This window comes from Trematomus bernacchii, unplaced genomic scaffold, assembly GCF_902827165.1.
Source record: "Trematomus bernacchii unplaced genomic scaffold, fTreBer1.1, whole genome shotgun sequence".
In the NCBI taxonomy this organism is placed as follows: Eukaryota; Metazoa; Chordata; class Actinopteri; order Perciformes; family Nototheniidae; genus Trematomus; species Trematomus bernacchii.
Genome location: NW_022987723.1, coordinates 135,506 through 375,405, shown reverse-complemented (window position 1 = coordinate 375,405; position 239,900 = coordinate 135,506). Strand labels below are relative to the sequence as shown.

Here is a 239,900-nt window from a genome sequence, read left to right as displayed (position 1 = left end):
GAACATCAGCAGGAGAGGACTCTTTAAAGTAGAGACACTACATACTGATATACACCTGAACATCAGCAGGAGAGGACTCTTTAAAGTAGAGACACTACATACTGATATACACCTGAACATCAGCAAGAAAGGACTCTTTAAGTAGAGACACTACATATTGATATACACCTGAACATCAGCAGGAGAGGACTCTTTAAAGTAGAGGGACTACATTCTGATATACACCTGAACATCAGCAGGAGAGGACTCTTTAAAGTAGAGACACTACATACTGATATACACCTGAACATCAGCAGGAGAGGACTCTTTAAAGTAGAGACACTACATACTGATATACACCTGAACATCAGCAGGAGAGGACTCTTTAAAGTAGAGACACTACATACTGATATACACCTGAACATCAGCAGGAGAGGACTCTTTAAAGTAGAGACACTACATACTGATATACACCTGAACATCAGCAGGAGAGGACTCTTTAAAGTAGAGACACTACGTACTGATATACACCTGAACATCAGCAGGAGAGGACTCTTTAAAGTAGAGACACTATACTGATATACACCTGAACATCAGCAGGAGAGGACTCTTTAAGGTATATCATCCAACAAAATATATCAAACATGTAATAATGCACATTTTGAATATGTTACCTGTGCAATGATCATTTTACATTTTAGATATTGGAATAAAGACAAATATATAAAAAAATTACTTTTAATATAATTATAAAAAATAAAAAGATAAATACTATATTATTTAAATCGTTAAATAATAAATATTAATAAAGGATAAAATATATTGCCATATTCCTTTCCCTATAAAGTTATATATACAAAAAGACACAATAAAAACACTCTTTATACTTTATAGAAACAAATAATGAATAAATGAATAAAATTAAATCAATAATGATACATTTAATATTTAGTAAATGTAATATTAATATAATGTAGCCTATAATCTGAGTAAACACTCCAAATCGATCATAACATATATTCAGTATTACAATACTAACACGTCACTACTAAGTATAAGCATGAAAACACATTACATTTACGCATTAATGCTTTAATAATAGTCTGGTTAAATAATATGATAATATATGTGAATGTGTGTGTTTTTGCATATTGAGTACATAATACTAATACTTTAGTTTTTATGTTACATTTTAATTTGAATGCAGGACTTGTCATCAGTATTGCACCAGATGTGTGGCTGAGTTTACACACAGTGACCACAAGGGGGCAGACTATCCTCACAGATCAACAAGAGGCTCTGTTTTATCACTCTGACCTTCAAGGCTGGTTGTAACAAAGAAAATTGGAGTTAAGATTACATTACATGTCACTTGTTAGACGCTTTTATCCAAAGCGACTTACATACTCAACACTGTGGACAATCCCCACAGGAGCAATTTGGGGTGAAGTGTCTTACCCAGGGACACAACGACATGCTGACTGCAGTGGGACTCGAACTTGCTATCCTCTGATTCGAAGATCAACGCACTACCCCACTGAGCCACAGTCTCAGATAATTATGAAATGAAGGGGGAGTGGTAGTAAAGGGAAGGTAGAAACAGTGTGCAGCTGTAAATAAATATAAATATTCAGACACACGTTAAAATGACAATCATCAGAATAACAGGCTCGACAACTTAGTGTTTTCTTTGTTGGTTTTGTAACCTTCCAGGCCGCAAAACTGCAGCTTAGCAGGCTGCAGAGCTATGTGAGGAATGCACCTTAATGCTGATAAACTTCTGAAGAGGTTTCATCATCAGGCGGAGGGAGAGGGGGAGGGGGAGGGGGAAACATGGCAGAAACCGGAGAAATTAAGGGTAATTTAAAGATGTTGGAGTTAGTTTGCTTGCTTACCATGTCTTTGTTCAGACTACAGGAAGGAACACCGTTGTTTATTTGAGTAACTTTGATTATTTGTCTGCAGATTTCTCCAAATTCACCAAAAGTCAAAAATCACATCATGCCTCATTTCAGAAACCTTGAAACACACAAAAATATTGTCTTAATTTAGGTAGTCAACTTGGGAAATTTCATGGTGATATCTATGAGTCACATGTTTTATATTCATCTGTTGTGTACACAGCACAGTGAGTGTCAGTCAGTATCACATGTCCACACATAAAGAGATGAAAAAGATAACGTTAAATAAACAGGAAGTGCATTTAAAACTGTGGTGTAATTATTCAAATGGTCTATCAAATGTTTTAGGAGCTCCTTCACTGACTGGAGTGTATTTACATATCAACCAAATAGATAATATAATGAGGAACATGTCAGGTGACACATGTAAATAAAATATACTCACAAACTGAACATGACATTATACTTCACTTCAGAGGGAAATGTGTTTTTTATACGCCTAATTTAATAGTTTTAGTTGTTTTTAAAGGTACAAAAGTAATATGCTTTTTACAGTACAAATGGGGTGCATGTCTCAGCACAGGTAGCATACTTTACCTTTGATACATCAACCGCATACAGTATAGGTGAATAATACTTAATAAAATGTTGAATGCATGACTTATAACTGAGTACTTTACGTTCTGCTATTTTATCTATTACTTATCTATTATCCAGATCCAGTGGTGGGATGTTTCAAGTATTAACTAGTACTGTAAATAAGTAAAACGTATTTAAATTACATTTCATTAAGTCGAAAAAAAAAGTGTCATTATTATTGTAGGTGTTTTTTTTTTTTTCTAGGTGTTTGTTTTTTAACATACTCAGTCAATATGAAGATCCATAGTCAATATATTGGGATTTAATAAAAACATTGAGAACATGTATTATTCTTTTTAAACTAGGATTCATGATTTTGATATCTTTATTTATTTTAACAAATTCAGTCAAAATTCGAAGTGCTAAGTCTCAACATTTTTATTAAAATAAGATATTTTCCTCCAAAAAAATGTGCTTTCATAATCAAGTGTAATGTCTTAAAACACGCTCAAATAAACCCCTGTTTTAATAAAATGTATTACTAATTTTCATCATTTAAAATCAGCATGTTACAGGTTGCTGCTCTGCCCTCCATCGAACACTTCCGCTCGGTACACTTCCAGCCAATCAGCTCTCTCGGAGGCGGTCCGTTGCTAAGGAGGAGGTTTGGTTGCGGCTCCTCGCGCAGCAGCCATTCAGCGGCGGCTGCTGAAGAGACCGGACTGTGAGCGTCTCTACCGACTCTTTCTGAGGAATTAAAACCATTACACACTGCTCTGGTTCTCCGGTACAAAGGTGACGACATTACCGGGGCGTCTTCTGGGTCTGGAGGTGGTCACAGGTAAGAAAAGAGCGTTATCTTAATAGCCTTCACTGGTAACGGTTGTTAGCTTGTGAGCTAAAGCTAGCCTGTGTGTCTCTCTCTAGTTAGCCCAACGGCTCGTAGCTTCCCTCACAATTACATGGCTTGTATCTTGCTTTATTAGTTAAAAAGAAAACACAATAGGCTACATGTAAGCTGTGAGGGTGGTTAGTATCTTCCATGTGTGTTGGAAAAAGGTCTGCCCCTGCACTACAAAGTGAGCTAAAGGGTTATTTAGCTAGCTAATTAAGAACAGTGTTGTAAAAGTAGATTTACTTTAAATTGTAATGTCTTTTTGAGGTACTTGTACTTTACTTGAGTATTTTCAGTGTATGCTACTTTGTCCTTCTACTTCACTACAGTTCAGAGGTAAATCGTGTACTTTTACTCCACTACATTTTTTTGTAACTAAGTAGATTTACTTTAAATTGTAATGTATTTTTGTTGTGGTTGTATTTATCTGACAGTTGACAGATAGTTTCAGAAAAGGATAACTCATTTAAAAATGATAAAACAAAGTGTTACTTGAGCTTGAGGTTCATTTGTCTGCTGAGTGAAGTTAGCTAACGATACCCAACATACCTGGTTAACTTTAAGAGATGGAGGTTAGCAGAGGTGGGGGAAGTACGCAGATAATGTACTGGTAAAAGTAGAAAATACCAAAGTGAAGAAATACTTATGATGAGGAATGTGTCACTGGCTTATACTGAACACTTAATTTCTCGACTGCTGGATTCATTTTTGTATATCCTTTTTTTATCAGGTCTACCAGAACACACCTGATCACCTTTTGTATATCAGGATTACCTTTAAACTGGACTTATCTTTACTCTATCAATATTCTGTTATCAAACACAATAATAACCACCTTGCTCTTTGCACCCTATTCATTTTCAGGTTACTGAGCAAAACAAAAGAATACAATGATGGAAATAATCTCAGTTAACACTTTATTCGTTTTTTTAAATCCTTTTTTAAAACGATTTATGTCAACTGTCAGATAAATACAACCACAACAAAACGGATAAATGTGGTTATTGAGTGATAGCATGGTTGTAAATAGGGTGCAGTAATATGTCTAACAGAATAGTGATGGAGTAAAGATAAGTCCAGTTAAAAAGATATCCTGATATATTAAGGTAGTCAGGTTCATACAATTGTTCTGGTAGAGTTGACAACAATGATATGATATGATATATAAGTTTAGTTTTCAGTGAAAGCAAGTGACACACTCCTCACATTACCACCTACATTTGTTTTTTAGGAAGCTATTAGGAAGGATTTCTGGCCACTTAGGTCTAATAAATCATCGTAGCTAATATAGGCTGGCATTAAAGGAGGTGTATCTATTCGCAGTCGAGTGTAGTGACTTGGCACGTTTGTAAAAAATGAGTCACAACGCAGCTACAGTCCAAACATACGGTATAAAAAAGACAGCTGCTCAGCACTATGTCATGCGGCAGGTTGATTTCCCTGAAAGATATACACTGTGACTCACTGTTTTAACACTCTGAATTTTTCTGAGGTGTGATAATGTGCCCCAGTTCCTCTTATATAATAATGATAGCATAGCTTATAAGGTAGTTTACTTATTAGCACAACAAGACGTTTCCACTCTGGGCATCAGATCACCTTCCACATGCAGACTCTAGAAAGATAGCTGCTTGATGGATTGCACTCGGAGGCAGCACTCCCTTTTCACTGAGACTTCCTGCGTGTGATTGGAAAGTAACCACATTACGTCGCTCTTATTGGGTATAATTGTTGAGTCATTACTGTTTTCTTAGTGGGAGTTGTGACTTATCAACTGAGGAATCTGTATTGGCAGCACGAGGTGTTTGAAGCATTGGTACATGTTTTGTACTTTTGTGAAGAGACAATCCGAGCTAGACATTATGGCAGAAAAGGCTGTGTTCAGCCTCTGAAATGTGGAGATGATCTGCTTTTCTCTGTTTTATATCATAACTAAGTGAAGAGCTTGGGGTTTTAGACTAAGAAATCAATACATTTAAAGACAACAACTTGGACGTTTTATGGACTAAATGATTAATTGATACATTTGGAAAAACTAGTTGCAGCCCTACGCATTATATTCTCCTACAGCCAAATACAAAGTGTTCATATTGATTGCTATGTCCTCACAACAGTCCAAAAACAACATATATTACATTTCTCATCCTATATAATAGAGAAAAGCAATAGATCCACACATTTTAGAACCTAACCAGGCATATTTTGCTTGAAAAATCACTGAAATTATAAATCAATTACAAAATTGGTTGCAGATACATTTCTTGGTGCATTGATTAAATGACAGATTCCTTAATATTGGGCAGTATTTACGACAATAGTACAAGGTGTTTCTAACCCATTGGAAATTATATACATCTTCTGGAAGGGACTTTGACGTCTCTCCCATACAACGAGATAAGAGGGAGGGATTCTCCCCCCCCCCCTCCCTGAAAGTAACTCACGGATTAACTCATCTCACAGAACGAGGGAGGCACAATTGGCTTTCTGCCACCGAAAAACCCACTGTGCAAGTCTGTCAGCTGTTTGAGAGAGGAGGAGAATGTGAGAGCAAGCAGAATCTCTCTGAGACTTTGTGATTCACGGCTCTGTGGGAGAAACCGGCGTTTAACTCTGTTGGACATGCACACTGAAATCTATCATCTGTAGTGTACTTAAGTAAAAGTAGAAATACCACAGTCTGAAGATACTTCACTACAAGTCCTGGTTCCCTGTCACTGTTTTACTATAATATATGACCTTTTGGATTAATTACCTCTGTATTAACTCTCCTTACCTGTGTATGTTCCATTTTACTGCTGTAGTCCTATATATACTGTAGGGTATTATGGGAATCTTCTCAACACATTAAGGGACACTCCATCTCTCAGTTCATGACAAACTTTGAGATATTAACATGTAATCACTGGATAGAAAGGGTTTCTGTGGGAAAAACCGGCGTCATTCTCAGAGGAGAGGCCATTTTCCCTGTGAATGCTGAGTAGTGATGCAACATGGGTAGATTAACTTGCTGCGCGATGACGTTGCAATCACAGGGCTTCACTTTTGCTCCCTGATAGCGGCGAGATTGTGGAGCTTCTTGGTGAAAGCAGAGAGTGTCGGCTCAGCTCTCAGTGTGGTGGTTACTGAGCAGATATGAGATGACAGGAGCCGCAGATATGCTGCTGTGTTCCTGTTCCTCTTTTAGGACATCAAAGTCCTGTATCATGACACTTTGTCAGGACTGTGTCCATCTCCTGACTGCTTGAACGTCATGTTAATCTTTGCTTAAGGCTAGTGCTGGAACAATAACACCACACAGTAGACAGTCTGACACAATCACTACGTTCAAATCTCACCTCAAAACTCACTGTGCAGATTACTCACTGTAGCGTTAATCATCTGGTTTGCTTACTAAATGCTACTGACCTGTCCTCCCATACCTGTTTGGTGTAATATATGATAATATATAATATTTTTGGATTAATGTTACTACTGCAGTAATGTGTATGTTCCATTTTACTACTGTAGTCCTATACTGTTGTAGTATAATCTACAGCATTACACCATATTCTATCATATCATCCTTAGTTTGTAGCTCTGTGGCTGTCCTCATATGTCTGAAAAATCTACTTTTCATCAGAAAAATAGCCCTGTTTCAGCTTATTGATAAGGCATTTCCAAATGCTGCAGGATGCTTTTTAACATCTACTGCAACTTAAGAAATATGAGAATTTTCTCAACACAAAGAAACACTTCATCTCTCAGCTCATCCCAAACTTGGAGATGCTGTATTAACATGTGTTTCCCTCAACAGGGTGTGAACATTCTAATCTGAAAAGTACCTAAAGCTGTCAGCAAATGAAGAGAAAAAATACAATATTTACCTCAGCATCACATAGACATACTGAAGTAAAGTACAAGTACTTTGATCTATCTAAATGTACCAGATACAACCCACACTTCCTTTGGCTGCAGTATTGTTGCGGGTCCTTGAATGTGCTGGCTGATGTTGTCACCTACAACTTGTGATTTTTGTCAACATCACAGCTCACCAGAAAGTGTGGACACGGCAGGCATATTTGCTGTGATTAAATAAAATGTTCAAACGTTTGCCTTACAGTTTGGTTTGTGTAGAAAGGGGAGAATAAGGACATGTAAACTCGGGGCACTGACATGCCTGAAAATCCAAGTTCAGAGTGTTATCCTTCGTTAGAATGTTAACTAAATTCAGGCTTGAATGTCAGAGATTAAGACAAACGGTGGAGACAAGTTGCAGGAACTAGAGTGAGATTTATTTTGACACTCTCCTGATAAAATACCCTAACCTTTGGAGATGATAAGTTACCAAAACACTGCTCAGTAAAAGAGCAGCTTGCACGGCGTGACTACGGATGAGATGTGCACCAAAACAAACTTTGCAGCAAAGACGATGAATGTAAAATGATTCTAGTGATGAGGACAAATCCTCATTTAACATCCTGTTCAATGCAGGATTAGCTACCTTTGCATCATCAAGAAATGCAAACTGTGTGCACTTGTAGCGCTCCATATCCTGAGCTGATTGGGCCAGCATCCAGCAGAGTCTCTCTGGGAAGATTCAACCAGAGGGGAGGTTTTAGAATCAGGTTCTCAAATGTGCTGCTGACCCCGTTTCCACATAAGTAGCCTAAAATAGGTTCTGTGGGACTGCAGAGTTGGATTGAACTTGTGTGTTTGATGTGTTTGTTGGTAAGCAGCGTAATCCTCCACCGCACAGGGAAAGACTTTCTGTTGGTCATGACCTTTTCACATAAAGGGAACGTTTCAAAAGATGATTGTACACCAACCCAGACAAAAACAAGACTGCGTAGTATATTTGGCTTTGTTTCAGATGAGGAAAGTTGGGAAACAAGACTTTTTTTTATATTTGCTGAATTGTTCTGACAGCTCTTAAACCCCAGTTTTCATAGTGTATGCTTAAAACGATAACACGACCAATCCGAAACAGCATTATTTGGTAAACTTACTATTTCAATCAAACTTTAACTATATTAAATGACAGTGCAATGGATGAAATGAAAAGCAGTTCACGATATTGACAGCCACTAACTATTGCAACCATAACAGTTTTGTTGCCGTTTTGTTGCTATTGCTAATGTTCGTATTTTGAGAGGCTAAAACTGATATGCATGAAAAATGAACAATTATTGGGGGTTTTTTTCTCTCGTTAAAAATCTAATTTTCACTTTAAGTTGAAAAGCAGCAGTGGGCGTAGCATGGTGTTCGCTCTTCGCTTTGAACACAGTTCCTCGAGTGTCCCCATTTGGGCCAATGTCTTCAGCTCTTAATTGGGTCCAAGGGGCATTGAGCTTCTCGTCTTTCAACTGAGGATTATAGCTGTGAGCGTTGGGGGTGCGTCCCTGTTTGCAGGAGTTGCCTGTCAGGTTTGCGTCGGTATCACTCCTCCCAGCTGTGGTGTGGGACTCAGGGACTCCCTTTGTCTCCCCCCTGCTTACAGAGTGATACCTGAGCCTCCTGTGCAGGAACAACTCATGCTTTATTCAACCGCCTGATCTCTGCGTTAATTACGACAACTGACCGCTGTGTATCTCTCAGGGAGGAACTTTGTACCGAGAGTTAGACGTAGAAACCTTTAGGCTTTGACCCAATGCAGTGGCACAAAGCTAATATGCAGGATTCATACTATTTGAGTTTGTAACCTAATAGTTGAATGCACTTATTTGAGTTGTGAGTTGAGTTTCTGTTCATAACATTTAAAACAGGTTTGAAGCTAATGTACCTGCAGGACCCTTTCTGTTCTGAGTAGTTATCCTTTCTGTTCTGAGTAGTTATCTTTATGGTTGATTGCACTTTTGAATAAAGGTGTCCACTAAATCAAATGTCAAATCTAACGTTGGAGACACAAAGTCCGAATATTTTATTGGCTTTATGAAACTACATCTGTGCATGCAACTTCTCAATTCCTCTGTATGTGAACATCTCAGTGTGTTGTGTGTGTGTGTGTCTGTGTTTATGTCTAATGACTCCCTGTCAAAGCGGGTGACAGTGACTCCATGCCCTCACACGTTGTGCACGGTTTCCCTTCACTTGACTGCAGACAGTCTGCCTGCAGCTTCTTCCTGGTTCCACCTCCTGTCGTCACCCTGGACGTCGTTACCGTGGCACCCGTTTCCTGGTAACCACAATAGCCGTTGCTGGGTGATGCAGAGATAAATACGACCAATAAATTGTGCACAGATAGTTCCCCATGTCAAAAAGACACACAAAAAACGCCCTGCTTCCAAATGTGAAAATGTTTCTTGATGATACTGATGCGCATATATTAAGGCTCCAGTATGCTCATTTTCAGGTTCATATTTGTATTTTGTTCCTCTTATGTGACGTGTGTCCATGCTCTGATGTTCAAAAAGCTCTTTATTTTTCTCATACTACCTTTCCACCCTCTGTCTGAAACCATTGTTAGTCTTTTTGGGGAAATGTTTAGCAACAGTTTACATCTGCATAACTTTTGTGCAGTGGCATCAACAGATCATTTCGGCATTAAAAGCAGAAAGTTCGTCTTTATATTGAATCTCAATACTTTTTGTGTACTGACAGAATTGTGTCATACTTTTGATAAAAAACCAGCTGTTACTGAAAGTGGTTGGTCAGATATTTATTGCAAGATTTCAATATTTGAGGAAATGAATGCTATATTACATCCAGACAGATTTCTAATGAATTTGAGATGTCTGGATTAATGTTAGCAAAAGGTTTTGCAGAGAAATCTGTATTCACTTAATAAGGCAATAGCTTTGATATCAAGATCTAAACTGCTTTTTAATTGGCACTACTGTAGATTGAAAAGTAAAAATGATATCCAGTCTTAATCAAAACAGCCTCTCTCCCCTCCAGTTTAACATCTCCTTGCTTTGAAATGACTTGTGGTTTAAAGGGAAGCTGTTTTCTTGCCCAAACGGACTACTTGGACCGGCACTGGCTGTTGTGTAACTGCAATGTGTCGGGTCCAAAGTCCACTGGCTACCGTGTTTCTGTTAGATAACTGTGCTGTATGAGTAGGCAAAAATATTCAGTGTTGAGTAATTGTTTTTACTGCAGAAAGAGACATTGTTCAAGTGTGTGGCTCTCACTGTAGCTTAATCGATGATGAACGCTCCTTGCACAAGAAACATGTCAATTATTAATGAGCTGAATATCGTGTTCTTCCTCGAGTAGAGAGGCCAACTTTTTGTGTGTTGGTTGGGAGGACACAGAGTTACTTTTTCTTTGTCAGTTCACATTCCTCTCGGATACTTTGCAGTGAGTTTGGAAAGGTAGATAAGCCTCTTTTCCTGGGGAGGAAGGAGTTATCTGTGGAACGTGTGTCCTGTGTGTTGCATCACTGTGCAGAAAGTACTGCTTGGAGCACTGCAGGGTTTTGTTTACCACAAAATAACCGGGACAGGTGTGTGAGCAGCGTGTGTGTGCACATAGAGTGGTGCAGGGATGACGAATGTTTGTAGGCTAACCCGGAAGTTAGCATTGCAAGGGCTTCTTACACACGAAGAAATGGGATTTTTCCATTGTTTTGGGATTATTACAGGAAATAAGATCTGTGGTAAACGCATGTAGATGATACGCTCACGTTTTGTTATAATCTCGACATATTAAAACCACTTGTATAATAGCTGAAGACCAAATGCAAACTCCTGAAGTTAAAAGCTAGCGTTAGGCTTTAAAGGAACTACAGCACGGTCATGACTTAACTCCACCACGGCTAAGCTAAAGGTGGGGGATTACCTGCTTGTATTGACATTATTTAAGGCATCTAACCAACAACTAAACAAAAAATACCATCCACTTTGAGACAAAGGAGCCCAGAAAAGCCAAGATGCTTACTCATCTCATGGTTAAGGACTCATTCCTGCACCACCATATTTGTTCAACGTATGTTTCATTGCAGAGGGAAGGGATAAGTGTGTGGATACAATCTGAGGCATGTGCAGGGTTACACTCTCCCCACATTTGCACCATTCCTCCAGCACCAGGCGGTCCGCGTAGATGCCTGTCTGTGAGAGTGCCACTGTGCTGAGTCGGCAGCAGTGGAACAATCGCCTCGCTGTGCGGCTGTCCGTTTGGCCGCCTTCACGCAGCATTTCAGCGAGGGGCACCGCCTGCTGCCCGGTGCTCTGCCTGCTGGTCACTGACCCGTTGTGCCCACAGTGCTGCAGCTCGGCAGGCCTCTGAGGGACGATTATCCCACAGTAATTGGCGCTGGGGCTCCGGCTGATCAAAGGTGTTCAGCTGACTGTCGGGCCCTGGTAATTTTCCATTCTCTGATGTGCTGCAGTGCCTGGTCATCTGTCTCCCTGCTTTCCTGTCTGCCCAGACTCTGTCTTTAGCCAAGAAGGCGAAAGCCTTGACGTCTGTTGGCTTTATTAAACATGCTTCTCTCATGAGACATGACAGGACAGGGTTGTCCTCTCTGTGCCCTTTCATAAAAAAAAATCTTCTTCCTTATTAGATTGAGTTCATGGGTAACACTCAAAAAATGTTTTCTCAAAAATCAATAGATAATGCTGAGTTCACAAGTTCAGCCCGGCAGCCATGTGACTTGGCAAAGCTTCATTGAGTAAGACACCTACACCACGGTCATGTGCTATGCAGGATTTATTTTCATCTGAAATATATACTCACTGAATAATTAATCAGAATTGAAAAGTTTGGTTTTGCAAAATGTGTTCATCCAAAAACCTGTTGATATCCAAACATTTTATATAAGTCGGGGTGCTTGTCCTTCTGACCAGAATGCATTTCTATCACAGCCTCGCTAACTGTTGGCTAGTTAACGGGCAAAAGGCTGCGTGTTGCAAAATGCTGCAAAAACCCAATTGAGACTCATATTATAAATGCACTGTATACAAGTCCAAAAAATGCTCCTGAAACCTCGATGATATCAGCTTTTCCCACATGTCTTAGTTGGAAAATGCTAGATTTGAAGCAAGGCCTAATTTGGAAATATCCAAATATAATATGTGGTATACATGAAATTCTGAAAACGGTCATATTCAGAATGGGGTATTTGTGTGCAGTAGTCACTGATTAGTTTCAGTGCTCTGTTTCAGGGTGGTGTGGTCAGTAACATCATCTGGTTGAGTTCTTGATGAGAATAAAAACCTGCATACTCATGACCTTCATACTAGCTGAAGCATGATTTAAATGACACAGCCTTACATACTCAATAAAGGTCGCCCAGGCCCTAAGATATGAAATTATTTCCTGGCCTGTCTGAGTTTTATCTTTGGTTGCAGGGACAGAAGTTTGGCTTCTTGTCTCAAGTGTGAATGGACATGGTGAAGTCATTTCTCATGTTCATATTACAGCCTTTTTACTTTTGGCTGTTTGACTGTTTTACAAAAGAGCCGTCCAACATTTCTGGAAAGAGAAGGCGTCTACCACGACTGCTGACTCATTCCTGGCACTAAAATAAAAGCACACCATGGAATAAGTTGCTTGCCAGTCAGAGAGCACTGCTTACATAAACATTAGTCTCTCTGTGGTTAGAAACATGGTGTTTTTAGAAGTGCAACTGGATATAATCTCATTTTTACTGACATGAGTTCATAGTCCAGCCTCACGCCTTCGCAGGTGCTTTCCATGCGACTTATACACACCACAGAACTATTCCTAGGGGAGAATATATTTTCCTGTGCCTTTTTTAAATGTCCCCTGTAATTCCAGAGGCACTGCTGTGTTCGCTAATCTAATTTAAACACCGCTAACACAATTAGGGCTTCCCATAGGTTTAAAGTAGCTGAGGAAGTCCCGCTCCACCCCTGCCTGAGCTGCAACATAAATCTGCCGTGTGAAATAGCACAGGTAGCGCTAGCAGTTGAAATCTTTTATGTAACTTGGTATTCTACAGTCACCCTCCTCGGCTCGACAAACTGCCCGACCAGGAACAAAGAGCCGGGCTCAGGTACGTGGAGGGAATTCCTGAAATGACAGCTGCCATGAATACTACAGAGACATTTACATTCAGGCTCACAAGACCAGTTTGGTCGGATGTTTCCTGACGTCAATACAAGCAGCTTTGCATCATGTGGACTCCAATTACTGAATGAGTCAGAGTCCTTTTTACACGTTTGAAGGTGAAATGAGAGACTCTATAACTCTGCGGTCACAGGAACCTGTTTGAATTTTCTAGTTTTTCAATATTTAGCATGATTTCAATGAAAGATAAACAACATAGACATAATGGAGATATGTGAAATATGCCCAGACACTAAACTATGTATTTACAATATATATTTTAATATAAGCTTACCTGAACTAAAGGGTGAGGTAGATGCGAAAATCTATTTTTTGAGTCTCAATTTCGTGATGAAGACTATGACTAAATATGTTCTTCAACAACCCTTTTTTTACATGACTAAGACGAGATAATGACGAGCGAGAAGAGACGTCAATTAATTCTTATTGTGACGATATCAACATGAAATATCGGACCTAAAATAAGGAGGGTCAACTGTGGTTTGAAGGATGAAAAACTTTACCAAAATCTTATCTTGGAGTAACTTAAGTAGACTTTTAGTAAAGTAATAGACAAACAGGAGGAGGTTGAGTAAATACTGTAAAACTAACAAGGACATTTGACACAGGACGAAGACTATTAGAACACAAATAGCTGACACAATTAACACCACTGTGTGTGTAAGTAGTGTATGTGTGTTTCTGTGTGTTTTGGCCTGAGCAGTGTAGAGATAACATGTCTGTTCACTCAGCAGGAAGTTCCTTTTCCACTCCATCCCATCATCACTCCTGCTGCTGGACAAACACTGCTACTGACACACACACACACACACACACACACACACTCTCACTCTGAGCAATTGCACTGTGTCACCATTTACAAATAGGGTTGTTGGGATGAAAAGCCGTATTTATTGACAACACATTGACTCAGCAGCTGGGACCATAGTGTGCTTCTGTGTGATATTGATTTGTTCAAGTATTTTTCCGTGTAATCTGTTTTTCTCACGGTCTTTTTCATTCACTCTTTTGTGTGTGTGTGTGTGTGTGTGTGTGTGTGTGTGTGTGTGTGTGTGTGTGTGTGTGTGTGTGTGTGTGTGTGTGTGTGTGTGTGTGTGTGTGTGTGTGTGTGTGTGTGTGTGTGTGTGTGTGTGTGTGTGTGTGTGTGTGTGTGTGTGTGTGTGTGTGTGTGTGTGGTGTGTGTGTGTGTGTGTGTGTGTGTGTGTGTGTGTGTGTGTGTGTGTGTGTGTGTGTGTGTGTGTGTGTGTGTGTGTGTGTGTGTGTGTGTGTGTGTGTGTGTGTGTGTGTGTGTGTGTGTGTGTGTGTGTGTGTGTGTGTGTGTGTGTGTGTGTTGTGTGTGTGTGTGTGTGTGTGTGTGTGTGTGTGTGTGTGTGTGTGTGTGTGTGTGTGTGTGTGTGTGTGTGTGTGTGTGTGTGTGTGTGTGTGTGTGTGTGTGTGTGTGTGTGTGTGTGTGTGTGTGTGTGTGTGTGTGTGGCCAGCCGTGCAGAATACAGTCGCCCCCGCGGTGATGTTGATTGGTGGTGGGGGGGGGGAGAAAGGCAGTGAAGAGTGACAGGCCTTCATCACTCAAATAGTGACACCATTCCTTACTGCGGGGCTTTCCTCGCCTCGTATACACTCGGAGAGCCTGCCTAAATTGTTGTCTGAACCCATAAATAAAACACAAACGGATATTAGTTGACGGCTGCTTCTGTTCCTGTGATTCTGGCTGAAATGATCTGGATTATCTAGCAAATTGGGACTGCAAATGATGTTATATCTTGATTTTCAAAGCATAACTGTGTTTTAATGTCATCATGCATGCACAGATCTTATGTAGTAGCACAAATGCTAACCTATTTCTAATATAAAATGTGTCTGTGTGCACTGTAATAAGAGAATAATAATTAGGATAATGGAAATAACCAGCCGCTTTTAGTCATCCGTATGAGTTGCCAGGCTAACCACCATATAAAGTCATATTCTAAAGGATCAGTATATCACCACTGATCAATTTAACTTCCCTTTTACATTTTAGCTCCACATGCAGGATATAAAAATGATCCCCCTATGCAGTTTAATTCCTCGTGGATCAGCTTTAAAGCTCATTTGGGGGGTAAGCTAATTGGCTCATCTCTTTTAATTGTGTGTAGCTTCTTTGATGCCTAAATGGGAATCGCATAACTATCACCACGTGTAATGGATACATGTTGATTTTAACTGAGCATTTGCCTGCAGCTGTTGGACAAGTACAATATTTTGAAGAGTATAAGTTAGCTGCAAGGCAAGCACCTCCTCTGGCTCGCCTGAACTAAAGAGGGATGAGAGGACTGTAGGGAGGAGTATATAGACAGTGGGTTAAACTGAATAACATATAACGGAAAAGTGCAGCAGCAGTTTAAATACTCCCAGGAAGTTGGCAGAATTGGACGAAAGACCAACATGTGGTCACAAGCACCAAAAAAAGGGTTTGAAGTGACCTCACTGTTATCATGTAATGACACAGCTGTAATTAAAGAGGCCCTGTTATGCTTTTTTGGGGTATTCCCTTCCCTCTAGTGTGTTGTGTACGTTTGTGTGCATGTAAATGGTCTGCAAAGGCAAACAATTCTCTCCAGAGGGAGTTTCTCTCCCCAATGTCTGTGCCCTGCATGCTAACCGTCTCACACTGAGACAAACAGACCTGTTTAACTTGACAGAAAGTGTGTGTCTGATGTAAAGCAGACTCAGATATTCCTCTTGAAGGACGTTTCCTGTCAGTTTGTGGTTAAATCCTCCGCTTGTTGATCCTAACAGTGTTTCAGCCTGACATTCACTGTGGCTGGTCGTAAAGTCAATGTTGACACATGGGACTTTAGCCATAGATTGTGACAGTCCTTACCTAACAAACGTATTCATCTGGACTCTCTTCCTGTTGCACAAAGTTCACAAACCCACATTTATCAAACCAGCATTAACTATATAAAGGATTTAAAATAACTGCAACATTAAAGTGACAAACAGAATTATGAATATTTAAAATCCAATTATTTAATATACATTATTGTGCATAATGATTACTTTGAATGCTAATATGTGTGTACGTTCACTTAAATTAGTTTTTAAAATGCAGGACTTTGACTTGTATCATACTCTTTCTACACTGGGGTATTACTGACTCAACTAAAGTCAAACGTGTGCGTAAGTCTTCCACACAGCAGGGATATAAACTACAATCTGAGATCAGCATTCTTCCTCGGAGACTCCATAAATGTGCTAAAGCTGGCTCTTTGATTGTGAGTCAGCCTTAAGAGGGATTAATAGATCACGTATTAACAGCACTTTATACTGAGGCCGGGTGAATATGTAACACTGGCTGAGTTCCCTCAGGTCACTGCTCTGGTGTGTAGTATTTGGCCTAACATCTCCTAACTGCATCTTTTTTAACTGCACTTTACCCTTTTCAAGAATAGAAAAATATAATAATCGAGGCTTGTTTGCTCTTGGGCCTTGAGACACTTTAGTCGTGCGTGTGAGTGAGTGTGAGTGTGTGTGTCTAAGTGTGTGTAGTCGTGAGCTTTTTCTTTTTGAGTGTGTATTGTGCTAAGAAATGTGGCTGTATAGGAACTTTGGGTTTATTGAAGTGTGTATCCACTTGTGTGTTCTCTGCTGCTGCTGGTGGGTATGTGTGTAATGCAGTGATGTGGAGGGGAAAAAGTAAACATAGTTTCCATGAGTAGCTTTTTCGCTCCGAGGTTTACTCAAAGTTTCCCAGCCGTGGTCAGGGACAAAGTGTTGCGGTTCACTCTGAGAGCCTGAGAGGAGGTCAAGTTTCTGTCCGTCCGTTTGAACAACAATATGTGCCTTTTCATACACCTGTATTTCAATTTGAGCAAGAAATAAAAATTGCAAAAATAAAATACAAATCAAGAAGAAGTTTCGCTCCCTTGGTTTATAAGGAAAATTTGATGTTTCCATAAAAAGCTAAATGCAACAAAGCACAAATAAATCCAATTTAGTGACGTAAATCAAGTTTATGTACAAGAATGTATTACCTTCAGTGTTTCCCACAGAATTTGATTCTATTTGTGGAGGCACCGCATCCCCCCCGCCAAGAAAAGCCAAAGGCCCCTAAAGCCCCGGACACACCAAGCCGATTTTGGCCGTCGATGGATGTCAGGCCGACGATGAGCGTCCTGTCGCCCTACTCAGATTGGTGTGTCCCGCCCCGTCGTGTCTTTTCGGCCGTGCCGACACCCTTTTGGCCGAAAACCTACCGATTCGACATGTTGAATCGGCCAAAGGCTGTCGGTCAAATAAATCACTCCGATTGGCTGTTCAGCTTAGCGAATCAGTGCATGAGAAGCGAAACGGAAGTGAGGGACCCAAACAAACGATTAAGAAGGCAAATCTGAGATTTCATTTAACTCCAGCTCTCGACACAGGTTCGGGAAAGCCCCGTGAGCTTCTCGCTGTAGAGTGAAAATGGAACGCACACGCTATTTGTTGTTTGTTTATATCGCGCAGTCTGTTCTTCTTCTCTCGGTTATCGCGCAGTCTGTCTTCCGGTTGTTGCCTCTTTTGAATGACGAATACACACTACCGCCGCCTGCTGGTAAGGAGAGTTATTGCCACTCACGCATGCGCAGTTCGTACGTGCCACTTGGCCGTCGGCTGAAGTCTTTGCGGTGTGTTCCAGTGCGACTGTTGGCCAGGAGACGCGAGGTGACACAACAGTCGGGTCCGTCTGTGTCAGTTCTTTGGTGTCAGCTTGGTGTGTCCCTACCTTTAACCTATTCGGGTGACCCACGCATAGATACGAGTTCATGGCTACTGTAGACAACGTTCTTGTTGCTCTGTGTTGCGTTGTTAATGAGTGAGACACACCGGAGTTGAGGATCTGTGGGGTTTATTCTCCCAAAAATATAATTTACAATTTACAATTTAGGCATTTAGCAGACGCCTTATTCCAAAGCGATTTACAATGACCAATTACAGGGACATTCTCCCTGGAGTAACTGAGGGCTAAGTGCCTTACTCAAGGGCACACTAGTAGTGGTGTTCCAGGCGGGATTTGAACTCGCAACCTTCCGATCATCAGCCCACCTCAAATAAATGAATGTATGGGAAACACTGACCTTAACATCCACTGTAGCTCTTCTGCACTGCTCAAGAGACAGATATGATAAAAACCTTCCTCACATTAATACATCAAAGAAACAGAAATGTCATTTATTTCCAGCGTTTTACTTTGATTTTCACCCTTTGAGAGTCTGCTGGTGCTCTTCAAATAAGGTCATGTTATTGCACCCTGTTTTTCTGCAATGATGTAATCGTGCAGCAATATAATCTCCTAATCATTTTACAACAGTATAAACAAGCATTTATTTGCCTTTTCTTGATGTTTGGTTATTATTTACAACACATTTTGATGGAAACCTAGCTCTCGACTTCTTCCAAAACAATGAAGGACGATAGCAATTCTTCTCAGTTTAAGAGAAAGGAGCACTTGCTGTTTTAGGCCACTTTTATAAAGACTTCTTCCAATGGCTGCCACTTTAATGTGCACCTATTGTGTTCCCAGCAGCAGGATTGATGGATTTGGTGCGCTCACACCACTACATCAAACCCCCCCCTCTCTTTCAGCGACTCTCCACAGCGTGACTGTAGTGTTTATAGCTCTCTTCATTTAATCGAAACCCCACTCCATTTGACATACTCTCCTCTGGCAGGAAAACAATCACAAAAAGGCTGTTTTGGAGCAAAAGCAAGCGACATAAACTTGAACGTTGCCTCCTCGATGCCCTGTGTGGCGTGATGGTGTAAACCAGGCCAGAACATTGATCCAGTCTGAATCATCAGTAGGGCATGCATGAGGGGTGTGGTTGGGAGAGGGGGGGGGGGGGGGGTACAGTGACAGTGACAGTGACAGTGATAGCGATTTGCCACTCCCCGATGCCAGCGTACTGCCCTGTGTGTTTAAATGTGGCCTCAGCTGTTGCCCAAAGTGATGTGTGGCGCTCCGGCTGGCTGGTTCACTCCCTTAATATCACGCCTGACTGCTGCTAGACACACACAAACACAAGCACTCACAAATAAACACAGATACTGATATACACATACACACAACTAAAGGTGGCAGGAGAGAAAAGCAACTCCATTAAGGCATCTAGTTCCATTATAATGAGAGAAGAGGCAGACATTTCTACGACTGATATCACAATCTAGATTGGAAAAGCACTACAGTTAATGGTGGAATGTAACCAAGCACCTTTACTCGAGAACTATGGTTAAGTATCATTTTTGAGGTACTTGAGTATAAATATTTTCAGACACTTCTACTCTATTACATCTCAGAGGTAAAAACTGTACTTATTACTGTTGAAACGTATAGTTACATAAATAAGGATGTGTTTTTAATGATACATTTACTAGTTTTCCACTCACAAAGTATCGAACTTGCTCCTGTAGCCCAAAGTGACGTGTGGTGCTTTGGCTGGCTGTTGACCCCCTTCAATGAGAGATGCAGGAATGAGTCAGCATTTCAGCACTTCCTCTTCCCTCCTCTCAAAGTCGATGTTTTTTTGTATGTGGTTCTGGTTAGGTATCATAAATAAGGTCTGTGGTTAATAAAAGCTGAGGAGAACTTAACATTTTGTTCAAGGACATACAATACGTCAGTAAATACCTGACTGGTGAATTAAAAAGTGCTTTAAATTGTGATGCTAACTTCCGGGTCGGCCTTCAAAAATACATCATCCCTGCACCACTCTATACCTCGCCTGGTTGCTCCTAGAAACACACAAAGCCAGACACACACACACACACACACAGACACACAGACAGACAGACAGACAGACAGACACAATTGAAAGTGTCAGCAGGGAAAACCAACTCGATATTCCCTGTGCAGCAGGTCCTATTTTCTCTCTCTGTCTCCAACCCCGGTCAGTCATGTGCTCTCAGGAAACCCAGGTCATGGTGTGTGTCTGGGGGCAGGGAACACATTGAAGGGGTGTTTCTCAATCGCGAGTACGCTTGCTTGGTAGCACATGTCTGCCGAGCATCTTGCTTCAGAAGCGAGTCAAGAATACTTCCTGGCATTCGGAAAACGAAGTGTGGAACACGCTAGCAAGTGTGCAGGTGTGCGTCATATGAGAGGCCCCGCCTTACAACTTCCGCCACAGATTTGGGGAAATTGGTCCGTGCGCAAAGCATTCTGGGGATTTTAAGACCGCGAAGTCTACTCATGTGCAGACTCGATATTTCTCCAAACGGAGTACGCCGGGCTCGGTAGATTTCCAAGTATACTGGAGATTGGAACAGTACTTCGGCGGCACTCGATGACGTAGTATGCTTGAAATAGTGGCTCTGAAGCAGCTTTACTCGCGATTGAGAAACACCCAAGGACTCTGAAATGACTCAGCGGCAGACTGGGAGCGAGTGAGGCGTGCAACCAGTAGCCAGCACTGCTATTCGCACCATTTCCTTCCTCTGTGTGTGGAGAAACACCCTTTTTCTATCCAAGTTCTGTCCCTCAGACATCTCGTACATAAAAGCTTTCCAGGAATAAAAAAGACATTTCGTTCTGCTGTTTACAGAACAGGACATCACATTCTTTTTTGAACGTTTGTTTTTGAACTTGGATCTGCATCCATGTTTCATCATGGATCATTTTACAGACACATGCTGTAGCTGGCAGATATAGTGCTTCTGATAATTGTTGGGACACGGCTGGTGGGACACGGTGTACATGGAAGCAGCTGGGGACGAGTTACGCTTGTTTACTGACAGAATCTCCCTCCTCCAACACTGTGACTAATGCTGCTCTATTATTGAGCTGCTTCCTTGTCTTTTAGTGCTATTCTTTTATGTTTAGCCTTTTAGAAGTCTATTATATTAGTAAAGTATGACAGTAAAAAAAAAAATGTATTAACTTTTATTACCGTAGAGCCTTATTTTTTGCAAACACACAAGGAAATGTTGGCGATGCTAACCTGCAGCATATCATAATATTGAAATCCATGCTCAAACTATTGACTATTTATTTCTTGTTGAATACTGGAAATGTATTGTAATTCACTTTGTCTTTTAATGGCAATTTATGTATTCCTTTTAACAACATTATCTCTCACACAGTGCCATGCATACACGGTTATAGAGACATCTGGAAATGTGCCTCTCTTTAAAAAAAAAAAAAAAAAACGATTTCTATTTTTGGTTTGAGTTGGATTTCCAGGAGAAAGATATATATTTTATTTTAACTATTAATACACTTTGATAGGGAGGAAAAGTCTGCACATTTTCCGCAGTGATACCAATTATTTCGTATAGACAGTGTGGATGTATAAAATGACACGCAATAAACCACATTTGGGTCAAACTGCCCATGAGTTTCAAGCTGTGATGCAGTAATGAATGTCTGTGACCCAGAATATCACATTTAGGGGTTAGCATTAACGATTAGTATTATTGAAGGGATCAGCAGGACGATCACATTGTTCTCTTCAAGTTGAAATCTATGTCAATATCAGACCATCGTTAAATCTGTCGCAGCCCCGAGGGCAGTCTGTTTTGATGTTTCAACTTTAGTTGTTGACAGTTTTATTGTATTTGTGGAACAGTTATTAGTAGTACAAATACACAGAGATTGCCCTCTGCCTTCACCATAAAGCTGCCCACCAGGATGCCAGAGCAGATTATTGCAGTGTACATAAGTACATTTACCCACGTTCTGTAATTAAGTAAACACTTAAGCTACTTGTACTTCAGTATTTCCACTTTATGCTACTTTTTCATTTGATTTGATAAGGCAAGGCAAGGCAAGGCAAGTTTATTTATATAGCACCTTTCAACACAAGGCAATTCAAAGTGCTTTACAAAAATGGAAGACATTAAGAAAATGGCATTTAAAATCAGTCATTAAAAAGAAAAGATAATAAAATAAACATTAAAAGAAAAAATACATGGATAAAAGTTAAAAGTTACAGTGCAGTTTAAGATGTGAATAGTTCAATTAAAAGCAGCGGCAAAAAGCAAAGTCTTCAGCCTGGATTTAAAAGTAGTAAGAGTTGCAGCGGACCTGCAGGTTTCTGGGAGTTTGTTCCAGATATTTGGAGCATAATAACTGAATGCTGCTTCTCCATGTTTAGTTCTGACTCTGGGGACAGAAAGCTGACCAGTCCCTGAAGACCTGAGAGTTCTGGATGGTTCATAATTTAGCAGTAGGTCAGACATGTATTTTGGGCCTAAACCATTCAAAACTTTTTAAACCAGCAGCAGTATTTTGAAATCTATTCTTTGACACACAGGAAGCCAGTGTAAGGACTTCAGAACAGGAGTGATGTGATCCACTTTCTTAGTGTTAGTGAGGACTCGAGCAGCGGCGTTCTGAATTAGCTGCAGCTTTCTAATAGATTTTTTAGTGAGGCCTGTAAAGACACCATTGCAGTAGTTTAGTAGATTAGATTTATTTGGAATGTGTAAAACAATAATACAAAAATGTAACATGAGAATTATTATACAATACAAAATGTGTCAAATTGAAATACAAAAAATATTACTGATTCTAAATTATGTATAAACAAATAATCGACTTAATTACACATCCTTTAATCCATAACATTTTGGAGGCACATGTTTTACTTTACGTATTTATTTGAAAGCTTTAATTACAAGCTTTCAGGTTTAGATTATTAGTTAAATAATGGTTATGATGTATTATTATAAATTAAGCTACCCGATAGTATAAAAGTGATAACAATTAACCCCAGCTTTCCCAATTGAATCATTAAAGTGATACACATTAATATATCGGTAATTATCCTCCAAATATTTAATATATGATTCCCAAATGGTCCATTCTGCGTAATGAGTACTACTACTTTGAGTACTACTTACTTTTGTTACTTAAAGTATTTTGATGCTAATACTTTTGTACTTTTTTCCCACTTTTGAATTGTTTTTAATCGTTAACATGTCAAACCAACTGTTGTACATGTATAAGCACACAATACAAAAATACAATACAGCTATTTACACAAATTCAAATACACTTTTTGTTTAGTTTTGTACTTTAACTTTTGCAAGCAGGTCTTATTGAAGTTATCTGAGTACTTCTTTCTGACCCTTTGACCCTGCTCCTCCCACAGTGTGTATCTTACCCTGGCTTCCCTTTTGTTGCACTCCACACACTTTCATCCACATTTTCTCCTTGTCATTTCTTCTTCTTCTTCTACCCCTCTTCTTTTTTTTTTACATAAGCATGCCGAGCCACAAAGTGGGGCCCGGAAAATTGGATTATCACAGTCACAGCATTTTTCAAATTCTCTCATGGTTCGGCCGCTTGGGAGCACCGTGGCGACGCTATCACCTCCAGTCGGCCGGCGCCTCCATCACAGATATGTGAGGCGGGCATGCTTTGCATTACGGACGGCTGGCCATTATTGATGGAGGCCGTCCTATCTGTGTTACTCTCCAAACTATAAGCTCCGTCTGAACACACAGATAACACACAGCTCCCCGAGCAGAGCGCAGTAAAATGGGATGAAGAGTATCTGCTGGCTCACTGTAGGGCGAATCATGAAAGGAGACAGAGGGGCCTTTTTGTCTTGAATTGCTGCCCATTCTCTCCCTTTCTCTCACCCTCCCTCCCCTCCCTCCCTCCCTCCCTATCTCTACTTTGAAACCTAACCACTGTACTCATCCCTGGGATCCTTCTGCAGGGATTAATCAGTTTCCCATTCCTGGAGAGATTATTCAAATACTGTTACATCTACAGCCAGCAGCAGCACTCACTCCTTACTTCCTGGCAGAAACACACAACTGAGGGAAAAGTCCTATTCCTACTCTCTTTACTTTTACATATTATTACCCATATTCCTGTCCTGCTTATCAATTCCAGTTCTTAACGGTTCTTTTTTGTATTCAAGCATAATTGAAGCATAGGTTATAAATAAAATAGCCCTCTCGTGAGGCATCCAATCACACCGCCCCTGTTTAAAGACACCAAATATCACGGGACACTAACTACAAAACTTCATGATAAACAATCTCCAAATAAATTCAATAATAATCTGTGCATTACTTTTGCATTCATAAGTTCACACCTGTTGTGATGGTCCTACCTGATGCAGACGTTAATTTTCTTGGCAGCACCTGAAAGATTTTTGACATCCATCCGTCTTTTTAAAGCTATGCAACCGACATCTACTGCACGTCTGACTGCCCTGTGAAAGGGGATCCTCATCTGTTGTTCTCTTTGAGGTTTCTAACATTTGACCCCCTTAATTGTTGGGTTTCTTGGGAGTCTTTCCTTGTTACTGCGAGGGTCTAAGGACAGAGAGAAAACTGAATATGACTGAGAGTCAGCTGGACAAAATGAACGCAGGTATATCATCCTTCGGTTTCTCAATTCATTAGTCCAGAAGTAATGAGTTGTGGTTTTTGGGCAGTAAGATATCACGGAAAACAGAACTAGCTGACTGTACACACTTTAAAGCCCCCTTTCTGATATTGGGCTTAAAGTTCATTTTGAATCGTGAAATTTGAGATTTTACTCTCCAGTCCAAACCATATAAAGTCTATAGGTCCAACAGACGTTCTGAACCCTAGTCTCCTCCTCGTTTAATTGACACTTTACTAGGGCTGTGCAATTAATCGTATTTTAATCGCAATTACGATTTTGGCCTGCCACAATTACGAAAACAACATAATCGAATAAAACAATTATTTTGCTTTGCTAGGTTGTGACAGTGCACTGCAACATATTTGATCTAATTTAATTTGTTCTAATTTATTTGTATTTATCATATTTATATATGTTTAGTAGTTTGTGGAAGTGCGCTCCAAAATATTTGTTGATCTTGTTTATTGGTATTTATTATTTAGATATTATTTATTTCAAGTTTTTCAGTTGAATTATACGTTCAGGGTAATCAACAGTTATAAGATACTGTTCAAATTATTATTTGTATTTGTTTTAAAGTTCAATAAATGGATGTTTTCAAAGTCAATGAATAATCGTATTTAATAATCGTGATATCAATTATTGACCAAAATAATCGTGATTATGATTTTTGCCATAATCGCACAGCCCTACACTTTACCTCCATTGTCCCGTGTGAACATTGCTGATGTTGCATGTGAGCGTCCTTAGTTTCTATGTGAACACAGGGAGTTTATAAATGGTGCTTGTGTAATCGTCCTCATTAGTGTGAGCAGGGGAACAGAGATCCTGACAGCTCCAGCAGGGTTCAGATCCTTCACCCACCTTTTTATCCCCTGCCTTCTTCCAATCCCCATCTCTGCCTCTTTATGTCCACTTCTGGCCTTTTAATAGTATATTAAAAACTGCAGAAGCCTTTATTGTATGCTGTTAAAAAGCTGGCTCTTTGACATGTTGTCATTTGAGATGTTTCAGACAAACATTTTTCAATATCAGCGAGTCAAATCTGTGATGATAAGGCAGCTCATTTTGGAATAGCCTCCCAACTGAGATACGGTAATGTCCCACTCTCAATAGTTTTAAAGGTCAACTCAAACAATGGTTGAGAAACAAACAGCCGTGCGATCACCACTAAATGCACTTTAACACAGGGGTATCTCCTCTTGCACTTTATGTATCGATGCTGCTATATTGTATTACCATGTCCTAAATACTTGGGTACTCTACTCTTACACTTTTCTTGCATTTTATGTATTTGTACTGCTATGTTTGTAATTTTAATTTTCTTAATGTTTTATGTGCTCAAAGCTAAATCCGGCATATTTACACTTTCATGTTTTAAGTGTTCATTAAAGGTAGGGTAGGTAAGAATGGAGAAACCAGCTTGAGTGCGCTAGAATTTGAAAGTACGCAGCTGAAAAAAATCTGCCCCTTCCTTCAGACTTCCTTACAGAGCCCCTCCTCCAACACACACGAACGCGCACATGACCAATGAGGGCACGAGATAAGTTTGTGCACGAGATGGAAGGCTGACAGGCAGGTAGGCCATCCAGTTATTTTAGCCGGGCCGGCTCAGATGATTGGTCGTGCTTTTTACAGCGCCACGGCTTCAACAGATGACATTTTTTTTTTATGTATTTATTGTCAAAGCATTTAATGTATTCATTGCTATCGGGATGTTAAAAGTGGGGTAGGTAAGTTTGAGAAACCGGCTCGAGATACACTTTTTGTTATATTCCATGGAATGCTCTTAACATCCCGATAGCAATGAATATCTGAAGTGCTTTGACAAAAAAATCCATAAAAACATGTCATCTGTGGAAGCTGTAGTACTGTAAAAAGCACGACCAATCATCTGAGCCGGCCCGGCTAAAATAACTGGATGGCCTACCTGCCTGTCAGCCTTCCATCTGTGCACAAACTTATCTCGTGCCCTCATTGGTCATGTGCGCGTTCGTGTGTGTTGGAGGAGGGGCTCTGTAAGGAAGTGGCAGATTTTTTCCGGCTGTGTATTTTCAAATTCTAGCGATCTCGAGCTGGTTTCTCCAAAATTACCTACCCCACCTTTAAGAGCATTCCATGAAATATAACTAAAAGTTTTTCTGAAGTGAATTACCTACCCCACCTTTAATGTGCAATGTCCCTGCCAAATAAACAAATAAATAAATGATCATGGATTCAAGTGTGAAGCACCTATCATGTCAGGCTTATTGGTAAATCCCCAAAAAGGTGAACCTATGTTCTGCTGGGACATTTCATGTATGCAAAAACAACCTCCTCACATTTCTAAGGTGGGAAAAACGGTTTTGTAGATGTAAAAACCGCAACATTTAGAAGTCAGTCCATTTCTATTGATTTGTCTGCCTCACTAAAAAGGAGAACATTAATGTGAACTGAGATCAGAAACCCTGTGAAATAGTTAGAAGCTATTTCTCTGTTCTTCTGCTGGTTTGATTTACCTTCTCGAGGTCAATATGCTACATTGATTAAAGAAAAACATCCAGTTAGAAACATCTTTTGAAGACATCCTGTTGCTGTGAGAAACAGTATGCTTATTTTTAATGAGTCTGGGATAAATACAAACCTTAGGGAAACTGTGCTTATTCATTTTTTAACTCTACCTTTCTCTACATCCACTCTTTCCCATACTTGTTATTTAACTCAACTTTTACCCTCAGTCAACTTATTTTCACCTCTCCCCGTGTAAACGTTCTGCTCCATCTTTGCCTCTCACCTTTCCCCCTCCTTCCCTTTTTCTTTCTGGCTCATGGCCAAAACAAGGGGCTAAACCCACCTCACATGACCCACATTTACCCCCACCCCCCTTCAGCACTTCCTGGCACCAGACACTGCTCCAAACGGCTCACTCTGCCTGGCCTCCATTCGTATCACTGCTCACCTTTTTGTAAAAGACAGACAGACAGACAGACAGACAGACAGACAGACAGACAGACAGACAGACAGACAGACAGACAGACACTAAAGGTTACTAATGCTTGTAGCACTACAGCTAATGCAGATTTCATGCACAAACTCCACGTTTAACACTGGATAAGGAACATGTGTTTGACATACTGTTCATTGTTAAACCCCTTGTTGTCACTGTTGAAAAGGAGCTAAAGATTAAATAAGTGTAGTTGTTGGAATTCTAAAGTCCCAGGCGCCTCCAACAATGAAACATACAATATACTTTAGACATTAAACAAGTTCAATAGGTACATTTGAAATAGAGAAAGATGTATTTGAATGTAGTTCGGTGCACTTCGACATAAATATTGTGTTTATCCTTGAGACTTTCTAAAGTGATTGATTAGTTTATCAAAAGTATTTTCTGCAGCTTCTCCACTTGAAATCAACACAAGGGCGTAGACAGATCTTTATATCAGCTCCGCAACATTTAAATGTTCCCTAAGAATTATAATTTCAACATTTTCAAAACTATTTGTACAGCCCCAATTCTGTTTTTCATCCTCAATTCTTTGCTGGTTGGAATGTATGGCAATAGTGGCAATGTTTTCAGTTTGAAAGTATGTAATAGCGGTAAGAATCACAAAGCATGTAGGAATAAGAAGCTCTTAGGAATACACCAAGAGGAAGGTCATTCTATCACATATGTTGTACACTCATGCTGCAGGTGCATCATATGCTTGTCTGAGCACAAACATTCAAATACAATAATATACACAAAAACCGCAACATAACGCTGTCTTTCCCACGCACACGACTGTATGTGCCTTCACTCACATTCCTTAAACTCTGAGAGAAGGTGTGTGGGTTGTAAGCTGGCAGTAACACAAGTGTAAAGTGATTTAGAAGGTGAGTTTAGTGAAGTGCTTTTACCGGAGGCATAACAACTTTGGGGCATTAAATGCAATGACGACCTGCGGGACCAAACAAACCCCCCAAACTACTTTCCAGGCTGATAGTTTTCTGTTTCTTTCCTCTGCATTTATTCTAAGATACTTTTTCCCAAATGAGTCATCCTTTGTTCTGCACTTCAGTCTGAGATGGTGGCTTCTTTCTCCCAGGTCTTTTTTACAAGATAAGATAAGATAAGAGATACAGGGTTCCCACGGAGTCTTAAAAAGTCTTAAATGTGAGTTGGTGAAACCTGCAGGAACCCTGAGATACGATAGTACTTTATTGATCCCAATTTGGCAAATGGGGCATTGTACAATACAAATGAATAGACAAGAAATAAACAAGAAAGTAGAATATATACATGTTGAATTTACTAATTAACAATAACAAGATATAAAGCAAGGTATAAGTATGTGTAGAAGAATATAAGAAAAGTCACTTTTAATCTAATGGTGAACGTGTTAGCATATTTTCTATATGTTGGTGGCAACTTGGCCAATTTGTGTCTAATAACTCTTTTACCTCTGTTGTGGTCTCCACCATCTCCTAATTTCTGCATCTTACTGCTAATGACTCCACTTTGTTCACCAGCAATTTGGCAAACTTTTAGTAGTGGGTAGGTGGCGTGAAGTGGGTTTATCAGAACATTTTTGCAGCTTGAAACAAGGCTTGATTAAGACCAAAACAACGAGCTTGAGGCTTAAAGTCTCAGTAGAGCTGAGGAGAACCACAGAGATGTTTGATCATTCTCGTTCAGATACAAGTAGTAATTTAAGCCATTGTTTAAATAGTTATTCAAAAGTACAGCTTTCAATTTTACTGTTCTCAGCTTCTGAAATGTGAGCATTTATTGCGTTTCTTGTCATAAATGGAATATCTCTGGGGAGTGATTTGGAGATGTCTCCTTCCTCTGACATTTAAAAGACTGATTCAAATGTTTGTAAACAGATGAATAGATAAAAATAGATCCATTACTAATCTCCATCTGGTAGTAATTTACAAAAAAAGTGTGGCTTTCAGGTTGTGAAACTCCAGCACCAAAACACAGCTGTTTCAAATCGGGATGTTTTTAATAAAACAGTGCCTACTGAACAATCTGGCTTCCCTGAAGTATCCATTTGCAGTTTCACAAAAAAACAATTTTCTTAATACTTAAAAAAACCCTTAAAGGTGGGGTAGGTAAGCTTGAGAAACCGGCTCGAGATACACTTTTTGTTATATTCCATGGAATGCTCTTAACATCCCGATAGCAATGAATATCTTAAGTGCTTTGACAAAAAATCCATAATAAAATGTCATCTGTGGAAGCCGTAGTACTGTAAAAAGCACGACCAATCATTTTAGCCGGCCAGGCTAAAATAACTGGATGGCCTACCTGCCTGTCAGCCTCCCATCTGTGCACAAACTTATCTCGTGCCCTCATTGGTCATGTGCGCGTTCGTGTGTGTTGGAGGAGGGGCTCTGTAAGGAAGTGGCAGATTTTCTCCGGTTGTGTATTTTCAAATTCTGGCGATCTCGAGCCGGTTTCTCAAACGTACCTACCCCACCTGGTAGGGTAGGTAAGTTTGAGAAACCGGCTCGAGATCGCAGGTAGGCCATCCAGTTATTTTAGCCGGGCCGGCTAAAATCATTGGTCGTACTTTTTACAGTACTACGGCTTCCACAGATGACATTTTTTTATGGATTTTTTTGTCAAAGCACTTAAGATATTCATTGCTATCGGGATGTTAAGAGCATTCCATGGAATATAACAAAAAGTGTATCTCGAGCCGGTTTCTCAAACTTACCTACCCTACCTTTAAGTTCTGTTTACATATTAAAAGCTATGTTTTCATATATGCATGACACATTGGATATAAACACTTGTTGCACAGAAGCCTCGGTGCTGGAGCAGTTGAAGTGTTTTCCTCCTCTTCACCGTGCAGCCTGTCACTGCAGCGAGCCCAACGTGACGTGACCTAAATAAAGCAGTATGTGAGCAGTGAAGCAATATTTCTCGTCTTGTTTTCAAACACTTAACTCCACTGCAGGCTACAACTTGTGTGTGTGCACAGTCGAATGCACACACACAACATGTTTTCACACACACTGGAGTCAGACTGGGTGTCACTGCCTTTTTATATCGTGACACCGGCAGAGGTATTACGTTACAAAACAGTGGCTTTCCCACGAATAAACACCTACTTTAAAACGACTTCAGGCTGCTTACCTTGTGACTTTGTATTTGTAGTTGTGTAAATATCAATGTTTAAACACATATTTATTCTGAATATTTGAACCAGTATCATCATTATGTATTTAGCCCACATGCACTATAAAAATAGTTCAATATTGACTTGTCATCAGCTTTTGAACCTGTGAACAACCTTTTAAGGAGAATATTGTTTTCAGGAACATTAAAAGGTTTAAATTATTCATGATGTTTACCTCAGTCATTACAAGCCAAGACAAGAAAAGTAATCATTATTACATTACAGCCGTGTTTTATTGCATTCTTCCATTGGACTAATTTGTTTACTTCCAGAACATCGTGACATCACATCACTATATATAACACTCGCGCTTCTATTGGCTAGTGCTCTAACACATTGTACGTCATTGGCTAAGGGGCATCTCTCAGTTGAGCTATGAGAGCAGAGCCAGCCAGCTGACCAATCAGAGCAGACTGGGCTCTGGTTTCAGACAGAGGGTGAAAAGAGGTGCTGCAGCACAGGCAGTCTGAGAAAAATAACGAGCTTTTTTTGAAGGAAAAAGGGAGAAAGAATTCAGCAACTCTGTTCTTCAACTTGGATTACAAAGTTGACCATTCTACTCATTTGTTCGTGAAGGTCATACTTAGTTCATGTAAGTCTTGAAAGCAGCAAGTCTAACTTTAATGTGTGTCTTTTATCGGTTTACTCAGGCTATTTGAAGTGCAGAAACATGGCACTGCACACGACAGATTCAGGCTCTTAAACCGTTTCCTGGGTCCAAGGTCCACTCCTCACGTCCTTTCATTGACATTAAGGCGTTTGATGTGTTTGTGTGAGTTTCGGTAGGCTGGTCAGCGCTGAAATCTTCATTGTTTGCTGCCCACAGAGCTGGAGCCTGGCACAGACAGATAACAGAGCCTCACACAGGACAGGTTTCATTACGGAGCTCAGTGCTGTGTGTGTAGTTAAGCAGGTGGATGTGTGTGTGTGTGTAAACGCTGCCATGTTGCTGCTTGTTCCTGTGTGTGGACAGTCGGCTCTCCTGGATTAAAGAGCTTTAATCCCGCCCGATCCTCATCAGCTGAGATGTTAGTGGGTGCAACTTGTCGGTGCAGGCCCTCCGTTGTTACGTGTTAAAGTCAGATGGTTCTGGTCCCCGGTTATGAGTTGCTTTGGGAGACGTGAGCCAGGTTTCTTTCCTCCATGATGGATGCACCTCTCACTTTGAGTTTGGATCAGCAACTTTTAATTGGCTCTCTGCTTTTTTGTGCCTCCTAATCTCCTCCCAAAGCCAAGAAGACACACATGCACTATTTCAAGTAAAGCTTTTAGCCTAATTCATTGTGCTATGGTAGGATTTTCTGAGAATTACAGTACTTGAAACTGCACTAAAGTGAGACTTTAACCCAAAACTTTGACTTCAACATGAAGAAAAACCTTGATTTGTCTCTACACCCTTTGTAATAGAAAAAGGGTACGATTCATAATAAAAAATAAGACAACAATAACATTAAGTACAAGTATAAGAAAGTCCAAACTGGCAAAAGTGACAGAGATACATTTTAAACAGATTTAGCAGGTGTTATTTGAATTACAAACTGGTATACCTATATGTGATACAAGGCTGTCATACTTTAAGTTATCTGTCATTTATCCAATAAAATAACAAATCTTAACTTCTCCAAGTTTCCTTTTTTGGGAGTGGTTAGAAAGCATTTCTAAAATAAATATGATTTATGGTTTCATTTTTAGACCTCCAGCCATAAGTTATGATTATATTGTGGATAAGTAATTGAAACTCTTAGAATTACCTTACACTTTATTTTGAGGTTAAGCAAAAAAGTTATCACTCTCATAATGCTGCTTTTAAACCCTCTTAACTTAAGTAAGTTAATGGAAAACCGGACCAGGAAGTGTGTTCGTCAACTCAAGTGTTGGTTTAGGAAATCGTTTTTTTTTTTTTAAGGTAAAACATTCACTCAGTAGTTACATCATATCCCCCTCAGTGTTCCCTTTTATTCTGGCCTCCTTGACTCCTAACGCTACAAAGACTAAAACTCTTTTGTTCCTCCTCGTCAGTCAGAGAGACAACGGCTCATTGTGTCCTGCACTGATGTCAGTGTTTAAAGCACTCCTATTTACAGGCAGGAAGCATGAAAGTAGTAATCCCGTAGCGTCGTGATTCTGCACCAGCTCCTTATCTGTTTTCAGACCCAGGAAGTTGACTCATTCTGCACGGGAATTGCCACATTTCCACTCTTACACGCTTGTATTATTACTTAATAGATGTTTAACCGTTACCTTTTATTGCATTTCTGCTTCTGACCTGTTTTGTTGCTCCTGACAGCCCTGGGATTAATTACGTTTTTTCTCGTCACTCACAGGGAGCTCAGCGATGAATAAGCTACGGCAGAGTTTCCGCCGGAAGAAAGACGTCTACGTGCCGGAGTCGAGTCGGCCGCACCAGTGGCAGACAGACGAGGAGGCGGTTCGCAGCGGCAAATGTAGCTTTGCAGTCAAGGTGACTCTCCCTCACACATACCTGCATACACACACACAAACACACACACACGCACACAGAGTTTCACACAAACCTCTGAGAACGTTGCATGCTGCCGGGCTCTCCAAGGACGCGGGCTGTGATTAATCATGAGCGTTCAGAGTGTGAGCACAGCTTTTATCTAGGCTGCAACATTATCTCGCAAACCTGTGGGCAGTGTATGTGCACAATTGATTTCTGGCCTCCCAGGAGGAACCAGAATCGCCTGAATCATCACGTGAAATATACAAAATTAAGGAAAGCGTTTCATTATTGCTGAGAGATAGGAAATTCAGGGGCACTGCAGTGGAGCAGGAGGCGATGCAGTATCTTTCCACACACAGAAAAGACATCTTCAGTGTTGAGAAAAATTGACCAACTGCTGATGGAGTGGAGAGTTTGTCGTGTTTTGGCAACACAATCTTCCACTTATGCAAACAGAAATGCAACGGTACACTTCCTCTCATCATATGAGTCCCAAGGTTCACCTCACTCGCAATAAAAGAGGAATTAAGAACCTCAGAAGCGAGAAAAAGTTTCTCCTTAGAATAGGTAAACTTTGTGGCTTGCTAACGGATGTAGATTGTACATTATATAACAGTTATGGATTTGATGCTGCCTGTTAGTTTGCTCTATTTTGTTTCCTGTGAGCAAAACTAGCCTTAAAAAGATAGTGGTGAGAAAGTGAAGAGAGGTCGTGGACAGAGGGTTTTAAGTTTCTGTTAATAAGCAATAAGAGAGAGCAGCACATTGTCTTTGATCTTTGTCTTTTTTAAGGGTATAGAAGGTAACTTTATGTCACCGCTAGACCTATGTTAGGTGTTTTTTTGCGTCGTGTTCTTTTCAACCCCCGAGAAATGTGTAATTTTTAATAACGGTAAGGATTTTCTTGGTTCCCTATATGGGCGTCGTATCCCTTTTGAGCATGCGTCACCCCCCAGAAGCTGTCATAAATTAACTTTTCATCCAGTTTTAAGACGCATTTACGCCATACACTGTTTAGATCTCGGTGCATTTGAATTCAGATGAAGGATTTTAGGGGTGGGACGTCTAGGATATTTAGTTACTAGAGAAACAAGCTGAGCTAACGCTAACGGCAGTGAAACAGCGTGCAGAAGAAAGTCCGATTTTTTTTTTTACTTAAACCTACACCTAAAGATGCTAAAAACCTCCTGAACCATGAACTCTGAAGGAATCCTGGTGATAAAGACTACAACTCCCATGATCCCACGATGCTTCACAACATTGTTTTTGATTGAAAGACTCCTTGTGCGTTTAAAGAGACTAATCGTGTTGTTGAAGTAGCGAAGTTTGATTTAAAAAGTACTGCAGATTTGATCCTTTTTTTTTTTTAAATGCTTCCCCCTATTCAAAGCCACAAAGCTTCACCTCCTGATTCACAACTGTGTAACTACAACCAGTCAGTAAACAAACCTTACCAAAACTCAGGTCATCATCCATTGCCGCATGGTCCGACTACTCCTAAAGTCTTCTGGAAGGCTGTTAAACCGGAGGAAGCAGTCAGTGAATGTCAGTTTGGGCTAAGGGAAAAGTTTCTTATTTCTCATCGTCATTCTTTCCTCTGCACCGGCTTTAATCGTGCCGGTGCAACCTACCATGCTGCCCCCTCCTCCCCCTCCCTGTCTCCCGCTCGGAGAAGCCTGGTTGTGTGGGTTGGAATAGTTGCAGTGAAATTAGCAGTGACTGCCGCACTAAACAGCAACAAATGGAGGGGAGGAGATGCAGTGGAGAAGGTGGTGGAGTGAACATGGGGTTAAATTAGTCTTTAATGTTGTGTTTTAGGGCTTACCCCACACAAAAAAAGCCCTCTTCTTCACAGATTACCTCGTGTGTTTTTATGGCTTTGCTTGTGTCAGTTGTTTTCCTGCTGAAATGGCAGTGACAGACAATTATACAAGGTGATTGTAAAAGGCATTAAAATGTAGATTTGCTTTTTTGTATGGAAGTGTTTGTCCTACGAGACTGCTGCAGGCTGGAGATGGATGTGAGATTACTTTAAGTTGCGTGTGTGTGTTGCTTACCAACTAAAACAGAAGGTAATGTATTCATATGTCCTTGGTATATTTCAACTGTAGATGTATTCATATGGAAATGAATGTGTGCAGCTTCCTTTCTCGCATGCAAAGACTTTCTGAATTAATTCCTGGTATCCATCTGGAGAAAGTCCAGAGACAAAGGCTGCTTTTACACGGGAACGTTTGCGTTTATGCACAGTATGCGCTTTCAAAAAAGTCTTCCGTTCACATGCATTCGTTTCATTAAACGTGTCTGTTCAAACGAGACCGCTGGAAACGCTGTAGTACATATGCCGGGACTGTAAGTGGCGCGGTACTTCCACACGAGACCGCTCGAAAGTGCTGGACACGCTGTAGTACATATGCCGGGACTGTAAGTGGCGCTGTACTTCCACACGAGACCGCTCGAAAGTGCTGGACACGCTGTAGTACATATGCCGGGACTGTAAGTGGCGCTGTACTTCCACACGAGACCGCTCGAAAGTGCTGGACACGCTGTAGTACATATGCCGGGACTGTAAGTGGCGCTGTAACTTCCGCCACAAAATACACCAAAAGCAGCGAAGAAGACCCCGGAGCAGCCCGGAGCAATGTTGCCATGGCTACCCTTCTGTTTATGCCCCGCGGTGGATTTAGCAACATGTAGTAGTTAATTTAATTCTCCATGTCCACTTGTTGCTGATGGTTGTGGTGGAGGAGCTGTAGATTTTGCACTAACATCTGTAGCATGGTCAGTAGCAGTAGCTACTGGCCATGCTACAGCAGTGAGCAGCAGTGAGCAGGAGAGGTGGGGCTATTGTTATTTTTTCAGGAAATATTCGTATAGAGGCGATTACACGGACTCGTTTGACCCCCCAGAGAGTTTCGTTTGCAAATCTATCCACCTTGGGACCAGTTATCGTTTGTGGGGTCCGTTTGTTACGGCCTCGTGTAAATAATAGGGCTATACGCAAGAGAAACTATGCAGATACAAGCCGTTTCGTTCTCGTGTAAATGTGGCCAAAGACAAAGCCAACTGTGGTTAATTGATGTGTGAAGAAGCACCTTCAGAGTTAAAGGGGCTGGAAGGTGTTTTGTGACTTTTTGACCGAGCGAGGCGAGCCGTCTCCAGTCTTTGTTGCTAAATGAACTCGGTAGTGTCTTCAGCTACATGTAAGACTCAAAACCAGTATCAAACTTCTTATATAATTCTCTTTTCACCAAGAAAGCCAAAGAGCATATTTCCCTAAATGTTTTCTAGTTCTTTAACATAAAACCTTAATATTTAAACAATACAGGACTGTTCTTTTTTCACTGCTAATCCGTTGTCTTGACCTCTGTCCTTCTTATCATCGGCTGCTTCAAATGTTTACAAAATGTGAAATTAAGACCACCTCTGCTAGCCCACTACAGCTGGAAAATTAACCTCAGGTGCAGAGATAGGATATCATATATGATTTAATTACAGATAACATTAAAAACGCTAATAAATGTTTGTTGTGGTGAATTTTTTATAGTTGCAAATATCCTCTCAAGACTTGAAAAAGCTCTCATTATCTTCGTAGATAAATTCAAAAACAGCCTGATTTAAAAAGAAAATACTAGAAATATGTCAGAAAGAACAGAGTCACACTATTGCTATTTCCTTTTTTATTAATACAATGATTTACCAATGCAGGGTGAGCGTTTGATTAATTATTACCTTTTTTGAGATGTGTTTTTTATCCTCTAAAAAGGGTGTGAACTAGAAAAAAGAATGTCCTGTATTTTATGCTCTCAGATATATTTGTTTCCTTACTAAATGGAAAGTGATTACAGCAGAGTTCCCGTTAGCCGGTAATTACCGGACTATGACCGGTAAAATATGCTGAAGACCGGCAAATCTAAATCTCTCCGGTCAAAATAATTTCCCCTTAGCGCAATACCGCATCAGTTGCGCCACTTATGTGACAGAAAAGAAGAGTATGTGACAGACAAGAAGAGTACATTCTAATGTCTAACACTTGATGTGGAGAAAGAGATGTCCTGTATGGGTTGATTGTGCGTTGATCTGTTGGTAATGCCTCGGGGTTCCGGTGGGCATGTAAACAAATCAGCTGCTGCTGATGAGTCGACACGCAGCTCTGCATGATCACCTGCAGCGGTGAGCTGAGCAAAACACACACTTCAGGTTAGAACATCACACGTAGCTATTTTAATTACCTCTCAAACTACCTAAACTAGTTATAGATATAGTTTAGTTTTACTGTCGGGTCACTCATTACTGGATCCGCGAGCTGCATGATACTGACGGGCTGTCAGGAGAGCGAGAGAGCGCTCCGTTTATTATTATAAATTACTGTACACTTTTGAATAATGTAGTTAATCTACTATAATTAGTTTGTTTAATATCGAATCATATCAATTTGTTTTAAAGCTCAATAAATAACAAAGAAGACCTTTGACCGGCACTTTTCTAATTTTGTCTGGAAGATTTAAACTTTAACGGACATTTTGACCGGCAAAAGAATATTCTAACGGGAACTCTGGATTACAGAATGTTTTGGTGCCATTTTGATAGTTTAAATCCTCATTATCAGGATTATATAAATGGATCGTAATCACATTTTGATATCATCCCATTCCTCCTGTGTTGCCTTCTCCCCGGTCCTCCTTGTTATCAGCTAATTGACATGTTTACGAAGGCTAATAGTGACATGACATTTTGATATCATCCCTACTGTCACATTGTCGTCTTCTGCCGTCTTTATTATCGGCTGCTTCAAATGTTTTCTATGTCAATTCGATTTTAAGTAATCACATCACGTATTCTTTCTCAGCAGCTCGAAAAATAATCCCCCCGGGGCGAAGAGAAATGTAAATACAACATCTCATCTTGTATTTTTCCACCTCAAACAAGCAGAGCAGGGGCAGAGACGGCACAGTAATACAAATATCATGATAAATAAACTGAATCTAATCCGAGCCCACTGTGGGATTAGTGCTAATCCTGGAGTGGGAACACCAACAAAACTGGATTTCAGAAACAAATTACCCGACACATGTTCGACACACCGCTCGGGAACATTCACTTGGTTTCATAATAAAGCTTTATTTTCATTGCAATGTTCATACAGCAGGTGCATCTCAAAGTGCTTTAACAACATGGCACACATTACAAATGAATACAGAGAAGTAGAAATTAACTTCAGGTCAGACGGTAAGATGTTCTTTCACACATGCAGTGTAGCAACATAATATAACGGTGTAAAGGTAGGGTAGGTAAGAATGGAGAAACCAGCTCGAGTGCGCTAGAATTTGAAACTACACAACCGGAAAAAATCTGCCCCTTCCTTTAGACTTCCTTACAGAGCCCCTCCTCCAACACACACGAACGCTCACATGACCAATGAGGGCACGAGATAAGTTTGTGCACAGATGGAAGGCTGACAGGCAGGTAGGCCATCCAGTTACTTTAGCCGGGCCGGCTCAGATGATTGGTCGTGCTTTTTACAGCTCCACGGCTTCCACAGATGAAATGTTTTTATGGATTTATTGTCAAAGCATTTAATATATTCATTGCTATCGGGATGTTAAGAGCATTCCATGGAATATAACAAGTGTTTCTGAAGTAAATTACCTATCCTAAAAGGTATGATAATAAAAAGAAATACGATAAAATAAATAATGATCCCTCCCGGTAAGATAAAGAAAGACAAAATTAATAAATACAATAAAATATAAAATAAATAAATAAAACCATTATATATATATAAATCATATTAAGAATAAAAAAATACCTATTCAAAAGGGAATGTCGCGAATAAAACTGTAAAATAAATAATATAAGTAAAAACCTGTAAAATAAATACAACTAAATAATAAAGTTTAAAAGACTATTATAAAGGGGTGTGTCGCTAATCTCTTTATATGTTTTGGACGAGTGCATCCTGTTAATGTGAATCCTCTAGCCCACATGTGTCAAACTCAAGGCCCGGGGGCCAAATCAGGCCCTTGGTGGATTTAATTTCGGCCCGCAGGATAATTTCTAATTACTTTTAGATCTGGCCCACCGGTATATTGCACGCACACCTTCACTCAATCCTGAGGGTCTCCTCCGCTCAGAGCCTGACCCCAAACATTGATGAACTTGCACCCAAGATGAGATGCCAAGTATCTGGCTCGCATCACAGAGCAGCACACTGAGTTTACATGGATGTTTCCTTCTGCACTTTGTTTCTTGAGACAACAGGGCATGTTTGGTTTTTTCTTTGAGGGAAATAGTTTTTTTTGAAGCTGTTGTTGGCCTGTGGAAAAATATAATCATAAGAAATGACTCTGGAAAAGCTGCAGATAGAGCCATAAGAAATGAATGCAACTGATTATTTAATGTTTAAAGTTGTTTTTATAGGCAATCATTTAAGCTTTGTTAGTTCTAGGTTTAATATGTGCAATAAGTTCATTTCAATAAGTTCTGCAAGAAACATTGAACCAGTCCGGCCCTCGACTTGTACCCATTTTTTTATTTTGGCTGTGTATTTGAGTTTGACACCCCTGCTCTTGCCTCTGGATTGTTGCTGCCTGATAATTGCTAACAGGAAGCTACACTGAAGCATCTGTTGTGACTCCTCGAGCCTCGCCTGCGTTCACTCACTGATCCCCTTATTAGTTATGCCTTCACCGTTCTCACTGCCCCCCGCTCCCCCCCCCCCCCCCCCCCCCCCCCCCCCCGCTGCCATCAGTACACATTATCTATGCTCATCTATGTGTATTTTAATACGCCAACACGTCGTGTGACTCACAGCCGAGGCGTCACACTCTCAGAATAGCAGGGCCGGGGGAGGGCGTGGGGGGTCAGCGTCACTCTGTATCTTTAAGGAAAGGGTAAGGACTTCCTCTCCGGCCCTGCACTCACAATGGCTTGCGGGGGGGGCAGGGCAGTGACTGTACAGTGACACACAGCAGGGGGTGAGGCTGCTGCAGGTCGAGGTCGATGAGGGAGGGTAGAGCTGCAGGAGGAGGCCTTTTCCGCTCATTCAGAAGCAGAAAACACACTCAGGAATACTAAAATAAACTCTACCTCCTATGCCTTTTATATATAATCCATCCGTATACATCAGCCCGCCCTCTCAGGTCAAACATGTTCAGTCTACTGTCTGTCCCACGTACTCGCCTTAAGACCCATGGTGATCGAGCGTTCAAGGCCGTGGCTCCTAACCTATGGAACGCTCTGCCCGCTCACCTACGGTCCGCTGACTGTTGACTCTTTTAAAAGTCAGTTAAAGACATTCCTGTTTGGGAAGGCGTTTGGGTAACCTGTGTATTTTATTCTATTTTATCCTATGTTTTTATTGTGTTTTTAGCACTTCCTAACACGTGGCTTGTGTGGTCATTTATTCCTATGATGTTTTGTCAAGCACTTTGTGACTATGTCTGTGAAAAGGGCTTTATAAATACATTTTACTTACTTACTTATTTTCCTTAACCTGGATAGAAAACGTTATGAGGTCAGGGAGCGATGTAAAGAAGACTCATATGGACTTGCAAATGAGAACACACTGACTCTCACACACCACGGTCCAAGGGGTCAGCCACACACAGAACAAACGTAATGATGTAGATAATTATAAAAACTATAATCTTCTGAATCTTACAGCACCATGATTGCAAGGAAAGTAAAAAAAGGATGTTGATGACTCCGCTTTTCACTTGAGTTGGAGCAGTTTAATGATATATTTATCGTTAAACACACTCTCAAATAGTCAAAAAAATATATATATTTTCAATGGAAACAGTTTTGAGATGAAGCAAGATGCAAAGGAGAAATATAAGAATAAAGTAAAAGACAAGCACGTCTATAAGACTGCGTTTTTCGTATCATTTTCCTCTTTCACACATATTTTTGTATTTGCTATACCTACTGTATATTTGTTCACCTTTTTGTCCTTGTTAGATTCTCTGACGGCATACCTGACCCGATTTTATTCTAGGTGTGTTGAAGAGCTAAAAGATACGGAAAATTATCCAACGGTCGGGTCCAATGAGTTCGAAGGGGGCCGGTCAGGGTTTCATGTGTTAATTTTTAATTGTTCTAATGTTATCTACTATAATACGATCATAGACTTGCTGTTTGATTGACCCTCTTGCCCATTTATTTATCAATTAGGAACGTTTGAGCATTATCTCTGAGGACAAATTAGAGATTAACTAGGGAGCAATTGAACTGCTATTGACCTTAACGTGGTAATTAATTAGGTGTATAAATCACCAGACAGTCTTGACTCCTTTGAATACGCTGAGTGTATTAATGTAACCTTAGCTAAACCTCCGTAGACATATCCACTGATGCAGCTTTTCTCCCTCTCTCCCTCTCTCTCTCTCTCTCCCTCTCCCTCCCCCTCTCTCTCTCTCTCTCTCTCTCTCTCTCTCTCCCTCTCCCTCTCCCTCTCTCTCTCTCCCTGCAGTACCTGGGGCATGTGGAGGTGGAGGAGTCCAGAGGCATGCACATCTGCGAGGATGCAGTGAAGCGGCTGAAGACGGTACGTTTCTCTAGAAAACCCCTCCGTACTTCTAGGAACGAGGCTGCTACCAGACATGTCTCCTTTTTTTTCTTCTTCCTTCTCCTCCATTAGACTCCTTCACACTACATCCTACTGACTCCTTCTAACATTTCCTCTACTTCAAGGCAGCTGTACTTGTGTCACCGTGCAGGCGCTGTTTATCCCTGCTTTAGTTTACTCTGTATGTAACGGGTCACGGCTGTAGTGTGACTTGTTGCAGAAGAATGATGTGGATAAAGACACAGAGAAGCATCTGATATATCTCGTGGCATTTATTTTCTGTCTGAGGACAATAAGATCAACACAATGTCCTTTTTAATCTCACGTTGCACGTCACACATTACCTCACCTTACCATAATCAGAATTCCTTTGTTAGTGCCACAGCGGGGACATTTACAGCGCTACAGCAAAAGTGGCATAGCAAGTAGGGCTGCACGATTTGGGGAAATAATTTAATTGCGATTTTTCTGACAGATATTGCGATTCGATTTGCGATATTTGTTTTTAAGCGACCCAACGGAAGTTTATTGTAAAATGCGGCCATATCTCCGGCTAGGAAGGTCGTATCAACGTGCTCCCGTCTCTAGCACCCCCGCAGCCCGAGCTACGAGTGAAAGTCAACTTACATGAAACTTCCGTTGGGTTGCTTTAAAGTCAAGCTTCAGTTTAAGATTCACCCTGTAATAGAAACATGTGATGGAGCATTACTAACCTGACTCAGATGCTTTGTTTCACCAAACCATCCAGGAAAGCTCCATTGAAAGCCATTTGGAAAGGGCAGGCACTTTCAAAAATACTTGGCAGGTGATTGGATCAATCTGTCGATCACCTTCTATCATGGGCCACTTCTGATTGGTTAACAATGGCTGGTACATGTGGAGCACAGCACTTCTGATTCTGATTTTATTTTTTTAAATCGATTAATCGTTCAGCCCTAATAGCAAGTAAAAAAAGCATGCACTAATTCAAAAAGAAGAAAAGCACACACTTGTACACAACAATGGCTCAAACAATGCTGAATCCACTGTGAGGGGAGGGCGGAAATAACAAACAGGAAGTTAACGCCGTGCAACGTAAAAGTGTTCCCATGGGAAACGTAACTTCAAATAACAAATGAAACAAACTCATAGAGATCAAATTCACAACTTAATAAAAAACAAACTAATAATTTACATACATTTTTAACTACATTGCGTGTCAGTGAGGGTCTCCACCCATCCTGACCCTCACATAACCTCCATGGTGTCGGGGGTTTGTTCTCAGAGCCTCCCTCTCCGTCTCAGGCAGAGGAGAGAGCCCGGCATGGACTTCCTGCTGCAGGAGATTCCAGCGGAGTTGCGCAAAAAGCACAAATTCCAGTTTGGGGAGCAGAGCATGGAGCAATCGCTTTTCCATGTAGTCAGTTGTTTGCCAAGGCCCCACCCAGGTCATAAACTCCGTGGGTAAATGAGGCCACAGTCAGGCGGAGCAGCACGTCATGCATCTTTAGGACTTCATTTGAGTTCTGTGCCAGGAAAGGTTACGAAACTCCTGTTGGAAGCGTCTGAGGTTAGCTTTCAGTTTCTGTTCCAATGAATCAGAATCAGTTTTATTTACAAGGTACACATACAAGGAATTTGCTGTGGTGTGCAGAGAAAGATCAGTTAGAGGAATTCAGTTTTAAAAAAGGTATATATTATAGAAATTATCTTGTTTATAAAATAACAAAAATAAGGAAATGTTTAAAAGAAATATATATATATATATATATATACAAAAAATGTACTTGAAATACATGCAGTGTATATAAAACGTAGCATTAAACAGAGAAGTACCAACATGTTTATTTTATAATCAATACCGTTCCTTTTTTTTCTTTTTTTCTGCGTCATAAAATAGTATAAATGGCCTTTTAATCATTTTGCATATTCAACTCAATGACCTCCTAAAGTCTACCTGAGCCACTGAGAGCCGTTTGTTATTTTGATTATACTGTAAACAACTGTGAGAATAGTTTTGTATTTTACGAGTACAGTTTAATGGACAGTAAAACAATTATATTTCCATATTAGTGTCACAGCACGACACAGGCGGAGGGGTCGTCACAACAGTGTGATTAAAGTAATATAATGCAAATGTGAACACACACACAAACACACTCACACTCACACTCACACTCACACTCACACACACACCAGAGTGTTCTAACGGCCGTCCACACCAAGCTCAATAACTATAATGCTATATAAACTATCAAGTTAAATGTGATCATCCAGACTGATAATAAATAACGTTCTCATCAAAAATGGATACTGCTTGTTGAGTTGCATAGTGGGAAGAAGTTACCATAAGGATATAAATGATAAGAAGAAACATGAAAAGTAGCTCCACAATACTTAAATTCAGAAATAAATATTGTGCATACTGTGATTTGGATATTGCACTATTCCATATTGCGATTATGATCAAATGTGTATCAATTGTGCAGCCCTATTTCTTCACATATGGTAGTATAAGTTATGCACGTATAAAACACTTGGCACATAAGCACTAGTACATCTTACCTATGTGTAGGATGTATATTTAGCACTATGTTTTCCTACACTGCTTATATTTACACACAATTACACAACTTCACACACACACAGGGCTCACAGGCAAACACAAATACACACTCGACCTAGAGTCAATTCCCACACTATCAAGCCTAATGAACACACACACACACAGCAGCACATACACACTTGATGAGGTCACATGGTGTACACAGAGCCCGAGGCTGTGAGGTCATTGAGTTACAGTCATTCAGGGCGGACAAACTCTGAGGTCTGAGGTCGACGCGGTGCTTCTGAGTCTCCTCATGACCTTTCCTCAGATGCTCCCTCGCGTCCTCACCACCTAGAGAGGCCTCATTTATAAGTAACCACAGACATGGCTTTATTGATCCCTGTTCATTAGTAGGGTGGGAAATGAACTTGTGCCACATTGAAATTACGTGTCAGGCTGGCAGCTTTTCAACGTCGTCTTCTACACAGTATTTATACGGCTTGACAATATATATGTTTATATTCAAAGCTTCTATAACGTTTTTGAACATAAGCTCTATGCTATATTCTATGACTTAAAGGTAGGGTAGGTAAGAATGGAGAAACCAGCTCAAGTGCGCTAGAATTTGAAAGTACGCAGCCGGAAAAAATCTGCCCCTTCCTTCAGACTTCCTTACAGAGCCCCTCCTCCAACACACACGAACACGCACATGACCAATGAGGGCACCAGATAAGTTTGTGCACGAGATGGAAGGATGACAGGCAGGTAGGCCATCCAGTTATTTTAGCCGGGCCGGCTCAGATGATTGGTCGTGCTTTTTACAGCGCCACGGCTTCCACAGATTAAATGTTTTAATGTATTCATTGCTATCGGGATGTTAAGAGCATTCCATGGAATATAACAAGTGTTTCTGAAGTGAATTACCTACCCTACCTTTAATCATCTTGAAAGCAAAAATCTTCACACAAACGGACTGGACTTAAAAGTATAAATGACCTTTACACGCACTATACGAAGCCACCGTGCCTTGCCTTGCCTTAAAAGATTAAACAACTTAGCATTGCACTTCTATAAAATTGTCAGAAACATGATATTTTTTTGTTATTTTTTGATAAAACCCTCCGTAACATTCCTGTGCCGTGGCTTCTTTCCAGTCGAGTCCTTGTCCTCAAATGGAAGCTCACATGTTAGCTTCACCTTACAGGAAAATGCTGGCAAACAATCACTGCTGGCTGCATACACTGTTCCAACATGGAGCCCATTCATCCTGATGAAAGGAGCTTTGACTTTGCAGATTTATTTTTCCCTGCTCCAAGTTTGTTTACTTGTTGTGCATTCTCCTGCATGTTTATTGTTTTCTCTGCGCTTGTTGAATAGACTTTACATTGAGATGCTTTCACTCAGAAGCATTTCAAACTCAGTTCTTCACAGTTTAAAAACTCACTATAATGAGGAGTATTAACATTCAGCACCACGGCTGTAGAGCGGCGCTGAGACGAGTCGAGCTGACCTTCATTTTCAATTAGTTTTATTCAGATTCTCAGACAAGACCAGGATTGTTAAGAGTGTAGTCTGACGTTGTGCTGTGTCTGCAATGACGCAGCTTTAAAAGATGATCTGACTGACAAAATGAGGTCTGACTCGGGGGGGGGGGGGGGGGGGGGGGGGGGTTCTCTGTAGAATAATTTAAATAATCGGGCAGTCCTGATGCTGTTTGTAGTGACGCTTTAATGTCGGTTATCTAACTGACATGGGAGGAATCTCTGTCTGTCTTTCAATCTGCTAAAGAACCGATCAGCCTCACAATTTGTGGGTGTATTTCTGAGGAGCCTTTTTAGAGTGTGAGACTTGAGTGTGCGATGTAAACACTATGATATCAGGACTGAAAACCTATTGGCTTCGACTGCCCCTATGTCATTCAAACGGTAAATAAAAGAGCTTGCCATTTCTGTATGTGGCACTTTACACGGTTTGTCCTATTTGACGCTAATGCACTTTCTGAACTGATATCCTCATGGTTGATTGCACTTATTTTATGTCGCTATGGACAGGGTGTCCGCGGGGTCTTAAAAAGTATTACAAGTTGATAACTCAATTCAGCGAAAATGAAGGCTATTAAAAAGTATTAAACAGCATTTTCCAAGGTATTACATTTGGTAGCTTGTTTTCAATAAGTATATAAATTGTCCAAAGAGGTTGTATTCTACAGTGTGCCTGAATGTAATCATTGCGTAGGTGTGTAGTGTGATTCTGTGTAGTTTATTTATGGCATCCCGTTGGATTTGACGTCATCTGAACAGGACATCGCACGCTCACTGCTTGATAGCGTGCGAAGGTCCGAAGATAAGGAGGAAGGACAATCAATACTGTATATAGTAAATGTGAGGTAAAGTGTGTCGCCAATGTAACCGGTTAGAACTCAAAGTGGCGATGAGTTCTTAAAATGTATGGAAAGGGTCTTAAAAAAGGTCTTAAAAGGTCTTACATTTGACTTCAGGATTCCTGCATATACCCTAATGGATGAAAGGGCCAGATAAATAAAAAACAATGTGTTTTTCAGACCAAACCGGATGTTAGCAAGGTTAACTGGTTCCCTCAACAAACAGCCAATGAGATTTTCCCATAAATAAGCTCTGTGGCAAATAAACGTTTATGGTGTTTAGACGTTTTGTTCGGCAAGATTATGATTTTTGAATCGCAAATGCAATCCTCAGATCGTAAAAAAAGCTAATGTAGTATAGCGTATATTTTACCGATGCTGCGCTATGATTGGCCGTTCTGCAGGCAAGAAGAGGTTTTTAAGGAAAGGTAAATTAGTCAGCAATCAGGCCCACACCTTAATATCCAATAAGGGGCTGTTTCCTGAATATCAGCAGCCACAACACGACACAGTCTGGCAGCACTTAATGCAAGAGAGATGAAGAAAACAGTGAAAGGATGAATAAGGAGGAAGGACATGATAATATCCGCATGTATGTCTGGCTTTCCCTTTGCCTAGAGGGCATGTGTTGGTGGTCCAGCCATCAACCGTGGGTGTGTGTGTGACAGCTATAGCTCTGAGCATACAACCATTGTTTTCCCAGCAGCCTTTGGGGCAGTAATGAGAGTTTTCTCACAGCGTTGTGACCCGTGACTCAGAGGGGAGGATTGATGGTGGAGGAGGAGGCTGCACTGCGGCACCATCAACCTCTAGGCCGCCCTTTTTAACGTTATCGTCATGACATCACTTCCTGTTGCTGCTGGCCGATAGCCCAGGGTTGGAGGAGTATCTGAGTTGTAGAAGTAGGAACGTTTTTGTGTTACTCTTGAACTCGTAGTGTTTTGGCACCAGGAGATGCCGACATGCTGAAGGAATTTCACCCAGTAGCCTCAGGATGCATCACCGACAGAGGGAATAAATCCATCTGACAGTGTGTATATTAACCAGAGCTTTGCATTAAGACGTTTAGTGAGACACGGTATGAAAAGCTGCCTGAGAAACCTCTCCACCCCGAATACAGATATTTCACGAGTAAACACATAATGTGGGAAACTAAAAGAGAGAAATAAAACTAGAAAAGGTCAAACGATCGAGTGCAGATGCGGTGGTAAAGAGGATTTAAAACAATGGATGTATTCATGTGAGATCTTGCCCAATCATGAATGGAATTTATAAACCGATAATGTGGTTCAAAATGAGACCAAACTTTTATATTGTCTGTTTTTGAGTCATGCAAAAAGCCTAAATGTGTATCAGACAAGTTAAAGGTTGATTTTAGCCGAGCAACTGCTGGAAATGCTTCTTGCTACTCAAGCAGTCAATGACGTTAAAACATTAAATTAAAAAAATATATGGATTTAAAAAGTGTGAATCAACAGAACCACAAGAAATCCTTTAGCTTTCAGTCATAAATGTTCACAAAATATTAGAGTGAGTGGTCCAGACAGACAGGAAGACACTCATAGAAGCAAACAAACAAACAATTGTCACCCCGTAGACTCTCAGTATTAGCAATTAAGTGTGTTTTAAAGTCAACTTCCTCTTTTCTGTATCCACTCTGCAGGCTGGTAGTGGACATGGATTTCAAACGTTGCAGCACATGTTGTAAGGTGTGATTTTTTTTTTTGATAAAAAGTTGCGCAAGATGTGTTATTCGTTGTTGCACATCCTGCTGCTGCTGCTGCTGCTGTAGGAGGTGTTTGCCAGTTCAGAAATGACGTTTATCCACGAGCTCGGTGAACCACTTTAAGGGGTTTTCATCTGGGTTGCAATGTTATTCACAACATAGAAAGGTTTCCATTTTTGCCTGGTTGGCTTCACCTTGATCTTTCAAAACTCCACTGTCCTTTCTGCCCAGAAATCTTTCCTCCTCCTGTAGTTTCTCCCACATTGAATACCTGAATATTGTATTACCTTTTTTTTGTTCGTGTTGTACTTTTTTTTGTCCTTTTTTAAGCAGGTTTGTATTGTGGTGTTGCTGAGAAAAAAAGTCCAAATCCCCTCCCCCCTACACAACCCTCTCATTCTTGTTATATATAGAGATGTTTCTTCCTTAACTTTACTAACACTCACTATGCAGGTTCTACCACCGTCTGCATGTCTTTCACAAACACTCACACACACTAGGGCTGCACCATTTGTGAAAAAAGTACTTATTGCAATCATGAATCAGGAGGAAGTGATCATTTTTGCATCATTTTTTCTCATTATCATTGACATTTTGAATATTATACTAGTCCATATTGCAATTTAGAACACTTTTCTATGAATGGTGCAGCTCTAACTCACACTAACAAGTGCTTAGCTCACTCCCAATGAGGTGAATCATGCATTAACATGGTGGTCTGGGTGCTGTCTCCACCATGGCAGTGTAACAGGAGCAGAGTGGCACTCCTCTCCCAGCTTACAGGGGGGAGAGGAGAGGAGAGGAGAGGAAGGAGGTGAGGAGGGAGGAGAGAAGGGAGGATTAGGACCAGGCTGGGTTAGGTGGTTGTGGTTCCTTTATTCTTTTAGGACGGCCTAAACTTGACCTCTGACTGAGTCTGGACGCTAGATAGTTCCAGGCTCGAGTCAGAGATCTAACCACGGTCTGAGGGAATGAGTTTCTGTCTGAGGGAATGAGTTTCTGTCTGAAGGAAGGAGTGTCTGATTGAGGGAATGAGTTTCTCTCCGAGCGAATGTGTCTCTGTCTGAGGGAATGTGTTTCTCTCAGAGGGAATGAGTTTCTGTCTGAAGGAATGAGTGTCTGATTGAGGGAATGAGTTTGTGTCTGAAAGAATGAGTGTCTGATCGAGGGAATGAGTGTCTGTCTGAGGGAATGAGTTTCTGTCTGAAGGAATGAGTTTCTCTCCGAGCGAATGTGTCTCTGTCTGAGGGAATGTGTTTCTCTCAGAGGGAATGAGTTTCTGTCTGAAGGAATGAGTTTGTGTCTGAAGGAAGGAGTGTCTGATTGAGGGAATGAGTTTGTGTCTGAAGGAAGGAGTGTCTGATTGAGGGAATGAGTTTCTCTCCGAGCGAATGTGTTTCTGTCTGAGGGAATGAGTTTGTGTCTGAAAGAATGAGTGTCTGATCGAGGGAATGAGTTTCTGTCTGAGGGAATGAGTTTCTGTCTGAAGGATGCGTTTCTGTCTGAGGGAATGAGTGTCTGATCGAGGGAATGAGTTTCTGTCTGAGGGAATGAGTTTACGTCTGAGGGAATGAGTTTCTGTCTGAGGGAATGAGTTTCTGTCTGAGGAAATGAGTTTCTGTCTGAAGGAATGAGTTTCTGTCTGAAGGAATGAGTGTCTGATCGAGGGAATGAGTTTCTGTCTGAGGGAATGAGTTTCTGTCTGAGGGAATGAGTTTCTGTCTGAGGGAATGAGTTTACGTCTGAGGGAATGAGTTTACGTCTGAGGGAATGAGTTTCTGTCTGAAGGAATGAGTTTCTGTCTGAAGGAATGAGTGTCTGATTGAGGGAATGAGTTTCTCTCTGAGGGAATGAGTTTCTCTCTGAGGGAATGAGTTTATGTCTGAGGGAATGAGTTTCTGTCTGAAGGATGCGTTTCTGTCTGAGGGAATGAGTGTCTGATCGAGGGAATGAGTTTCTGTCTGAGGGAATGAGTTTACGTCTGAGGGAATGAGTTTCTGTCTGAGGGAATGAGTTTCTGTCTGAAGGAATGAGTTTCTGTCTGAAGGAATGAGTGTCTGATCGAGGGAATGAGTTTCTGTCTGAGGGAATGAGTTTCTGTCTGAGGGAATGAGTTTACGTCTGAGGGAATGAGTTTACGTCTGAGGGAATGAGTTTACGTCTGAGGGAATGAGTTTCTGTCTGAAGGAATGAGTTTCTGTCTGAAGGAATGAGTGTCTGATTGAGGGAATGAGTTTCTCTCTGAGGGAATGAGTTTATGTCTGAGGGAATGAGTTTCTGTCTGAAGGAATGAGTTTCTGTCTGAAGGAATGAGTGTCTGATTGAGGGAATGAGTTTCTCTCTGAGGGAATGAGTTTCTGTCTGAGGGAATGAGTTTCTGTCTGAGGGAATGAGTTTCTGTCTGAAGGAATGAGTTTCTGTCTGAAGGAATGAGTGTCTGATTGAGGGAATGAGTTTCTCTCTGAGGGAATGTGTTTCATTCGTTTCCAGCACAGGAACAAATACATCAGTGATTTACCTGCTGATTGATCGGTACATCTCCAGTTGTTGTTGTTGTTGTTGATTATTTAAATCACAATCAAACCTGGGGATGTCACTTCCTGGTTCCCTGGCTTCCTGTGTGGTAATACTAACAGTTATCATCATGAAGTCAATAACCCTCACTGTGTCTCCATCACCATCAACACACCATCACAGTGGAGTCATGTTCCTGCCTCACTCATAACCCAGCTTCACCTCCACCAAACAAAACGACCCCCCCCCTCCTCCCCCTCCTCCCCCTCCTCCCCCTCCTCCTCCTCCTCCTCCTCCTCCTCCTCCTCCTCCTCCTCCTCCTGTGGGCTCCATACAATTTTTTTAGACTTCGTAGGTAACATTTTCATGCCTTGTTCCTCCCCCGTCTCCTCCACCCCTCTCACCCGCCCTCCCTTTTTACCACTTCCAGGACAGGAAATTCTTCAAAGGATTCTTTGCAAAAGTAAGTTATTGCTTTGTGTCTCAGTGTGTCTCTTTATGATCAGCGGTATGACATTTGTTGTTATTATTATAATTTTTTTCCTCCTCTTCACGTAACCCAATTCACCCTTTGATCACTTCTAAAGGTGTGTGTGTGTGTGTGTGTGTGTGTGTGTGTGTGTGTGTGTGTGTGTGTGTGTGTGTGTGTGTGTGTGTGTGTGTGTGTGTGTGTGTGTGTGTGTGTGTGTGTGTGTGTGTGTGTGTGTGTGTGTGTGTGTGTGTGTGTGTGTGTGTGTGTGTGTGTGTGTGTGTGTGTGTGTGTGTGTGTGTGTGTGTGTGTGTGTGTGTGTGTGTGTGTTGTGTGTGTGTGTGTGTGTGTGTGTGTGTGTGTGTGTGTGTGTGTGTGTGTGTGTGTGTGTGTGTGTGTGTGTGTGTGTGTGTGTGTGTGTGTACACTGAACAGTTGTGTGTGAACGGACGTTTGACTGATGGTGCACACTCTTCAACTGCATCGTCACCACAAATTCTTCCACCTTTCTTTTATTAGATTATAGTTTGGGCACTCGTGAAAACAACCTCTCTTGTATCTCTTACCTGGTGCTTTCTCTTTATTGACAGGTGTGCTTTGTGTGTGTGTTGACTTATTGATTTGGTACCAAGGAAAGGTTCAATGGGAAGTCATGTTATTATAAAACTAAAACATTACTGACTCTTTCCTGTTGTGTTTGGTTTGCAGGCGGGGAAGAAGGCAGTGCGCGCCGTGTTGTGGGTGTCGGCAGACGGTCTTCGTGTTGTAGACGACAAAACAAAGGTAATAATAAGTCTCTGAAGTCTTAGGAAAGACCTTTTTATTATAAATAAAAGCTCCTACAGGAAGTCCACGTGGCTTTAGGAGCTTTATAGAAGCTGGTAATGGTAGTGAAGCTGCTGTACTTGTGCTCCAGTGACCTCCAAGAGGCCCTCTTTGTAAATATGTACTCTGCACCTGCAGGAGTGGATAGGAGTTAAACTGTCAGGATAGTTACACTGACACCTGCTGGAGAGATGTGGTAATACATCAACAAGGTGTCATGGTTTCCTCTAACCCTTTTAAACTGTACGGTATGTAATATACATGTTATATATTGTAGTGCAAGGACTTCTTTTTATTCTAACTTCTTATGTTCATTTAAATATTTGTATTGTATTTTATATTTTTGATGGGACTTGTTTTTATATTAATATTTTTTGATATCTTTTATTTGACATCATTCATTTAACTTGTGATGTTTATAGAAATATATCTCCATTTTAATTGTATTTATTTTATCTTTTTATTTCACTTGTCTTGCGTTTATAATTATATTTTGATTCTATCTTTGGGTTTTTTTCATCTATGATTTTATTTGATCTCAATTTTCCCCCATGGAAAGTATTCTGATTTGATTTCTAACATTTGTTGACAGCTTTAGGTTATAAAATAGAAGATATATTATGTAAGGGATTATCCCGCTTATTACACGGCCACATTCTCAACAAAGTAACGACATGACTCCCAATATTAATTGAAATGCTTTTATAGATTTAGGAAATGTTTTTATTGATTTAAAAAATAGTAGGCTATTATTGATTTCAAATGATATGCATCCGCTAAGAAAAATAGTCCGTTGTTACCGTTTGAACTACGTAGCAACGGCAGGAACTGCTTCGATAGCGTTTTTGAGGACCTTTTTGATTACAGATTTGAAAACATCGCTGCTTGCTTTAAAAGTAGCGCAATTCATGATGTCAAACCTTGGGAAGTATCTAGATATCCCTGCCCTAATGACAAAGGAACTGGCAACTGAATATGTTTTGCCGTTTGATGTCTATGTCTGGACCGTTGTGTAAAAAGGAGGGTTTCTGCCCCGTTACTTCTCCGCTGTTTTCTTGTCCCAGTTTGCTTTTCGGCCAAACTGTATACAGTTAAATCGACCGAACTTCTTTCTGCAGATTTGAGCGTCCTTAACAACGGTCTGTCTGTTCTGGATTAACAACGTGTCACGTGTTCTGAATTGACCAATCAGAATCGAGTATTCAACTAAGCCATGTAATAAAATAAAGTATATAATACAAGAATAATATTGAATTATATTTACCTGTTGCAACTATGTTGTAAAAGTATAGAAAATAAACTATTGTAAATATTCCAAGCCCCCTTTCCCTGAGTGAGAGATTATCTTTCAGCGTCAGGCTAACCTTTTGAACTTCTGGAGCTGCTATTAGTTCAATCTTATTCAAGTGCTCTTGAACCCAGGTCTTCACATTGAAGTGCTGCTCACTGTCCAATCATTCAGATCTCATTGAATTGACTCAAGGGTCACTTTACCCATAATGAGCTGATAATAACGAGGTGAACATGTGTTTGCAGGACCTGATTCTAGACCAGACGATAGAGAAGGTGTCGTTCTGCGCTCCGGACAGAAACTTTGAGAGAGCGTTCTCCTACATCTGCAGAGACGGAACCACGCGGCGCTGGATCTGCCACTGCTTCATGGCCATCAAAGACTCGGTGAGAAGAACACATTTTGCGCTCACAGCTGATTGGTTACAGCAGGGGTGTCCAAACTACAGCCCGGGGGCCATTTTGCATCGGCCCTCAGCAAATTCAAAAAGTATAATGGAGTACGGCCCACAAATGAAACTTGTGCTTGTCTTGTATTGTACTTCTTAAATATAGATGAAAACACATATTACACAGTATTCATGTGTTAAGAAGCCCACTTTTTAAACAAATTCAGTCCATTAAAGTTGGAAACATTTTCTATCAAATCTTAGTTGATAAGAAAAAAAGCCCAATAACTTACTTCCATAACACACTTGAAATAAACCCTTCTTATTTTCTCTTATAGTAATCAATCTGAGGTTCCTGTTAAACTGTGTGTGTGTGTGTGTGTGTGTGTGTGTGTGTGTGTGTGTGTGTGTTGTGTGTGTGTGTGTGTGTGTGTGTGTGTGTGTGTGTGTGTGTGTGTGTGTGTGTGTGTGTGTGTGTGTGTGTGGTGTGTGTGTGTGTGTGTGTGTGTGTGTGTGTGTGTGTGTGTGTGTGTGTGTGTGTGTGTGTGTGTGTGTGTGTGTGTGTGTGTGTGTGTGTGTGGTGTGTGTGTGTGTGTGTGTGTGTGTGTGTGTGTGTGTGTGTGTGTGTGTGTGTGTGTGTGTGTGTGTGTGTGTGTGTGTGTGTGTTTAATTGTGCTAGCTTAATTTATGAGGGGCCCAGCTCTTCGTATATTTTTCTGTATGTGTCCCTCTGTGAAAAAGGTTTGGACCCCCCTGCATTACAGACTGTTTTACAACGGGTTCAAAAAGCAGTTCAGCCAATCACAATAAAGGACTAGGACTAGAATCTAATTTATAATGTTTTTTGAAACCATGTTTATAAAGTGCTATGTCTAGGAGCTCTGTGTGAATAATAATTGTTCCCTGGTCTGTTTCAGGGCGAGCGTCTCAGTCACGCTGTGGGTTGTGCGTTCGCCGCCTGTCTGGAGCGGAAACAGAAACGTGAGAAGGAGTGCGGCGTCACGGCGACCTTCGACGCCAACAGAACCACCTTCACCCGTGAGGGCTCGTTTCGGGTTACTACGGCAACAGAGGCGGCAGAGCGGGAGGAAGTGATGAGGCAGATACAGGACGCTAAAAAAGGTTAGTATAAAAAGTCTGGTCTAAAGAGCGTTTAACTTCCATGCTAGTTCCGTCTTTTTATTTATCTCTCTGAACAGCTAATATTATATTATTATACACAGAGGTACTTAGAACTTGCACTTGAGTAGAAGTAGAAGTACTCAGATCTTGTACTTGAGTAGAAGTACTCTGATCTTGTGTTTGAGTAAAAGTAGAAGTACTTAGATCTTGTACTTGAGTAAAAGTAGAAGTACTCAGATCTTGTACTTGAGTAGAAGTACTCTGATCTTGTGTTTGAGTAAAAGTAGAAGTACTTAGAACTTGAGTAGAAGTAGAAGTACTCAGATCTTGACTTGAGTAAAAGTAGAAGTACTCAGATCTTGTACTTGAGTAGAAGTACTCTGATCTTGTGTTTGAGTAAAAGTAGAAGTACTCAGATCTTGTACTTGAGTAAAAGTTGAAGTACCAGAGTGTAGGAATACTCTGTTACAGTAAAAGTCCTGCATTCAAAATGTTCCTCAAGTAAAAGCAGAAAAGTATTCTCATCAAAATATAGTGAAAGTAGCGACAGTAAAAGTAGTCATTGTGCAGATTGGTCCATTTCAGAATAATATATATGATATGTTTTATAATGATTGATCATGAAAGTGTTCTCAAAGCTGGTAAAGGTGCAGCTAGTTTGAATGACTTTGTATACTGCAGGGTAGCTTGTGAATTTACTCCAGGTGGAACTAAAGTCTGATTTAACACTTGATTATATTTCACATCATTCATCCACATCTGTAAAGTAACTAAAGGGATTAAATACATGTAGTGGAGGAAAAGTACACCATTTACCTCTGAACTGAAGTGGAGTAGAAGTACACAGTAGCAAAAAGTACAAGTATCTCAAACTGTTTCTAAAGTACAGTACTTGAGTAAATGTACTAAGTTACTTCTGATCTTACACTTTTGTTTTTTTCCAGCAGAGACGGATGTTGGTATGATGGGCCACCACAACTCGGCCATCTCTGTGAATAACTCCTCGGGTCAGTCGAGTGGAGGCACCCCCTCCCCCTCGTCCCTCCCCCCCCCTCTCCATGGCCTCTCTGGGCCCCCAGGTGATCCCCCGCAGACACGCCCCCGCCGAGGCCCTCGCCAGGCAGGGCTCCTTCAGGGGCTTCCCGGTCCTCAGCCAGAAGACGTCTCCCTTCAAACGGCAGATGTCGCTGCGCATGAACGAGCTGCCGTCCAACGTGCAGCGCAAGTCTGACTTCCCCATGAAGAACACCGGTGGGTTTATCTTCCTCACACACTGTCGCTTTGTTCTGCAAAACCTGCAAATAACCTTCACACGGCTTCGAAAATGTGCAAAGTCGACCCTGAAGATGACTCGGGGACAGTTTCATCCCTCAGGCCATAAGACTGTTAAACACCTGAACTTTGGAAAGAACTGTTTCATATTTAATAATAATACATGTTATTTATATAGTGCTTTTCCTGGTGCTCAAAACGCTTAATTTAGTATTATATTATTCCAGAAACAAGAATAAATATGTAATATATGATATACCAGATCAATTCTGTCCTATTGTTAATGTTTTTTATTTCAGCTTTTACTAAATGTCCCCCCTGTGTTTCCCCGTCAGTCCCGGAGGTGGAGGGCGAGAACGACAGCATCAGCTCGCTCTGCACTCAGATCACCTCGGCGTTCAGCGGCCCCCCCGAGGACCCCTTCTCCTCCGCTCCGATGCCCAAACCCACCTCCTCCCCACAGTCTCCTGTAGCACCAGGTGACATACCCTCTTTAATATCTAACAAATCTCACTGTGATGAACCCAGTCAGTGGGTCACATGTTAACATACGCATTTAGAGAGTGTCTGCCTGCTCACATTTGGTCATAATTACGTTTAAAACATTGATTTGATATTTGATTAACAAAACAGAAGACCTGAGAGGCAAGTGAACAAAATATTCATGTGATCTATTTTTTAAGCCTGATCTTAATTGTTTCATCTCCAGTGTTTATGGCGTAAGAACAGGTTTTTCAAGGATAAGGTTCCCTAATTTTAAGCTCCTATCATTTTTTTCTTCTGTGAAAGAGGCGGGGAATAAATCTTGTACAGAGCACTTTATTTGAATTTTTTGTCTGCAAAAAAAACGGTCAATAAAAAAAGGTTGCCAGGGGAAACGCATTCTTTCTCAGGATCATTTTTCTAAATGGTTTTTGTTGTAATTTAAAACTAAGATCGTGGGGGCAGTGGCTCAGTCAGTAGGGGCTTGGACTGTGAGCCCTAGGGTCGCCGGTTCAAGTCCCCGACCAGACCTAAAATATGGAGTGTGGACTGCTACTTGGAGAGGTCCCAGTTCACCTCCTGCCCTGCCGTGGTGCCCTTGAGCAAGGCACCGGACACCCCCCTTCCCCCCCTCACTCCCATTGCTCCCCGGGCGCTGTACAATAGCTGCTCCTAGTACTAGACTCCTGGTGCTAGGATGGGTTAAAAGCAGAGAACACATGTCAGTGGGTGTTTCTCAATCGCGAGGACGCTTGCTTGGTAGCACATGTCTGCCGAGCATCTTGCTTCAGAAGCGAGGCAAGAATATTTCCTGGCATTCGGAAAACGAAGAGTGGAACAGGCTAGCAAGTGTGCAGGTGTGCGTCATATGAGAGGCCCCGCCTTACATTTTCAGATTTGGGGAAATTGGTCCGTGCGCAAAGCATTGTGGGGATTTTAAGACCGCCGAGTCTACTCATGTGCAGCCTCGATATTTCTCCAAACGGAGTACGCTGGGCTCGGTAGAATTCCAAGTATGCTGGAGATTGGAACAGTCCTTCGGCGGCACTCGATGACGTAGTATGCTTGAAATAGTGGCTCTGAAGCAGCTTTACTCGAGATTGAGAAGCACCCACTGTGTGCTGTGTGCTCTGCATGTGAGACCATTAAAGAGGGTTTCACCCCAATTCTATTCTCTCTATTCTAGTGGTGTTTGGCAGCCTCTTGTGGCAGACATCAGTATTACAACAACAAACATCTGGTAGCTCACCTGGCAAAAATGATTTTCAGTTATTTAAAGAAACATAAAGGGATTACCTGAGAAAACCCTTCTTTGAAGTCATTCATATTGAGTCACTAACACAGGAGACAAAACCCTTTAAATCAGACTTGGATCACCTTCATATTTTCTCTCTCTTGCCTCTGTATACTTTAACAGCACCTTCAGTTTGTGCATGTCTAACAAACGGTCCATCAGCCTGTACTAGCGTCTGTCTCTGGTCTGCTGTAGTGAACGGCTCCTCTCCTGCCTTCTGTGCTGCTGCTGCTGCTGCTGCTAACCCCCCCGCTCTGCCCCCCGCCCTGCCTGCTCGAGACACTAACCCCTGGGCTAAGACCCCAGCAGGAGCCCCTCCCTCAGCACTGCCAGGTAAGCAGCAGCTAGGAGAGGCTGCATGTGACAGGAGGCACTGAGAATTTACTAATGAAGTACTCAGATCTTGTACTTGAGTAAAAGTAAAAGTACTCAGATCATGTACTTGAGTAAAAGTACAAGTACTCAGATCATGTACTTGAGTAAAAGTAGAAGTACTCAGATCTTGTACTTGAGTAGAAGTAGAAGTACCGCAGTGTTGGAATACTCTGTTACAAGTCCTGCATTTCAAATGTTACTCAAGTAAAAGTGCAAAAAGTATCAGCATCAAAATACCAAAACTAAAATACTCATTATGCCAATTAATATGTTTCTAAATGACGTCACATATTCAGATGTGTGTCGTGTTCTCACCCACTTTCTTCCTTTCTCCCAACAGGAAGTAACTGGTCCTCTCCCACCCCGGTGATAGTGGTCCCCCCCACCTCCTCCCCCCCCGTTTCCTCCCACAGACGCACCCCCTCAGAAGCAGACCGCTGGTTAGAGGAAGTCACAAAGTCAGTGCGCGGCCCCCCCACCTCGCTGCCCCCTCAGCCGTTCAGCTCCCCCGGGTCGATGCCGGTAGCCCCTCCCCCCCAGGTGGCCTTCATCATGTCCCCCCTGCCCCCCGTCGTGCCCATGCTGCCCCCCCGTCAGCCCGCTTTCCACACTCACCCCCCGTCTTCTTACCCGCTGCCCAACGGCCTCCCCTTCCCTCCCGCGCTGGTGGGCATCACTCCCTCTCAGATGGTGGCCAACGTGTTCGGATCGGCATCTCACCCCCATCAGTTCCTCCCCCCTCCCTCCTCCACCCAGACCCCCCATCAGTTCCGACCCCCCCCCCCTCCTCCGCCCCGACCCCCCAGCAGGACCTCAGCCCCTTCATCAAACCCCCCCTCAACAACACGGGGAGTCTCCCCTCAAACGGCAGCGCCACCTTTAACGGCTCCGAGTCCTGGTCGCACCTCGCCCCCCCCCTCCTCCCCCCGCATCCTGCCCCCCCCCCTCCATCCTGCCCCCCCCCCTCCATCCTGCCTCCCCCCGTCACCCTGCCCCCCCCACAGGAAGACATCTTCGAGGCCCAGTGGGCGGCGCTGGAGGGCCGATCCCGTCAGATCGCCTCTCCGTCCCCCACTAACCCGTTCTCCACCGAGCTGCACAAGACCTTCGAGATCCAGCTCTGAAGACTGCTGGCAACCGGACTATAAGGAGGCCATTTTTGTTTTGGGGTGACTAAAGAAGAGCGAGGTGAGGTGAGGGGGGGGGGGGGGGGTCCTCCTGCCTCTTCTTCAGAGGAAGAGCTCTCGGGAAGAAGAAGGAGAACCAGCAGGGAGCAGAACCCCAAACGGAGCAGGCTAACAGGCTAACAGGCTAGCTTCTCATCAGCATCGTCTGTACGTTTGTTTGTGCAGCGCAGGCTCAGCATCCCCCCCCCCTCACCTCCGCTCCCTGTTGCCAGGACGACGCCTCCTCACCTGGCAGAGAAACTGCAGCACTGAGAGAACTCAGCTTCCAGACAAGAAGTTCTCATTCTAACTTCCTAATCAGAAGAATAAAGTGAGAAAATGCCAAAACTTTATTTTTATGCATTAAGTATATTTTAAATAGCTTTGGAATCTAACAGAAGAGTTGTAAGTAATCGTGCCAAAGGCATAGGCTAGCTACAATGAGACGAGTTTATGTTCGTGTATACAAGAAATGACCGTATATATTATACATAAAAAAAATATATATATCTATAAAGAATCTATACTGTACACAGCTCACAGCAGTGCTAATTTGTAATGTGATGTAAAGAGATTTTGTGAAGGGACAGCTGCTTTACTTGTTTTTTTGTTTTATTTTTGGAGAGAAATCTCTTTGTTGCCGTCTGTTGCATCCTGTGATTGGATGTGGAGCATCTCTCTGTAAATAGGGTTTCGTTGCAGCAACAATCATTGTGGACCTGGTGGTGGTGCGGACTGGTTGCCTCTGACCTGTGCTCAGTTTTATTAGTTTAGTACACATCAGTACTTCCAATGTTACTTCCTCATTGTCATTCTTCTCTGTGCGTGGAAATGATCTTGTTTTTTTATTTAACATGGTAGGATGTGTCATCTCCTGTGTCTCCACCTCTTATATTATTTTTTTAAGTAGTTGATTTGTAACTTTTTATTTTGCACAGCACTACAGTAGATGATTTGACTCGCAGGTGACCGGGGGTTAGTGAGTGTAAGCTGCACGCTGACCTCAGCAGAAAACTACAGGGAGATGAAAACGCTTCCGTCTCTCTCCGTCTGATTTCTCTCTGTCATGTTTTTATTTTTTTAAATCAAACCTGTGAATATGATCTATTATCTGATCTATTTTTCCATTTTGTAATTATTTCATTACTTTATTCCACTTCTTTGGAGAAATATTGAAGCTAAAAGATTGAATAAATTGATGGTGGTAAAGGAAAACAGTGTTCTGTGTTATTGAGTCCATACTGTTGTGTTTTTAATGCAGAGTAACATCTATTGATTAAAAAACGTACAATTATTCGGCCGACAAAAACATATTTGTATATATTCATCAGACAATAAATGGAGGCGTGTGGCGCAGTGGACTAGTGCGTTGGTGTTGGGATCAGGGGAGCACAGGTTCAAACCCCACTGCAGTCAGCATGTCGTTGTGTCCCCGAGACACTTCACCCCTAATTGCTCGGGATTGCCCACAGTATTGAGTATTTAAGTTGCTTTGGATAAAAGCGTCTAATAAGTAACATCAGGGTGTCCGCGGGGTCTTCAAAAGTATTAAATGGCATTTTCCAAGGTATTAGATTTTGTAGCTTGTTTTCAATAAGTATATAAATTGTCTAAAGAGGTTGTATTCTACAGTCTGCCTGAATGTAATCATTGGGTAGGTGTGTAGTGTGATTCTTTGTAGTTTATTTATGGCATCCCGTTGGATTTGACGTCATCTGAACAGGACATCGCACGCTCACTGCTTGATAGCGCGCGAAGGTCCGTTTACGCCGGTTGTTAAACAACATCGTTATGGGGAAATGCAAGTTTGCGTCCAAATGGTTGGAAGATAAGGAGGAAGGACAATCAATACTGTATATAGTCAATGTGAGGTCAATTGTGTCGCCAATGTAACCGGTTAAAACTCCCAAGTGGCGATGAGGTCTTAAAAGGTATGGAAAGGGTCTTAAAAAAGGTATTACATTTGACTTCAGGATTCCTGCATATACCCTGAACATCTAATGTAATAATGTAATAAATTACAAATAACTTTTTTATTCTAATACCCTTTTATAACAAAACATTTCAATCCGCTTTCACTAAGTACGGCAAAGTGCTTGGTGTGAAAGTGGCTCTCCTTGGGTTTATTGCATTTTATAGACAGATATTTTATAGATATAGTCAAATAATCCATATAAAGAAGTACATGATGGCTGCAGGATGATCACATGGATAACACATTTAGTATTTAAAATAAATTTAAACTACAAAAAAATATTTAGAAGCATAAGGTAGAGCATATTTAGTCATTCCACTGAAGCACATTTTTTTCTTGATTGAGCTTTAAATACATATAATTCACCCAGCAGAATAATAATTGTATTTATTCTTTTTGGACAATTTTTATCCAGAACTCCCAGGTAATGTCAAAAAGTGTTATGTTTAAAATAAATACACCTAAACTTACTAACGTATAGAAATACAAACCATGTAGGATGCGGGAAACATGTTTTTTTTGCATAGATGCATGTCATTCATTTTTTTATTTAGCACAAGAACATTACAAAAAAAATGGAATTACTTAAATATACATTTAAAGGATAGAATTCAATAAACAATGGTGGGGAAAAAAACAATTGAGGTAACCATTATACTAAAAATCAAGAGAGAAATAATATGTTTTTATGTAAAAGAAAAACGAGCCAGGTAAATGTAAACAGATAAAGACTGCTATGTAGATTTTTCTTTTACTTTTTACCAAATATTTTATTGGCTATTTGGTGATTTTTATTTTGTTCTTGTTGTAGTTCCCTCCCTCCAGCAGGGGGCGCTGGCTGCATAGCCGCGTCCTTATAAAAACAGCACGGAAGACATGCATCAGTTTAGCACAGAAATGCAGGAGAACATGTGTGTGAAACTGGTGTTGTGTTGGTTAAAAACGTAAAGGTAAGAATCAAACTTCATCGACAAATGCAGCTCTGTTGCCACGCAGAAATATATCAAATGCAGCCTAACAACGCAGCTGAAGTTAGCAAGATAACCGCCTAGCTTACGTTGGCTAATCAGATGCTAACGATGGTTTAACTTTGATTTAATGAGAAAAGCGATCCAGAATATTGACGAACACTAATCTTTAAACGTGTTGACTTCATATTCATGTCAATTTGAGGTGATATTGTAATATGTTTTAAATGCTGTTTTGCCGCGGCTAACAGCTAGCAGAGTTTGTGTTGCTAATGCTAGCTGGCAAACGTTCACTCTAACGGTCGTATGTTAGCAGTTGTTCTGTTTATATTAACTATTTAAACTCGAATGAACTCAACAGCTGAGTCATGAAGCAGCTACATTTCCAGTTTAAAGAGTTTTAATGTCCATATTCTGCTTTTAAACTAACATAACGGAGTGGCTAACTTGACCGTTACACTTAATTCTGTCTATCAAATTATGTGACCTGATGGAAGACAATTTGAAGATACACCTTTATTGATTTCAGTTTTCTTCTTGGATTATATACATGTTTGAATACACACACATTAAAGGAACTTCAGTACAAATACACACATGCGTTGGAATACAGGTATAGGTGCACACATGCATTATAGAGAGGTGCCAGAGGTAAGAGGGTCAGGTTGTTTGCAGACCTGTGTTTTTAAACCCTGCAAATATGTGACATAAAAATGTGTGCTGTTCACTTGTTTCAGAGAGATGCAGTGCCTGTCCAGATCACAGAAACAGAGCCAAGTTTACATGGGATCCCACTGACACAGGAAAGGTGAAACATCAATCACTATTTCTTTTTTAACAACACCCATTAATGGTCAGATTGGCACATCTAAAAAAAGTTGCTTACCAATTTTGTTTGTGTTTTCTGACTCTAGGTTTCCACTTTTCAGCTAGAGGAGGATCTCTACACGTCAACATGTCTCACCGCGGACCTTTAACCGCGGTCATAACAACAGTAGTAGGGGTGACTTTAGGGGGTCTGCTCGTATGGAGAGTTTACCGCACAAAGAGGAGGAGGCTGCCTTCCGTCCAGGAGGTGGCCGATCCTGTGGATGCTCTCTGTCCTGTAGAGAAGGAAATTAAGGCTGTGGAGACTCTATACACCCCCCCACCGCCCCCCCCAACATCCTCCAGAGAAGGCGTTCAAGGCGGTGGAGAGTCAGGCCACGCAGCCGACCGACCCCTTCAGGATCCCGTCCTCCGAGCAGCTGCTGACGGTGAATCCGGTGACGGTGAGCTCGGAGGAGGAGTGGCTGCAGATCTGGCCGCTGATGCAGAAGGAGCTGACGGTGTTTCCTGTTCTGGGACTCGACTGTGAATGGGTAAAGGCCGACGGCGTGAGGACAAACCTTTTGCATGTTTTTTGATTTATGAAAAGGGAAAAATCCACCCTGAGTTATTCAGCAATAGTTCTTAACATTTTGCGTTCACACCAAAAAGATCTGGAACTAGAACTTAGTTCATGAGAACCTTTTCCCCCCTTTTCAGTCGCTGCTAGAGAGCAGGTACTTTCATGGGAGAAAAAGGTTCCCATTTCTGGTTGGCTGGGCGGAATGCAAACCACGCCCCGTAAAACTCCCAAAAGGTTTTGTGAAGCCGCCATTGTATTTGCTGGCATTAGCATTATTACCATTAGCATTAGCCCAGCGCACCAACGCAGAGAGACTAACTTATGGCAACACAAAAGAAAACATGGGAGATGAGGAGGTGTCGGCGTTCTGGCGATTTACTCTGAAGGCTTCAGTAGAAGCTGCTGGGAGTCCCAGCAGCTTCTACTGAAGCCAGTCCCCAACTCCGGGGACTTCCGGCCGGGGACTCCGGGTGGCAGTATACGCCGTGAAGTTGTTTGCGGCCTGCCAGTAAACCCAAAGCAGAAGAAGAAGAAGAAGTGACGTCAGCGGCTTCATTTGCGTAATCCTCCCTCAGGGAACTTATTCCGGTGTGAACGTGATCTGCTCTTTAGTTCATGAGAACTAAAGAGTTCTGGGAACTAAGTACGGCAAAGTACTTGGTGTGAAAGCGCCTAATGTACGGCCTGCATTAGGGCTGTTAAAATGTGGTTTACTTCAGTGCTGTACAATTAATCAACACTGAATTGAAATCACAAAATGGACCAGTGAAATATAAGATGAGAGAGAAGTACTTTATTGATCCCAAATCAGGAAGTATTTGGGTTGCAGCAGCATAAAAAACAACTAAACAAAACAAGGCATTGCACATAAGTAGAAATTAAAGAGTAGAAATAAACAATACTAGAATTTAAACATCTCAAAATAGAATTAAAAGCATCATTGAAAAGTAGAACAATATACGGTAAACTGTGAAGATAAAAAATCTCTCTCTTTAGACACACTATAAAGCAGGATATGATTTACACTAAGCGTGTAGGGAGTGGAATATAAAATGAAATATCTAAAACTAAATGTTTGTTAAATTATGTGAATCAAGTATTGTGTAGCTGCAGACATATCCTGGTCAACACATTGTATTCTACTACCTTCGTATTATATAATCAGATAGATGGATTTGATTTGTAAACACCTTACACACTTCACAGCGCTCCTGTTATTTCTCTGACCTGTCTTCCTCTTCCTGCCCCAGGTGTCGGTGAAGGGCCGCTCCTCCTCGGTGTCTCTGCTGCAGATGGCCACGTACTCCGGTCTGTGCGTCCTCGTGAGGCTGCTGGCATTTCGCAGCGGGCAGCAGAGCTTCCCTCTCAGCCTGATGGATGTCCTCAGAGACCCCCACGTATTAAAAGTCGGCGTCGGCTGCTATGAAGATGGCAAACGTCTGACGCGAGACTACGGGCTGTCGCTGAGCTGCACGGTGGACCTGAGATACCTCGCCTTAAGACAGAGGTACGGTGTGGTTGTAGTAGATGAATATGAAAAGAGTATGTGTGCCCTCCTGATTTAGTTACTAGTTTGTTTTCCTCTCCTCCGTTTCTCTTCACATCCACATGCTTAAGCTGAACAGCCAATCAGAGTGGCTTATTTTGCAGACAGCTCTGCGTAAGCGACAAGAAGTCCAGCACAAACACGGCAAAAAAACATTGCAGACCAGCGCTCCAATCTGACATCTGATAGAAGTCTTTGTGTCTTTCAGAAACCCAAATACTTTTCTTTGTTCTTGTGTTTTAAATGTTTGTAATGATCCTCTTAAACCCTGTCTGTGGTTCCAGGCAGGTGACGATGAGTAACGGCCTGAGTCTGAAGTCTCTGGCGGAGGATCTGCTGAACGTGTCTCTGGATAAGTCTCTGGAGCTGCGCTGCAGCGACTGGGAGGCAGAGAAACTGACGCTGCAGCAGGTACAGCTGGTTTAGGGAACACTTCAGGACGCTGTAGAGCTGTGGATTGGGGGAAACGGTTTCAGGTGCTCCTGGTTCTAGAAATCAATTTATTTTCTTTATAGACAACATAAGGTGATGGACAGTTGGAGTATGAAACTCTTCTGGATAAATAAACGGTACAAAAGATGCATTGTATAGATGCGTTTTGTTTGATATGCACATGAGACCACACTAAGTCAAAAACACAAAAAAGTCAATCTTCTTTCAAAATGAGAGTTTTAAGGAACAATAAAGTCAAGCGTTAAAGGCAAGTTTATTTGTATACCACCTTTCAACCAGTGTTTCCGCCAGACCAGGGCTGAGAGGGCGTCCACCCCGAGAGCGGGATGTGTGACGTCGTGTCACGTGACTAGAATTTTGAATTGAGCCGTCCCTTAAGTTATAGATACTATCTCTTTACGTATTAGTGATGGGAATTCTGGCTCTTTTTAGTGAGCCGGATCATTTGGCTCGGCTCACTAAGAAGAGCCGGCTCCTAAACGGCTCTTCATTTTACCGCAGTTCACGCTCGCGCTCCACTAGCACCCCCCGTCAAGGCTCGCCGGCAGTAGGGCTGTGCAATTAATCACAATTACGATTTTGGCCTGCCACAATTACGAAAACAACATAATCGAAAAAAACAATTATTTTGCTTTGCTAGGTTGTGACAGTGCAACATATTTGATCTAATTAATTTTTATTTATCATATTTATATATGTTTAGTAACAAAAATATTTGTTGATCTTGTTTATTGGTATTTATCATTTTGATATTATTTATTTAAATGTTCATTAATTTATTTTTGTATTGGTTTTCCAGTTGAATTATATGTTCAGGGTAATCAACAGTTAAAAAGACACTGTTTCAAATTATTATTTGTATTTGTTTTAAAGTTCAATAAATGGATGTTTTCAAAGTCAATGAATAATCGTATTTAATAATCGTGATATCAATTATTGACCAAAATAATTATGATTTTTGCCATAATCGCACAGCCCTAGCCGGCAGTACACTTTCCGTCACAGGAACACGCTTTGCTGGCGGCAAAAAGAATCCCACCAGACTCCTTTGCCCCCCCAACAGAGGGGTGTCCTTTTTCCTTTCGTCATTTCAAGCTATAAAAACTCTCGATCTTCTCTCCAATTATTTATTTTTTTGTCAAATGACGGCACGACGCCCGCCTGGCGGAAACGCTGCTTTCAACACAAGGCAATTCAAAGTGCTTAACAAAAATGAAAGACATTACGAGCATTGTAGTTCAAGGTATGACAAATACTCTCCAAATGAACTACAGTGAAAATGATTTTCCAATTTCTGCTCAGTATTAACGAATGCTCTCTTTCTCCATGTCCAATCCCACTAGAAAAGTGACCATGGTTGAAACGTTGCTAAATCTCTCCCATAGACACATGCTCACTTTGGCATAGCCTGACCCTACGGTATATGAATCAAAGCTCTTGCTACTGCTCCGTTTGTTCTCTAACCTTTCCTCCGTGTTCCCCTGTAGATAACGTACGCTGCGCGGGACGCCCAGGTGTCCATCGCTCTGTTCCTGCACCTCCTGGGCCTGGACTCTGCATCGGGACCCCAGTGCTCCGGCGAGAGCTCGTACTCTGAGCTGGCGTCTCGCTGCCAGGGTCTGCTGGACGTGTCCTTCAGGGGCCGAGGAGACTCTGAGGATAAGGAAGGAGAGAAGAGGAGGCGGACGCGGAGAACGCCCACTTTTGAAAGCCCGGAGTCTGGAGATCAGCAAGTCCTAGACCCTCGGAAGAACAAGAGGAAACCGCTGGGTGTGGGCTACTCCGCCAGGTGAGGGGGGGGGGGACCAATATCACAGATAAAACCGTTTTAATGCATTATTTTCTGCTGATTTTATGTGGGGTTTTTTTGGTTTAACATTTCAGCTCTGTGTATTTTAGATCTATGTAATATATGTTGTTTTTAGGCAGAGAAACGTGTCATTTTAATTAAGTTAACCCTTTCTCTGGTCTCCTGTAATGTTGTCGTATCCCCCTTAATCACGCTTCAGTGCCAGGAGCTGCCATAAAGTGACTTTTTATCACATTTTAAGCCACATTTTCACCATACACTTTCTAAATCTTGGTGCTTTAAACTCTATATTTTAACCAGATGAAGGGTTTAACTCATGGGAAGTCTGTGTCTGAAGTTATCAGAGAAAGGAGCTGAGCAAACGTTCGCGGCAGCTAGACTACATCGGGAAAAAACACTGATCTTTAACGTGATCCGCTTTGGTGTTTTACCAGCTTTACCTACCATGCCACTTTGTTTTAGAGAGGGGAGTTCAAGTTTAAAGAGTCCCTGCTCATTCTCAGGTGTATATCAGCATGTAGTGTCTCTACTTTAAAGAGTCCTCTCCTGCTGATGTTCAGGTGTATATCAGTATGTAGTGTCTCCACTTTAAAGAGTCCTCTCCTGCTGATGTTCAGGTGTATATCAGTATGTAGTGTCTCTACTTTAAAGAGTCCTCTCCTGCTGATGTTCAGGTGTATATCAGTATGTAGTGTCTCTACTTTAAAGAGTCCTCTCCTGCTGATGTTCAGGTGTATATCAGTATGTAGTGTCTCTACTTTAAAGAGTCCTCTCCTGCTGATGTTCAGGTGTATAATCATGAAATGTATCTTGATCTCAGTTGGAGGAAGCTGACTGTAAGAACAAACTCCCATGATGCACTTTGCCATCTTTTGTTAATGTTTTTTTATGTTGTCTGTGTTCCAGGAAGTCTCCTCTCTACGATAACTGCTTCCTCCACGCTCCTGACGGCCAGCCGCTGTGCACCTGCGACAAGAAGAAAGCCAAATGGTACCTAGATAAAGGAATAGGAGGTACACGGAGACTCCTGAACATACTCAAAACATCGCTCTCATTCGTTCAGAGCACAGGTTTCTCTCTTCTGTGCTCGTGTGTCTGAACATGTGATTTGTCTGTCTCAGTGCTGCAGAGTGAAGAGCCGTTCGTGGTGCGTTTGCTGTTCGAGCCGTCGGGACGTCCCGACTCTCAGCAGGATTATTATCTGACGGCCAAGGAGAACCTCTGCGTGGTCTGTGGGAAGGCAGACTCCTACATCAGGTTACTCGTGGTTTACTTTACACTTTTGGGCCTATGAAATGCATGCAATTGTTGTTAGAAGTTACAGAAATCCTCAAAGTGCGATGCTTTGTTGAAAATATTGCTTTCTGTGAAGGCAGAGTTTTGAGATCTGGAGGGACGAACTTCGACAAACGGGTCGCTTGTGATTCTATATGCAGTGGATAAAAAGGGTTTGAGGCACTAGAAGTATTTTGTTAAGACTCCTTGAAAGTGCTTGAATTGTACTCTTTAAAAGCTGTACGAACCCTGATTAGACTAGGGAATCAACAAACGTTTGGTTGTTGTTGTTTTTGTCCAAATGCAAACATTTCCAATTACATAAAACAAAGTAAAAACAGCAAATCCTCAAATTCCAGAAGCTTAGTTTTTAGCCTTTCAGCACTTCATTACAGTATATTACATATTACTGTTTTCTTTTTTTTTATTACTGCCGTATCTTATTCCATTTCTATGTAAATACTGCTATATTTTTATTTATGCACCATGACATCAAGCCAAATTCCTCATACATACACAATAAATCTGATTCTGTTTTAAAGGGGACCTATCATGCAAAATGCACTTTTTGATGTCTTGTATACATAAACATGTGTCCCCGGTGTGTCAGGGAACTCACGCAGCGTCAGACAAAACCCTCTCTCTTTTCCTCCGTACCCAAATCTCTAAAAACGGGGTTACAACGGAGCTGATCCAGATTTGCGTCCAATATGACGTAATATCTGAAATGTGGACCCACGGCCCTATCAGAAACGTTGCTATCAGAAAAAATGCCCGACTGTTTTGGAAGTAATATGGTCGGTGTTCACATTAGCATCGCTAACACTCAGAGCTAACCTGTACTGGAGAGCATGTGTGTGAAGAAGCAGGAAATAAAAGGAACTCACCTTGTGGTATAACCGGCAAGAGAGAAAGCCTTTGAGCTCCATACTGTTTCAGAAACAATCCTTGATAATCCATGATATGGCGTTTCATCACGGCAGTATTTAGTTTAGACAGTAGCTGCCGGGTCCCGCATGAGCTCAGACCCCTCCTTTTTTTCTTTTTTTTTTAAAGCTTTATACCCCAAATCAGCACTTTTGAAACAGGAAGTGAAATAGAGGGATATGAGGCATGGCTAGAATGGGTGATCTGTTTGGTATTTTGAGCAAAACACTTCATAGACATGTTTTTTATATATTTGTATATATCTGAGACCTATGCTATTGCCTAAAAATAGCATGATAGGTGACCTTTAATAAAAATGTAAGACCCGATAGGTGTGTAAGAAACGTGTGTCTTATCACCAGAGATTTTCATACTTGTCTTTGCTCCCTCAGGAAGAACATCGTGCCTCATGAGTACCGCCGGCACTTCCCCACGGAGATGAAGGACCACAACTCCCACGACATCCTGCTGCTGTGCACCTGCTGCCACGCCGCCTCCAACGTGCACGACGGCTTCCTGAAGCAGCGACTCGCCAACGAGTTCTCTGCGCCGCAGGGCTGCGAGGAGGGGGTGCGTCTGCTGGAGGACTCGGACCGGAGGAGGGTTCGCTCTGCGGCCCGAGCGCTGCTGACGGCCGGAGACGCTCTGCCGGAGCCGAGGAGGCACGAGCTGCAGGACGTCATCAGAGAGTTCCTGCAGTGCCACGAGGAGCAGCAGCTGACCGAGGGAACAGCAGCTGACCGAGGAGCAGCTGCAGCAGGCCGCCGGGCTGGAGACCAGGTCAGGAACCATGGGGGGGTTAAAGTGTTCAAATAGTATAATTGTTTAGATTTTCATTTAAATCCATGAGATTATTTGGGATTACAACTAATATTTCTTCACCTAACCAAAGCTATTGAGAGGAATACAATCTTGAAAATTGCTGTATCTGGGTAGGATTCTCCTGCATAAGCAATATGCAATGTTTTATTACTTTTCTAAAGCTACTGACCCAGGATCAGCCCTTCTCTAAGAGGGCTGAAATAGAGGGATATGAGGCATGGCTAGAATGGGTGATCTGTTTGGTATTTTGAGCAAAACACTTCATTGACATGTTTTTGATATATTTGTATATATCTGAGACCTATGCTATTGCTTAAAAATAGCATGATAGGAGAGCTTTAATAAAAAATATATACACCTTCTGCCAGTTCTTTAAAAAAAATAAAGAATATCCTTTACAGTTACATGCAGTCTTTAAAGACCCTTGTCAGTTTTATCTCCCGGTGCTAACCCCCTCCCCCCCCCTCTCTCCTCTGAAGGATCTTCAACGAGGCGTACGTGCCTCACGGTCTGAAGGTGGTGCGGGCGTCAGCTGATCGGGGTCTCCAGGGCCTCATGGAGCTGGAGCGCCGCTGGAGGCAGCACTTCCTGAAGGCCATGCTGCCGAGACACCTCCCCCCGCTCTGGGCCGTGGACCACAACCACAGCAAGTTCCTCCGCAAGTACGGAGAGGACCTGCCCATCAAACTCAACTGAGCCTGAACGCAGCATCACAAGCCAAATCGCTTTTTCTTTTTCTTTTTTCTTTCAGTGAGATATAAAATGACTAATCCACCAGCCGAGACTGAAGCGTTACCAGCATGTTCCAGTCCGCCATGAGTCCGCCGTGTGTGTAAATACACTCTTATCTGCGGCTATTTTGGACTATTCTAGTGCCGGTTGGATCCTGAAGAACTTTAAGACTAAAAAAGAAAATCTAAAAATCGATATCATCTTCGGACTTTTTTTTATCATGAAAAATGTAAGATTATTTAATAAAATGGCTATAAATGTATGCACTGATTTTCAGAAGAAGCTGCTACTTGCTCTTAAGGTCCCGCCTACATTCAACCTCCCCTCCCCTCCCCTCCCCCCCCCCCCCCCTCCCCTCCCCGTTGCAGGTTGGCAGCTTCATGACCTTTAAATTATTAAACGCTCCGCCTTGCTTTCTGTTCTCACTCTGTCTGTTTTAAGTCAGTAGATGAACGTTTCCTCCCTGAGATATGAAAAGGGTTTCCTCGAGGTGCCAGTTTCTGCAGGGGGGGGGGGAGGCGTAAAGTTGGCTCGTGTATTCGATCAATTAACCTCCAGATGTCATCGTGGTGCAGCTGAGGCTCTACAGTCGGGACGTCTTCTGGTTCATGTTTTAATGAACCTCTTAATCCCAAAAACTGGAGTCTCATCGCAGCGTCGAACGGCGACATCTTCAATAAAAACAGACGTCAATTTACAGAATCCAAACTACACTACAGTGAAAAAAAAAAACGTGCCAACTTTAATGATGTGAGTAAATAATCCTTAACTTCCCCCTGTGCCTGTAGCAAGGTGGAAGATCTGTGGAGCGTGATGAATGAATATATAAAGTGCAGCTGCTTCGTCTTTAGTTGTATTTTCTGGATGTAAAGCCCCAAAGCTGTTCTGTTTTCCTAATTTGTGAATGATACAAAAAATAAAGTCTTCTTTGTATTAATCTGTTGTCGCTGGTGCTGTTGCTTGGACATGAAAACTCCTTCAGAAAATTAGATGATTGGTGTAAGAGCATCGGATTTAAAGGTGGGTTAGGTAACTTAACGTCCCGATAGCAATGAATACATTAAATGCTTTGACAATAAATACATAAATATTTCATCTGTGGAAGCCGTAGTACTGTAAAAAGCACGACCAATCATCTGAGCCGGCCCGGCTAAAGTAACAGGATGGCCTACCTGCCTGTCAGCCTTCCATCTGTGCACAAATTTATCTCGTGCCCTCATTGGTCATGTGCGCGTTCGTGTGTGTTGGAGGAGGGGCTCTGTAAGGAAGTCTGAAGGAAGGGGCAGATTTTTTCCGGTTGCGTACTTTCAAATTCTAGCGCACTCGAGCTGGTTTCTCCATTCTTACCTACCCTACCTTTAAGTAACCACTTATAGATTTTACGTTTGAAAATACTTTAGATTTTTAAGACAAAATAAAGAAAAGACGGGACGCTTAAGTAAGTAATCCTGTTTTCATTCTATTTTATTTAACCTTTTTTTGCATTAAAAATAGAGAGGCATTAGGAGTTTTGCAAGTACACTGCAGGGTTTCAACAAGAATTATGTCCCATTATGCATGCCTATCAAAATGTGGAATATATATATATATATATATATATATATATATATATATATATATATATATATATATATATATATATATATATATATATATATATATACCTTGGTTACCTTGGTTGGTGATTGGCTAATGGTTACACAAGCCAAAACATCGTTATGACATAAAGTGGCCAAAATCTGATCAGCTCATTTTCAGACAGGTTTTTATATAAATGGATCAGGACAAAAAGAGAGAGAATCTTTTTCCTGAAACTTTCAGAGTCTCTTTACACAGAGGGGACACATGTTGATGTAGAAGAGACATGAAGAAGAGGGGACACATGTTGATGTAGAAGAGACATGAAGAAGAGGGGACACATGTTGATGTAGAAGAGACATGAAGAAGAGGGGACACATGTTGATGTAGAAGAGACATGAAGAAGAGGGGACACATGTTGATGTAGAAGAGACATGAAGAAGAGGGGACACATGTTGATGTAGAAGAGACATGAAGAGGGGACACATGTTGATGTAGAAGAGACATGAAGAGGGGACACGTGTTGTAGAAGAGACATGAAGAAGAGGGGACACATGTTGATGTAGAAGAGACATGAAGAAGAGGGGACACATGTTGATGTAGAAGAGACATGAAGAAGAGGGGACACATGTTGAAGAGACATAAGAAGGGGGACACATGTTATGTAGAAGAGACATGAAGAAGAGGGGACACATGTTGATGTAGAAGAGACATGAAGAAGAGGGGACACATGTTGATGTAGAAGAGACATGAAGAAGAGGGGACACATGTTGATGTAGAAGAGACATGAAGAAGAGGGGACACATGTTGATTTAGAAGAGACATGAAGAAGAGGGGACATGTTGATTTTGCAGAATTGGTGACCTTTAAATCCTGATGTAATCTTCTTAAATGTAATATGTTTTGGTTTATTTACTCGTATGACTATAAACTATATAGCTTTTGAGCTGTGGAATAAACAAGACCTTTAAAAACTGAATTCTAGGCTTTTAGAAACACTAAGAAATCAACATTTTAAAGACCGAACAACTCATGGATTAATTGACAGAATCATAAAAAGCAGGGCTCAAAACACATGTAGTTAAAAACACCGGACCACATTCACTGTTTATTTTTTTATTTCTTACAAAATCACAGTTTAATAAATAGTCTGTAAAAATGAGTACAAAAGCGTTTTTTCTTAACATTTCATATATGAATTACTCGTGACTTTCAGGAGTCTTTAGTTGGATTTTTTTGTCAAGAATGACTTTATTTTTTTTACAATCTACTCTTGCTGAATTAAGGCCTCTTGATTTTGGCATCAGAACAATCTGTCAGTCGAATGTTTTGTATCTGAATTCGTGTAGAGTTATGATCTCCCCTGGTTTCACAGTTCAGTCAGAAAATAAATTAAGAAACACATTTACAAATAAATACTAAAATGGCTCAACACGCAGATGTCATCTTGTCCTAAAATGTTGAAAACACACATTTCTAACGTCAGTGTTTGACACATAACAATGGCACATGAGGCTGCTTCTTCTTGAACAACTTTTAAAGTATTAGAGGAGAAATAAGAGCAAACGCTGGGAAATACTTTCTAAAAAATAAAAACATTTTGCTGGAAATTCCCCTTTTTTAAGAAGTGTGAGTGAGAGACACTCTGACATCTTTACTGCATTACACTGAAACCTCTGAGGGCGCACACACACCGAAGATCTGTATTTACTTTGGGACAAATTCTGTCAAAGCATTAAAGTGTCTGATAGTTAAAACACAGATTGATACCTCTCTTATGTCTCTCCGTTTAACATGAGAGAGCCAGGCTAGCAGTTTCCCTCCGTTTCCAGTGTTTATGCTAAGCTAACTAGCGGCTTACAAACATGAGTGGTATCAACGTGTATTTCCCAAAATACTACTTTTTGAATCTTCTGGTGTGTGTCCACCCAAACTACTACAGAGGATTTCAACACTAAATTACTGCATATTATTACTCCTTTTGTTCTTTGCAACAAAAAGACAATTTTACATATAGAAAAATCACAAAGAAATTACAAGGCTGTTGATTTAGTCCCAAATATCTGGATGTTTTTGAAGAGTTAGCAGATGTTAGTTAATCAAAACATCACATTAATGATCATTTCTTTGCAGATTGCTTCTACGGTGGCCGACAGGTGCAGACGCACTACAACGGCGGCGAAAAACTTCGGAGAAATGCGCTGCAGTTTTAGAAACGATGCAAAAATAAAAACGCAAATGAGCCAAAAACACATGAAGAACTATCTTCAGCGACTTGACAACACATGCAGCATTTAGAAAACATTCAGCAACTTGAAGAAACATGCGCAGCGTTTACTAAAAGCTGCAGAAACCAAACGCTGCAAGAAGCTCAAAACACAACGACCAGGGGACACTAAAAAGTGACGCACACAGCTGGGAGACCAGGGGACACTAAAGAGTGACGTACACAGCTGGGAGACCGAGGGGGTGTTTCTCAATGTCGAGGAAGGCTGCTCCAGAGCCACTATTTCAAGCATACTACGTCATCGAGTGCCGCCGAAGGACTGTTCCAATGTCCAGCATACTTGGAATTCTACCGAGCCCGGCGTACTTCGTAGCGAGAAATCTCGAGGTTGCACATGTGTAGACTCCGCGGTCTTAAAATCCCCACAATGCTTTGCGCACGGACCAGTTTCCAAATCTTTGGCGGAAAACGCGCTCCATTTAAGGCGGGGCCTCTCATATGACGCACACCTGCACACCTGTTAGCCTGTTCCACAATTCTTCGTTTTCCGAGACTAGGAAGGATTCTTGCCTCGCTTCTGAAGGACCTGACTCGGAGGGACATGTGCTACCAAGCAAGCGTCCTCGACATTGAGAAACACTCCGAGGCCGTTTCTCAATGTCGAGTAAAGCTGCTGCAGAGCCACTATTTCAGGTATACTACGTCATCGAGTGGCGCCGAATGCTGGGCATTTAAACAGTCCTTCGGCGCCACTCGATGACGTAGTATACTTGAAATAGTGGCTCTGGAGCAGCTTTACTCGACATTGAGAAACGGCCCAGGGGACACTAAAAAGTGACGCACACAGCTGGGACCTTGGTGACGTTCAGGATCATAAAGCTGAACAACTGTCTCTGTCTCAGAGTTAGTCGTCTCATAACTGTAAGTGTTGGTCAGTATATCTGAAGGTTAGCTACGTTATCTAGCTAGCTTACAGCAGATCTGCAGTAACATCAGAAGGAGTCATGTGATCACATTGTTAAAATAAGCCCATAAAACATTTCAGGTAGAGACAGTTGACCGACTTTATCATACGTTTATATCTGTTGCTTTCTTAGCTTATTGCAACATTTCTTTAATGCCCCGATTTAACGCTGCGCATGTTTCCTCAAGTTGGTGAAGATGTTTCTTTATAGGCGCTTTCAAACCGGAGTACTTTTACCCGTACTTTTCCCGTTTAGTTCCGATAGTGCCTGGAATTTTGCGTTCACACCAAAAAGAAACTTAGTTCAGAGAAACTTTACCCCCATTTTTAGTGCCTGCTAGAGAGGTGGTACTATCCTGGGGAGAAAAAAGTACCAATTTCGATTGGCTGGGCGAATTGCAAACCACGCCCCGTAAAACTCTGAAAAGTTTTTTGAAGCCGCCATTGTATTTGCTGGCATTAGCATTATTAGCATTAGCCCCGCGCACCAACGCAGAGAGACTAACTTATGGCAACACAAAATAAAACATGGGAGCGGTGGGGATGAGGAGGTGTCGGCGTTCTGGCGATTTACTCGGAAGGCTTCAGTAGAAGCTGCTGGGAGTCCCAGCAGCTTCTACTGAAGCCAGTCCCCAACTCCGGGGACTTCCGACCGGGGACTTCGGGTGGCAGTATATGCCGTGAAGTTGTTTGCGGCCTGCCAGTAAACCCAAAGCAGGAGAAGAAGTGACGTCAGCGGCTTCATTTGCCTAATCTTCCCTCAGGGAACTTATTCCGGTGTGAACGCGATCTGCTCTTTAGTTCCATGGGGGAACTAAGTGCAGGGAACTAAGTACGGCAAAGTACTTGGTGTGAAAGAGGCTTATGTGTTTTGGCACATTTGTGTTTTTATATTTGTATTGTTTCTAAAACTGCAGTTTCTCCTAGTGGAAGAGTTTTAGGTCGCTTCAGCTCGTTTGCACCTGTCGGCCTCCGTACATTTCCTTAAAGGTACACTGAATTAACAATAAGGCATATTCTAAACATTTTACAATTTGCAAGTCAAAACTTTGACCCCTTTAAAAAGCTAAATCTCAATTTTATATTACAAAAAAATGAATTTGCAGGTTTAACTTTTTGACCTTCAAGGTAAAACCCAACGACATAGAATATTTCCGTGACTCGTATCAACAGAATTCACATTTTCACACAAACCAATAAGATTGTCACATTAAGATGCTGCCAAAAAAAAAACATAGTGCTCCACAATGGCTGCGTGAAAATAAATAAATAAAAGGCGTGAATGCGGATTATTCCTTTCGATTTTTTGGTCAAAGGCTGTTTGATGATGCAGAGAGGCTGTCTGTCTAGAAAAGAACTGCAATATCTAAACTACACGTGTTTCGATGATAAAACAAGCTTCTCTCAATCCTGAAAAACAATCTTCCTCCTCCTCTTCCTCTTCCTCCTCTCCTAACAACCATTAGTCTTTATTGCTTGCATGTTAATACATAAACTTCTCTCCCCCCTTATTTCACAGTCAGACTCCAGCGTGGATCCAAACGTTTAAAAAACACACACTAAGCACGACTGCTGAATTTCTTTTTTGAACAAAAACACAGACTCCAGTTATTGGGAAGAGACGGGCGTTTGCTGCTGGTGTTTTCAGGGTGAAGCAAGTCTTTGGAGTTTCATTCGATAAGTCGAGACGATGGAGCCTGCGGGATTTAGCAGGATGTTTTCACACACACACACACACACACACACACACACACACACACACACACACACACACACACACACACACACACACACACACACACACACACACACTCTTCAGATCCTCTCACACACACACACACGTTGGCACAGATTATCAAAATAAATACCCTGGAAGCTTGGCACTAAAGAAACTTCACTTTTGAAAGAAATCTTATAAAAAACTATTGAATAATCTCAGACTACTCCTGTGTGTCCTCACTATATTCTGTCTGCTGATGAAGGTCACACCAATGTCGTAAAAACCTCTGAAGGACCAAACTACCACTGAAACCATAGAGCTTTTTTCCACAAGTGCACATCTAAAAGAAGTATGTAACATGTGAGCTGCCGTCTCTCCATAGCGCCTCTTTTTCTTTCACACAATCTAGTCTAGTTGCCAGCACTGTGAACTCAGAAATGTTGAGTACCCCAACGTTTTATGTCAGAAATGTACAGTACGGGTCCCCAGCACATAGAAGCTGCCGGATGCTAACTTGCATGTGTTGGGCAATTTGCACACATAAGTTGCATTAATGGCATTATAGCCGATGTGGACTACAGTTTACAAATGGCTTGTCCGATTTGGACAATGTTGGAATGGTGGTGGGGGTTATTGAGGATACTGAATCCATTTCTTACATTTTCAGTATAAAAAATGGCAGTTTTAACCAGAAATCGGCCATATTTGTACTCTCAATGGGCTGATTTTGACTACCATGAGTAGTGTTGCGACCATTGGATATGGAGAGAACAAGATGATTATTATCTGTCCAATCCAAACGATCCAGAGTCCACTAAAACTTCAAAATCAACATCAAAATTCATCAAAATCAGCCCCTAGGGACTACAAATATGGCCTCTTTCTGGTTAATACCGCCAATGGATCCAAAAGGAAATGGACTCAGCATTTTCAATAATCGCCAAAACCACTGCATATGCTAATTAACACAACTTGTGCTAATTGTGCAAATTGGCCAACATATGCAAGTTAGCATCCGGCAGTTTCCATGAGCTTGGGACTCGTACTATACATTTCTATCATAAAACGTTGGGGTACTCCGCATTTCTGGGTCCAGGACTCTACGATCTGACAAACGGACCAATCAGTGACCTCTGGGGGTCCGACTGAAACTCCTCTCAGTGTTTCCTGTGAGTCTCTCTCTACCTCACAGCTGCAGAGCGCTGCTGACCCCCTGGTCCAGGCAGGGGCCCGGCGGGGGGGCTCCTGAGGGCCCCTGCAGGCGCTGCAGCTCCAGGATGCTGTCGATGGCGCTCTGCAGGTGTTCGTTCAGCAGGGGGTCCTCCTGCAGCGGGCGAGGGAGGGGGGCTTCCGGACGGGAGCATTTTACCTTCGGGGCGCTGACTTCTCTGTGAGGAGAGCCTTTAATCTGCGGTGTGGGGAGAGGTTTTAGTTTGGAATCTGTGTCGGGGATATCCTCTGGAGGGTGGGCTCCGTTAGGGGTCTCCTGGGGGGCCAGAAGAGGAGGGTGGGGGTCCAGAAGAGGAGGGTGGGGGCCCAGAAGAAGAGGGTGGGGCCCCCCGTTGGTCAGCTGCCCCTTGTGGTCCCGTTTGAGGCCCTGTTCGCAGGCGGAGTTGTGCACCACCTTCCTGGAGCCGGACTCGTGCTTGATGGTGAGTCTGAGGGCCCCGCGGGAGCTGGAGCGGTACGTCTTCAGACCCGGGGGCCGGTCCGAGAGCCGGGACCAGGAGGCCGGGGGGGAGGAGGGGGGGAGGGAAGACGAGGAGGGGGTCATGGCCGACAGGAAGGACTCTGCAGGGACAGGAAGCAGGAGGTCAAACACACTTTAAAGGTCCCCTATGATACTGTTTTTCAGTGCTGATTCTCTGTGCGTGTGTGTGTGTGTGTGTGTGTGTGTGTGTGTGTGTGTGTGTGTGTGTGTGTGTGTGTGTGTGTGTGTGTGCGTGTGTACGTGTGTACGTGTGTACTGACCGGGGTCTCTGCGGACCCTCCGTCTGTCCTCCACTAACGCACAGCGCTCGGCCTGAAGGAACAGACGCTCCAACATCACCATCTCTGCAGACGGACTCTCCTGCTGCGGACACACACACACACACACACACACACACACACACACACACACACACACACACACACACACACACACACACACACACACACACACACACACACACACACACACAACACACACACACACACACACACACACACACACACACACACACACACACACACACACACACACAAATATCTAGATTTGCTCCAAACAGTCCTCAGAAAACTAAATCTGTTATACGACAGTGTGTTAGGTCGACATAAAGTATCCATCGAGGTTTGTTGAGATTAGAGAGGTAAATTAACAAAACAAAAACTAGAATATCTTGAGATTATAAACTCATACATTGCAAGAAAAAGAGATTAAATTGGGACATTTACAGTTTGTGTGCAGATGTAGAAGAAGAAAGCTTTGTATAACTGCAAGGTCTCACCTGAGCCTCTCGGACCAGCAGCTGCCTGTATTTGTTCACCATGTCCTTGGTGCGTTTCAGCAGGAAGCCTGACACCGTTTCAAACTCCTGATCCACTGAGAGCACACAAACATCTCCAGTCACAAAAACATTCTGAATCTGGAGAAGTCCCTGAGCTGGTATCTTCATCAAGACACATCAAGTATGTATGGGACTGAATTATCATTTAAGTCATTAATTAGGAACCTAAAGGTCTCCTATTATACTGTTTTTCATCAATATATTACAGGTCTCAGATACTAAACATGTCTCTGAAGTGTTTGGCTCCAAACACCAAACAGATCATTGCAGCATCCCATAATCCCCTCTGTTTCAGCCCTGTTTCCAAAGTGCTGATTCTCTGTCTGTTACTTTAGATGAAAATAAGGAGCCCCTCCCCACGCCCCTCTGAGAGAGATTTGGTTAAAAAGAACTCAATGGTGCTCTAGGAGGAGATTCAGGTGATAAGGTGGGGGGGGGGGGGGTTACCTTGGTTGCTGATTGGCTAATGGTTACACAAGCCAAAACATCGTTATGACATCATAAAGTGGCCAAAATCTGATCAGCTCATTTTCAGACAGGTTTTTATATAAATGGATCAGGACAAAAAGAGAGAGAATATTTGTTCCTGAAACTTTCAGAGTCTCTTTACACAGAGGGGGACACATGTTGATGAAGAAGAGACATGAAGAAGAGGGGACACATGTTGATGTAGAAGAGACATGAAGAAGAGGGGACACATGTTGATGTAGAAGAGACATGGAGAAGAGGGGACACATGTTGATGTAGAAGAGACATGGAGAAGAGGGGACACATGTTGATGTAGAAGAGACATGAAGAAGAGGGGACACATGTTGATGTAGAAGAGACATGAAGAAGAGGGGACACATGTTGATGTAGAAGAGACATGAAGAAGAGGGGACACATGTTGATGTAGAAGAGACATGAAGAAGAGGGGACACATGTTGATGTAGAAGAGACATGAAGAAGAGGAGACACATGTTGATGTAGAAGAGACATGAAGAAGAGGGGACACATGTTGATGTAGAAGAGACATGAAGAAGAGGGGACACATGTTGATGTAGAAGAGACATGAAGAAGAGGAGACACATGTTGATGTAGAAGAGACATGAAGAAGAGGGGACACATGTTGATGTCGAAGAGACATGAAGAAGTGGATTTTGCACAATAGGTGACCTTTAAGTTGCCAGCTGCTGTCCCTATTTTAGACACATGGTTCATTTTGAAGAGACAGCAAAGGCTACATGTGTTTATACATGTTTAAGCATCCTTGTCCCCAGCAGTTCCCTGACCTGTGTTGAAGTGCTGCTGAGTCGGCAGCTCTCCGGCGCAGCAGTGGAACGGCAGCAGGCGAGAGACGGCGTCCTGCAGCGAGGGGAAGGCCGGCCCGGAGAGAGAGGCCTGAACCGAGGCCTGGTCCGAACACAACCGCTGCTGGAACCTGGAGAGAAACACAGAAACTAAGTGAGATGAACTGGGACCTGCAGACTGGTGAGGTGATGCAACACGGCATCGACACATAACATACATACAGTCGCGTAGGATTAATGGATAAAAGTCAAAAAGTCAAAACTCTATTGTCAATCTTCCCGTTTGTGTGTATAGACAGAGAGACCGGAATACTGTTTCCCACAATCCAGAATATAAAAACAAATGTATATAAAAATATGTGTGCAAATATGTATTATATACTCAGACAAAGACACATTTGTACATGTGCACACATTAAGACTTAAATAAAATGTACAAAATAACAGTCACTTCAATTTTATGAGAACGTACATTAGACTGTCCATAGCAGCGTAAAGAGTGTCTGCTGCTGGATTTGAGTGTCTGCGTGTGTGGGGGAGTAAACACAGCTTTAACAAATAAAAACACTGATAATAAAATAAAATAATAATGAATGATTCTTATGTTTTCCCTTTGAAATGCTAATCATGTATGAAAGCTCTCTAGAAATGAAGTGTATTATTAGTATATGAATAACCCTCTCACCGGTGCCTGCGTGCTGCTGGTGTGAGACTCTCTCTCTGTGGAGGATCTGCAGGCTGACAGAAAACAAACACTTTTTATTCAAAACTAACTTTTGCACGAGCATTCATTGTGTTTTAAGTTGCCAAATATTAAGTTAAGCATTTCAATTTATTTATATATTTAAAATAGTCTAAGTGTGGGAAGCACTGATGAGCTATATTCAATAAAAGTATTTTTTTAAGTTGAATGATTTCATAGTCCTGCTGATGTTAAGCCCCTAATATGGGGATCAACCATGACTTGTCATATCTATTACACTGACAGAGTGTCTCCTCTGTTTCTCACCTTGGTGCAGGTCTGCAGGCTCCTCAGGGTGGGGGTCCGCTCTCTGGGCTCTGGGGGCCCCTGACCCTGACCCTGACCCTGACCATGACCCCAGGCTGCAGGAGATGACGGCTGGAGAGGAAACGCTTCAGGCTCCATGAGCAAGGCAGCTGTTGGCTCTGCAGAGACACAGTGATGGTGATTATATTACAGATGACATGGAAGTCTTCAGACTTCCTCTGTAAGCACTTTCAATATAAAAACTAACAGCATTAGTTAGAAGGAAAAATTGCCATATTTTGAGGTGAGTAAATAATAAAATGTTAATGTTCTGGTGGGTTTTGGGAGTTTCAATACGTTGCAATTTGTCTTGGTGATATCCATGACATGCTTTACCTGTAGCGTCCCCCCTTGAAGACCTCATGTGATCAGCTGATCATTGAGAGAGTAACTGTAGTCTAGTTTCATATTTACTAAGATGTTAGCTTGGGTGTTTATTGTTTATCATTTGATTGCGTAATCCTGATTGCATGTACTGATACTCACTGTGTTGTGTGTGCTGTTGGACAGGGGGGGGGTCTCCTCCTGTGGAGAGACCTGAAGACTGGGGATCAGGCTGGGGGGGGGGACGGAGGCTGGGAGACAGAGGACTGGACCTGCAGCTGGTTCTGGGGAAACGAGGCCTGTGAGACATGGATCTGGATCTGGTCTAAACTCTGAGGGGGGACGAGGGGGGAGAAACGTTGCCTCTCTGCGTCCTGAAGGGGGGAGGGGGGGAGGCTGAGAGACGTGTCTTTGGGGTTGAGGGGGATCGGAGAAGCTTCCAGGTTCTGGACCACGGGGTCCTGGCTCTGGGGGGGGGTCTCTCTGTCCGGGGAGGAGAGGGTCTCCATCGGCAGGTCTGCAGCCAACAGCTCAGAGGAGAGAGGGGGGCTCAGAGCTGCCTGTGGAGGAGAGACACATTTTCTGACACTTAAATCAATTAGAGAATAACAAATAATGAATAATAACAAAATAACAAATAAAGAATGATATTATTAATAAAATAAATAAGTCAATAAGTATTCAAAATAAGTTGGAATAACTAGAATAAAAATAAAAGGAAATAAAAAATACATAAAATAAGTGCTAACAATGATGACAGTATTTACATTTGTAAACCGTTAAGGGACTAAAGAGCTTGTCATGTCTCCTCCCCTCAAAGACCAAATATAAAAAAACACGAGAGGTACTTTTACCTAAATATTCAAATGGATCAGATCAGTATATATATATATATATATATATATATATATATATATATATATATATATATATATATATACTGATCAGATCAGTATGACGGGTTTGGGCTCTGACCTGTTGCAGATGTTGGATAAAGGCCTCGTTCTGACTCATGAGGGGGGTCGCCTCCTCCTCTAAGGTGGTCACATCTATGGGGGGCATCAGGAGTTTCTCCTCAGCCGGGTGGGGGGGCAGCGGGGCTTCAGACGGGGGCTGCAGGACGGTGATTGCAGGAGGGCGGGGGGACTGTAGTTCTGCAGGGGGGGGCTGCACCGTCACCGGCTGCAGGACCTGAAGGAAAACAAGCATCAGTGTTTATGTCAAATATTTGAGCAGCACATCGTGGGCAGCAGGGCATCATGATGTGACTGTATTACACGCTTTTGATTATATTAGTGAACATATTTAGAGTTTTGGACTGACGAGATATTGAAGACATCACCTTGGACTTTTGACTAAAGGTGCCATTAAAGGTGGCCACATCAACCAGCTCCCAGGCCAGCCAAGAGATATAATCCCTCCACCTGGTCCTAGGTCTACCCCTCGGTCTCCTCCCAGCTGGACGTGCCTGGAACACCTCCCTAGGGAGGCGCCCAGGTGGCATCCTTACTAGGTGCCCGAACCACCTCAACTGGCTCCTTTCGACGTGAAGGAGGAGCGGTTCGACTCCGAGTCCCTCCCTCCGGATGACTGAACTCCTCACCTTATCCCTGAGGGAGACGCCAGCCACCCTGCGGAGAAAACCCATCTCGGCCACTTGTATCCGCGACCTCGTTCTTTCGGTCATGACCTCAGGTCCGATGATACGATAACAAAATCGATCATGGACCTTCTGCCTAGGGTGCTCTGGTACCACGTACACTTATGAGCATCCTTATGTTCGAACATGGTGTCTGTTATGGCCAATCCATGACTAGCACAGAAGTCCATTAACAAACCACCACTCCGGTTCAGATCAGGGGGGCCGTTCCTCCGAATCACGCCCCCCCCCAAGTGTCTCCATCATTGCCCACGTGTGCGTTGAAGTCTCCCAGCAAGACTAAGGAGTCCCCTTCAGGACCCCATACAGGACCCCATACAGGACTCTTTTCAGGGTCTCCAAGAAGGCAGACTACTCTGACATGTGTAGCGAAACCAATGTGAACTACTAATTATTTGTTCTGACCTGTAGGATCTGCTGCAGCGTCTCCTCGGGGCCCATCTCCTCGGGGCCCCTCTCCTCCTGCACCGCTCTCTCAGGCAGCAGCACCACAGAGGCCTGCTGCCGGCTCAGGGGCCCCTCAGTCTGTAGAGCAGGGGCCCGTGCAGCAAAGGGCCGCCCCTGTACCACCGAGGGTCCGTTAACAATGGAGATGGAGGTGAGGTCGGGGGGAAGAACCCCTGAACTGTTGATCAGGGTGATGTGGTTCCCGAGCGCCGGGCCGTGGACCAGAGTGCTACACGGCCCCCCCGCAGCGTAAGCCCCTGGCATCTGGAAGACAGTCGGGGCCCCTGACTGCAGCTGTAAGGGTCCGGAAAGAACCTGCCGGAGCGCCAGCTGCCCTGCAGGCGAGGTGAAGCTGAAGTTCAGCTGCCGGGGGGGCACCGTGAGGATCTGAGGGGTGGAGGCGGGGGGCACCGTGAGGATCTGAGGGCCACCGGCGGAGGACCCCAGCAGGGGCCGAGCTGCATGCTGGGAGATAGTGACGGGGGGCCCGGCCCTGGAGAAGGTACTGGTTGTGGCCTTGGAAGATGTGAGGCTGCAGCAGGAAGGATCCGGGGTTCACCAGCTGCAGGCTCAGCTGTTTGGGGAGGGGGGGTTGCGGGGGGGCCGGGGGGGCCACAGGCTTCTGAGGGGGGGGGGGAGAGTACGATGTTGGGTGAGGCGGCCCCGGGGACGAAGGTGAGACTCGGAGCCTGATTCTGTTTCTGTTTCTGCCCCGGTGGTTTTGGGCTGATCTGGACCAGACGGGGCTGGATGCTGACTGGCAGCTTGGACTGGATGAGGAGGGGGACGGGGGCCCTCAGGAGGGGGGTGGGGAGGGGCCTGGGGACGGCCCTGTGGAGGATCATGGAGCTCAGAGAGAAGGTCTCGGGGAAAACGTTCCCAGGCAGGAGCCCCATCAGCTGGGCGGCCGGCTTCAGGGAGGGGCAGCTGGGCCCCACAGCCAGCAGGGAGGGCTGGGGGGGGTCCACCGCTGCCTGGGTGTCCCTGGGTATGAAGGGGGGCGAGTACAGCGACAGGTTATCCCCCCCGGGATCCAGAGCCATGGTCTGCTCCGTGATCTGGGCCTCCTGGAGGCTCTGCTGCAGGATGTCACACTGCACCCCCCCTTTCTTCCCCTCATATCCAGTCTGCACAGGTGTCGTCCCCCCCAGCTCCTCCTCGGGGTCCTCCTCACCCTCCGGAGAGGACAGGAGCGCCTCCTCCAGGAAGGACAGATCCACACAGCCGGGGGGGGGGCGAGTCCGGGGGGTCGCTGCCATCTCCAAGCAGAGAGCCGGGGCTCTGCAGGATGAGGAGGAGGATCATATTTTATAAACATAGTTTTATAAGTAAATATAAGTCAAATGTGCAATAAAAAACATTTTGATACAAATAGTTTTGTAATCATAAGAAAAAATTGCAATACGAACACAAAATACATTATAATAAAGTATACATTATTAACAGGAGCAGTTACGTAATAATGTGCGCTTTGTACTATAATATCTAACAATAAATATGTATGTTTATATAACAATTGATATGGTAGTGAATGAGTATTAATAAAGATACCGATGTAAACCAGATTATTGCTCAAACGCTACAGTAAGGTAATAATAATGAGACAGGTATTACAGGTTTTCTATGTATCGCAAATTTGGATCTGTTTTTTATTCGGTATTATATTTCTGAAATAACATTTGTCAGTTTCCTGGCACAGAATCAGAAATAAAGTCCTCTCCCGGGACAGAAGCAGGTTGTAGTGACGCTGCTGTCTGGATCCTCACCGGGGCGTCTGTGAAGAGTGAACCCCCCCCAGAGGAGGGGTTAATGAGCAGGTCTTCAGTCTGCAGCTGGGGGAGGAAATCAGACGTTTATATGTTTTGTTTGGGTGAGAAATTATCGCAGTATTACATTACAACTCTCTTTCACATTTTCCCAGCGCCAGCCCTCCTTTCACACGGCGGCGGGCCAAGAAATATCCCATCTCCAATTCTTCATTTGCACTTATTGATTTCTTTATTTGAGTCGCTCTCTATTTAACTCTCCTCTGTTACCTCATTGGTCCCATAAAGGAAGTCGTTCAGGGCTTGGGGGTCACTGCGAACGCAGAGAGAAGTCAGAGTAAAGATCTGTTTCTGTGCAAACTATGGATTAAGAGGACATTAGACCACGTTCAATCCTATATAACTAAATAATAATAAATACTTATGAATGATGTTCAGACAGACTTACCACAAAACATCAAGTAGACAAGTCCCATCTTCATCCTCCATGTCAACTGAGAATTCAATCATATTTTAATCATTTGATTAAAAGGATAATTCAGCATTAAACACATATTTACTGTTAATATGGCTGCAAATAACATTTGATATTTTTTGGGTTTAAGTTATCATAGTTGGCCATTTAAATTTGTAAAACTTCCAATAACAACATGCTGCTTTTTCAAGTTTAAAGGGGCCCTATGCTGCTCATTCTCAGGTGTATATCAGTATGTAGTGTCTCTACTTTAAAGAGTCCTCTCCTGCTGATGTTCAGGTGTATATCAGTATGTAGTGTCTCTACTTTAAAGAGTCCTCTCCTGCTGATGTTCAGGTGTATATCAGTATGTAGTGTCTCTACTTTAAAGAGTCCTCTCCTGCTGATGTTCAGGTGTATATCAGTATATAGTGTCTCTACTTTAAAGAGTCCTCTCCTGCTGATGTTCAGGTGTATATCAGTATGTAGTGTCTCTACTTTAAAGAGTCCTCTCCTGCTGATGTTCAGGTGTATATCAGTATGTAGTGTCTCTACTTTAAAGAGTCCTCTCCTGCTGATGTTCAGGTGTATATCAGTATGTAGTGTCTCTACTTTAAAGAGTCCTCTCCTGCTGATGTTCAGGTGTATATCAGTATGTAGTGTCTCTACTTTAAAGAGTCCTCTCCTGCTGATGTTCAGGTGTATATCAGTATGTAGTGTCTCTACTTTATAGTCTATCACGTACAATGTGTTGGAGCGCCTGCCAATAGGTGTGTTACATAGTGATGTCACTATGTTAGGGAAGTAAACAAAGTTCCCAGAGCCTGAGGAGCCATTTTTAAACTGCTCTATGTTGCTGACCAACAATCCAAAAAGCAGAGGAATTCAATTTACAATGGTATAAAACTGAGAAAAGTGTACATTTTTCAGTATGAAAACATAAAATAAAGGGTAGTCTCAGGACAGGAATCAGTGGACAATTTAAATATAAACAAAGATTTCATTTCTCATCATCCCACCCACTCTACTCTCTCATTCATGTTTTCTCTCCCTCACAGTGTGAATGGACCTACTTCATAAGTGAGAGGCTCCATACAGAGCGGCAGAGCGGAGAGCTGGTGGCGGCCTCATGGGAGGAGGTGGCCGGGCTGCGGAGCCAGGAGGCGGGGGAGGGCTGCTGCCAGGCCCGGGTCCTCCCCCCTCTGCTGCGGGGACATCGCTGCTGCTGCTGGGCACGGTGGATGGGGAGCCTGCAGGTGAGGGGGAGGAAATGATGGAGTGGGGGGGGGGGGGGGCACAAACACCACATGCTGTCAGCAGGTCACTTGAGGTTACCACAGCCCAAACACGGTGAGACACTACATCAATACATCCGGTTTCTCCAGACATATCTCATCATATTGACGGGGGAAATGAGAGCTATTGTTGCAGACATGAGCTGTAAACAATCCCCCCCCCCCCCCTCCCATGCGTCTTGGATGTGTGCTTCCTCATGGCTGAACGCAATGTGTTCAACCCAGCATTACGCACTGTTTTGCGCAAATGTTGCAGGGGAGGTGCTTTGCAAAAACAGACAATCCTTCTGCTCCTTCCCCGCTACTACTGACACATTTCTGTTTACACCACGACCCCCGCATTGACACCCTCCAGGTGCCCGCATCGCCCAATGAGATCCAGCAGAACGACCCTCATCCATGAAGCTGCAGCATGGAGCAGGGTGCATCTGTAGGTTACGTAAGGTGACTGTGTGTCCAAGTGAGATTAACGCTCCAAACGGTGCAGGATGCCGCTGTTTTCTGCTGCTGTTTATTATGATTATCTGCGAGACTGTGTGAGAGAGTGTGTGTGTGTCGCCTAGTGTAAATCAAATCGCGCTAACAAAAGATGCCCTGTGATAAATATGATTTCCACGCTGCCATTCCCCTTCATCGTTAAGAGTAATTCCGCAATTGAGAAAAAACAAAGCGAGAGGAGGGAAGAGGAGAGAAAAACTCACCCCTTCTTTGTGGTTTATTGTCCTGTCAAGCGGGCCTCTGCGCCATCGATTCTCACTCAGCGGTCCTTTCAGATGCTAAAGGAGGAGAGGGGGAGGTGGGGGGTGTAGGAGGAGGAAGAGGAGGAGGGGGGGTACCAGGGTGGGTGTGAGAAACAGACTGGGAGAGCCGATCATAACACAAAAGGTGGTAAAAAAAATAGTACCGTGAGGAGGCTATGCATGAGAGGACGCTGGCCGAGGAGGGAGCTCCTTAGGCGGCAGAGAGTCTTCAAATGTCCCGCTCTTCAGTGTGGAGCTCTTTCATCCAGATGTTTCTTAGGTGCGTTTTATTGATTTGTTTCTGTTGTGCCCTTAAGGCAACTGTAAATAGTTTCTCAGGCAGACTTGTTTGAAATCAATATTTATAAGACGAGCCAATGGGCCACTGTGTTTGTGCCAGAAGGAGGAAGACTGCAAGCACATTTACCCCTATAACTAAAACGTTATCTTATTGTAATCCCTTAAGATATTTGGAAAGCCCAGAAAACGGAATATTTTCTCCATATCAAAAAAATGAATACAGGGGTCAATAACCCAGTTGGAAGAATTGAGCGGAAAATTACAAGCTGTACTTTCTTTTAGAGCGATTTGTTGCCATTAAAAGCATATTTCACATTTTGAACATTGTGCTTGGAAAAAAGAAAAGTTAAGCCACTAAAGAATCTCTAGAGAGAAATATCATTTCATAGATATTTAAATATTCCAGGAAACTAAACCCGTTTACCAGGCAGTCATATCAAAATCTAAATAGCACTTTTCTACAAGCTATTCAAGAGATAAACAGAAACATGGAGAGAAATTAGGAATATAGAAAAAGACTATATAGAGGATAGAAGGAATACATTGGGCCCAATAAGAAAAAGAGACACTTTCATTATTTAAACGAAATCTTTATTAATAAGGCAAACATTAAAATACAAAATGCACCTCCGGATTCATGAGAAAAAAAACCTTTTAAAAAACGTTGTTAAAAACTTGTGAAAACACGTCACTTGAACCATTTGAACAGCAGTTACAGAACAGAGGCGTCACTTGGCCGCCTGCTGGGCCTGGCGACGCAGCAGCACGTAGATCTTCTCCTTGATCCAGTCCTTGTTGTACGGCTGGTACGTCTGCGTGTCCGTGCGGTACCTGCACACAGAATATCATATTTAATCTATCAGAATATTTTATTTAAAACCAGGAAGAAAATGGGTAAAATGTTCCAATATAAGATTAAATAATAAAAACATATTAATATATATTAGGGTGGTCCTTAAAATTGAAAGTGGGAAAGTCTAAGCTCCAACCCCCAGAATTCACTCCATTAGTCAAGAAAACTCTCCTGGTGAATGTTTTCCTCGATCTGACAACATGTACCCCTCCCTCATCGACCTGGAAGGTTAGCCTCAGTTGCAGCACCGTGGCTGCTGGTGTGGCAGCCCAGGTCGATGAGGGAGGGGTACATGTTGTCAGATTGAGGGGTACATGTTGTCAGATTGAGGAAAACATTCACCAGGAGAGTTTTCTTGACTAATAGAATGAATTCTGGGGGTTGGAGCTTAGACTTTACATTTTAAGGACCACCCTACTGAGGCTAAACTTCAAGGTTGATGAGGGAGGGGTAAATGTTGTTGGAATTTGAATAAAATTCACCAGGAGAGTTTTCTTGACTATCATAACGAATTCCGGTGGTTGGAGCTTGAGCTTAAAATAAATGAATTTGAAAATGTACATGGCACTAAGGACCACCCTAATGTGTGTGTGTGTGTGTGTGTATATATATATATATATATATATATATATATATATATATATATATATATATAAACCATATAGAAGTTTAAGTATTAATTTGCAATATAAAGATACAATAAAACATTAAAATACAATATTCATATAAACATGACATTTTTACTAATTGCCTCGTCTATAAATCCATGAATTACAACACAAGACATGAGACTTCAATGTTGCTTTTATACAAGAGACTTGAGTATCCTGGTGGGCTTTGAAATACAAGTATTTCAGTTCCAATATCCTAAACCTGTTCATGACTTTAAAATATAATCAGTGGCCTCTGGGAGACAATCAAAGGGTTGAATTACAGTCAGATTGATGATGTCACCCGTTTGTTAAACTTACACCAAACAGCTGAGGTCGGCGAGGTCATCGATGAAGTCGAACAGCTGGCTGATGTCGTACGTTATCGACGGGCTGTTGGGGTTCATCCTCTTTAAATGCTCCTCGTACATCTTACACACACCTGAGATACAAGAGATCACACATCAATGTTAAACATCAGCATTTCAAAAGACAAATGGATTACTTAACTGGATACGGTTTTGATCCCTTATGCTGATTAATGATTATGTTAAAACTGTAGTAACGTCTCCCAGGTGTTTGATATTAACTTATTTTGTTTTTGTGTTTGCTTTCAGCTGACATGTGCTTTACAGCTGCTCTCCAAAACCTTCCAATAACTACAAGATTATCCATTTATGTGGAGAATAACTGTAAAGCCACATTTACACCTTCTGCACAGACTGAGCTTACAGGGAAATGTTTCAATATGTTATACTCTGTGCTGGTCTTTGCTTGCTGGTATTCTACTTCTGGCATCAGCCCCTCAAAGTACTCAATTTACTTTTCCCATTTGCAAATGTGTATTTTGCAAAATGCCATATATGAATTGTCTGGCCTTGTGCTCAGGGGGCAGGAAGGGGGGTGCTGAGGGCGCTGCAGCACCCCCTAGCGGCAGGCAGGCAGAGCTCCTCTGTCCGCAAATTTTATTTTTTTTAATTTCATTTCATTGTGCCCGAGATATATTTTATATTATTATTGAAATGATAATTTTAAACTATATAATTAATTATTTAGCTTCAGGGAAGAAAAATAAAAAAGATGTGGAAAAAAAGTGTTTTGTTCGTTTTTAGTCGGCTACTTTTAACGTGACGCACAACACAAGTGACGAGTAACTGACATGGCGCAAAAACGTATCTCGGAATTCTTTCTCACTAAAAACGCTAAATCTGCTAAAAAGATTGAAATAGAAGATGCAGGGCATTATTACGCAGAATCTGTGTAATATGTAGCCAGGAAATAGCAACGCCTTGATAGCCTACTTCAATGAATGTAAATTCCACATTGTTGGTAAAATAACATTTGACATCTTAATAGTGTGTGTGTGTGTGCTCACGCTTTTGTGTGTGCTCTATAGTGCCCGTAATAGCGTGCACTGGAGTCCATTGTTATGCACTGTGTGTGTGTGTGGTTTTGCTCGGTGTATGTCAACGTCACCCCCCCCCCCCCCCTCGTGCGTAATTAGCACATCGGACAGCACCTCAGCACCCCCACTCAAAATACCTTCCCGCGCCTCTGCTTGTGCTGCACAGTCCAACAGCTAAGGGGAATGTAAGAGGGTGCAACCTCACTTTGGCCGTGCAGACACTCACTGGCATTAATCCAGATTTAGAAGAAATTAAAAATCACTTAAAAAATGTAATTACTTATTTCTCAAATTACTTGGAATATGAACGTGCCTGGTGGGTGGTTTCATTCATACCGTCTTCCCCAAAATAACCATAACACCCTTATGCAAGTATACAGAAGCTGAACAAATACATACAAAAGTGTTTAAAATTCAGACTCAGGCTAGATTGGAAGTTCAATGAAAGTGGAACACTCAGATAAGATTGCCGTTGCGGCTTTTACAGAAAGAGAACGCTTGGGCATATTCAAACACAAGACACAAATAAAAAGTAAATCTGCCTTTTTATTCATAAAGTAAATGCCTGTAATGGATATTATATCATGCTGCAATGTCATTAGAGGTGACTGTAGGAGTGAACGAGTTCCACTGCTCCCAACACTAGGATGGGTCAAATGCAGAATGTAAATGTCCCCTCTGTGGGACGATTATGGGTATACAAGTATATATATATACATATTCTTCAAAAGAACAGGAAGCACCATCGCCTCACCTTCCATGCACTCGTTGACGGACTCATAGTCAGCGTACGTCCTCCCCTCTGGTCTCTTGGTGGGCTGCACCAGCAGGATGGTGTGGGACTGAAAACACACACACACACTTTTAAAACTCACACCTAAAATATATGTTATTGTAGTTTATTGATCTTTGTTTTGTATTAATCTGAATCGGTAAAGTAGCTAGTAGCTAGAGCAAAAGTAGTATCTGGATAAAAAGTCAATTTGCCTCAAACAGTGAAGTAGGAATAGCAGCAAATGGAAATACTGAAGTAAAAGTACCTCTAGTAAATATACTCAGCCACTTTCCACCACTGATGATGCTTTAGGTCTTACAGAGGAATATTATCAGTTCAATAATTAACGATTACCTCCATTAGTCCCGTTTTGTTTGATGTTGTTCCCTTAACAAGTAGCTACCCTTGTAAGATAAGGGTATAGCCAATAACCCAAGACAAATCTGTGTTTTTCCAGATCACTAAGCAAAAAAATGCACACCCAGTGGTGTAATGTAACGAAGTACATTTACTAAAGTACTGTAAAAATGGAGGTACTTCACTTGTGTATTTTCACAGTATGCTACTTTATACTTTTACTGCACTACATTTTGTAGGCAACGATTGTTCTTTTTACTCCTCTACAATTATTTTACAGGTAAAGTTACTTACTACTATTATTTATACAGAATATAAATCAACTGATAGATGATTATATAGTTTATAGGTTAAGCTACCCACTAGTATAAAAAGATATCCAATAAAGCCCACATTTACCAAGTGCAACATTGAAGAGATGAACACATAAATGCATCAATAACTATAATACAATAATTAAAATATATAGTGCTTGAATGGCCCATTGTGCATAACAAGTTATTGGTACTTAAAGTATATATTGATACAAATACGATAGTGCTAATTTGAATGCATGACTTTTACAGAGTACTTTGACACGTTAGCATTGCTAATTAAGTACATCATTTGAGTACTGCGCACACCTGAGCTGAATCTTCATGAACATTAGCTGTTAGCCGACATTGGTTCAAAGCGATAAGGAAGTAGTTGAATAGTATAATAACTGTGAAATATACACAGAGGTATGTAGCAGTACATCTTATTTTTATCAGTCTCAAATTGAGGTTTATTTTCTGCAGCTGCTCAAACGTCCACCACATTGATGCTAACGTTAGCATTCAGCTATTTAGCTATTTAACGTCTTCATATAAAATAAAAACGACACAGTGGATCAGACTAGCAAAGGCCTTCAAGAAAACAAAGACATATATGATCTAAATATAGTTTCAAGACGTACTAACCATGATTTTGATAGTTTTTCAGAGCAGGTCCGTTTCTTCTTCGTTGCTTCTTCTTCACGGAGGAGTTAGACTGTGACACCGGAAGAACAACCGGCTAGTTATTACTGGGGTCACATGGCATTTTGCTCAGGTAACAGTTCACTGACGCATAGATAGCAAACAAACCAACGGACAATAAATAAAGGAGAAAACAATACTAAAAAATTAAACAGTACACAAGTATTGAGGACAGAACACTAAATAATTATAAATAAATAAATGCAGAAATAAATGTATGAATAGATACGGAAATAGATAAATAAATAGAGGAATATATAAATAAATAAATACATAAATAAATAGAGGAATACATCAATAATAGAACATATAAATGTGGAAATAAATACAGGAATAAATTAATAAATAAATGCATAAATAAATGTAAGAATAAATACGGAAATAGATAAATAAATACAGGAATATATAAATAAAAAAATTAATAAATGTGGAAATGAAGAGAGGAATAAAAGAATAAAAGAATAATGTGGAAATAAGTACATAAATAAATAAATGTGGAAATAAATAGAGGAATATTTTAATACAATAATAAATAAATGCATAACAAAATACGGAAATACAGAAATAAATAAACACAGAAATAAATAAATAAAATAATAAATAAATGTGGAAATAAATACAGAAATAAATACAGCTGAAAAAATAAATAAAATAATAATATATAAAAGACAAAATAAATGTAGAAATAAATACATTTAGCAATAAGTACATACATAAATAAATGTGGAAATACATACATGAATAAAGTAATAAATAAATGCATAAATAAATGTAAGAATAAATACACAAATAGATAAATAAATACAGGAATATATAAATAATAAAAAATAAATAAATTGGAAATGAATAGAGGAATAAAAGAATAAAAGAATAATGTGGAAATAAGTACATAAATAAATAACTGTGGAAATAAATAGAGGAATATTTTTAATACAATAATAAATAAATGCATAACAAAATACGGAAATACAGAAATAAATAAACACAGAAATAAATAAATAAAATAATAAATAAATGTGGAAATAAATACAGAAATAAATACAGCTGAAAAAATAAATAAAATAATAATATATAAAAGACAAAATAAATGTAGAAATAAATACATTTAGCAATAAGTACATAAATAAATAAATGTGGAAATAAATACATGAATAAAAAAAATTATGCGTACATAAATAAGGAAATAAATGAATGAATAAATAAAAGAATACATATATTTGTATCTTCAATGTATTTCTTGGAGATTATTCTGCTCCCCACTCCAATACACTAGGTGGCGGTAAAGCACCGACGCTGGATGCCAACCGCCTCTACCGCAAAAAGCAGAGGAAGCGACCGGAAGTTAGGTGTGAAGACAGGAACAACAAAGAGGAGAAAGCGGAGCGGCTTTAAACCTCTTCAGGAGACACACCTCAACACAAAACCAAGGAAAGTAGCTGTCAACCTCAGTAGGTGAGTTAAACTACTATTATTAAATCATATATTATATCATTCCACTCTTCAGGAACTACATTTTATTTTGAGCCATGTTTCAGAGAATTAGCCGTTAGCCTCCCAACGGCCGCTAACTGCTCTGCCGTTATTATTGGCTAATGGCTGTTTGAGCCGTTAGTAGCTAATTAGAATCACAATAAGATAAGATTTACTTTATTTATGTATTTATTAGTTTAGGCAATTATTAGAAAACAAAACATGTACACTTAACGCAGTTTTTGTAGCCTATGATGGAAAGGAGCATGGAGAAGAAAGTCTTATTTTGCCTGCCCCTTATTCAAAAAATGTACAATAAAAATGGATGGTCTGTTAGTAACACAGCTGCACATACATGTTAAAGGTTTTTAAAGACTCTTTTGCATTTTATCCTTTTGTTTTATATTCTATATTAATGTTCTAGATCTTGTTATAACCCTATGTTTTTTTTATTCGTATTTATATCTCTATTGTATGCACCACCAAACACTAACTAGTAACCTGTTAATAGGAATAACATAAGCTGTGCCGTTATGGCATCAGAATCAGAAGAGGTCTAAAGTAACTAAGTACTTTTACTTAAGTAGTAATTTTGAGGTACTTGTACTTTACTTGAGTATTTCCATGTGTTGCTACTTTGTTCTTCTACTCCACTACAGTTCAGAGGAAAGAAGAAGATATTCTTTATTGATCGCAAATTGGGAATGTTTTCATCAAAGCAGCATGTTAAAACAAGGCATAACACATGATTAGAAAATATAAACATCTCAAAATAAAACAGAACAATGTTGAAATTATGAAACACTATGAAGGGCCAAATAACAGCTAACACAATTGTAAAGTATCATGTTATTTATATTAGTCAAGATGCTCTCTTTGTGTCTTTTCTGATTTTAAATCACTGTCAGGTAATTTTCAAATCACATATTTGTGACTCAGGGCTATAAAACATATGCCACCTTTGCTTTGATTTGAATGTCAATTAATTCTATGCCTTTTTATTATGCACATTTAATATACTACAACTTAATATTAAACTCCTATTCTCTTTCAACAGGGCAATAGAATCTGGTGTGCATGTGAGGACAAGCGTGAGCCGAGCCGAACATGGCGAACAATGCCGAGGATATCGAGAACAACATGGTCAGTGTGTGTGTGTGTCACAGCGCTCTAACACTGTGTGTGTGTGTGTGTGTGTGTGTGTGTTTCTGAGTCAGATTGTGACACCACACACTGTGCAGCAGTCTGATAACTGTGGTGTCATCAGGATGTTAATGCAGTAAATGAGTATTGTGTTCTTTGCTCTCTGTTAGGCTCTCACTGTAAATAAAGGTGTGGCTGGTCCAGCAGTCAAAGTCTCTTTCACTGTCTACGTCACAACCTTAAGCCTTGTTTATCCCATAACAGCTGTGCTTGTACATTTCAACAGTATGTCTCTTTCTTGGAGAGCTGCTAAACATTTAATTTCTGTCTTTAGCTGCATATTATGGTCTGTATGATGTCAGCCAGGTCAGAAAAGCTTAGCCTGGACAGTGTGGCTGCAGTAGAGCAGCTGAGGTTCAAAAGAAGGTTAATGCTCATCATATCAGGGCTCAATATAAAGATTCCTTGCTTGTACAATGCCATAAGAGGCTAGTAAATCTAGCAACTACAATTAAACACAACAGTTTCCTTGCTTCTCATTATCCTGGAAACATGAGTTTAGTTGGGTGACATTAGAGGATATGGTTGAAGCTACAGATTCATTTACTTATGGCGCATTTCCACTACACGGCCTCGCTCGGCCTCGCTCAGTATGGCTAGGCCTCGTTAGGACTGGCTCACTTTATGGCGCATTTCCATTACAGTTTAGGAACTGGGGTAGTATCTATAGTAACGCAGTGTCGGCGGAGCCGTGACGTCATCTTCAATGAGAACCCCAGAAAAACAACACAGCCGTTAGCTGTTAGCACTCAGAGCTCACAGCTCCTCATATATGTTCAGAAACTAGACAAAAGTTAAACAAGTACAAACCACAGACTGCCTGTGTCATGGCGAATACAGTCGCTGCTTTATTTATGTCTGTATAGGCCGTTGTTGTGAGTGTGGACGGTCGGAGCATATACTGCGTTAGCTTAGCCAATCTCCATTTAGAAAACACGCATTTTAAAAGGTTTTTCGCCTGCCGTCTGTCTGCAGACTTGACAAAGCATTAATTCATGGTTTTTACTAACCGGTATCAGTATGTTGTTACTTCGGCATCATTTTGAAACGTGTATTACAATTAAATCACGGTCAAATATGTCCATCTTGTTGTAGTTGTAGCCCCCTTGCCAGCGATGCTCTCTCTAGTTTAGCATACTCAGCCTGACTCAGCCTCGTTGTCTCTGGCCCTAGACCCACAATTTTATGAGGCCAGAAAAACTGTGAATTAGGACCCGCCGGCCGGTACTAGGCCAAGTGGAAACGCAACCAAAAACGGGCCGCTGACGTCACAGCCCTCTTAAACCATGCTCCGCGCTGTAGTGGAAACGCGCCATTAAAGGACACCTATCATGCTATATTTAAATGATATATTGTAGGGCCATACCTATATAAGGTATATTTATACGTTTCTGTTTTCAAAATACCAAACAGATCATGCATTTTAGCCATGCCTCATTTTGCTCTATGTGCTGTTTGCTGTCTACTGGGCTGATTCTATGAGCTGCAGCTGACCACGCCCCCCTGCAGGAGAGGGGAGCCGTGCTCTGATCAAGTCAAGAGGGGGAGAAAAAAAGATCTATTTTATTATATTATAATAGGCCTATAGAGTCGTTATTAATTTGTTTTAAAGCTCAATAAATAACAAAGAAGACCTTTGACCGGCACTTTTCTAATTTTGTCCGGAAGATTTAAACTTTAACGGACATCTTGACCGGCGAAAGAAACTGAAACTGAAACTCTGCCGCACGGTCCCCTCGTTCCTTGGAAGAGGCGGAGAGGTGGGTGTTTGTCATCTGCTGGTGGACTAACCGGAGAGAATTACAGTGCTTGCCTCGACGGGGAGGGATTGCATTGAATTAAAGCAGCGGGAGCAAACGCTTGCCTCGGGGAGGGAGAAAAAAAGCCACAGCGGAGAATAAACAGAAGGGTAACCATGGTAACTATGGGCGGGAAGTCTTCTTCGCTGCTTTTGTGGCAGACTACAGCGCCACTTACAGGCCTGGATATGTACTACAGCGTCTCCAGCACTTTCGAGCGGCAATGGCCGGCTGTGGCCCAACCCCACATTCCCCTGATAGGTGGAGAGTTGGCCCAATAGCCGTAGTGCCACCGTCCTGACGTCAGTAAAGTGTTCAAATCTGGATCAGTTTTTATCAGATCCGTTGCAGCCCCTTTTTTAGAGATTTGGGTATGGAGGAAAATAGAGAGGGTTGTGTTTTCTGACACTTGGTGAGTTCCCTGGAACACCGGGGACACATATTCATGTATAAAAGACGTACAAAAGTGCATTTTGCATGATAGGTCCCCTTTAAGGAATACATTAAAGCAAGTCATACAAAGCATTAAAACCCAATTAAAGCCAACAAATCATCACTAGTATAAGGGTTAAAACTGCATACGTTGACTTTAATTCCTAATCATCCATAAAAGTCCTCGTCAGTGAACTCTCGAACAGATTAATTGACTTTAATCCGACTCATTATCCTCTCGGTACACATGTTGTGATTCATGCTGAGAGCAATCCACTCCTGAGTCATTAGAAAATCCTTTGTGGGTTCCCAGCTTCCTCTCTTTTTATTGTACCAATGTTGTTTCGCCTCAGGCTGCAAACCTTTATCCAACAAAGTAAAGAAATATTACTAAGGATTGGTATCTGTCATGTTTCTGTGTTCTTGGTGAGACTGCTTCATTTTTCTGACACGTGTCTTGACTCGTTTTATTGTCTTGGCGGCACATGTCTTTAGGATGATGGGGAGGCTTTTTTATCATTGATAAACATGACATTTAACTTCAATTTCTGTTTGTTTTTGTTAACTGCTAAAAGATAAAACAATGTGTACTGGGGGAAGTAATCATTTCATTTGTGGAAATTGATTCTAACCAATATTTGAACCCTGGATATAAAACTGCATTTCAACCCTACAAAGGTTTTAGTTGATTGTTTAAAAAAGTGTATTGAAGCTGCAGTTATTTTCTCACTGGAAGAAGTAAAGTCATTTATTGTCCCTAGAATTGAGTATAACAGCGTTGCAATGATTTAAACAAAATAATCCAATAACTAGCATTTGCATTTGCTACTTCTTCTGTGTTTTATATAAGTAAATAAGGGAGAATCTTTTGGTTTGGGACCAATGTATTCATTTAGAAAATATCTTTGGTAGATTACTGGATAATACAAATATCCGTTAGTTGCAGCCCTGGGTGATGTTTGTGTCTTGACTCGTTTTATTTCACACAGTTCTCCTGCTTTTATTGTCATGACGGGACAGATCTTTGGGATGAGGGTAGCGTTTTATCCCCAGAGGAACTTGTCTAGTGAACTCAAACCTGCCAGCTAATCTCTGCAATGAAAACATGGATAGTTTGATAAGATTGCTGTAATATTTGTGCAATTCCAATTCCATGGTTCTTTTGCCAATAAAAACAAACAAACACATTTAGTAAGGACTGTTTTTAACTCATCATGTCATGGGGGTGTTGACTTGAGAACTTCTGCAGATAAATAAATTAAGAAAGATATTTTGACAGACTTTCAGAAGATCTCTGGTTTCTTAAAATAAACATAGAATGTATATGCCAGATATAAAAAAGGTTCATGTGCTGACTGCGAACCACAATGTCTCTGTTTGTGTCTGAAGCAACACCGCAAGCTGCAGATAGCAGAACTGTGGAGGCAAACCTGCTCTGTTGTCACAAGTCTGGCTTTTCTTTGAAAACTTGCTTACATTTAGCGAAACAGGTGTTACGTTCCTTAAAAGTCTAGGAGTAAAAGGGAAGCAACAACATGTAAAATAACCCGGAGAAAAAATAGAAAGAGGATTTGAAAATTAAAAGATATTGTTTCATAACTCAAAACAAACGGGCTCACTAGCCAATTTACAAAACCAAACTAAAGAAAAATAAGAACAACTTTCAAGAATTCGTCTTGTGTTCCCTTCTGCAGATTTGGTCGAATAACTCTAGTCAGTCCCGAGATATTTCTGTTGCATGCCATTCCCAATCATCACCAACAATTTCTTGTCATCTCCATAATATGAGTCCCCCACCGAAACATCAAAAGCTTAACAATACTTGAAAAATAAGTGTGTGGGAGAGAAACTCCCTCTGGAAGGAACACAGGGAAAAGTGGTTTAAAGGTCAAAGATGGGTTCGGGTGACAGTGAAACAGGAACATGTGTTGTCTGGGGATTCAAGAGGGATGAAAGGAATATAAAAAGGTTAGAAAAGTGTCAAAAGAACGTGTCACGGGAAGACTAGGGGTAGAGGAATGTGAGACTTTGGTTAGGGGTGTTGTCAAATATCTGGAACAAACTCCGCTGCAACTCTGACTACTTTTAAATCCAGGCTGAAGACTTTTATTTTTGCCGCTGCTTTTAATTGAACTATTCATATCTCACACTGCACTGCAACTTGTATTCATGTACCTGTGCTATTCATGTTTTATTATCTTTGCTTTTTTAATGTTTCTAATGTGTTTTATGCTCTTAAAGGTCACCTATTATGCAAAATCCACTTTTTCCTGTCTCTTCTACATCAGCATGTGTCCCCTCTTCTTCATGTCTCTTCTACATCGGTGCCCTCTTCTCATGTCTCTTCTACATCAACATGTGTCCCCTCTTCTTCATGTCTCTTCTACATCAACATGTGTCCCCTCTTCTTCATGTCTCTTCTACATCAACATGTGTCCCCTCTTCTTCATGTCTCTTCTACATCAACATGTGTCCCCTCTTCTTCATGTCTCTTCTACATCAACATGTGTCCCCTCTTCTTCATGTCTCTTCTACATCAAACATGTGTCCCCTCTTCTTCATGTCTCTTCTACATCAACATGTGTCCCCTCTTCTTCATGTCTCTTCTACATCACCATGTGTCCCCTCTTCTTCATGTCTCTTCTACATCAACATGTGTCCCCTCTTCTTCATGTCTCTTCTACATCAACATGTGTCCCCTCTTCTTCATGTCTCTTCTACATCAACATGTGTCCCCTCTGTGGAAAGAGATTCTGAAAGTTTCAGGAACAAAGATTCTCTCTCTTTTTGTCCTGATCCATTTATATAAAAACCTGTCTGAAAATGAGCTGATCAGATTTTGGCCACTTTATGATGTCATAACGATGTTTTGGCTTGTGTAACCATTAGCCAATCAGCAACCAAGGTAACCCCCCCCCACCTTATCACCTGAATCTCCTCCTAGAGCACCATTGTGTTCTTTTTAACCAAATCTCTCTCAGAGGGGCGTGGGGAGGGGCTCCTTATTTTCATCTAAAGTAACAGACAGAGAATCAGCACTTTGGAAACAGGGCTGAAACAGAGGGGATTATGGGATGCTGCAATGATCTGTTTGGTATTTGGAGCCAAACACTTCAGAGACATGTTTTGTATATATCTGAGACCTGTAATATATTGATGAAAAACAGTATAATGGGGGACCTTTAATGTCTTTCATTTTTGTAAAGCACTTGCCTTGTGTTGAAAAGTGCTATATAAATAAACTTGCCTTCTTCTCCTGTTTAGGACCAGCAGGAGACAGACGTGGCCTCTGAGCCCCCCCCTCAGGAGGCAACGGGGGTCCGGGCCCGGTCCAGAGGAGCTGATGGAGGAGTTGGGGGTCCCGGAGGTAACGGCAGCGGTCCAGAGCAGAACGGGCAGCCCCCCCCTCGACCCCCCCGGGTGGTGGTGGAGGCGGAGGAGGACGACGATGAAGAGCTGACCCTGAAGTACGGAGCCAAACACGTCATCATGCTGTTCGTGCCCGTGACGCTCTGCATGGTGGTCGTCGTGGCAACCATCAAGTCGGTCAGCTTCTACACGCAGAACGACGGCCAGAGACTGTGAGTGAAAATACTTTTACTATCAAACAGAGATGGCAAAAGTACAGACATCCTTTACTCAAGTAGAAGTACAGATACTCGTGTTTAAAAATACTCTGGTAAAAGTTGAAGTACTGACTAAACTTCTTTACTCAAGTAAAAGTAAAGAAGTATGGGCTTTGAAATGTACTTAAGTAAAAAGTACCCATAACTAGCAGCTGTTTTAAAGAGTACCTGACCTCCCTTTATATTAATAGAACAATAATGTCATTGTTAGCTAATGAATGTTTCCATGCTGAACAACGGCAACATGACAACATTTTCATTGGTCCCTCTTCTTTAGAGAAGACCAGGAAATGATGGATACACGGATCGTGTTCAAATCAATAGGCACGCAATGACTCTAAATAATAATAATCACGCCACCAAACACACATTCAAACTAAAGTAACCAGCCTGTTTGGAAAATGTAAGAAGTAGAAAGTACAGGTATTTGTGTTCAAAATGTAAGAAGTAAAAGTAAAAAGTCGTCAGAAAAATAAGTAGTGGAGTAAAGTACTGATACCAGGACAATGTATTTAAAGGGGACCTATCATGCAAAATGCACTTTTTTATGTCTTTTATACATAAATATGTGTCCCCGGTGTGTCAGGGAACTCACGCAGCGTCAGAAAATAAAACCCTCTCTCTTTTCCTCCGTACCCAAATCTCTAAAAACGGGGCTTCAACGGAGCTGATCCAGATTTGCGTCCGATATGACGTAATATCAGAAATGTGGACCCACGGCCCTATCAGAAACGTTGCTATCAGAAACAATGCCCGACTGTTTTGGACGTAATATGGTCGGTGTTTACATTAGCATCGCTAACACTCAGAGCTAACCTGTACTGGAGAGCATGTGTGTGAAGAAGCAGGAAATAAAAAGGAACTCACCTTGTGGTATAACCGGCAAGAGAGAAAGCCTTTGAGCTCCATACTGTTTCAGAAATAACCCTTGATAATCCATGATATGGCGTTTCATCACGGCAGTATTTAGTTTAGACAGTAGCTGCCGGGTCCCGCATGAGCTCAGCCCCCTCCTCTTTTTTTTTTAAAGCTTTATACCCCAAATCAGCACTTTTGAAACAGGAAGTGAAATAGAGGGATATGAGGCATGGCTAGAATGGGTGATCTGTTTGGTATTTTGAGCAAAACACTTCATAGACATGTTTTTTATATATTTTTATATATCTGAGACCTATGCTATTGCCTAAAAATAGCATGATAGGTGACCTTTAAGTACAGTAAACAAAGTATTTGTACCCCACTACTTCCCACCTCTGATATCAAATATAACCGCAGGGGGATTCCAAGTACATTTCTAATGGTTTTTCAATGGACAGTAAAATATTCTGTGTTTATTTTATGCAAAAATATCAGGACAACTTTTTTTTTCAATCTCTCAAATATGGAAATGTCCTGCTTTTCTTTGTATACAAATAAAATCAATATCTTTGAGTTGTGCACTGATTATAGACATTTAAACATGCCAACATGGACCAAAAAAACTGGGATGGAATAGTTTTTTTCCCTTCTATTTAAAAGACTAAACAATTAATTGATATGTAAATAAATAATCGTTATCTTCAGCACTATGTCTGGTGTTTGAATGAAACGCAATATAGCCGTACTGCCACTAGATGGAGTTAATGCAATATTTATCAGACCCGTTTTAGTTGATGCCGTTTGGTCTTATCAACTCAGATACACATAGAACAAATTCAAAAAGTATTACTTTTCTAAAGTATTGACAAACCAATGCCAGTTTAAACTGACTTTTGTGTAATTAAAGAAACTTAATCAAAAGTATGTATATTATTTATACACCAAAACTCAAAAAATTAAAATCCTATACACATTAGTGTTCATACCGTAGGTTTCAATTTTCATCATACTTGTCTCATATTATTTATTAGTCCAATATTATAACATATTAGTTGGGCAGCTCTAATTTAATCTAATTTCTGTATGATAAAGATCAGTTTTTTATGTTTTCCCTCCTCAGACCTCCAGACAGTATGTAATGTATGGAGCTGTAATAAACCCGCATAGTTTAAATACCAAGACGGTGCTGTAAGTGCAAACAATCATAAAGCAGAGTCTGGATCTGGCTCAGGGCATTAAAACATCATATTTAATATAGTAAAGTCATATCCAGAGTAATGTAAACCCCCTGAAGCAGAATTATCTCACTTTATTACATGGCTTAGTTGAATACTCGATTCTGATTGGTCAATTCAGAACACGTGACACGTTGTTAATCCAGAACAGACAGACCGCTGTCAAGGACTTATTGACCGTTGTTAAGGACGCTTACATCTGCAGAAAGAAGTCCGGTCGATTTAACTGTATACAGTTTGGCCGAACTGGGACAAGAAAACAGCGGAGAAGTAACGGGGCAGAAACCCTCCTTTTTACACAACGGTCCAGACATAGACATCAAACGGCAAAACATATTCAGTTGCCAGTTACTTTGGCATTAGGGCAGGGATATCTAGATACTTCCCAAGGTTTGACATCATGAATTGTGCTACTTTTAAATCAAGCAACGATGTTTTCAAATCTGTAATCAAAAAGGTCCGCAAAAACGCTATCGAAGCAGTTCCTGCCGTTGCTACGTAGTTCAAACAGTAACAACGGACTATTTTTCTTAGCGGATGTATATCATTTAAAATCAATAATAGCCTACTATTTTTTAAATCAATAAAAACATTTTCTAAATCTATAAAAGCATTTCAATTAATATTGGGAGTCATATCGTTACTTTGTTGAGAATGTGGCCGTGTAATAAGCGGGATAATGTGCAGCGACTTGGTCATTATGGAGAACACCCTTCATGCTGATCGAGATCCTTTCGCTTCGCGTCGGGCTCCTGATCTGCCTGTCGGGTGTTCTTTTCCCCATAATGACCGCCTCGCTGCACATTATCCCTTACATAATAAGAGCCTCTGTATTTCCTTTACTGTATTTATTATATATCCTGCTCTGCCCCCCCCCCCTCAGGATCTACACTCCCTTCCCGGAGGACGCGGTGACGTTGGGACAGCGAGCGCTGAACTCCGTCATGAACGCCGCCATCATGATCACCGTCATCATCGTCATGACGCTGGTGCTGGTACTGCTCTACAAGTACCGCTGCTACAAGGTACTTCTCAAAAAATAACACATCCTGTTGAAACACTCACTGCACAACTTAGTTTTTACAAGATTCAAGGCTTTATTGTCATGTGCACAGTAGCTACAGTGATGATATGGCAATGAAAAACTGAAGTCCCAGGCTCCTCCAACAGTGCAACATGATGAATATATTTAGGACATACAACAAATAAAACAGATAACATTGTGCAAGAGAATGTTTTGAGATGTGTGGAAAATATCCTAACAATGTGTGTTTACCCCAGGTTCAAATAGGCCTTCAGACCTGACTTAGTAGGAAAAGCACAGGTTTAAATATTTCAAATAATGATGACTGCATTTTAATTCAAGTGCTTTAGTAGGAGAGTAGCTGTTCAGGTAATTTAAAGGGGACCTATCATGCAAAATGCACTTTTTGATGTCTTATATACATAAATATGTGTCCCCGGTGTGTCGGGGAACTCGCGCAGCTTCAGAAAGTAAAACCCTCTCTCTTTTCCTCCGTACCCAAATCTCTAAAAACGGGGCTACAACGGAGCTGATCCAGATTTGCGTCCGATATGACGTAATATCGGAAATGTGGACCCACGGCCCTATCAGAAAGTTGCTATCAGAAACAATGCTATCAGAAACAATGCCCAACTGTTTTGGACGTAATATGGTCTGTGTTTACATTAGCATCGCTAACACTCAGAGCTAACCTGTACTGGAGAGCATGTGTGTGAAGAAGCAGGAAATAAAAAGGAAGTCACCTTGTGGTATAACCGGCAAGAGAGAAAGCCTTTGAGCTCCATACTGTTTCAGAAATAATCCTTGATAATCCATGATATGGCGTTTCATCACGGCAGCATTTAGTTTAGACAGTAGCTGCCGGGTCCCGCATGAGCTCAGACCCTCCTTTTTTATTTATTATCAATTTTTTAATTTTTTTAAGCTTTATACCCAAAATCAGCACTTTTGAAACAGGAAGTGAAATAGAGGGATATGAGGCATGGCTAGAATGGGTGATCTGTTTGGTATTTTGAGCAAAACACTTCATAGACATGTTTTTTTATATTTTTTTATATATCTGAGACCTATGCTATTGCCTAAAAATAGCATGATAGGTGACCTTTAAATCAGGCACACTATTAACAAGTATTTACAGGTATTGGTCTCTTGACGCATTAAACCTTATAGCAATGATATCTCCTTCAACTAAAAACACCCAAACAAAAAAAAATCAAACTGCAGCTGAGGAACCAGATAGCAGACCTTATTCTAACAACTCTTCCTCCTGTCTACAAATAAATAACGTTTCAACCGTTACAAGAAGCTGACTTCAAATAAAAGCATAAGTAACTTACAAAAATTAACTTAAATTATGATTACTATGTGCAAAACAAACAACAAAAAATAGCTTTAACAAACCCGCTGACTGTGATCTTCTCCTCCCAGGTGATCCAAGGCTGGCTCTTCCTCTCCTCCCTCCTCCTGCTCTTCTTCTTCTCCTACATCTACCTCAAGTAAGCTCAACCTTTGATCTCAGCTCCCACATATTCTTATAAATGTCCCGATGTCTAAATCTTCACCATGCTCTGTGTAACAGGGAGGTTTTCAAGACCTACAACGTGGCCATCGACTACTTCACGCTGGCGATAATAGTGTGGAACTTCGGGGTGGTGGGCATGATGTGTATTCACTGGAAGGGTCCTCTGCGGCTCCAGCAGGCCTACCTCATCATGATCAGCGCCCTCATGGCCCTCGTCTTCATCAAGTACCTGCCCGAGTGGACCGCCTGGCTCATATTAGCCGTCATATCCGTCTACGGTAAATCTTCCTCTCTATTCGGCTGCTTTAGAGAAGGTGATGAACCCTTCAACCTTTGGGCAGGATGCTTTTTCTGCACCTATGTTCATCTGGGTCCTATTAGGGCGTTAGGAAAAAGGATCTATTTAACAAGGTGTTTTACAATTTTCATTATTTTATGATCTTTAGGAAAGGAATAGATTTGGAACCAAAGCTGAAGATATTAAAATGTAAACCGACAGTACTTTAATTAACTTTTTATTGCTTTTCAAATAGGATACATCATACAGCACAAAGACATAATACCTCTGAGACACGCGGTACATTACTGTCTTTAGAAGGGTGTAGCACAGGGGTACTCAAACTTTTTTATTAAAGGTCCACTTGTGAACTTTATACAAGGTCACTGGTCCGGATCAATGCCAGTAAAGTACTGGTCCGGATTGATTTGCAGTTCGGTCCGGAGTTTGAGAAGCCCTGGTGTAGCATGATTAAATAAAATGTACTGATATCATCTGAAATGTCAAGAAACATTAGGAATCCATTTGAACTGTCGACATTCTCTAAGCTTGTTGGTAAGGAAGCTAAATGTTGCTCCAAAGTTACCCTAAATCTAGGCAAGGGAAAAACTGGCATGGTCACATTCACAGGGGGTTCCTCACCTCTCACTTTCAGATATCTGGTTGCAATTGGGTTCTTTAGATACCCTCACTCTTCCCTTTAGAGTTATGCCCGCTTTATGCTAAACACATGCAGTAAAATGTGTTTCCCCCCGCTTTTTGTCCAAAAATGGTGTTAGAATATTTCCTCTAAATAATGTTGGGCTTGCATGAATGAATCAGATGGTTTCGCAGGTGATCCCCTCTCGCCCCCTAAATAAGGAGCCTACGTGGGTCAAGAAAAGCTAAAACAATAACTCTTAAACTCCTTAATGTTAATTGTAATTATTTTGTTTATTGTGAGGATTTATTTTACTGAAAGGAAGGATGTGTTTCAAAAACTGAAACATAAATGTGGATTGAAAGACACGTTTCTGAGATAAAAGGGAAGTCATGGGGAGACTGATTGAAAGCGGGACATAAACATGCCACCACACAAAAATACAAAGAGAGCGTTTAGATCTGTTACCAATCACCAGACCTGTGGACTGATCTCTGTGTTTCCTCTGAAGCCTCTGCTTCTCGTCATGTCGGGGGGGGGGGGGGGGGGGGGGTCTGTTGTCTGTCTCTCTCAGGTTGTCTGTCTCTCTCAGGTTGTCTGTCTCTCTCAGGTTGTCTGTCTCTCTCAGGTTGTCTGTCTCTCTCAGTTTGTCTGTCTCTCTCAGGTCTCTCAGTTTGTCTGTCTCTCTCAGGTTGTCTGTCTCTCTCAGGTTGTCTGTCTCTCTCAGGTTGTCTGTCTGTCTCTCTCAGGTTGTCTGTCTGCTTCTATCTGTCTCTCAGGTTGTCTGTCTCTCTCAGGTTGTCTGTCTCTCTCAGGTTGTCTGTCTCTCTCAGGTTGTCTGTCTCTCTCAGTTTGTCTGTCTCTCTCAGGTCTCTCAGTTTGTCTGTCTCTCTCAGGTTGTCTGTCTCTCTCAGGTTGTCTGTCTCTCTCAGGTTGTCTGTCTGTCTCTCTCAGGTTGTCTGTCTGCTTCTATCTGTCTCTCAGGTTGTCTGTCTCTCTCAGGTTGTCTGTCTGTCTCTCTCAGGTTGTCTGTCTGCTTCTATCTGTCTCTCAGGTTGTCTGTCTCTCTCTCAGGTTGTCTGTCTCTCTCTCAGGTTGTCTGTCTCTCTCTCAGGTTGTCTGCCTCTCTCAGGTTGTCTGTCTCTCTCTCTCAGTTTGTCTGTCTCTCTCAGGTCTCTCAGTTTGTCTGTCTCTCTCAGGTCTCTCAGGTTGTCTGTCTCTCTCTCTCAGGTTGTCTGTCTCTCTCTCTCAGGTTGTCTGTCTCTCTCTCTCAGGTTGTCTGTTCTCTCTCTCTCAGGTTGTCTGTCTGCTTCTATCTGTCTCTCTCAGGTTGTCTGTCTCTCTCAGGTTGTCTGCTGTCTCTCAGGTTTTCTGTCTCATGTTTTCTGTCTCTCTCAGGTTGTCTGTCTCTCTCTCTCAGGTTGTCTGTCTCTCTCTCTCAGGTTGTCTGTCTCTCTCTCTCAGGTTGTCTGTCTCTCTCATGTTGTCTGTCTCTCTCAGGTTGTCTGTCTCTCTCAGGTTGTCTGTCTCTCTCAGGTTGTCTGTCTCTCTCAGGTTGTCTGTCTCTCTCAGGTGTTCTGTCTCTCTCAGGTTGTCTAACTCCAGCTGTCTGGTTTCTCTCCTCTCAGATCTGTTGGCGGTGCTCTGTCCCAAAGGGCCCCTGAGGATCCTGGTGGAGACGGCTCAGGAGAGGAATGAGCCCATCTTCCCCGCCCTCATCTACTCATGTAAGAAACTCTGAATACTGAATACAACAAAGAGACGAGGCAATGGAAAAACACTTCCAAAAAGGCAAAAAAACTTCCCCTTTAATATCCTACTCCAACTTCTCTCACATGCTCTTTAACTTCCTTAAGCGTTTTCAACTGAAGTGACACATTTTTCATCAGCTAATCTTCTTTCAGCGCTTTCACTTTATCTGACACTTTAATAACCTTTAGTGCAGCCACTTAAAATAACACTTCAACTTCTTTTATCGTCTGCACTCCCCATGAGTCTAATGAGCAGTTAAAAGGACTTCCACAGCACTCTGCCTTTTAATGCTGATATGCATTGATAATTCTGTCTATTGAAAATGTTCTTGTATTTCTTTTGGCTGTGGTGTGGAAAGAATGAGAGAATATGTTTGTATACAGCCACAAGGAACCACATATCTTGTATTATTAATGTACACTTACTTTATTAATACAACCCTTTGGTTACACGTTGTCTTAACCCTTAGATGCATAAGTGGGTCTTTTTTGACCCGGTGAGGTGGTTTTCTTGAAGTATCTTTGTAATTACATCTTTTTATCATTTCATATTCCAGCTATTCCTCAAAAAACATGTTTTGGATATCATGCCATTCACATTTTAAATTTAAATTTTAAGAAATTGTGGTTTTTGTATTTCTACCCCAAGCTTCCATAAGTGGGTCAAAAATGACCCGCATGCATTTTCTATGGGATCCTATGGGAACCTTTGATTCTTATCACCTGTTGCTGTCAGGAATACATTCACTGTAGGACACACAGACTACATCACACGTGACACCTCTCAGGAAGATTATTTTACACAGCAAGATCTGATACCTGTCAGTATAATCATAATAATAATACATTATATTTTTTATATTATTTTGATAGGGCTTTTCAAGAACTCAAAATCGCTTTACAATATAAGGGAAGGTTAGGGTGGGGGGTATAGGACTATCAAACTTGATCAACCGGCATGGATTGATGGGGGGTGGGCTATGAGTAGACAGAGGAGAAGAGATGAGTTTTGAAAAGCGACTGGAATACTGTGAGGGTCTCAGAATAGCGGAGATCTTTGCATCAATATGTTCAAAATGTTTTTTTTCAAAATGTAAAAAAAATGTCTAAAATTATAAATAGTGAAAAATAAAATATAAAATATTTCTAACCAAAATGACAAAAATGGCATGAAAACACATATTATTCTAATACGGGTCCTTTTTGACCCACTTATGGAAGAGTGTAGGGTCCAGTCACTCTAAGTGCATCTAAGGGTTAATCAAGTGTTTTGTTCATTGATGCATACAACTGCACTTTCCTAGTTTTTCTTGTATTTTATTGTATCATGAATCCTTAAACCTTAATATTTGTTCCTCTGATTCTTCCTCCTCCTCCTCTTCAGCTACGATGGTGTGGCTCGTCAACATGGCCGACACTGAGTGGCCGCCAAAAAGAAACTCCACAGAAGCGGCGACCCCTCCACCTCAGCCTCAGGAGGCTCCAGAAGGTTTGTGATTTATTCAAACTGACCCGGGATATGATTTACATTGCTCCACCTTATGGGTCATATATATCTTTGGGATTTGAAAGTGATTCTGTTTGGGCTGGTATGAGTGAAGATGAATGAAGTATCTAAGCTACTTTTAGTTTTTATGCTCCCCGCTAATTGAACAAACTTCCAGAAAACCTAAGGTCTTTTAAGTCGAGGCTAAAAACATGACTTTTTCCAGCTGCTTACCCAGAAGTTTTTTAACTTTTTTTAGCACCTACTGTATTTACAATGTTGTTTTTAAACTATTCTGTATCTCTTTTATGAACCTGTTATTCCATTGTGTTTCTTTTGTCTTCTTATTAAGTGTTACTGATGATGTCAAGCACTTTGAATTGCCTCTGTGTCTGAAAATGTGCTTTATAAATAAACGTACCTTACCTATAGAATACACAATATAATAAGTTGGATTACTCTATACATGAGAGTAACACATGCGTCGATTCCGGGCAAAAAGTACGGCTCCGCCCACTTTTGGGGGAAAACAAAGCTGTCATTTGAATGGCGGTCAATACAAATTCTGAAGTTTTTGCCAATCCGATCAGAAATTTAAGAAAAATGTGGATTTTTGGATCTTCAAAGAGCCCGGTTACGATGGCCAGACAGGCAAACATTTACATTCAATCATTTGAAATCGACGATCGGGCTCGATATATGGTTAAATATAGCAGTAGGCGATCGATGTCCATAGATGAGAGTAACATCTACGTCACTTTACGGCCCCGCCCACTTTTGGGGGAAACCAACGCTGTCATTTGAATGGCGATGAAGCCTGAAGCCACAGAGCTCTTCTGTTACTGTCCTTTGTTCTTAGAGGAAGTACAGAAACACTGAACTCTGGATTTGTTTGAATGTTTGAGGTGCAATAAACGACAGCAGCTTGTTGGCATGATAAAACTATTATTTTCCGCCTCGCTCATGAGAGTAACGGTACGTCCACACAGCAGCGGTAAAAAAATCTTCCAGCGCTTCTGCCCATTCACTTTGAATGGGGTGACGTCACTTTGCCTCACTTTTCGCCGAACTGCATTGTGGGAAGCAGAGCGGAGCTTTGCTGGCGTTTCAGGCTGCAAAAGTTGAGCAATGTTCAACTTTTGAAGCTTCTGAAGCTTCGGTGGAAGCGTCAGCCAATAAAATCCCGTTTATGCAGCCAATCAAACCGCGTGTATGCTGGGAGAGACACACCGCAGGTCATTTCCTCATATTCCAAAAAATGGAGCAAGCTTCAACGCACGCCGCTATGTGGACGGGCCGTAACAGCTGGCGAAATGACGGCCTCGCCTACTGATTTTAATTTAACCATATATCGAGACCGATCGTCGATTTCCAATGATTTAATGTAATTGTTTGCCTGACTGGCCATCGTAATCGGGCTCTTTGAAGATCAGAAAATCCACGGTTTTCTTACATTTCTGATCGGATTGGCAAAAACATCAGAATTTGTATTGACCGCCGTTCAAATGACAGCGTTGTTTTCCCCCAAAAGTGGGCGGGGCCGTTATTTTTGCCCAGAAGTGACGCATGTGTTACACTCATCTATAATAGACTAACTTACTATTAAGATATAAAGTTAGGATACTATCTTCATAATACGAGTGTAGCTGGATGGAGGTGCTGCAGGTGGAAGATCCATGTCTGTTTGTTCACATTTCCCTCAGTGTTGATTATTCTCATACTGACCTGGTGTCGCTCTCTGCAGACGTGGCCTCCCCGGCCTCCCCCCCCGCTCTGTCTAATGACGACGGGGGCTTCAGCTCCAACTGGGTGAACCACCAGGAGCACCAGCTGGGCCCCCTGCAGACCACGGAGGAGACCCGCCGGGAGATCCAGGAGATGCCCTCCGACCGCCCCCCCGTGGAGGACGACGACGACGAGGAGAGTGAGTGCTGACAGAACCATATTTAATATATCATATTTAAAGTTTCTCTCCAATTGTATTGATAACAACCGCAAAAAAACAACTAATTTCTGTTCTTCAAAATGACATATTGAGAGGTTTCTTATCTTGTCTTGAAATGGCTTGGATCTACACCTTTTGAATATCTAATGTAATATGACTCAAATGTAAACGTTTCCAATTGACCAATGTGTTGACTTTACACCAGGATCAATGGATAGAACAGCACCAGGTTTCATGTTAAGTTTTATGATCAAATACATTTTTTTTTTATAAATATGTTACATTTTTTGCGTACAATGCGAAAGTGGCTGCTGTGGCTGGTTGGGATATAACAATTATTTTCAAAATAATAATCTGTACTAATTTCTCTCTGATTGTCGGCTCCATCTGTAAATATAAGGCTTACATTTCTCCTTTGTTGACATGGCAAACAAAAACGCATTTCCCAAAAGAAGCCATTGTTTAGATAAAAAAAAAGTTAAACTTGGGTTGTAAATCAGCAACATGTAGTTAATTAAACCTTGCTTTGTTTTTTTTACCGATACCCCTATATATATATTGATCTTTAGGCTACTTAAGATGCATCATTGACACATTCTCAACAACAGGCACTTATTTACACACCCAGAAGATGTGTGTGTGTGTGTGTGTGTGTGTGTGTGTGTGTGTGTGTGTGTGTGTGTGTGTGTGTGTGTGTGTGTGTGTGTGTGTGTGTGTGTGTGTGTGTGTGTGTGTGTGTGTGTGTGTGTGTGGTGTGTGTGTGTGTGTGTGTGTGTGTGTGTGTGTGTGTGTGTGTGTGTGTGTGTGTGTGTGTGTGTGTGTGTGTGTGTGTGTGTGTGTGTGTGTGTGTGTGTGTGTGTGTGTGTGTGTGTGTGTGTGTGTGTGTGTGTGTGTGTGTGTGTGTGTGTGTGTGTGTGTGTGTGGTGTGTGTGTGTGTGTGTGTGTGTGTGTGTGTGTGTGTGTGTGTGTGTGTGTGTGTGTGTGTGTGTGTGTGTGTGTGTGTGTGTGTGTGTGTGTGTGTGTGTGTGTGTGTGTGTGTGCACACATCATAAAACATCTGGGGAGTGTTTTTATGAGCTGCCCTCTCTGTGAAATGAGAGCGACTAGATGTTTGGCTGCAGCCTGTTTTTAGTCGCAGATTAGGAAGCGATTATTCACGACAATTGCCGGGTTTCATGTGAGTGAGAGCCCGGGTAAATATGGGCTCTTTTTCTGTTTGTACAGTAATTACAGTACAGATCTCTGTGGGGGTGGGAGGGCGTGAGTTTCTGTGTTTTTGAATCAGCCTCCACCCTGACTGTGGTCTCTCTCTCTCGCTCTCTCTCTCTCTCTCTCTCGTCTCTCTCTCTCTCTCTCTCTCTCTCTCTCTCTTTCTCTCTTTCTCTCTTTCTCTCTTTCTCTCTTTCTCTCTCTCTCTCTCTCTCTCTCTCTCTCTCTCTCTCAGGGGGGGTGAAGCTGGGGCTCGGAGACTTCATCTTCTACAGCATGCTGGTGGGCAAGGCCTCGGCCACAGCCAGCGGCGACTGGAACACCACGCTCGCCTGCTTCGTGGCCATCCTCATCGTGAGTTCTTATTTCAGCGTCCAAGTCGCGCCACCGCAAAACCTCGAGCACTTGATTTGTATAACGGCTTTGTTGTTTTTGCTTGCCTGTGCCCTCGCAGGGCTTCTGTCTCATGACATTACTCTGTGGTAGCCTAGTTGCTACCTCATAGAGTCCTATTGTGAACCCGGAAATGATCACTACCCCAAAGTTTTATGATAGAATAATTTTGGTCCCCACACAAAGACACTGCCGGATGCTAAGTTGCATATGTTGGCAATTTTGCACGATTAGCACAAGTTGCATTGATTAGCATATGCAGACAATAGTTATACAAATGTTTTGAAGTGGTTGTGGGAATAATTGAGAAAGCTGAATCCATTTCTGACATTTATAGGATCAACAATGGCTGTGTTAACCAGAAAAGGGACATATTTTGATGTATTTTGGGCCAAATTAGAATTTTAAGGGACTCAAAACTGTTATCTTTAAGCTATTTTCTTCATATGACCACACAAACCTCTAGCACTTTGGTTGTATAACAGCTCTGTTTTGTCTGTTTTCCCCCCCCGCAGGGCTTGTGTCTGACCCTGCTCCTCCTCGCCATCTTCAAGAAGGCGCTCCCCGCTCTGCCCATCTCCATCTTCTTCGGCCTAGTCTTCTACTTCGCCACAGACAACCTGGTGCAGCCCTTCATGGACAGACTGGCGCTGCACCAGTTCTACATTTAGCAGGACGACACCACGATAAACCTCCACCCTCGTACTTCCTCCGGCCACAACGTCACCGGCCGGGTGGTGAACAAAAGGGCGATGCCGGGGGCCCCTTGACCAGAAAGAAACCTAGAAACCCACTATGACAGGACACATGTTGTTTTTGTTCTGCCTTTTTCTCTCCCGGAGGGTTTTCCCCCCACATTTTTATTTGCGTTTTAAAACCAAGAAATGACATTTCTGGCTCGACTTGGGACCTCATCTTCACATTTTTTTATTTATCCAGGGAAGCTTTGCAGGAGCAACAGTAATAATAACCACAGTCTTCTACAACTTTACAGAAGGTGCCTTGCTCAGGGACACTGAGAGGTAGCTGTGGAGCGAAGGGAGACGTTTTTCATTCAATCTCCTTCAAAGACTTTAATCAAACATCTTCATCTTTACAGCCCCCCCCCCCAAAGCTAACCCTCCTATGAAAGAAAAAAGCCTTCATTGAGTAACGGACACTCTGTGGTGTTGATGATAGATGTGTAGTTTGTGTTCGAGCTGTCGGTCACCACACGTGCTTTCCTCACCGCCGTTACGAATGGTTAACACGCGCTGACGGATGAGCGATCCCACCCCGAGAGATTTACACTGATGTTTTTCAATCTTTTTCACAGGAAAGAGTGGATTTATTATCCATCAAATCAAGATACGAGAAGAATAGAGCTGTAACAAATAGTCGACGGAAAGATAATCGCCAAATATTTCTAAATCGATTGATTATTAAAGTCATTTGTAATTAGAAATTGTCCTAAGATGCCGTTTTCAGCCTCTCTGATATGGAGATTTCCGCCTTTTCTCTCTTTTATAACATATGAAAGTGAATATCTTTGGAGTTAGCATTGACAAAACAGAGATATTTAAAAACATCACCTTGGACTTTATCGACCTGAGACCTTTTTCACAGTTTCTGACCAAACGATGAATGGACCAAACACGTTCTAGATAATGAATATAATCTTGAGTTGTAATCTTTTTTTAAAGAAGTTTAGTTTTCCCACTTTAAAAACACATCTCTGAGAGTGATTCACCCCCGCAGAGACACACCGATCACGTTTTAAGCCCGTGTATCTCTCTTTGAGAAAAAGTGTTTCTAGACATTAAGATATCAGTGTACTTGTGACACTGGCCGTTTCTCAATGTCGAGTATACCTGCTGCAGAGCCACTATTTCAAGTATACTACGTCATCGAGTGGCGCCGAATGCTGGGCATTTAAACAGTCCTTCGGCGCCACTCGATGACGTAGTATACTTGAAATAGTGGCTCTGCAGCAGGTTTACTCGACATTGAGAAACGGCCACTGACTCTAATATTCCACCGTGTTTCCTGCCCTTCATTTTAAACTAAAGGAACACCAACAAAATAATCACAAAACCCCGCCTGTAACTTCAATCCTTCAATCATAGTTTTTCTCTCATGCCTTTAGTGGTAAACAAAGAATCAAACAACATAGAAAAGTCTGGAAATGAAGTCAATCATGGCCTCGTTTAACAAAAGCAAAACTCATGCAGTACAATCCAAGTTTTACTACTTCATAAACACGTGACCTTTCAACCAAAAAATACTATTAAAAGTATTTTTCTGCAGAGGCAGGCATGTGAGGGAAATTGTCATTTTGTTGGTTAAATATTGCTTTAAATCACAGTTGATGTCACAGCCTGCAGAGGGAGGAAAGTACACACACACACACACACACACACACGATTGCCTGGAGGTCCAGTGCCGTGCCTTGCTCGAGGGCATTTCAGTAGTTGTTGTTATTGTGGACAGAAACGACGTGCTTTTCATTCTCTTCCCGGACTCACATTTAATTTAATTTTTCTCCAACCTGCCCAGAGTAACCTGTGATCATCTGCTCTCACTCTCTTTAGGCTCCGCCCCCTACTGTGCTACACCCAACACCACGGTTATTTCCACTAAACACAGATACTGTTGTTTTTCCAAAATATGCATAAGAGAAACTTTGTACTTTTTCAAACACGGAGTAACGGTTCCTACACAGATCAGGAGCGTCTGTGAAACTAACATCAGATCTGTGTGTTTTGAGAAGAAAATGCTGATAAATGAGGGAAGTGTAGTTTGATTTGAAACTTGAATGTGAACATAATCTCCAGTTATCCAGCATTAACTGTGTATTTTAACAAACCACATTTAAAAAAGGGTCTTCTATGAGATATGGAGTTGTGGCTTCTCATATGTGAACAAAATAATGCAGATTGATGGAGAACGAGCTGCACTGATGGATTTTTATTGTTTCACTCGAGTGTAATGCTTGCAGAGATCAACCAAGGGAACAATGTATACAAATATCTGTTCTGAAACTTTGCTTTTTTTTAGGGAATATGTCGGGTGACTGCCTTTTTTTTCCTGTCCTTCACATGCATATGTGTGTTATGCAAGGTTATTCAATTCAGATTTTGTTTTTTTAATAAATAATGAAAGTTAAAATACTCTTTGTTGATGTTGTTTTAAATGGAAGTGCAGCTCTCAGATTCTCGAGACTGTAATTTGTGTTTTGTTTTTTCTGCCAGTGTGGACAAAACCTCGCACTATAAGTGGTGATCTGTGAAATCATAGTTGGTTTTGTTTTGATGCCAAGTGGTGACTCTGGGTGCTTTTAGTGCGAGCGCAGTTAGCATCTCTACAAACATCACGTGGAGGTACAATGCTGCCAACTCTAATCCACACATTCATTTCAGTTGACATTTAGATATCAGGTCAAAATGTTTAGAAACATTTCATTTGATTTGTCTTGAGGAACAACCTTTCACCTGCAAAGAAATTAACCAGTTTAGAGATGTCCCGCCCCTTAGCCTATTACGTACAATGTGTTGGAGCGCTAGCCAATAGAAGCACGAGTTTTACATAGTGATGTCACTATGTTCCTGAAGTAAACAAAGGAGTCCAATGGAGGCGATTCAGGCGGGGGGAGGGGAGTGTGTTGGAGAGAAACTCCCTCTGGATGAGACAGAATTTTAGCCTCTGCAGACCATTTACATGCACTAAAACCTATAGAACTACAGGAGAGGGAAAACCCGGAACAAAAACAGAATAGGGCCCCTTTAAGTACTTCAGTAAATACATTGAGTGACAAACATAAGCTTTAAACTGTAAGATAAGAGACCTTCCCTCTGTAAATCTGCTCTGATCTCTCTTAATTCCCCCCCGCAGAGGTCAAAGGTCACGCTGAGCTGCGTTTCTCCTCCTCACAGCCACACTATTGTCCGTCCGGCATCGTCTCTCCGCAGCTTCCTTTGACGCAGCGTCTCTGCAGGCGGTGGGAACATTGTCGGAATTCCTCGGCGTGCCGATGATTTCCCGCGCTCGCCGACCCGCTGGCTCGCCACCGGGGACACGCATTAGCTGTCGTCATGGGGACGGTGTGGGACAGTGTCACGGTTTGGCAGTTTACCCAGAGTGCTTAGCCTCACACTGTGACTTACCTAACGAGCCCTCGGCGAGGCCTCATCCTGGCGTGTGAGTCCTGCTGAGGCTCGGCCGCAGAGATTATTCCTTAAAGCTTCTCCTGCAGACACCTGCTAGGATCAGATTAAAAACATGCATTAAAATAAGCTTGAACTCAAGATAAAGAATCCCAGTTATTAGAAATGTGTCTTGCTGACTAACAATGCATTTATTTAGAAATACTAAAGTAAAGTACAAGTACCTAACATTATTCTTAAGTACATGTTACTGTGCTTAGTTACTTTGTACCACTGCCTTGCAGCTTCAGATTGAATTGAGGCAGAATCTATACCTTACGTAGCAGTAGCTCCATTTAAGAATGAACTCAATTGAAATAGAATCAAATAACATAAAATCAAATACATTTAAAAATAAATAAACAATACAATTACAATAAATTTAGAATTACATTAAAATATTTATAGGAACAACAGCCTGTGAAAGAGCGTCATCCTGCATGTGTAAAAGGATTTATTCAGGATGCTTCTGGTCACACCTGAGCACCAGGATATTTCTGCTAAGGGGATTACAGGGCAGGGAGGGACGTCTGCTGCATGAGACCGGTAAGGAATCGAGGATTAGACTACCATAATCGCAGACACTCAACAAAGCAACACACAGGAGCTACTGCTTGCAACTCACAGAAGAAGAAAAAACCCTGATTCAAAACGTATCAGAGATGTCTAAAGACAAGCTGGAGAGCCTGGTGAAGCGCATGGAGGAGACGCTGCTGGAGATGGAGCAGCTGAAGGTGCACTGCGGGAAGCAGAGCGAGGAGCTGGGCCAGCTGGTGGTGGAGCTGCGCAGGGAGAACCAGGAGCTGGTGGAGAAGTACGACGAGCTCGCTGTGGAGATGAAGGAGGCCAAGGAGATTATAGATCAGCTGCAGGAAACTAAACATGCCTTCAATGCGAAGGAGAGGCAGGCGCAGAAGCTCAGCCGGCACCTCTGAACACCCAGTGGAAGACGGAAACTCCAGTGGATGTGACCTGAGAGAACTGGAGGAAACTACACTCAAGATGGAAGAAAATGTACTAAATACTGGGTGGACAAGAAGGCTAAACTGGGCACAGATGTTTCTTTAACATATAGAAACTGTTTTATTTTCTGTCTAACCTACATATGTGCATGTAAAGCTTAGTAATTTAAACGTCTATCCTGTGGTTTAGGGCCCCTCTTAAAGCCACGGCTCGACTTAATGACCTGGAATCAAAAGTCGAGGTCTCTCAGAAATGTACATGTGGAAAATGTGGACTTTTTTTTTTTTTTTTTTTAGATGCATAAGGCATTGTGCTCATTAGGGTTCTAAAATTAAATCAGCAGCATGCCAGGAGGTCCCTGTAAAGATTGTATCTGGTTATATTCTTTTGGGTTGTTCAGTGCCAGGGAGAAGTGGGTGGTCACTTATTTTGGGTGTTTGGAGGTGGAGAAAAAGTTCTAAACATACCTGATTATCCCTTCTGACGCTCAACCTTGTGAGACTTCAAGGTGCCTCCCTCCCTCTTGATCACAGGAAACAGTGTTTTATTGTTTATCTAATAAAGTTTAAATCCTGCAGATGATGAGCAGGTTAGTGGAACTGACAAACACTCGTGTTGGCTCTTGCATATTACTGAAGTTGCAGTTTGATGTTTATTGAATCTAAATATGCAACACAGTCTCACGGCATTTCGTGTTATAGTCACGAAATTAATCTATTGATTCGTGTTCACCAACACGATTTCGCCATTTTTTTCGTGTCACACAGAACGATTTTTAAAAGCAATGTAATAATAACAAATTAGAAGGAAAAACAGATTTTTAAAAATACAGATTTCAGTATTCTGACACCGAACGATTTTTAGAAGCAGTGTATTTCTATTGGTAGTATGTTTTGTGCCTGCACCAAATAATAACAAATTAGAAGGAAAAAAAGATGACATAAAATACAGATGTCAGTATTCTGAGGCTCTGAGCCATTTATTTTCCTCGCGGACGGCAAAAAAACTCCGACATTATACAATTTAAAATAAAAGGGATAGGGTTAGGCTTAGGGTAAGATATTGAGTAAGAAAATGTGTTTATGAACCACACAGCTTCCGGTCTTCCAAGACCCGACTGGACAAAAAGACGTGTTGCAGGCACGAAACATACTACCAATAGAAATACATTGCTTTTAAAATCGTTCTGTGTGACACGAAACAATAGATTAAATTAAATTTGTGACTAATAACACGAAATGTCGTGAGACTGGGTTGCATATTTGTGAGTGGTAGCAATCCCATTTAAAGGTCGAGTAGGTAAGAATGGAGAAACCAGCTCGAGTGCGCTAGAATTTGAAAGTACACAACCGAAAAAAAATCTGCCCCTTCCTTCAGACTTCCTTACAGAGCCCCTCCTCCAACACACACGAACGCGCACATGACCAATGAGGGCACGAGATAAGTTTGTGCACGAGATGGAAGGCTGACAGGCAGGTAGGCCATACAGTTATTTTACCCGGGCCGGCTCAGATGATTGGTCGTGCTTTTTACAGCGCCACGGCTTCCACAGATGAAATATTTGTATATATTTATTGTCAAAGCATTTAATGTATTCATTGCTATCGGGATGTTAAGAGCATTCCATGGAATATAACAAAAAGTGTTTCTGAAGTGAATTACCTACCCCACCTTTAACTCTTAGCTAGGAAACAAATAAGTATATGTCTTAATGTTATTTGCTAAATGCTGAATATTCTAACAACGTCTAAGGTTGGTGATGCAGTAATCTATTGTTTATGCTAACAAGCGTTGGTACATTTAAACTATAGGTGTGCCTAGAGTGTCATTTCTTGTATGGTCTTTACTTTTGATGTTACTAAACCTTTTGAGTTGTGTGATAGTTTGTTAATGCATGTTTTATACCGTTTTCTGTTGTTAAAGGCAGCCCTGATTTACTTAATCAAGACTTTCCTCCAGATTTTGGTTCCTCACCCTGGAGGCCCGCTAGGAAAACAACGTTTCTACAAAGATTCAAGGTAAAACGGTGTGAGTATAGGATGTAAACTGACCCGTTTTAAGTATTTCTTCAAAGTAAAAGATTTAAAGAAAGTACTTCTACTTAATACTGGCAACAAAAGCAAGCTTGTGCACTTAACCCTCCTGTTGTCTTCGGGTCAAATCTGACCGATTTACTACTTCCATCAATCATAACTTTTTATTTTACATTCGATTGCATTAAGGCTTTATGATATCCTTCACAGTAGACATTTGAACATATTAAATTGCTGATCACCACTTTCATTGAATTTTGGATGATTTAGTCAACTTTGTAACACCCATGGTGTTCCCGGTCCCATAAAGAAAAGGAATTAGTAACCATCCGGATCAGATAAAACACACACACACACACACACACACACACACACACACACACACACACACACACACACACACACGCAGAACAATTTGATACATTTCCCGCTCTTATGTGCCCATCCCCCCACATGGGTCACACCGGGCAAACGCAATACATGTTCAGTGTCTGTTCTTTGTATATTTACTGCAGTTGTTCATACCAGTAGTCTGATACAATATTTACAGTTTGAAAGGGTGTTAAATGAAATTTGCTGATGATTAATGGTTTTTGTGTTAATGTAATAGCAGTTAAAACAGGACCGGTCAAATTTGACCGCGAACACCAAAGTAAGGGGGGGTATAAAACGAAGACAATAGGAGGGTTTAACTCAAAATATATTGTGGGAAAGTATATGCTACAAAATGCATGGATTACGCTGCACAAAAAAAATACTTGATGTACAGTATTTGCTGTTTTTGAGCTTAAAATAGCAGATTTTCTCTAGGAAACTGGGACTGATGGGACTTCAGGAAATAACTCAATGTATGCTTGATGGTCCATTGAACTTCAGTAGACGCCTACAGTTTGTATTTTGGTTTTGACTTTCCTCTCCTTAAGGAAATGCATGTAGTTACCTTAGCAGGAATTTTAAATATTTCTGTTGACTGAGTCATGCAGTCTGGCCCCAAAATGGAGAACTATCTCCCAGTTAAACTATATATACAAACATGTGGTTGAAATGGGTTTTGGTGTCGTTTTTGGCGTTGAAACTGTTTTTCTTTCACATGTTAAGAAAAAAACCCTGGAGCCAGTGTGGCTCTCTGGCTGCTTCACACCCTTTCTTTCAATGAAACAGTAGAAAGTGAATTCAACACAAGTACACATTACACCCAAGATGTGTGTGTTTTTTAACATGAGCCCACAATTACATAATGCTGCATCATTTTCAATTGTGGGTGTTTTGTTTTTAGAAGCCAGTGGGGATGTTTAGAAAAACCTCACCCCCGAAAGAGAGGAGAGAACATAGGGAGGGCGAAATCGTTTGTGAAAGAATATACTGGTCGATGTTTAAACACAGCTTTGGTGGCGGTTTCCTCTTTAAAACCCAAAATAATTACTGTTCTATGTTTTTCTCATGCAGTTGTTAACATGTTTAGGATTATGTAGCAATTATATTGTCAGAGTCCTCTATGAGCCTTTGTGTGTATGAATTATTGAGAACACAAAATGGAAGAAGTACTTCAGGGATTGATTTATTTTAGTTTTTGTCCTTGGTGCAATAAAGTAATGAGTGTAATAAAAACGTATAGAATAGAAACGTGTTGTCTTTGTGGAGTAGACACTCTTTCACGGCTCAAAGAACATACTTAACATGCTTTCTAGTTCTGTAGTTTGTGTCAACGTTTATGGGAGTAAGGGTTTTAAAAGATTAGAAAAATATTTATTATAGTTCCTTCTAATTTTCAACTAACTAGCAGAATTGTTCGAATGTCTCACGTTTGGTCTTCGACTGGTTTTGACTGAAGTATCGTCACAAATAGGTCAAATACTTTCATGACACTTTGTTCAAACATTCATGTTCCTTAAAGGATGAGTGTTTGACTTCAACTTTCAACTTTAACCATCTTTTGTTCTTATCAAAATATCTAAAAAACTGCTGCATTGTTTTCTGTTAAATTTGGTACAATTATTCCCCTGATGATGAATTGGTTTCAACGTTAATGGGGGAAACTTATTATACCCAAGGTCGTAGCCCCTCGACATTTTGAGCCTGAAACACCTTAATACCTGCATTCTGGTGATGTCTTATACTCTACAGCAGGGGTGTCAAACTCAAATACAAAGTGGGCCAAAATAAAAAAATCGGTAGGCCAACTAGTCGAGGGCCGGACTGGTTCAATGTTTATTGCAAAACTTATTGAAATGAAGTTATTGCACATATTAAACCTGGAACTAACAAAGCTTAAATTATTGCCTATAAAAACAACATTAAACATTAAATAATCAGTTGCATTCATTTCTTATGGCTCTATCTGCAGCTTTTCCAGAGTCATTTCTTATGATTACATTTTCCCACAGGCCAACAACAGCTTCAAAAAAACTATTCCCCTCAAAGAAAAAAACAAACATGCCCTGTTGTCTCAAGAAAGAAAGTGCAGAAGGAAACATCCATGTAAACTCAGTGTGCTGCTCTGTGATGCTAGTTCAAGCCAGATACTTGGCATCTCATCTTGGGTGCAAGTTCATCAATGTTTGGGCTCAGACTCTGAGCTGAGGAAATCCTCAGGATTGAGTGAAGGTGTGCGTGCAATATACCGGTGGGCCAGATCTAATAGTAATTTAAAATTATCCTGCGGGCCGAAATTAAATCCACCAAGGGCCTGATTTGGCCCCCGGGCCTTGTGCTCTGAATTGTACTTCTCCTGCATCAATTTATGAAACAGATATGGGTGTCATTTTATAACTGCAATAAACGATAACAAATTAATTAATTGAAATGATTTACAGGTGAAACAGATAAAAAGCGATATTGCAAATGTACAAATAAAATAATTCTTTGCAAGTACAGTTGAAATCAATAACAGGAAAAATATATTTACGTAAAAAAATACGTAAATTAAAAGATCAGAGTGAGAGAAATAAAGTGGGTGTCGAATAAATCATCTCATGTTTTTGTCAATGGTGTTTAACCCTGGCTAATTTGTGGTAAAGATGAAATCACTGACATCAAAGCTGTTTCCAGATCTGGTTGGATGTGTGTCTCCACTTGTTTTCCAAATGCAGCAGATGCAATCCATCTTTTAAAGCCATGTTTTTATTGGAGTTGACTGACAAATACAAGTAGTCTAAATATTGAAGGGGGCGTGTCCCCAGCTCCCCCCTCCTTAAACCAGCGCCAATGCAAACTTCTCTTCTGGAGCCCAGTTTAAAAATAACTTTCATTCACATTAGACCCAAAGCATTGAGTCCTTTGGAAGCTCACCCTGGAATTAGATGTACAGAACATTATAATGACATGTAGCACAGCGGGGATACAGAGGGACCCTGCGACCAGCGAACATGTTGATAAACTGTTATTTTTACAGGCTGAAATTACAGGCTGCTGCAGGAGGAGGTGCAACAACAGACTTTCTCCTCTTCTCCTCTTCCTATTGGTTTCCTGCTGCACGCAAGACAGATTCAGAGAGACAGACAGGAGAGGGATAACCCCGCTCTTATATCCAGGAGAAGCTGCCTCTCCTTTCAGACGCACCTTTCCCCTCAAAGCTGCTCGGAGCTCCGGAGAAACACACCGAGCTTTGGGACTCAATCAATCCGACTTTAGAGGCTCTGCACCCGGTGAGTTTTCCAACGATTTCATGGTGGTTCCTTCTCGTGTCAGGTTTGCTTGAAATTACTTTTGTTTTTTAGGGAGAAACACTACTTTTGTGCACTTTGGATGATGGGTCATTAGAGGAAATTATAGTTTGCGAGAGTTTGTTTTTAAAGATTTGCATTTCTTCAAAGGCTTATCGAGAAATAACTCGTATAAAAAATGAATATCATGCCAGAAAGCTAACTTTAAAGATTACATATAATATAGAGATACTTTAGAAGATAATATATGTTTTAATAAAGTTAGAATGGACCACATCGTGAAGCCAACACTAACACTTTAGGGGACACAAATCTAACAATATAGTCCATTTATAATATACATTTTTAAAGAAATATCATACATTTACTTGTCCTGCAACTAACGATTATTTTCATTGTCAATTCATCTGCTTTAAGTCCATACAATGTCAGCAAATAGTAAAACATGTTCATCCAAGTTCATTATGTACCAATGGTTTTGTATTTAAATGTCTTGTTTCAGTTTAAACCCAAATATATCAGTGTATACAGATATATAACAAAAAGAAACCTGTAAATCTTCACATTTGAGAAAATAAGACAGCTGGATTTTCTGCCATTATTATTGCATGAAATTTGACTGTAATGATTATTAAATGAGTCCACTAATCGGAGCAGCTTTAAAATACAAAGATGTTGTATCCATTGATGATTTTGCATAGTGACCGTAGATGCCAGTAAATAATAAACAAGACACGGCCTGCCCTCCATCTCACTGAGTAATATTTCTTTACTTTGTTGGATAAAGCTTTGCAGCCTGTATTGGTACAATAAAAAGAGAGGAAGCTGGGAACCCACAAAGGATTTTCTAATGACTCAGGAGTGGATTGCTCTCAGCATGAATCACAACATGTGTACCGAGAGGATAATGAGTCGGATTAAAGTCAATTAATCTGTTCGAGAGTTCACTGACAAGGACTTTTATGGATGATTAGGAATTAAAGTCAACGTATGCAGTTTTAACCCTTATAACTAGTGATGATTTGTTGGCTTTAATTGGGTTTTAATGCTTTGTATGACTTGCTTTAATGTATTCCTTAAGTATTTAAAGTATGTGATTACTTTTTCTATAACATATGATTAGAAGTCTTTTGAGTGTCTTCTTAAATGCACTTTATTTTAAAGAGTTTCATTATATTCACCATTCATAATCACCTCATGTCTATTACTCATATTCAATGTTTCACAGTACACATTTTAAAACACCAACGATAAATTGAACGACAGAACAAAAATCTCCAACTAGTGTGATAATAAATTAATCTTTAAAGTAAGTTTTCATGCAAAATATGCCAATAATTGCTGTTTTCAGCCACTAAAACTTGGATATTTGCTGCTTTAATAAATGTTATATCGTATTAAGTGATTATTTTGGGTTTTTGACTGACAAAACAAGCGATTTAAGTACCTCATCTTGAAATTTGAGAAACCGGGGGTGGGACATTTCTCACTTTTTTCTGACATTTTATGGATTTTATCAGATAAGTAATGGATTTGCCCATGGACATGAACTATTTTGTCATTCGATTTATGATTTAAAGTCACTTGTCAAGCAAAAATGTCAGACATTCATCATTTCCAGTTTCTCGAATGTACAGAGTTTCTTATTTTCTCTGTTTGATATCCGTTCGTACCATATATTTTTCAGTTAAGGTCTTTCACAAGATGCATTTGAAGATGTTATACCTTGGATTTTTAAAGCCTGAGTCTGCATATATCACAATTTGATGACATTTTACTGACTAAACAACTCGTAGAATAATGATTATGACATCTATGGTTATCATATTGTTTGTTTAAAGTTGTTGGCACAGAGAGAAGATTACCACCTCTCAGGAAAGATGACTCAATTAAGTTGCTCAATTTTGGGCGTTTTTTCTGCAGACACTTCAGACCTGCTGACTGTCTGTCTTTCTCCTCTCCCTCTGACCTGTCTTCCTGCCTATGGGGCGTTCAGGGCTGCAGGATATTTCTGTCCCTGCAGACGGGGTCAGAGGTGATTTAATCCCTCAGGGGGGCAGGAAACCCCCCGTTTGCTCCGGAACAAACAAACAAACAAACAAACAAACAGCCTCTCCACATGCAACAAAGGAAACACTTTTAGCTCAGTTAAGCAATTACATGAGGAGACAGAGGAGGGAGATGATGAAGCTGCTGTTCGAGAGTTCATAGAAAGATTTTACTTAAGAATGTGTGACTTTAAGTAGTTTATAAGAATACATTTCAGCATGTTATTAGGACTTTAAATACATGCTGTTATCTCTTTCAATGAATGTGAATTCAGAATTGTAGTTCTGAAACTAACCTTTACTATCAAATAAAGCTGGGAAAGAATCTCTCTGGCGCACATATTATGTTCATATTCATATTTAGTGTCTCTACTTTAAAGAGTCCTCTCCTGCTGATGTTCAGGTGTATATCAGTATGTAGTGTCTCTACTTTAAAGAGTCCTCTCCTGCTGATGTTCAGGTGTATATCAGTATGTAGTGTCTCTGCTTTAAAGAGTCCTCTCCTGCTGATGTTCAGGTGTATATCAGTATGTAGTGTCTCTACTTTAAAGAGTCCTCTCCTGCTGATGTTCAGGTGTATATCAGTATGTAGTGTCTCTACTTTAAAGAGTCCTCTCCTGCTGATGTTCAGGTGTATATCAGTATGTAGTGCCTCTACTTTAAAGAGTTCTCTCCTGCTGATGTTCAGGTGTATATCAGTATGTAGTGTCTCTACTTTAAAGAGTCCTCTCCTACTGATGTTCAGGTGTATATCAGTATGTAGTGTCTCTACTTTAAAGAGTCCTCTCCTGCTGATGTTCAGGTGTATATCAGTATGTAGTGTCTCTACTTTAAAGAGTCCTCTCCTGCTGATGTTCAGGTGTATATCAGTATGTAGTGTCTCTACTGGGACATGTCTCCTTGCTTTAATGTTCAAAAAGCTCTTTATTTTTCTCATACTGCCTGTGCTGCAGCACCTCTTTTCACCCTCTGTCTGAAACCAGAGCCCAGTCTGCTCTGATTGGTTAGCTGGCCGGCTTTGTTGTGATTGGTCAACCACTTAGAGATGTCCCGCCCCTTAGTCTATCGTGTACAATGTGTTGGGTGGAGAAAACCCCAAAAAGTATAATCGGGCCTCTTTAATCAATAATCTTATGGGCCTGTTTTTGGCAGTCTTTGGAGAGAGAGGGATTTATTTTGAAGGATCTGTGTTTTGTTTTTGTATCTAAAAATAAACGCTCTGACATTTAAGATAAACAATTGCTTCATTTTTTTACAGCGACAGAGGCCGTTGATTTCCTTATGTTATGACACACACTTAAGTTGTATAAAATGTTGGCTAAATAAAGAATAATTTTAAGCCTGAAACAATATTCATGTTGATATCATTTGCATGTGAAAGCCACAGGGAGCTACTGAATAGAGGCAAAAGAGTTGCATGAATATATTTATACATCAACATGTCACTTTTATACATTAAAATATGGAAAAACCAATAATGCTATAATATATTTTCCTCACCATGCATAACTATTATTTACCAGATGCATGTGTGTATCAGAGTTTAGTGGCTGCAGACCAAACCACAGAACATGCTGCTGCGCACGTGTACATTCAGTCTGATGATCTACTTACACTCAATCATTACTACACTGATTTATATCTTAGTTTGGGAATATTTCAGAAAACGCTGCAGGGCGACAACCATAACGTCAACACACTGTGAGCCAAGACTGAGGCGGATAATTTATCTTTTATTTGTGTTGTGTTAAATGTCTTTGCATCGGAAGATGTTTTCCTCTGCCCTCGTTCATCATGTGTGTTTTTATAACTCGTGTTTCCACTTGTTGCCCCGGCTTGTTGCTCAATGTGTAAAAGTCTCCATCACAGTGACTAACTCTTGATGCATCCTCTTCATTTTCTTGTTCCAGGAACCATGAAGACTCTCCTGCCTCTGCTGGTCCTCCTCCAGCTGCTCATCGCTCCAGCGCTCACGGTAAATTCCCAGTGACTAAAACTGAAACTAATCCTTCTACATAAGAGATAATGAAAGCTGAAAACCTGAGACATGTTTTTGGAAAATCAGTGCAGGAGTTGTCACTTATCCTTATTCCTGGCTCTCATACTGAAAGTGCTGATTTATTCTTAAAAATGTCCACTTTATTTGCAATATTTGTAGATAAGTCTCAACATTTTGATATTATAATTGAATACAAAAATTGAACTTTTGTCCCTTCTCTAATCGTCTATTCCTTATGTCTAGGACTAATTTGATAGTTGGACATTATTCCCTACACTTCCCTACAAATGTATATATTCTTCTTTACATTTTCCACCTTTTTATTCCTTTTTCATGGAAATAATACTCTTCCGTCTTTTTTTACGCATGTTTCAAAGTTGAAGTAAGTCAAACTTTATTTATATAGCACCCTTCACAACACGAATGTACAAAGTGCTTTACAGTATACAGTACACAATACACAATTCAAAGTACAACTATAAAATGTAGAAAAAAGCATAAAACACAGCAAGTAAAACATAGGATAAAACACCAATGAAAAACAGCTACTAACTCACCTCCTCCGCCGCCCCAAAGGCCTGTCGGAAAAGGTGAGTCTTTAGCTACCCCTTAAAAATCTCTACTGAGGCAGAGGCTCTTCATTTCTGGGGGAGTTTGTTCCAAAGCCTTGGAGCCACCGCCTCAAAGGCACGGTCCCCCTTAGTCTTTAGCCTGGTTCGGGGCACCCTTAGGAGGCCTTGCTCAGAGGACCTCAGGGCCCGGGTTGTGCTGTGAGGGTGGATCAGGTCGTTAATGTAGGCTGGGCCATGGACAGCTCTATATGTAAAAACCAACCAGTTTATTTGTAACCTCGGTAAAACAAAAGGCTGACAGAATCCAGACCTTGGTCATAAGCTTGAAAGCAAAGAATTTAACATAGATAATTGTTGTTGTTTTTTTTTAACTTTGTGATGATTTATTCCCTGCTGTGTTGTGTTCAGTTGCCCAGCGTGGATCACTGGGACACCTGGGGTCCGTATGGAGAATGTAGTCGGAGCTGTGGTGGAGGGCTGACCATGAGGAGCCGACGCTGCCTCACCCTCAGGTAACCGTCCTCCATATATACATCTAGTAAACATCAACAAACCTGTATCTGTGTCTCCATAGTGAAGGAAAGCCTTAAAGGTCACCTATTATGCTAAATCCACTTCTTCATGTCTCTTCTACATCAACATGTGTCCCCTCTTCTTCATGTCTCTTCTACATCAACATGTGTCCCCTCTTCTTCATGTCTCTTCTACATCAACATGTGTCCCCTCTTCTTCATGTCTCTTCTACATCAACATGTGTCCCCTCTTCTTCATGTCTCTTCTACATCAACATGTGTCCCCTCTTCTTCATGTCTCTTCTACATCAACATGTGTCCCCTCTTCTTCACGTCTCTTCTACATCAACATGTGTCCCCTCTTCTTCATGTCTCTTCTACATCAACATGTGTCCCCACTTCTTCATGTCTCTTCTACATCAACATGTGTCCCCTCTTCTTCACGTCTCTTCTACATCAACATGTGTCCCCTCTTCTTCACGTCTCTTCTACATCAACATGTGTCCCCTCTTCTTCATGTCTCTTCTACATCAACATGTGTCCCCTCTTCTTCATGTCTCTTCTACATCAACACGTGTCCCCTCTTCTTCATGTCTCTTCTACATCAACATGTGTCCCCACTTCTTCATGTCTCTTCTACATCAACATGTGTCCCCTCTTCTTCACGTCTCTTCTACATCAACATGTGTCCCCTCTTCTTCATGTCTCTTCTACATCAACATGTGTCCCCTCTTCTTCATGTCTCTTCTACATCAACATGTGTCCCCTCTTCTTCATGTCTCTTCTACATCAACATGTGTCCCCTCTTCTTCATGTCTCTTCTACATCAACATGTGTCCCCTCTTCTTCATGTCTCTTCTACATCAACATGTGTCCCCTCTTCTTTATGTCTCTTCTACATCAACATGTGTCCCCTCTTCTTCATGTCTCTTCTACATCAACATGTGTCCCCTCTTCTTCATGTCTCTTCTACATCATCATGTGTCCCCTCTTCTTCATGTCTCTTCTACATCAACATGTGTCCCCTCTTCTTCATGTCTCTTCTACATCATCATGTGTCCCCTCTTCTTCATGTCTCTTCTACATCAACATGTGTCCCCTCTGTGTAAAGAGACTCTGAAAGTTTCAGGAACAAAGATTCTCTCTCTTTTTGTCCTGATCCATTTATATAAAAACCTGTCTGAAAATGAGCTGATCAGATTTTGGCCACTTTATGATGTCATAGCGATTGTTTGGCTTGTGTAACCATTAGCCAATCAGCAACCAAGGTAACCCCCCCCCCCCCCCCCCCCCCCCCCCTTATCACCTGAATCTCCTCCTAGAGCACCATTGAGTTATTTTTAACCAAATGTCTCTCAGAGGGGCGTGGGGAGGGGCTCCTTATTTTCATCTAAAGTAACAGACAGAGAATCAGCACTTTTGAAACAGGGCTGAAACAGAGGGGATTATGGGATGCTGCAATGATCTGTTTGGTGTTTCAGCCAATCAGAGACAGGTTCTGTATATATCTGAGACCTGTAACATATTGATGAAAAACAGTATAATAGGGGACCTTTAAGATCACGTGGGCTTGTCTCACATCGAGAACAGTCTGCAGGGAGGGGCATTCAACTCAAACAAGACTCTTCTTCTCTGGGTGTTGGCTGCTAAAGAGGAGTGGATGGAAAATCAACCTTTATACCTGGACCTTTATTTCTGCCTAAAAAGTGGTTTAAAAAATCAGCATCAGTTGACTTATCTGCATGTGTTTGAATGTAGTTCTGTCCATTTATAGGCCTGTTTGTGAGATCTGACTATGAAACAGCACAGGGTGAGGAGGGTTGTCCGCTAACGTTGTAAATGTTGTGTTCAGAGCTTCAAAAGCTGGAATCCGGCCTGCGTGTTGCCTCATGTTAAAGTGATTCCTATTCACGAGGAGAAGTCGTGTGTTCAAGTGATTTACATCCAACCTTAAGGGATAGTTTGGATGTTTGAAGTGGGGTTGAATGATGTACTTATCCATAGATCACAACAAAGTACTATTGGCTTAAGGGAGGCTGCTGATGTTCAGGTGTATATCAGTATGTAGTGTCTCTACTTTAAAGAGTCCTCTCCTGCTGATGTTCAGGTGTATATCAGTATGTAGTGCCTCTACTTTAAAGAGTCCTCTCCTGCTGATGTCCAGGTGTATATCAGTATGTAGTGTCTCTACTTTAAAGAGTCCTCTCCTGATGATGTTCAGGTGTATATCAGTATGTAGTGTCTCTACTTTAAAGAGTCCTCTCCTGCTGATGTTCAGGTGTATATCAGTATGTAGTGTCTCTACTTTAAAGAGTCCTCTCCTGCTGATGTTCAGGTGTATATCAGTGTGTAGTGTCTCTACTTTAAAGAGTCCTCTCCTGCTGATGTTCAGGTGTATATCAGTATGTAGTGTCTCTACTTTAAAGAGTCCTCTCCTGCTGATGTTCAGGTGTATATCAGTATGTAGTGTCTCTACTTTAAAGAGTCCTCTCCTGCTGATGTTCAGGTGTATATCAGTATGTAGTGTCTCTACTTTAAAGAGTCCTCTCCTGCTGATGTTCAGGTGTATATCAGTGTGTAGTGTCTCTACTTTAAAGAGTCCTCTCCTGCTGATGTTCAGGTGTATATCAGTATGTAGTGTCTCTACTTTAAAGAGTCCTCTCCTGCTGATGTTCAGGTGTATATCAGTATGTAGTGTCTCTACTTTAAAGAGTCCTCTCCTGCTGATGTTCAGGTGTATATCAGTATCTAGTGTCTCTACTTTAAAGAGTCCTCTCCTGCTGATGTTCAGGTGTATATCAGTATGTAGTGTCTCTACTTTAAAGAGTCCTCTCCTGCTGATGTTCAGGTGTATATCAGTATGTAGTGTCTCTACTTTAAAGAGTCCTCTCCTGCTGATGTTCAGGTGTATATCAGTATGTAGTGTCTCTACTTTAAAGAGTCCTCTCCTGCTGATGTTCAGGTGTATATCAGTATGTAGTGTCTCTACTTTAAAGAGTCCTCTCCTGCTGATGTTCAGGTGTATATCAGTATCTAGTGTCTCTACTTTAAAGAGTCCTCTCCTGCTGATGTTCAGGTGTATATCAGTATGTAGTGTCTCTACTTTAAAGAGTCCTCTCCTGCTGATGTTCAGGTGTATATCAGTGTGTAGTGTCTCTACTTTAAAGAGTCCTCTCCTGCTGATGTTCAGGTGTATATCAGTATGTAGTGTCTCTACTTTAAAGAGTCCTCTCCTGCTGATGTTCAGGTGTATATCAGTATGTAGTGTCTCTACTTTAAAGAGTCCTCTCCTGCTGATGTTCAGGTGTATATCAGTATGTAGTGTCTCTACTTTAAAGAGTCCTCTCCTGCTGATGTTCAGGTGTATATCAGTATGTAGTGTCTCTACTTTAAAGAGTCCTCTCCTGCTGATGTTCAGGTGTATATCAGTATGTAGTGTCTCTACTTTAAAGAGTCCTCTCCTGCTGATGTTCAGGTGTATATCAGTGTGTAGTGTCTCTACTTTAAAGAGTCCTCTCCTGCTGATGTTCAGGTGTATATCAGTATGTAGTGTCTCTACTTTAAAGAGTCCTCTCCTGCTGATGTTCAGGTGTATATCAGTATGTAGTGTCTCTACTTTAAAGAGTCCTCTCCTGCTGATGTTCAGGTGTATATCAGTGTCTAGTGTCTCTACTTTAAAGAGTCCTCTCCTGCTGATGTTCAGGTGTATATCAGTGTGTAGTGTCTCTACTTTAAAGAGTCCTCTCCTGCTGATGTTCAGGTGTATATCAGTATGTAGTGTCTCTACTTTAAAGAGTCCTCTCCTGCTGATGTTCAGGTGTATATCAGTGTCTAGTGTCTCTACTTTAAAGAGTCCTCTCCTGCTGATGTTCAGGTGTATATCAGTGTCTAGTGTCTCTACTTTAAAGAGTCCTCTCCTGCTGATGTTCAGGTGTATATCAGTGTGTAGTGTCTCTACTTTAAAGAGTCCTCTCCTGCTGATGTTCAGGTGTATATCAGTATGTAGTGTCTCTACTTTAAAGAGTCCCCTCCTGCTGATGTTCAGGTGTGTATCAGTGTGTAGTGTGAGACAGGTTGTTTACAGTCTTCCTGGCTGTAACACACTCTGCAGAATGTAGGTGTGCCTCTTATTGGGCACTAACTCTGATGGAATTTAATAATGAATAAAAAGAGGACAAATGTTATTATTTTTGCTCGCCAGGGAGAACATATTGAGCTGCTAACGTGTCCAAACAGTTGTCCAATTAGTTTAATTTTTAGTTGCATTCATGACACGGCAAAGTGTAGGAAAATGCAGTTTTGTCCTGATAGATTGACGTAGCAGTGATTGTGTTGAAGTTGTTTCTGATTCTAGTGGAGCAGATAATCAGCTGTGAAGGCAGAATACATCCTTTACAGATAGTGCGAAGAACTGCTGTTATTGATCTGTCTTTAAAGCTTGTTTAGGGCCGCAAATAATGATTATTTTCCAAGTTTCTCAGGGATATTGAAGGGGATACTTTTCATTTCTTGTTTGAGGTCCAACACCAAAAGATTTTCACTTTAATTTAATACAAAATAGAGAAAATCAGAGACAAAAAACACAATATTATGGATTTTTTTTGCATGTAAATTAACTCGATTATCAAAATGTTTTTCTGTGAAATTACTCATAGTTGCAGCTTTATTCCCAACATGTCCCTGCAGTCAGGGTTTTTACTGAATGATGAATTACAGGGAAGGGGCAGAAACCTAGTTGGATGAACCTGGTGATATGTTGTCTGCCAGAATCTCACCTTTAAACACAGTGATTACTCAGCTGTTGACTCATCAGCTGCTGCACAGGAACTCCCCTTTTGCACAACATTTAATTCAGCGTAAAAGCACCTGAGCTATAATCAGATTTTACTTCACCTGAGTTTTTCCATTTGTGCTTTCTTATACTTCAAGTCAATACAATTTGGAAGCCGTTACTACTCCCCTATTTTTTTTTTGACAACTGGTTTTTATAGTTAATACAAAATAACTGATACATTATGATGTATTAGAATGGATTTAAATACCTGGAAGTATGCTAAGTCACTAAAGTTACCAGATGCAACATTTAAATAATGTACATATTAATGCATCACTAGTTAAAATATTAGTTGTTATTTTTATACATATTCATTTAATAAATAAATTCATTTTTTCATATTTTCATTATTATTATTTTTGGTATTTTTTATATTTTAGAATAAATGATTCCGACTTATTATTTCTATTATTATTTAATTATTTGATTTTATTATTATTATATATATTTTTTTATCAATATTTCCCGCTTCATAAAAACAATAATCCAATACTATAATTACATTTTTCTAAAACAAGCCATTTTGCACAATTGGTACTTTTATTTGGCACTTAATGTACATTTTGATGCTAATACTTTTGAACTTTTACTTACTTAAGAATTTAAACTCAGTACTTCTACTTGTAACAGAGTATTTCCACACTGTGTTGTTACTACTTCTAAGTAAACAATCTCAGTACTTCTTCCAGCTCACGCTCTAATCTGTTTGAATTCTCTGTGATCAATAATTTCCCTTTCTTTGATGCATCATCTTCAATGAAAAGCAGTGTTTAATGTTGTGTGTTGCACTCCCAGGTGAAGGGGTGAGGCCTGCTGTTGTCTCTGAGTGTTCGGACATGTTTTAGTTTCAGTTCTGGCGTGTCTTGTTTTCAGAGCTTCAGGGCAGGTACTTTAGAGGTGACTAAATCATGAGTTATCAGCCTGCTGTCTGCGCCTTCAGAGCTGTGTGAAGATTTGTGTGTGTGAGGATGTGTGTGTGAGTGTGAGGATGTGTGTGTGTGAGTGTGTGTGTGTGAGGATTTGTGTGTGTGAGGATGTGTGTGTGAGGATGTGTGTGTGTGGAGTTTGTGTGTGTGAGGATGTGTGAGTGAGTGTGTGTGTGTGAGGATGTGTGTGTGAGTGTGTGTGTGTGTGAGGGATGTGTGAGTAAGTGTGTGTGTGTGAGGATGTGTGTGTGAGTTTCTGTGTGTGAGGATGTGTGTGTGAGGGTGTGTGTGTGTGTGTGTGTGTGTGTGTGTGTGTGTGTGTGTGTGTGTGTGTGTGTGTGTGTGTGTGTGTGTGTGTGTGTGTGTGTGTGTGTGTGTGTGTGGTGTGTGTGTGTGTGTGTGTGTGTGTGTGTGTGTGTGTGTGTGTGTGTGTGTGTGTGTGTGTGTGTGTGTGTGTGTGTGTGTGTGTGTGTGTGTGTGTGTGGTGTGTGTGTGTGTGTGTGGTGTGTGTGTGTGTGTGTGTGTGTGTGTGTGTGTGTGTGTGTGTGTGTGTGTGTGTGTGTGTGTGTGTGTGTGTGTGTGTGTGTGTGTGTGTGTGTGTGTGTGTGTGTGTGTGTGTGTGTGTGTGTGTGTGTGTGTGTGTGTGTGTGTGTGTTGCAGTTGCTGAGAACTTGTTTTTGTGTTATTACAGGCAGGAATTAAAGAGGAATGTCTCTGAATGTCAGAGCGGGAACTTGTAATTTCAGCGTTATTTGGGTAATGTCAGCTTGCTGCAGCCTCGCCTACTCATTCACTGTGATGACCCATAAAGATGAAATGGAAGAACAGTCAGAGAAATACAGAAAGGGGAATTTTACACATCAATAAGTCAAGTTCGTTTTTTTAAATATTCCATTTGACAGGCGGATACTCGATGGGCTTAATGCCTCGGATATCTCTGCATTACTATATTGAAATATATGTTTGAATTGTCTCTCTACTTTATTTAAAATGCAATACTTAATTTCAGGAATAACCCTTTAAAACTGAGTTGATTTATATATATCGTATTTGTAAAAAATGACTCCTATTAATGTTTGTTTTCTACCTTCAGGACCGATGGAGGACACAACTGTGTGGGACCAGAGAAGTCTCACCGCACCTGCAACATCCAGGTAAACAAACACACCTGAATAAAATCAGTTTCATTTCATTTTGGTGTTTTTCTTATCGTTCATTGCTCTTTGAAACGGTGTACACGCATTAATATGCTGTTATATTATCATAACATCAGTGGCGAGGCCATCCAAAGATATCATATTGTCATACTGCTGCCCCTCCTGCACAATCTACTGCTTTTCTAAGGATTTTTCCAATGTCTCTTTTACACCTCAGGACTGTCCCGAGGGATCGAAGGATTTCCGCGAGGAGCAATGCTCCCAGTTCGACGGGACCGACTTCCAGGGGAAACTCTACAAGTGGCTGCCTTATTACGGAGGTCAGAGGAAAAATCAAGTGGTAGTTTTGCATTGAACGTGCTTAAAAACCCTGCGATATGACATATAAGGATGCTTAGGGTCAGGACTCAGATGAGGATGTTGCACTCTTCCTTGTTCATGTGATGTCATTAACTGTCAAGTGGGAACTAAGTATTTTTTTGTACGTTTTTGTGTTTCTCTTATTTTCCTACGATGCTGTTATGATTGGCTGTGAATAAGAAAATATGGAGGACAGACCATCTATTTCTGTTTATTTATTTATTTAGAGAAAGGGGCAGGTCATATAAGATTGTTATCTTCTCCCTGCTCCTTTTCGGGTACGGTGTGTTTATAGAGATATGTTTGTAAATAATTGTTATACATTAAGTTGTGCATACCATGAACGGAACAAATACAAATTCAATTAAATTAAATTCTAAAATGAATCTGATCCTGACAGCGGAGAACCCCTGCGAGATGAACTGCATCCCCAGAGGAGAAAACTTCTTCTACCGCCACCGCAGCTCCGTGGTGGACGGGACGCCGTGCCACCCCGGCCGCAAAGATGTGTGTGTGGAGGGAGTCTGCAAGGTAGGAAACACACACACATGGAGTGGTGGATGAAGCACATGTACTGTCCTTAAAGGTCACATTTTTGTATTTTCATTTTATGCTACTTTATACACTTCTGATTCAATACTTTTTGGATGCTAAATTCATCTTTATCAGCTGTGATGAACTCATTAATGCCTTCAGAAATCATAATCCAGTAATTTCATGATTCTGAAATGAGCGACTACGAGTACTTTTGCTTTTGGTTCTTTAAAGGTCACCTATTGTGAAAAATCCACTTGTTCATGTCTCTTCTACATCAACACGTGTCCCCTCTTCTTCATGTCTCTTCTACATCAACATGTGTCCCCTCTTCTTCATGTCTCCTCTACATCACCATGTGTCCCCTCTTCTTCATGTCTCTTCTACATCAACATGTGTCCCCTCTTCTTCATGTCTCTTCTTCATCAACATGTGTCCCCTCTTCTTCATGTCTCTTCTACATCAACATGTGTCCCCTCTTCTTCATGTCTCTTCTACATCAACATGTGTCCCCTCTTCTTCATGTCTCTTCTACATCAACATGTGTCCCCTCTTCTTCATGTCTCTTCTACATCAACATGTGTCCCCTCTTCTTCATGTCTCTTCTACATCAACATGTGTCCCCTCTTCTTCATGTCTCTTCTACATCAACACGTGTCCCCTCTTCTTCATGTCTCTTCTACATCAACATGTGTCCCCTCTTCTTCATGTCTCTTCTACATCAACATGTGTCCCCTCTTCTTCATGTCTCTTCTACATCAACATGTGTCCCCTCTTCTTCATGTCTTTTCTACATCAACATGTGTCCCCTCTTCTTCATGTCTTTTCTACATCACCATGTGTCCCCTCTTCTTCATGTCTCTTCTACATCAACATGTGTCTCCTCTTCTTCATGTCTCTTCTACATCAACATGTGTCCCCTCTTCTTCATGTCTCTTCTACATCAACATGTGTCCCCTCTTCTTCATGTCTCTTCTACATCAACATGTGTCCCCTCTTCTTCATGTCTCTTCTACATCAACATGTGTCCCCTCTTCTTCATGTCTCTTCTACATCAACATGTGTCCCCTCTTCTTCATGTCTCTTCTACATCACCATGTGTCCCCTCTTCTTCATGTCTCTTCTACATCAACATGTGTCCCCTCTTCTTCATGTCTCTTCTACATCAACATGTGTCCCCTCTTCTTCATGTCTCTTCTACATCAACATGTGTCCCCTCTTCTTCATGTCTCTTCTACATCAACATGTGTCCCCTCTTCTTCATGTCTCTTCTACATCAACATGTGTCCCCTCTTCTTCATGTCTCTTCTACATCAACATGTGTCCCCTCTTCTTCATGTCTCTTCTACATCAACATGTGTCCCCTCTTCTTCATGTCTCTTCTACATCAACATGTGTCCCCTCTTCTTCATGTCTTTTCTACATCAACATGTGTCCCCTCTTCTTCATGTCTTTTCTACATCACCATGTGTCCCCTCTTCTTCATGTCTCTTCTACATCAACATGTGTCCCCTCTTCTCCATGTCTCTTCTACATCAACATGTGTCCCCTCTTCTTCATGTCTTTTCTACATCAACATGTGTCCCCTCTTCTTCATGTCTTTTCTACATCAACATGTGTCCCCTCTTCTTCATGTCTCTTCTACATCAACATGTGTCCCCTCTTCTTCATGTCTCTTCTACATCAACATGTGTCCCCTCTTCTTCATGTCTCTTCTACATCAACATGTGTCCCCTCTTCTTCATGTCTCTTCTACATCAACATGTGTCCCCTCTTCTTCATGTCTCTTCTACATCAACATGTGTCCCCTCTTCTTCATGTCTCTTCTACATCAACATGTGTCCCCTCTGTGGAAAGAGACTCTGAAAGTTTCAGGAACAAAGATTCTCTCTCTTTTTGTCCTGATCCATTTCTATAAAAACCTGTCTGAAAATGAGCTGATCAGATTTTGGCCACTTTATGATGTCATAACGATGTTTTGGCTTGTGTAACCATTAGCCAATCAGCAACCAAGGTAACCCCCCCCCCCCCCCACCTTATCACCTGAATCTCCTCCTAGAGCACCATTGAGTTCTTTTTAACCAAATATCTCTCAGAGGGGCGTGGGGAGGGGCTCCTTATTTTCATCTAGACAGAGGATCAGCACTTTGGAAACAGGGCTGAAACAGAGGGGATTATGGGTAATGCTGCAATGATCTGTTTGGTGTTTGGAGCCAAACACTTCAGAGACATGTTTTTATCTGAGACCTGTAATATATTGATGAAAAACAGTATGATAGGGGACCTTTGAGTATGTTTTGATGCCGATGTGTGATGTTTCCCTGGTCAGCGTCTGGGCTGTGACAACATGCTGGAGTCGGCCCAGCAGGAGGACCCCTGCCTGCAGTGCGGGGGCAACGGACAGTCCTGCTCCCAGGTGAAGAACAGCTTCACTGTACAAGACCTGCCCACAGGTACGCTGTTTTTAACTTCCTTTTAGACATTAGAAATCAGAATGTGTCCCTTTAAACAATCACTTAAAATACAAACCCTTAATCCACAGAGGTATATGTGAAAGTATGACTGCACTACACACTGTTTTTCTATCCAACATAGCCAACTAAATGATGAAATCAGGGAAAAACCTAGAGAAAGGAAACTTACATTTGACCTTTTAGATCCAATATCAGTCAAATGCAAAGAACAATGGATTGTGGGTGTTATGAGCATGAAGGATACATACATGCATCCTTAAAAATCCTCTGAATGAAGGACTCTTTAGATTTTGAAGGATCTCTGACATTAGATCAGTCTTTCTTTAAGATTGAATGATGTAGCATCTTTGAAATTGAGCAAAATTCACAAAGCACATGATCCTTTCTTGACTCTGAAAGGCAACCGTTGATCTCTTTAGTCTGAGTTTAAAGCATTTTGTAGTTTGTGTTAAAAAAGTTGGGCTTAAATCGTATTTTTATTTCAGGCTACAACCAGATGTTCATCATCCCTGTCGGAGCGACCACCATCAGCATCAGAGAAACCGTGGCCACACGCAACTACATCGGTGAGACTCAGAAACACATTTATCAAAGATCAGTATTTAAACCAGGGGTGTCCAAACTACGGCCCGGGGGCCAAATGCGGCCCGCGGACCATTTTGAATCGGCCCTCAGCAAATTAAAAAAGTACAATGGAGTATGGCCCACAGATGAAACTTGTGCTTGTCTTGTATTGTAGTTCATAAATATAAATGTCAAAATATATTACACAGTAGTATTCATGTGTTAATAAGACCATTTTTCAAATAAATTCAGTCAATTAAAGTTGGAAACATTTTCTCACATATCTTAGTTGATAAGAAAAAAGCCCAATGACTTATTTACAAGCTTGAAATACACCCTTCATATTTCCTCTTATTATAATCAATCTGAGGCTTCTGTTTTAAGGCATGAGCTGCCAACACTCACAAGCATCATTCACATTTGATTGATTTTGCTAACTTATAACTGAGCTTATGAGGCGATAAACCTCTAGTGAGCGGCCCAGCCCTTCGTATATTTTTCTGTATGTGGCCCTCGGTGAGAAAAGTTTGGACCCCCCTGATTTAAACAGTCTGCAGGTTGTACATCATTCTGTTTGCATCCTGCACATCCTGACTGCTTCCTCTGTGCAGCTATCAAGAACCTGCGCGGGGAGTACTACCTCAATGGACACTGGGTAATTGAGTTTTCCAGAGCGACCCCTGTTGCCGGGACGATGCTTTACTACCAGAGAGGAGCCGAGGGAGACAACGTCCCCGAGACCCTCATCGGCCGCGGACCCACCACCGAACCTCTCGTGGTGGAGGTGAGATTTCATATAGTTATACATTATAATTTATATATTCATCTAACTTGTGTGTCATATATTCAACTCCACATCTCTCCTCAACAGTGTGTAGGCTGTAGAGAATAGTTGTCACATGCTTTACGTACTGTAGTGGCTGATTATGCAAAAAGGAATGTTCAAAGGCCACTTAGTCTATGCGGCGAATTCGAGTCAATACTCGAATTCGAGTATTGACTCGAATTCGAGTATTGACTCGCGTACGTTCAAGAAATCCAAATACCTTGCTCGTTCCATTCAAGTGCTTTATTAGGAGGTTCAATGGATCAGCAGGCGGCCCACTGCCGACTTGCAACATTTGCACGTTATTTAAATAAATAAACAAACAAATCCAACAGGCGTACGGATGTGTGCGGTCAAAAACGTTTTCCAACTTCCTCTCTAGACTTCCTGCTGTGTCACGCTGGCAGCGTCATTTATACCTGAGCCTTCCATCTCGTGCACAAACTTATCTCGTGCCCTCATTGGTCATGTGTGCGTGCGTGTGTGTTGGAGGAGGGGCTCTGTAAGGAAGTCTGGAGGAAGGGGCAGATTTTTTCCGGTTGTGTACTTTCAAATTCTAGCGCACTCGAGCTGGTTTCTCCAAAATTACATACCCCACCTTTAACTTAAAAGAATATTCAATTGGCTCACCAAACCATAATTAATTACCATAAAATAATGTGCCTAAATGGCTCTTACACATACTTTATCCATTATTTTGATCAATCTGTTTCTTTTGCTCTTTTCCGTTTGCTTTTATCCATACACCAACCTTTATACCTCAGCAAAGCGTAGAAACCTCTCACCAGTTTCCTTTAGAAAGACTTATCTTTGTTAAAGGAGTTTAATGTGAATGTCTTCTCCTCTCAGCTGATCAGCCAGGAGCCGAACCAGGGCGTGGAGTACGAGTTCTACCTCCCCAACGGACGCTCCAGACAGGGATACTACTGGAGCTTTGGGTCCTGGTCGACCTGCAGCAGGGAGTGTGGATCAGGTCAGACGCTCAGAGACTGAAACTGTTAATATTGAAGAGAAATTGCCTTTAGTTCACCATCATATTGTTTTGCATAATTTAAATTAACAAGCAGGTCAATTCTTGGAAATACTTTTATTGATAGAACATGTGCTATCTTGGAAAAAACATATTGAATTGTTCTGCAAATGGACAAAACATTAGTGATAATTTGTGTTTTACAGTATTGCAATATTACAAGTGTTTCTCTACTACTTTAAAGTCCAACCCTTTGAGGAACTCTATGACTAAGCCTAACATAATAACATATTAACATGAATATTAATTGTTGCCATCAAACTGGAGATGCAGGGTCCCACGAGTGAAGTCAATCCTAAATGTACGTTAAAGGGTTTTGAACATATGGACTTGATATTAATTTTAAATGTCTGTTTACTATCTTGGGATTTGTCCTTGTTGATGTTGCTAATGGAGCTGCCGTGATGCAAGAAACATTTCAGACTTGATCTGACGATAAACTATTATCTTATCGTGTCGTATAATTATAACGTACTTACTAACTCAAAGTCATTCCTCTCTCTCGCCCTCCATCAGGCTACCAGTCTCGTCTGGTGTTCTGCACCATCGATAACGAGTCGTACCCAGATTACCTGTGTGCGTCTCTGCCGAGGCCGCAGAACAACCGCACCTGCAACCCCCACACCTGCCCCCAGACCCGCAGGTACACACTCACATTACACCGGAAGCACGGGACATTTCTGTAGATTTTGGGCAGAATCTTCTTAAGAAAATCACATTTTTTAGTCCAGTGTTTAGTGGTGAAAAGTACATTTACTACTGTACTGCACTTAAGTACAATTTTGTGTTACTTTACTTGAGTATTTCCATTTTATTATACGTCTACTTGACTACAACTTATTATTCATTTTACTGCATAGCATTTATCTGACACCATAGTCATCTTAATAATACCAAATATAGTCTAAGTTCTTCTTCCATCTCTGATTGTTGTGTTAGTTTGGTGCAAGCAATAACCCTCAGAGCAGTTTCTGACTGTTGTTGTTGTTGTTGGTGTTTATGATGTCTGAAGGATGGCGTACCTGTACCCTCCTCAGTTGTGGAGCTCCTCTCTCAGACCCAGAGCCTTTGTGTTCAGGTACCCAGGCTCTGATAGAGGTAGTGTTAACGTAGACAGCAAACACAGGGGGAGAGCTAAACCATACAGGCGATATTTATCTGATGACCTGAGCATGGACCATCATGGGGAGGTCATCTTCCAGCATCTTCCAAAATGTAAGATGCACATTTACAGGAAAAGACCACTGAGATTAAAGTGGTGAATTTACAAAAACAACATTTTAATATTTTCTGAGATTAACATAACAAATTTAGAAGAAAGGAACTCACATATTCTCTGAGATTCAAATGTATTTTGCTAAAAATATTTATCAGTTAAATCGAGAAGACGATATCCTAGTTTTTTACTGATATATGTTGATATTTCTCTCTGAATATTACCGCCCTCATCCTGCTCTCCGATGCTCCTGATACACTGTCCTACGGGAGAGGATTAGGGCAACTTGTGAAATTTTTTCTGAGACCTAACGAAAAGTGAACATTTCTTTTTAGTTCTGAGACTAAAGGAAGAAAAACATTTTTAAATCAGATTTTTGTTGTAATTCTGACCAAATTCTCAGTACAAAAAAATCACTTTTGGTCAGATCATTGTCTCAAATGTTTTTCACGTGGCCCTATTCTTCTTCTGTCCTTTACAGTGACACCTTGGAAACAAATATTATATAGAAGTAATTAAAACCTCCATCACGCTCTCCCCCCCGATGTGTTTGACTCAGTAGCCTCTGTGTTTAGCACAAACTCTCTTCCCCAGAGATCGGATTCAAACGTTTTTTGGCGCTGATTTTCTCCCAGATTTCCCTCAAAACCTCCTCCTCCTCCTCCTCCTCCTCCTCCTCCTCCGTGATCCTGCTGTCTTTAACAAACTGTAAAACTCTCCTTCCCTGTGTGTTAGTGCTAGAGGTCAAAGGTTGTCATGCAGGGTTGGTTTAGTAAATATCCGGGGCTGCCGTCGCTGCCTCTCTGGTATTTCCTGCTCCTTTTCTTTGACACCCAGAAACCTGAGATGTTTGAGGGGCTCGGGTGACGCTAACCGCACACTCATAATGTCTCAATTTAAAGAAATGGAGCAGAAACGCAGCCGTGTGTGTGTCCTAGAGTTTGGGAAGAGATCAAATCTGAGCTTGCTGGTTGTAGTTTTAGTTTTAAAGCTGCTTCATTGTCTCATAATCCAGCGTGGATTATGAGACGAGCTTAGAGCTCGTCTCATAACCCACTGCCCTTTTCATAGTCGTGCCTAGTCTCTTTGTGTCTTACTGTATCCTTATTCTTTGTTTGGGGTTTTCTTTGCATTTTCTTTTTATCATTTATGACAGTGGATGAAAAGGAATTTACAAAAAGGTACTTAAAACAAACATGTAATGCCTAAATGTAATGAAGATTTTAAAATAAATACGCTAAAAGACAAAGAGAACGAAGAAATTAGGAAGGGAAAGAGACAAGAGGAGAAAAAAGGATATTATTTTTTGTACAAAAGGCTTCGTAATATTAATTTTGTATATCTACAATTGTTCCTCAATTACGTTCTTATACAACACACCTTTTAGAATTAGCACATTTTATAAAACATGTCTTTCTGATAGACTTTAGAAATGTAAAAGATATTAAAAAATATTCCATGATTTGTCCCTAATTTGTAAGTTGTAGAAATTGACTATTTTCCATATTTTAAAAACATTTATAACACATAAAAAATGTGCGTCTCTGAGAAAATAAAAGCCTCTTAAATTTCGTAATGAATCTCAACATCACTTCCTGTCCTGAATGGGGCGAAGCCTGCGAGCTAGTTCAGGCAGTCAACTCGAGCACCAATCATACATTAACATGTGACGCACCTCGTCCCTCTGACAACCAACCAAACACAATCTCCTAAACATGCCGCTCTATTTAAGCTGCCAGGTCTTCCTGCCTCTGCCTCGCTATGCTGCTGCTGCACTGCTGTGTTCACTTGCTATTGCTACGTTCATGTTCCTGCTGCTGTGTTTCATGTTGCTGCTGCTTGCCTGCCCCCCCACCACCCCAGCTTCCACCCCAGCTTCCACCCCAGCTTCCACCCCATCACCACCCCAGCTTCCACCCCAGCTTCCACCCCAGCTTCCACCCCAGCTTCCACCCCAGCTTCCCCCCCAGCTTCCACCCCAGCTTCCACCCCAGCTTCCACCCCAGCTTCCACCCCAGCTTCCACCCCAGCTTCCACCTGTAGGCTCGGGGGATAGTTATCTAATCATCACTCAATGTTCTTTGTAAATCTGTGGAGTGATGAGGCCCGAGCCTAGACGCCAAACTCAAACTATATGCTGCTTCTAATAAACATATTAAGAAACACGTGAGTTGTCTGACTGAACGTCTGTTTCCTGTCCCTCCTCTTCCTCACATTGGATGCTCCCAGCTGGCAGAGTGGAGAGTGGAACGCCTGCTCTGTGACCTGTGGCGGAGGCTCTCAGGTGCGCAGCGTGCAGTGCGTTTCCCATGATGCAGCGGGGCCCCGTGTGGTGGAGGACGCTGTGTGTGCCGCGTACGCCGAGGCCCCCCTCGCCCTGCAGACCTGCAACATGCAGAAGTGTGCCGAGTTCAGAGCGACCCGCTGGAGCGCGGTGAGGGAAACAACAGACATAAACAAACAAAAACAACATCATTGAGATTGTTTATACCTTATACAACAATACTATATTTATTAGCATATTGTCAAGTTAGCATCTCTCAAAGTCTGTCTGCACATGAAAAGACAACAGCGGAGACATTGGACAACATTAATAATCTTCTGTTGTTATTTAAGTCTTTTCACAAGCTCTTGACTTTTAATGAGACCGTTGGATCCAAAGAGTTTTTGGGTTGATAACCTTTGAAAATAACACATAAAAGACTAAATATAGATATTTAGCTTTGCATGGATTCAAAAATATTGAAAAACAGGACCCAAAATCTGAGTTGAACAACAGACTGAATATTCTTTGTTTACTTCAGCCGGACATAAGTATTGGAAAATGTCTTCCAAATGTTAGTATAGACTTTTTTCTAGTTTCTTTTTACCTGTATTTTTCTGTGAGAAAGAACAGATGTGCAGATCTTTGACTGCTGATTTTAGTGCAGAATCGCCTTTATTTGTCCGACACAAACTATGGTTTAAAATGTAGCCTGATCACTTTGAATTTTTCTTGCACCACAAATCAAGAAAACTCTACTCATATCAAACAGTATAACTTCAACCAGCCTCAACACTAAAGAGTGCTGTGTGTTGTGTTGCAGTGCTCAGTGAGCTGTGGTTCAGGAGAACAGACCCGAAGTCTTAGATTGAAACCAATAATACATAATTAAACACCTAAAGGCGGTATATGCAGCATATTTGCATTTATTAGCGAGTGCATTGGGCAAAACAACAGCTTCTGATTTTACTCCAGATTTGTCTTTATTTGTCCGACACAAACTATGGTTTTAAATTGAGCTTCCTCACTTCTTGCACTACAAATCAAACAACATAACTTCAACCCGCCTCATCATTGTGTTGCAGTGCTCAGTGAGCTGTGGTTCAGGAGAACAGACCCGGGATGTGAGCTGTGTTGGATCAGGAGGGATGAGACTGGAGGAGACCGCCTGCAGCGCTCTGAGTCGCCCCACCGCCGCCCGGACCTGCACCCAGCCGCCCTGCATCAGCACCCCCCCGATCAGCACCCGTCCAATCAGCTGGCACCTCGGAGACTGGGGACTGGTGAGTGGAGAACATGAGAAACACAGGACAACACACACTGCACACATGTGACGTCACTGGGGCTCAACAGACGGGGGTTAAGTTGATGTTTTTGCATTAAACAACTAAATCTGAAGTCTGTAGTAAATCTAAAATGTAAATCCAAAGCTATAAATGATCTCAGATGATAATCTAATTAGAGTCAATCTAAAATCGACCTATAGTCCGAGGTAAATTAAGTCTTTGCAATCAAGTCCCAAGTCATGTTAGTTTTTATTTATTTAGTGCCACATCATGACAGAAGTTTTCTCATTATCCTTTTTCTCAAAGACAGCACATCTTGAATGAACTCAAGACCGGCAAGTCCTTAACAGGTCATACTAAATTGTTGAACACTACCTTGTTTTTGTACAAGAATGAAATAATCCTTGGCATAATTTTCTTCAAACTTTGTCTCAGTAGCATCATGTTTTTCGGGGTTATGTCCTTCAATTGAATGTATACAGGTGGCTCAAACAAAGTGGATCTTGAGAATCAAGTGTGTACTTTTTTGGAACGAATGTAATTCACGTTGTTTGATTCAGGAGTTTGTTTTTTCGTCCCGCAGTGCTCCAGGAGCTGTGGATCCGGCTCTCGGGAGCGTCAGGTGATCTGCTCGGACCGCGAGAGGAACCTGTACCCTGTGAGCGAATGCAACGCTCACCCCAAACCCTCCACCATGGAGCGCTGCAACACCCAGTCCTGCTACAGCCCGCAGGGTGAGGCACGCTGCTCAGAGACAGACTGAAGCACACTCTGTCACGCTGTATTTTATACTGTGTACGAAAACCTTGAGAGACAGAGCTTTTCCCAGAATCCTACTTTTTTCATATGTAAATTAAATTGAAATGAGTTTAATAGAATATTAGTTGTTATACACTTCGGTCTTGTGTGGCCAAAATGTTTATTACAACAACAGATGCAAATACTAAAATAAGATCACCTAGGAATTTGTTTTCCACATTAGTTCCACAATTTTTCCCTGCTCTCTACATAACTTTAGAAAAACCCTGATTTCAGGAGTGAAGAATAATCAACAGTATACTGACTCTTGTTGTTCTGTGTGTGTGTGTGTGTGTGTGTGTGTGTGTGTGTGTGTGTGTGTGTGTGTGTGTGTGTGTGTGTGTGTGTGTGTGTGTGTGTGTGTGTGTGTGTGTGTGTGTGTGTGTGTGTGTGTGTGTGTGTGTGTGTGTGTGTGTGTGTGTGTGTGTGTGTGTGTGTTGTGTGTGTGTGTGTGTGTGTGTGTGGTGTGTGTGTGTGTGTGTGTGTGTGTGTGTGTGTGTGTGTGTGTGTGTGTGTGTGTGTGTGTGTGTGTGGTGTGTGTGTGTGTGTGTGTGTGTGTGTGTGTGTGTGTGTGTGTGTGTGTGTGTGTGTGTGTGTGTGTGTGTGTGTGTGTGTGTAGTGGTTCCCAGCATCCAGGACTCACGAGGACACGACAACACTCAGACTGTTTTCCAGCCCTACTCACCGGACCAGTCCACAGGTGAGACTCTTTCAAATAAATCCCTCTGATGACACTTGTACCTCTCACTCTCTGGAGACATTTGAATTGATCTGTGTCCAAGATTCCAGTGTAATTGATCCACGAATGATAATGTTTTCAGGTGAAGTATTCCTGTAACATACTATATTAATACCTTGATAGTTTCTCTATCCTAGTATCTGTTTCTCTCAGTTCCTCTGCAGCCTCTCTGCTCATATAACCCCCACCCCCCATGAGTCCCAGCACTAATGATGAAGCCTGACGGACATGTTTTCAGGGTCCATGGGCATCGTTGGCCTGATTAAAATATTTCTGGAGCAGTGAAGTGTGCAGGAGTTTGTGGCATGTTGTGACGTTCTGCAGCAGTGGAGAGACCTCAGGAATTCATTGTTAGAGGTCCATGGTGTGTGTGTGTGTGTGTGTGTGTGTGTGTGTGTGTGTGTGTGTGTGTGTGTGTGTGTGTGTGTGTGTGTGTGTGTGTGTGGTGTGTGTGTGTGTGTGTGGTGTGTGTGTGTGTGTGTGTGTGGTGTGTGTGTGTGTGTGTGTGTGTGTGTGTGTGTTGTGTGTGTGTGTGTGTGGTGTGTGTGTGGTGTGTGGTGATCGCTGTGTGTGGTGTGTGTGTGTGTCTGTGTGTGTGTGTGTGGTGTGTGTGTGTGTGTGTGTGTGTGTGTGTGTGTGTGTGTGTGTGTGTGTGTGTGTGTGTGTGTGTGTGTGTGTGTGTGTGTGGTGTGTGTGTGTGTGTGTGTGTGTGTGTGCGTGCTTATGTGTGAAATATGAGAGTATTCAGAGGTGGTACAATACTATGGTCTTAAAATACTCCAATACAAGTTAAAGTCCTGATTTGTTACTTAGGTTGAAGTACAGAAGTATTTGCAGGGAACGTTCGTCACGTATCAAAAGCAACTGCAAAAGTGCTCTTTTTACAGTATTATGGAATCTTTTTATTCTCTTACCTGTGATGTGAATTTTTGTTGTAGTTTTACATTTGTAGTTACTTTTTACAATTCTGAGAAGATTAGTTATACAGTAATACATCAAATTGTATAAGCATATCATCAAGCAGCTATGAGGGTTCAATAAATGCAGTGGACCAAAGATTACTACACTCAAGTAAAGTACAAGCAAGTCAAAAAAGTACTTAAATAATAACATACTCGAGTATATGTACTTTGACACATTACACCACTCGGTTTATTACAGAGGTGGAAGAAGTACCCAGACCCTGTAGTGAAGTATAATAGTAATACTCAAGTGAAGTGCAAGTATGTGTGAACGTCTCCATCTCTTTGTGTGCTGTTGTCTATATAAACACCATTAACTGTGGGTGGGGGGGGGTCTGGTATATCAGTGGCGAACCTTGTCTACCACCACTGGACCTTCTGTAGAAAATGCGGGTGTTCTAGTCAGACAGACGTCACGGAGGCAGTCACTTTGCGTTGGACCGCCTTTTTTTTATAATGTCCATCTTTTCACTGAATGGTCGTCTTGAAACGGTACTAACAACAATTCTGCAACAACATCATCTTGACCTGTTGCCATTTCGACGTAAAAACACAAGAAAACTTAAAATGAATTGCTACGTAGCACTTACGCTGGATCCTCTGTCTCGAGCCAGTGAACTAACGGGCCTTCTAGAGCACCTGGAACCGAGGGAAACTGAAAGAATACGCCCATTGGCTACAAATCAATATATGATTGGTTGATCAAACTGTCAGTCCAAACGTTCGCTCTCATTCAGTGTGAGGGCCAGGGCTTTCTATCAAGGATATAGAATACCTTGTTGAAGGATATTCTACCCAGAGACCCAGAAACATATCTGATTGGTTGCATTTCTTTTCTAACACAAAACCACTGAAATGCGTAGTGCATGGACCGAGAAGGACAAACAAATCAACGTAACTCTAATATTACAGATCAACAACACAGATACAATTCTCATTTATTCATTTTATTTACATTTTATTAAATGTTATTTAAATAATTCATTTGATTGTTCCAGGGTATTCTCTGAATACCTTGAAGGCCCTGACGGTTCACGACTGTGGTATATATACAATGTGTTTATCCCCCCCCCCTCTCTGTGTGGTTTTGCAGCAGCCCGCCGCCCTCAGACCCCAGTGGTGCAGGACCCCCAAGGCTCGGCCCCCGCTCTGCACTGCAGCCAGGGCCCGTACGGCTGCTGCCCCGACGGACGCACTGCAGCCGGGGGCCACCAGGGGCTGGGCTGCCCCCGGCCCCCCCCCCCCCACCGCCGTGCAGCCGCACTGCAGCCAGAGCAGGTAGGTTTACTCTAAACATTCAACTATAATTCACCTAGCTCACACTCCAGAGCGACTTACAGTAGGTGAGATCAACCGTGTGGAGACACATTCAGGATAGTATGAAAAGTGTGAAAGTAGGAATGTTGGAATAACTTCATGCTGTGCGCACATTCTAGGTCTTACAGTTTTTATTTTTAAATTAAATTAACAGCATCATGTAAACAACAATCTAGCATGAGAGGTCCAGTTTCATAGGTCTAAACCAAAAGAAAATTGCCTGGTTAAAAATCTGAAATCAAAATTATTTTATTTTATTTTATTTAAGCAATAAGATTTTTCACAGAAAATAGTATAGAGCAGGGGTGTCAAACTCAAGGCCCGGGGGCCAAATCCGGCCCGTGACTTCATTTTCTGTGGCCCCACAAGAGCTTGCAAAGAATAATACGTTTATTATACGGTTACATGCCGATTTACAGAAGCACGTTGCCCATAAACTACATGTCCCACAATGCATCCAAATTTGACTTTTTTCTCAGAATTTGACTATTTTTCTTCTAAATATTCATTTGTTCTTAGAATTGTTTTTGTAAATGTTACTTTTTTTTCAAAATGTCACTTCTTTAAAAAACAAAATGCACTTATTTCTTTTTAAATTTCACTTCTTTTTTTTTATTTTGACTTTTTTTCCAGAATTTGGCTTTTCTTTTAAAATCATTTTGTGACATTCTCACTGAAGAGACTTGCAATTATTTGCCCTAGACTTCTGCTTTCAGACGTAGTTAATTATGAAGTTATTACCCTATCCGATAATGATCCAATGCAGAGGAAAATAATGTAATATAATATATTATTTTATATATATATGATATATTTATATATGTATTTTTATATAGTCTTAAAGTTACAACCGGCCCTTTGAGTGCAGCCATAATGCTGATGTGGCCCGCGATGAAATTGAGTTTGACTCCCCTGGTATAGAGTATGAATTTCTGTCAACTCTTGTGACACTAAACCACAGAAACTTCCAGGAGGTTGGAGCTATGCTGCGATGCTACACAATAAATCCCTGTTTGTTTGTCACATGTAGTTTAGTCTTCTTAAATTAAATAAATAGTACGTTATTTAAATATTATACCAAATACCATTCAACCAAGCTCTTCAGCTCAGGTGTAATGTTAAAGCACTGGACTCATATCGTCTGAGTGTGGGAGTGAAAGAAGACTCACGTTGATTGAAAAATATAAAGATTTAAACATTATGCAATTCCCACACAGTCATCCAATCATCCAATCACGTCCTCTGTGTGTTTATGTGGTCGTATACCTCTTAAACAATAAACCCACAGACAAACTAAACCTTTCTGAAAATAGGAAACACACTCAAAATAACTTTAAACAACTATACTAGCTGTGGTGTCCAGCTGCAGCCTGTCATTTCTCTGCGGTCACACACGGTCTGTTTCACCTCCTCAGTGTCACTCTAACGCCCCTCTGACCTCTTATGGTCTGGCTTCAGCTCTGCACTGACCACAGAGTTCTGCACTGACCACAGAGCGACAGAACAGTCCAAGGTTTTCTTAGAAACGTCCCTGCTGCTGTTATTTCTGGCCCCAGTGTTCAGTACAGAGTGTTTTATTGTTCCTTCTTCTTCTTGTTTCAGTTACAGCTGCTGTCAGGACGGAGTGACGCCGGCTCAGGGTCCCAGCAGAGAGGGCTGTGCAGAGTACTCAGCTCCTGCTCCCACGGTAAGAAACACACAGGAGATATTCATAATAATAATATCATAATAATACGTTTATTTAGTATAGCACCTTTCACAGAAATACAATTCCCAAAGTGCTTCACAAGTAAGAACAAAAGTAAAAATGAAGACCACAGAAACATCCAGCAGCATCCTGGCAAGGACAAGAAGATTCGGAGACAGTTGCTTCTCGCGGGCAGTGAGACTTTTAAAAAATTGAACTGTTGAAACAACTTCAAAACATTCTTCAGCTACTCAATAATATGTATCTAATACCTAATATATATATATCATTCCAATAACTTGTATATAGACTTGTACTGCACTATTCCACATCATAACTTTATTTTATAACTATTTTTTCTTTTTGTATTGCTCTTGCTCTTATTGTTATTATGTTATTATGTTGCATTGTTGGAGAAGCCTGTGACATAAGATTTTCAACTACATAATTACTCTGTAGCTATGTCAGATTGACAATAAAGAACCTTGAACCTTGAACCTTGAACATGAATATAATAACCACATGAGGCAGACATGTAAGGTCAACATAAAAAGAAAACACAGGCGACGTGGAGTCCAGAAAGGAACAGACATAAGAACAGAACACATCACACACATCTCAAATAGAAATAAAAGCCAATGTAAAAAGATGGGTCTTCAGTAGTTTTCTAAAAGCTTCTCCAGAGACTGCAGAGCGGATGCCTATTGGGTCCATAGTGTTGGAGCTCCACATGAAAGGCACGGTCACCTTTTTAAACGTGACCGTGGGACAGCCAGTAGGCCCTGGTCTAAAGACCTAAGTGACCTACGGGCGATGTAAGGATGGAGAAGGTCACATGCAGGGCTCTATCGGTAAAAACCAGAACCTTCAAATAAATGCTGAAACCGGTGGGGAGCCAATGTAAGGATTTTAAAATGGATGTTTATATATCAGACACTGACGATAAATGCTTTATTTCTGATGTTTCCTGTCTCCTCAGACGGCTTCCTCTCTCCCCTCTGAGAACGCCGCTCAGTGCAAACTCACCACCTACGGGTGCTGCTACGACCGCACCACGCCAGCAGGGGGTCCCAACGGAGAGAGCTGCCCCAACCCCCCCAACCACAGTAAGACTACTAACTCAATCATTACATGTTTTGCTGAGTGAGTGACGGTTTGAATACCCCATGTTATTTTTGATATGATAAGTTAACATGTAACATCATTTTATTTCAAAACAAATTCAATTAAAGAACAGAAAAGGATAGAAGTAGATCAAAACAGTCCAGAGTCAGGTCCCTTAGCTTTTTTAAGAAGCTATCAAAGTATTTTTTTTATTGTTAAAAGTTTAGTTTGTCAATTCCCAAATTCTAGCAAAGGACTCAAAGGCTTTATTTGTCATGTCCACAATAACTTAGCGTAGATTTGACAATAGAAATGTTGATTTTCAGGCTCCTCCAACAATGCAACATATGCAATACTTAGCATAAAAGTAATATATAATAAATGAAGCCCTGACTCCACCTTTACCCCCCCACCCCTCTCTCTCCATGTGCTCCATCTGCTAAAGGCTTTATTTGTCCTATGCACAATAACTTATGTCTTCTTCTTCTTCTCCTCCTCCTGCAGTCGAGCGCTCCTTCTGCTCCCTCCCTCGTGCCGCCGGCTCCTGCTCCAGCTGGACGCCTCGATACCACTTCGACGTGCTCACATCCAAGTGCCTTCACTTCTGGTTCGGCAGCTGCCACGGCAACAGCAACAACTTCATGACCCGGGCCGAGTGCCAACGGGCCTGCACGGTACCGGCACCGAGCCACACGGGCCCCGCACCCCCCCCAGCCCCCGCTGCACCGGCCACCCCAAGGAGGGAGCCCAGCGGGGGGAGAACAGCTGGAACTGGAACTGCATCATCGGGTATGTCTTCGGTCTATCAAATTGTAATGATATTGTAATCAGAATCAGAATCAGAATCAGAAACAGGTTTATTACCTGGTAGGTTGACACGTACGAGGAATTTGACTTGTTGTACATAAAAGTAAAACAAGAATTAAATACACAGGTAGAGAACTAGAAAAATATAAAAAATAATAAAATAATATAGTAAAATATAACAGTATTTACATTGCAATGGAATGGAATAAAAGGAATAAAATATGGAATGAAATATTACGTACATTGTGTATTACTTCATGAATTGTACTGAACAGACGGGAGGTGGTTTGTCATGCTTTGCTTTCTGTTATTTTGTTCATGTATGTCTGTAAGACGTTGCTTTTGTCGGGACCCCCTTGAAAACGAGATGGTGCATCTCAAGGGGTTTATCCTAATAAATACATTTCTATCACAGGTGCAGGCTCCACGTCTGGAGGGTCCACAGGTGCAGGGTCTCGTGACATGGGGAGGGTCTTCACGGTCCAGGGCGGCTCCAGACAGGCCACCAGCGCCGCCACGCAGGCCCACAGAGCGAGGATCCTCCGCACCCGCAGACCCCCCCCCTCCACTGCCACTCAGCACACCGGCCCCGCAGCCAGGTAAGACCCACCTGGAGAAGATCCTCACCCCCCCCCCACTACCTCCACTGGTGTCTTAAGGCTGATTACAGCCGTCCTGCTGAAGGAGCCCCAATCTGAGGATGAAGGAAGTGCCCCCCCCCCCCAAAGAGAGAAATCACCTGCATCCTAAAAAAAGATGTTAAATCTTATTGTCATGTTTACATGTTCCCGGCCTGTATGCATGACAGAAAAACATATCAGGGTTCCTGTAGATCCAGAGAAGATCGTAAAAGGCATTTATTTATTTCAAATTACAATAAAGCCTTCATTAATTGGTATTGAATGTGTGACGTTGCACAGTCAAATATCCTAATGAGTATGGATCCAGATAGCGGTGAATTTTAAATATCAGCTTTAGAATTGTGCAAAAACATTTTCAATATTATGACAAGATGATTTAAAAAGTTGACATAATACTGAATGTCTTCAGTATTATGTATGAATTACTGATGGAGTGTGTAATGTTTTAAATGAAAGTGAACTTAAAGAGTAAATTAACTCTGCAGGAAGGTCTGTTTTTGCAGCAGTCATGTAGAAGTGTACTTCAGGGTGTTACTCTTATATTATATATATGTGTGTGTGCTTTATTGTATGCAACTTGCTCTTTCATGTGATGCTAATATAAGCTCATTCTTGCTTTGTAATGCTGCGTTACAGTCATGTCATAGCTCAAAAATGTCCGAGGCTCCTTCCAACAAAAGTCAAATGAAAGCGTCTTAAAGTCGGAGATCCTGCTTGTAAAATAAAATCCATTGAGTCTGACTTCATGAAATCTGAACATTGTAAAACTATAATGACTAAAAGGCATTGCAAGGTATATTTTGCTGTACTAAATATAAATAATACACTCTTTTCTGTATACTGAATACTAGGGGGAATTGTATTTGTATTGTTTTGCAGTATGGGAAAAGTCAGTGAATTCTCATTATCTAAAAACTGCTTTAAAAATATTTTATTATTAATTATTTGAACAATGAATAATATTTGTATTATTATTATTATTTAACAAATTAATTGTAATTCACTGATTTTAAACTTTTTACCATCTTCAGTTCTGACCATCATTGTAACCCTTTATGAGGTAGGTACATATACAGCATTACACACCTGAAACGCACGTCATTTTTAGTGGAAATGTTCAGACATCTGACCCTGACTGTAACGCGGCATAAAGTGGATCCTCCGCTCTGCAGCTTCAGCTCCAAAAGACTCTCGCTCTCACGCTTGCATCACCTCGTTTGTTCTTTTTAAACTCGACAAAATGTCTGGAGAAGTTCTTCACCTCACAGCGATCCATATTTTTGCTTCTGGGACTTTTCACTGTGTGTGTGTTTGTGTGTGTGTGGAGTTCCTGTTAGTCGTCTCGTGCTTCCTGTCACCGCCTCTGTGCTTTGTGTTGTCTCTCTGTTGTCTTTAGATAAACTAATAAAGGTTCTGCTGTGATGCTACATGTTGTTGTCTTTGTGTCTCTAAACGTTGTCTTTCTCCACCTGACATCTGTGGAGTCTGGTGTTTTAGTTTCATCTCTTTGCGTGCTGGGAACTCTGGGTTTCTTCTGGTGGAGGGAAAAGTCTCCTTTGTGTTAATAGCTCATATCACTTGATGTTTTGTGGGTCAACTAACCTTTGTATTCATTATTCATACATGTCCTATTTATTTCTGGGTATACAAAATGTCACAAAAAGTCAAAATTAACAACACTTTTTTTTTGTTATTTAGAGAAATGTCATAATTATAAAAGAGTTGCATCACTCCATTATTTCCATCATATATCGTTTTTGATTTGGTGCATAAAATATCAGAAGAGTAGTCCAAACATATCCTTCCCAGGGGAAGTCTTCAAATGTCTTGTTTTAAAGATAGCCTCTTTCATATGAAATACAAAATAGAAAACTACTAATATAAGATAAGAGGTACTTTAATATCTGTATTTGAGAGCTTAAAAAGACTATTTCCTGAAAAATAACTATTTGATTATCAAAATAGTTGGTAATTATATTAATTTTCTTCTATATTCAACTTTTCATGTTGCATGGGTAAGTAAAAAAGGTCTAATACATTTTATCTAGAAACATCCTTTAGGGTAGAAAAAAATACAGAGAAATCTAAGATGATGTTTTTAAATGTCTTGTTTTATCGGTTTAAAGGTCCCCTATTGCCCCTTTCACACCGGCGCTTTTCCAGCTCCTGCTCGGAGCTGGAGCTGGAAAAGCGCCGGTTTTTCCTGTTCACACCGCAGCGGCGGCGCGTCATAGCTCCGGAATGCGGTTCACTTCCAGCTCCAAAAAATTGTCGGTCCAGAGGCAAGAGCTTCGGAGCTATGACGCGGCGTCGCTTACGTCTCTTACGTCGAGGCGTGCAGGAAACCTTACTTTGACCATCCGTTCGCTGTTATTGATCATTGTGGAGATACATGGGCTGTACAGGTTGTCATGTCCGACTATCACAAGTAGAATCATAATGAAAAATACGCCGGTAAAATGTGCCTATAGAAAACGGCTTAGCAAGTAGTCAGTTTAGCTTCGGTTGCTATGCTAACATCACCCATGTTATACCAGAGAAACTTTCATAACAGCGTTGTGATGCCAAACAGCGTCAATTCAGACTGACACCAAACAGCGTCAATTCAGACTGACACACATTCACTTAAGGGGAACTGGGGATATGTATCAGCTGCTTGTGTGACAGTCAGACAGTGAATACTTTAGAGCCGTGTGAGCTAACCCGGAGCTAACGGGAGAATAAACTCCCGTGGAAGAGCAGCCAGCACTGCAGCGGTCGGTAAATGCCGCTGAAACACATTAATAAACAATGAACCACGGCACTCTGGAGAAAAGTATAAGGTTGGAGAAGTCGTTATTTAATTTAATCTGGCTTCGTATGATTAAAAGCAACACGATCATCGACCCGATGCAGTCCCCGGCCCGTTGTTGTTGTGGGAGAAAATCAGCGACGTAAACTGTGACGTCATGACGCAGCAGCGGCAGCTGGGCGGTGTGAACAGAGCGGGAGCTGAAAAGCTCTAGCTAGGAGCTAGAAAGGGAAAAGCGCTCGTGTGAAAGCCGCATATTATACTGTTTTTCATCAATATATTATAGGTCTCAGATATATACAGAGCCTGTCTCTGATTGGCTGAAACACCAAACAGATCATTGCAGCATCCCATAATCCCCTCTGTTTCAGCCCTGTTTCCAAAGTGCTGATTCTGGGTCTGTTACTTTAGATGAAAATAAGGAGCCCCTCCCCATGCCCCTCTTGCGGCTTTCACACCAGCGCTTTTCCCTTTCTAGCTCCTAGCTAGAGCTTTTCTGGTTCAGCTCCGGTTTCCCTTTTCAGCTCCCGCTCTGTTCACACCGCCCAGAGCTGCCGCTGCTGCGTCATGACGTCACTGTTTACATCGCTGATTTTCTCCCCAACGGAGCTCACAACAACAACAACAACAACGGGGGGGGGGACTGCGTCGGGTCGATGATCGTGTTGCTTTTAATCATACGAAGCCAGATTAAATTAAATAACGACTTCTCCAACCTTATACTTTTCTCCAGAGTGCCGTGGTTCATTGTTTATTAATGTGTTTCAGCGGCATTTACCGACCGCTGCAGTGCTGGCTGCTCTTCCACGGGAGTTTATTCTCCCGTTAGCTCCGGGTTAGCTCACACGGCTCTAAAGTATTCACTGTCTGACTGTCACACAAGCAGCTGTTACATATCCCCAGTTCCCCTTAAGTGAATGTGTGTCAGTCTGAATTGACGCTGTTTGGCATCACAACGCTGTTATGAAAGTTTCTCTGGTATAACATGGGTGATGTTAGCATAGCAACCGAAGCTAAACTGACTACTTGCTAAGCCGTTTTCTACAGGCACTTTTTACCGACGTATTTTTCATTATGATTCTACTTCTGATAGTCGGACATGACAACCTGTGCAGCCCATGTATTGATTCCATCCGATAGCTGCTATAATAACAAACAAAACGTCTGCCTGCTCTCCACAATGATCAATAGCGAACGGATGGTCAAAGTAAGGTACAAATAAACAGAATCACACGAAGCCTGGTTAGTGTTGCCTGACTTTATAGGGGGGGGGGGGGGTTGCTGATTGGCTAATGGTTACACAAGCCAAACATCGTTATGACATCACAAAGTGGCCAAAATCTGATCAGCTCATTTTCAGACAGGTTTTTATAGAAATGGATCAGGACAAAAAGAGAGAGAATCTTTGTTCCTGAAACTTTCAGAGTCTCTTTACACAGAGGGGACACATGTTGATGAAGAAGAGACATGAAGAAGAGGGGACACATGTTGATGTAGAAGAGACATGAAGAAGAGGGGACACATGTTGATGTAGAAGAGACATGAAGAAGAGGGGGACACATGTTGATGTAGAAGAGACATGAAGAAGAGGGGACACATGTTGATGTAGAAGAGACATGAAGAAGAGGGGACACATGATGATGTAGAAGAGACATGAAGAAGAGGGGACACATGTTGATGTAGAAGAGACATGAAGAAGAGGGGACACATGTTGATGTAGAAGAGACATGAAGAAGAGGGGACACATGTTGATGTAGAAGAGACATGAAGAAGAGGGGACACATGTTGATGTAGAAGAGACATGAAGAAGAGGGGACACATGTTGATGTAGAAGAGACATGAAGAAGAGGGGACACATGTTGATGTAGAAGAGACATGAAGAAGTGGGTTTTGCATAATAGGTGACCTTTAAAGATAATTACTTTAAAGGGGACCTATCATGCTAAATGCACTTGTTTACGTCTTTTATACATGAACATGTGTCCCCGGTGTTCCAGGGAACTCACCAAGTGTCAGAAAACACAACCCTCTCATTTTCCTCCATACCCAAATCTCTAAAAAAGGGGCTGCAACGGATCTGATAAAAACTGATCCAGATTTGAACACTGTCCTGACGTCAGGACGGTGGCGCTACGGCTATTGGGCCAACTCCACCAATCAGGAGGAGACAGCCACGGCCATTGCCGTTCGAAAGCGCTGGAGACGCTGTAGTACATATGCCAGGCCTGTAGATGGTGCTGTTCTCACTGAATCAGCCCTTGCTAAAACAGATCTAAACATTTTCAAATTGAGCAAAATGAGGCATGGCTAAAATGCATGATCTGTTTGGTATTTTGAAAAAAAAAAAGTATAAATATGCCTTATATAGGTATGGTCCTACACTATATTATTCAAATATAGCATGATAGGTCCACTTTAATACAAAATATGAGATGAAACAGTGAAGCAGTAAATATAAAGTATAAAATCACTTTAGAGTCAGAAATATTTAATCGATTATCAAAATGCTTGGTGGTTATTGTTCGGTCTCATCGCTGCAGCTCTTTGTGGGGGAGGGGTTCATCGTTTTGTCTCTTTTCCTGTTGCACGTGTCCCAGATCTGTCTCTGTCCCTCTCTGATGACCTGCAGCCGGTTGTGGGCGCTCTTTATGTTTGCTTTGGTGAGAGAAGAACCAACAGTGGAGCATAAAGTGACTCTTCCTTTACCCCCATCCTTTTTCCTTTCCTTCCTTCCTTCCTTCTGTCCTTGTTCCCTCCTCTCTCTCTCCTCAGCCTGACTCTGGGGGGGGTGAGCATCGATCAGACGGACCCCTCCTCGGTGGAGGCGTTGGTGGGACAGACGGTGGTGCTGCCCTGCAGAGTCAGCCCCCCCCCATCCTCCACTGTGAAGGTGGAGTGGAGACGAGACGGAGTGCCCCTGTCCACACGCAGGTTAGAAACACACACACACACACACACACACACACACACACACACACACACACACACACACACACACACACACACACACAAGCTCCTACTTTGAGGATGATCAAACAACGTAAACTTTGTACTGTACTTCCACAAGTTACCACAGTTAAAGTCACATTTAAAATAACAAATAAGATTGTATACACACACACACACACTCACTCACTCACTCACTCACTCACTCACTCACTCACTCACTCACTCACTCCTTTGTGTTCTCCAGGCACCACCAGCAGCCCAACGGCTCCCTGCTGGTCGGCCCTCTCTCTCTGCTGGACTCTGGATGGTTTCTGTGTGTGGCGACTCGAGAGCAGAAGAGAGACCACCGCTACATCGACCTGTCCGTCTCAGGTAACACACACACACACTCATTACAGATAAACAGAGGGATGAATGGTTTGTGTAAGAGCTGCTGAAGAGAGGTTTCTGCTGAGAGAGGAATCTAGATTTCATTCATGTTGTACACACTACAGGTGAACAGGGTAAAACATGTAACTAACAGATATCATCATGAAACTTCCCCACTTCATTACTGACATTAACACAATTACTTTTTATATTACAAGTTTTCAGAAATATGATATTTAAATATGCAATTGAGGCGTTATGTAATGCTAACTTTTGGTGGATTCAGTAGAAATCTGCACAAACAGACAAAGTTAGTCAAATAAACTCCTGAATGTGGATTTTGAATGGTTTTTTTGTACAAGTTTGAAAGAAAACATGCTAAGGAAGCAAAAACAGCCAAACGATCTAATTTCTTATTTGTTCTTGTTAAGAAATATTCATTTTTATTTATTTACACACAACAAAAACAGTGTTAAAAGTCCAGTACTTCACATGTTTCATGATATGAGAGCGTCTGAGAAGAACCTCTCACCCGGTGTTTGATCGGGTGATTGAGGCCGGACTCGGTGAAAACGTGCCTCTGATCGTGCCATTGACGCTGATGTCATCGTGATGTCAGAGGTTGTGTCAGAACAAGCTGACCCTGGAAAGTTAGCTGCCTTTACGCATGATTACATACCTGTGTGTGTGTGTGTGTGTGTGTGTGTGTGTGTGTGTGTGTGTGTGTGTGTGTGTGTGTGTGTGTGTGTGTGTGTGTGTGTGTGTGTGTGTGTGTGTGTGTGTGTGTGTGTGTGTGTGTGTGTGTGTGTGTGTGTGTGTGTGTGTGTGTGTGTGTGTGTGTGTGTGTGTGTGTGTGTGTGTGTGTGTGTGTGTGTGTGGTGTGTGTGTGTGTGTGTGTGTGTGTGTGTGTGTGTGTGTGTGTGTGTGTGTGTGTGTGTGTGTGTGTGTGTGTGTGTGTGTGTGTGTGTGTGTGTGTGTGTGTGTGTGTGTGTGTGTGTGTGTGTGTGTGTGTGTGTGTCACAGTGGGTTCTTCGCTGATGCCCAGAGATGGTCCTGTCCCTCGGTGAGAATAACATCTGTTTCTTTACATACACAAAAATGCTTTTTAAAGATACGTTTTGGAAACATTGAGACAATATCCAGAGGAGAAATGACAGATTAAAGAGCCCAAATGAAATAATATGTTGTATGTAAAGTCTGGGAAGTTCAGAATATTAAAACAGCCTCTGATTGAGTTATATTTTGTTGTTCCTCTCAGGTTCAGTATCGACCGCTCGGGCTCCTCTCAGCTGGAGATGCGTTCAGGACAGACGGCCCGGCTCTCCTGCACCATCGCCCCCCCCTCCGCCCTGCAGGCCGTCAGCATCCAGTGGACCAAAGACGGGCAGACGCTCAGCGACCCCCGGTCAGCAGCACACTGATACATTAAATCATGTTAGGGAAGCACAGAAACCGATACCAGGCCAACACTGAAGCAAACAGGCTGAGAGGGCAACTCCGTATGCATCAATTCTATGTTCATATTCCTTGTACATTATGTAGAGGATATTTCACTCTGTTTTAATTTCTTCTTTTAGGCAAGGCAAGTTTATTTATATAGCACCTTTCAACACGAGGCAATTCAAAGTTTCAGTTTGCACATCGTCCGTTCAGTGATCAATCCTTTTAGTTTTTTTCAAAAAAATACACACAACCAGAGCATAAACAAAACATATGAAAAAAAGAATTCAAATAAAAATGGTCAAGGGGTGTTTTTTATTTTAAGGGAAGAAAACACAGCAGGGAGTATTCAAAGTCCTGTACCAGATAAGATCATTGTATAAAGTGTTACCAAGTTGCTTTAGTACTGCATATCTATGTATTTATTTGTTATATATTTTATTTATCGGTACTCTGCATCAGGACTTTCTGTAAAGTGTAAGACTAGCTGACAGTAAATAAGTGATGTGACTTCCTGTGTCTCAGGTTGACGCAGCACTCGGACGGCTCTCTGAGCATCGTCTCTCTGCAGGCTGCTGACTCAGCGTTCTACACCTGCACCGCCTCCTCTGAGCAGCAGCTGGAGCAGAGGACGCTGCAGCTGAAGGTGCAAGGTGAGAACATCAGATTAGACGCCATCAGACACCATCAGACACCATCACACACCATCAGACACCATCACACACCATCACACACCATCACACACCATCCAACACCATCAGACACCATCACACACCATCAGACACCATCACACACCATCAGACGCCATCAGACACCACCACACACCATCAGACACCATCAGACACCATCACACACCATCACACACCATCACACACCATCACACACCACCAGACACCATCACACACCATCACATAGACACCACCAGACACCATCACACACCATCACATAGACACCATCAGACACCACCAGACACCATCAGACACCATCAGACACCATCACACACCACCAGACACCACCAGAAACTGTGGAGGAAACTTCTGTGTAGTAATGCATGGAGTCACCGACTCAGGAAGGAGACACGGTGAGAGTTGGAGCTTTGATGTCAAACACTGATGGGTTTATTCAGAGTATTCGGCCGGAGGATTCACATCACAAATCAAAGAGTCAGAGGTTCTGACCACACGGTAGAGTTGCCACGTCAATTCTGAAGAACCTCTCTCTATGCTAGCCCTTTTAACAGGTTCACAGAGAGAAATCAACATCTCTGAAGGAGTAGACTAAACACTGAATCATCTGCGTCCAACGCTCATGGCCTCAAGGATTTCACATCCGAGAGCCCACAAACACCGATAAAGAAATGCTTCAGTGTTCTCACAACAATTACCCTACGTGCCAGTCAAGTTGACCGGTCTCACACTGGTGACAACAACACATATGGCACCAAGGCCTTTCCTTAGAGGAGATAACATATGTCAGAGTAAAAGGTTAGATATCTAGAAGAATTATTCCTTAACAGAAACCATCACACACCATCAGACACCATCACACACCATCATATAGACACCATCAGACACCATCAGAGACCATCAGAGACCATCAGACACCATCAGACACCATCAGACACCATCAGACACCACCACACACCATCAGGTTTAACATGCAGAGGATTAGATAAGATCAGCCTTAGGGTCAGATCAGAAATACAAGTCTTTGTGAACTCCATTAAACTCAAAACTCTGCACGTTTCTACAAAATACTACGACTCTAGATCTGCACGGCCCTTTCATTAGTCAGATATACTCTGTAGGTTCTTTGCAGTCATTTTTTACATTTTTATAATATTTTATTTTGTATATTTATATTCTTCGTGCACAAGTCAATTTTTTTATATGTACGTTCTTTTTGCACTTTTATTATTTATTTTCTATTAATTTAATCGTATTTATTTAGTATATGTCATACAATTGTTTTTTTATTTTATATTTGTTCTTTCCTATTTTTTAAATTATGTTTGTATTATGCACCAAAGAAAATTCCTTGTTTGTGAAAACCTACTTAAATAAACTAAATTCAGATGATATTATCTCCTATGTTCAGGTGTTTATTATTGTTATAATTCCACTCAATCCCCAGCAGAGGGCAGTACACCGGTGTCTCATGAACACAGACTCTGGTTTGGGGGAAAACAACCATCATAAAAATGTGTATTTGATTTCTTCGTTGTGTTTTTCTGTCCAGCGGACCTGAAGATCACCACGGCTCCGAACAACATCCAGGTCCCTGAAGGCAGCACGGCTCTGCTGCCCTGCGTCGTCTCCGGGGACAACGTGAACATCGGCTGGTCCCGGTGAGAACTCCTGTTAGAATTATTTATAATAATGATCCTATAAGTTCAATGTGTGGCCCCAACAATAGAAGCTGGAAACCTAGGAGACTTTGTTTGAAAGATATTCATGTGACCTTATTTTGTTCTCCAAAATCTAACTGTGTCTTTCATTTTCCTCAAATGTGTTATTGACTTAGTTTATTGAATATTTAAATGATCAGACAGTTCATTAATTATAAATCCAGTTATAAACACCCAAGAAAGGAGAAGCTTTATCCTGCAGGAGGTTATGTTGTCTTCTGTGAGGGTACTAAAAATACATAAAATGCTCGATACGACTATTGCAAGACAAGTGTTTCAACAAATACAAATATGACTTTAATGAGGTAGACGTTTTTTGTGTGTGAAATTATGATCCAAGTTAAATTTGCTGTTCCCACATTAACCCTCATAATCTTTTATAAAGCGGTGAAATGTGAGATAAACTTTTGTTTTTTTAGCTGGGAACCCAGAAATAACTCCTCCTCTTCTCCTTCCTCTCCTCTCTCCCGCAGAAACGGCATCCCGGTGCGTCCGGACGGCCGTCTCGTCCTGAAGTCGTCTGACGGCAGTTTGATCCTGAACAGCGTGACGCCTGCAGACGAGGGAACCTACACCTGCAACGCCTACACCGGCATCTACTCTGTGAGCGCCACGGCCGAGGTCAAGGTCACCAAACACACGCAGCAAGGTCAGGACGCGACCCGTTTATATGGGCATGATATACGTTTACAAAACACAGCTTTGTTCAAGGTTCAGGGTTTATTGTTATGTGCACTAAAGCTCCTCCAACAATGCAACATACAATCAAACTAAGACATGGAAATAATGAATACAGTGCAAGAGACAAATATATGAAGTGTTGATGAAGTCTTGCTTAATATTAGAAGATGCACAAAACCATTTTCTTTCAGGTGAAATTATACTCAGGTCTAAAAGGAAGTCAGTACGTGTGGCTCGGTTAGATTGCATTCATGCTCAGAGAGAATATATGAATATATTTATATTTCGTCTTGGTTTCTCTCCACCACTTCATACTAAACAAGACTTCCTGGATAATAATAATTCCTTATAGCGCTTTTTCCATGACCCAAAGCGCTTTACAGATACACATACATATCAGACATACATGTAATGGTCATGTAGCAAATTCAGGTGAAGTGTCTTGCCCAAAGACACAACGGCTTTACAGACGCAGCAGTGGCGGGTTTCGCCCCCTTGATCAATGCACAGCGCACTGCGCCACACCGCCCATCTTCACACCTCAAAGTCATCGAGGCGCTTTACAAGTACACATTGATATCATACATGTACTGTGGACAATACCCACAGGAGCAAATCCGGGTGAAGTGTCTTGCCCAAGGACACAACGGCCTGACGCAGTGGCGGCGGAAGCGGGTTTCGAATTGGAGTTCCCCAACGCCCCCTTGATCTGATGATCAAACGCACAGCCCACTGCGCCAAACACTGATCTTGTCTGGCTTAGATTCCTAATTGACTTTGCAGAACACCACACGACGTTCTGTCTGCTGGGATTTATGAAACTTTGTATGTAGATAAAGATCATTTTGTAATGTTGGAGGCTATGTTCTTTATACATATAAACGTGAAGATGCGGATGATACGGTGAAACTGTATGCCCTAAACACCAAACATGGCGAAAGAAATTGTAGAAAAAATACTCTACTTACTTACTTTTCAGTAATTCAATCAAGGCTCTCAAGGTCGCCGTACAAGATTGACAAAAAACTAGCAAAAACACCAGCAGAAAAACCAGACAATATAATCACTAAGAACAGAGGATATGAATGATGTGAATTTGACTGAAAATGTACCGTTTTTCATGACGATGCAGATTTTTTTTGTGGAGGGCCTTAAGTGTTTGTGTAGTTTGATTGTTCAATATTTTTGACATCATGTAAGGATGGGAAAACCCAAAATACACTTTCCATAACTGGCTATCCTCCAGTTGTTATAGTTGTCTGCACCATATGAAGAAAAACCCTCTTGTAAAATCGGTGTCAGTCTTTACAGTCTACCTCGGGACTGTGGGAAACAGTATTTCGATCTTTCTGTGTGTACAAACATATTTTGAGATTGACAATAAAGTTGACTTTGACTTTGACACACAATGAGTATATCAGAGATGTTCATTGTGCTAAACGTCTCTGTCTCTGCTGCAGATGAGGACGTCCCTCCGGAGTGTGTGGACCAGCCGGATCTCGCTAACTGCGATCTGATCGTCTACGCCCGGCTCTGCTCCAACTCGTATTACTCCAGCTTCTGCTGCGCCAGCTGCACCCGCCACTCTCTGAGGAGGAGGAGGGGGGGCAGGCTCTGGTAGAGAGACACTGAGGGATGAAGTGGAGGGGAGGACTGCTTTTTAAAAACACTGAACTTCTGCCAAAAGGGACTTAACGAAACACTGCTTTCTGCAGCTAACGCAGAATCACATGAGAGGAGAAGAAGGGACGGATTACTGTTTTTAAAGTTCAGGGAGTCTGTTCGTACACTGCTGCAAAAACACTGAATATAAAAAAAGTCACATAGTATTTATATCACAGTTTGCACAATCATCATCACTCTTGGTTTTTTCCTTGCCAAATATACCGTTCCATTCATAAATCTGGTATTATATTTGGTGGAGTCTCAAAAACGTAGGTGCAAACCCCTCGGCAGGACATACATTTTTACTGATTAAATAAAAAAATGTGGCTTTAAATGAAATGGAAAGTCTGTTGAAACTTTCCTCCTCTCTGAAATAAGTTATTCACTCCACATGTTCTCTGTTTTCTAGAGAATGATTACATTTATTCCCTCCCAGCTGTCTGTTGTTTTGACCACTGCTCTTTTTTTAAGTTTCACTGATATCGGGTTGTATTTTCTCTTTGTGATGTTTTATTTTTATGTAATTATTTGATAATAAAATAATATTTTGATAAAAACTCCTGCTGGTTTGTGTTCATGTGTGGCGTGATGTTCCTGTTGGCAACACAAGGGGGCGCTCAACGTGACAAAGTAAGTTATAGTTGCTTGTTACATTACATGACTTACCTTAATATATTTCAAGTGTATTTGTACTGATGTATGCTGGTATTTTAATGTATTATATGTTTTTATGCCATGTTTTTCTCTTGCATGATGTTCTCCTTTTTACTTAAATATCAGCCATGGTGGAGAGTATTTTTACTTTATTAGGTACTGAACTTAAGTACACTTTTGAGGTACTTGAGTATTCTCCAATTCCTGCTACTTCGTAATTCTGCTCCACTACAAGACAATTGTTTAAAATGTTGATTCATAACAAATCTAAAAGTCAACTAATGAATGATGTTATAGGCCACATGTGTCAAACTCAAGGCCCGGGGGCCAAATCAGGCCCGTGGTGGATTTAATTTCGGCCCGCAGGATCATTTCTAATTACTATTAGATCTGGCCCGCCGGTATATTGCACGCATACCTTCACTCAATCCTGAGGGTCTCCTCAGCTCAGAGCCTGAGCCCAAACATTGATGACCTTGCACCCAAGATGAGATGCCAAGTATCTGGCTTGAACTAGCATCACAGAGCAGCACACTGAGTTTACATGGATGTTTCCTTCTGCACTTTTTCTCTCACGACAACAGAGCATGTTTGGTTTTTTCTTTGAGGGAAATAGTTTTTTTGAAGCTGTTGTTGGCCTGTGGAGAAATGTAATCATAAGAAATGACCCTGGAAAAGCTGCAGAAAGAGCCATAAGGAATGAATGCAACTGATTATTTAATGTTTAATGTTGTTTTTATAGGCAATCATTTAAGCTTAGTTAGTTCTAGGTTTAATATGTGCAATAAGTTCATTTCAATACGTTTTGCTATAAACATTGAACCAGTCCGGCCCTCGACTAGTACCCATTTTTAAATGTTGGCCCACTGTGTATTTGAGTTTGACACCCCTGTTATAGGCTATACTTAAGGTAGTAAATAAATCCTTTAAATATAAAAAATCATATATGTTATTCGGTAATTAGCACACTTGGTACATTACATTTATTCTGAAGCTAAAACCTTTGCACATTTCACAAGTAAGATATTTAAATGCAGTACTTTTACTTGTAGCAGAGTATTTGTACTTGTTAAACATGGGAGTCCTCTCCTCAGATCATCAGCAGCTCAGGTGTGTTTCACCAACTCCAGGTGTGTCAGGACCATCAGGCAGCTGGTGAGGCACACTGATAATTAAATGGACAAATGAATTTCCCACCGAGCTTTCAGGCTGTTTTTCATTCATTAAAAAGCTCATAGTTTGAGGATCTATCAACCAACAGAAGCTTTGGTAAGGTAAGACTTTACTTCCACATGTTACCACAGATCAAATAACAAAAAAGACAGTTCATATACGTTCATACTTACACATGGCATGACTTGAGCATGTTTTTGATAATATTTGTTTGCAGATATTTTATTCGTAAAATATCAAAAGACACTTTCAAAAACGCATCTCGTACCAAGGTTTTAGGACAAGTTTGAAGAACACTTTATATCACTTAACTGTAAGAAGCTAATAGTACAATGGCCCACATTAGCTTTATATATAAATATATATATATATAGATAAGTTTGGTATTGTTGGAGGCTATCTTGTTTATGTGATGAGAGGGATTATAAAGTGAACTTGGATGATGAAAGCAGATTATAAAGGACTCTCAAGATGAGTGTCTGCAGCAGCGAGAGGATGATCAGCTGACAGATGTTGGACCAGTTTCTGTTGAGGTCTAACACACACACACACACACACACACACACACACCGTGAAAATAGAACGTTTGTGTGTTGTGGTTTTAACTGACAAAGTCTATATTTACAGGTTGAAAAGTAACTAAGTATTTAGTCGGGTATACTTCACACAGTTCACTCCTTCTGCTACTTTATACTTGTACACTACTAATATCAGAGGCAAACATGGTACTTTTTACTAGTGTTGTAGTCAAGACCACCTTCACCGAGACCTACAACACTACTCTTCATTTATATAACTTGAGTTACTTGCACACTTCAATTTGTAGCAGAGTAATTATACTACCTTTTACTCAAGTAAAAAACGTTAATACTTCTTCCACCACTATTGATTAGAGACGGTTCAGACAGACGCATTTAGTCATACTTCAAATATATTCAATATTATATATCAGGCTCACATTTTAAAGTTTAATCTGCATCTTCTCATTCTCTACCAAATAAATTATTGGAAATTTAAATTAAAATCTATATATTTGGGGATATGTTTTCCTCTTAGTGCTTTTAACATTCTAGTATTTTATATTTTATTATGATTTAATTATTCATACATTTATCCAACATGTTTCTGTTCTGATGTGTTCTTATGATATAATGTCTTATCTTTTTCCATTGCCATTTTTTATTTCATTTGACTCCTTTGAGCAGGGGTATCAAACTCAAATACACAGTGGGCCAAAATGAAAAAATGGGTACTAGTCGAGGGCCGGACTGGTTCAATGTTTATTGCAGAACTTATTGAAATGAACTTATTGCACATATTAAACCTGGAACTAACAACGCTTAAATGATTGCCTATGAAAACAACATTAAACATTAAATAATCAGTTGCATTCATTTCTTATGGCTCTATCTGCAGCTTTTCCTCAGTCATTTCTTATGATTACATTTTCCCACAGGCCAACAACAGCTTCAAAAAAACTATTTCCCTCAAAGAAAAAAACAAACATGCCCTGTTGTCGTGAGAGAAAAAGTGCAGAAGGAAACATCCATGTAAACTCAGTGTGCTGCTCTGTGATGCTAGTTCAAGCCAGATACTTGGCATCTCATCTTGGGTGCAAGGTCATCAATGTTTGGGGTCAGGCTCTGAGCTGAGGAAACCCTCAGGATTGAGTGAAGGTGTGCGTGCAATATACCGGCGGGCCAGATCTAATAGTAATTAAAAATTATCCTGCGGGCCGAAATTAAATCCACCAAGGGCCTGATTTGGCCCCCGGGCCTTGAGTTTGACACGTGCCCTACAGGATGTCGTGCTGCTCACTTTAACTTGTGCTTTGGTTGTTTTTAAACGTGCTCTATATAATAACCTACATTGTGTGTGCAGCAGAGGACATGAACAGCTGTTTTCTAAAGCAGCCTGATGGAGCTGTGTGTGATCAGTTACACAGGAAGTGCAGCTGTGTGTTCCTGCAGACGGAGGTTTCAGATCTGCTGCTCTGTGACCACTTCCTGTCTCTGCTCTCTGCACAACAACACCTCCACCTGCTGCACCGCACACACACTTCCTGCACACACACTTCCTGTCATACTGACACTGTTTGAACTGAAGGAAAAACGTATTGTTTATCGAGAGAATGTAAGCCGCTTTAGATATCATCACCATGAACCTTCCCCACTTCATTACTGCATTACCACCATTATTTGATATGTTACAAGTTTTCTGACATGTTATGTTTAAATATGCTAATGAGGCATTATGTGATGCTAACTTTTGGTGAATTTAGGAGAAGTTAATAGAGAAATAGCCCAAAATATCAGCTTGTACATGCAGTATTACTTGTATCTGTATATGGAAGCAATTTGTTTGGTGAACATTTTGTCAGAAATATACTTATTATATTATTTCAACCTTCGAATGAATCTTAAAATTGACCCTTGCACAAATAAACTATCTTCTATGTCTGTAAAGTTTCACCAACTTCACTTCATCAACTTGAATAATGTCAAATGAACTCCTTAAAATGTATAAATAAAACAAACAATGACATATAATCAAATGTCACTGGAGTTAGTCACCTCTCAGACCAGATGAGATGTTTCCACCTGATGTCGGTGAGAGACGAGTGACTTCTCAGAAAAGAGGTGAGCAGCTAAAAATACTTCTGTGGAAAAAGTGACGATCATTGAGAGAAGTTTATATCAAATCAATCATTTAGGTCAACTGCCGAAAGTATCTGTGTTATTTTGTGTATTTAAATCCACCGTTATGACATTAACACATTGAATATAAATAACGTTTATCCTCTGGAAACATCATGAACACTGGAAAAAAGTATGTATTGCAATTGTTTTTATTGCAATACGAGACATAATAGTGGAGGGATTGATAATTATTTAATTATAACTCATTATTATTGATAAATATAAACAATTATTACGGTGTGATGGTTTTTTAAGTCTGTAGCTTCAAATTACTTAATTAAAATTTTTATTAAATACATATTTAGCTTTTATTGTGCTAATGTATTTACATTAAAACATTCCTTTGACACTTCTAACATTACTTTGCAAGGTACGCTCAACCAAAATAAGTCTGTAAAAGCAGAATTTGAACACTGTGTCTGTGCTCCTACAATATGTGTGTACATTGTGCTACCTGCCATTTGTATATTGCACTGGTCCATATTGTGATTTCAGCAACATGTCACTTCATTGTGCACCTTAATGAGAATCATGTAATAACAGTCTTGTAGAGAAATGAAAGCACATGATTGATGGGATGAAAGAGTTTTATTGAGTAAAAAATTAAGCGAACAAGCGATACACAAACACAGAATCAGTATAAGAACAATTTATAATGTTGAAGTATTCAAATGTCATATATAGCTTTAACAGGAATATGGATTTAATGGGAAGAAAGGCAGACAGACAGACAGACAGACCTGTGGTTATATAACTTCAATGTTCTCACACTTTTTGATTTACAGAAGCATTACTGATGCCCTGGATCTATTTTCTCCGGCCTCAGCTCTCAGTTGTTCTGCTTCCCCGCTGATCCCTGCAACACACAGACAGGAGGAGTGTTTTTAAGTTACATTCATTCACATATTTGAATGAACTCAGCCTGTTTTATTCATTCAGAAGTGAACCAACCTGCAGCCTCCACAGCAGGAAGGCCACGCCGGCGCCGTAGACGCTGCTCTTCACGATGAACACAACGTACGACAGTTTGGCCGCCTGCGTCGTCTTCAAGTATTTCTCTGAAGGAACATTTAGGTATTTAGAGACATGAAGAAGAGACATATAGTGCACTATGGTTGATATTATACACGCATGAGTACTACTGCATGTGTGTCATTTACACTTTTGGAGAAAAGGCTTATTTTGTTGCTATTTTTACAGTAGGAACAATCACATTTTATTTCTCACAAAGATTTCACGTTTATCTCAGGAGGAGTTCAAATGTGTACAGACTCTCTGTCCTTAGACCCTCACAGTAACAATTAAAAACTTCAACAAAAAAAATCCAATAAAAAACAAGTTGTTATAAAAAGATTGCACCAAGAAATGTTGACTTACAAATTAAAAAGCTTTTAAGAAATGTGCAAAAATAGGAAGACGTAAAATGCAATGTTACTAAAGAATAAATAAATGTGCAATGTCCTCAACTTAAAAGAACCCCCCCACCCCGGCTCACTCATGCATGCACTGATCAGTAACTTTGAATATTTCTTACATTAAATTGATCAAAAAAGACAAATATAATGTCGATATGTTCACAAACCATTGTCGGTGTGCATTAGTTACAAAAGGATTTAACCCCTCATTTATTCCTTTTTAGTTTTTATATGTGTGTTTGACAGTTTCCTGTTTTTTCCCTGACCTTGGTAACCATGTACTCTGACCTCAAACACCCCCCACCCCCCATCACATTGCCTTATATTGTTGAAGACCATATGAGATCTTTTTGTAACGATGTGACTCCCTGATGTCCCCACCACTCTTTACACACAAAGTGACGCCCTTGTATATTTGTGTTTCTAAAAGCACTGAATGAGCTACAGAATAGTATATTTACCTCTGGTCATGACTTTCTTCTTTTTACCTGAAAGAAGAACAACATGGATTAGGTTCAGGTTCTTTATTTGTACCCGTACAGTAGGTAGGTTTAGTTTGCAGATACAAAGACAAGGGATCCATCCTGACACACTCTGAGAACAAACACAGACAAAAAAGAAAAACACTAGTACAAACATGGACATTCAAAATTCATAATTAGGCCTAGATAAATAAATAAATAGGCATCTGTGTGACGCTCCTATGATTTGTTAATTTGTGCAATAGCTGCTGGGATAAAACTGTTTTTATACCGCCTCGTTCTCTGTCTGATTAGACGGGACAGAGGATGTCCTTATAATAAAAACTAATTTCTTTTAGTACTTGAATGCCTCACCTTCGACCCCCTCCACCGTGCATTCATGGTGGTTGGTGTGTGTCCCGTTGTAGAAGCTGACCCTGCAGGTGAACTTCCTGCCCGGTGTGAACCAGTCTGAGGCCGAGACCCTCAGCCTGCTGCTGATCCTGTAGGTCTCGTCTTCCCGCAGGGCGCTGCTGTCGGTGGCCACCCCGATGCTGACGGCCCCCCCTGCCACCTGCCAGGACACACTGACGTGGTCCGGGTAGAATCCGCTGGCCACACACACCAGGGTCTTCCTCCTCTCACGGTCTTTATGGTTCCTGCACTCCTTTGTTGACGGAGGGAACACTTTGACTGTCGGTTTAGTGACAGCATGGTCTGTTTCTGCAGAGACAAAGTCAAAAGTAATAAAATTATGACTTTATTCCAATCCAACTTCATTTATATGGCACATTTAAAAACAACAGAGTTGACCCAAGTGCTGTACATCAATACATATATAAAAAAGCAGCATAAATACATTTAGAGCAAACCGATAGGACAAGAAGAAAGGAATGTAAAAGCACGAGACAATAAAAGCATACTTATAGCCACAGACTGAAAACCCTCATACATGATGTCAAAACATTTGAAACAGAATAGAAAATAGAAAACCCCATTTATTCAAGATTCAAAGGCTTCAACATCATATGCACAGTAGCTTCAGTGTAGATATGACAATCTAATCTCTAAATCCCAAGCTCCTCCAACAATGCAACATAAATATATATAAGACATAAAACAATAAAACAAATTCTAAAAAGAATAGAATAGTGCAAGATTATCACCGATGTGCAATCGATCCGGATGAAGTAAACTATATACATGTCAACAAAAAAATACAACAAGCTAAATGTTGCAGAGAATGTGTCAGATTTAGCTAACGGCTGTGCGGTCTTTGAGCAGATGCTTAACAATCCAACAACTTCAAATATGAAGAACTCTCTATCGCACTAACGATTATAAAACAGATGCAGATGGACGGAAATCACTAAATTAAAGCTGCATATACTGTAGTAGATACAAAATCTTAATGCAAGAATCTAGACCAGAACATCAGGGTACAAAGAGACACTGAACAGAAATGTCAGATAAAACCCGACAGGTTGCAGAATTAAACTTTGTTTTTCTTCACGTACACTTTGTTTTTTTAAAGTTAATGCAGAGATCTTACCAAGTACAGTTAGTTTAGTTCCTTCTCCAAATTCAGCAGGATATGTGTTTGAGCACAGCGCTCACTGACATGTCAAAAACTGTCAACGTCTAAAATAACACCTATTAATTACATATAACGTAATCTTACCAAGTACAGTTAGTTTGGTTCCTTCTCCAAATTCAGCAGGGTAAGAGCCTGAGCACAGCGCTCACTGACATGTTAAAAACTGACAGCGGCTGAATTTACCTTCAACTTTTGATTGTTTTTTGGCTTTTTTAGGTTCTACACTAAGCAGTACATCATTATATTACACGACCTTACTTATAGACTCATAAATATAATTTAATTCGACTATTTTCTTTCACGTTTTGGTGCATGGAAGGAAAGACTACCTTAACCGTCTGTTTAGTAACTGAGAAAATGTCTAAAGCCCACTTTTAAAGCTAAATATTTTTCTTCTTACTACATTTCTGCAAGAGGAAATAGATTTATCTCACATTTTTACATTTTGTTTTGCAGTTTTGACTCAAAGCAACACAATGCTGCTACAGAAAACTAGCAAACAAGACATTAAAACAACCCTGAACTATAATACTCAGATTTTAGTTGAGAAAAGCCCAGATAATAAACATGAATATGAATGATTTTTATAATTGTTCTTACCTAGCACTGTGAGTTTGGTGCCTCTGCCAAAGTAAGCAGGGTCGTAGTTGTTCACACTGAAACAAGGCTTCAGGAAAACTGCTGCGCTGAAGCCTCGCTACTGTCTGTGCTGTTTTTACAGTTAGTTAAACCATTATGCACACATTAAAGTAGAAACAATAGATACTTAACTTAACTTAAGTTATTTTTACAGCCTGAAAGTTAGAAACAACTCTAAACAGGTGCTGACTAGTTCTTATATCTTCTAAAACAGTGAGTTTAGTTGCCGCTCCAGAGAAAGCTCCTGACTGAACTCAGAGCTGATCAGAAGTCGTTGTGAGAGAAATAATCTGGAGCTCAGCCAGAAGATTTACTGCTGTGCTGTTTCACTGCTCCAGTTCCACCATAACGTGTTTTTGCATTTTTAAAAGCAGAATACTTAATTTCCTACGACCAAAGACAAGTTTTAAAACATATTTTTTACATTTTTCTTACTTACAAATAAAGTAGGCTAATCGTCCTGCTCTGAGAGACGTTTCTCCTGCAGCGTTTCTTACCTAAAACAGTGAGTTTAGTCCCAGCTCCAAAGTAAGCCTCGTTGTTGGAGCACAGAGACTTTCCACTGTCATAAAAACTCTTCCTTCTACCTCTCTGTCTCACTCTCTTTCACTTAATTACTCCTTATGTCTCTCTCTGTCATGCAAACACTTCAACAAAGTCCAAACCTTCTGGACTTATTGTCGCTTTTTTATCACCTATCCATGCTTTCTGTGGATATGTTTTGTTTAATTGATCTAGTAGTATATGACACATTGGTGACTAGTCTGTTTCGAACCTTGTTTCTTTGCAGTGTCAGAAACATCTTCACAACATCATATCTAAACACTATTTAATGATCTATTACATTACGTTTCCTTAAGAATCGATCCTGAAACAAAGCTTTGCAAAGGAAAATGGAAAATGTTGAACCATTCTTGACTTCCTTCACCCCAAAGAAAGCCTTGTTTGCATTGTCACAGTGCAAAGATACTGAACAAATGTAAACTCAATTCAAGTAAAACTGACAAATATGTAATAAAGTGTTAACATTTTCTTACCTAGAACTGTTAGCTTAGTTCCTCCACCAAAGTAAGCCTCTGAGGTCTGAGTCACAGTGAACCTGATCAGTGTCTAAAACTGCTCCACATGCTGCGTTACTTTAAAACGTTTTATTATAATAAATGCCACTTACTTTTAAAACCACAGCCTATTTTCTTTACAAGGAGTTTAAGACAAACCTCTCAAAAACAATGCTATAAGAATTGATATGAGTAGAGACGTTGGTTTCTTGACTGAAATTATGTTTTCTGTTCATGTTTAAGCCAAAGAACAAAATGATGAGCTACACTTTTGGACACAGTAACCTTCTTTAAATGTCATTTCTTACCTAAAACGGTTAGCTTAGTTCCTCCACCGAAGTAAGCCTCTGAAGCACCAGTCACAGTGAACCTGATCCGTGTCTAAAACGGCACGACCTGCTGCTTTTATTTAGAAACTTTGCTTTTAGTTTTATAATAAATGCAACGTACCTTTTCACCAACAACTGCTGCCTGTTTTCTTTACAATATTATTTTAGGAACCTCTCAATAACCACCCGTTTAGATTTTATGTTACTAGAGCAGTCGGTTTTTATGTTAATATTTAAGCTTAAAAACCACAAATAGTAAGCTATAACTTAAGACAACATATTTGTTACTAGAATTTGTGTTGATGTCTTACCTAAAACAGTTAGCTTAGTTCCTCCACCGAAGGAAGCTTCAGCACCACCAGTGTCACAGTGAACCTGATCAGTGTCTAAAACTGCACGACACTCTGCTTTTAGATTTGAAATGCTACTTTCTGTGTCTATTATAATGTAACTTGCTTTTATTACTACAGCCTGTTTTATAAAGTTGAATGCATTACAGTCATTTCTTTTACCACCCTGTTAGACAAAGACAGTTTTGTTCCTTGGACGAAATAAGGCTTAACATTTCAGAACAAAAAACTTAAACGAGACTTAAGTGTTTGACATTTCTTTAAAAAAAGTTCAGATTTCTTACCCAAAACTGTTAGCTTAGTTCCTCCACCGAAGTAAGCTTCATTAACACCAGTCACAGTGAACCTGATCCATGCTCAAAACTGCACAACACTTTTATTTTTGAAATGTTGCTTTTAGTTACTTTTAAACCTACTTTATTGGGTTTATTTTCAATCCTAAAACCAACATTTTCTCCACACTAGTCTGGTTGTTGAGAAAAACAGTTTTATGTTTCGTTAACGCTGTAAAAACATCCCTGCTTTAGCACGTTTCATTTCTCTTGCAGGTGAATTAATGAGAATAAATGCAGAGCTCTTACTCACCGAGGACAGTCAGTTTAGTTCCCTGTCCGAAATAGGCTTCGTAATTGGCACAGAGCTGTAGCTTGATATCAAAAAGCTCTGAGCACAACTTAACGTATTAAGTGTCTCCACGCACCACATAAAGCTTTACACATTTAGTTAGTTACATTTGAACTATCATCGACTTACCCAAAACTGTCAGTTTGGTTCCTTTTCCAAAGTAAGCCTCGTTTGCATTGTCACAGTGCAGAAACACTGAGCATGAAACTCTCAAGTCTTTCTCTACCAGAACTATCTTTTTTACCGATACTTCTGTTTATACTGAGTCTTTAAAGCCATGTTGATTTTATAGTAGAATAAAAGAGTGAAATATTTACCTAAAACTGTCAGTCTGGTTCCTTGTCCAAAGTAAGCAGGATCATTGTAGCTCACAGTGTTCTCCCTTCAGGTCAATATATAGACTCTTTCACAACAACAGTTTTTTCCTTCACTTTCACACCAACATTAAAACTATTGTACGTTTGTAGCATGACACTGAAGCAGGGAGAGAAGCTACTTACCTAAAACAGTGACTTTCGTTCCCTTTCCAAAGTAAGCTTCAGTTCCAGTGTCACACTGAGAGTCTCCTCTACCAAAAAGTCTCCAAACTCTCCAGAATCAGCATGTTGAGACTCAGAGTGATAATCCAGAGGAGGAGGAAGGCAGACATGCAGGACAGGATTCATAATGTCATAAAGTTCAAGGTTTCTGTCGAGATGAGAAAGAGAGGCATCCAAATGCTTCACATATAAATAATAAGATCATTTTAAAACTATTTTTCCTGCAGATTTTGTCCACATGAATTGTCTTTTTACTGCCAAAGTGTGCAGTGAGTTTGAACCCTTGATATCCGTCCTGTCCCCCCCCCCCACAGGGAGCCTGCAGCAGAAACACAGGGGCTGTTAATGGAGGAGGTTTTTGTACAGCGGCTCTATAGGATTGTATCACCGTGGCCCCCTGTCCCCACGGTGAAAAAGCATCAGACAAAAACCTGAAGTCTCTCTGCTTCTCTCCCCCCTCCCTCCCCCCAGCGCCTCCATATCTCAGCCTCCATCTCTCTGTGTGGTGCGAGAGTGTGTGTGTTTGTCTACTGCTGCTATTTCTGTGACAGCTAAGAAAAGAAGAAGGAGGAAGGAGAAGGGAGAGAGGTCTTTGTTTCAGAGGGAGGGACATCTCTGCTGCCCACCTCTTCATCCTGCAGCGTCAGAGACACTTCACGGAGACACACACACAGATGTGATGCTGTAGTCGTGGATCCTTTTTCTGCTACACAAGTCCTTAAAAAGAGCAATGTGTACGATGTCCCAGAGTGGCATGAAAGCAATTTATTCCTTACTAACAAATAATCCCCTCAAAGTTATAGTACACATTTTTTTTATCAAGGACTTAAATTGCTTTATTTTGTGTTTATAACGTGAATCTGCAAACATGCCAAATGATTTTAGGTGATTCAAATATGTCCCTCTGAATTGAGTTGTTGGTATTTGTATTTCATATCTGCTCCCTATAAAACACTTAAAGTTAAACATTGCATTACATTAAATAATTAAATAGTGTTGTGCAAACATTGGTTATATTTGTTTTATATATTCTTAATTGTGAGATGTGATGTTGTTCTTCAGATGTCACATACAGTATTATGTAAATATTAATTGCAGCTTATTCAGCCTTATCTCAGTGTACATGTAAAAATGTTCAGTTAAAAATCAAGCAAGCCAACAACTTAGTACAGCTAAAAATCCAATAATCAATAAGTTGATTGACAGAAAATGTATTGGAAACGTTTGTAAGGTTGGAGTGACGTGAATTATTAGTAATAATGTTGATGTTTGGACTGCTGCCTGGCCAAAACACTGGTTAATAGCGACGGTCTTTTTTTCCTCTGTAGTAAATATTGACTTTGACACATTCTGACTTTTGAAAAGCTCAAGGTGATTTGTATTTGTATTCTAAGTGTAATCCCACATGAACCCTGAAGAGGTCAGTGTATGACAATCTCTTCACAACACTATGATCCTTTCACACAGAATTAAATTAAAATAGAACAACAGACACTAAAGCAGAGATTGACACAGATGAAGGTCAGTCAGTAGGACTAACATACTGAATAGGACCAGAGATCTTTACCACACTGACACCTGCTCACTTATATGAACACCTTAGCTTTGTGGGGTTTCCCCTGTTTTCAGCGGTGTTGAAGATGGATACACGAAATTCCCACCGTCTGAGACACCAAAGTTATTTGCAAAATACTAAAAACTTTAGACAACTTTACAGCCATGTGAAGGAATTATGTTACTACCGTCTCCAAGCTGCTTCAGGAGTCCATTTGTTTGTTTTGGAGGATGTTCTTCACACCAACACCGAGTTTTTCTGTCATGATTTTGGCTGCTTGGGACTCTAGGTTCACTTCTCTCTGAATCTTCACTTCACAAAGGTAAGCAACTACTACTTGTGCTAACAGGCATATTGTGAGCCCTTAGCCAGCTAGCAATGTTTGGCTAAACTAACTAATGGTTTTTGACTTACTCTGGTAGTTTAGCTAACAGTTAGTCTGATGTTGGGATAGCTTTAGTTCAACAGTGAACTTCAGAGAAGAGGCTATTTTGCTTTTATTGGTAGGCTGCTTTTATGTTGCTCACAGAGGTAACTGCTTAGTTGACAGTAACCCAGTGTATCTTTACTAACGTTTATTAAACAATAATCTAAGCTAGCTAACGTTACCGTGTTGGTGTCCCTTCTTTGTGGAAATAACGGTTTTTGGACTCATCAACGGTTCTGTTGTATGACGTTTTAATATTCTACTACTCAGGACTCTTTAAAATGTTTTGTCATTTACTCCAGAAATCACAATGTCACCTCACTAAACACTTCGAGCTTGTGCTAATATGTAATTTGTGAGTTAATGTGTTGACTTTGGGTCCTTTCATAAGCTAATCATGTTTGGCTAAGCTAACTAACGGTTCCAACATTCAAATTGGTAATGCTAAGCTAACGGTTAAGAGGCTAACGTTGGGCTAGCTAACAGTGCACTTCAGACTTCCTCCTTGTCTTTGTACTAGCTGCTATTTTGTTTCTTACAGATTTAATTAGATAGATTACAGTAGCCTATGTGTATCTCAACTAATGTTAATTCAAAGTGATCTAAACCGAACGTTACTGTTTGGGGTCCCTTAGTTTTGTGGCAGCTAACAGTTTATTGACTCACCAACGGTTATCCTGACACCTTACACCTGAAGTAGTGATGTGTCGGTCGCGAACGAGCCGGCTCAAAGAGCCGGCTCTTTTAAGTGAACGACGGGAGCCGGCTCGCGCCCGCGAACGAGCCGTTTTTTTTTTGTTTTTTTTTTTATTTTAAATTTTTTTTTTTTTTTAAGTAATACAAGACAGAATGATATGATGATCTCCGCGCTACAGCTGCTCCGTGCATGCATGCAGTGACATGTAATATCCAAGGATTAGAGACTGTTGGATGCTGCTGTTTTGAGCATTGCAATACATTTATTTTTATTATGTTTTTTTTAGGGCTGTCAAGTTAACGCGTTAATAACGCGTTAACGCAAAAAAAAATTAACGCCACTAATTATTTTAACGCGATTAACGCATGTGTATTTTTTGTCCTCGGCCGCCGTAGTTTCAGAGCGCATCGAGTGTAAAATACCATCGACAAGCTGATGCTGACAGCCCCGCTCCTGCCGCCCGCTTGTGGCAGACCACACTTCCACGCTCACCGGCAGGCCCGGACTGGCCATCGGGAGGACCGGGAGGGAGTGTGTATGTGTGGCGCGACTCGCGCGAGCGAGGCACACCTACGTGTTGTTGTTAGCATCTGGTGCTAGCTAGCTGCGCTAACGGATATAAGGAGCTGTTTCAATGACATTTCGCCGACAACTGCGCCGAGCACTTGACTTTATGCAGGTAGCCAGACAGTGGGACATTGTACGAAAAGTCAGCGCAACATTATTGCAGCGTCCAGGCAGCTCCCATTCGAGCATATATGCCTTGAGCTGCACATAGCTCAACGATCCATCACAGTGTCTCCACACACACACACACACACACACACACACACACACACACACACACACACACACAGTATTATTGTATGAGAGAGGTTCCAGGTTGAATTGAGGCGAATATTTGTAATGTTCAGGTTGTTGTGTTTAATATTCATGAGAATATTTGTCATTGTTCAAATGATAATAAACAAACATATAAAGCATATTTGTCCACTCATATGTTGATAAGAGTATTAAAAACTTGAAAGATATCCCTCTAAGGTACATTTAGAACAGATAAAAAATGTGCGATTAATTTGCGATTAATCGCGATTAACTATGGACTATCATGCGATTAATCGCGATTAAATATTTTAATCGACTGACAGCCCTAGTTTTTTTATGATTAGAGACGGTTGGATGCTGCTGTACTGAGCATAGCAATATATTTATTTTCACTATGTTATTTATTTATGATTATCCTTGGGCTCAGCAAAGATTTGATGTCAGCTGTTGCTGTCTTTTTTTCTATAGTTAATACTGAAATAGAGCCCTGCTGTTTTGTCAGGGCCCTTTCTTTAAATATAATTTTAAAATGTCGATACAGTAGCCCTTTTTTTTAAATGTCTATGCTTAAGTTTTTGTGTTGCTATCTGCTTTGTGTAGCGTGGTTCTACAAGCAAGTCAGTGCATTCATTGGATGGTATCAGAGAGATACAAGGGTCTGTAAATGCAATGAAAACAATTGGCCACAGCAAATAATTGATATTAAACATGTAATTTTTACTTTTGAATACTTCAGTACAAAGGATGTATTGAATAATTTAAGTGATATGTGTACACATATAAATCATTAGTCAAAACAGGGCTACATTTGATTGAATTATAAAAGGTATAATATGTGGTAAACTGAAGAGCCGTTTGGGAGCCGAAAGAGCCGGCTCTTCTTGGTGAGCCGAGCCAAATGATCCGGCTCACCAAGAAGAGCCGGAATTCCCATCACTAACCTGAAGCTTTAATATTATTCTACTTCTGTCTTCTTGGGACTTTTTTACATTTTCTGTCCTTGACAATAGAAGTACAATTTCACATCACTAAGGAAATACTTTGCCGTTTGTGGCAAAATGTTTATGGTGAGTTAATGTTTGGACTTTGTGCCCTTACAGTACGTTACTGTTCGTGGTCCCTTAGTTATGTGGAAACGTTAACAGTTTTGGACTCGTCAACATTGGTTGTCAGGTTTACTATGCTGGTTATGGCTTCTTTGGACTATTTAAAATGGTTTATTATCTTTGTCTCTGGAGATTTACAGCTTCACCTCACCAAGGTTAACATTTGCTACATGTTTGTTGTTTATTGTGAGTTTATTTGTTTGATTTGTGCCTTTGCATGAGCTAGCTACGTTTGGCTAAGCTAACCAACGGTCATGGCATTGTTATGGGTAACATTTCAAAGGCTAACTTTACTATAGCTAATGTATGATATAACTTGCTCATCTTGGCTCTATTATTTTAGCTCACTGAGTTTTAAAGGTGAAAAAAGCTGTGAATGTTATCTTCTCTAGTTTATTTTACTGTTAGGCATCCCTGAATTTATTGGAAAAATAACTTTTTCTCATGTTTTTTTTTCCGACTCCTCACATGAACGGTTTCTGCAGTTATTCCTGTCCTAATTCTGGGTTATTAGGACTCTTTTAAAGAGTATATATTGAGAAACTTCATGTTGGTAAAATGTCTGAAACACCTTCAATCATAAGAACATGATCATTTAAGAATTGACTGTGAGGAACAACATTATTTTGAATTTAAAATCCTGTGTCTGTGTAATGTCAGAACGGTAATTCAGTCTGCCTTTCAGCTTTTGAACATGAGAAAAAGGGAGCAGGGTTTTTAGTAAGGGAGTGGCATTAAACCACATCACTGTGTACTGGCAGCGCAGAAATACACAGCCGAGTCTGATGCACTGCCACGAGGAATAATCAGGGTTCCTTTTTTGATGTCTTCTCTTGTTATCTCAAACCGCTTTTCAAACTCCTTCTCATAGATAGGGTCACTGCCAACGTTGATGCTATATCCAATCAAATTCATCAGACCTTTCTCTGTTTGTTGGTACCAGAGCATGACATATAGATTGTTATCATTATGACTGCATTTAATTTCTTCCCTGGCTTTGTCGTTGACTATTCTGGGATGAGACGGCTCAAACACCACACCCTCAGCTTGATCTGTGGACAAACATATTGAAAATGTAGTTAAAACAGTAGTCACCATAAAAAATAAAACCATTCTTATAAATAGCTGTTTTTTGAAGTAATTTCTTTACATGAAAGCAAGAAGAGGATAAATGCTATCATAGCTGGAGACATCCTTCAGGGTTGTGCTGTAGCAGGAGAAACACTGCTACCTCTGATAGTGTGTAGAGATACCGCCTCCTGTGAAAATGCACAGATCTCGTGTTCAGGAAAGAGATGAGGGTTTTAGTAAGGGAGTGGCATTCACCACATCACTGTGTACTGGCAGCGCAGAAATACACAGCCGAGTGTGACAGGTTTGCTGAGCGTATAATCAGAGCTCCTCTCAGCGTGTCTTTACTGTCTTCTCTCGTCAGCTCAAACTCTTTTTCAAACTGACCCTCATAGGTTTGGCCGGTTGCATATCCATACCCAATGAGGGTCATAGCGAGACTGTATTTTCTCTGCTGATACCAGAGCATTACTAAAAGGGAAGAATCATCATGGCTGCATTTAATCTTTACCTCAGTGCTCTCCTCTACTATCTGAGCAGGAGATTGTTGAAATGTAACAGCGCTCACCTGACCTGTGGAGAAAGAAAATTGTAAATGTCATTGACGGAAATGTTATAAAATGTTAATTATATTTAGTGGTTACATTTATGTAATTCATTACAACGTGTGAGATAATCATCTTACAGTAAAAACAGAAGAAAACAAAGATCTGCAGAGGTGAAGACATGGTCTGGCACTGGTGTGATGAAAAGCATTTCTCTGAGAAAAATAAGTCTCAGGGTGAAGAGGGAGGGGGTTGGGTTAGTGTGAGTTTGTGGGTTAATTTATCACCACATCCCCATGATAAAAGCTGCACACTATGTGCTGTGCCTCCACCTGTTGGTTGAATCAGGACCCTGCTCTAAGGTGTTGTTGATAAAGTCTTTATATGAACTAGGGATGGGAATTTGAAAGCAAATGCATATTTGAATATTCGACCCCCCAAAAAACGGTTAACTGATTAACCGAAATGTACATATAAAAAAAAAAAAATGTGGGAAAAATGTTGACAAAAAATAAATGCATGTTCAAATAAGTATAGAAACCAGTGACGTGCGGTGAGGTTCATGGCTGGTGAGGCACTGACTCTTTCAGAGTCAGATTTACAAATATTATATGTTGACCTTAAAGGTGGGGTAGGTAAGTTTGAGAAACCGGCTCGAGATACACTTTTTGTTATATTCCATGGAATGCTCTTATTTTAAGTGCTTTGACAAAAAATCCATAAAAAAATGTAATCTGTGGAAGCCGTAATACTGTAAAAAGCACGACCAATCATTTTAGCCGGCCCGGCTAAAATAACTGGATGGCCTACCTGCCTGTCAGCCTTCCATCTGTGCACAAACTTATCTCGTGCCCTCATTGGTCATGTGCGCGTTCGTGTGTGTTGGAGGCTGTGTATTTTCAAATTCTAGCACACTCAAACTGGTTTCTCCAAAATTACCTACCCCACCTTTAATCGAAATATTCTGTTATTTTCAAAAGTTTTTTAGTCTGATGCTATGATTAATTTTAAACAGATCGTTCAACAAAAGGATACCCAAAATCTAAATATTGGATTGTTCTTTCTTAGTAAGATCCCATTTTCATTACAATTGTGGTCTTACCTTGACTTGAAGATGAAGTCCATGCTATCCTTCTGGACAACAATCTCTATTACTTTTTTGTAAAAGTCCTCCATATCTCTCTAGTTTCAAAAGTCTAGTTTGTTGTTTGCGTCTACCATCTCTGCGTAGAATAACAGTAGCAACATGAACCTGTGGGCTCACGTGCGCCCCCTTCAGTGCGGCAGAGGTTATGGCTGCCTCCTGGTGCTTTTTTCATTGCCGTTGTACGATGAGACCAGCGAGCCTAAATATCATATATACGTGAAATAAGTTATTTAGAGACTATGGATGGCGAGGATAAATGTAATAAAGGGATCTACATACATTACATTGGTGACCTACAGTGAGATGGTAACAGGCATGCGCTTAGTGCCCGCTTTCCAGCCAGTTTCTGTGGGGTGACGCATTCTGAGGTGAGGCAGATCTCATCTGTGCCTCACCTCACCCCACAGTAACTGGCTTGAGCGCGCTCACAAAATAAGTGGCCGCGCTAAATTAGTGCCCGCGCTCCAGCAAGTTACTGTGGGCTTACGAGAGGCAGAGCTCGTCCCTGCCTCAATCCTCATCGCTCCCATGTAGCCTAGTTGTAGCGGAGCTCGGCAAATTAGCTGATTTTGACTATAAGAAGTGGAATCATACAGAAATCACATTTACAACACACCCCATGCCACCCCGGTAGGTGAAACTAGGCTACTAGCTACAGTACAGATGCAACTAGATGAGTTGTTAACTCTCGCTCTGACTTTTCTTTTTTAAACACACACGCATTTTTCCCACCCGCATTACGCGAAGACCCGCCCTACTGTGCCTCTGATTCGCAGACTGTTGGTGGGGGGAAAAAACGCTGACGGGATGCTGAATGTGATTGGACCAATGCGTTGACAGACACACACAGACAGTGGAACAGTCGTACATGCAGAGCGCTGTTTGCAGTGGACATAGCGGAGAATTTTGACTCGTTGCGTTGTGGCGATGTCTCACAGATAACACAGATAATACAGATAATACATATGAAAAGTATAATTTGCTCAGAGTCCAGAGACAGTTGTGGTTCGGTCCGGATCCGGACCGGAGTCCGGACTTTGAGGATGCCTGGGTTAGGGTAACGTAACCCTATTACAACAGAGATCAACAACCTATAACAGGGCCTATGCACAGAATGCAGCTATTCAATACTCATTCTTGGAGAGGCGGGTGCGGAGACGATTCACAATCAGGCCAGCTGTAGAGAAGACCCTCTCAGCTGGAATTTGGGCATAAGATGAGGTTTGAGTCTGCGTGATCTGCGTGTAGGGAGGGGCAGCAGCCATATCATTAGCTAGATCTGATGGATTTGGACATTACGAGTGAAGTATAACCGGACGCGAGAGAGAGAGATCAGCACCTGCAGCTCTGCCCGCTGTGAGGGACCGGTGAGCCGAGCAAAACACACATTTAAACCTAACACATTTAGCTATGGCACTGTCGTATACATTGAATTATTCCATTTGATAATATGTAATCAATTTACGCACCCCTCCCAAAAAAATAAAAATATATATATTCATAACTCATTCTCATATTCGAATACCTGAATAAATTTGAATATTCGATTAATCGTTCCCATCCCTACTTTGTATACACGTAATTGGTGTAAACTATCTCTATGTAATGTCAAGTTCTATGAGAAGTCACATGATTTTAGTGGTTTGTTATCTGCTGGAGAGCCTTACTGTCTTTATGACTGTATACGTGCAGCTCCAAAATACTCTGCGCTGTGTTCAGGGTGTCCCAGCTTCCCGATGTGGAGATAAACTCTTTTGTCTCCATTTCCACTCACGTTAAAGTGGCTTTTGAACGACGGCTCCACGTTAGCAGTTCCATAATACATGTAGGCGATGAGCTTCAGAGACGTGTCTCCTGCTGAGCGCTGATACCACAGAATAGTGTCGTAGCTCGGGATCTGATGCTCCAGACTCAGCGTGGCTTCACTGTTTGGTTCCTTTATCAGTTCAGAGGGAGTCTGAAACACTTTGTCATTACTGAGGGAAACTCCTGGAAAGAGATCAAGATGCCATTAAGTTATCTGGCACTTGGAGCTGTTACATTTACTGGAAAATCAAGAGCTTTGATATCTTTCACCTTGACTGGTGAACTTGTGCCTAAGTAAGACAAAATGGCTTTATTAATGTGCAATACCTTTAACCCAGAAGACGATGATGATGGAAACGATGCATTGAGATGGCTTCATGTTGAATGTGAAGAAGCAGCTACAGTCTCTCAGCTTAGTGGATCAGGAGGAGGGACAGGAAGTGATGTAAAGAAATCAGAGAATAAGTTGAAACTATAACACTTTCTATCATTCAGTCTGCCTTTTCCTGAACTGCATGAGACCTCTCATGATCACAGGGAGATATTTTACTCTTTAACCTACTTTCAGAGTGGGGGGGTGGAGAGGTTTTTGTGAGGAGTAGATGGGTGTTTGATGTACTGTGCCATCCTGGCTGCACAGTAGTAGGTGGCGGTGTGTTCAAGTGCTTTTAGATTCTTTATGGAAAGCGAACCATTTTTTATTTTATCCTCACTCAAATCTCCAGCTAATTTAAAATGTTTTCTAAACCGTTGTTCCACGCTGTCGTTTGTGAACTGTGAATATCCATATCCAATGAGTTCCAGAGCCTTGTCCCCGGGGGGCTGCTGGTACCACAGCATCACTCTGTACTCAGTGTGTCCGTGAGTGCAGAAAAGCTGCACGTCTTCTCCGGCCTTTCTGATGATAGCAGAGGGAAACTGGTCGACCTGAACTCCCAGAGAAACACCTGCAAAAAGAGAGAAAATACCTAGTTAAAGCTTGAATATAAAAACATACTAATTAATACAGAGAATAATTCACATTACCTATAAAATAACAGGAAAGTAGACAACAAATCATTTTGGTTCTTTGTCACATGCAGATTTAGTTCTCAATGATGGTAATGAGAGGCGAACCCTGGCTTTATGACTGGACTGATAATGAGAAAAAAGCAGCAGATACATGAGGAAGTGAGGTAGAAATCACATGACAGGAACATTGACAGCAGCTGGCTGGTGAAGGCAAGGCAAGCTTATTAAATTATTATCGTCAGTCGTATTTTAGACTAGTGAAAGGAAATACACCAAAATATACATTTAGCTGTTCATTTTACTAACTGTATGTTATTGTTTGAATATTTATTCTTCATTTCCCAAAAGATAGCAGAAGCGAATGCCCAATTTTCCATATTTAAAATTAACTTTTCAGAAAACTAGCAATGAAAAAAAACAACATCTTTTCCCCAGACATTGCTTTTTATCTATTGGTCCAATCCCTTTTGTGAATATTTTGTGTTGGTTTATTGTTAAAAAAAAAAGATTGCTATTCTGTAAATTGGGTTGATTGAAGAAACCTTCTGACATGATTGGATGAGATTTTAGTGACGTAGGGGGTTGGCGTAATGTGATTGGTCACCATTTAATTACACCGCTCTTCTAATCTGGCAATGCCCCCCTCCCCCAATGCCCCCCTCCCCCACTGTTTTCAGCGGTTGAAGATGGATACACGAAATTCCCACCGTCTGAGACACCAAAGTTATTTGCAAAATACTAAAAACTTTAGACAACTTTACAGCCATGTGAAGGAATTATGTTACTACCGTCTCCAAGATGCTTCAGGAGTCCATTTGTTTGTTTTGGAGGATGTTCTTCACACCAACACCGAGTTTTTCTGTCATGATTTTGGCTGCTTGGGACTCTAGGTTCACTTCTCTCTGAATCTTCACTTCACAAAGGTAAGAAACTGCTGCTTGTGCTAACAGGAATTGTGTGAGTTGTGCCCTTAGCCAGCTAGCAATGTTTGGCTAAGCTAACTAATGGTTTTTGACTTACTCTGGTAGTTTAGCTAACACTTAGTCTGACGTTGGGATAGCTTTAGTTCAACAGTGAACTTCAGTGCTCATCTTGCCTCTGTTATTTTTGCCCACAGGGGTTTAGAAGTGAAAAAAGCTGTGAATGTTATCTTCTCTAGTTTATTTTACTGTTAGGGGTCCCTGAATTTATTGGAAAATAACAGTTTTTGTTCGGAAAATTTATTGGAAAATAACAGTTTTTGTTCTCCTCACATGAACGGTTTCTGCAGTTTTTTTCTGTCCTGATTCTGAGAAGCTTCATGTTGGTAAATGTCTGAAAAATGTTCACTCATAAATAGGGTTGGGCGAGAACCGGTTGCGGTTCGGAACCGGTTCCAACATTTCAGAAATGTGAATTTCGGTTCCGCTCTCCGTAGCCTACTGTATGACTGTGGCGGGGCGGGAAATGTAGCGTTGTACCTACACTTCCTACAACGTAACCTTGGACCACCGATCATGAATGGCGGTAGACGCTCTAAAGTGTGGATTCACTTTGTTAGGAAAGACAATGGGTCGGCAAAGTGCAACACCTGTTCCAAACTTATATCCTGCAAAGGAGGGACCACGACCAATATGACAAAACACCTTCGCCTGCACGGTATACCAACACAGTCTCACGGCATTTCGTGTTATAGTCACGAAATTAATCTATTGATTCGTGTTCACCAACACGATTTCGCCATTTTTTTCGTGTCACACAGAACGATTTTAAAAGCAATGTAAATAATAACAAATTAGAAGGAAAAACAGATTAAAAAAAATACAGATTTCAATATTCTGACACAGAACAATTTTAGAGGCAATGTATTTCTATTGGTAGTATGTTTCGTGCCTGCACCAAATAATAACAAATTAGAAGGAAAAAAAGATGACAAAAAATACAGATGTCAGTATTCTGAGGCTCTTTGCCCCATTTCTTTTCCTCGTGGACGGCAAAAAAACTCCCACATTATACAATTTAAAATAAAAGGGATAGGGTTAGGCTTAGGGTAAGATATTGAGTAAGAACATGTTTTTATGAACCACACAGCTTCTGGTATTCCAAGACCCGACCGGACAAAAAGACGTGTTGCAGGCACGAAACATACTACCAATAGAAATACATTGCTTTTAAAATCGTTCTGTGTGACACGAAAAAAATGCGAAAATCGTGTTGGTGAACACGAATCAATAGATTAAATTAATTTCGTGACTATAACACGAAATGCCGTGAGACTGGGTTGGGTATACAGATCAAGGAGTGTACCGTTTTCAACCTGTTGCGCCAGTCTCCGTCCGCCTCACAACCACCGTCGTCTTCTGCTGTCGTCCCGCCTCAACCAACACCGAGCGCTTCCTCAGCGGAGTCCTCGCAAACAGGTATGTTAAGTTAACATCACTCAAAACTAAAGGATGGTTGTTTTGTTTGAGAGGCTGTGTGTAAAATGTGTGGATATTCTATATTTTTGCAGATGAAAGTTTGCGGTCGCGTAGTTGCGCGGCTACAACGGCTCAAGCTAACAAGCCCATCCCAGCCCGTGTCAACCCATTCACCTTAGCAGCAAAGGGTAAGGTGACAGTAGAGAAACGTGAGGAGTGCCACAGAAAGGTCACCGCTTTTGTGGTGAAAAGGCTGCATCCATTCTCAGAAGTAGAAGCACCTACATTTCGGTACGCAAAGACAATTATACAAATGTTCTAGCTGCCCAGACCTCACCCACAATAACAATATCATTTTTGTTTTTGTGTTTACAGGGACATGCTTTTTACAGGAGCTGTTTGCTGATGAGGATTCCCAAAAGGTGACACCACAGCAGAATTCCATGCCCATCCAGGACCAGGTAGAGAAGGAGCTGCACATGTCCAAGGTTATACCATGCATAGTTACGTCTGATGAGCTGCGGCCTGGTGGTGGAACATGAGAACAACCTATCCTTGCCTGTCAGACATGGCCTTCTCATATTTATGTGTCCAGGCTTCCTCTACACCCAGTGAACGTGTTTTCTCGACTGCTGGTGACACAATCTGTGCCGAACGCTCACGCATACTGCCTGAGAAGGCAGATATGCTTGTTTTTCTCAACAAGAACTGTTTTTAAATGGGGGGGGTTTCCTTTCAAAGTTGGACTGTTGCTGTGTTGTAGCTTCAGTGGTTCTCAGGTTACAGTTACATAGCAGTGAATATAAACAGACTGATTAATGTGAATATTACTGTAAACTAACCTGTGTAAAAGTTTCTCGAATTTTTTTTGTTTTTTTGGTGGAAGAAGCATGTAAAAATGTTTTACCCTGCCCCTCAAAGAATCGGAATTGAGAACCGTTAAGAACCGGAATCGAAAAGTAGAATCGGAATCAGAATCGTGGAAATTCAAACGATACCCAACCCTACTCATAAATACATGGTCATTTAAGAATTGACTGTGAGGAACAACATTATTTTGAATTTAAAATCCTGTGTCTGTGTAATGTCAGAACGGTAATTCAGTCTGCCTTTCAGCTTTTGAACATGAGAAAAAGGGAACAAGGTTTTTAGTGAGGGAGTGGCATTAAACCACATCACTGTGTACTGGCAGCGCAGAAATACACAGCCGAGTCTGATGCACTGCCACGAGGAATAATCAGGGCTCCTTTTTTGATGTCTTCTCTTGTTATCACAAACCGCGTCTCATAGATAGGGTCACTGCCAAAGTTGCTATATCCAATCAAATTAATCAGACCTCTCTCTGTTTGTTGGTACCAGAGCATTACATACATGTTGTTATCATTATGACTGCATTTAATTTCTTCCCTTGCTCTGTCGTTGACTATTCTGGGATAAGACGGCTCAAACCTCACACCCTCAGCTTGATCTGTGGGAAATCAATTGAAAAATTAGTTAATACAGAATCCACCTAAAATAAAACCATTCTTATAAATAGCTGTTTTTTGTAGTAATTTCGTTACATGGAAGCAAGAAGAGGAGAAATGCTATCACAGCTGGAGGCATCCTTCAGGTTTGTGCTGTAGCAGAAGAAACACTGCTGCCTCTGATGGTGTGTAGAGACACCGCCTCCTGTGAAAATACACAGATCTCGTGTTCAGGAAAGAGATGAGGGTTTTAGTAAGGGAGTGGCATTCACCACATCACTGTGTACTGGCAGCGCAGAAATACACAGCCGAGTGTGACAGGTTTGCTGAGCGTATAATCAGAGCTCCGCTCAGCGTGTCTTCTCTCCTCAGCTCAAACTCTTTTTTAAACTGACCCTCGTAGTTTTGCTCGCTGTTTGCATATCCATACCCAATGAGGGTCATAGAGAGACTGTATTTTCTCTGCTGATACCAGAGCATTACTGTAAGGGTAGAATCGTCATGGCTGCATTTAATCTCAGTGCTCTCCTTCACTATCTGAGCAGGAGATTGGTGAAATGTAACAGCGCTCACCTGACCTGTGGAGAAAGAAAATTGTAAGTGTCATTGACGGAAATGTTATAAAATGTTAATTATATTTAGCGGCTACATTTATGTAATTAATTACAACGTGTGAGATAATCATCTTACAGTAAAAACAGAAGAAAACAAAGATCTGCAGAGGTGAAGACATGGTCTGGCACTGGTGTGATGAAAAGTATTTCTCTGAGAAAAATAAGTCTCAGGGTGAAGAGGGAGGGGGTTGGGTTAGTGTGAGTTTGTGGGTTCATTTATCACCACATCCCCATGATAAAAGCTGCACACCATGTGCTGTGCCTCCACCTGTTGGTTGAATCAGGACCCTGCTCTAAGGTGTTGTTGATAAAGTCTTTATATGAAGAGGTTACACCGCCTGCTCCATAACACCTGATGAGAATATCACACTTCTCATTATTTTGCTACTGAGAAGTCACTGTTTGCATGGCCGTAAGAGATCAGCTGTCTCCAACATAATCATGTGAAATATTATCAAACGACACATCTCTATTTTGTGTCCTGTTTTTGTAGTTACATATGACATATCAGGTCCAGTTTCAGTCTCAAACAATAACACTTCACCAGCTAATCCTTGTTGGCTCCTGAGAATATGAAGCTTAAGGTGCTGGAAAGTGCTGACAGTCTCTAAAATGATTTCTCCACATTGGACCCCTGATGCAAGGGGACAGTCACCAAACTACCCAATGAATTAAAAATTGCTGTCAGTCCAAAATAATGTTTACACATCTTTGTATACATTTAATTGGTGTAAACTAGCTCTATGTAATGTCAAGTTCTATGAGAAGTCACATGATTTTAGTGGTTTGTTATCTTCTGGATCCTCCTGCAGGTTTTTGTCTGAGAGCCTCACTGTCTTTATGACTGTGTATACGTGCCGCTCCAAAATACTCTGCGCTGTGTTCAGGGTGTCCCAGCTTCAGGATGTGGAGATAAACTCTTTTCTCTCCATTTCCACTCACGTTAAAGTGGCTTTTGAACGGCGGCTCCACGTTAGCATTTCCATAATACATGTAGGCGATGAGCTTCAGAGACGTGTCTCCTGCTGAGCGCTGATACCACAGAATAGTGTCGTAGCTCGGGATCTGATGCTCCAGACTCAGCGTGGCTTCACTGTTTGGTTCCTTTATCAGTTCAGAGGGAGTCTGAAACACTTTGTCATTACTGAGGGAAACTCCTGGAAAGAGATCAAGATGCCATTAAGTTATCTGGCACTTGGAGCTGTTACATTTACTGGAAAATCAAGAGCTTTGATATCTTTCACCTTGACTGGTGAACTTGTGCCTAAGTAAGACAAAATGGCTTTATTAATGTGCAATACCTTTAACCCAGAAGACGATGATGATGGAAACGATGCATTGAGATGGCTTCATGTTGAATGTGAAGAAGCAGCTACAGTCTCTCAGCTTTGTGGATCAGGAGGAGGGACAGGAAGTGATGTAAAGAAATCAGAGAATAAGTTGAAACTATAACACTTTCTATCATTCAGTCTGCCTTTTCCTGAACTGCATGAGACCTCTCATGATCACAGGGAGATATTTTACTCTTTAACCTACTTTCAGAGTGGAGGGGTTGGAGAAGTTTTTGTGAGGAGTAGATGGGTGTTTGATGTACTGTGCCATCCTGGCTGCACAGTAGTAGGTGGCGGTGTGTTCAAGTGCTTTTAGATTCTTTATGGAAAGCGAACCATTTTTTATTTTATCCTCACTCAAATCTCCAGCTAATTTAAAATGTTTTCTAAACCGTTGTTCCACGCTGTCGTTTGTGAACTGTGAATATCCATATCCAATGAGTTCCAGAGCCTTGTCCCCGGGGGGCTGCTGGTACCACAGCATCACTCTGTACTCAGTGTGTCCGTGAGTGCAGAAAAGCTGCACGTCTTCTCCGGCCTTTCTGATGACAGCAGAGGGAAACTGGTCGACCTGAACTCCCAGAGAAACACCTGCAAAAAGAGAGAAAATACCTAGTTAAAGCTTGAATATAAAAACAAGTTAATCCGGAGAATAATTCACATTACCTATAAGATAACAGGAAAGTAGACAACAAATCATTTTGGTTCTTTGTCACATGCAGATTTAGTTCTCAATGATGGTAATGAGAGGCGAACCCTGGCTTTATGACTGGACTGATAATGAAAAAAAGCAGCACAGGAAGTGAGGTAGAAATCACATGACAGGAACCTTGACAGCAGCTGGCTGGTCAAGGCAAGGCAAGTTTATTAAATAGCATCTATCAACACAAGTCAATTCAAAGTGCTTTATAAAAATGAAAAACATTAAGAGCATTAAGAGATAGTGCAGCGGAAACGCATTATAAAATGGCAATTTCATATATTTTTTTAAATGAACATAAAACAAGCTAATAAAGAATAACACAGGTAAAAAATACATGAATAAAGTTACAGTGCAGTGCAAGGTATGAATATATAAATTAAAAGCAGCGGCAAAAAGAAAGGTCTTCAGCCTGGATTTAAAAGTAGTCAGAGTTGCAGCGGACCTGCAGGTTTCTGGGAGTTTGTTCAAGATATTTGGAGCATAATAACTGAACTTCTCCATGTTTAGTTCTGACTCTGGGGACAGAAAGCAGACCAGAAGACCTGAGTGTTCTGGATGGTTCATAATTTAGCAGGAGATCAGAAATGTATTTTGGCCCTAAACCATTCAATGCTTTATAAACCAGCAGCAGTATTTTGAAGACAAACAGACAGACATTCAGACATTCAGACAGACAGACAGACGGACAGATGGACAGACGGACGGACAGACGGACGGTACTTTATTGATCCCAATTTGGGAAATGTTTGCGTTGCAGCAGCATAAAAACAGAAGGCAATGTACATAAGAGAAATTAAGACACAGAATTAAACAACTTATTTCAGAAATGGAAATAAAATAGCATTTAAAATGAAATCAATTATTTGACAGACAGGAAACCAGTGTAAAGACCTCAGAACTGGAGTTATGTTCTCCACTTTCTTAGTGTTGGTGAGGACTCAGCAGCAGCGTTCGGAATCAGATAAAAACCACAGCTGATAAAATATGGTGCCAAGTTTTTGTTTAGTTGAAAGGAGATGTGTCTCATGGTGCATACCGAGCTGCACAGAAGTACACTGCACTGTGCTCAGATGCCTTCAGGTCTGCTATAAACAGAGAACCATTCTTTCCTGTGTTTCCACTTAAATCTCCAGTGATATTGAAATGCTCTTTATATAATTCTTCATTGCTTATTTTAGTATAATCTACATATCCAATGAGTTCCAGAGCCTTGTCCCCGGGGGGCTGCTGGTACCACAGCATCACTCTGTAGTCGGTTTGTCCGTGAGTGCAGAAAAGCTGCACGTCTTCTCCGGCCTTTCTGATGGCTGCAGAGGGAGACTGGTGGACCTGAACCCCCAGAGAAACACCTGCTGTAAACAGAGGAGGACACATTATTGGTTTTAGATGGGAAATTGAAAGTAAAGTACTGTAAAGTAGTTGTTACCCGTGAGGAAATGGCAAATGAGAAATGTAATCATCTTGTAGAGACTGAAGTGATGGATGAAATGCAGTGATCGTTAGGTCATGAACAATTATCTGCTGCTATACTCTCTCACAGTCACATTTTAAGGAGGAGGCAGATGTGATGTAGGAAGGAGGAGTGGCTTCATGTAAGATATATTTTTCTATATTTATCGACGTACTTTATCAGATATTAAATTATGTTACTGCATATTTGCCTTGTTAAATTGTAATAAACCAAAAAAATACAAACACAAGTGTATTTGCTGATGATGAAATGATTGCATCAAACCAAAATACAACCACAAACGCAGGTGTGTCTGTGAGCAGTTTATTCCACGTCTTATTAAAAAGCTCATGAGAGAAGATTGGTTCAGAGTTTTTGTAAAGTTCAGAGGGGATTCCTGTCAGCGTGCTTCTCTCGCTGCACAGTAGTAAACTGCACCGTGCTCTGGTTTCACAGCTTTGAATATTAGAGAGGCATTCTTTGCAGTACTCCCACCCAAATCTCCAGAGATGTTAAAATCCTCTTTAAATGGCTCCTCCATTGTGGCCTCTTTAAAATACAAATACCCGATGAGTTTCAGAGCTGTGTCTCCAGGTGACCGCTGGTACCAGAGAATCACCCTGTAGTCCGTTCTATCATGGCTGCAGGAGATCTGCACTTTGTCTCCAGGAGATTTGATGAGATCAGAGGGAGACTGACGCACATCAAGACCCAGACTAACACCTGGATAAAGAACATAAAATAATCATTGTTACAAAATCATAGATTATGAGAAACCCATGATTCAAACCATGCTGGTTATATTTGTTCACCTGCCAGACAACCGAAGAGGAGAAAGCTGATCATTATGACTTATTCAAAAATAAAGCAGGACATGTCAGGCTGACTATGACAAAGTATTTTAGTTTGATTCTGTCAGGGATGGAGGTCTGCAGATGCCTCCACTGAGTGAGTGAGGTTTGAAGAGGAAAGGGAAGTGATGAAGAAACTCCATGCAGCTGACTGGGAGGGGACTGATGAATGTGTCATTTACAACCATAACTACTGATAAGGGTTGGATGTTTTTGTATTAAGGAGAAGGAAGCTACAGTCACTGTGCTTTGCTGGCTGCACAGAAGTAAACTGCACCGTGCTCTGGTTTCACAGCTTTGAATATTAGAGAGGCATTCTTTGCTGTACTCCCACCCAAATCTCCAGAGATGTTAAAATCCTCTTTAAATGGCTGCTCCATTGTGGCCTCTTTAAAATACAAATACCCGATGAGTTTCAGAGCTGTGTCTCCAGGTGAGCGCTGGTACCAGAGAATCACCCTGTAGTCCTTTCTATCATGGCTGCAGGAGATCTGCACTTTGTCTCCAGGAGATTTGATGAGATCAGAGGGAGACTGACGCACATCAAGACCCAGACTAACACCTGGATAAAGAAAAATAAAACAAACATTGTTTATTCATAAATGTTCATTTATGGTATTGTTCATTACAAAATCATAGATTATGAGAAAAAAAACAACGATTCAACCCATGCTGTTTATATTTGTTCACCTGCCAGACAACAGAAGAGGAGAAAGTCGATCATTATGACTTGTCAGGATGACTATGATGAATTTTAGATATGGTCTCTGGGATCTTATATCAGATCACTGAGTGTGACTCTGTCAGTGATGGAGATCTGCAGATGCCTCCACTGATTGAGTGAAGTTTGAAGAGGAAAGGGAAGTGATGAATGCAGCTGACTGGGAGGGGACTGTTGAATGTGTCATTGACAACCATAAATACTGATAAGGGTTGGACGTTTTTGTATTAAGGAGAAGGAAGCTACAGTCACTGTGCTTGGCTGGCTGCACAGAAGTAAACAGCACTGTGCTCAACTCCAGTCTTTCGGACTGTAAGAGAGCCATTCTTTACCGAATCTCCACGCAAATCTCCAGAGATATTGAAATGTTCTTTAAATGGCTCCTCCATTGTGGCATCTTTATAATACAAATACCCGATGAGTTTCAGAGCTGTGTCTCCAGGTGAGCGCTGGTACCAGAGCATCACCCTGTAGTCCATTCTATCGTGGCTGCAGGAGATCTGCACTTTGTCTCCAGGAGATTTGATGAGCTCAGAGGGAGACTGACGCACATCAAGACCCAGACTAACACCTGGATAAAGAAAAATAAAACAAACATTGTTACAAAATCTTAGATAATGAGAAAAAAAAAACAATGATTCAACCCATGCTGTTTATATTTGTTCACCTGCCAGACAACAGAAGAGGAGAAAGTCGATCATTATGACTTGTCAGGCTGACTATGATGAATTTTAGATGTAAGTCTCTGGGATCTTGTATCAGATCACTGAGTGTGACTCTGTCAGTGATGGAGATCTGCAGATGCCTCCACTGAGTGAGTGAAGTTTGAAGAGGAAAGGGAAGTGATGAATGCAGCTGACTGGGAGGGGACTGTTGAATGTGTCATTGACAACCATAAATACTGATAAGGGTTGGACGTTTTTGTTTGAAGGAGAAGGAAGCTACAGTCACTGTGCTTGGCTGGCTGCACAGAAGTAAACAGCACTGTGCTCAACTCCAGTCTTTCGGACTGTAAGAGAGCCATTAATTACTCTACTCAAATCTCCAGAGATATTGAAATGTTCTTTATATGGCTCCTCCATTGTGACAGCTTGGTAATTCAAATACCCGATGAGTTTCAGAGCTGTGTCTCCAGGTGAGCGCTGGTACCAGAGCATCAATCTGTAGTCCGTTTTATCATGGCTGCAGGAGATCTGCACTTTGTCTCCAGGTTTTTTGATAAGAGAGGGAGACTGACGCACATCAAGACTCACACAAATACCTAAAAAGAAAAATATATCATCAATCAATTCAGGATCTATAGATAGAGTGTTATTTTTGAATGGTTAAATATTTTACCAATGAGCCAGGATAAAAAGAATAATGTTGGCATCTTGTCCTCTCTGAGTGAACACACTGCGTGGCTCTGATGCTGTCGACTCTTTATCAACATCCTCCTTTCATATATTCCCTAGCTACTTTATATTTCAGAGTGCTTCATGTGTAGCATGAGAGTATTTCTAGAGCTACAGCGCCACCTACTGGAGTGACAGAAACATTCAAATGTAATGTCAACCAGTTTGCTGACAGCACAAAAATACACAGCACTCTCCAAAAGCCTTAAAATAATATAATTAAAAATGTATGTCTTTTCCTTGTTATTCCCTCTCTGTTAAAGGATTATGAAAAATCTGACTGTCTTTTACTGAGCCAGCTGTCTGATATCAGTCACTCACTGTGGTTTATTCCTTATTCATGTGGTAATTCAACATTGTGTATCCGGCTGCATTAGAGGGAGTTTATGTTGAAGACGCAGGGTTTTTGCAGCACTGTGCTTCGCTGGCAGCACAGAAATAAACTGCGCTGTCTTCAGATCGACGTGTCTTTGGAATATGAAGATGTGCCAGACTTTGCCCATTACCACTCACGTTATAAGTGCCTTTAAATTGAGCTTCCACAGTTGGATTAGTGTATCGTACATAGCCGAGTAGCACCATGTCATTTCCCCCAGCAGACTGTTTATACCACTGGATCTGATCAAATCTTGTGCTTGAATGGTTGCACGTTATCAGGACTTCTTCTCCATGGTGTTTGATCAGCGCCGAGGGATTCTGATGAACACTGTTCTTTGACGGTTCTGAAACACATATTTATTTAGTTATTTATAGTACAAATAAAGAGGAAACAATACAAGAGTATGACTGCAAAACATGACGTTGAGAGACAGAGGAGGTAGTGGAGTCACATAGTTGTCAGACTTAATTAAAATATAAAGACAAAAACAACAACAACCATGGAGAAAAAAAGAAGGGCAAGTTCTCCAGAAACTTTTTAAACCAACAACTTTGAGATAAACGTGGATTCTGGTACCTTTTAGGAGTTAATTGAATATTACCTGTTAAGCAGAACGGCAAAGCTGCTAAAAGTACAAGGAGTGTAACCATGATCCTAACGCAGATGAAAACAAAACTAGAATGCTGACTGAACTTAGCTATCGATGTGAAAATAAAGTAGGAGGGGTCGACGTTATGGGCTGTCCCAAGTCTGCAGTGGATAAATCAATCAACAAAGCAACAAATCTGCAACTGTATTGACATCTTTAAATTGTTTTAATTGCAGCATTTTTTGTCTTATTATCCAAATTGAATACTAATGCATAAATTACCACTCCCTCCAAAGTTGTCAATCAGCATTTAGCAATTTGCACCTTTATTTTGGACTGACAAAACAAGGCATCTAAAGACTTCACCTTGGACTTTAAGGAACAGGAATCTAAATGTTTTACTAAATGAAATAATTGGCAGTTTGATCAATAATGAGAAAGTTTCATATTGTACAGTATTGTTGGTTTCCACTGGTATGCTGATGGTATCGTGGTGACTTCCTGCCACAGTGTGATGCAGGTGTGTTGTTCATCAGAGGGATTTCATGAGGCTGATTATCAGAGAGGGTTTTTGTCGCAGCGAGAGCGACTCTGAGTCACTGTGTCGACTAGCTGCACAGAAATACATTGCGCTGTCTTCTGGCTGTCTGAGCTTCAGCACATGGAGTTCAGACTTCTCTGAGCCGTCTCCACTCACTTCGAAATGCCCTTTGAATGCATCCTCAATGGATTGGATAGTAGCATAAACATATCCAATGAGGTTGAGGTGTGAGTGGCCCCTCGGCTGCTGGTACCACAGGATCATATTATATGAACTGATTGAATGGCTGCAGCTGATTGTTGCTGGAGTGTCAGGACTTCCTAATATCGATGATGGATCCTGCAAGACTTCACTGCTCAGTGAAAGACCTGCATTTAAAGAGAAAAGCTTTAGGAACACAGAAATGTTTACAAAAGATTAAACCTCCAGCAAAGACTTTGAATAGAACCATACAGGAGAGCAGGAGCAGCAGCAGGGAGATGTTGAGGATGTCTCTGATCATGATGTCTCTGATCATGATGTCTTCACCCTCCTCTCTCAGACCGACTGAACACAACCAGAGTCAACTTAGAGGGGAGGAGACAGACATGTGACACGTTCATCTTCAATATATAATGTAGATGGCAATACAACTTATCAAGACAAAACAAATCATGTACTGGTTCCTACTTCTGGAATCTCAAGACTGCTTTTATTTTTTCAAATAATTGGTCTGAATAAGTTTTGTTGGGAAAATACTGAATGTTCCTTCTATATCAGAGTAGCACATGATAACAGAGGCCCTACGTAGCTGTGTACGTAGCCGGATGTATGACTACATGGATGACACTCATGAGACACTGTGTTGAAGTTATGATAGCTATGTCCTTTTTGTTGTTCTGTTTATGTTTTTATGTTTCATGTGGAACCTACTTGAGCAGGTCTCCCTTGAAAAATAGATCAATGATCTCAATGGGATACACCTGGATAAATAAAGGTTTGAAATGAAATGAAATGAATGTTCCTAAGACTGGCATGATGACACAGCCCCTAGAGAGATAGACATATGACTGTCATGTTTATTGCTTACGCAGGCCTTAGCTAATCTTTACTAATGTCAGAATACTGCTTTGAACCAGTATTCTTCCATCATTCTTCCGTAATGGACATACATTTATATGTCAACATGTAAAAGTCCTGCTCTCTAGCTCAAACATTAGTTAGTAGTCAAACATAATGTAACTACATTTTATATTAATAACTAACATTTTCATTGTGCTTTTGTTCCGAGGTGCACTTCACATAACTTTGACATTAAACACGGAGGCGATGGTCTATAGATGAAATGTTTTATATTCTAAACTCAGTCACAAAACACAGAACAGACATTGAACTGTCAAACAGGGGTGAGAGGAAAAGAGTCACAAAGGCAAATGAAAAACAATTTAACAAAAAAAACGAAAAACACAATTGACAAGTATATGTCTATACATTTCACTGTTCACATGATAATAAAAAATTATCTCTGAACTGAATGAAATTCTACAAACATCCGGAAACATGCTCAGCAGCAGTATGGAGAACAATGTCTATGTATTGCCTGTGATTTCACAACAAGTCACAAATGATACTGCATACTAAAAACCAGTCTGCAGTGTCGAGCTCCACCTGCAGATAATTGAACTCACTGATCTCTTTTATTCATGTGACACCAACAGAGGGGTTTTTGTTCAGCCTCCTCCTGTGTGTGTGTCACTGTGTTGACTCACAGCACAGAAGTACAAGCCTTTGTCTCCTGGCTGCAGATCCTTCACTGTGAACGTCCCGCTCTCAGCGTCAGGCTTTGTGGCTGAGAACTTGTCTTTGCTACTGAATTCTCCAAAATCATGATCATTGATCCCCCATAGTGTGTACACGATGAGCTTCATAGTTTCTCCTGGCAGTTGTCTGTACCAGTACATCTGGTTGTAGTTAACACCCTTTGTGTGTTTGCAGCTCATTGTTGCATTGTCTCCCTGTGTTTCCCACAGCATGTCAGTCTGGGTGACATCGCTTCCATCAGTTAGACCTGAGTGTCGACAAAAACAACACCTTAATTAGCATAAAACGTGAACATTATTAATTTGATATTGATGAGTAAAGCAGTGCACAGTATTACCTGTACTCCACAGTAAAAAGATAGACACTGTGAGGAAGCTGTGTTTAAAGATGATCACATCCATGATGTCTGACAGAAACTGCAGAGACTCATAAAGTATGAAGAGCTACAGGGGGGAGTGTCCCTGCATCATGTGATCACATCCTGTGAGGTAGTACTCAGTATTTCACAAAGTAAAGGTGGTAGTATAGGAGGTACTGGGGCTCCCCCTGAAGTACATCACAGTTTGTTTACTTTAACGCTGAACAGTTACACCACGAAGCTGATGGTCATGTGATGTAAAGAATTCAGATATGTTACGAGTAGAGCTGCAATGACTAATCAACAAAACATTGTTTTATGTAAACAATGCAAACTAGTTTCAGCTTCACAAATCAAATCTTTGGATCACATGAACTAAAGATGTGTGGGTTATAAACTGACAAAACAAGACATTACTATGGACTTATGGACTAAACAATTTCCTCTAGAAAATAATGGGCAGGTTAATGCATAACAAAAAGTAATCGTCGGTTGAAGCCCACATTGAAACATTTGGATATAGCTAACATCCTTTGTGTGACTGCAGTGTTTAAAGCAAAGAGGACTGGATCACATCACTCCCACCAATACACCTGTGAGGGTCAAACACAAAACCACATGTCATGTTCCAGAACCACCAGTGAGTCTCTGCTCTACTGTCAGAATCATCAACACAGCTCTGTATTTGAGTCGTAACATCCAGAACCTCCAGTCCAGGGTTAGGGTTAGTTTAATCAGAGCAGCTGTGATCAGTGTTATAGTCAGTGAAGGCTTCTCAATTCTCTCATTTCCCCTCCTCGACTCCTATCCTCGTGGCTTAGTCCCGCCCACAGGAGATGCGAGCGGAGGAGTCGAGGAGGGGAACTGAGGAGAGAGGAGGGGAAGCAGCAGGCGTTTAGAGAAATTAGAACTCCTCTCCTCTGAGCGGTCATTTTAAAGAGACGTCCAACACACACCTACACACTGTACAACACGCACCTGCACACCAACACACACCTACACACTGTACAACACACACCTACACACTGTACAACACACACCTACAGCTCCTAAAGCATATAATATATATCAGGATACAGACGTTGTGTATTTTATTATGTGAAGCACTAAATGGTCTTAGAAGAATATCGACTCTTTGTTTGTAGATATCTACTAAACTAAAGCATACAAATACAGAGAGTAATGTAGGCCTGTTATACTGAGTGATATATATTTTACACACTGCTCTGCTTTCTGCACGGACCTCACAGCTGTTCTCACTGTAAACATCGTGTCGCGATGAAAGCAGTTAATACAATAATATCCAGGGGATGCATGCAGAGCTGTCATTGGCTGAGATAAGTCCGGCTGTGCGTCACGACTCTTTGAAACATCTCTGTTGCCGGAAATGCATCCGCGGAGGAGCCATCAGTTTATCCTCGATTATAGCTCCTCCAGAGAGCCTCCTCGATGCTCGATGCTCGGTCCTCGGTCCTCGATGTGCATTTAGAGAAATGAGATGTCCTTCAACATGGCGCGCTGAAAACCATTTCCGGGTCACTACCGGAGGACCGAGGAGGGGAAATTAGAGAATTGAGAAGCCTTCAGTGTGTGTGATGGAGGTGTGAGGTTACAACAGAGAGATGAACAGCTGGGAGCGTCTCTGAACTGAATGATTCTGTCATTAAACTGGAGGTCCCCCTACAGGACAGCAGACACATAGAATCACTAACAGACAAATATCTGGGGTTTTTGTTCAGCCTCCTCCTGTGTGTGTGTCACTGTGTTGACTCACAGCACAGAAGTACAAGCCTTTGTCTCCTGGCTGCAGATCCTTCACTGTGAACGTCCCGCTCTCAGCGTCAGGCTTTGTGGCTGAGAACTTGTCTTTGCCGAATCCTCCAAAATCATGATTATCTTTGTTCCCTGATATTGTGAACACAACTAGCTCCATAGTTTCTCCTGGCAGTTGTCTGTACCAGTACATCTGGTAGTAGGCAACACCCTTTGTGTGTGTGCAGCTCATTGTTGCATTGTCTCCCTGTGTTTCCCACAGCATGTCAGTCTGGGTGACATCGCTTCCATCAGTTAGACCTGAGTGCCGACAAAAACAGCACCTTAATTAACTACAACACCTTAATTAGCATAAAACATGAACATTATTAATTTGATATTGATGAGTAAAGCAGTGCACAGTATTACCTGTAGTCCACAGTAAAAAGATGGATACTGTGAGGAAGCTGTGTTTAAAGATGATCACATCCATGATGTCTGACAGAAACTGCAGAGCCTCATAAAGTATGAAGAGCTGCAGGTGGGAGTGTCCCTGCATCATGTGATCACATCCTGTGAGGTAGTACTCAGTATTTCACAAAGTAAAGTTGGTAGTATAGGTGGTACTGGGGGTCCCCCTGAAGTACATCACAGTTTGTTTACTTTAACGCTGAACAGTTACACCACGAAGCTCATGGTCATGTGATTTACAGAATTCAGATATGGTACGACTAATCAACAAAAACATTTTTTATGTAAACAATACAAATTAGATGTTTCAGCCTCACAAATCTAATTTTTAGATCACATAAAGTAAATATGTGTGGGTTATAAACCGACAACAAGACATTACTATGGACTTATGAACTTTTACCATTTCCTGACATTTTGAAGACTAAACAATTTCCTCTAGAAAATAATGGGCAGGTTAATGCATAACAAAAAGTAATCGTCGGTTGAAGCCCACATTAAAAGATTTGGAAATAGCTAAGGTCCTTTGTGTGACTGCAGTGTTTAAAGCAAAGAGGACTGGATCACATCACTCCCACCAATACACCTGTGAGGGTCAAACACAAAACCACATGTCATGTTCCAGAACCACCAGTGAGTCTCTGCTCTACTGTCAGAATCATCAACACATAATCTCTGTATTTGATTTGTAACGTCCAGAACCTCCTGTCCAGGGTTAGTTTAATCAGAGCAGCTGTGATCAGTGTTATAGTCAGTGTGTGTGATGGAGGTGTGAGGTTACAACAGAGAGATGAACAGCTGGGAGCGTCTCTGAACTGAATGATTCTGTGATTAAACTGGAGGTCCCCCTACAGGACAGCAGACACATAGAATCACTAACAGCCAAATATCTGGGGTTTTTGTTCAGCCTCCTCCTGTGTGTGTGTCACTGTGTTGACTCACAGCACAGAAGTACAAGCCTTTGTCTCCTGGCTGCAGATTCTTCACTGTGAACGTCCCGCTCTCAGCGTCAGGCTTTGTGGCTGAGAACTTGTCTTTGCTGAATCCTCCAAAATCATGATTATCTTTGTTCCCTGATATTGTGAACACAACTAGCTCCATAGTTTCTCCTGGCAGTTGTCTGTACCAGTACATCTGGAAGTAGGTAGCATCCTTTTTGTGTGTGCATCTCATTGTTGCATTGTCTCCCTGTGTTTCCCACAGCATGTCAGTCTGGGTGACATCGCTTCCATCAGTTAGACCTGAGTGTCGACAAAAAAGACACCTTAATTAACTACAACACCTTAATTAGCATAAAACATGAACATTATTTGATATTGATGAGTAAAGCAGTGCACAGTATTACCTGTAGTCCACAGTAAAAAGATGGACACTGTGAGGAAGCTGTGTTTAAAGATGATCACATCCATGATGTCTGACAGAAACTGCTGAGACTCATAAAGTATGAAGAGCTGCAGGTGGGAGTGTCCCTGCATCATGTGATCACATCCTGTGAGGTAGTACTCAGTATTTCACAAAGTAAAGGTGGTACTGGGGGTCCCCCTGAAGTACATCACAGTTTGTTTACTTTAACGCTGAACAGTTACACCACGAAGCTGATGGTCATGTGATGTAAATAATTCAGATATGGTACGAGTAGAGCTGCAATGACTAATCAACAACATTTGTTTTATGTAAACAATGCAAATTAGATGTTTCAGCCTCTCAAATCTAATTTTTGGATCACATGAACTAAATATTTTTCGGGTTATAAACTGACAAAACAAGACATTACTATGGACTTATGGACTTTTACTTTTTTCTGACATTTTGAAGACTAAACAATTTCCTCTAGAAAATAATGGGCAGGTTAATGCATAACAAAAAGTAATCGTCGGTTGAAGCCCACATTAAAACATTTGGATATAGCTAACATCCTTTGTGTGACTGCAGTGTTTAAAGCAAAGAGGACTGGATCACATCACTCCCACCAATACACCTGTGAGGGTCAAACACAAAACCACATGTCATGTTCCAGAACCACCAGTGAGTCTCTGCTCTACTGTCAGAATCATCAACACAGCTCTGTATTTGAGTCGTAACATCCAGAACCTCCAGTCCAGGGTTAGGGTTAGTTTAATCAGAGCAGCTGTGATCAGTGTTATAGTCAGTGTGTGTGATGGAGGTGTGAGGTTACAACAGAGAGATGAACAGCTGGGAGCGTCTCTGAACTGAATGATTCTGTGATTAAACTGGAGGTCCCCCTACAGGACAGCAGACACATAGAATCACTAACAGCCAAATATCTGGGGTTTTTGTTCAGCCTCCTCCTGTGTGTGTGTCACTGTGTTGACTCACAGCACAGAAGTACAAGCCTTTGTCTCCTGGCTGCAGATTCTTCACTGTGAACGTCCCGCTCTCAGCGTCAGGCTTTGTGGCTGAGAACTTGTCTTTGCTGAATCCTCCAAAATCATGATTATCTTTGTTCCCTGATATTGTGAACACAACTAGCTCCATAGTTTCTCCTGGCAGTTGTCTGTACCAGTACATCTGGAAATAGGTACCACCCTTTGTGTGTGTGCAGCTCATTGTTGCATTGTCTCCCTGTGTTTCCCACAGCATGTCAGTCTGGGTGACATCGCTTCCATCAGTTAGACCTGAGTGTCGACAAAAAAGACACCTTAATTAACTACAACACCTTAATTAGCATAAAACATGAACATTATTTGATATTGATGAGTAAAGCAGTGCACAGTATTACCTGTAGTCCACAGTAAAAAGATGGACACTGTGAGGAAGCTGTGTTTAAAGATGATCACATCCATGATGTCTGACAGAAACTGCTGAGACTCATAAAGTATGAAGAGCTGCAGGTGGGAGTGTCCCTGCATCATGTGATCACATCCTGTGAGGTAGTACTCAGTATTTCACAAAGTAAAGGTGGTACTGGGGGTCCCCCTGAAGTACATCACAGTTTGTTTACTTTAACGCTGAACAGTTACACCACAAAGCTGATGGTCATGTGATGTAAATAATTCAGATATGGTACGAGTAGAGCTGCAATGACTAATCAACAACATTTGTTTTATGTGATCAATGCAAATTAGATGTTTCAGCCTCTCAAATCTAATTTTTGGATCACATAAAGTAAAGATGTCTGGGTTATAAACTGACAAAACAAGACATTACTATGGACTTATGGACTTTTACTTTTTTCTGACATTTTGACAGAGGTGGGAGTAAGTCCTACATGTGCAAGTCATGAGCAAGTCTCAAGTCTTGACCTACAAGTATCAAGCAAGTCCCAAGTCACTGTGGTGAGAGTCAAGCAAGTCAAGTCAAGTCATACGAAATTCTGATGAATAAGCCCAGTTTCCGCATTTAAATCAGTTAAAAGACAATGGTTATGAAAATGGATTCAACCCACACTATGATCTTCATTACATACACAGTTAATCATTTGAAATCTAATTTAGACCGATGACAATCATATTAGATTCATATTAACCCCAGAACTGCAGACAATATAGCTAGGACTCAATCAAAAAGTCTGTTAAAAAAGGCAGAATTCCAGGTAAGAAAATCATATATGGCATTTGCCATTACACATATTTAATTTAAATGTCTGTTAACACTAGAACCGCCAACAGCATCAGCACCTACATAGATATCATTTTCAAATCATTTAATTTGTTCCTCTTCATCATTTCCTTATAAACTAAGTAGGACGATTTAAAACTCACTTAATTGGGTTAATTTAGAAATTGCTTCAGTTTATCATCATAACAGATCAAAAAGTTCAGATTCATTTTACAATAAATCAAGGAATGATGCACTTCTACAAACAAAAACACCATAATTAAAACATTTAAACAAACTACTAAAAGTAGATGAACTACATTATTCAACAGTTTACAGTAACTTCTGATAATAACACAGGGGAAATAAACGAGGCATCTCTTTTCCTCTCTCTCTCTCCCCCTCCTGACAGCCCGTCAGTATCAGGGTTAGTACAAATGAATCCCTTGGCGGTTCTAGTGTTCATTTACCGTTTTGTCTTCTCTTTGCAATGCTTAATCGATTTGAAACCAAGTCTAAAGTAGCTTAAACTTAACGTTAGCTTTCTAGCTAACACAACACATTCACGCACCTTTCTCTGGGTTTTTTTGTAGTGACGAATGAAGTTGGATGTTGTGGTGGTCGTGTCACTGATCTTTATGCTGCAGACCCTGCATACCGCTGTTCTCTTCTTATTAGCGTCATCGACAACATAATCCTTGAATCCAAACTTCACTATTTGTGGAGTAACGCTAGCCGCTGCCATGTTAACTGACACTCCTGCCTTCTAGTGGGTTGCCAGGTTTGCGCGCATGGCGCTATAATCACCCAATCACGTTTTTCGAAAAAACTAAATGTAATATCTCACTACAAAAACAAACGCAAATATTTAATTTTAAACAGACAAGTCCTTTCAAGTCATCTGTCTCAAGCTTAAGTCAAGTCTCAAGTCATGAATACTAAGTCAAAGTCAAGTCAAGTCTTTTATCAATGTTAGTCAAGCAAGTCTCAAGTCAAAAAATATGCGACTCGAGTCTGACTCGAGTCAAGTCATGTGACTCGAGTCCCCACCTCTGCATTTTGAAGACTAAACAATTTCCTCTAGAAAATAATGGGCAGGTTAATGCATAACAAAAAGTAATCGTCGGTTGAAGCCCACATTAAAACATTTGGAAATAGCTAATGTCCTTTGTGTGACTGCAGTGTTTAAAGCAAAGAGGACTGGATCACATCACTCCCACCAATACACCTGTGAGGGTCAAACACAAAACCACATGTCATGTTCCAGAACCACCAGTGAGTCTCTGCTCTACTGTCAGAATCATCAACATATAAGCTATGTATTTAATTTGTAACATCCAGAACCTCCAGAACATCCATAACCTCCAGTTTAGGGTTAGTTTAATCAGAGCAGCTGTGATCAGTGTTATAGTCAGTGTGTGTGATGGAGGTGTGAGGTTACAACAGAGAGATGAACAGCTGGGAGGGTCTCTGACTGAATGATTCTGTGATTAAACTGGAGGTCCCCCTACAGGACAGCAGACACATAGAATCACTAACAGCCAAATATATGGGGTTTTTGTTCAGCCTCCTCCTGTGTGTGTGTCACTGTGTTCACTCACAGCACAGAAGTACAAGCCTTTGTCTCCTGGCTGCAGATCCTTCACTGTGAACGTCCCGCTCTCAGCGTCAGGCTTTGTGGCTGAGAACTTGTCTTTGCTGAATCCTCTAAAATCATGATTATCTTTGTTCCCTGATATTGTGAACACGATTAGCTCCATAGTTTCTCCTGGCAGTTGTCTGTACCAGTACATCTGGTAGTAGCCAACACCCTTTGTGTGTGTGCAGCTCATTGTTGCACTCTCTCCCTGTGTTTCCCACAGCATGTCAGTCTGGGTGACATCGCTTCCATCAGTTAGACCTGAGTGTCGACAAAAACGACACCTTAATTAGCATAAAACATGAACATTATTTGATATTGATGAGTAAAGCAGTGCACAGTATTACCTGTAGTCCACAGTAAAAAGATGGACACTGTGAGGAAGCTGTGTTTAAAGATGATCACATCCATGATGTCTGACAGAAACTGCTGAGCCTCATAAAGTATGAAGAGCTGCAAGTGGGAGTGTCCCTGCATCATGTGATCACATCCTGTGAGGTAGTACTCAGTATTTCACAAAGTAAAGTTGGTAGTATAGGTGGTACTGGGGGTCCCCCTGAAGTACATCACAGTTTGTTTACTTTAACGCTGAACAGTTACACCACGAAGCTGATGGTCATGTGATTTACAGAATTCAGATATGGTACGAGTAATCAACAAAAACATTTTTTATGTAAACAATAAAAATTAGATGTTTCAGCCTCACAAATCTAATTTTTAGATCACATAAAGTAAATATGTGTGGGTTATAAACCGACAACAAGACATTACTATGGACTTATGAACTTTTACCATTTCCTGACATTTTGAAGACTAAACAATTTCCTCTAGAAAATAATGGGCAGGTTAATGCATAACAAAAAGTAATCGTCGGTTGAAGCCCACATTAAAAGATTTGGAAATAGCTAAGGTCCTTTGTGTGACTGCAGTGTTTAAAGCAAAGAGGACTGGATCACATCACTCCCACCAATACACCTGTGAGGGTCAAACACAAAACCACATGTCATGTTCCAGAACCACCAGTGAGTCTCTGCTCTACTGTCAGAATCATCAACACAGCTCTGTATTTGAGTCGTAACATCCAGAACCTCCTGTCCAGGGTTAGGGTTAGTTTAATCAGAGCAGCTGTGATCAGTCTTATAGTCAGTGTGTGTGATGGAGGTGTGAGGTTACAACAGAGAGATGAACAGCTGGGAGCGTCTCTGAACTGAATGATTCTGTGATTAAACTGGAGGTCCCCCTACAGGACAGCAGACACATAGAATCACTAACAGCCAAATATCTGGGGTTTTTGTTCAGCCTCCTCCTGTGTGTGTGTCACTGTGTTCACTCACAGCACAGAAGTACAAGCCTTTGTCTCCTGGCTGCAGATTCTTCACTGTGAACGTCCCGCTCTCAGCGTCAGGCTTTGTGGCTGAGAACTTGTCTTTGCTGAATCCTCCAAAATCATGATTATCTTTGTTCATTGGTGTTGTGAACACAACTAGTTCCATAGTTTCTCCTGGCAGTTGTCTGTACCAGTACATCTGGAAATAGGTAGCATCCTTTTTGTGTCTGCAGCTCATGGTTGCATTGTCTCCCTGTGTTTCCCACAGCATGTCTGTCTGGGTGACATCGCTTCCATCAGTTAGACCTGAGTGTCGACAAAAAAGACACCTTAATTAACTACAACACCTTAATTAGCATAAAACATGAACATTATTAATTTGATATTGATGAGTAAAGCAGTGCACAGTATTACCTGTAGTCCAAAATAAAAAGATGGACACTGTGAGGAAGCTGTGTTTAAAGATGATCACATCCATGATGTCTGACAGAAACTGCAGAGACTCATAAAGTATGAAGAGCTGCAGGTGGGAGTGTCCCTGCATCATGTGATCACATCCTGTGAGGTAGTACTCAGTATTTTACAAAGTAAAGGTGGTACTGGGGGTCCCCCTGAAGTACATCACAGTTTGTTTACTTTAACGCTGAACAGTTACACCACGAAGCTGATGGTCATGTGATGTAAATAATTCAGATATGGTACGAGTAGAGCTGCAATGACTAATCAACAACATTTGTTTTATGTAAACAATGCAAATTAGATGTTTCAGCCTCTCAAATCTAATTTTTGGATCACATGAACTAAACATGTGTGGGTTATAAACTGACAAGACATTACTATGGACTTATGGACTTTTACTTTTTTCTGACATTTTGAAGACTAAACAATTTCCTCTAGAAAATAATGGGCAGGTTAATGCATAACAAAAAGTAATCGTCGGTTGAAGCCCACATTAAAACATTTGGATATAGCTAAGGTCCTTTGTGTGACTGCAGTGTTTAAAGCAAAGAGGACTGGATCACATCACTCCCACCAATACACCTGTGAGGGTCAAACACAAAACCACATGTTCCAGAACCACCAGTGAGTCTCTGCTCTACTGTCAGAATCATCAACAAAGCTCTGTATTTGATTTGTAACATCCAGAACCTCCTGTCCAGGGTTAGGGTTAGTTTAATCAGAGCAGCTGTGATCAGTCTTATAGTCAGTGTGTGTGATGGAGGTGTGAGGTTACAACAGAGAGATGAACAGCTGGGAGCGTCTCTGAACTGAATGATTCTGTGATTAAACTGGAGGTCCCCCTACAGGACAGCAGACACATAGAATCACTAACAGCCAAATATCTGGGGTTTTTGTTCAGCCTCCTCCTGTGTGTGTCACTGTGTTGACTCACAGCACAGAAGTACAAGCCTTTGTCTCCTGGCTGCAGATTCTTCACTGTGAACGTCCCGCTCTCAGCGTCAGGCTTTGTGGCTGAGAACTTGTCTTTGCTGAATCCTCCAAAATCATGATTATCTTTGTTCATTGGTGTTGTGAACACAACTAGCTCCATAGTTTCTCCTGGCAGCTGTCTGTACCAGTACATCTGGAAGTAGGCAGCACCCTTTGTGTGTGTGCAGCTCATTGTTGCACTCTTTCCCTGTGTTTCCCACAGGATGTCAGTCTGGTTGACATCGCTTCCATCAGTTAGACCTGAGTGAAACAAGAAAATATACTATAATAACCTTCAGTTGTTTGATCCTCCTTATATCACGTCAATATCAATATAAATGATAAAAACAGCAAACACAAGAACATTAGTTGATGATAATGTATATTTACTAACCAGTGCAATGTCTATTTTATTGTAAATTACCTGTAGTCCACAGTAAAAAGATGGACACTGTGAGGAAGCTGTGTTTAAAGATGATCACATCCATGATGTCTGACAGAAACTGCAGAGACTCATAAAGTATGAAGAGCTGCAGGTGGGAGTGTCTGTGTGATAACCTCCTCTGAGCTGGAGCAAAGCCGCGTTCACACCGGAGTACTTTTCAGTGTTTTATCAAGTGGTATTAGGGGTCCCCCTGCAGTACATTGTAGATATCCCTGATCCCAATTTGGGAAATGTTTGCGTTGCAGCAGCATAAATAACACAAGGCAATGTACATAAGAGAAACTAAGACACAGAAATAAACAGTCCAATATATTTCAGAAATAGAAATAGAAATTGTAGTATATTAAGTTAATGCTAATCAGTTACACTAAGAAGCTGAAGTAACCTGGATTAATCATTTCGGTTGCAAGTTGTAGAAATTATGTATTGTCAAGAGATGGATTGATATTGTTTAAAATTACAGCTGAATATAAAATAGAATGATGAAGTCTCACAAAGCTCTCTAAAGAAAAGGGATCAAAGCCTCAGTTTGAAGTTCTTTTTTAAAACCTGCCTGAATAATTTACAATAATAGATACTTGTAAGTAATAAAACAAAAGCTTAAACCATTTTAATTTCACACTGTGGCAGAATTCAAGTATGCTGTCAGTAGCTCTGAGGGGGTTCATTGATAACAGTTCATGTTATCCTGAAAGCTGCAGGTGCTGAGCCTCAGCTTGTTGTCTCTGACAGACGGAGGAGAGTTCTTGTATTGAGCTGAGGGGAATCTGCAGCACTGTGCTGACTGGCTGCACAGAAATACACACCGCTGTCCTCTAATGACAGATTAGAGACACTGAGGCGAGACTGTTTACGGCCATCTCCGTCAAAGCTGATTTTTCCTTTCACGTCCTCCTCTGGAGTCGAGTAGATCACATTCAGATATCCCAGTAACTTCATATTTTGATGTTGGTCTTGTTTGTACCAGAGAATGCGATCATAGTTTGGTATGCTGTGTGAACAGTTGATCTCCCGGTCCACAGACTCTCCACTTCTCTTCATGATGAACGGAGGCGTTTGGAAGACGCTGTTAGAGGCACCTGCGGAACAAGCAGGAAACATTATAGATATTAGCCGTTCATTTTGCAGTGCCTTACTTTTTTAAAGAATATTTTATCTAACCTGTTATCCATGCCAGATGAAAGATGCAACATATGAAGGCAGTTAACATCATGTTTAGCACGAGGAGACTCTTTACTCTCAGCTTTCTGTTCACCTCCTGTTCACAGTTTACTGACAGGGGGGGGTGTCCGTGTGTTGGGGTTGTTTATCAGAGAGAAGGTTGTTTTCTCCCTCTGCTGCTGAGAAAAAAACATGCTAGAGCATTCAGTGAGTAAAACATTTGAAGGTAGACCATGAAACGTTTTCCTTTGTGGTACAGTAGCTTGTGTCACATGATTTTGAAACTTGAACATCTTTTGTGTTACCAAAAATTAAATAATCAGGAAATACAACTCCAATTGACAATTTGATATATTATCCTCTGACCTGCATATCATCTTATTCATTGTACAAATGCAGACTTGATACAGTCATACAGTATGTTTAAGTTTAGTAAGTGGATCAGATTATTTTATATTACTATGCAATGTTATTCTTTTTTGATTAAATATTTGTTTTCTTAATAAGCCATGTGTCTTCTAACCTCCCCTGCAAAATGTTCAAATGTTTTCCTAAATTGTAACTATGTTTATTATATACCCGTCTGTCCGCTGTGTTGCAGGTTTGTCCAGCAGGTGGCGCTCTGACAGTCGGCACAGCCTCCACTCAGCAGCAGCTCAGAGTCAGAGGTGAGTGTTAGACATCTGATGATAAACGCATGCTACTCTTGACATACGTGTGTACACACACTTCAACATGTATCACTCTGCAGAGGTACACACACTGTTAGAGTGCAGCTTAGACTGATGGAGAGTGAGCAGATTCTCAGACTGTTGCCAAAAATAATTAAATCAATCATGCTTGCTTATTTTTCTACTGAGGTAAATATAGAACATTATATAGTGAGCTCAACCCTTTCGGACATTACTCGGGTCATTGTGTCTGCACCGTTCAATACTTACCGTAGCAAAATTAAAACATTCCAAACATTGCTTTTGCTGGAACATCAATAATAAACAACATCCATGTTTGTCATAAATACAATTTTTTAGGTCATTATGGGGATAGCAATGAACACAAGACTAGTTTCACAAGGGCAATTTAAATTCATAATAGAAAGACATTTGATGACAGTATGTTGGAATTCTGCATTCATTTTTTCAGCTTGTTAATATCTACCGTATTTTCCGGACTATAAGTCGCATGTTTCTTACCTGTCTGGCTGGTCCTGCGATTTATACTCCGAAGCGACTTATATATTGAATGTTGTCTAACTGCGTTCAAACTCCGGCCAATAGATGGCACTGTATACAATCGTGACAACTGAAAACTGCTGTACCACAGAAAAAGAAAAAAGTCACGGCAACTGGGAGGATGCGTCATGTAACTTTCCAGGATGTTGTGGGATGGATGGACACAGCATGGGCTTCACTGCCGACCGACACCATCCTGTCGGGATTCAGAAAGGTCTAATCGGAGCTGATTCTGATGGAGAGTCTGAGGACAGCCCGGAGCAGGACATGCTGCTTCATCCACACCGGAGTTGGCGGAAGTGTTTAAAGGTCACCTATCATGCTATTTTTAGGCAATAGCATAGGTCTCAGATATATACAAATATATAAAAAACAGGTCTATGAAGTGTTTTGCTCAAAATACCAAACAGATCACCCATTCTAGCCATGCCTCATATCCCTCTATTTCACTTCCTGTTTCAAAAGTGCTGATTTTATGTATAAAGCTTAAAAAAAAAAAAAAGTGATTAAAAAAGAGGGGCGGAGCTTATGCCTGCTCATGCGGGAGATTCTACCGGCAGATAGAGTGGCGAAGTCACGCCCATCTACTTCCGGGCAATGGGACCTTATTTCGGAAAAATTATGCATTGAAGTCAATGGGGAGAGAAAACGTATCTTTCGATCCCGTTTGAATTGTGCCATAAATTACACATATGATGTTTGTCAATCAAAAGTCACAGTTTGTCTTAAAACTGTTGAAATATAAGACTTTGAAAAATACGCAACTAGAAAGACTACAAATCCCAGAGTCGCGTAAGTGATGTCATAACTGATTTATTCCCTCCACTAAATATAAGAGATAGCTAAAATAAATGTACTTACTGTACTTACTTACTTGAACAAGATGCCTGTGTGCTTTGTACCAGGTTGTTATCATAACAGTAATAATACCTCTTGCTCATTCTTTCGCTTCCCGTCTGATAAAAGGACCAGGAGTCGCTGGATCAAACACATCAGGTAAAATACATGTTGTGCATGGAACATAGTCAAGTTAGCTACCTAGCTAGTAGCAAGCACGTTAGTTAGCCTTGCCATTTTTATTAGCCTTAACATGAAGTAACATAAGTAAACCAAAATGTTAAACAGTAAGAGTAGTCATGATGGTAAGTATTTTGTGAAACCTTTGAAGACTACTGTCACACCGGTTTAAGCCCGGGTACACCCTCCACTGGGGTCCCAGGGGCCGATGCTAATGTAGGCTAACGCTACATTAGCATTGGCGATCTTTTTTCTACTTCATGCTTTCTGCACAAATGGTTAACATTGAACATTAAAAATATCAGGCAGTTCAGGGAGAGTCGCAGGCAGGCAGGCAGGCAGCTTTGCATGACATTCTTCTGGACGTGTTTCATTGTGATGATAGTGAGGGTGAGTCAGTCTGTTTTTTGGCAAGACAGTAGTTGAGTGATTACTGAGAGAAAATTATTCAAAGTGTTTCAAGTGTTGTTACTGACCTTTTTCTCTTTTATTTTCTTTGCCTCACCTGTAACTCTGCTGAGACCTTGAGGAACATGCACACTGGACTGACCTGCTCTGGCAACCTGATTTCCACTGTACGTATTTGGTTATGGTATATTATTTATATACATCAAAGGCACAATGCACCCCCCAGAGCTGCACCCCACATAGACACACATGTATTGAGTGTGATATTTTGCATAAGTCATGTGAAATCATCTTTACACACTTGAAAACTGTAACGGCCCGTCCACACAGCAGCGTTAAAAAAATCTTGGAGGTGGGCGTATCTGAAGCTTGGGGATTTTTTGCGAGCAAGGCACCAACAACCAATCACATGAATCTCCCGCCCGCGACATACGAAGCAAAAAAGCCCGAAGTAAACTGGATATAAACTCCCCAAACAGGCGAAAACCTACCACTGTCTCTGCCACCTCCCTCCATGCCTGGCTCCTCCGGTTTATATCCCGGTAGGTAAATAGGGACTGGTCATAAAGCACCGGGTGATTCCCTACCGCTAATTTCTCCTCCATTTTTTGGAATATGAGGAAATGACCTGCGGTATGTCTCTCCCAGCATACACGCGGTTTGATTGGCTAGCGCTTGAACTGTCAGATTTGCATACACGAGATTTGATTGGCTGACGCTTCCACCTCAGCTTCAAAAGTTGAACATTGCTCAACTTTGAATCCTGAAAATCCTGAAAATCTCCGCTCTGCTTCCCACAATGCAGTTCGGCGAAAAGTGAGGCAAAGTGACGTCACCCCATTCAAAGTGAATGGGCAGAAGCGTTCCAAGATCTTTTAACGCTGCTGTGTGGACGGTCCGTAAGAGCAGCAATTTTTTTTGAAAATTAAATGTTTAATATCCGATAATAAAGTTGATCTGTTTTCTTTATTCTTCTCTCTTCCCAGCTCCATCCATCACCATTCTCTGTTCCTGCAGATCCTGCAGGTCCTGCTTGCTAATCAATGCTCATATTTTTTACACAATTACAAATAAACTCAATTCATTGTATGACATGAAGTTGTGCTTCATTCTGAGTCTACAACCAATATTTGTGTTTCAGATGTGAAATATTGGTAATTTTTTTGAAAGAATGACTGATGATGCAGAAAACTTATTTTATTTAGAAACAGTGTTCAGGTGAAGCCATTTATCACTACATATATGTGTCACACATAAAAAGGCCTAACACACTGTGTTTGGCCTTTTAAGAGCTCTGTCTTACTTCCTCGCTCTTGGTCCTCTTCTACCTGGAAATAAAGACAACCAAAACACACACAAGCTGAATGTTAAATGTGCTTCACAAGATAAATAGAAGAGTGCAGACTGTTAAAACTATGGGTAGGGGGACTATTTGGCAGGTTTAAATTATTATTAGTAATTCCTTATATAATTTTCTCATTGTAGACGAGCAGACAGGGAGCCAGATGACAACGCAAGAATATGCAGCTGCCATTTTCCACATGGAAAAGAGAAAGGGCCATGTTTATTTGAGTGGACAAAAAAGAAAGTGAGCTTACCTGTAAATCAGTCCACCGACCACGGCTACAGCAAAGGGCCTGAGTCTGCAGGCACCAACCCCGAACCCTCCAGGGTGCAGTCCGCAGACACAGACGACGACGAACCTGGACCCTCCGGTTTGCAGTCCAGTCGTTACGAAGACCAGGCAGGGGATGATCGTAAGAGGTCATATGGAATGGGAAAATATTCAGCAGCAGGCTTACCTGATGATGTCTTCCGAATGGAAACAGGGCTTCCTGATATGGCAATGTTTAAAAGGGTGGTGGGGTTGGTGGAGCGCTTTGAGGGCTCCATTGTCTATTTTGCTGGATGGAAAGTGGAGGGCATCCTGCTGATAGACCAGGTCTTCATGGCCTTAATGAAGATTCGCCAAAATTATCCACACCTGCATCTTGCACAGCTGTTCCACTGCAGTACTGCAACAGTGAGTAATGTGGTGAACACAATGGTCCATCTGCTCCCCAAGTTGCTGTTCCAAGCGATGATGTCTACTGTGCCCAGTCGTCAAAAAAACCAGAATGATTGTGGACTGCACCGACATCCACGTGGCCGCCCCAAGTCAGATGGACCAAGCGAAGCTGACGTACTCCACTTACAGAGGGATGCACTCCTTCAAAGTGCTCATCTCTGTTGCCCCAAATGGAGTCATACATTTTTGCAGCACACTCTTCCCAGGCTCTGTGTCAGATAAGTCCATTGTGCAGCAGTCTGGCATTCTGGCTCATCTTGTGGCTGGCGACCTTATTTTAGCAGATAAGGGATTTTTGATTTCAGACATTGTGCCTGAGGGTGTAATTGTCAACATTCCCCCTTTCCTAAATAAGGGCAAGTTCACAGAGAGTGAGGTGAGAGCAACCAGGGAGATAGCAAAGAACCGCATCCATGTGGAGAGGGCAAATGGCAGGATATAGGATTTCAGGATTCTGGACCTGATTCCTTCCCACCTCAGGAACTCTGCCAATGTGCTGGTCCAGCTTTGTTGTGCCTTGGTGAACCTGCAAAATCCCCTCATCAACGAAGTAGCCAGCACCCTCACTGTTGACTAAGCCAGGGGTTCCCAAACCTTTCAGCCTGTGATCCCCGGGGGGAGGGGGGGACTAATGTGACTAGAGTGTGACTAATGGGTTAGTTTAAATGTTTATTTACCCGTTTTGGGAGTGAGATGTTTATGTTTTGTCTGTTAATGTGGTTGTTTTTATTGGTCAGAATGTCTCATGTTTACATGGACAAATAAATCACCACTCAACGTCTCCACCACAATCCCAATCTGCTGTGTCCTGTTTTCCTCCACTCTGCATAACACCCCATCCAGCCACTGTGTGTGTGTGTGTGTGTGTGTGTGTGTGTGTGTGTGTGTGTGTGTGTGTGTGTGTGTGTGTGTGTGTGTGTGTGTGTGTGTGTGTGTGTGTGTGTGTGTGTGTGTGTGTGTGTGTGTGTGTGTGTGTGTGTGTGTGTGTGTGTGTGTGTGTGTGTCACAATCTAGCGTCCAGCCACAATAGAGTGTGTGTGTGTGGGGCACAAGCCAGCATCCAGCCACAATAGTGTGTGTGTGTGTGTGAGTGGGGCACAATCTAGCGTCCAGCCACAATAGAGTGGTGTGTGTGTGTGGGGCACAAGCCAGCGTCCAGCCACAATAGTGTGTGTGTGTGTTTATTTACATGTCCTCCTCCCTACTGGCCAACATAGGGAGCATATGCTGGGTGTAGAAGTTCTCCAGGAGGAGGAGATTTCCATGCCATGCAGGATCTTTGGGGATGGGGATGACGATCGCCTCCTTCGTGGTCCACACAACAAAGTAGCAGAGACTCCGGTCTGTGATGTGCAGCTGTCCTTGGACCTGGTGCCAGTATGGGTGATTCTCCTTGAGAACATAAGACCCACCCTCCTCACGGAGATAGAAGGATGGTGACTGGACTGCCTCCGTGATGGTCTTGTTCCTCTGGCTGTGTGGACACTTCACCTCCAGCAGGGCAGATGGCTGCACAAGTCCATCGGGTGATGCTCCCAAAACACCCGACTCACTCACAAAGAGACCAGACTCGAGCACTGACACTTGATAGGCCTCCACAAAAGCCTTCACCCCTTCGGCCTCGTTTACAACCCCCCAGTTGACAGCCATGACTCCGTCTAGGTTGTACCCCCCAAGCACCCTCTTCATGAGGGACGGGCTCGGAGTGGATGAAAGTCCTGACCGCAGCACAGCACCAAAATTGCTGGCTGTCAACCTGCCCCGCCTGTGTAACTGCCACTGAGGATTTTTCCGCTGTCCTACGGTGGCTGTCTGGATGGCAGCTTGCAGGTTTCTTGTCAGTCGCATTGAGGCAAGAATAGCCTCAATTCCCCGACCGCCATGCGCCTTCACCAGCTCCGGCACGGTGACAATGGCCTGTTGAGGCCGCGGCTCTGGCTCAGGTGACAAAAGCCATGCCATGCCACACTGTGTGCCCCTCAGTGCAGACCTGAACCAGTCTACATCTTCAGTGGCGATGTCTCTGGCCAGGGGGTTGTATGTCTCCTCTCGCTGTTGGTAAAGCTGAGACACCGGCTGGACTACTTTGGAAGTGCCAGGCTTCCTCCACTGGCACTCAACATCTGTGGAGCTGATCTGCCACATGGCAAATATTGCCAATGCTGCAGCGTGGCTGCATTTATACATCCCCCGTGCACAATCACAGACAGCGCTCTGCATCGCGCCATCGTCTCCCATGCAGATCTGTAAAAATAAAGTAAGTACCATTTGTTAGCATGCTATAATAGATTGAATGAGCAATAATACAAGGATGGTCAGGATCTGGGGGTGGGAGGGTTTATTTGTATTATTTTCCATAGTTTTGTCCTCTTGTCTGATTGTTGTTCTTAGTTTTTTCTGTATTTTTTGTAATTTGTGTTGTATTGGTTGTGATTGTACATTGTATTTTTCTAAATATGTATGAATAAAAACATTTGATCAAAACAAAAAAAAGGATGGTCAGGATCTAGACTCACACACTGGGTACTTGTAAATGTCTATTGGGTACTTGTAAATGTCTATAACTATGTAAATGTATCCTGTAAATATAATATATGATGTCCTTTATTGTTTTATGTTTCATGTGGAACCTATATGCTGCAGGTCTCCCTTGAAAGAGAGATGATCTCAATGGGACCAATCTGGTTAAATAAAGGTTTGAAATGAAATGAAATGAACTCAGTGTGTAGTTTATTACTTAAATCAACGCTCTCTACATTAGGAAAATACATACCAGTGTACCAGAGGGAGTCACACACAGCTGTGTCTATAACCAAACAAATTGACAAGATAACCAAAATCCTTGAATCTTCACACAGCAAATAAACTCAAAGGACACAACGAGATGTAAAAGGAGATCACACATACAGTATAGTCGATATAAAACTGGCCGCTTCAATCCGAAGAGCAACTAAAACAAAACACGAGAGTGCACCTTGTTAGCTAATGTTAGCTAGCTGACATTAACGTTACACATTACACTCGTGTTACTCACCGAAACCTTGTAAAGCCGGTCCCGCATGCTGGCTCTTACGGAACCGACTAACTCCCCTTGTGTGTATGTACAGCTCTCAACATGGCCAGACTTGTAGTGATTTTCACCTCTTTTAATACTTTTTGCCTCATTCTGAAAGAAAGAGGTGAAATGTGCCAACGTGACGGCCATCTTGGTGTTGGTGACGTATGCAATACCAGAGGCGTAGTTCATTGAGAGCTTCACACAAAAAAAAGTGTTACTTCACAGTTTTACGACACATTTTATTTATTTTTTACTTGCAAAATTATCTTTTAAATTGACAAACATCATATGTGTAATTCGTGGCGCAATTCAAACGGGATCGAAAGATAATCTTTCTCTCTCCATTGACTTCAATGCATAACTTTTCCGAAATAAGGTCCCATGGGGCTCAACCGGAAGGGGAGGGACTTCGCCACTCTATACTGCCGTGATGAAACGCCATATCATGGATTATCAAGGATTATTTCTGAAACAGTATGGAGCTCAAAGGCTTTCTCTCTTGCCGGTTATACCACAAGGTGAGTTCCTTTTTATTTCCTGCTTCTTCACACACATGCTCTCCAGTACAGGTTAGCTCTGAGTGTTAGCGATGCTAATGTAAACACCGACCATATTACGTCCAAAACAGTCGGGCATTGTTTCTGATAGCAACGTTTCTGATAGTGCTGTGGGTCCGCATTGCCGATATGACGTCAAATCGCCGCAAATCTGGATCAGCTCCGTTGTACCCCCGTTTTTAGAGATTTGGGTACGGAGGAAAAGAGAGAGGGTTTTATTTTCTGATGCTGCGAGTTCCCTGACACACCGGGGACACACCGGGGACACACATATATATATATGTACATATTTATGTAAAAGACATCAAAAAGTGCATTTTGCATGATAGGTCCCCTTTAACAGCGAGTGCATAAATACAGTGAGAATTCCGAGTGGCTAAGCTAATTAGTGGCTAGGCTAATTAGTGGCTAGGCTAATTAGCTTAGTTTGATTGTTAATTATTTTTATTTATTTAGGGGTGCTAGCCAGGTCTCACTACTGGCATTCAAGATTGGTCATGTTTCGTTTCAGTAGTATTTTTCTTTTTAAAATGTTTAAATCAACCATCACAAAGGTATGCACACACATCAAAATGTACACCTACTGTACACATTGAATGACCATTGTTAACTTCACAAGAAAAACACCAACACAACCTCTTTGCAAGAACAAACATAGTAATGTATTTCAATCTTTCCCCAAAACCCCACAGTCCCCAAACAATAAACTGTTTTAGAAATCCACAGCTGTATCTAAAAGCTGTCCCCCTACTCCATCATTGTGTGAACTGTTTTCACATGTCCTCAGGTTTCTTCCTCAGACGGTTCAGTTCTCGTCTCCGTCTCTGTACAATGCATAATTGATTGGACTGCCTTCTATCAGCCGGCTGATTAATTGCACTCTGCCAGTGTCTGCCAGATGAGTCAGAGAGGAGAGTGAGAAGGAGTCTGAAGCATAGTGCTGTAAACAGAGTTCAGTTACCCTATTTTGAGGGTGATTATGGCTCTGTTTGATAACATATCTCAGAATGTCTCCAGCAGTGGCAGGCAAATCCTTTTATTTTCTAACTTTGGGTAGTGTTGGTTTAAATATGCTCAGGGGAACCAGCACTCTAATTCACAAATAATACTTGATGACTATACTCTGAAGATGTTTTGATCAAAATGAGTTTGATTCACTAAACAGTGACATTATTTTGTACAGTGTTTGTTATTCAACCTTTGCACATACGTGTACACACACAACAAACACACCCACACAGAATATGTACGCAATTGTGCAAACCTTTCTCTCACACACTCAACAGTCAGTTTCTCAGAACAGTTTTAACTATTACAAATCACCCTATATTCCACAAATGCCCTGCCCCTTTAAGTGTCCTCACATTTTAAGTGTCCATACAATTGAGAGAAGTCATTGTTTCTTTAAGACATGCTCACTTTCAAATATGATTTTTAAAAATAAATATGAACTCACCTTTTAAGAATGTACCTACCTACATGGCGCAATTTCCTGCCCTCCCAAAAGTGACCCTTGACTTATCTCTTCGGAAATAAAATCAATAGTTTTACACAACATTTATATTTTTCTCATCAAAGTCCGAGGAGAGACTTACCGTATAAATGTTCCACTGAGGGGAGATGAAAGGAGATATTGGGCTTTTTTTTTAACAAATGTTCCAAAAAATACCAAAAGCAAAGCAGAGTTTACAGGAATTATTTTGTATTTGTATCATATTGATTCAGCATACTGTTTGATTTGACTGTCAGCCAGTTAAAACAAACATTATGAAACAGTGTGGTTTCCTCTCAGAATCAGTGGCTCTGTGGTTCAGCGTTAACAGCAGCTTTCCTTTAAGACTTTACAATAATATCCTGACGCAGAGAGTTACCACCATTAACCATCTTAAAGTGCACCTATCATGCTATTTTTAGGCATATATTATGGGTCTTAGAAATATAAAAATATATAAAACAGATCATGCATTTTAGAAATCCCTCATATCCCTCTATTCCAGCCCTGTTAGAGAAACGCAGATCTTGGGTCCTTAGCTTGTCTTAGTCCCTAGCCACACGGAAACGAAAACAGTTTAACAGACTGTCTCAGCCTATTCTTTTCTGTGTGATGGAGACTTCATACTGACTTCAACATGTTCCACATATTTTATACATTATTGGTGACGTATGGTTTTAGTTCAAAAGTTTGCAGTTAAAATATTCTGCTGCTTTTCAAAGCGTTTTTACTTTCTTTTCTCTTCTTAATACACATAATTCTGCTACTTACATTTAATATCTAACTCCTTCAGCCTACTTTCAGCTACAGAAACCATTCAACTATTAAATTATTCACTATTTCAGGACATAGAGGCTATATATTTTATGGTTTATACCTTTTTTTTTTTTTTATATTAAGCTTCTTCACTATTTTTTTCAACAAAGTCATTGCAATGCATTTGAGCTGTAACCATTTTGATTCTGATATTGATGAAAAATAGTATAATGGGGGACCTTTAAGATTGTTGATAAGCTTTGGGTATTGCAATTTCACACGTGTACAACAAGTAGCTTAATTGAACTGAGTGCTATGTGTATAAACGTAAGTGACGTGATGCAAGTCTCTTAGATCAAGGAAGGTTGGATGCCCCTGGTTTAAACACTGCTTCTTTACAGTTATTTAAAAATAAATTAAACGTTTTTTTAAATGTAAGATCATTTTTACATAAAAGGCAAGCAAACACACTAGATACAGTGTAACTTGGCACAATGTTATGTCTTAAAAAAAAATCTGATTCACAATACACCTGATATAAAATCCCTTACAAAACGCAACTTATTTTGCTACAGTATTAAAGCTGTTCAGTTGCCTCAGCTAAATACAACAGTCTGCACTAAAACCCTCTGTATTAACGTTTTTAATTCTCGAGTGAGTTGTTAATAGCTTTAGCTGTGCTCTACAACAGTCAGCTAATTACACTGTTCATCGTTCAATGCTAATGTTGTTAACTGGGCTTATTCACTTTAGCCAACTGGATTAGCCTAGCACTGGCACAGCATTTATTGAATCATCTCTTTACCACAATTCACCAATTTGGGAGTTCTCTTGTGTCAGTCTACAACCTTACAACAAAGTGCACAGTGTTACCGTTTTGATGTGAAAACATTAAATTGAATTCTTACGGTTTTATCTGAGTTATATTTTTGCCTTCAGAAGCAGCGGCTTGTACTAGGAAGCAGGATTTGCGGTTAGCGAGGTAACTTCAGGGTTAACTCAGAGTTTTCTGTCCTACGACGCTGGTTCACTTCTTACCAGGGTAGATCTCCATAGATTATGTTCCAGATAAGAGGTCAACTCAGTAGAGATGGGCGAGTCCTGATTCATCCAGATCATTAACCCGGATCCTAGAAATGAGCTGGTCATGACGAGTCTCCCCTCTCCATTAACCCGAGTCCTTGAGTCCCACACTTGGTGTGACGTACAAATTAAAACTATAAATTGCGTCACTCGCTACTCTCTTTATAACATGTAAAATCACATTACAACGTACCCCAAGTCCATCTACCTACCCTTTAGCAAGTATACAGTCACAGGATAGCTGCCAGAAGTGATCGTTTGGCTCAGGGGAGGGGACGCGGATCAGTGAAACTTCCTGCAGACTCGTGGGGACTCAGAGGAGCCGACGGCTCCAACAGCAGACTCGCAGATTCGCAGATTCGCAGATTCGCAAATCCTGACTCGCTGCAACACACAGCGGATCAGACTCGTGCGGACTCGGAGCCGTAACCGTATAGCAGCAGATCCAGAGATCCAGCAGACTCGTCGTCATGCACGAGTCCACAGCAGACTCGGATTCGCAGATTCGCAAATCCTGACTCGCTGCAACACACAGCGGATCAGACTCGTGCGGACTCGGAGCCGTAACCGTATAGCAGCAGATCCAGAGATCCAGCAGACTCGTCCGTCATGCACGAGTCCACAGCAGACTCGGATTCGCAAATCCTGACTCACTGTGTGTGCAACACACAGCAGAGCAGACTCGTGCGGACTCGGAGCCGTATATAGCAGCAGATCCAGAGATCCAGCAGACTCGTCCTCATGCACGAGTCAACAGCAGACTCAGATTTGCCAAATCGCAAAATAACCCTTTTTTTTGTGATCAACATTTTTTATTAAAGCAAAATACACTGTGTAGCGGAGGTTAATATAACGTCAGTTTAATAGATAGATAGATAGTACTTTATTGATCCCAAATTGGGAAATTGTTGTTGTTACAGCAGCATAAGGCATTTTACAATAAAACAAAACTACAAAATATACAAGAATAGAAATAAAAATAAAATAAAATATAAAATATAAAATATACATGTCGAAATAGAAAATATACATGCAGATATTATATATATATATTAGGGCTGTCAGTCGATTAAAATATTTAATCGCGATTAATCGCATGATTGTCCATAGTTAATCGCGATTAATCGCAAATTAATCGCACATTTTTTATCTGTTCTAAATGTACCTTAGAGGGATATCTTTCAAGTTTTTAATACTCTTATCAACATATGAGTGGACAAATATGCTTTATATGTTTGTTTATTATCATTTGAACAATGACAAATATTCTCATGAATATTAAACACAACAACCTGAACATTACAAATATTCGCCTCAATTCAACCTAGAACCTCTCTCATACAATAATACTGTGTGTGTGTGTGTGTGTGTGTGTGTGTGTGTGTGTGTGTGTGTGTGTGTGTGTGTGTGTGTGTGTGTGTGTGTGTGTGTGTGTGTGTGTGTGTGTGTGTGTGTGTGTGTGTGTGTGGAGACACTGTGATGAATCGTTGGAGCTATGTGCCGCTCAAGGCATATATGCTCCAACGGGAGCTGCCTGGACGCTGCAATCATGTTGCGCGTACGATCCGTGCTGAGTGTGCTGACTTTTCGTACAATGTCCCACTGTCTGGCTACCTGCATAAAGTCAAGTGCTCGGCGCAGTTGTCGGCGAAATGTCATTGAAACAGCTCCTTAAATCCGTTAGCGCAGCTAGCTAGCACCAGATGCTAACAACAACAACACGTAAAGGCCCCTACACACCAGGCCGATATCGGCCGTCTTGCGTTGTTGGGCGAAAACGGGTTCCTTGTCGCCCAAATTCAATTTGGTGTGTCCCGAACCCTCGGCCGTGACACGCCTTATTTGGCCTTTCACGGTCGACACCCGGCCGATTCAACATGTTGAATCGGCCGGGTGTTGGACACAAGCTATCGGGCCAAGAAACCACTCTGATCAGCTGTTCAGCTTGCAAATGAGAAGCGAAACGGAAGTGAGGGACGTAAACAAACGATTTAAGGCACAAGACAGCAGCTAAACACCAGCAGGTGATACTTAAAGACATCAAACATAGCCCTTAAATGTCCTCTCTTACCTCCCACACATAGCAGGGACATCTCTGATATCGGCGGGAGCGTCCCCGGCTGTCCTCTGCTGAGAGCTCCGTGATTTGTTTGGTCAAGTCCGGTTTTTCATCTCATCGTAAATTTAGCAAGAAGTGGCCATTACTACATTGCTGACTCAATAAACTACACACCCGCCAGAACACTGCGATCATCAGATGCAGGTCTATTAACTCTGACTTTATAGTATGTCTGCACTTTATGTGCTCATTTCATCATGCATGTATTTTTATATTCTAAAACATGTTTTCGTTGGACGAGAGTGAAAATGGAACGGCACCCGCCGCTATTTGTTTGTTTATATCAGTCTGTTCTTCTTCTCTGTCTTCCGGTTGTTGCCTATTTTGAATGACGAATACACACTACCGCCGGCTGCTGGTAAGGAGAGTTATTGCCACTCACGCATGCGCAGTTCGTACGTGCTCGGCTGTAGTAAAGCGGTGTATTTCAGTGTACACACGGCCAAGACGCAGGAGAACTCGTCGATGGATCTGTCGGTGTCGGATGTCGGCGAGTTCTCTGGTGACTGCCTGGTGTGTAGGGGGCTTAAGGTGTGCCTCGCTCGCGCGAGTCGCGCCACACATACACACTCCCTCCCGGTCCTCCCGATGGCCAGTCCGGGCCTGCCGGTGAGCGTGGAAGTGTGGTCTGCCACAAGCGGGCGGCAGGAGCGAGGCTGTCAGCATCAGCTTGTAGATGGTATTTTACACTCGATGCGCTCTGAAACTACGGCGGCCGAGGACAAAAAATACACATGCGTTAATCGCGTTAAAATAATTAGTGGCGTTAATTTTTTTTTGCGTTAACGCGTTATTAACGCGTTAACTTGACAGCCCTAATATATATATATACAAATATATATATATATATATATTCAAAATATATGGAATAATAATATGCTCGTGAAATGCAACAACTTTTCGGTTTCACCAATAGGATTTCTACGGTCTTGGTCATGCTGACTCATATGACTCAAATGACTCGTATGATCCGGATCTCTTCAATGACTGACTCAGAAGACCCTGAGTCCGTAAAATGATCCGGATTTGCCATCTCTACAACTCAGTTAAAGCACCGCCTGCTGACCAATCAGAGCCCACCGCCTGCTGACCAATCAGAGCTCATTGTGCTGAGTTTAAAGCTATCAAGTCATATTACAGGATAAAGGAAATACAGTTAAACTGCCGTATGCAATATCTGCCACAACATAAGTAACCGGAGCAAAGTAACTCAGAGCATTGCGTACAGTCTGTGACACTGTAAGTGCAGACGCCGACGTGTCGCACTTAACATTCATAATCACATCATAATATATATATATTTCTGCGGAGCCGTTACGTTACATCACTATACCCGAAATACGTCACTATACCCAAGAAGTAAACAATGGAAAAAGAGAAATCTCCAACGAGGCGTTCTGGGGCAGCATAGACAGGTCTTTTCTGTGTTAGAGTTTTACTCGCTACAGGGTGTACTTTGAGGGTTTGTGACTCTGCAGACCGTTTACATGCAGAAAAAGCTACATAACACACAAGGGGACGGGTAATAACCAGAAAAGCATGACATGGGACTTTTAAGTAAAAGCGAATTGCCTCCCTACTGTATATCTTTAACCCATTTCTTGTTTCTTGAAAATTCCACAGGGCACCTTCACATCAGCTATGTTTTAGTCATAATAGTAATTTGTCATGGCTGCCACACAGGTGTAATTGTCATTTGCAGATGAATTTGTGCCAGAGCTCCACCACTATGTCCTTCACATCAGCCTGTCTTATCGCACTGATAACTCTCTGCCAGTGAACAAACAGCTGCTCAAAGTCCAACTCCAAAATCAGGATTTCAACTGTTTTGTTGAAGTTGGACAAAATTCAAGCCAAACAAGGAATAATTGTGAAATAAAGCAGCAACAGCGTTCCAGACTCTTGACTGTAACAGACATTAGCAGCAGCTGGCGAGTCAAACATGAGAAGTCTAGTGTTTCTGCTCCTGGTGGCTTTGGCCAGCGCTAAGGTCTACGAGCGCTGTGAATGGGCCCGAGTGCTAAAGGATCATGAGATGGACGGCTACTATAACAACAGTCTGGCTGACTGTGAGTATAAGCTTTAGTATAATAAGAACTGTGAGTCTGCATGTACAGTCTCAGAAACAATACTCATTTACATGTACTGCTCAGCATTCACAAAAGACAGGAGTGGAGGAGTGCTTCAAAATCTCTTGGAAAAAATATCTTAAACCTGCCAAACATTCCATACCTTTCACTCCTGTGACTTTCTGGTAGTTCACTTCATTTGAACAACACCATTTTCAAAACACATTTTTTTAACATCTGCCTCTTGAGGGCTCTGAAACTCCAGACACCTACCCATAGACTCCAATGTTCATTTTTTGAACAGAAAGCATAAATGTCAGAGGTACTTTTCAATGGAAAGTCAATGAGACACAGTCTCCCCCCTCACTGACCACTCACCATCTCCGTGGAAACCTTTGATTTTTCCACACTGACACGGGATCAGGATTACATAATGACTGCTACAATGTTAACAGACTGGATATTAACAGACTCAACCTGTTCCATACCATCTGATTCCAACTGCATTCAGACCTAACAATCTTACACATATTGCATGTATTTTATGTTATTAGGTCATTTGGTTGCAGTTAAAATCTGCTGCTGCTTTTTTATGCATTTGTAAGCTCTTTTCTTCTTCCTACTTAGTTGAAACCCAAACCTGTTCCCTATTATCCTAATATTCCTGCTCCTTCAGCTTCTACTTACATGTTCAAGCCAGCGCTGTAGTTCAGTGTCTTTCAATGTATTTTTGTATTAAAACATTTAAAGGAAGCCATTGGTTTCTATTCATTCTGTATTCATACAGTAATAATCCTCATTAGTGGAAAAGCTGCAGTGGAATTGGCTTGCTGTTCACAAATACGTTTTGATGGCTAAGGCTGAGCTGCCTGACCAGGCTTGTCTATGGGTTCCGATGGCCCACGTTGAACTTTCAACGGGTCTTTTGTGTTTCCTCTGCAGGGGTTTGTCTGAGCAAGTGGGAGTCCAGTTGGACTACCACCAGCACCAACCATAACACCGACGGATCCACGGACTACGGCATCTTTCAGATCAACAGCCACTGGTGGTGTGAGGACGGCCTAACCCCCCACTCCAAGAACGCTTGCAACATCAATTGCAGCGGTCAGTGATGCGCACACACACACACACACACACACACACACACACACACACACACACACACACACACACACACACACACACACACACACACACACACACACACACACACACACACACACACACACACACACACACACACACACACACACACACACACACACTTTAACTACACAGCATGTTTTCTTCATTTTCTATTACTTTCCATGTTGTCATCCCAGTGTTGCCACCAGTTCCATTTTTGTCCTGATCACCACCAAGCTTTTAAACTGCAATAATCAATACAGGTTTTCAAATGTTAACACTAAATCAAATGACTGTATTTTAAAATATATGTTTTCTGTTGTCCATGTTCATAAAGCCTGCATAGCAACACCATCAGAGCACTGTGCAAAGTATCTATGTGCGCTGTAGTAGTCCTCTGTACAGAAAACGGTAGTTTCCCCACAGTAGACACACATTAAGAACATCCACTGGTGCGTCATAAATACTTCGGATAGTGTCAGTGCAGTCGGATTCTCTTGAAGCCTGGTTATCTTTTCCTCAAAGTCCTTTTGAATTCTCCTAACCACTATTCCTTAACTCCATAACCCCCGGGACGTTTCACACAGAGGACTAGTGGATAGGAAAAGACGACAGGAGCTGATATTTGGACCATTCATCTGCAACCTTGGCCTATTTCCTATGTAATGGTCACATGACACACCAAACTGATGATATAATCCTGACTCTTAAAGAGACCTCGACCAGGCACAAATGGGAAATTAAAAAAACTCCAACAAATGCAAACAAGATTTCTCAAATATTACAATTAGCTGTAACAAAACACCACTATCTGCATGAGTTTATGCAACAGCGTAATTTCCAGTGGCAATGAGAGGGATTGTTTTTCAACTTAAATATTTCTGGGCATTGTTCTCTTAATGACAAGCCACCATGACAGGAGATCTGAGTTGATAGAAATTATGATTGCTGTATTGAGATTAAAAAAGCAACAGCGAGGACCCAAGTTTTCACTCCTCAGAATACCCTGCTTACCAAATATGTTGGGGAAAGTTGTACCGGTGTGTAAACAAGCTCTCAAAAGCAAACATCATCCTTACAATCCCATTTACCATTTGTATGTTTATTTAAAGTGAATGTTCTCCTGAAAAGATAGCTAGAATGGCACAAATCAAACGTGAGAAAATACAGTTCAGTTTTTGTAGTAAAAATGGTATTAAAATGTTAATATTTTACCTAGCAGGTGTTGAGGAAACATGATTCTTTGTGGATGAAAGAATGAGAGGCACATTAAAAAGTGCTTTGGATGAAAGCGCTGTTTAAACACAGCCCCTTAACAAAGACTGTTGTACATGCATTTATATTTACTTTTTGAATGACCATTCAAATCCAGGTTGCCTTGTTTTTTCACAGATCTTCTGACCAATGATGTCGGTGTGGCGATCACTTGTGCCAAGCGCGTTGTTAGGGACCCCAATGGCATCAGAGCCTGGTAAGAATGGATTAGGTGACTGTCAGGTGTTTTCTACACAAACCGTCATTTACAGTATGAAGAGATGGGTCATATCTTTGTGTCTGTTTCAGGGTGGCCTGGCGCAGCCACTGTGAGAACCGTGACCTGAGCGAATACTTGGCAGGATGTGGGCTCTAATCCACATGTGACCAGGATGCTGTCATGGACATAATAAATGGTTTAAAAACAATTATCAACTTCAAATCAACTTCTGGTGATACAGAGACCGAGGAAATTAGAAATAACCGAAGTGAGACGCACCCTCTGTCTGTTACTTTAGATGAAAATAAGGAGCCACTCCCCTCTGAGAGATATTTGGTTAAAAAGAACACAACGGTGCTCTACAGTAGGAGGAGATTTTATACTGAGAGTATTTTCCAAATGTAATAAATACTTTGTACTCGTGACTCTCGTCATAAGGAAGAACAAACCCCCTCCCAAAATACTTCTTATTAAAAGTATTTTTAGGACAGGATTTAAATATCTCTGCTGGAATCCCTCTCTCTTAGTTTGTCCTTTATGTTGACTTGATTCTCAGTTTGCACCACAAGGGGTCGTTCAACATCACAAATGAAATGTCTCATGCACCTTAAAACTGAATATATGGTTTTAATTTGCGACTCAAAGTCAGTGAAATCTGCAAGTTCCTGTTGCAGTTTGATCAAATTTAAACTTTTAAAACATCCTCTGCAGGGATGGAAGTGAAACTAAACGTAATAATAACAACAATGCACCAGCTCAGTATGTCTAAGATATAGATTATGTATGTGTGTTAAATCTTATTCATATTATTATTGTTAAAGGCTACGATCAGCACTTCAGCTTCAATGATTTCCCACCTTTCAGAACACTATTATTAGATTGTTAATCTCAATGAGACCTATCCTGGTCAAATAAGGGTTAAATAACAATTCTTATGATGGTTTAATATCTATTTAAAAAAACAACTTATGTACCAACAAGATTTATTTCATTGTTCTTATTTTTGTCAATTATCATAATCTGAATAGTGATGATTGTTGTTACGGCCTAGAGATATTGGACCCCAATGCAAAAGACTTGGAGAGAGAGAGATGGTCAAAAGCAAACATGTTATTTTAAGCAGAGGCACAGTAAACGGCAGTGGAGGCAGGAAGCTGGCTGGCACGGAGACGTCAGGGACAGGAGGCAAACATCCAGGCGAAGAGATCACAGGGACGAGGAGAGCAGCGAGACACACCGGAGGGTCGAACACAAAGGAATGATCTGGCAGGGAAGTGGCAAGAGGACCGGGCTCTTATGTCAACAGGTGAAGAGGTGAGTGGAAACAGGTGTGCCTCGTCTGCTGCTGGGAGGAGCCAGCCAACTCCCTGTCACACACCAGCCCTGCGGGGGGAGACAGAGAAGGGAGGGGGGAGACAGAGAAGGGAGGGGGGAGACAGAGAAGGGAGGGGGGAGACAGAAGAAAACACACAAAAAGCACACAACAAAACCAAACAGAATCATCACAGATTTGAACTGAAAACAAGCATTTTCTTGTGCATCTTATTGCAGTTTTTATCATCAAGTCTTTAGGCTCATCTCAGAAGTTCAATACAAAATCCCGTTAAGGAAATGTGGAATTAAGCTGGGAGCATTAATTTATCTCAGCTTGCTCCTAATGACTTACTTAGATGAGCTCTCGAGTTTGGTTTATTCATTTGTTGAATGTTTACCTTATCGTGAACCCTTAAGGCAGGGGTGTCAAACTCAAGGCCCGGGGGCCAAATCCGGCCCGCCACTTCATTGTATGTGGCCCACAAGAGCTTGCAAAGAATATAATAAGTTTATTATAATGTTACGTGCCGCTTTACAGGAGAACGTTGCCCATAAACTACATGTCCCACAATGCATCTCATTGTGTGACATGCAATGAAGAGACTTGCAATTCTTTTCCATAGACTTCTGCTTTCAGACGTAGTTAATTATGAAGTTATTACCGTATCCGATAATAATCCAATGCAGAGGAAATATTGTAAAATAATACATTATTTTATATTTATTATGTATATTTATCTATGTATATTTATCTATGTATATTTATCTATCTATATATCTTAAAGTTACCACCGGCCCTTTGAGTGCAACCATAATTCTAATGTGGCCCGCGATGAAATTGAGTTTGACACCCCTGCCTTAAGGTGACGGTCTTTAAAGAACTGCTACTTTTGCTTGTTCTACTTTATTAAAAAATACAGAGAAAGTGGGAAATAGTTTTGGAAGACGTGTGCAGAACCTCTCCTGTGTCTGTTGTGGTCTCTCACTGTTTCCTGTTTGTGTGACCTGAATAAGCACAAACATGTTTTTAAAGGAAACAAATTAAGAACATTTACACTTCTTAGAATTTAAATATCATATTAATATTTATGTGTATTTTTATTTGTAATCTATTAATCTCTATATATTTATTCGTTTCTTTTTATTCATATTACTGTTCAAGTTTTCTTCACATATTATTCATTATTACTTTTAAAATGGTACCTCTGCATGGAGAAACATATTAACCTGTAATAATAATAATAATAGATTTATTTTGTTAGCGCTTTTACAGGTGCTCAAAGACGCTTTACAGATATAGTGAAAAGAAAAGAAAAGAACAACAAATATATATAGTTAAAGTCAAATTACAATCAAGCAATACAAAAACAATCACACATTAAAAGCCAGATTGAAGAGGTGAGTTTTTTGAAGGTGGTGAGGTCAGTGCCGTCTCTGATGGGTTGTGGGAGTGAGGTCCAGAGGGAGGGGGCAGCGACGGAGAAGGCTCTGTCCCCTATGAACTGTACATGTCTGATATGACTGAACAAATATATGATATTATTATTAAAGCATTACTGTAAAAGCAGGAATTTACTATTATTAGGAAGTAATTAATATTTTCCTTATGGATTCATTGTTTTGTTTGTTCACATTTCCCGGGCCCAAAGTGACACATTCACCATTTCTGTTTTGTCCAAATCTAAAAATGATTAAAAAAGGTACGAGATACAAATCGTTTGTGAAGTTGGAACCATGAACGGTTTTATTGTATGTTATGTTAAAACCATGAGTGCACTCAAAAGTACAATATCTGCATAAAATGTAAAAGTAGAAGTAGTAGTAATACTGTATATGTAAAGTACCTCAAATGTAAAAACTACAGTACTTGAGTTAGTGTACTTATACATCCGATGGGAGATAACAATGAAACACGTCTTATTTCCCATCTCTTATCTACTGCAACGTTCAAACATTATCATCAACACATTGTGTGTGCAGCAGAGGACACGAACAGCTGTTTTCTAAAGCAGCCTGATGGAGCTGTGTGTGATCAGTTACACAGGATGTGCAGCTGTGTGTTCCTGCAGACGGAGGTTTCAGATCTGCTGCTCTGTGACCACTTCCTGTCTCTGCTCTCTGCACAACAACACCTCCACCTGCTGCACCACACACACACACACACACACACACACACACACACACACACACACACACACACACACACACACACTTCCTGCACACACACACTTCCTGTCATACTGACACTGTTTGAACTGAGGGACAACGTCTTTGTTCATCGAGAGAATGTAAACCGCCACGAGCTTGTCT

The 239,900-nt window shown here is 41.2% G+C and overlaps 7 protein-coding genes, 1 long non-coding RNA gene, 1 pseudogene and 12 gene segments (V, D, J or C); 5 read left to right on the top strand and 16 right to left on the bottom strand.

Moving 5' to 3' along the window:
- Positions 1-3,153: 3,153 nt before the first annotated feature.
- On the top strand, positions 3,154-60,961 carry numb (NUMB endocytic adaptor protein). The gene is given in 13 exon segments (XM_034144378.1): positions 3,154-3,300; positions 33,207-33,343; positions 41,820-41,894; positions 51,493-51,525; positions 52,239-52,313; positions 53,892-54,032; positions 54,952-55,156; positions 56,101-56,198; positions 56,200-56,407; positions 56,764-56,907; positions 58,401-58,538; positions 58,921-59,311; positions 59,359-60,961. Coding segments are annotated over 12 exon segments (1,980 nt in total). The 5' UTR covers positions 3,154-3,300; positions 33,207-33,217; the 3' UTR covers positions 59,705-60,961.
- A 1,622-nt stretch (positions 60,962-62,583) lies between these two features.
- Positions 62,584-72,581, top strand: exd2 (exonuclease 3'-5' domain containing 2). Its single transcript, XM_034144377.1, is given in 12 exon segments — positions 62,584-62,671; positions 63,427-63,497; positions 63,604-63,821; positions 63,823-64,065; positions 65,330-65,586; positions 65,910-66,036; positions 67,566-67,867; positions 68,795-68,901; positions 69,010-69,145; positions 70,483-70,816; positions 70,818-70,870; positions 71,392-72,581. Coding segments are annotated over 10 exon segments (1,953 nt in total). The 5' UTR covers positions 62,584-62,671; positions 63,427-63,497; positions 63,604-63,644; the 3' UTR covers positions 71,609-72,581.
- Positions 72,582-79,319: 6,738 nt separating this feature from the next.
- Positions 79,320-88,788, bottom strand: si:ch211-168d23.3 (BRD4-interacting chromatin-remodeling complex-associated protein). The gene is given in 17 exon segments (XM_034144394.1): positions 79,320-79,924; positions 80,105-80,207; positions 80,623-80,717; positions 81,954-82,102; positions 82,657-82,709; positions 82,981-83,138; positions 83,506-83,627; positions 83,707-83,903; positions 84,319-84,534; positions 85,409-85,933; positions 85,935-86,076; positions 86,078-86,685; positions 86,687-86,731; positions 87,217-87,282; positions 87,487-87,529; positions 87,665-87,710; positions 88,744-88,788. Coding segments are annotated over 16 exon segments (3,168 nt in total). The 5' UTR covers positions 87,706-87,710; positions 88,744-88,788.
- Positions 88,789-90,574: 1,786 nt separating this feature from the next.
- On the bottom strand, positions 90,575-95,110 carry LOC117493788 (enhancer of rudimentary homolog). Its single transcript, XM_034144364.1, has 4 exons — positions 94,987-95,110; positions 93,668-93,755; positions 91,830-91,950; positions 90,575-90,836 (listed from the first exon to the last, which is right to left on the bottom strand). The coding sequence occupies exons 1-4, from the start codon at positions 94,987-94,989 to the stop codon at positions 90,734-90,736; spliced, it is 315 nt and encodes a 104-aa protein (XP_034000255.1). The 5' UTR covers positions 94,990-95,110; the 3' UTR covers positions 90,575-90,733.
- Positions 95,111-96,384: 1,274 nt separating this feature from the next.
- On the top strand, positions 96,385-119,062 carry psen1 (presenilin 1). Of its 2 annotated transcripts, none has more exons than XM_034144419.1 (11): positions 96,385-96,491; positions 97,571-97,656; positions 103,212-103,528; positions 106,550-106,691; positions 108,119-108,186; positions 108,270-108,490; positions 110,758-110,856; positions 112,265-112,369; positions 114,111-114,290; positions 115,756-115,874; positions 116,429-119,062. In XM_034144419.1, the coding sequence occupies exons 2-11, from the start codon at positions 97,621-97,623 to the stop codon at positions 116,582-116,584; spliced, it is 1,443 nt and encodes a 480-aa protein (XP_034000310.1). In that variant the 5' UTR covers positions 96,385-96,491; positions 97,571-97,620; the 3' UTR covers positions 116,585-119,062. The 2 variants fall into 2 exon arrangements, with proteins under 2 accessions (XP_034000310.1, XP_034000309.1); XM_034144418.1 differs by having other exon boundaries at positions 96,385-96,495.
- A 7,447-nt stretch (positions 119,063-126,509) lies between these two features.
- On the top strand, positions 126,510-170,229 carry paplna (papilin a, proteoglycan-like sulfated glycoprotein). Its single transcript, XM_034144454.1, is given in 29 exon segments — positions 126,510-126,734; positions 130,711-130,775; positions 131,780-131,883; positions 138,737-138,797; positions 139,018-139,120; positions 139,561-139,691; positions 142,024-142,147; positions 142,654-142,734; positions 143,344-143,516; positions 144,408-144,531; positions 145,105-145,231; positions 148,034-148,238; positions 149,153-149,350; positions 149,937-150,087; positions 150,771-150,851; positions 152,949-153,090; positions 153,092-153,130; positions 154,772-154,856; positions 155,836-155,962; positions 156,465-156,749; positions 157,183-157,366; positions 162,972-163,130; positions 163,393-163,520; positions 164,541-164,580; positions 164,776-164,922; positions 165,483-165,610; positions 167,196-167,304; positions 167,838-168,013; positions 169,506-170,229. Coding segments are annotated over 28 exon segments (3,633 nt in total). The 5' UTR covers positions 126,510-126,734; positions 130,711-130,715; the 3' UTR covers positions 169,667-170,229.
- Positions 170,230-174,805: 4,576 nt separating this feature from the next.
- On the bottom strand, positions 174,806-181,374 carry LOC117493817. The segment is given in 6 exon segments: positions 174,806-175,092; positions 175,188-175,294; positions 176,113-176,139; positions 176,488-176,835; positions 178,310-178,406; positions 181,282-181,374. Coding segments are annotated over 6 exon segments (699 nt in total).
- Positions 181,375-187,098: 5,724 nt separating this feature from the next.
- On the bottom strand, positions 187,099-187,633 carry LOC117493852. The gene is made up of 3 exons (XR_004557032.1): positions 187,615-187,633; positions 187,441-187,502; positions 187,099-187,117 (listed from the first exon to the last, which is right to left on the bottom strand). It is a non-coding gene; the product is annotated as an uncharacterized LOC117493852 (long non-coding RNA).
- Positions 187,634-198,839: 11,206 nt separating this feature from the next.
- On the bottom strand, positions 198,840-199,449 carry LOC117493850. The segment is given in 2 exon segments: positions 198,840-199,303; positions 199,378-199,449. Coding segments are annotated over 2 exon segments (363 nt in total).
- An 816-nt stretch (positions 199,450-200,265) lies between these two features.
- Positions 200,266-201,212, bottom strand: LOC117493851. The segment is given in 2 exon segments: positions 200,266-200,814; positions 200,943-201,212. Coding segments are annotated over 2 exon segments (357 nt in total).
- Positions 201,213-201,221: 9 nt separating this feature from the next.
- On the bottom strand, positions 201,222-201,674 carry LOC117493816. The segment is given in 2 exon segments: positions 201,222-201,544; positions 201,641-201,674. Coding segments are annotated over 2 exon segments (357 nt in total).
- A 2,104-nt stretch (positions 201,675-203,778) lies between these two features.
- LOC117493815 lies at positions 203,779-204,406 on the bottom strand (annotated as a pseudogene).
- A 1,179-nt stretch (positions 204,407-205,585) lies between these two features.
- LOC117493814 lies at positions 205,586-206,092 on the bottom strand. The segment is given in 2 exon segments: positions 205,586-205,923; positions 206,014-206,092. Coding segments are annotated over 2 exon segments (402 nt in total).
- A 1,677-nt stretch (positions 206,093-207,769) lies between these two features.
- Positions 207,770-208,348, bottom strand: LOC117493813. The segment is given in 2 exon segments: positions 207,770-208,107; positions 208,216-208,348. Coding segments are annotated over 2 exon segments (471 nt in total).
- Positions 208,349-209,089: 741 nt separating this feature from the next.
- On the bottom strand, positions 209,090-209,735 carry LOC117493812. The segment is given in 2 exon segments: positions 209,090-209,498; positions 209,603-209,735. Coding segments are annotated over 2 exon segments (471 nt in total).
- A 744-nt stretch (positions 209,736-210,479) lies between these two features.
- On the bottom strand, positions 210,480-211,130 carry LOC117493811. The segment is given in 2 exon segments: positions 210,480-210,893; positions 210,998-211,130. Coding segments are annotated over 2 exon segments (471 nt in total).
- A 2,247-nt stretch (positions 211,131-213,377) lies between these two features.
- On the bottom strand, positions 213,378-213,934 carry LOC117493810. The segment is given in 2 exon segments: positions 213,378-213,715; positions 213,802-213,934. Coding segments are annotated over 2 exon segments (471 nt in total).
- Positions 213,935-214,687: 753 nt separating this feature from the next.
- On the bottom strand, positions 214,688-215,273 carry LOC117493849. The segment is given in 2 exon segments: positions 214,688-215,087; positions 215,196-215,273. Coding segments are annotated over 2 exon segments (402 nt in total).
- An 80-nt stretch (positions 215,274-215,353) lies between these two features.
- On the bottom strand, positions 215,354-216,730 carry LOC117493809. The segment is given in 3 exon segments: positions 215,354-215,392; positions 216,175-216,473; positions 216,637-216,730. Coding segments are annotated over 3 exon segments (402 nt in total).
- A 623-nt stretch (positions 216,731-217,353) lies between these two features.
- Positions 217,354-217,988, bottom strand: LOC117493848. The segment is given in 2 exon segments: positions 217,354-217,736; positions 217,819-217,988. Coding segments are annotated over 2 exon segments (420 nt in total).
- Positions 217,989-233,480: 15,492 nt separating this feature from the next.
- On the top strand, positions 233,481-236,487 carry lyz (lysozyme). Its single transcript, XM_034144415.1, has 4 exons — positions 233,481-233,677; positions 234,620-234,781; positions 236,195-236,273; positions 236,366-236,487. Exons 1-4 carry the CDS (start codon positions 233,551-233,553, stop codon positions 236,430-236,432), a joined length of 435 nt encoding a protein of 144 aa, XP_034000306.1. The 5' UTR covers positions 233,481-233,550; the 3' UTR covers positions 236,433-236,487.
- The last annotated feature ends 3,413 nt before the right edge of the window (positions 236,488-239,900 follow it).

Coding starts and splice junctions, on each gene's coding strand:
- LOC117493788 (XM_034144364.1), bottom strand. Junction 91,951..93,667: donor CGTCAACGAGTGCATGGAAG/GTGAGGCGATGG, acceptor CTTGTATCTCAG/GTGTGTGTAAGATGTACGAG. Junction 90,837..91,829: donor GCCGACCTCAGCTGTTTGGT/GTAAGTTTAACA, acceptor TTCTGTGTGCAG/GTACCGCACGGACACGCAGA.
- lyz (XM_034144415.1), top strand. CDS start 233,551: ATGAGAAGTCTAGTGTTTCTGCTCCTGGTGGCTTTGGCCAGCGCTAAG. Junction 233,678..234,619: donor TAACAACAGTCTGGCTGACT/GTGAGTATAAGC, acceptor TTTCCTCTGCAG/GGGTTTGTCTGAGCAAGTGG. Junction 236,274..236,365: donor CCCAATGGCATCAGAGCCTG/GTAAGAATGGAT, acceptor TGTCTGTTTCAG/GGTGGCCTGGCGCAGCCACT.
- psen1 (XM_034144419.1), top strand. CDS start 97,621: ATGGCGAACAATGCCGAGGATATCGAGAACAACATG. Junction 110,857..112,264: donor CCCCGCCCTCATCTACTCAT/GTAAGAAACTCT, acceptor CCTCCTCTTCAG/CTACGATGGTGTGGCTCGTC. Junction 115,875..116,428: donor GCTTCGTGGCCATCCTCATC/GTGAGTTCTTAT, acceptor CCCCCCCCGCAG/GGCTTGTGTCTGACCCTGCT.